Source organism: Paralichthys olivaceus, chromosome 7, assembly GCF_024713975.1.
Source record: "Paralichthys olivaceus isolate ysfri-2021 chromosome 7, ASM2471397v2, whole genome shotgun sequence".
NCBI classification, from domain to species: domain Eukaryota; kingdom Metazoa; phylum Chordata; class Actinopteri; order Pleuronectiformes; family Paralichthyidae; genus Paralichthys; species Paralichthys olivaceus.
This window is the reverse complement of record NC_091099.1, coordinates 14,240,872-14,461,927: the sequence shown is the minus strand read 5'-3', so window position 1 is coordinate 14,461,927 and position 221,056 is coordinate 14,240,872. Positions and strand designations below refer to the sequence as shown.

The window sequence follows — 221,056 nt, the reverse complement described above, 5'->3', positions numbered from 1 at the left end:
GATAAAGCCCATGGTTCACATTAGTGTTAGGTGTGTTTATCTTTGTGAAAAGCCTCCATCTCCTAACAGAGTGAATGTACCAGTCTGGACTGTGTCAAGTGAAGACAGACGAGAGCATGTTGAACCAAACCAGACAATGGTTTGTTTATATTGTATCTGTGAGAAAAAGCAGAGTAACAACTGTGTCATTTAAAGCAGCTGAACCTTGTGGGTGCTCATATTGGAGGTATGTCTCCTATTTGAAGTATAACAAGCATTTTAGACTAGAGCTCCAGATATTATTTCTCAGACATTGTCAATAACGGACATATATAAACTTGGCTCTCCTGCTCTTTTCTCCATGCCCTTATATTTTATCTTGGTATCTCTGTTGCCTCCAATTCCAAGGTAAACAGGGGAGAAATTTGGTTTGCAAATAACCCCAGGGCATTGCTACTGTTGAGCTGAGGTGCATGCAGCACATGGAGCCTTATGAATGGCTCTGCAAAAACGAAAAGCATCCTACCCTGAGCCATAATTTGTCCTCCTACGATTGGCTGCCGCAAGTGTGATTCTGCTAATGAGGCCAGAGAGGCGAGTTACATCAGCCACAGGGATGAGGGGAGGGATTTTCACTGTGGCCTTGACAGCACTGTGGGAGGGTGTGTGGCCTGCAAGGTGGGCATGATGGAAATAAACACTGTGTTCTCACAACTATAGTCAAATCAGCAAAACTGCAGATATGGCTGTGGCTGTGCTTTTTAAGACAAAACATGTTGCTCCTCGCTCCTGCCACTTCAATTCCTGTTTATTGAAAAATAATGTTTACTGCAAGACATTTGTGAACATTGTCACAGATAATATGATCACACCCAGCTCCATCAAATCTTTTTGTTTTTGTTCTGCATTCCTCAAATTCTAGATGAAGGCGAATGTGACCGAACATGAAAAAAACAAGAAGAGACTAATCCTGCAGCACCCGCTCATCACAAAGCAGCCTTCATGCTTCACTGTCACCAGTGATTCCCTCATAACTCGTTACCTTCAAATGTTTTTAACTTTAGTCACTCAGGTCATCTGGTCATAATGGAGGGAGCTGAGAACAAGGAACATGTTGTTCTAAGAACAATGTTAAGCAACACATCTCAGACCATGAAATATAATGAATACAATCAATAGCAGGAAGTAAAAATAACACGTGACACACCTGGTTTTTGGAAACACACATAGTTTTAAACAGAGGTTATTGTATTATGTACTGTAGTTCCAAGGTTTAAAGGTACAGTGTGTAGAATTTTGTGATATCTAGTGTTGAAATTGCATGTTGCAGCTGAACACCCCTCACCTCACCCTCTCCTTCCAAACATGGAGAAGAACCTGTGGTAGCCTTTAATTGTCATAAAAACTCAAAAGGTGTTTAGTTTGTCCAGTCTGGCCTAATGTAAAAAACATGGCGGCCTCCGTAGAGAGGACCCCCTCGATGTAAATATAAAGTATTTAAATATAAAGGGCCTTTTCTAGGGTAAAGAAAACTACAATTCATACAGTTTAGATGAACTAGTGAAAACATGAGGAACTAATGGCAGAAATTTAATGTAGAATATGAAATTTCTGCCATTAGTCACCTAAATCTTACACACTGGACCTTTAAATGAGAGATTTGAGGCACACACACACACACACACACATATATATATATAGTATATACAAAATAGGACTTTTACCTATTTTTACTAAGACTTAATACATTTTTTGCGATTGTATGGCTTAGGTTAAACATTAGCTTCTGTGCAAACCACTACATACATGCAATCTTGTTCTCTGTGGCAATATGTGCATATTCAGGTACACATGCATCTCATGTGACTGATGCAACTCGAGCAGTCTCAAGGCTCAACGTGTAGTTTCTGGCCTCTGGGAATGTTCAACAGTGTTTCATCAGAAGCTCCATCTTCAGAGACTGGCCCCTTCTCCCCCCGTGTCCACCACTCACTTTATTGACGTTTAAAAGTGGTAAGCACTGCGTGGCTTCACTCAGGAACAAGAGGGAATGAATAAATGGCATTGTGTCCTGAATGTATGACACATTGTTCTTATATTTACATATTGTTTACATCTTATTTGTATGAATTATGGATTCTGTATGTTACACAAAAAAGCTCTGTCATTAGAAACAGCATATATCTCCTATATATATATATATATATATATATATATATATATATATATATGTATATATGTATGTATATATATGTATATATATATATATATAAACCTACTGAACAGGAAACCCTTTTTTAAATTAATTTATTGACCTTGTCTGCTAAATGGATGTTATGAGTTGTTATGTACTCAACATTTAACAGTTTCACAAAGGAAAATAATATTAAACCTTACAAACAGTATGCTTCTATAGAAGATATACAGAAACTTTTTTGGCTACAGCTTTTCACTTTTGTGTCTTTGAACACAGCATTGTTTGCCTGTGTTTATTTTCCTGTCCCGTTTAGAAACATATTTCTAAAACTGACTATAACAAGTGTAAAGCATCCTTTTTCCGTTCTATGTTTGAAGACCTGTGTTGTTGTACCCATATGGCACATTGTTAGCCCCTTGACGCCTTGTGTTGGTTCACCTGAAGCTGTAATGTCATGGTAACTGGAAATGGGGGAGATGTGAGAGTGCTCAGTGGGGAAAGGTCCCCGCCTCCCCTCCTCAGTCAAACCCCCCTGATGAGCATCTCTTTACCTGTGAGGCCACGGGGACTGATGGAAGCCACCAACTTGTCTAGACCAAACTACTGCAGCCCCCGTGGGACAGGCAAATGAGACTCCAGCTCACGGGTGAAGAGGGACTGGAATGATGCAAGTGCAACAAGACATGAACTCATTCAGAGAGTAAATCAAGTGGAAGAATTTAGGTTTTAATATATCTCAGCCTCATGATCTTATCAAACTAATTAACCAGTTGTATTAAAATATAAAAATGAAGTGTGTTGTACGTATGTGTGTCAGTGCTCGTGGATAAACTAAGAAAGGGACATGATGAGAGGAGTTGAAAAAAAAAAGGAAGAACAGTCTGACTAAGGTAATGACTGACCTGATTTTAACTTTGGTCAAATGAAGTCAATTATTAACTATATTAACTATTATGAGTCCAACAAATGGTGAATCTCTATTAGAGCTGTACTGGAACCACCAGCACTATTACATTTAAAGAAACTATTTCTATTCATTTTCTTTTTTAAATTATCATCCTCAACTCTTTTTTGCACACTTAATTTTCTGAGGAATAATTGGAAATGCACCCATTCTAAAGCATTACACCTGCCAATACAAACAAGTATCACTGGTGTGTTTGAGGTCAGCACATGATCCTGTCATGAGAATTTAATCCAATTCATTCCCTCAAGTCACAACAGCATTGTGTACTAATAAACCTTAACTTTCTCTGTGCCTAAGACTGTAGTATATATTGTGTAGTTCACTGGAATCAAACTGAAATGAGGATTCACTTTTAAACTTTGAGAGATCTCCACCTACTCCTTTTTAAATCATTTCCCTCATGTCATTTTATAATGGTGTCTGTTCGTTCTTTGTCCAAACTAATGGTATCATGATTATCCATATATTTCCGAAAGTCATCTTACTGATGTTATATTTATATACAATATATTTATCATTTTGTCTTAATGATATCTTAATAGAACTTACTGATGACATTGTGATATTTAGTGTCCTGTCATAAATTTATATAGCATACAGATGGGGAAGACTGGGGATCCAACCGCTGACCTTCTGGTTGGAGGACAACCGCGCTACCCCTCAGCCACAGTTTAACTTTACGTTAAAGTACAAATAGATAGTTTACTCATGCAAAATTATAAGGAATCACACAAACTTTTATACTTAAGTAAAAATATGTAAGTATTTAAAGTATAAATACTACTAGCCTATTTGCTAATGCAACAGTCTACTACATCATTAACCGTGCCTACTATATATTGTTTAACTCAAGACTCTTATATTATGACGAATGCTCTATGAGTTGTGTTGTCATATTAAGAGTCTTGGTGAAGACCTGATCAATTTTTGGTATGTCACAAAATGATTTGTAAAAATGTAGAGGAATACAAAGTACAGAAATATGCTGATATATGTAATGGAGTAAAAGTAAAAAATACCCCATCAGAAATCTACTACAGAAAACATGCATGGAAAATGTGTTTGAGTACAGTAATGAAATCAATCAGTGGCTATGAAGAAGTCTAGTTTTACATATTTATCACAAGAATGGCCCTGCATGGAGATATAAGGAACACATAATGTTTCTTGTTTGGGAACAGGAGTGAAACCTGTGGGAAAAAAAACAACAGCCCACAACTTGTTTCACTCGTCCAGGAATTATAATAAACATGACTCATTAATGTGTCATCCTTTGTTTTGGCGACAGCAGCAGTGGATCGAGCCAATACAGTTAAGAAAGTGAGCAGCAGGAAAACATCACATGAGCACAAAACAGACAGAGGGTGTGACTCCGCCTATTGATCAAGGACCATCCTCCTCCTCCTCCTCCTCCCTTTTGTCTTCTCCTCGGTTTGTTAACTTCTCCTGCAACAGCGTGGACGCAGGACGCGCCGCTCCAGCCTCACACCCTGTGCCAGGCCTCCCTCTCACTTCATTCAGGGACTTTTCCTTTTTGTCCCCTTCTTCTGGCGCACCCGGGCCTGACACAAGTCCACTGTGTGACGAGCAGAGACAGACAGAGGACCATAGACTGTAGGACAGACTGTTTCCTTCACTTCTTCTTCTGAGCAGCCGTGGTTCATGGAGTCTTTGTGGAAGGCACCTTTTGGCATCACAGCAGCGAGGTAAGGAAAGTTTGATTTACCGCTCAGACCCACTCATGCGAGGCAGATACTGTGCCGCAGATTGCGAAAGAGGGGAAGAGCAGAAGGTGCAACAAACAGGAAAGCATGTGGAACTATTTTATATACAAGTCAGCGCGTCCGTGGCAAACATTTGTATTCGCGTTGCGTTTTTACGCACGGATTGGTTTCAGTTTGATTCGTGTTGAAATGTCACTTCCACAGCTTGTATGGGACTGACGTCTGCTAATTATCATTTTGAATAATATTTGCGTCCTTTCTTTATTTTGACACTATTAACGAAGGTACATGGCATGTGTTTTTGCTCCTGGTCAGCACGTACACTCGCTCCATAGTTATCTAGAACCTGTCTGTCAAAACAAGCTGACAAGAAACTTTTTGAAGTTCCGTTTTTTATTTTGAGTCAACCTTGACACCATCTTTTATGCGAACGTGTTGAAATCCTTCAGCCACCCTGGACCTGACACACTTAATTTATAATCAGATAAATGATTTTAACGTTTTTAAAACATAAGCCGTGGGATTTTTTTTCCCACGCTCTTTTCCCTCCACGTGGTTTGTGCGTTTGGACGGTTTGCTCTCGGAAGTCTCCAACAGCCCCGCATGCCCCCACAGATCTGGAAATGCACACACAGACGCACACACACACAGACACACACACAGACACACACACAGACACACACACAGACACAGTCTGTTGCTGCAAACACCTCCGCGCGCAGTTTCCTCCACGCACGTACAACCCACAGAACTCTTCGCTGTGCGCAAATAAACCTCTTTTTTTAATGTCTTTTGTCTGAAAGGTGTCAACAGGATGCGCTGATAACATCTGGCAGGACTGCTGTGTTCGCAAAATCCAGAGGTGTTACATATGTCATCACTATTTCAGTTTAGACACATTTTGCTCATAGGTTCCTGAGATCTGAATTTAAAATTGGCCCATGCCAACCTTTGCCTGTGCCACTCAGAGGCCATAATTTGAGTTTCAGTGGAGAGGAGCCAGAAATTAACAATAAATAATTGAGGATGTAGTTTGGTTGCCTGGCCGGTTCTTGCAGATTCTTGTGTGGCAGCGTTATGAGTTCATCACGTGATGAGGTCATCTTTCTTTCTCCTCCTACAAGCTGACACACTGTCAGATAACATGCGCTGCCTTCAAGTGCCCGTGGGAAAAGCCAAAATTGGGAGATAAGCATGGATTAATATAAAGTCAGTTTAATTTATAAAGCACATTTCATACACAGAGGTAGATTCAAGGTGCTGTGCAACAGCATTAAAAACATTACAGAAATCAATAGATAGAAGGGGTACAGTCAGGGACAGATATATTCCTTTCAACTTCTGTAACATATATAAACACGTGTATAAGTATGTGTCAAATTGAATGGACTCCCAACCCTTAACAAATAATCAGTGTCATGAATGCATAAATATTGTATGTGTGTATGTGCATATACAAGTCTGACATATACTGTTTTCTCATAAGTGACTAATATGACATGACTAATATGAGACCAGCAGCTGCAGTGACACACCTCAAACATCTATTTATCACTTTTCATAAGGTCTTAAAACATGCATGTAAGATAAAGTTGTGAAAAAGTTGCACTTCTGTATATTAGTCATTATTTCACTCTCTAGATATTGCAAATAATTGTATAGTAAATGTAGTAAGTATAGAATGATATTGCAATAATTAGTTTCAAGTACCACAGATAATCAATTGAAAAAAAATCTGTAGATAATTGCTCAGCAGCTATTTTGAACAGTTATTCATCATTTGAAAAACATTTTCAACTATTAATTGGTTCCAGCCACTTTTAAGCGTCAGACCACCATCAGAAGACATCACAGTGTGTTCTGGAAAATTACGATCGACAAAATAATCAGCACATTGATTCAAAAAGAAAACAATAGTTATTTCAGTGGTGTGTGTTAAAAATGAACTGCTTGGTAATGAAATGCAGAATAGAGAGTTTCAGGCTGAGTCTCGGGACCAGCACAGGATGACGTGTGTGTGACTGATCAGGTGATAAGTTCTGCTGTGATTAAAGGGGAATCGAACCTTTTTGGTGTGATGCATGACACATTCTGGCCCAGTATCTGATCTGACCAATCAGATTAGGTTGTTAACACTGTCTTGTTGAAGTAAAAATTCTAACAATGGGCCACATACTAAGTCTAGGCTTCTTTTCTAACACATGCACTTTACTGTTACTGGAATCTCAATAGTTGGTAAAAAGAATTCACTGGAGATGGTCAAAGTTCAATGCAGAAGTTTATGCTTTCATAAGATGCAAACCCAGGCTGGTTCCTGAACCCAACTGAAGACTGAGCCTGAAACCTTCTGCCTATATTGCCCCCCCTCGTCTGTGCTGTTGCTCTTTCAGCCAATCAGGAGGTGGGTTTCTCCACCTCCTTTAGGGTTCAAAACATCTGCTTTGTCTCAAACATAATGGTATCATACTTTTCTAAATTGAATTTGTCTCCCCCTACAGTTTCACAGTGGGGCGATTCTAATTGAGTAGCATTCTTATGGATTGTCAGTCCAACTGAGCGGCCTCTGTTTCTGACTTTATTAGATTTGGGAGATGTCTAACTATTAATTAATAGTAATCATAATTGAATATATTTAAACAATATGGAATATGAAATGTAACTGTGTTGGATACAGCCTTTTTTATAATATGGAGCTGATAGTAAAGAATGTAGCTGACATTAATGACCTATTGTAAATTGAACCCAGAAAAAATCCAATCAATGTCTGAGACTGACATAAATAATTGCAGGTAATAAGGGACGATGTGCATCCTCATCCGTTCCTTATGTAAAATTATTATTATCGGTCTATGAGGGGAACATAGATGGATTTCACCACCAGTGTGTATCAGCTGATAAGGACATACATGTGATATATATATATACATACATACATACATACATACATACATACAAGATCTTTCAATGTTTAGAAAATGCCTCAAGTAAGAAGTTAAATAACAATAATTCCTTTAAATGTGTGAAGTGTATTTTTCTGTTATGTATTCTGCCCTCATGTCTAATGACTTGGGTGTATCCCAGCTAATGAAAGAGACTAATCTCTTGAACTAATCTAGCAAAACATTGTTAAAAAATAATGCCAGTGTGTCATTCTTGTTTTATTTTTGTGTTTTTAGATCTGCAGCCACATCCGTGCACCATCACAACAAAGTTACAACATGATGAACAGCCAGGCCATACATACCCTTGTTGGCCCAGCGTTTCAAAGCAAGATGCCTTTATTCGACGGGACTACAGCAGCCACAGTTCTACCAAAGCCGCAAAATATGTCTGGCTACCTGGATAAGCAGTACAGCGGGGCCTACTTAACATATGACCCCAGAGGAAAGGACGGCGCAGGATTCACTCCACCGTGGAGCAGCTCAAAGACCTCGCTGCAGGATGGCCGAAGTCCTATGAGTCACCTCTCTGGCATGGAGGGGCAAAACCACATATTTTACAGGCAAGACAGCAATTCTCCAGAGGACCATCATTCTCAGTCTTCCTCCCGGTGTCACAGCCCAGTTAAACAGGGCTTTACCTTATACACTAAAAGTCCAGGGCTGGGCAGCCCCACAGCTGCTGTGAGGAAACATACAAGCAGAGGTGAGAATTCATCTCCTCCATCCGAAAACTCTGTTTACCTTGCAATTCCAAAGCCAGTTTACAGACATAACCCCTGCTGTAACGAGCTGGGCTGCGTTATAGGGCACCGATACAGTGTGGAGCATGGCTCCCCGAGGATACCAAACCCTTTATACAAGCACGACTGGATGCAAAGTGATGCCCACTACGCTGAAAGACCAGCTATCCAGACAAAGACACAAGAGGTGCTGCTGCAGCAGAGAGGTTTACAGTTTGATCCCAGTGCTGAACCACTGGAGAGGATCAGCGTGGAGACGTACAGCCCAAGTGCAGGGAGGACGTTGCCTACAGTGATTGACCCCAACTACAGCAGTTACCCCTGCACCCCGACTCGCACTCTGTTTGGTTCTTTAAGCGAGCAGAGCCAACGGTTACAGTCTTCCCCTAGAGGCTACCCCAGCCAATACCCCTCCCATCCTCCATACGAGCATATGACCTCAGAGGTTTATCAGGAACGCTCTCCCATGTCCAAATATGGTCAGCTAACACAGCACCCAGTGTTTTACTACACCCACGCAAATGAGGAGGTACAAAACAGCACACGGTGTAAAAACATGGGCAGTAAGCAGAGAGATGTCCCTGTTATTCTTAAACACACAAGTTCGAACCCCAGGGACCATTACATCGTGCCCCAGTCATTTCGTGGTGAAATTCCTTTGCCTAGCACTGAAACATTACCAAACCATTCCTTTATACAGGGCTTTGACTATCCATGTTATGCAGTACCTAGATTTAATGTAATCCCAAGCCATATCAGAGCACCCCAAAAAAGGCCACATGCATCGCCTAGTTTTCACAGTAATGGCATAAATCTGTCCCCAACCAGACAACGTATGGATCACCCCTTAACCTCTGCAACCAACCCACATAAGGACAAAGCCAACAGCAGCCTGCACGTCGCCCAGTCACAACTTCACTCACCGTTCCGTGGCATGGCTCTAACCAGTCCCACCAGATGTGGCAGCCAACTTGGCCTCTCACTTCCCATGATAAAAGTAAACAGACCTTTCCCCTCGTTCTCCAACTGGCACATGGACCCACACATCCTTTCACCTGGTGGCTTGAAAAGACTCACAGACTATTCCTCCTGTGAAGCCCAGGCCACACAGCATCCTGTTTCCATGGCGGCATGGCTTCCACAGTCTCCCAGTCACAGTGCTGATCGCATCCACGCAGCTGTAGCCAATAGTGCCAATGTCAGAAAAATTATTTATTCCCCTGTTAATGCAACAGGAAATAATGACAATGCCCCCACGTCTACTTCAGGCAGCTCGGTTCTTAAAGGTTGCCTGAAGAGAAGCATTTCTTATCCATCGCCACCAGTCAAAATAAAAGAAGAGGGTAGGGATTTATGTGAAGTGGGACTCATGAAGAAACGACAAAAGGTGGAAATGGAGAATGTACAAGCAGGAAATAAAACTGTCTCTCCTCCTTTGCCTGTCATTGACAGCGTCTTCAGCCTGGCACCGTACCAAGCGTACCTGCAGGTCTCTGGAGTGCTATTTCCGGGCAGAGCGCCTGTAAGAAGCATCCAGTCCTCTGAGCCCAAGCCAGACTTCAAAGCAAAAAAGTCAGATGGAGACGAACAGCGGCCTGTTGTCTGTCCCGTTCCCAAAAAAATCTGTCCAGATACTCCAACAGAGAAGGCTGTTGTTGAAACCTTTGAACAGAAAGTTATTAAAGTGGAACAAGCCGATCCATCGGACACAGAAGAGTTTCCTGTTAGTCAGAAGCACTGCATCAAAGTTACAATCAAACAAGAGCCTGAAGAGGCTGATTCTTCTGACTGTGTGCCCATGTTGGTGATAAAGAAATGTGAACCTGATGAACCTGAAATCGAAGCCTCAGTTGCAGATGAAAGCGAGACTTCAGATGAGTCAAAAACCGTTGAGTTGACTGGAAAGAAGAGTTTGTATTCTGAGGGTGATGCAAGCACACTGAAGGAGCGGGTGTCAACCCTTCAATCCAAACCCACTATTCCACCTCAGCCACCTGAGAGCAAAATAAATTTCAAAAACATTCCTCCCCAGTGTTTAAAACTTTCCAGCTACAGAATCATTCTCCCTGATATGAAACATTCCAATCCTGCTCCACCACCACCTGAGAAACCACCTGCACAGCCAGTAATTGAGATGATTCCAAAACAAGAGCCTGAAACGCCAGTCCGCAAGCATTTCTTTGAGTTACACCATTCCCTCTGCAAGCTGATATCAAAATCTGTGTCAGCTTCTTCAGAACAGGAGCTCAGAACCTGGTTGTCCGAGTTGCCACTTACAGAGCCTGCATCCGCTTCAACCAAAGTCCAGAAAGTGTCGTGTCTGTTGGGTGCGAGAGCCCGAGAGGTGTGGCTCAACGAGGAGATGAAGTCTGCTCTCCACAAGGTCCTGGAGAGGCTGAAAGAGTACACCGCCCAGGAGCTGTGTCCTTTTCCGCACGTCATGCGGACGGGGGCGGTGTTCCTGCCCATGCTGGTGATGAAGGAGCTGCTGTTCCCGATGGTCCAGGTCAGCTTCATCGACCAGGTCCTGCACGAGCACAAAGTGGCGCTTCGGCCTACGACGCTGTCCGAAGAGAAGATCCTCATCCAGCTTCACAAACGGGCCTGCTCCTCCCGCCTCAGGAGGCTGATGTCCCTCAAACACTTGCCTGACATCTACGCAGACGTGGTCAACATCTTGTATTACTCTTGTGTCTGCAAACACCTGGGTAAGTGCATGTCAGAGTTACAGTACATTGAATTTCTTCAAAGTAAAGAAAGAAAGGTAGGAATGGAAGTTTTAGTCTTTTTGAAAAAGAAAAATGACCATTTTCCATATTAATGACACCCTGGGATGTAAACATGGCATTTAGTCTCTTGGTAGTATCAAGGCACACAAATGAGACATGTCACAATGAGCAACAGTTGTGTTAATTACCCCTCCTGGGGTATCCTGGACACCAACCACCAATGACGAACACTGAAGCAAACATGTTGGTGAAGGAGACACGAAATGAAAAGAGAATAGACACATACGTTGCTGACACAAATAACTTTTAAAATAAAATTTGACTACTTCTGCTTTTCAGTTTTGAGAGTGCAACTTATTTATTCAGTTAAGCACAGCTTATTTGTCTGGCAGTCATACAAATGTAAGTCATGAGGGAAAAATTACGTCTGTTGTTCTTAATGTTGCTTATAATGGATCACAAGACACATTGAAACCATTCATATGATGCTGTTCCACGTACAAATCCTTGTTTCCTGACACGTGCTTCTTTACTGTGATCATTTGTTGCACTGTGTGTGCAACATGATGGCCAAAGTTACAGCGCTTCCTGCCTTCCCTTGCAGATATTTGGAAATCCCCTTTGGGTGTGATTTAGAGATTTGTGTGGATTTTAGAATAAAACATTTTGACAGCTAACTGTATCTAGTTTTCCTTCAAGCTGCCTTTTAGTCATATGTTCTGCATTACTGGCCCTTTCTTGTAAAGAACAGAGCAACATATTCATTCAATACATACATATTCAATATAAAATCCATTTATTTTTTACAGAATCAACTTCACCTGACGTCCAAAAGAGAGTCCAGGTATATTAATTTTTTTATGTTGTCCCTCGATCTCCTGTTCTTTGCTTTTTTTTTTTCCCTGTTTTATATAACACCAACAGTTTGTGCCCACAGCCACTGACCAATCACACGACTACATTGTTATAGATGGGTGGAGGGAAGGGGTGCAGAGTGTAGGTCCAGCTGTTGGGTCATAGCACAGGAGGAAGGAAGGGACATTCTGCAGCACACTGAGGATCAGACTGAGCATTGGCATGTTTCTGAGCCCTTTGTGTTGAAGATTGTGAACATCATCGTGAGTTTAAAAGACAAGACCGATGATGATCTGTTTCGTTATAGTCAAATCAAATGAAACGAGCCGAACCAGTAATGTGTTTTTTTTTCTTCAGTTAGTTTTGACTATTTTCAGCTGAATATTTGTTTAGTTAGTTGTTAGATAGCATTTGAAGTTGCAGGAGACTTTGAAGGAGAGTAAAAAAATAAACTGTCCATGCTGATCAACTCAGTATAGTATCCTCAGTTAAATAATGCCTGCTGCACACTAACCAATTTTCAAATCTCAATGATTATGATTTGTTGAGGTCCTTTTCATGTCCTGATAGCCAATAATAATTGAATTGCAAATATCAAAAATGTACTTTTTTAAAACAGACGGACTCTGATTCAGTCGCTGACATTAAGATTTGAAACCCCTCACACTACAGGGTCAGTAACGCTCCATGCTGAGAAGGATCAATTCAATGTTTTTGTGCTTTCCTTGTCACCAGGGAGAAATGTAGAGCATCACCAGACTTGTCCATTATCTTTTAGCCTTTTTACTTCATGTCTTTTGTCAGCTTTCATTTTATTTGGCACAGGCTAACTGCAACTAACTGCATTGGGTTTAATCAGGTTTCTATTCAGTGCTGACTTTATTAGCAGTTGGGACTTGGGAGCTCTTGACCGTGGTATCTGAACATTTCCCTCGACTCGATGCTGTTTTATCCTCGACTGATGGCATCCGTTGTAGAAGCTGACCCCCCCCCCACAGCCTACACATTTCCTCCCACAGACTTCTATTCTCTCTCTCTCACTGCAGAAAGGGTGATTCATGGTGTGGGATTCTGCTCTCAGTTACCGTATCTACTGATATTAATAAAACAGGTTTCTCCTTGTTCTCGTGTGCAGAATAAGCTCGATTTGTCAACCTGTGCTGAGGTGTTGGACTATGTAGTTGGTAGCTTGGCTTTTTAGGACTTAAAACATGTGAACATCCCTCTCTGACCAAATTCTATAAACGCTTTAACTCTTCCTGTTTTTTCAGCAAATTAATTATTTCCTATACATGTGACGTATTTGTGTATTTGTTTTGACTTCTTCTTATTCCCTGTGTTGCAGGATTAGATATGGACGATCCTGCTTATGGGGAGAAAGACGACGGTAGTGAGGAGGCCCCAGTGTTTTCAGACATCAGCGCCTCACCAGTCTCCCCCCCAGAGTTACGTCCACAGGGACACGCAAAGGACGTGGAAATGAAACCACAATTGAACACTAACACAACAAAAAGCAGGGTAAAGAGCAGCTCGAGGCGCAGGTTTCTGGACAACAGTTTGTCAGATAAGGAAGAAGCAGGCGACTCTGTAAATGAAGGAATGCTGAAAGAATTGTGCAAGAGAAACTTGAGAGCCAGTCAGTCTGAAGTGAGTAAGGACAAAGGAAGTGACGGTGCAGTTGCAGAGCCGGATTCCTCACTCAATCCACTGAGCCTATCATCTGAGAATTCATGGATGTGTCCTTTAACCTTGGACGAGCTTTCTATGTCTCCCACTGACACAGAAACGGAGGAATACTCCCTTCTGCAGCCTGCTCATCAGTCTGTAGGATCAGCTAAGACTCAGGTTAGATCTAAGACTTGCTCAGGCGTGATTCTCAAACTGAGAAGGATGTTTAGCGAAGGCCTCAACAGAAAAAAGGCCCACTACCAAACGGTGTCAGACTCTGGGACATTAGATGATCCCTCCTTCTCAAAAACCGAGGGATTGGAGGGAGACAAGAGGATGCCCCAAGCGACCCACAAGTCGCAGAGAACTGGTAGCTTCTCTCACACATTGAGACCCCTCAGCAGCTCTTCCAAAAGAAAACGCAGATCCCTCTTGAAGATCAAATACTGTCCCTACTTGTCTGCCTGCCACAGCGCTGAGCACAGGAGGCGATGGGTGCTTCGTTCGGCCGTCCAGAGGGCTCAGAGGGCCCTGAGGATCTACTACCCTGACCTAGTGGGAAAGAGGATATGCCACCTGTATGAAGAAGACGACAAATCAGAAGTGTGGTATAGAGGAGAGGTGCTGCGTGTCCATGAGGCCCACACCAACCCTCTAAAGACTATATTTGAGGTCAGGTATGACAGCGAGCCAGAGTGGAAGTACTACTTAGAGCTGCTGATAGACTATAAAAAGGGCTGGTTGAAAATTGATGATTAGTTCCGTCATACAAATGTCACTCAGCCAGTTTTGTTTTGGTAATTGTGCAGTTTGGAAATGGTTTGTTTGCTGATAGGCCTTAAATTATCTGTTTGACTTCTTGAATAAAGAAGTCGGACAGAATTTTTGTTTTTGTAGGTCAGCTTTGTCACTTTAGAGCCACAGGGCACATTCTTCTTTAAAGACGGACCATATGTAGCATTTTGTTACTCTTATCATTGACTCATGTGGCGTTTCTGGTTTATTAACTAATTCGTTTTTGTCACAGAAAGGTCAGCAGCCATAATGAAAAAAATAAATATACAACTCTTTAAAAAAAGAAAAAAAAATTAAGCATATGTGAAGTTTTGCATTTGACTTTTAAATCATTTTCCACTTTTCTGGTTTAAAAAAAGAGAAGTTAATCTTTTAGTTTCCCTTTATTTGCTAGTGGGAAAGAAACCAGCAAATTAACTGTTAGACGGTGCGGGCCCTGTGTTTGTGGGTTTACAGTAATAGTGTCAGCATGTCGTGATAGCAGAGGGCTTCTGTTTTTTACCCTGATGATTGTGGTTGTTTTGTTGTGTGTTACTGAGGCTGGACGGACTTTCAGATATTCTGTACTGATCTGCTCAAGTTGTCTTCGTTGACACGCAGGCTGCTGAGATGCTCTTATGTCGCAGTGTTTTCAATCACTGTGAACCTGAAGACTTTCACTTCATTGTATGTTATTTTGAATTTTTGTATCATTTTATAAGACTTGTGCAGACTGAATTGTTTCTTTCACTGTTGTCATAAATAAATGGAGTGATTCCATAGGTTTCTGACAATACATATTTTTGAGAGTTTTATATAATTTTTTTTAAAACTGTGGACTGTTGTTACCACTGACCATACGATCTTGAAACACACTGTGATTACTGAGTCTGCTGCAGCTAAGAACTATTTTAACCTGTCAAACTACAGATAACAAGTTTGTCAGTTTTATCATGCTGTAAAGGACAAAGCACTTAAAAAAAGAGCAGTTCCTTCTGTAAATATTACCTTTTAAGGAGACCGTGTCTTTGTCCCCATCCAGTGGCAAGGCTTGAGTTGCAAAACCCCTTTTGAAACTTTTGGAAGTGCTGCTGCATTGGCAGGGAATGGCAGAGCTTGTACATGTGACACAGATTAAAAACTCATATTGATTGTGGGGAAAGATTTTTTTTCTTCATTTAATTAAAATGGCTGCTGTTACAACAAAAAGCATTGTCGATCATCAAACAACCACCCATGTCAGAACAATGTTTGCAACATTTTGCACTTTAATATTTTCTCCAAAACAGACAACTAATTTCTCCCACAATTTACACTAATAGGAAATAAAACAACTTTGATAGCATAAAGAAAAGATATGTAGAAAAGTATTAAAAGTTTTTGGATGTCTCAGATTAATGTAAGTAGCTGCTTCTGTTACTTCAAACATTATGAAATGTTTATTATCTTCTAGCAGACACAATGAAAACAGAGGAGAGCGTATTAGCCTAATGGTCGTAGTGATAGCTGCTGTGTTACCTGCAAGACAGATTAGTGAAAAGAGCCCATCTTTTTGTTATCATCCATTCAACGCGTGCCATCATTGGTTTGTGACTTGAGACAAAATCAATTCAAAAAGTGACATCAAACAAACAACCACTTGATTGTTTATCGTACAATCTGCAAATTAAAAGTGGTGCAAAACAAGCAAACATCTAAAAATCAAAATGAATCAATAAGTTACCAATTGAAATTCACGCTATTCTGGAAGACAGCTCTATCTAGTTCTGTAGTACACTACTTGGCAAAATACATAGCGCAGAAATGCATCATGGATGTTTGAGTTCTTAATATGATTGAGACCAAACCTACTCTAATGACTCACACAGTACTCCCAAAAATGAGATTTCTCATGACATTTATTCAAATAAACAATACAGTTTATAATTTGCTAGGATAAAATAATGAGTTTTAACACATAAGAAGCATTTGGGAGAGAATTCCCCAAAGATCGGAAACTGGGACAAAGGATGTGTTTTAATGATGGCTGACACTTTGGTGTCATCTCCTGACTTGTATCAGTGCCTGTGTATTCATGCCCCCTCCAGTCAATCTTGTGAAGACTGCCATATTCCAGAGACATGAACAAGCATCCACAAGCATAGAGCTTGACAACCAGAGCAACCACCACAATGCAAAACCTGGAGGGGCACTGACATTTCAATGTCGAATCCTCAACCTATGTGCGAAAAAAAAAAGTCTTTAATGCAAAAGCATATCAGCGTTATAAAACAGTCCTACAACCTTTAGAAGTTTGCCCTATATTCCTCATCTGCCAAAGAATCACGCAAGTCCATCTGTGTAGCTCTGTTTAAAGCAATGTTCAGTCTCACTGCAAGGAGAGAGATCGCTTCAAAGAGGTGCGGCCATCGTCAGCCCCATCCCGTCCAAGTCTTCCCTGCAAGAGTAATGCAAATGCCTGACCCTGTTTGACAGTGATCCAGCCCAATTAGCAGCACTACAAAGCTGTGCTGTCAGTGCATTCTATTACCCTCCTTCAATCCCCAAGGTGCAAGCTTTGCTTTAAGAGGGCTACTCCAAGCCATGTTGGGAGGAGAGAAAAAGAAAGAAACAAAGAAAAAAAAAAAAAAGAAGAGTGAATGTCACTCAGTTTGGCTCTTGCAAATAATTAGTAATCTTCTTATATGTTAAACACCTCTAACAACAACTAAGAGGGTACAGCAAACGGTTAGAATAGAGGGGCACGGAACCGGTGCGTACGACCTTTCCTTTGCACTGTAAAACTGAATCCTTTATCTGATCGCTTGGCAACTAAGAGAAATTCTTTCTATCAGTCCCCATTTAGATCCAATGATAAGGTGTAACTTGTGCACAGCTGGGAAGAGACTGAGGATGATATGGCGAATGCCTTATTGCCAAAAACCAAACCCCCACAAACTGTGGAGGGATCACACAGACTCAACCTACATGGCAAGTACACCTTTATCAATATTGGTAAAGAATAAATATTTCAAAATTTCAAAATTATGCAAACACGTGCCACTCTTGCTCTTTAACTTCCATGCATAAGGACTATTTACAAATTGAAAAATACAGACTTGCTATTTTGTTCTATGATGTTTTTTTCTCCCCACCCCCCTGAAATGTCTTTGCCCCTTTGCAATCAGCCTATTAACATTCAGCCACCCAGACAAGGATCTCACCACATATAGCAGACATGGCCAGGACAATTAAAGCTGTATTGAAAACATTTTCACACTAATGGGAAAACAAAAGTCAAAATCAAAACAGAAAAGATTCACAAGCAAAAAACAGAGGAAAATAAGATAGTTCAGGGGAGGTGTTACAATACAAGCCAAAAAGATGTATTTGTTTAAGATGGATTTTCTGCTTTCTCAAGACTCCACTCTGTTGCTAACAATACTGTAGTACACTTTCTTTTTATTACTCTACCTTTTATTTAAATATAATTTACTTTTAAGATTTTGTTAAACAAATCCAGGAAAAATGATGCAAAAGTGGTTGTTTTGCCAAAGGAAGGCGGCAGAAGGCCAGTGCTGCCCTGTTAAATTGCATCAGCGCTCTAGTTTGTCAAGATACTCAAGAGTCCGTTGCATTGGGACGTGTCCTCAATCCTCAATGTACTCCCACAGGTCCTTCTCATAGCCTTCATGCACGTGCTGTAGCAGCACTCTTCGCCTGCTCTCACAGTATCTACAGACACAAGAGACATTCATTTTAGTCCAAGAATGCACAAACAGTGGAAGACAGGGATTACCATTCCTCCTTCACTGACCTGTACTTATCTTGTACTTTCTGCTTGATATCCTGCAAGGAATCCTGGGATATGTCCCGCTCTAGGTAGCCAGACAGCACCTCAGTGGCATTTTCCAGGTCTGCCTGGTTGTTCTTTTAAAAAAAAAAAAGGTGACAAAAAATATTTTATGTCCCAACACAGACTACAGAAATGTCAGTAATCCATGATGTCCTGCATAAGGCCCAACTCAGACTACAGGAACTGTGAGCCCATTTCTTCACATTTGCCCCTCCCAACAACCAGCTGACTGTGTTGGTCAGTAGAGTAGATCTGCTGCCAGAGCAGAACCATGAATGGAAATGTGACCAGAACATCCTGGTATAATCTGTCTCCCAAAAAAAAATATGACTGTACAGAGAAGTGTTGGGATTGGATCAAACGCGTCAAGAGCGTATGTGAATAAGACAAGAAGAAAGGTAATGTTGGCATTGTAATCTTATAATATGTAGGATGATATTTTGACATTTTGAGTAATGAAATGTGGTTTTACAATTGTTATGAATATTAAATAATGTAATCCGAGTTGAAAGACTGAAGCACTGAAGCAAGACTGAAGCACAGCTCATAGATAACAGTTTTCATGACAACCACTGAGCCGATCAACTTTAAACTTGGCAAGTGTTGATGATGTCACTGGTTACATCATCAAAGGTTGTATGCTTTCTCTAGCCTATTCCAGTACATGGGTTTGTCACTGCTTTCATGTTACGTTTTAGTCTGATTCTTTGGTGTGAAAACAGCGATTAGTTCAGATTATATTATAATGGATAAACAGCACAAACTGTTCTGTGAATTTAAGACATTTGAGGCAATAATGTCTCTTATATACATACCTCAAAAATAATGGACTGGTTGTTCTTCTTGAGGTAGAAGGCAAAGACGTAAGTGAACATGAGTGTGGAGCGGCACTGGCACAGCACATCCACAGCCTTCTTCAGAAACTGCACCTCAATCCAGGACATGTTGTGCTGCTGCATCTCCTCCATCTTCTGCTTGACCTGAGCATAGAGCTTGTGCTCAAAGCGCAGGCTCTGCATGTGGTTCATGTAGCGGTTGCAGTAGAATAGGTACCTCTGCAAGGCTGCCCTGGAGCGCTGCACACACACACAGTATGGAACCAGATTTAACTCAATTAAACTTTTACTCCACTATAGCTCATGGGTACCGGACAACCAGCAATGTATAATTAAACATCTAGAATTTATAATGCAAACATTTCAGGCAATGCATCATTTATCAGTGTGGGACAATTAACCATATTTGTTGAAGATGTAACAGACATTTATGCTTTCAGCCATAACACACAAAGCACTGAAGTGTTAAGTGACCAACATTGATTTTCTCATGAAAGTAGCACCTCTCAAAGGGTGGGATATATTAGGCAGCAAGTAAATAGTAATTTATTAGGGTTAGTGTGTTGGAAGCACTAACATGGGCCAGAGTATGGATCTGAACAACTTTGACAAGGGCCAAACTGTGATCGCGAGATGAGAGTTAGAGCATCTCCAAACTGGCAGGTGTAGAGTGATGTTTCTAGAACGCAGCAGTCACTACCTCTAAAAAGTGAATACCAAGAAAGGACAACTGCTGAATTGGTGACAGGGTGATGGGAACCCATGGCACAGTGCATGGGGAAGGAAGACTGGCCTGTGTGGTCAAATCTCATGAAAAAGCTACTGTATCAGAAATGCTGGTTATGATAGAAAGCTGTCAGAACACACAGAGCATCACAGCTCACTGTGTACCCATGCACAATGGGCACATTGCGCTCACAGCTGGACCATTGAGCAATGGAGGACAGTGGCCTGGTCTGATGAGTCATATTTTCTTTTACATCATGTGGAACGTCAGGGTGCATCATTTACCTGAGGAAGAGATTGCAACAGGATGCCCCGTGGGAAAAAACAAAAAGACGGTGTGATGCTCTGAGCAATGTTCTCCTGAGAAACCTTGGGTACTGGCATTCATGTGGATGTTACCCTGACACGTATATATTCCACCATGACAATGTTTCAGACTAAGTAAACCCCTACATGGCAAGGACATCCATCTTAAACAAGGATAACCTCCACTGCCACTATTCAGGAGTGGTTGGCTTGGATATTGGATATGTCTCCAAATTCACGATATTCGAATCTGATACTTTAATACACCTTCAGAGACTGTGTGCAGTCAGGTGGTTTTAATGTTGTGGCTGATCAATGTCTTTTCAGGCCAACACAGCAGCATTCACTGTATTAATGTTTTGTACAAGAGGAACTGATGAGTTTGAACAGATTAAATTCTGACATAACTCATTGGAATTTCTTGTTGCTGGCTCTAGAATTGTTTTGGAATTTATCAAATTGTATAATTTTTTCTCAACTTCTTGTATGAATATACACGTGTTAGCCAGTGCAGAAGGATGGAAACAATACTGGGTGCTGCTGCATATGTATCTATAAATGGAAGTCTGAATGCTGCACAGATATTTAGTGATTATGTAGCAAATATACATCAACAACAGTATTCTAATTTTTTTTAAATCAGGATCATTTATTACCTCTTGGGCATCTCTGGCTGCCTTGGCATCATCTTCATTGTAGCGATTGCAGTTGTACCTGAAACATTAGGACCATTAAAAATGTTTTCCAGGATAACACATTGCTACTGTTCAGAGCTTTCCATAAACACTGGCTGATGGCCAAACGGCTGACTATTCATTTAAGTCCAGCCAGACCATATTTCCTTCAATACTTTAATAGGCCTGCAGTCTCCTGGCATGTTTTACACAACCACAGTGTGCTGATTAAGCTAAAAGCAAATTGTGATGGAGAAGATAAATTAATACCATATCCATGGTTTACATTTATGTATTATGTATTAAGATATAAAATGGCATGACCATCTGCATTTATACCTGTGAAGTTATGGTATAATACGACATGGAAAGAGTCATTTACTCATTAACTCTCTAAGCAGTCAGTTCTTACCAGGCTGAGCCGTGGGGTTCCCATGGACCAAGGCACACCCAGCAGAACTCAGCTTTGCAGTTCTGGTTCCGACAAACCATATGATTGCAGCCACCATCTTTCTCAATGGTCACATGGCATTTTGGACACTCCTGTCAGGAGAGGGGATTTATTATTTTTGTAAATCTCTGCACGAGATGGCGATTTTATTGTTTTTCATAAAAAACAGGACAAATAAAACATACAATTAAAGGCAAAGAGGAATTTAGGAGAAATAGTAAAGAAAGTACTTAAAAGACAGTAGATGTTTATTTTTCAGTCTGACGTTTTGTCCAAAACATTAATGAAGGCCTGCTAGCTTGGAACTGGGAACATTATTCAATCAAATAAGTCATTTGACTGTAATTATTTAAAACACGATTTAAAATATGATTTAAAAGCTTAAAAACACTTGCATATTTCAGTATTGCCACATTGAAAATAATCAAATTCCATTGTAATGATTCTCTACAATCATGAACCAGTACTTGAGGGAACCTAACAGACCTTGTTGATTCCATACCTTAGTATTTGCTGCAATCCAGTTTGACGTTTCACTGTCATCATCACATTTCTTAATCCATTTTCTCAGCCACTACAAAATAATTGAAATGAAAAGAGGAAATAATCATGTTAACACAATGTAGATTTTATTAAAGATGAAGAGATAAAGTTTAATATTTTTGATAATAAAAAGGTGATAAGATCTCTGTCGACTTACCTTACACTTAACAGGATCGTGCCAATTCTCTCCACAGTTGAAACTGCAACAAGAGATCAGAAAAACAAGTCAAAATCAAATCATCTTTAATAATAACTGTTAAATGGACATAGTCGACAGTCAAGTACTGTTACTGTCAATTCATAATAGTCTAATAAAACATTTTTTAAAAACAAGCTCTCATACCAGAACTGACGACCACACTTGCACCTCACTGGTTTGGCATCTGGGTACTGGACTTTGACAACGTGATGGCAGTCTGGCGCAGGGCACCACTTTAACAGTCGATTGCACTTGAAAGAAGTAATGAGAGATAGAATATAAGGTCTGTTTCATGGATGCTTTACAAGTTGTGTATACAGATCACCTGATGACTCAAACTAATAAAAAAGAGTATGTTTTCATATCCATTTCGAGTAGGAAAAAGAAATCAAAGCTTACCTCTACAAAACTATTTGTAATTAAATGCTGGTACTTCAACTTCACTTTTGAATCTGTTATGAGGCGCCTATAAGAAAAGTCAAATAATTTACAATTAGTCTTCATTACAGAAAATGAATAATTGATAAAACAAAACATCCTCCATTTTATGCGCACTGCACCTTCTTAACAGCAATGCAATAATAAAAAAAGAGTCACACAACTTCACCTTTCCTTAAGTTAACATTGTTCCAACAACACATTTCATATTATTACAAAACCAAGAGATTGGATGGAGGCGACTCATTTTGGCACAACATGCACTTCATGACATTAAATGTTGACATGGGGAACATGTGTGTCGGTGCATATTGCATCTTTAACTGATGAGTGAAAACACTTTTAGGACTCTTGCTAGCTAGTGAGATCAGAATGTAGGTTAAGACTATTACTGTCAGCTTAAAAGCTGATACATGAGATTAGTGTCCATGCTTCTAATATGGAGGTACGTTTCTGTGTGCTACAGACTGAACATAAGTTTTGTGAAGCAGTTAAGTAGTGGCCTGATCAAAGACAGAGAAATGTCAGGTTAAAATTAATCCAATTTACAGTTTATATTCCTGTTGAAATAACAAAAACGTAAAGACAGCATGTCTGATTAAAGGACAATCGTATTAATGTTCCTGTGCTGATTATTGCTGACCAAAATCGTAAAAGACATAGTAACAAATTCAAGCACAAACAGATACTCACATGACTGTGTTGTCATCAACCAAAATGTCACAACTATGAGCGGGACAAGAAATGGTCTAAGAAGAAAACAAAGGAGGCAAATCATTAGTAAGACAGCTTTTCCTTAGATGACTGAAGACATCTCAGTAAATCTTAGTGGGTACCTGTCCCATTCCTTCTTCTATGATTTTGGTGGTCAGGTAATCTCCCCAGCACTGCATGCAGAACTTGTGTCCACACTCCAGGCCTGTAAAATACTGTTAGAGAGAAGCAGAGAAGCATCTACTGTGATTCCAGATAAGACAAACAAGGCGTCACATGATTGGAAGCATATGAACTTTTGGGGAGCAGGATAGTCAAGAGGCCTCAGTGATGCTATTGAAAGAAAAAATATCTTGATTTGACAAAACGGCTTTGTTTTCACTAAAGGGAGAAAAGGGGATAATTCTATGTGCTACAAACTCCAGAGCACAAATATTCCAGAAACAGATTATTTTGTTCTTTTCTGCTTTCTCTCTGACAAATTAATATTGAATACACTAAACCTGTGTATTGGAAATGTGTATTTTGTGTATGTATGCATGAGCAGGCGTGTATGTGGAGGACTGACCTAATTGTTTATCTAAAAGGGCCACTTTAGGTTTGCGATTATTGCTGAAGAGACTTTAACTTTACGGCCTTGAGAAACCACAACTATATGTTATCTCTTGGTATCTCCGGTTGGGATCTCAAATCTGGTCCACAAACATATAAACAACGGGTAATAAATACTTTTGAGTTTTAATTACACAGATTCTCCTCTGTTCTTTGCTCATTTGTGCATGTCATTCAGGTGATGTGTACTGTGAGTCCATCTGCAGATGCTGAATAAAACTTACAGAAACAAGTGTTTGACTGTGCTTGTTTCACAGAAATTGCCACCACAACTGCTACTGTATGAATTAATCCTGTATTATATGAGTGAAACCATACACTCTGCAATGTGCCTTTAATTTAGATTCATTTGTAGAGATTTGTGTTCACCTTGACATTTAAGCTTCTTATGTTGATAAAGGATTTATTAATATTGTTCCCAGAAACATTCTTGCTCTTCCACAGGGAGGAGTGTGTCATTGGAGTGAACCATGTGCTTCAAAACATGAATATTTATATGTTAATCCAAACTGTGACTTCCAAAAGAATACCTGTTCAACAGTTATATGTCGTCCAAGTGTTCATACATTACAGTCTTGTATTAAACCATGGATAATGGACACCCTGCTCATTTGGCGACATCCACATAAAATCTTGTATCAGTTTTTAACAAATTTTGAGTGTATGTGGAAGTGAATGGCAGAGTAGACAAGAGCTGGCTCGATGAAGTTTATAATTTCTACCAATTCTGGAACACAATCATTTGCTATTTCCTGTTGAAATCCTATAGCTATGCTACTAAACAGCTCTTTAAGTAATTCCAAGTGAGATGGAAATAGAAGCATCGAACTTTCCAACAGTTATGTAACTCTTATAATAACACAGCTGTCCGAATTGTTTTTGTATTAATAATCTTTACTTACAATTGGAACAACTTACTGTTCAAGCATTTTTACCATCTGGTATGCATTGACATTTTTCTATGCTAACCCAGACAGAAAAGCAGGTAGGGAGACGGCTCATTACAGGCTCAGTCATCATAGCATGACATCCCTATACACATAAGACATGGGTACATGTTCCTTGAGCAGCAGGTTCCTAATTTGACTCCCCTGAGGCAAAAGTCCAAAAAATACTTCGATGCATGAAAACTAAAATCAATCACAGTACTGTTTATGAATCTAACCCACAGTATTGAATACTGAGTTAAATCAATGACCTTTAAATTACATTATATCTGTGTATCACAGGTGCCAGAAGACAATAATCCTGGTTCTTCATAACACATAAGGAGTAAAATTACACATAACTAATCACATAAGATTAAAAGTCTGTGATGATGCATCAGTTAGGGGGAACCCTTTAAATGAAACTAATTAAAATCAAATCTCCTGTGTGCTATCATGCCAAGAAAACCTAAATTCATCTCATTGTAAAACTACAACTTGAAACTGAGCACACACTCAATGTAATGCAAGTGTCATCATAGGACTCACAGAGTTGGGGAAGTTCAGATAGCAGATCTGACATGGCATGTCCTGTGCCGATGATCTAGTGTTGATTGGAGGACGGATCCGAGGCTTCTTACTGGGGTTAATGACATGACACTCAGAGAAAAGCTTGTCCAGGTTACCATCAAAATACCTGTAAAAATTAAAATACAAACCAGAATTTTAAAAAAAGCATTAAGACAGCAGACAAATGGGAACAAATGAAAAATTGTAATGCAGAGATTTTTACCTTTCCATAAGCTTTTCTTTATCCCAGTTGAAGTGACTGAGAAGGATCCGTGTTATTGTTGCAGGATTCTAAAGGAGGGACAAATGATTGGTCAGAAATAAACCCAAATTTACATTTAACTACTGCCAAAGAGGAACCTATGATTGGGGGTATAACTGACATGAAAAGGTCAATTGTATTTCAACAATTCTACTCCGATTACAATTTCAAATCTCTTTTATGGAGCTACAGGTTTAAGAAGGCTTTAAAGATCCAGGTAATTCAGATGAAGATTAAAGCTAATGTTAGCAGGATTGCTTTAATTTTACAACAAATTAAGCCAATGAAATCAAAGGTAGATTTAATAGTTGTCACATGGTGATTCATAGTCTACCCATGTATGACATTTGTATTAACAAAATTCTGAAACACCACTAAAAGTCAGAGTAAAATACAATGCTATACCATCACAAACGACAGCCTTTTAAGTGACTATAATGTTCAATCAACTCTACTGAAACCTTCTGAAGAATGTTTCTGAATGAATCAGCAGGAAGTTTTCACTGCAGGGTAGAGTTTCAGATATCTTTTTTCTGTTCACAGTATGTGCGTCTGGTGGAAATACATAAGAATAACTTCTTTTGAAATGTACTATTGGCCCAATAGAAAGTCAGGCAATTCTAAACTCTCAAAGTGCAACAAAACTAAAGTGAACCATGTGCACACAATTGAAACATTTAATGTAAATGGTTCCATCGCATTCATTTCCCATCTCCCCAAGTTCTGGTATGAAATTAGATAGTTCTAAGTAAATTGCCATTTGAATTATCATTTCTATTTGTAACATGGATTCTACAACGTTAATATGATGGTGCACCTTCACAGAAGCACACCATACTGTACAGCACTGAAATATTGGTGATGATGCTGCAAATAAAGATAATGTCAAACACATAACACTGTATGTATACGTAGTGTATATATGTATGTATACGTAGTGTATATATGTAGTGCATACGTAGCTTAAAATATCATCCTATTATGTGAACACTAATGAAGGCAGTGAATACTGAATATTGCTGAATTAATGAAGTTACTACCTGGAGCTGGAGTCAGCTAAAAGTCACTAATGGAAATGTTCCACTTGCAAGTGGAACATTTGAAAGTTGGTGGATTTGTGCTCTATGTGCATATGCTCTATGTACACCACTATTTATTGACCAGGCCATTAACTGTACAAACTTACTCTCTTCTGATGGTTTAAATTAAAAGAAAAACCCAACATTAAGTATCTTAGCAAGGTGCTTGGTCAACAAGAGCCACAAAAAAGCATTGGTGTACCTCGGCATTAAGTCCATATAATATTGCAGAGATGCAATAGACATGTGCTCCTACCACCAGTTTTGTAGTCCAGGAGCAACAAAAATACTCAATTCTATGCTTAACTCTTGACCTGCATGTGTGAATATGTGATGAGAGTGGAACTGGTGCTTTTCTCTGTGGCATCGATACAAGCTGAACAATTAACATCACGAGAAAGAAGGAAAGATCTTGTGTTTCTGTTAAATGCTGATATTGTTCTGAGTCAGTGCTGTCATATGCTCATATGCATGTTCTAGCTTCTGTGTGTTGTCACAGAAAATAATACGTCTGCAAGCTTAACTTATTGGTATGTTATATATTTGAAAAATGACATCTGAGACAGTGACACGGAGTTAAACACTAAGATGTCTCACTACGTTGGATTTGCTGGAACCCACAAAACAGTGAAGTTAACTTGTGGTCATATGTTCTTTGACAAGTAGTGACAGACGTGTGAAGAGAGCTGACAAACTGACCACAGACAAGTTTAATTCAGGCCTGCTATCGAGCTGATTAGTTACAACTGATAACACAAACCACCAGCATGTTTCTTATTTTATCCGAAAAGCAACAGCAATGATCAGTGCCAGCTAAAAATGTGAGGCTGCTGCTGATTGTTTTCTGTTATTTGCCAATTATTAGTGTTGAAGCTTGGTAAACCTGTAACTAATCCTCAAATAATTTAGAATGATCAAATACTTCCTCACTATGCAGTAATCAATTGGAAATATACTAATTCAAAGCACTACTACATAGTACCTTCAGTGTTGCAATTGTACAGCCACATGTACACATGTGCTGTCACCCAATATGTGGTTGGTGTTTCTTACATAAAAACATGTACAGTTTAAATAGGATACAAAAAACAATAATGACAGTAGTGTCAATGTATCGATAACATATGAGAGTGCGAGAGCATACTAAAATGCCTGTTTATTAGGAACACCAAGCTAAAACTAATACAATCTAATATGACAGCACTGAAATAAATCTTACTTTCAAGGTTATAATGTTCATTTTGGGTTGGTAATGTATTGGTGAGGTGCTGATTCAATTTCACATTCATTTATAGGGGCTGTAGTTTGTGGTGATGTTTATCTGTACAGAGTTAACTTTTCCTGGCAGCCTTTTCAGACACAAGGCAAAACCTGCCACTCTTCACTGGCAGTCACAAAACCAGAAAATAACATTCAAGTGAAGTTTACTATCTTGTCACATATCCCACACTGACAACTTTACTTAAGAGAACAGACTTCTGATTTTAGTTATTGGTTAGTGTTGCAAAAACCTGGAAATAAAGTAGCTACACATAAATACTATTTATAGCAGAAACACCATGTCAGTTGTTGTTTCTGCTGTAGAAATAACTCCCATGTGGCTGTACTGCGTCCACAGTACTTAAAATGTATATAATCTAGTTCTATGGGCTTCTCCATGGTGAATGATGACACTCACATATATGTAATACACACTGAAGGCAACGCTATTTCTTAGGAGGGTAAATAGTGACAGATTTATCACGACCCCTTTCCATTTTATTCTGTACCCAAGTGAAGCTAAAGGAAAGGAAATGGAGGCCCCAAGTAAACGCAAACCTGAAGGACTCCATTGACTTTCCCCCTCAAATCTGATCTTTAGTCTTCAACAGATTTCAACGTCATCGTACGATCCATCTAACCGGCCATTTTATTGATACATTTGCCACGAATTAGTTTGTTAACGTAAACGCAAGTCACCTAGCATGAAACTTGCTAACCAACTCGATGACCAAGCCTTTCGTCCAACACTGAAATAACGTCAACGGACATGCTATTCTATACGTTTCTGAAGGTTTAGTTTCAATCTGCTCGACTAACGCAGCGCAATTGTCATCCAGCGCGACTTGGCAGTGACCTGATTGGGGACGTAATGCATTTACAGTCGGGTGCTACTTAAATGGTTACAGTTGGCTAGTTAGCAAGCTAGCTAACTTGCGAGCCATCCTTAGCTTAGCAACCGTTTCTGCCAACTTCTCAATAGGGATTAGACTACTTCCTGGAACACTATTCGTTTAAAAATTGTTGCTTTAATGTGCGGATCTGAAGTTGTCCACGTGTTAGTTTCAATGAATACGCATACAAACGGGGGCTTTATTAAGGAAAAAATATATTATTTTGTCTTGGGTAAATCGGGTCACTGGAGCTGCCAACTTCCAGCAAGTAAACTACTCCTGCCATGCTAACGGCTAAGCTAACGTCCACGGCCTGTTTACGCTTCAGCCAAGCTCGGACCCCGGTCTTTCCTACCACTGACACACCAAAATACCTACCTGGATGACCTCGTTGACCTCCTTGATACACTCCACCATATGCTGGAGGATCTGCTCGGCGGTCAAAACCTCAAAGCGGTAGTCCTCCTCTTCTTCCTCGCCGGGACCGTGGCTGCCTCCGCCTGTCTCGCCGCATTCGTCCCGCTCCCCACCGGCCACCACGGGATCGACCAACTCCACCTCTCCGAGCTCCAGGGTGTCGTCCTCGGGCTCCTCTTCGGCGCTGTCCTCGCTACATTCCTCCTCCTCGTCGTCGTATTCATAGTTATAACCCTCGTCTGAGTCCATTCCTGGGGTGGTTATCAACCCGCGACACGCACACCAGAGGCTCTACGGTGTGTGGGATGTCGCTCGAGGAACAATACGATAAACCCAAAAATTATCCGAGCCTGCTTTTCAGTTGCAGCGAAAATAACAACAAAACGTCGCCGCTGCTAAGCCAACAAAGAGACACGGCGTCACCCACTGACGACGTCCTTACGTCAGCCGGGCTGTACGAGACCAGACGTCAAAAAAATAAAAGACATTTACATGGAAAACTTTTTTATTCACCAGGACACGTCTCCGAAACGACTTTCAACACGCAATTGATAATGTAATAATAACCCAGCGCCTGATTCATACGCGCGTATTTTAAGTGTTCATCAGGTTGATGAAACACACCCCCTCCCTTGTAAAGTCCAGGCACAACCAACGCTGGAAAGATACAACGAACAAAATGTTTTATTTTGTAAAACGCGTTTCTGTCTATCCGCATCTTGTACGATCTGCACTTAGTTTAGCTGTGAGTGATATATTCATTGTTCACAACAGCAAAGCAACGTCGTGCAAATAATTAGAAGAATGATGTTGTGAAGAAAGAAATAAAAAAAAAAATAGAAAGAATAAACATGTGAAATAACGATTCCTAAATATTGATCATCAAACCGATGACGTAGGACGTAAAGAATAACATAAAATTAAAACTCCCACACCTCTGTAATTAAAAATCCAGTTAATAGACATATATGCAAGTCAGGTATGGTTCGTTAGCTTGACTAAAGTTTATTTTGCTATTAGGTCTATTAATTAAAAGCATAGATAGTATATGATATGAACCCAAGGACCTTCTTCTTTGGTTACAGGGTAAACATTGAGCAACATAGCAAAACTGTTTTTTGCCCAGGTTTGGCTCACATCCCACATACCAAGTGGAATGATGGCACCTGGCCGGTCTGCTCCTGTTTGCCAGCTCTGCAAGTAAGCCATAGCAACACTGCATGTGAACCAAGGGTGGCCCGAATTTGTTTTGTGCTATTAGGGCCATAGTGATCATTTTCTACAAGGGCCACATTGGGTTCACATCCAGATTACACCTTTCTTAGAGCATTGCATATTTGCCAAAACAGGACATTTGTTTTGGGATATATCGGCCATGTTTGCTATTTTACAAGCATCTCTAGACTCACATCCATTTATTCCAGGCCACAAGAAGGCCAGAAGTGCTGCATAATTCTCATCTGGATGCAAAATTTTCAGTCTCTGGTGGGTGATAAATTGAGGTGGAATTAGGACCAACAAGAAAGACTTAAAACTTTCTTAAGACTTAAAAATTCATAGTCTGCCAATTTTACAATCATACACCTTGGAGCATGTAAAAGATCCAGTCACAAAATGGTATATATTTACAGAGGTACTTTTGTGTTTCAGTGATACTTAATATAACATGTGTACATGTATGGGTATTTTATTTTTCACCTCTTTTCCAGCATAAACAGTGACTTTGTCAGGACCAGTGGACCTCATGGGGACCAAAGCCGAGCCCTTAAGAGGCAAGACTATGTTGGCTTTTACAGTGGATCAATGGGCTTAGCAGAGACAACGGTTCACTCGTCAGTCAGTGTGGGCCTATACCGTCCCTAAAACCCACAATTACAATAGACCAGGGAAGCACAGCCAAATGCTTGTGTTTTCAGTGGTAGCTAATAGAATAATGGTACTTTGACTTAACATTGTCAAAATGAAAGTACACAGGATGTGCCTGCATTTATAAATAAAACCCAAATCATATCATAAATAGTGAGTGTAATAATTCAAATTTCAGAAAAGAAGAAAATTAAGAACGTGTAATCAAAAATGCCAGAAATAAACATGTTAACTATCAGCTGGAAAATGTCAGTCATGCATGATTGGTTCCGTCAAAGCTTGTTTAGCAAGTTTCCCTGGATTTGTTATGCTACTGAGCATTTAATAAGTGGCCTAAGTGTCTCTCTGTTATTCAGGCAGATGCAAGGGTTTGTTGATTTATTTCTAAAACTGATCAAGTACATGTCAGGAAACCTTCAATCAGCTTTTGTCTCAGGATGATTTTGGCTCAGCAAGTCAGAAATGTCCAAATTCTCAAACTTACTTTTGAATAAGCAAGCTCATCCTGTAAAGCTTGATTAATGTTTGGACTGGATATACTAAATCAAATGTTTTTAGTGCTCTTTTCTTTTCCTGCAAAAGTGTGCAAGAGTGTTTTGTAAAAAAGACTGAGATTGAGGACTTCCCCTGGTTTCAGTTCAGGGTGATTTTGTTGAATGCTCTGGTTGTTGTTAAGTGTGTGTGTGTGTTAAGTGCACACACGCACACACATGCACACACACAAACATATGCAGGCACACACACACACACACACACACACTCATCTGTTCTATTAACAGATATGCATCCAACAGTGATCAAGGTGTTTCATTGGCACATTGTTGATGATCATCCCTTGCCAGAGCTGCACCTCTCCAGATCCATACAATAAAGTACTGTATGTCATGCAGATGAAGTGAGCTGTTAATTAATCACCAACGATAAGAGTTAACTGCACATGTACCATCATTTCCATTGCAAATACTTTTCAGCTGCATTTTATGAGAGGAAGCCCAGCTTTTTTGTATCCTTAAAGTTATTACATTTTTCGTCGTGTGGATTAAAGAGGATGGAAAACAATGAAAAGTTGCTTCCACCCTGAACAAAGGCATCTCCCTGTAATTCAGGGGTTTTTCCAATGACTCAGTCAGATGTGAGAAGGGTGATCTCATATACCAGGTTGAGGGGAATAAGGGTCCTGCCTGCAGTCTGATTTGTCTGGCCATGCAAAATCTGGAGGTGAAGGTAAAATTCAAAAACCAAATGAAACACATTTACTGAAAGATGACAGTTTTTTTCATATAAGCTCAGCTGGTTGATTTTAAACAAAGTTCTTGCTTTGGTTTCCTTAAACTGCAAATGGTAACAAGGTTCATTATATTTACAGAGCTTTCTTATCTAAAGGGCTACGTACAAGAAACTTTATTCGGAGCTAAATCGTATTGATTTAGATTCAACCCCGAGGACAATCTGACCTGTTGACGCTCTGCTAGGGGAAACTCCTAGGAACTTTTATGCCCAACTAATTCAGTGTTCTAGATGAGACTATTTAAGGAAGTATCATCAGTGTTTCCTGATTCCTTTATCCACACAAGAGTGGATGATTCAGATTTTTCTAGGCTCAAATGTAACAGACCATTAAAATGCCTCGGTGACTTGTGATTTTAACCAGGCCTTACGAGTTTTGATCAGAGGGCCCCGTCCTTCAGAGGTAAGAGAAAAACACGTGAGCTGTGGCTATAGTTTAACTGCTGTGATTTATATGTTTGATTTACAGACAAAACTTGGTTTCCTGTTACAGAAGTTTTAAAAGTGTAGCAACACCACTAGGGGACAGTAAAGACTGCGTCGTATATTGGGGTTGCGATGATGTGAAGATGATGAAGGAATCTCCGATGACACCGTCTTAATTGTATAAAATGTTTATTACAAAAAAGTTCAGCATCAATACAAGCAATGCAATCTGCCTTTGGAGAGATCCGAAGTCAATGTGAATCTCTCCTGCCTGGAGAGAGATTCGGAGCCAATGTGAATCTCTTCTAAGGGGACAACTTCAACTCCTCGTTTATATAGGAGGGTTGTTTTCGTTAATTTAAAGAAAACACATCTGGTTTTCATCCAGCTCTTCTCATTTGTCTGGTGACAGGGAGAGAAGGCACTAACTCAAATTTAGTGTACCCCTTAAAACTGTGACCTAATGCCCTACCATACGTTCAGGCTTTCTCCAAATTCCTCAGGACCAGTGGGCCTCGAACCCAACGATAAATTTCTTTTATGGGGAGGACTACACATAGCATTTCAGACACCACAACTGTCAATAATTTTATCATCTCAGTCAAAATGTATATTTTCTTAGGCTCCCTGGAGTGGTGTCACCATCATCTGCAATCTATTTAAACGTTCTAATGCTTTTGCAGCATCAGAATCTCTTTCAGGAATCAAGGCTAAAAGCCTGCTCTTGTTGACCCAATTTAAACTGAATTACTGTTTGAATGAAAATGACCAAATAAATGTATTTATCACATCTCACAGGGTTGTATTTTTCTTTACAGGAAATCTCAAACTTGAATTATAAATAAAATAATATTGTTAAACTAATAAAGCTGTGGTCAGGCGTTTTCATCATCAATTTCAAGACACGTGTCAGAGCTTTTCATTTTCTCCAAACTCCTCAAGCTCACCTCTTTTCTTGGATTGACATGTTGATTTTGCTTTGACCTGCTTATATATCGAGCAAATGCAATGGAAGTGGATTTAAATTCGCATGGATGTGGCCCAGGAAAACTTGTTACTGTGACTGTCCTGTGATATGTAAACCTACACATGTTCTGTCTGACTCAGCAGCTGCTGCAAACAGCCTGCAAACTCGCTGTTGTGATACAGTCAGAAAGCGTCTGTCTCCCTCTAGAGGCCAACCTGGGAACGACAACATTAATGAAGACAAGGACAGCTTTAACCAGAATGGGATTCAGGAGAGTGCACACATCCACCAAGGCCTGACAGTCCCCTTGGGGGGAAAAAACATATTTAAATTCACAAGATCTCAATCTTCAAACATGTCTGATTTTAAAAATAAAGATCCATGAATTATTCTCTGAGAAGTCTGAGAAAAACGAATCCATTCCATCAAGTTTCTCTACCAAGGTCCAACAGTCCCCTTAAATTTCACACACTCATATGTATCAGTTCCCTAAACATGTCTGATCTCTTTCATCAAGATATCAGTGAAAAATTCTTTGAGAAAATGTTGAAAATGTTGAAAAATGCCTTATTTCACAATGTTAAAGAATTCCAAATCCTCACCAAAAAGTAATGGGACCTTAAAGACCTTAAAAACCTCAGGGATTTGGTTGAGTTTTAGTTTGGTGTTAGGCTTTGCCCATGTACAATGGTTTTTAGGTTGGTTTGTTTAATTTGTTTGTCAGCAGGATTTTGCCAAAAATACTGAACAATCTTCCACAAAACTTAATGGAAAGAATGGACATGGCCCAGGACAGACTCAGTTAATATTTGAGGTGGATCTGGACAAAGAGCCAAGATTTTCTGAAAGGAAGTTTAGTTTTCTCACATTTTCATCAATACCGGAGTAACTCATGGATCTTGATGTAAAGAATCAGGCATATTTGGTGGACTGATATCTGTGAGTGTGTGCAACCTGGTGCAGCTTGACTGAATTTAAGCTGTCTGTCAGGCACTGGTGGAAGTATGCGCTCTACTTCGTACCATTCTGGTTAACTTTTATAATTTCTGGTAAATTATTTGGAACATTCGGTTTCATCTCTATAAAGATTATGAGCATTTATGTCTAGGACATAACTAAATAAGCTTCCCAACCCCTCCATCAGCAGTCAGAGTTTACAGCGAGCATCAGCAATGTTAATTTCCCTGTTCAAATGATGTGACATGATTGTGATATGGACTGAGACAAGTGATTTTCTCCATATGTGGATTAGGGTAGTGGCAACAGATGGTAAGGCGGGGCGATCCCTGGTAGCCATAGTGCTGACACCTCAATCCTTCTACCTCATCTAACTTGGGGGGTTGGCGGAGGGGGCACAGGAAATGCTGAAGTGAACCTAACAAAGCTCAGTTAACCACTCTCTGCAGCGATTGGGAATCAGGTAGACATGCTGAGTGCAGTGTAACAGAAGCTTATGCCATGACTTGATAACAAGACAGGAAGAAGATTATCCTGCTCAAACATTTCACCACCTTTATTCATTTTGGTTAACTTCAAATATCCACTTTGTGTAAAAACAGCAAAGAGCAGAAGTTTATTGATGAAAAGTCATAATTAATAATTCAATTTAGACTAAGATCTTTAACTATGACATGTGTTACTTGAGGCACCTGTTCCCTGTGTCTAAAAAGAACAGCGACAACTTTAAAAGTTAATCTCACTCTTTGACAAAAGCTGACACTCAAAGAGATTATATCAAAAAGCTGCTGAACTGCAAATTATTACTGTGAAAAGTTTTTCATTGAAGTCATCTCTAGAAGGTTAATGGGTCTCAGACGAGTGATTGGGAGATCATTCTGATGTGCCAAGAAACTGATCTGGGGTTTTACCGGTGACGTGTGCTCAATCGCCTGCAGGCCTCTGTCATCACAAATGTTTCAGCTAAATCCATAATCATCCGGTTGGCTGATGGCAGCGGCCTGCTAAAGATTGGCTGCGTGTGTACGACACACATAGAGCTGAGGCGTAAAGAAATGTGACACTAATCCACCAGCCACCTTAATGCAGCATTTTTCTGATGGCGGCAGCATCTTACCTGTGCTGACACCTGGAAAATCAGACATCAGAGAAAAACACATGAGGTCTATTAAAGGGTTCACTGTTATTGATAACTCTTTAAGGTCCAGTGTGTAAGATTTAGGTGAAAGGGATCTGTTGGCAGAAGTTTAATGTAGAATAATTCTCAGGATGTTTTCACTAGTTCATTTCATCTAAATTGTATGAATTGTAGTTTTCTTTACCCCAGAAAAGGTCCTTTATATTTAAAAACTATTTACATTGAGGGGACCCTCTCTACAGAGGCAGCCATGTTTTTTACATTAGTCCAGACTGGACAAACTAAACACCTTTTGAGTTTTTATGACAATCAAAGGCTACCACAGGTTCTTTTTCATGTTTGGAAGGAGAGGGTGAGGTGAGGGGGGTTCAGCTGCAACATGCAATTTCAAAACTTGATATCACAAAATTCTGAACACTGTACCTTTAAATTACACTATAACTAAATATATTATCATTGAAAAATTAACCCACATGAAACAAACCAATCGTTTTCCTCAGAATTGACCTGTGAGTATACACCTGAAAGTGAATATCTTGTCTGCATGTGTGAAGAACAAAATAATCAGCTCATTCTGACACGTGAGAAACACGTGTTATATAATCTGACATGATTCTCCAGATTACAATACTCAGTGCTGCTTAGGGCCGGAATAAAATGCATGAGGGAAAGAACAGAGTATAGAAGCTGTTTTAAGTGCTTTCATGTGAAAGACAGTATTGTGGAAGAAAATCATTTTAATGGTCTGGTTAAACTCTTTCTCTTCTCTCCCCTCTCCTTTTCACCTCTCCTCCCTTTTTGTTGTTGTGTTTTACATTTGGTTGTGGTGTTTTGTGACATGCCCTTGTGATTCCTCATTTGCCCCTCAGAGCCACCATAAATGTGTTTTGTGATTTGGCACAGTAAAAACAAAATAAGATTGGATTGAATTGAGGTGTTAACCGGTCCCAGATGTCAACACTCAACAATATTTCTTCATTGTCAGACATGTGGATCTCAGTGTTGAGTGACAGGGTGAGTATCAATGATATCAATGAGTGTTTGGAATTTGGTGCAGTTTGAATTTAAGAGGACTGTTGGGCCTTGGTGGAGATATGTGCTATAGATTGTTACCGTTTCCCACAGACAAAATTAGCTGACAAGTGAATTAAGATTACAAGCAGCGGCTATAGGTGCATTTTAAACATTTGAATGTAACAACATGTTCTGAATTCAAACGGCTCTATGTGCTTCACCCCTGTGGTCTGTAATCCTTTTATACACTAGTTTAGGTAAACAGAAAGAGCTCTGTTTTCATACTTAGCAGTCCCCCTAAAATCAAGTGTGAGTTAATAGGGATTACGGATGTGATAGAAATCAAACTGCAGAGGACAGAGAGGACAGTCACTTCAGAGTTTTTGTTGTTAGTCTGATTTAAGAGCAGAACCGCATTCAGCTGACTTTAGCCGTGACTGCTTGATAAACGGGGACAGAAAAGAGCACGCGCAGGTGCTGATGTTTCTGACATTTCCTTGTGGCGACCTGCTGTTCTAATACCTTAAGGTAAAGAAAAGAAAGAGAGAAAATCCTTATTAACAGTAAATTGTACTCGGGTCAGTAATTAGCCCGACTGAGGCCTCAGAGAGCAGCCACCATATGGCCGGAGAATGGAATTAAGGGTCAACTCTTTGCTGGTCTTTCATTCTCTGCACTAATTGTTTTTTTTCTCATCACCCCCCTTTATGTGATCCCCGACAGGAGGAAGAGCACGTTTCATGGAAGGTTAAGCTACTTTGCTGATTTGGGGTGGCTGCTCCTGAGGCCATTAGTGTCATTGACAGGGCCAATATGGCACAGATTGTAGAGTACCACTGTTAATAGGATGGTGAGGAACATATGTGTACAAGGAGAGAGACAAATAATCAATGTAACAGTCCAATGACATATCTTATGTGCAGTAATATAGTTCAATAAACGTGCTTGAAGCAACAGGTGTTAAGTTGATGCTGTGGGCAGTCATGGATGGTTTCAACCAGCATCATCAGATTTATAATAAGATAACGTACATATAAAGTATCTTTATTCATACACAGGCAAACATCTCTCCTCAGGTTTGATAATGATTATTTATACAAAATATTTTTTTCTATGACACTTTGCCCAGGTAAAGTGTTGCACACAACTTGTGACATTACTTGTTCACTATACTTGAGACACTGGTGACCATCAATATCTTTTCCATGAGGAGTCGTTCAGTGGCAGTGAAGGCAAGAAGAAACAATAGAATATCTTTATTTTTCATTGTTCGCATTTTGTGGAACATGGTCATATTCCTGAGGGGTGTGACTGATTGATTCATCCTTATGGACAGTAAAGATTAAGGAGGATGGCAAATCAGCATTTGCTTACACAGCGCCTGTTGCTAATCTCCTTGTCTTCCTCCAGAAAGCCCCCAGACGACTCAGGCTCACACACTAACTCTAACAAGAGAGAAAGAAGCAAGACGAACTGGGAACTCCATTGACCCCACATTACATCAGAAACCACAGAGAGAGGACATCAGCACCAGATCAAGATCGTCTGAGCAAATTTAGGGTTACTCTCTGATGACCTGTGAAGAAATTCCATCTGAACTATAAGATTTTTTATTGGTTTTTAAGGTTTTTTTGGTTGCATGCTTCAACAATTGACATGATAAAATTATTTCATCTTACAAGGCAACTACAGAAACACACTTTGTACAGGAGAGGAAACTTAAACTTTTAATTATCAAGTTCAGATATTAGAACTCATCTCACATGGAGGATCACATGACCAGAATTAACATGTTTTCTTCGGACATCTCCAATGACTGCACAGATGGAACTCAGAACTCAGGTGAGCCGCCAATCATTGTTATATATTTATATGTTCATTTCATCATCAAATTGTTTTGTTAGAATGATGTTGTCCATAATGTTTGTGTTTACTGTGTATTCTTTAGGAAGACCCAGAATATGAAGATATAACAACAGATTTATGATTTCATTAAAATCTGTAAAATTAAGACTTTAGTTCTGTTTAGTTTAGTTTGAACATTTAAAAAAATTAAATGAAATAAATGTTATGCTGAAAAATCACAATCAGCAAACTAAATATTCAGTAAATAATTTAACATAAATTTATATTATATTTTCCCTCTCAAAAATGAATAGGAAGACAATAAAAATACTGATTGCTTGTATTTGTTCTTGACAGAAAAATGTTCATTCCAAGATAAAGCCATCGGCCAAGGTCTGCTTTGTCAAGTGTGTTCAGATTCCAGCAGTGGTAAACACTACGGCATCTACGCCTGCAACGGCTGCAGTGGCTTCTTCAAGCGCAGCGTCAGACGTAGACTCATATACAGGTGAGCGAGATGCAGACTGGACTTATTGCATAAAACTGTATCTAAGCAGGACTTGTGTAAATAAGAGAAAAACAACTTTTGTCTAAATCATAGGTGTCAGGCCGGAACTGGCAGGTGCCATGTTGACAAGGCCCATCGCAACCAGTGCCAAGCTTGTCGACTAAAGAAATGTCTCCAAGCTGGCATGAACAAAGATGGTGAGAAAAATAAGTTGACTGTAAAGTATAAATCCTGTAGTTTTGACTGCTGACTTGCAGGATTTATTATTTATAATGTACAGTACATCATAACATGTTATTTACCTGTCGCCTTGGCAGCTGTGCAGAATGAGCGACAGCCCAGAAGCACAGCACATGTCAGTCTTGACTCCATAAGCGTGGACGATAAAAAGGAGCACTTGGCCACCACACGTGAACTCACCTCCTCTGCCGCCTACTCGTCGGCCGTCTGCAGACCTCTGGTCACCTCGTCCGTCACCTCCTCTGCCTCCATACAGCCCTGCGGCAACCCCAACAACAACCACCGCTTCATGGTCAGCTTACTGACTGCTGAGACCTGTGCAAAACTGGAACCTGAGGATGGTAAGACCATACGGGTACAGCGATTATAGTATGGAGTCAAACATGGAAGAAGTCATTAAAAAACACTATTGTTTCTTGGTACATTTAACTGGATTTTTATATATGTAAAGAGAAAGTATTGTCTCTAAGTTTAATTGACTCTCTTTCTCTAATGTACAGTGGAGGAGAATATCGATGTGACAACCAACGATTCAGAGAGAGATCGGACTCCCTCTGACTTCCGCTTGTCCCCGTACACTGCCAGCTGTTCAGAGAGTGTTTATGAGACTTCGGCACGACTCCTCTTCATGTCCGTCAAGTGGGCAAAAAACTTGCCTGTTTTCGCTCAGTTGCCATTTCGGGACCAGGTGAGACTGACTGCCACATGTTTACTGAAACAAATGACATATGAATGAATGGGTAAGACTTACCACACAAGGGATTTTTTTTGGTGAACTCTCCTCAGGTGATTCTTCTTGAAGAAGCCTGGAGTGAGATGTTCTTCCTGTGTGCCATCCAGTGGTCTCTACCCATGGACAGCTGTCCTCTCCTGTCTCTTCCTGATCTGTCCCCAACACAAAAGACCAGGATCGGCCTCCCCAGCAGTGACCTCAGCACCCTGGAGGAGGTCTTCAATCGCTTTAAGGCTCTGGCTGTTGACCCCACTGAGTTTGCTTGCCTGAAGGCCATTGTACTATTCAAGCCAGGTAAGGGGTTATTCATCTAGTGATGGATTTTCATTCTTTAATGGACATTGTGACTAATGTGTGGTTTTTTGACTTCCTGGAGCAGAGACACGTAGCCTCAAAGACCCAGAGCAGGTGGAGAATCTGCAGGATCAGTCGCAGGTGTTGTTGGGTCAGCATATCCATTCAATCTACCCCGGCCAGAGCGCCAGGTGAGCCTGCTGTATTTCTGTTCTCTGACAGAATACAAAGATTTTTTAACATAAGAACATCTGGAGTCTGTAAATTGTGTCATGCAAATAGAAATGTAGACGAATAAAGTTAATGGTACTTTGCACTTTTTCCATCAAGGTTTGGGAGAATGTTGCTTCTGCTGCCGTCGCTCCGCTTCGTGAGCTCAGAGAAAATAGAGCGGCTGTTTTTTCACATGACCATAGGCAGCACGCCCATGGAGAAGCTGCTGTGTGACATGTTCAAAAACTGAACAAGCATCAAGAGGAGCTGAACTCTACTAGAAGAGCACAATACACCAACGCAACCAAGTTTCCTCAGAGTAGAAATTAAAATTAAACATAAAAGACAATAGATAAGGCACAGGTGTTTGTGAATTAAAATGGAAGAATGACTGTCATTGTCATATTGACTTACTTGGGCACTCAACCATCTTTTTATATAATTTGAAATACATGTAAAGGTTTCTGAAATTCTGATGTAAGAAACAAAATCTCTTAATGTTTTTTAATTTTTTAATTCACAAATTTAGGAAATAATTATGCGTAGGTAATGTTTTTCTTTAAGTTACAATATCAAATATTTTTGTCCTGAATAAATTTTGTATTTGCTTCATTTGAAAGTTGTTTTTTGGTACTTTCCTTCTTTTATCTACAACGTGTATTAGGTCAACAGAGACAAAATATAATATATAACTGAAGACATATTACAAAAAGCTGCAACAAAGAATATAAACTATACAAAACATAGAAATATAGTTCAGGTCATTTAACATATCACTGATAAATGGTATAGTTACTATTTTTGGATAATTTAAGCTCATTACAGAGTCAGTGATTGTTGTATTTCACAGCTAATATATGAGAATTAAATGTAATTACAGACCTTACAAAGATATGTTTGCATTATTAGAAACACACAGATGCATAGTTTATCCAGCAATGAGATCTCAGTTATCCTGACTGTCATTCTGACAATGGAAGTAAATTTGACAGGAAAATGCATGAAATTGGAAACTTTAAAGGGATATTTCACCAAAAAATGAAAATTCACTCATTATCTACTCACCACTATGGCAGTGGAGGGGGTATTGAGGGGTATTGAATTCTGCTGCAACACTGTTTACCTCTGAGACTCTACAACTGTTTTGTGGACTCAAACACTTTATCACACATTTCTCCATCAGCATAGTGGTGAGTAAATAATGAGTGAATATCATTTTGGGGGGAACTATCCCTTTAAGCTCTGCTGCGTCCTGAACTGGAAACTGCAGTTGACTACACGACCAGCAGGCGATGGTAGTGAGCGGATGTACTGATGAGTCGGTAAACAACGAGAAGAAGAGCTGCAACAAAACACGGAACAACTTCCCGGTAGCTTAGCTTAGTTTAGCCTAACGAGCTAAAGCGTCCGTAACCAGTCATTTCCTGCTGGTGAACAGTATGAAGTGACTCAACCTTAGAAACAGCGTGAGGCTGAAGCAACGATGTTCGGTCGGTACGAGCCGCTGCCCCAGAGAGACTCAGTGAGGACTCCGGGTCTGTTCGTGCACAGAGACACGCAGCGCAGCTCCCACAGAGGACTGTCCTACGACTACATCCCCGATGTGTCTGGAAACGACTTCACCGGTAACTGCAACATGTTATTGAACTGTGATGGATGTCAAACACACCCGACCTCAAGTAACCAGATCACTACAGCGTCCCCCTCCCCTCTCTGAATAACATCGTTGAACCATTTATGATGAACAGTACATGTTTCCACTATTTCTGTGCAACCACGTGACATTGACAAAATAGATTATAATATAATACACTGGATATTATTTATTAAATATAAATGTCTATGTTTATATACAATATATATATGTATGTTTAAAAAAAGAATCGAGAAATAATAAAATTCTAATAATATACATTTACATAGTATATATCCAATGTACTGTTATTTATGTGTGTACTGTGAATACGTTGAATATGTGTATTTGTTTGTGTTTTCACATTTCTTTCATTAACTGTACTTAATATTATTACTAATATTCTCAAACTAATTAAAATGTTGTACTCTCCAAATCAAGATCACTTAAGTATTTGCTACTGATGTATAAATAGTATATCAATCATGTGAGTCATTTTTCTCAAGGCCCTCAAAGCAACAGATAGCATTTTACAACTATTTTTTATTTGTCTCCACTACTGGTTTACTGAAAATAACCTGAATGACAACTTTAGATTGATTGTTTGTTTCTTCTCTTTAAGATTCCTCTCAAGGATGGCTGTCCTGGACTTGCAACATGGTTGTCATCTTTCTCATCTACATCTGCACCTTTGTAACTTTCCCTATCACAGGATGGTTTGTACTGAAAGTAAGCTGAAACGATCCCCTCATCAGTCACACCGCAGCATGTCCAATCGCCAACCAATTATCTGCTACTGATTTTGTCTGCAGACGGTGTCTAACTACCAGAGGATAGTAGTGTTTCGTCTGGGGCGAGTTTGTCCTCCGAAGGGCCCTGGTATCGTCCTCGTGCTGCCTCTCATTGACCAGTGGCAGAAAGTTGACCTGCGTACCCGTGCTTTCAACATCCCTCCTTGCCAGGTAAACCACCAAACTCCATTCATCAATAGTCAGCTGCTGTGATTCGACAATTTGTTGAAATCAGACAAAATGACTTGTTCCTAAAAAACCAAACAGGTGAAATAAAAGCTACAGGTTGATTCAACTTACACGTTTATTTCTGTTGGTTGTGTATTTTTTACTTTGTCCTACAGATGGCAGTGTGGGTACACTGTTGTTCAGTATAAAGGGGAAGGGAGTAATCAGATGCTAAGATAACTGATAAGTGTGTGATACTTCAAGTTGTAACATCATGCTGCCAGTAACTCATGTGTCAGTACTTCAATTAAACCTTTTTTATGAGCAGACTGTTATGTTTTTAGTCTTGTGTCATTTTTTTCTCATCGTCACTTTGCTTAACCTTCCAGTCGTCAATGCAAGTGAATGCAAATGCTAGTTTTAAGGCAACATTTAGAATATATCACAAGAACAGCTCGATCAATGAAACACTTCCCATGCTGGGAAGCTCATGTCACTTTTTTTGATGATGCTAAGATTTTCCTTCTGAGCACTTTGTTGTGACACAATTTATTTGGTATTACACAGTGATTATTGTTTTGTTGATTTCTTCCATAAATTGTGGCAAATGTTAAAAGTATTAGCTCAAAGTAAACTCATTTTGATACAAATGTCATTCTGCTTTTGCAGGTTACCACTCAAGACGATGGTTTGTTGTCAGTGGGAGCAGACATCCAGTTCAGGATCTGGAACCCTGTCCTGTCAGTCGTATCAGTCCAGGACCTGAATGCCTCGACCAGGATGACGGCACACAGCGCTCTGACCCACAGCCTGGGCAAGAAGACTGTGCGAGAGATCCAAACTGAGAGGGTTAAACTGGGAGAATATCTTGGGGTGAGACGACATCAAAGCTACTCAACGCTGGCTTTTCACTGATTCAGCTCAGACTTTAATCCTTTCTTGGTGTCTGCAGATGGACATTAATGAGATGACTCAGCCCTGGGGGTTGGAGGTGGACAGGGTAGAGCTTACAATAGGCTCTCTCCTGAAAGCCCCTGAAGAAAACCCCTCTGGATCCCTCATCATGCCTCCATCTGTGCCTGGACTGGAAGGCCTCACTGGACCCATTCAGCAGTTGGCCATGCACTTTCTGAGCCGCACTGGGAGTTCACATCCTCAACAAGGTTTGGCCCTAGAACATAAGACTTTATATAAACTGCTTTTATATAACATGTGCCCATTGTGATGATGGTGTATAATAAACCTATGAATTTACCTCCTCAGAAGACTGCATAACATTTACAGATGAGCTCAGCAGTGTCCCTCAGGCTGCTGTGTCCACTCCTAGTTGTGTTGAAGACCTGCTTAGCCAGGTAAAGCTCCTGCTTTCTGAAAATTTGGTTTGCAAAGTTGGGGCCTGTTTCCAGTTTGACATCAGCTCGGGAGATGGACACCAACACAGTTACTTTGTGGATTTAAGCCAAGGTAATGGTTCATATGTGGTTGTAAATAAGCAGCAATAATTTATATTCTGACAAATCCTGTAATTGAATGCAAGCCATGTCAGGTAAATGTGTCAAGCAACAAAAATCTATTTACAGAATCAAATATCTCTGTTACTCTGTGTGTGTACTCTGCAGGCAGTGGTGCAGTTGGAGCAGGGTCCTTGTGCCGAGAGCCAGACGTGACATTGAGTATGAGCGACAGAGACCTTCTGGCCATGTTCCACGGCGAACTCCGACCATTTGCTGCATACACCAGCGGCAGACTTAAAATCCAGGGAGACATTACAACAGCCATGAAGCTGGAGGAACTCATAAATCTACTGAAGAATCAGAGTTCTTAGCAAAACTTGCATGTATTCATTAAATCTTTAATTTTAATTGTTAATATAGGGTTTTCATGTGTGCACTGATTATATTTGTTATAAACTGAATTTCTGTGGCGGCCTTGTCTTCTTTCACAAATCAAAGCAAACGCTTGTTTACAGAAACAACACATTTTTGAAGGTCTTCAGAAAAATATTTAGTTGGATTGGTCTCAGTAGTCTCAATACTGAGTCTCAGTACTGAGACTACTGAGAGAGATGAGCTGTTACTAAATGTAAGGTCAGTATAACATCTCAACAATACACAGACATATTGTGATGTTTTGGATTCTGTGACGCAGGAAACGACAGGAGAGTGAAGAAGTAGATTGTTTTAGTTATCATTCTTTTCATCATTCATCCATGAAGCTTTTTCAGTTTTAACAGAATAATAGCAGGTTTCAGGTCATTGACCTGTGGGTCTTACACAAAAGAATAAAACAAAGAAAATTACACACATTTCAATTTCTTTGTCCAATATTTCATTTACTGGTCATTTCTCAGGTTCCCGCCTTCTGATTGTCACCTGAAAGCCGTAGAAAACAATGGGGGAAATAATTCCATGTTAAATACAGTATCTTTTGCACAACAGGTAAAACAAAAGAGTAACTGCACTCGACTTGACGGACTGTGGTTGATGATGATAGGACTACGACATGCCTATGCTCATTGAGTTGCATCAACATTCCGTGTTTGTCTACAACACACTGAATCTCCTTTGGCTGCAATGGGTGCAGACAAAAGGTGAAGCACAAACCACGAAAGAAACAATGATCAGAAACAGGTATCTTCTCTTTATCTGAGCTTCCATTGTTTGGACCCTTGCCTCAGCCTTCTCCAGTTTATTTTAATGAACTCTGTCTCTCATTCTTTTGCCTGATGGGTACACAATATACGTATATAAGACAACATTTGGATATTGTCATATATTCTACTGGGGATGATGTTTGGAGTCTTGATGTTGAGTAAATCACTTCTAATCCCTTTACTGTGATAAAAGTTTTACACCACTTTGATATTACCGTGTTTGAATTGTGGCTCCTATGTGTGGTTGTACCTGTGTGATGGCAAGGAATGGCTGCCTTCACATCCTGTCCAGCTCCTCAGGTAGATAAGAGTTTTCAAGAGTCTGCTGCATCATGCAATCATCCAATCACCCCACAGCAGACACAAGAGTTTTGTCAGAATGGCGTGAAAAACAAACTAGATTACTAATGACTTCTTTTAAAATGACTTCTTGAAATCCTTTTTATAGAATTGCTTTCATATGATGTTATGTTTTTATTGTTTTCTTTTCACCTTTTCTTTTACTCCATTTTTAGTGTCATATTACTTCGTTCACATAGCTCATAGCTTTGAACACTAACTTGTTTCTTGAATGTGGTTGTCTGGCCTCCTTGTCACCTCATTGCATCCTGCTGATTGTTATTTCTCTTACATTTACTTTTCTTGGTTTGCTGTCAAAGTACTTTGCAAACTCTGTTTTTAAAAAGTGCTATATAAATAAAGTTTATTATTATTATTATAGGATGTCTCAGACCTCTGCACCAAGAGAAACAAAACAACCACTACACAAACAGATGGCACTGGTAATGTATGTGTTACTACCAGAGAAGACAAATGGGTTGAAAGAGAAGTGAAAGAAGCCATGTTTGTAAACCTAGAAAATACCGACTCCAATAACCTCACTCACACAATAGCAAGGTGGGTCTACAACTTACAGGAATCAATATTCACACCTTGATTCAGAGGACCAATGGTACACCCGTTTGTGTTTATCATAATGACTGTCAACACATGTACGGCCCCACAAAGGTTAAATACTGGACAGTCCACTTACCTATGGACACTTTCCTTGTTGTGAGTCTCCACAGTAATTAAAACACATCAGAGGCAGCATCAGAATTGGACCTGCAGGGATTTTTATTTGCCCACAACAAGAGCCTTGATCAGAGAAGCAAGGGGGTGTGTGAGTATTTAGACCAGCCTCCTCCTAGTACAGCTTATGTCCCTGGGAGAGCCAGAGTAGCTGCTGAAGGTAGAGCAGAGTGAGCATTTCTGTTGGGAGGATGGCCAGATGGAGTGTGTGGCGCAGACCTGTGATGCTGCCCCTGTCCTGCAGAGAAGGTCAGGCAACATTAGGCCTGCGCTGCAGCAGCAGTGCACCAGAGGTCAAACAGGCGTTCTCAGAGAGCTGCAGCGTCGTCAGGCCTTTCGGGGAGATTCCTGGCCTGTGGAAGAATGGAGTGGCCAACTTGTACAATTTCTGGAAACAAGACGGCTTCAGAAACATTCACCGCATTATGGTGCACAACTTCAACAAGTTTGGACCCATCTACAGGTATGGAAAGCAGTTTGTATCAATAACTGTCTGCCATTAGTAAGAAACTATAAATCAAGTGTCGAGTGTATGCAAGTTTCCTAGTTCGAATACACCAATTTTTATTGATGAAGACCTGACAAGGTCACATTTTCACAAAATAAGCAGCTGCCATGCCATTTTCCTCCTTTCTTTTCTCTTTGCGTATGTCAGAGAAAAAATAGGTTATTATGAAAGTGTAAATATCATCAATCCTGAGGACGCTGCCATCCTCTTCAAAGCTGAGGGCCATTATCCAAAAAGGCTGAAAGTTGAAGCGTGGACTGCCTACAGAGACCACAGGAACCGCAAATATGGAGTTTTACTCAAGTATGTTGTCTCATCATTATTCACTTGTAAGTGTATCATTTCTGCTTTTTTGATATTTTGACACATGTTTTATTAAATGCTGTCCCAGCTAGTTTTAACTTAACGTCCATGTCTTTTCACAGGAATGGAGAAGACTGGAGATCAAACCGAGTGGTTCTTAACAAGGAGGTGATCTCCCCCAAAATAATTGAAAACTTTGTACCTTTGCTGGATGAAGTGGGGCAGGATTTTGTGGCCAGAGTTCACAAGAAGATAAAGCGAAGTGGTCAAAACAAATGGACAACCGACCTCTCTCAGGATCTCTTTAAATTTGCACTCGAATGTAAGATTGTTTTTTTTTTCATCTCTCTTGATGTTTATGTATATCTGCTGCCATTTTCTTTCTCCTCACATCATTTCTCACTCTCACACACAGCGGTAAGCTCTGTGCTGTACGGCGAGCGTCTGGGTTTGATGCTGGACTACATTGACCCTGAAGCTCAACATTTCATTGATTGTATCACGCTCATGTTCAAGACTACCTCACCCATGCTGTACATCCCCCCCCATCTGCTGAAACTGGTTGGAGCCAAGGTGTGGCGGGACCACGTGGAGGCTTGGGATGGGATCTTCAACCAAGGTCAGACTCTGAGGACAATCGGGATAAACATTCATATCCTAGTTCTGATGTCATAGTGTTTTTAGTCTGGTCATTTGAAAACTACAATTTTCTCATTTCAATTACATCGTTTTGTTGTCTCAGCGGACCGATGCATTCAAAACATCTACAGGCAGTCGAGACAGGAGACTGGAAATCAGAAGAAATACCCAGGGGTCCTAGCCACCCTTCTAATGCTGGACAAGCTCTCCATTGAGGACATCAAGGCCAGCATCACCGAGCTGATGGCAGGAGGAGTAGATACGGTAAGAAGCTTCCCAGAATGTGACTTCAGATTTTTAAGACCACTAAACCCTGTCTTTGGTTTCAGACTTCTATAACGCTGCTGTGGACGTTGTACGAACTGGCCAGGCACCCCAGCCTCCAGGAGGAGCTGAGGGTGGAGGTGGCCACAGCTCGGGCTGAAAGCCAGGGAGACTTGCTGCAGATGCTGAAGCAGATTCCCCTGATTAAAGGAGCTCTGAAGGAAACACTGAGGTGACTGACATAGTTGCACAACACTGCAAACAATGATACTGCAGAGATAGAGGCCAGTGGATTTAAGGTGCATTAGAAGACTTTGATACAATAGAACTGCATCATATGTTACAACTAACTGAATATGTGACACACTAATAAGATAGTGGATAAATATTTAACATTTGTAATAATACCTCGAAATATAAAACTTTCTCTTTCATACCTCAGGTTACACCCAGTGGCAGTGAGCTTGCAAAGATACATAGCAGAAGATGTCATCATTCAAAACTATCACATTCCAGCCGGGGTAAGAGACAGTGGGGATCAGAAATAATATTTTTATGTTTTTCTCATGTTTTCCCTGGATTTCATGTTTTATATTCGTCCTTTTTTGGTTTGTGTTCAGACTTTAGTTCAGTTGGGACTTTATGCGATGGGAAGAGACCCCAAGGTGTTTTTTCGTCCAGAGCAGTATCAGCCGTCCCGCTGGCTGAGGACGGAGATGCGCTACTTCAGAAACCTTGGCTTTGGCTTTGGCCCCCGTCAATGTTTGGGACGCAGAATAGCAGAGACAGAGATGCAACTCTTCCTCATCCATGTGAGACGCAGAATAAAGAGCAGTTTCACACTATTTTGTTGCACGTCATATTAACCGTGTGCGTTATTTTGTTGCAGATGCTGGAGAACTTCAGAGTGGAGAAACAGCGGCACGTGGATGTGCAGAGTACCTTCGAGCTCATTCTCTTACCAGAGAAGCCTATTTTTTTGACTTTGAAACCACTGCAAACGAGTCGGTAACACTGTATTTGGAAGAACATTTTGGAGCGTGATAAAGTCAGGTCCATTTTTGTAAATCTTTATCACAACTGATAGTGAAGGCCTTATAATACAGTATAATATAAATACTGAATACAATCGCTCAACTTGATATGTTGACAAAAAGCAAGCATTAAGCATTAGGAAAGAAAACAGCAAAAACTTGCATGAGCGAATAACCTCAGTAATTTTGATAACTGTTGAATGAAGCAATTATATGTCTTCTACTTACATTACTTAGTAATTGAAATGTGTAATCTGTGAATTTCAGTACAATGTACTGACATGTACCTATAGTTCACGTGTGATCACACAAATGAATAAAAAATTCACAAACCATATTTATTATAAAAAGTAATTTATTCCACATTAATAATTTTATTATTATTTCAATTTCTTAGCCCATTCCTTCATCCTATATTTCATTTACCGGTCGTTTTTCAGGTTCCTGTGTGCTTTGCTGATGTAAGAATCTGATACAGTTATCTGTAAGCAGTTGAAAACAGTGGTGGAAATAATTCCATGTTAAATTCCTTGTAAAATGCAAATGAGTAAAATGAAGGTGTAACTGCACTCAACTGACTGGAGAAACATTATGAAGGATTGTGGTGGATGATGTTCGGATGAAGCCGTGCCTGTGCTCATTAAGTTTGGTCAAGATTTCCTGTTTCTGTTTCCCCCACACTTTAGAGTTCTCCTCCAGCTGTGACCGATGCAAACAAAAGGTACATGCAATAAACCATTAATAAAAAGGTGATTGGTGATCAACTAATAATTCACTTCAACGGTATCTCACTTTTTACCTGAGCCTCCAGTGTTTGGACTCTTGCTTCGGCCTTCTCCAGTTTATTTAGTAAACTCAGTCTCTCCTTGAGTGGTAGTGCCTCTTTATCCTGAGGGATAAATGATATACATATATAAGATATAAGACAAAATTTGGATATTGTCATATATTCTACTGGACATGGAGTGTTGAAGCTGGGCTGAAGTCAGTCCTGTGTTTGAACTCTGGCTCCAGTGTGTGGTCGTACCTGTGCTGACTCCTGTTGAATGACGGCGAAGGTCTGCCGGCGAATCCTGTGCAGCTCTTCATGTAGACGAGAGTTTTCACCTGCCAGGACCGACTCCACCTCTTCTGTTCTGCAGTCAGTCGAACCTACAGCACAGAGAGATGTCACAAGTGTGAATATACACCAACTGTACACATGCTTCAAAAAAACATTGAATCGTCATTATTTGAGTAAAGTGCATTTAAATTCCCTAGATCCAGATTTTTATTTGGCTCTGCACCAAATTGCACACACTCATAAATATCAGTCCCCTGAACATGAAATGAAAAGGTGCTCTGTGAGTGTATGTTTCCACCTTTACACTCATCTCTTTGCTTTTCCAACAACATTCCCTTGTCAAGACTTTGTCTGTTCTTCTCCCTGAGTTTATTCTCTAATGCTTCCTCCTTCTTCTTAATGACCTGGATAATTGGGATAGCACAAAAAACATTTATACAGACAGAAGTGTTCCACATTGAAAAATACTATATGAGTATTAATAATTGCAGTAGAGACAGTGTTGCTCACTATTCACCTTTTCCTGTCTTTTTCCTGTTGTCTCCAAAGTGGCCATCTTTGTCACGTGACTCTGATGCTGTGGCTCCTCCTGCTGGTTGTGACCTCTGGTGAGTTTCATCAGCTCCTTCTCTCTGTCATTCTTCTGCAAAACACATAAAGAAAAAAGGGAAAGGCGGAAACTTACTTAGCACAAATAGTTTTCATTGAATTTGTATTATGAGTGTTTGTTATATCTTCTAACCTTGATCAGCTCTTTCTGTAGCTGGTGGATTCTGTCCCTCTGTGTCGCCCCTTTACTGGTCTCACTGGCCAGCTTGAATTTCAGAGAAGCTTCAAAAAGAACAGCAGGACAAATCGTACTCTGAAGCATTAATCTGTGTGAAGATACACTTACGTCTGATTTGTGCCGATTCAATGAACTGGTTTTCCGATTTTTGTTAACTTGAGAAAAATACATTGACAAATCTAAGATGAGAGTTAACGTTTGATGTATGAACAGTATAAACAGTTTTTTTGAATGATGAACAAGTTAAGTTTGAGGCTTGGGCATTTGAACGATAAATAACCAAAACATTGATTGTCCTTTGAAATCGAATAGATTTTCCCTCTGGAACGGACTTAAATGATGTCCCTTTGCTCGGATGAAGGCAGAGAAACCTTCAGGAGCGTCGTTTTCACTGATGGTCGCAAAATGTCCTTCAGGAGATAAGGGGTGCATACCCGCGGAGCTTATCAGGGTCTATGGCCTAAATGAGCTGCCTTATCACAAAATGGCACAGTCTGCATGCAGGGAAGAGACACTCACAAGGATTAGCAAACAGAAAGTGGGCCAGCTTCCACATCATTACTTCATCTTCCAATGAAATGCCACCAAAACCATAACAACACAGAGGGATGCTTTAGCAACGCTGGCTGGGAAGAAAACTATATAACTTTCTTAGATATTTTTGAATCTGACCATTTTTATAAATTAGATCTCAACTATCGAAGAGCAGAAACAAAATCATTGCTTTTGGATGGAATAGTAATGGATGGAACCTACATTGTTGAGTAATTACCTACATGTTCTGTTGTGGCTCACCTATACGGTCAGCGATCTCAGCTTTGGTCATGACGGCGATGTCTGAGTCATCCAGCAGATCTCGGCCAACGTCCTGGTGCAGAGACAGATCAGTGCGGAGCCGACTGTTTTCTGTCTCCAACGTCACCACCTGTGTCCTCAGTGCTATGATGTCTTCTGCCATCCTACTCACGGCAGAGCGATAGTTCTCTAACTCCTGATGGAGAATTGTTGCCGCTCAGTCTCACACTAATTGCTCAAAGGGGAATACTTGTTAATGCTTGTTTTAAATTCCCATTTCATGCAAATCCCCTTCAGTTTCCCCTTTTCCCCAGTGGAAAACCTTGAGGTAATTTATAATCAAACCTTATCTATTTTGTTTCTACAATTTTCAAGAATCAAACTGGACCAATGCCTTAAAACTCTAAACACAGTTTGGTTTCGTTGTTGTACAAGGTCTCCACCTCTAGATGTCTCTTCTGCTCCATCTTTAAGTCAAGTCCTGCTATGTAGCCGACAAGACATGTCTGTGCACTGAGAGGGTTTAAAAACATCTCAGAGACAAACACATATCATATGTACAGTTCATCATGGTTCTCAATAAATCAATGATTTCTTCTGGTTTCGGATAAGCACATAACATAAGAATTAACAAATGTGATGTATAGATTATTAAACCATGAAGTGTAAATCAATTGTCTGAGGGTGAGATGCAATGTGTTCAGACAGCAGCTCCTCAAATCCAGAGGGACAATAACTCCCTCTCCTGTGAAGGAGCTTTAACTGAGGATTTTACATAAATCTGGGTGCTGCATTCAGATAGCGTCCTACTGTGAAAGCCCATTTGCTGAACTGTAGCAGGAAATTCCAAAGTCCTGAGAGAATTTCAGGAAAAAATGTACACTTTATTTGCTTACGTTCCACATTCTTGGTGCCTATATTTGAAAAGAAAGATTTTTATCTGATTCAGTCATCATCACACATTGTACAATATGTATAAACAACATAGGCAGTCTAAACAAAGTGCAAACAGTCTTCATAAAGGGTGGGAGGGGATGTATACGCACAAAGTGAGATTCTTTTACTGTACTATGTTGCAAAAAACCTAGAGATTTCTAAAATATTATATATATATATATATTATAATATAATATTTATTTTCTTCTTTTTCTTTTTCTTTTCTTTGCCCTCTTGTATGGAAATAACCTTTGTACACAGTGTGGGACTTTGATTTAGCTCTGAACATTATTCGTAAATCATCAAATCTTTACTATTTATCCAGAGGTGTTTTGTTCTTTTAGAAATCACACTGTTGCAGAGCGCGGTTATCAAGGCGTCTCTCTGTGTAAGGTATGTGCCTGCTGTATGTCGGCATTGTTCACATGCTCCTCCATCCAGTTGAATAGACAGAACTGAATTGAGAGCAGGGTCCTGCAGCTGCATGACATGGGGTGTGTGGGGGTATATATCAGGGGATTCCAATCTAAGGACGGTGCGGTTGTTACTCCCACGGGACACAATGGTGAAATCGAGCATCTAATTGAAAGGGCAGGCGGGAGGTGACAATCATGACTGTAGATGAGATGGTGTCTCTTTTTTTGGGAGGGGGGGTGGTGGTCCCCACCGGCATGATGGGATAGAAGGCTCTCTGTGATGAGTCTGGAAAATACATGTGTAAAAAATAAAGAAAGGAGTCTATGTTTCAGCTCGTGAACACTCTGCTCTCTAAGGTCTGAGGACTTAAAAATGGCTTTGCTGTCGTACACACTGTCACTCCAAGAGTAACAAACTGAAGCTGCACTGAAGAATGAAGTTTCATTTTGGAATCTGTTATCATTGCTATCATGCACATGCAGTGGTATTATGCATGCATGCATGCAGTTATAACCCAGATTATTTAATCCTCAGAACTGAACAGTATCGTTTGTCCATCCATCCAAGGGGGGAGCTGAAGCCAATCCCAGTTGATTTTGGGCGAGAGGTGCGTCGCACCCCTGACAGGTCACCAGCGAATCACAGAGCCAATACTTAAAGACAAACAACCATTACCTCATGGCCAATTTTAGAGTTTAAATTAACCCAACTACAATCTGCATGTGTTTGGACTGTGGGAGGAAGCCAGAGCACACAGAGAAAACCCCTTACAAACACAGGGTGAACATGCAAATACCCTCAAATGGAGATTAGGACCAGGAACCCACTTGCTGTGAGGCCACAGTGCTGAACACTGCAAGACTGTCATCCTAAAATAAATATTATGAAGAAAAGCTCACAGCAACAGGAGAAAACGCCACAATATTTAGAGAAACACTCTTAGACTTTAGCAGACGTATAAGCATCATCAACATTACCCTTCAATCCCTCTGTGAAATGTTTATCTGATCCATGAGCTGCCATTTTGTGTCCCAGTATACCGTGTCAGTATAGTGCCTCATCTCACAGGGGTTTTCATTTCCCTGTTCACTAACTAAACCTGACAGTGTGGATTGCCTCACTGATTGATTGTTGAGTTTATGTATTGATTATATCCATTCACCTTAGTTTGGAGGTTGTTGATCTCTGCCATGATGGGATCACACTCAAAATCATGCAGTGGGGGTCTGAAGCAGGGACACATTTATTAGAAGTGACTCACTAAAGTAAAATGTGTCCATTTATACAAAGACTGTTTCTCACATGGTCTTTCTCACCGTTTATGTGGATGATGAACTTGATATGTTTGGTTTATCTTGGGTTTGTTGGCCTGTGTAGTTTCTCTCTCCTGCTGCTGATGGGTTGCATTTTGGAGCTCGGCCTTCGCTACGTTGCAGAGGCTCCGGTAACCAGGAAGGATCTGTGCCAAGGCATCATGAGATGGGAGATGATATCCATCCTTCTGAGGCTGCAAAGGAAATAATGTCTTCAAAAGCTTTCTGGAATATTTTAACCCCAATGTTCTTTTTGGTTTCTTGCATGGAGAGCCTCTTTATCCACTCAAAATCTCGATACTGATATTTAATGAAAATTGCTTGTTAACATGGGTTTAAACAATAAATGACACATGGCCTCTGTTTGACATAAACACAAAATACTTTAGAAAGCCTTATATCTGTGGTTTGATCATTGATGGTGACTCTGGGTAACCAGACTTTGCTGTGGAACAGTCAAACTCAGATTAGATAATCTTTAGCATCTTTTTAATCTCTTCATAAAACAGTTTCTGTCTGAAAGCTTTTAAGAATGTGTGACGTTTTGTTTTATTATCTTTCTTGAAGGATTTATTTGTTTATGGGCACCTTTATTTTGGTGATAGGACAGTGAGAAACCCACAAAGGAGTTAAGCCTCCTTATGTGGAGCATCCATACTAGGTGAGTCAACTTACTTTTATTCTCCACTGTTTTACTAAATTGTCATCTTTGTCTTGTTTTAATTTCAGTTCTTTTTATAAATGTTTTTCTTACGATTAAGCACTGTATAACTTTGTCAAAAATTGGGCTATGTAAATAAAGTCTATGCACTTTTATATTTGTTGCTCTATCCTTCCCAAATCCAATATTAGTCTCTCAGGATTCATGGTTTCACGTAAACACAAGTTAAATACACAACAGATACAACACAAGCAATGTGTCAGAGAAGCAAATTGTTCAGCAATCTCCCTAATGTTCTATGGTAACATTAAACATACCAGCCCTGTTTTTACAGAATATTAAAGCTTTTATCCAAAAATGCTGTAGCTCTGACCTCACATTACATCACTGTGTTTCTGTGTGGCCTGTTCCTCCTCTTCATCTCCGGGATATAAAGGTTGTTACGTTGCTATGCACACAGTACGCACTTTATATCAAGAGAGCTCTTAGTCAATAGTCCTTGAAGTATGAGCCTTGCATATACAATGTACACTGTCAGTGGTCATGGTTGCCAGGTAGCACGGAGACAAAGAAACGATGTGGAACAGAGTCATTATCTATTATCTTCCCACAGGCTCTCGTTCTCATACAAATACCTCCACACAGTCAGAGCCTACCTTCACTGCAGCTGCATGGCTGCTCAGAGATTTCGTCTTTTTTGAGGCCTTCATCCAACAGAAAACGTCAGCGTCCTCGTTAGGGGAATGAACACCACACTGATTTGAGGGTGTGGACGATGGAGCTCTGACATCAAGGTACAACAATCAACCTGTAACCACAACAAAAGCCATAGCAACATTTTCAGACCCATGAGGAAGATTTGTGTCGTGTATCAAACACAGAATCATGTTTCACATTCAAGAGTTGATGTACAGGCTGCAGTGATGGAAAATAAGTATGTGTTTGGTTTAAGCTCATTTTTGAGATACTTGTACTTGTATAGTTAAATTGTATATTTTACAATATATGTGTGTTTAACTGTGTGTAATATGTATACATTCTATTTAAAGGCTCCAACAAAGGCCGTAAGCTCCTCTTACAGAATCACTGCATCTTTGAACTTTACCATAACCTGAAAAACTTGAGAGTAAACACCAAAGTGCAAAATGTTTTTACATTTGCTGCCTAAGGTGTATTTAGGTTTTAATACTCTGTGGTACTGCTTCATAAAGTAAGACTTTATAGTAAAAGATCTGAGTACTTTTGCCTCATTTACCAAGACAAAATATAATCAGGCCTTATATATATGGCTGAAAGCAGCATATTACAACAATCAATGGAATTATGGGAGGTTGACCCTGTCTCAGCCTGGATAAACAGATTGGTGAGGAGTAATAATGATTTTTTAAATGACATGCTGAGCAGCACCTGTGGCTCCCACTGAGTATCTATTCCCACCTTAGGGTCTAATGTGTCAACTCATTAATGCTTTCATGTGAAAACGTCATGTCTATGAAACATGTCCTTTTCTGAAAAAAAAAGAATAAGTGTTTCTTTTTCGTCTTAAGATAAATTAACTTTTAGCTCTACAAGCTTTTTGGACAGTGACAACTTCTGAACCACTGAGCTTAAAGCAGATTATTAATCGGGTAGTTGTGTGTGCTTTTTGTGCCTATTGTGAATGAAATGTGAACACAGTGAAGCTTAACTTGCTGAAAGTGTTTATGTTCACATCTTTATATTCAAATGTGAAAACCATCAATAGATCAATATCTCTCACTGGTTAGGTTGCTCATTAGTGGTGGAGGTTGACGATTGTTGATGGAACCGAATCTGACTGAGACTTAATGATAAAAGTGGGGGCAGCCAGAAAGAGTCATCAGTGACGTAAACACTGATTTGCCAAGAATACTCACTTTTCAATCCCTAAATCTGCCTCTAATGGAAACGATGTAAACAATGATGTGAATACTCTTCAGTAAAAATTTGAGAGTGAGTGTTACAGTTTAAATCTCAGTAGTTTCAGGTGATATATTCTATTGGACACAGGAAAACAGATATGCTTAAAAAGCCCTTTGATCAAACATGTACATGTCACATTTGGACTGTGCCAATACATGTATGTTCTTATCCAAACTTAACAGGGAATTCAATTTATCATACTCATAACAAATTACCTATTAATGAACATGTGCATGTATCTGCTTTTAAAAAATCGTTTAAATCATTTAAAAAACCTTCTCTATTCAGTTTTTGGATAAATATTTTCATAGCTGACTGCTTTAATTCATGATGAATAATTCACTGGGTGCTTGCAGCTATGTGCTCTGCTAGAAGACATATTCTCATGTAATCCAACAAGGGAGAACCTGTACAAGTGAAAACACTTCCCGCAGAGACTAATATCTCATTAACATGTATGAAACTGGCTGATACATTTACAGAATCCACAGAACACGATCATTCATATTCGCATGTTGTGCTTTGGTTGCGGCTCGTGTTCAGAATAGCTCTGACCCTGTTACATGTAATCTGTGAAGAGCTGGGGAGGGGCCTGGGACGTGTGTTGCAAGTATCCCTGTACAAGAGAGGAGGGGTGTGTGTGTGTGTGTGTGTCAGCGGTGGTCTAGGTCTGTGGCCTGGGCTCTAGGTAGCATCATCAGGATTCAGCACACAGCCTGCAAAACGCAGCAAATGGCCTCTTCATTGGAGTGACAGCTCTGAGCCTCCTGCCACACAGAGCTTCAATTAGGCTGCCAGAGCAAGGTGGCTCCCAGGAGCTTTCTCTATGCCCCTGCCCCCCCTCCACATATTCTATCTTTTCTGTCCCCCACTTTATCTTATTCTTTTTTTTGCTTCAATCCTTCATCTGACCCAGACGTCAGTACTTTTGCTGTTTTTTCCCACATTTGACCTCAGCATCCTTCCCGTCTTTTCTGTCTCTTCAGCCCATCTACTCATGACAAGCCGAGCGGAAATACTTGTACTGTGCTAATGGACACTGGACTAAAAGGGATGTTTGAGAACTGATGGCAACTGAAGCTGAAAGAAAAAAAACCAGAAATGAGGATACAGAGGTAGATGGATTCTTAGTCACACCAGGAATTTAGCAAAGCAGTGTGGGTTGTATGGTCTTAGTTAAGCAATAATTGGATTAGATGAGAGAAGCAATAATTGAATGAATCATTCCTACTTCTATAACCAGAGGGCATTGGTCACCTTGCAGGATAACAAGTGTTCAACATTTATACAGAAGTAAATACAGTTGGTTTTATTTTTGATAAGCCCACTCATTAATATTGATATTCAGAAAAATTTAATATGTATTTCATCCTTATCCTTATCTAATCAGACAGTGTCATTGGTACTTTTGGTGCCTTTTCTAAGAGAAACCTAAGAACAAGTACTCACTATCAGCAGAGTTCATGACTTAAAAATTACAAGAATAATGAAAAATATCAGATAACAAACATTTAAAATCACAGAGGGTAATGTAACACTGCAGTTGTACATACTAGAATAACCTTTTATTCATTTATGTACTTATTAATTACATGGATTACATTTAGTCTGTATTTTAAATAAATCAACTGGATTTAAATCTATGCATGGGGGCGACTACAACACTCATCTGATCTACATGATTCTCAAGCACCAAACAATTAAAACCTACATTAAAGATGCTGGACGTGAGAAATTTGCCATTCTAATTCTAATTCAGTCGAATTGGTAATAATTGCATTGCAACATGCTCAAGATTCAATAACATTTATATATATCAAATTGAGTTTAAGATAATTGTTGTTTGGACCAGTCGTGACAAAAATGTGTCCTTTGGCATAAGACATTGTAATCACTGGGCTCCCTTGAGAAAAAATATATTTGCTCAGTGTGTAATCACATCTGTGCTCTGTCAGCAGAATAAAATCACATCTGCAGTGAGTCGTAAGTGAACTGTTGGTATAAAGGATTTTAAAATATGGCGATAGAGAGAGAGAGGAGGAAGGAAGAGAGAGAGAGTGTCAAGGGCAACAAGCAGCTTTGACTCAAGGACGTGTGAGGCACAGAGCCAGTGTCGACCACTCCCTCCGAGGTCCACAGCGAGAGCAAAGCCAAGGATTATCAGTAAATCAACATCTGTCAATTACGGTTACACTGCCATGAAACCACAACACTTCATAAACGAATGGCACACACACGTTAAAAGCAGGGTCGGCCCTGAGGATAATGAATGGTGAGGTCGGTGAGTGCAAACACACAGATCAGTAACAACAGCGGGGCAGTTAAGATAAAGCTGCAATATAACCTTCAGACTTTACACAGAAACTATTAAGATTATTTGACAGGGATATTGAGGATTATTGAATTGTTTGAATCTCTTGAATATATTATTTAGTTGTGACACACATATGATATAATAATATTTACTCCCTCTACTCATAAACAAATTGAGAGCTTCCTCTAACTAAATTGGTAAAAAAAAATAATACCCATATAATTATCATATAAATCTCCCTGATCCCTGGAAATAACAAAGCATAAAGTTACATAGATTTTCGCAGACCTCTTAGTAGAATCTAATTTAAGTCATTATTAGAGGTTACAAAAATGTATGGTGTAAGAATTATTTTCAGATCCTTCACGTAAAATTCCCATGATATAAAAATACTTCACTACAAGAAAAAGTCCAACATCAAAGTCCAAAATCAGAAAAGCACAGATCTTAGATTATATATTGAAATATTTATAAATACATTGCAGAAAAGTATATGATTTTAAATACAGTGCATAACACAACACTGTGATAGCTGTTTGAGGTGCAGCTATAATCTACTTCATGTCCGTCCATGCATCCATTCATCCATCTATCCTTCCCTCCATCCATCCATCCATCCATCCATCCATCCAACCATCCATCCAACCATCCATCCAACTATCCATACAATCCCAGTTGAAATTGGGTGAGAGGCAGCTAAACCCTGGACTGGTCGCTAGTCATTACAGGGCAGAAATATTCAAGAAATATTAGTTGAGTATGTGAGTAAAATGCAAGAATTTAATCTTTAAAGGAAAACAACACCCAAGTCAATGAAATGATTGTTGTTTGCAGTGTTTTTCTGTGAATTCAATGACTGAAGTACGATGTAGCCTCTGGGGACAATGAAGCCTTCCAAACCTGCCCTGTGATGCTAACAGCAAGCTACGGTATTCACGCCAGTGAGTATCAGCGAGTATCAGTGACTGCTTTTCCACCGCTGGCTCCACATGACCTTTCCAAAATGCTATACAACCAGAGCTTAATGACTAACACATCAGTTGACATTTACCAAAGCCAGCATACCGTCGAACATTTCAGAGAAAACATCAAAACGCTAATGTTGCCTGTATCCAGGGGGACTCCCCCCTCGAGAGGGAAAGGTGGAGAGTTTTGTCATGTGTCTGAAAAAAACTTTAACAACAAACTTTTCAGTGGGTGTAGCAGATAGTGTTGAAATTCAGCTATAACAACAACACAACAAGTCAACAAACAAATCTAAATGAATAAAACATTTAAAATGATCGGCACGCCCTGAGGCTGTGGAAAGGGCATGGAGATTGATGAGAGAGTAGTTGGCGAGCCTGTAGTCTAATGCATCATTGCTGTTTTGGCCAGGCTGTCACTGGATTGAATTTACATCAGAGGGCAGACAATTGATGCAATGATGTCAACACCCAGGAAGCTGCACCCACACACCCACACACACACGCACACACACCCCTTCCAGAAAACACAGGCCTGAGGTCACACACAGTCAACTGCTGTAATTAGTGAGCTGGGAGGGAAACGCCAACTTCCACCACACCTCCCTCCAGATGATGTCAGATGACATTTTGTGTGTGAAAGCCAACGGCCCGCGTTCTGATTATTCCAGTAAGAGAGATTATGTCAGAGGAACAACGGCCATGGAAAAAAGGGGTCAATGGATCCAAATGATGACCATATAAATTATATCAAATCCAGTGTACATTGCTGTGGAGAAGATGGCTGTTTGCTATGCATTCATCAGCCTCTATCCAACCTTGGAAGAGACCATTTATCATGTGTAGAGAGGAATTAATGGCATCAGCCCAGGGTCCATCAGAGGGTTAAAGACTTACATTAGCCTCATATCGACCCACGGGAGTGAAGGCACAGGGCGAGATTCTTTCAGTCTGGGTGCATCATTCACATTTGTAAAATCAGATAAAAACACGGAATAGAGAAGTTAACCCCTTGAACGTTTTTGTGCAGAACAATGCTCATATCTTCAATGACCAGGTCGGGCTATTCAGCAGGGTTTCATTATGGACAGTCCTGCAGAGATGGACACATGATACAGGCCATTAGAGCTGACAGAAGGCAAGTCAGACAATAGCTGACAACGTTCGAACGGCTTCATTGTGCAGCAGCGGCAGCAGCAACACATCTGTATTCAGAGGTGATTGTGCAGGTTACACATTTAGCTGAGGTGGAAATAACAGAATGGCTCTAAATCTGTTCTGCTCCAGCTGCTGGGTGTAGATACAGGCCTTCACATGGCACTTCAAACAGAGCAGCCGAGCCCGACCTGAGCGCCGCGCAGGAGCCGAGGAGCTCCCCACTATCCCCACTCCGCCCTTATCACAAAGCAACAGCAGGATGAGGTAAACAACTAAGGAATTAGCCGTAAATAAACCCTGTAACTGCGGTTTTAATGACTCCGCTGTCTGGTGAATGTAGACTCATGAAGTGCAGCCTGCAGAGTTCAGTCATTACAGTTCTGTGAGGTAAGTAAAACTGTAAATTGACATAAATGGCTCCTTTGTGCCAGATCTTTTATGACAAACACTGATTAAGTGTTTTCTAAAGAGGTTTTCTTGTTTTCTCCATGTGATAGCTACAATAAAGACATGTTCCTCCAGCTGTCAGAGCCTCGGCTTCTGATGACCCTCAGTGTTCAAGGTCTCTAACGCTCTCAGCTCTTGAATTTGGAGTCAGACTGAACCGCCCACGTTCATGATTCCTCCTCCCTGCTCTGCTCCAAAGCCCCCCCCCCCCGCTTTTGTCTGTCAAGGCCAGCGTGTGTCTCATCACTTTTACCTACATTTCAATCCAAGACTTATATGTATACTGGACTGTGTCTCCTGGTGTCCCTCTTGATTACATTAGTTACAGCATGTCTTCCATTTCTGGGACAAATTAAATAATAGGGGGGGGGTAATCACAGTGTCTACATTCCAGCTCAGACACAACACCAAGATGGAAAATCACAACAGTGAAAGAAAAAAAGAAGAGAGATAGTCAAGGTTGGAGCCATTATCATAACAACAAGAGATTTTACATTAGAAAAGATTGAATAGTTTAATTTCAAGAAGCTCAAATAATATGAATTATTTTAAAACAAATGTCACATGTAATGCAGACTGATGTGTGTTTTGGATTACCACACTTTCTTCCTTCCTTTGTGTGTTTCTTTTTTTCCGATCTCAATCCACAAGACAGCTCATTGTGACAAAACAAAGCCACTAGATGTCACTGTGGTCCCATTTCCCGTCCTGTGAGCTGATCAGCTTGTTGGTACACAGAGGCACAAGTGCAGTTCAGCAGGATCCGTTTATTCCAACATCTGCATCAGTATATATTCCTCGATCTGAGTCTTGTTGCCAGTGCCGACGTGTGCACCTGCATGTTTCCTTTTCCCAAAACCCTAACTTAAAGTGTATTTAGCGTGCTCTATCATCCCCCTATTGTGTGTGTGTGTGTGTGTGTGTGTTTCTTCCTGGAAGTCTTTACTTGGGATGAGTGTGCATAGGCATGTTCCTTTTTGGCAAGATAAGGATACAAGTAGGAATTACAGCCAAGTTTGGTCAAAACAAGTTATACAACAGTGTTTATTCAGAGGTTGGGCTGATCCCAATACCCTCTGAGCCAGAGATACAGGGGACCCTCTCAGTGATGGGATCCTCACACTGCACAGCTGCACTGTGTGGAAAGGACCCATACAGCTATTACTATTCAGGACCACTACTATGCATCCTTTCCCTTCTGTCTGCAATACTCTCAAACCACAGCAGTGGCCGGCGGCGGAGGGGGGGGGGGTTGGAAATTACTGTATGCTGCAGCTCTGCTGGAGTAGAACTGCATATATTATGCTGCATCTGAACCTGGGGTCCTGCCTGCAGGGAGTACCACAGCCCTGCCAATAAAAAAAAAAGACCCAGAGGATTTCACTCATGCTCAGTGTTACTGCTGAAACAATCGGAGTAGTGATGATGCTCGAAGAACCAGTTTGACAATCAGATGCATGAGAATTGTGATATGATGCTGACTGAGTTTAGAGTCACTTCAGCCATAAGGAGATAAATATCATAAAATTATATCTACACCTTTCAGTCAAATAAAGCAAAACCACAGAGTGGAAGTGTTTATGCCCGACAGATCTGCCTGAATGCTGCTATCAGCTGTTTGTTCTGACTGTTGGAGGAAAAAAGTAATCCGATTCTTTTAAGGGCGGCCATTGCACAAAATCAATACCACATAAGGAGGCCTGATGAATTTGAAATTTGTACTCAGAGCAATTATTGATCAGTCTCCGTCAAAGACTTTTGAAAGCCCATGTAGATTTGCAATCAATATGTACTTTAAACCATATAACTCCAATATCAAGAAGAATACATGTAGTAATATCTGCACCAGGAATCCATTAATCAAACAGAATAATCTTAGTTTGCTCATACTATATGTGAGAAGCAGGGTTGCTGCAGCTGTCACATTCAGCAGATACAGTGAAGACATCACATACAACAGCCCAGAGAGTCTGGTAGGAGGACTTACCGAGATGGCAGCTGGGCGTGGTGCTCTTGCCTGAGAGGGATGAGTAAAGGACCCCTCCTCTTGGTCTGGGTCTGTCTCAACAGAAGGGATGAATGGGACGGTGACTACAACATTTCTTTAAACCACCTGCACTCTTGTTTGAATAGCATCACCCAGCTAATGCATTACAACAGAAATTAATGATATCAATATTTTACATAGTGATATTGTGGAAATATTAAATTTATTAAGAAAGTTAAATTCCATATTATAAGTTGTTATATATCCTTGATTCGGTTGAAATGACAGAGTCACAGTATATGTGACCGGACATTTCAGAACAGTAGCCTGCATCATGCCCATGTCCGTTTTGAAATGATCTCAGTCCAGTTTCCCTCTGGTTCGTCAGAATGAGCACTGTGTGCTGGAAGGTAAATTCTCCAGACTCCCATCTAATGTCATTAGGAGCGGATATACTTTGCCCGGACTAATCCAGCTGTTCCCCACAATTACATTTTAGCCTCTTAGACATATCTGGCCCAAGTATATTGCAGCAGTGCTTTAATGGCAGTGTGTAATGATTCAGTTATTGGCTGCAGAGGGAGTCCCACAAAAATACTTATGAGTCTCATTCATATGCAGATATTTGAACTGTCTATTGTCATAAATCTGCAGATTGTTTACTTGATTATAGTTGAGTCATTGTTTTTTTTCTCTTGATTATAATTTCACATAGTTCAGAGAGATTAATTTAATTAATCACTGATGGAAGAAGGTTGAGGAGTTCATACTATTTAGATAAGCAACAGTTCAAATTCATAGGAGAACTCTCTAGAAAGTAGAAAATAATTTATACTACATATCTGACAGGGTATAGTATAAGAATGTAATTAATTTTATTCTTTGAACACTTGTATCATTGCACTAATAATTTATAGCATTAAAAAGTATGTTGAAACATTCGTACAAGATCCAAGTTTAAAAGTAGCACAGAGATGTGCATGTAAATAAACTGACTACATGACATTTACAGGAATCACATCAGCGACAGGATGAGGCTACATGCTGCTCAGAGACAGACTCTGCTCCTCTGAATGCTGCAGATTGAATCCTGGCTCACAAACGGATCCTTTATTAATGTGGTAACTGGAGGTCATCTCGTAAACAGACTTTTCCTTGAAGCACAGTCCCAATCTCCGGTCTGTCTGAAATGAGGGAGCTGAGCTGCGAGGAGCGGCAGAGATGTGTGGACTGTGTCCGGGCGTGTTTGAGAAAAAGATAGAGGCAGTCACAGAGGAAATATGAGGCACTAAGTTATGCACAGTCACACTGTCCTGTCTTTGTCTTCTTCACGTTTGTTTGTTCTGCTTGTCAGACACCACCTGCACACTGACACATGAATCATACTCTGTCTGGGATATTACTCTGTCTTCTATCAAATACAGATTAAATGGACTATTGAATGTTTCGATCTTTAGAGTGGGCCAGATGCCCCAGTCTAAAGATAAGTAATTTATGGTGTTGTAGAGTACAACACACCAGTCTTCAGCCTCAGCACAGGAGTGTGATGAGAGCAGCTTCAGAGACAGCGACTGTCAGAGCACTGCAGCTATGATGGGGCTCTCCATCCAGCAGAAGGCAACTAGTTGCAGCGTTGCAGCGTAACCCCCTGGTGCTGTCCATGGTTCTGAGGAGAACAAAGGCATCAAAGCTGCAGCTCTCCTCCTCGCTCCTCTTGTATGGGGAGGGGCCGAGCAGTGAAGGGGGAGGCACCATGTGTACTTGATTCAATTAGGCAGTCTGTGAGGCCTCCCCCGGGAGCAAGCTGGAGAGAAGGGGGCTGCAGGCCTGTCTAACAAAGACGTTCATCCCACCCCTTTGCCCCGCATGAATCCACCTCATTAGTCGGCTGAGTAAGTGTTGATCATCGCGAAGAGTGTCCTTGCACACAGCAGTGAGAGGGGAAGCAGATCTTCTGATTCTGTCAGGCTGAAGTAACATGGTAGAAATAAAACTCTCATTGCACAGGTGAGTTTTTTTGCACAACAGAGGAGGAAAACACCCCTATTTTGTTCATTTTATGTAGCCAATATATTTTGCATTCCATGTTAAGATTGCAAGTTAAAATTACTTTTCTGTAAAAGTTATTACATGTTTCTGTTGAACCCCTGCAGCTCAAACAGATATTGATACAGGAAAGAGAAAATGAACCAGTTGCAATATCTCTGTCAGTCTGAGCTATGAGAGAGCATCAATAAAAACCATATCTCTCTGCAAACATCTGTCATATTCACTGCTGAAGGTCCTGCACGTTTCAAAGTTTCCTCTGTATCACAGAGAATAAGCGAAGCATTTAGATCTTTTGAATACCAGACAGATAAATGTGGTCCGGCGACATTAGTATTCATCGCTGTGTGCAGCAATTGCTGTTTCAAAGCACAGACACTGGTGCTTTGAAACGCAGCAGATGTCTGTGTTTCTGCATTTGCACGTTGTCAGAGTTGCTCAGCAGCAATGGAGGTATTTTACAGGAGAAAAAAAATGGACACATCTGCTACGGCCTGTTTTAATCAGTACCATGACGTCTCTGTCAACACTAATGTTTACAGGATCGTTGTACAGTGAAGCAAAACACGGTGGAGTTATTGGATTTATGTGATGATTAAAAGCACACAACACTGCACTGCAATCATTACGTATATTAAAATTACAGAGGTTAAAAATACAATAAAGGCCAAAGGCTTATTTCTACTGTGGCCCTCAGACAAAAAGAGGAAATACTGAAAAAAACAGGTCGAGGTCTAAGTAACACAGGCCAGACATGAAGTGTTAGGACACAACCACAGTGTGATTTATGGTGTTTGAATCCCTCAGGAGACTTTAGATTTTCATGGCTAAATTAACCACCCCGCAATAAATCAAACTCAAGCCATTTCCTTTTAATACAAGAGAATGGAAGGAAATGTGATTTGTCCAAGTAAAAACTACCAGTGTGACAATGTCTTGATAAGAAATGAAAACCTCTGCATATGTCTGGTCAGTCACAACTGCACATGTGCATTCAAATCCACAGACAGGCCCTGCACCAACCTGCGGTCTGCCACTCACACCTGCTGTGCTCGGGGACCACTCGGCTGTTTCACCAATCATTGCCATCATAGGAGCCAGAGATAATTACACAGCTTCCACCCACCAGCCTGGCCTGATTCGCTCAAACCATGTTGCTCCAGTGCGGCGCTAACACTTGTCTAAATGAATGCATGCCACTTTACTGCACAACTGACAGCGGCCCATTTATTCATCCGTCCAACTGGAAAGAAAAAACAAATTAATTTGGCACTTAAGGCCCCCACCCCTTTGAATAATGGACCGCTGTTCCAACAAACCACAACCCACCCCTCCATTCCCCAATCACCGATATTCAGCCCTCTTTATTTGATTCTCAGTTTAACTGTTAAAGAGACCATTAAAGCCTTTTTTACATTTATACAGAAAGATGAATCCCTGGTGTCTGATCTCAATCTGTCCACATCTCTGTGTCATTCATCTTGTGCTGCTTTTGCATCTATCGAAAACATGCATTTATTCGCTCTATCCTCATTAAATTCAATGAAAAATCTCCATCTGTCAAACTTGAATAAACGGGTAAATGTTCCTCGTGCTCTGTAACATCCACTAATTAATCTAAACATTTTTATAAATCTACTTTTACGGTGCATTTGTTTGTCTCTTTGTTCTCTTCACACTCTACATTATGGTCTGGGTGACAGAATAACAGCTCTCTAACAATTATCACTTGTGCACCAGATCCCAGCAACACCTCTCCACCTCCCTCCCCCGGGGGGGTGACAGACATTGGGCTTTACACTCTCTCGTGCCCCATTATATTTATGCAAATTAGACTGAAATCAGGGGAAATCAGGGGGCATCCTTTCCTGTTAGTGCTAATTAGCAATGAATGCTATACATTTTATACATTATGTATGAGATGCCTCTGTGCGCAGCTACACTGTGACCTTGAGGACAAGGCCAAGTTCGGAGTGCAGCATTGAGAAGTCTTTATTTTCTCATCTCTCAGTGCATGGAGTTCGAAGTCAGTTAAAAGATGGCAGATTCTGTTCACACCTGAAATAATGGGCAATACCCTTTTTTAACATCTTTGTCGAGGGACATAATACTTATGAGCATAACACACAAGAGAGCAGTTGCTGCACAGAGATCTATTTATATCATATGGTCAAAGCGTTCCAATGAATCAGGCCTCATAAACAGCAGAGAGTCGCAGCAGGGACATCGGTGACAAGATACATCAAATCCAAGATTGCCACTCTGCTCCCGAGTGCCAGTAAATGGTATTTCTGTGGAACCCATAAAAGAGGATGCATTAAGATAATAATGTTGAAAAGCAATTATTAAAGAGCAATAAAGGACGTTTAGTGCACTCTCAAGGCAAGTGGTACATATATTTATTTTAGTAACTGAGCTGTGAAATGAGGCCAGGCTGTCTGGGTGCAGGCTCCATGTGGAAAAAAAAAAAGAAATGCCATGACAATTGAGTTGTGACAAAGTAGCATTTTATTGTATAGTTGAGCCTACGCAAAAGAAAATATGTTTTTTAGCGAATCACCTTTTTATTGAATACAAGGTTAATGACTCAACTCAAAATCAAATTGGCTCCGGAGGTAACATGCATGAAACATGAAAAGAGGAACAAAACTAGAATGGCATTGTAGAGCTAGATTTCTTTAATTTAATTTACTATTCCTTGGGAAAATGAGTGAAAAAGTCAAACCTGTATCTCACAATGCGAAATAAGTCATTTGTAATAGTAATTTGCTCACAACTCACACTGACTTCTATCAAGTTTCATGGTGAACTGTCCAGTAAATCTTGCATGATCTTACTTACAAAACAAACAACAGTCATGAATGTTGGCTGATTGTGATTAAGCCGTTGGAAGCTGAATATTTTCGCATTTCACAAAATGTTTTCATGAAATATGACACAAAGGGAGATGTACTCAGTAAGTATTCCTTCCTTCCTGCTCTTTTCTCCTTTTTTGAACATTTGTTATTGAAGTTCTCTTGTTTTCTGGGCCTTTATCTTACTGGCTTATATATTATTTTCATTTTCATTTTAAACATCTAAAAATCTAAACATAACAGGTGGAGGTAATGAGCCTGTAACTTGGCCGGTATGGACTGTAAAAATACCCATGCAGGTAGACCACATTTTTAAGATGAGAAAAGTGTTTACAGTGAAGGAAAGATGTACGGGATATATCAAAGTTCATCAAAATGACTCACACTGTGAGATGCACTTTGGCCACAAAGTGAATAAATCTGTTTCTGCATTTAGTGACTTTCAAAATCAATCATAATGTAGACATTTCTGACAGAAAATACAATTAATGAAGTGACAGAGTGTTTACGTGTCTGTGGAGAAAATCAACAATCCGCACTACTACTGAATGTACTGTAGTAATAAAGGAAATTACATGTTGTCATGGTAATACATTTAAACCTTTGTAAAACAACACATCTATACTGAAATTCAGTGAAGCTGCAATCAAGCTCCTCACATTTCTGAAATCAGCTTTCTGTGTGGCTCCTGGGGAGGAACCAAATAATAAAGTACTAACTTACACAGCAGCAATACTCAGCTCTGCTGGAAGGATTCAGACTACATTCAAAACTGTAAATGGTCCTGAAGAAACAGTTTAGATTCACATTTTCTCCCTGCTCATGTTTGACTTCATCCTCACTGTAACCTGTGATTATTGGCTATCCCAACGTCAGAGCAGCATCTCCTTTAAACATGGCAGCACAGTCTTGTTCCAGGAAACTGAAAGGTGTGGTTCCACACAGGCTGCGTCTCGAGGGGAAACAACCTGGAAGAGCTGCAGCTTACACGAGGGGGTGGGGGGTGGAGCACGGCAACGCACAACAAACACTCAGCGTGGTATCCGGAAGATCATCTGCATTAATCAAAAATCAAAAACATTTTCTGAATCCGTCGTGAATCTTTATTAAGCACAGCTTGTCCCTGGGTTAATAAGAGAGTCTCTGGGCGAGATTGAGAGGACATGAAGAGCAACAGTTGGCATGGCGAGGCAGATCCCAGCAGGCAGTGCTGTTGGGGCATAGCTGGGGTGACAGCGTGCCCAGCACCTGGCTGGTGCCCTGTGAGGAGCTGGCAGATGGTCCTGAAGCTATGGAGGGAGGGAGGCTGCAGGTGAGGAGCGGAGGCAGTTCCAAACAGAGGGCGGTGGTGTGTGTGTTTAGGGCAAAGGGACTCCAATGGACTGGGCTGCAGAGGGGTCACACTTTACTCCAGGCAGTCCGATGTTTCAGCTAATCAGGGCTAACAACACTGGTCTGCATACTTCTCTGAACAACTGAATTATTTATTTCTGCAATGTCTGCCTATCCTTCACTAACCTGTCTCTGACCCCTGTCCAGTGTTTCCTGGCTTTGTGCAGTACAGGTGCAGCTTATACTGAGCATACACTGCAGACTGCTTCGGTGCATCTATATGTCACAATGACTGCTGTTTAGAAACACACAGAGATTGCCAAGAGTGTCATTTACACTCCGCCCAATGGCTGCTTATCCACAGGGACCTTTGAGCTTAAAATGTCACCGGCTGAGGCTCCTGTGAGCGCACGCAAAGGTCACCAGTGACACCCGCTCCACGGCTCTGTATTGATTCCCAATGTACCACGATTATGCCTGGCAGTCAGAGATGAATCTGAAATTCTAATCATGGAAATAAATTCAGTGTGAGCATGTATCTTAAATTGTAATGCAATACCAACACATGTATAATTCAGTCTATCTTCAGGGATTCCCCTGTGTTGGTGGACACTTTGCCCACTGCTACATTTGCTGTGATTTAATGATATTATTATTGATTCATCAGTTTAAGCTTGTATTCAAGGCAAATCTTTAAATATAAAAATGGTGATGGAGACATGCTGAACAAACAAAAAGGGACATGATTACAAAATAACTGTCTCTATGAACTGTTAAAGTGAAGGCAATAGAAATAAACACTAAGCATTAAGCTCATAATTATAAAGTTTAGAATAACTTGCCATGTTGCCAAACAGAAGCTAAGCTAAGCTAACCTTAGAGGAAAGTGGAGGTAAACCGACAGCATTAATCATAGAATGAATTTCAATAACATCAAATCACCTAAAATTAGCCTCTACTAAACTGGTTCGCAGAGATTGTTTTCAAAGTTACTCAGCAATCACTGTCATATAGAGAGAGAGAATATATAACCCAGCCAAGTGGGATGTGTTTCTATCTGCATTTCTCTAGATTACACGGCAGACAGGCAGGTTGGTTAGTAGACAGGTATGCAAATTGACAACGTTAATCTTATTTCAAATACGTCGTTACCATAATGTATATTATAACAATATTAAGTAATTTAGCAATTACTAAATTCGACTGTCCTTTCACAACCATTTTAAAGTAGTAGGGATAGTAGGGAAATATTTATCATTTAGGTAAATGAAGACATAGATTACACAAGCTAAACAAACAAACATAACCAGAGCTATATGTGGCTGTGTGGAGAGGCTGGGAGTGTATGAAGTGGCCTGTTGCCTGCCTGAGCACAGATGGTGGCAGAGCAGGAAGTACTGACCTGCGATTTTGTCCACGTGCACATGCTCGTGCACACATACACACAAGCACACACATGCATTCAGAATAATCACATATGCACTGATGCATATATACTGTCCTCACAAACACACACACACAAAATGAGATGCTGTTCAGCCAAGTCAGGGGCTTATACAGGAAGTCACTGCAGATTGATCAGACTGGTTATTTAAGGAGGCGTCTCACTTGTTTTACAAATATCAAAAGTCTAAACTCAACATACTCTTTAATCAAAACACACCCTCCTCCTTTTTCAACAGCGATTCAAGGCATTCACATGTGTCGATCAAAGGCAGTTCACAGAGACATCCAAGGCCAAGCAGGATAATTAGTGCACTGGAACGATCAATACGCCTTGCATGGGGGTTGGATGCAGAGGAAAAAGCAATCTACGGAAGAGCGGAAAGAGAACTGCAGGAGAGAGCAAAATCCAAACCAGGCGGCGCACATTCAGAGGTGAAACCTTAACAACAGTGCTCGAGATTAGAGCCACTGTCTGTGATGAGTTCATACAGGTTGCAGCTTTTCAGAGCCATATTAAAACCTCCAATATATATTATTTATAATTCTAAAATGCGAGGTACACAACTTATTGATTACTCACAAAAGCCATTGAGATATCCACAGTTAGTGTACAGACGTGTATAGTAAAGACTGGAGACAAATGGCGAGGCTTAAAGACAGGAAGACGGATAGATAGGTGGATGAATGAGGGCGAGGGCTGAGCAGATCGATTGGCTGAGGAAGAGTAGAGGTCCCTGGGGGGGAGCGGGGGCCTTTTTAGCACTATGTGAGGAGAGAGGGATGACATGTTTCCCCTTTGAGGTGTTGAGTATGTGAGGGAGGGCTGGATGGAGAGATGCATGAGAGGAGAGAATGTGAGGCCGCGGCGCTCTGCGGTGTGACAGACGGTGATAGCGAGCGACAAACAGAGCTCTCTGAGAGAGGAGAGGAAGCCATGCCGCTTCTCCAGACTCCAGCTCCCCGCCATGACTCTGGGATGTCAGCCATGTCCTGCTCGTCCTCACTCAGTTTATAGCCAACCTGAGAAACACAGAGCTTTTCATTTAATCTGGAGGATTTTAGATACATCATCCCATCGTCTTTCTGGAAATACTTCAGGGGGAAACCCAATTAAAACGGGCCAAAAAGGGCACAACAAGAATATCTGAAGTCAGACTGCAATCATGTCTGTGTGACGATGTGTGTGGGGGGTGGAGGCAGGAAGTCGGAAAATATATTATGGTCACAGTCAGTCCTGCTCCTTGTGGGGTGGACAGCATCATGACATCCTTTTTAAACCAAATGCCACAATAACTACTAGATTATTATAAACAAAAAAACACATTCTAAAGAATTCTATTATCAAAATTATTACAACGCGTCTAAATAAAACAAGGAATGTTCAGTTCAAACACATGGTGGAAATGTGGCTTCAGCGGAAACAGAGAATTGTTCCCCGATCTCTAGAATAATAAGGATATGTAATGGCACCCCCACTCACAAAAGGCATAAATGAAAACATGATGTGGTTGGACTGCCATCCTCTCAGCAGATTAAGGTTCTGACACTCCGCTAGGCATTTCATTTGAACAAGAAATACATAAAACATTGAGTTGCACCATTTTCACCTTGGCAACAGCTTTACTGTTATTATAAAACTGGAGAGGGTGCTGGGGAGACGGAGAGAGAACACAGACAAAAAATAAAAAAATTATTAACCAGATGCTCTATATACACACTCATACTGTATTACTATTATCATATCAGAAGAAAGTGCTATCAAATGTATTTATCACCAATAAATAGTTATATTACATATAATATAATGCTATTTAGTATACAGTGAATCTATACCCATTTATATTCATACATATATACATATATAGCACACTGCATTTTGTACTCCTTTTTGCAAACCATAAATATACCTATATACTTCTGACAGTCTATATACGCATATATTTGTTTATTTCAATATATCCTTATACTTATATGCACAAGTACAATCGACATTCTCGTGCAATCATTCTGTACCACTGCACTTTATTCAAGCATATTTCTCTACAAAAAATACATCCTTAGTGAAAGTTGTATATTATGCACATATTCTTGTATTATTATTCTATTGCCTAATTTATTGTTAATGTACTATTGCTTGGGATCAATAAAGTTTTATCTTATCTGATCATAGCAAAGAATATTCTACAACAAACGAAACCTATCTGTCTGTTGCTGACTCTTTGGGAAGGACATTATAGCTATAGATTGGTCTCACTCTCATATCTGAACACCTGAAGCAGCAAGTTAATTGAGTTTAGCTCAGCAGTGAGGACCATCTGGCCCACAAGACAATTTGATCAGAGTAAATTACTGATATGAAACAAGATATTGAGAAAGAAGAGACTGAAAGACGTGTCCGGTTTTTTCTCTGACCTGAGATGAAACAAGATAAAACAAACAGCACCTAACTTCTGCTGAGTTTGATCAGTGCAGTGTGTCAAAAGGTTTGCATGTCTGTCAACATGCTGCAAGTGTGAATAAAACAATATTCAACATTACAATGCAATACAATACACCAGTACTCAGTGTCTGTGTTCTTAACTTAACATTACGTTGTACACTGCTGTTATCTTGTACACAAATGAACTGTTTTTAAATACCAGATCAAATGTGATTTTCAATAAAATGATTGCCAATATTGAATCTTTAACATTTTTAAAGTTAAACAAATGAACCAAAGCCTGTCATGTTTCATAGCAGATTTACATTGACTGCTTGAACGCAGCATGCTGTACATGCCTGTCTTGCTTTTCTGACAAACCAGGAAGAGCCACACAGGATGTGATGTAACAGGAAGTGGCAGAGGTTCAGTGTGTAAAATTTAGGTGGAAGGGATCTATTGGCAGAATATAATCCAAGTGATGTTTTCATCAGTGTGTGATAATCTAAACTGTACAAATTGCTGTTTTCTTTACACACTGAAGCTTTAAAAACAAATATCCAGTATTAAAGTGAACACCCTGTCAATTCAACAGAGGTCTGATCATTAATGATCCTTCCTTTCACCCGGTAAACATTCACAATTACTTCACGCATTACAGCCATAAGTGTTTTAGCTTGCACTGCAGAGGGCAGTTGTCCATTGTCTCTCATAATTGATGTCAGAGCCCTGAGGTGCATTAGTGCGTTACATGATGTGCCCATGCTGGTGTGCATTTGCCCTCTCTGTAAGGAGCGCCCAGCCTCACCTACCAGCTGCACAACGCAGCCAGAGCATATTGATTATGCTGCTTATGGAGGCAGAATAAAAGGCGAGGAGAGTTTTTTTCTCAGTGACCTGCATTAGTCCTGGTTAGAAGGAGGTAGGCAGGAGAAGGTTCCTCATTGGGATTTTTCATGGCCTGAAGAAGCATCTAAAAACAAGACTGATTTATTGAGCAGTGGACAAAATAGACGGAGCGAGGAAGAGCTCATGCACGCCACAAATCCCTCACATCGTCTGATCTGCAAACATGGAACATCTCTGCTGGTCAGTTTAAGTTATGCACCATCACATACAGACGTTTAAACACATTCGATACCACCTGGTGGGCAGGCGATCAATGGACACCTTCAGCTAATATCAAATCCTCTGGTTGATTGAATTACAATCTTTTTCATCTCGCTGGCAGAGAGCTGTGAAAATGGAAAACTGAGATTGGGCATCTTATCAGATTCTCCAAGATCTAATTAAAACCAAATGATTTGTCGACATTTTAAATGCTCACATCCACAGCCCGTGAACCCCTCTTCATTTCTAGCTGGATATTTATCACCGCCAGAGGTTTTACCAAACTAGAATATAAACTAATTCAGGGTGGATGGAGAAAGTGCTCGGCTTAAATAAGGAGCGGTGGGGCTGCAGTGGAGTGATGTGGACTTTCTCGATCACAAGAGACCTCAGGGTGGTAAAAGGAAGGAAACAGCGACAATAAAACTGCCACAGTGGGGCAGTAGTCCATTAAACTGTAGAATCCATTACTGTAGAATGAAATATCCTCTGCAGCACCATTCAATGCAAAATTCACCTGGTGAGAAATAGTCCTGATGCTTATTGAAGCTATAGCATCAGCCATTGAAATATATAAATAATAAAAAACAAGAATCACACAACTTCACAAACAGTGATTATTGCTCAGAGCCCTCAAGAGGCTCCTCCATTATTAACACTGCACAAATCAATGTTTATGACCATCATAAAAAACCCTGCAAACTGGAAATCCCCCCCAAGACTGATTCATCCATACAGTCTGTTTTTACTCACTTTTCAATCAGCTGATTTAAACTGAGACCGGTCCACTATTCCTCTTTAACTGACCTGTGAGGGATTGGTATTGCAGCCCAAAGACCTTGATTTGGTAGTAGACCAAAATCTAAAAATGTAAAAATAAGTACTGCTTAAGTCAAAGAACGATCCAAACCTGCAGAGAGTAAAGTAACGAGTGAACTGTCTCCGATACCTCCTGCTGCATTTTCAATGTTGTTCATCTATAATAATGATTATACCGTCATCTCTGTCTGTATGTCTAAGAAACAGTGTTAAACAGAGGTTATAAAATAAACTTATGACACATATGATGTGGTCCTGTCGATCCTGTGGTCCACTTTTACTCACTTTCTTTTTAATATAAGCAGTAGTTTGGAATAAAATAAGATTTAGGTTGTCATAGTTTTTGTTTTTCAAATTGGTGATTCAGTCACAGTATTTTTTAAAATACACGATTTTAGTCTCATACTATGATCATACATTATATCCCAAAAGCTTTTATTTCAACAGGTATTATCATTAATTAACTAATATAAGCACAATCTCAATCAATCAAATTTTATTTGTATAGCCCATATTCACAAATTACAATTTGTGATTTGTGAATTTGTGAATTAGGGGTTAACGACATCATCTGCCCTTAACCCTCAACAAGAGTAAGGAAAAACGACCCAAAAAACAAAGTAACAGGAAAAAGAAAACGTAGATCTATAGGCAGCATATCAGCTCCACCAGATCTACGTTGTTACTGAGGACTATAGGAAAACTGCTGGTCGGATTACCCACAAAACTTGGCGGAAGGATGTCAGGAAAAAAACATTAAATTTTGGGGCAGATCTGGATCTCTAATAGGATTTTAAAAATTTTTTTCCACATTATTCAATATTCCAATATTGCCTTTTTCCCTGACATTTTCATAAAAATCAGGCATGTTTAGCTGACTGATATTTATGAGTGTGCAAATTTGGTGCACCATGGGACTGTTGGGCTTTGGCGGAGGTATGCGCTCTACAGAGTGCCATTCTATTCGTTTGTGATTAAGTTATATCTCCCAATAATACATTTATAGATTTAAAGGAATCTATATTTTAAATTCAATATTGAGCAAATACAAAGGCAGCAGTTGGATATTTGAAGAAAAGACGACAGAGAATGTGATGGCATACGCATATTGTTGCACAGGAAAGGGTAAAGAAAGCATGGATTATTCATGTCTATTCCCACAGTGCAAGCAGCTCCGTTTTGATGGATTGTGCCCGGGGCACTCCTCCCGTGCTCAATACCAACAGTCCCAGGCAGCCCAGCCTCACGCTGCTCCACACAGCCAGGATGATGAGCTCCCCAGAATCACAGACGGGGCCGACGGCTCTCATCTCCCCTCTATAGTCAGACATAATGATGGTGTGTGGTCTGAGGTGAAGCTAAATTTAAACTAGAGTAGTGAGAGGAGGGTCGTATAGAGGAGAGGCAGAGTGAGACAAGTGCTGATGGCGCTTGACTGAGCTCATTTTAGTTTAAGTGAAGGAGGGGAAAAAACATGGATGGTGCATAATGGTCTGTCATAGCGATGGGCTGACAGGTGGAGTTGCAGAGAGGTGGTGGTGACAGGTACGCAGGAAACATTGTCACCTCCAGTGCAGTGCAGTAACGTGAGCTGAACATGTTTCTCTGCACCACTTTCTTATCCAAAAAAAGGACTCTGGTGTGTGTATATGTCTGTGTGGATGCAGTAGGTGAGTTTAGCTGGATCAGCTCCAAACAGAAACAGTGGAAAGGCTGCAGGGGTGTTGAGTCAGTGAAGCTCAGACTGTCTCAGCCACTTCAAGTAACAACAACGCAGAAAGATTTAATATTTCAACAATAATTATGGTATCAGGCATATCTGTTGTTACATGTAAAGCTTTGGGAGAATATTATTAGCAATTATTTGGGTGTGTGGAGAGTTCTTACTGTATCTACACTGTAATCACATCTGTAAACAATGCGTGCTGAGATTTGCAAATGCGTAAATGCAAATGTGAATTCAGAATCTGTGTGTGAATAATCTGTAAATGTGTAATGAGATTTGTACAATGACTATTTGACGGCAGCTACCATGCCCGTAAAGGTTTGGTTAGGCAGTTTAATCACCACCTTTTTCATGTTGAGAATAGGGACAGAAAATGGCCACGTTGCTTACCATACCTCAGCTCAGGGTAAAAACAAAAAAACACTGGAGACCCTGACAAGAACAAGAACACTCAATTTATAATCTCAATTAGGTTTTCTTGGTTAAATAAAAAAGCAAAAATAGAGATAATGGATACAAATTAAATTAATCTGCACTGGGACCTTTAATAAATTAGATCAGATACTAGTTTGTCTTCTAACCACCATATAAATTTAGAAATAAAAGATAAATGGGGAAATAATGATAATTATTCCCATTTGTTACCAGAAATACAATTTAGAAGCTTAAACTACATCATTAAACACAAGATGAATACTTGCAGAGATATCTGGTTTTACAGAAAGCTCCTTCGACTGCTCTGCTCAGTCTGCAGAAATAATAGCTTTCCCTCTATTTAAGCTTTCAACTGAGGGTGAACCTGACCTTATTCCTATCCGCAGACAGAGCCAGTCTCTGCCAATTTCTCTTGGCAGAGGATTTAAAAGATGTTCTATGTAAAGAAATCCAACACAATGCAGGTCAAATCTCAATAACAAATGTTGCCTGAAGCCATCGACTCCTTCAGACTGGGAGTGATCGCGTAGACTGTCTGGCTCGCTGGCGAGAAACTAAGTAATCCTGAGATTTCACACCCGAGCCGTTGTCATTCTCCAGCCGTCTCCCAGCATTTCTGCACGTGAAGATGGACGGCGAATGATGTTGTGTAATGGTCAAATAACCATTCAAAATTCCTTAGCAACAGTTAGAATCCTTCATGCTGCGGGGCCTACAGTAAACGTCAACCTGTGACTTTGCTGTCCTCCAATGAGCTTGCTTCGCCGGCCGCAAAGAGGAGGAGGCAGGTTTAGGGAAATAAAGCAGGGGCTCAAACAAAGGCAGGAGGCTTCACAAACATTACGCTGCCTCTGTCGAAGCATCAGTATTCCCTCCACATCCACGGCTATCACTCCCCACCTTTGCTGAAAGTACTATTTAAGCTTGTGTGTAATTATTCTGTCACTTAACAGGCAGACCCATGCTCGACAATTATCATCAACACTGAAATCTTTGCCTCTGCCATCAAAGCAATTTCACACCGATATATGTTCTGTTGCCAATATTTAGCATGAACAACATAGGGGAAAATGTTGTATTAACATGCAGAGTGGCCATTCAAGTGCACAATCCCAGTTTTTCACCCTCACAAAGAGGAATGTTCAGTGGCAGAAGGACTTCAGAGACGTGCAGATCAATACATTTTTCTTCAGTAGCAGTGGGGGTAATAGGATTTTATGAAACATCCAACATTTTCTTTGTGAACTGTCTGAGGACAAATATGCATAATTAAACCTTGACAGAAATGCGTATTTCACAAAGCACACAAAGAAATACAGCCGAAGCATTAGAGAGATTAAATTCATACCTGAACATGAGGCAACATAAAGTGCATGAGGTGGCCAGCAAACAGCCTGTCTACGTGCACACCAGATGTGATTTAAATTATATGACTGATATCATATCACTTATAGAGTCAGTTCTGTTTTTCTAAAATATTTGAATAGTTTGGGCGACAGCAACATGCAGGGATGCCAACAACCCAACGCATCAGAGCATTTGTGGTTGTAATTTGATGTCTCTACATAACTTTTTTTTTGTAAAGCCTTGAAGATAAACTTATTCTTAGTTTTTCTTTTTTTTAACACATGTGGTATTTTCTACTTTGTGCAGCCTTTTGCAGGTTGAGACACAGAGTGTGAATGAATTTGTCCCGTATCACATTCCTACAGAGTTGAAACTCAACAAATTAGCAAAACCTGACTCAGACTGATCGTGCTCTGTTCTCTGGCACTATGTGCTCTCAGGTCTTTCTTGTTATGTTCGATGTGAGGTTGAGCCCACACAACATTACCCAATAACTTCATCCTATTTGCTGGTGTTACACTCTATGGCTGCAGCTCCTGCAGCTCAGTGGAGAGCCTTTCCTCCTGCATGTTTGATTGTGGGTGCAATTCACCTCCTGACTCCACCGCCCACAGAACTCATCTCCTGTAAATGCAGAGATGCAAACAGATGAAACAAGTCGTGCAGGGTTTCTCTTTCGAATGAAGCCAGTTGTTTTTCCTGAGGAACTCTCACCCTGAAAATGTATGTAATGGGGTTTTCTGTGATTATGTGCTTCAGATACAAAAACTCGTTGGTGCATTGCAGCGCATATATTAATTCCGACCATTTTGATTTTACAAACACAGAATCATCTTTTACAGCTCTAAGCGTTAAAAGCAATCATGATATAAAATGTATCCTTTCCCAAGAGTACATAAAAACAATAATGCCCCTCCCGCTCCTGATAGTCAAATGATTTAATAAACAAATCAAATCTAATGAAATAATTCCTCTCACACACACGACCACACATTCCCGAGGAAGCTGAGAGCCAGGCCGTCTCTTCCACAGAAATTACAGTTGTCTTTCGCAATATGTTATAAAATCCAGAGTGCAACTCAACATGCCTGACTAATCACATGCACAGCCCAATCAAATATGCTCCCTCTCCCTCCAGAGGCCTAATCCCTTTCAGGGAGAACTTAGGAAACGTGCCACCTGCTTCCTCTCACACAGCTCAGGGCCTGACTGCCCTTGTGACACCTACGCTGCCTTTAATCTCTCCAAAGAATGCATAGCTTCATCTGGATGTCCCTGCTGGACCTGGACCACTGCATGGCGAACGTATTTCTCTCCACCATCACTCCCCACAGTCACAATCATTTGAATTGGATTGCTGAATAGGATTAAAGGACAAAAAATCCATGATTCCTATTTCCCTTTTGTTATTAGCACTGAAGCCCAGATAAAAGAATGTTAGAAAAACTGTAAAAACAGCCAGTAAACTAGGATTTACATGATCAAGAATGGAAATTATATACAGAGACAGAATCATGAAAAGGGAAAGGATCATTGTGGGTGATCAGAGGCGTCTGCTTCCCTTCTGATGTAAACTGCTTCCATCCTTTACTCCACATGTTCTATCTATTCAACTATCCATCTAATCCATCGTTATCCATGTCGGCCAAAGATTTAGAGATGGAAATAAAGACAACTCTTCACACTTCTCTTATATAATATTATTTTGATTTAAACTACATCACACATAATTAATGTACTGGAATGAAACCAAAATGTCCTCTTCTCTATCCCCACACACAGGGAAACTCATCTGCCCAGGTCAGCATTAAAAAATGATCATTCCTGATTCAGTCTGTTTTAAAACATAGACAGTTGTCTCGCTTCTCTTCAAATCCAAATTGGAAAGATTATCCAGGAACAAACAAGGACATGTTTTGATGATTTAAAGGTTGCTAAGACAAAGTAAAGATTGATGCAGATTGAGAAGGTGATTATATATGTATGCTAAAGTTGCCTTTAATGTTTCCTTTGCCCATTCAGGCTAACATGGTTGTTTAAACAAGGATGGAGATGTCAGGCTGCATTAGCATCCAGATCGACTCTGCACCCAGAGGATTCAGCAGTTCCGGGAAGATCGGTCATTAAATTTGCAGCCGTTCTGCAGAGCTCCACCGTCTGCTTACGGGACGAGGGGCAGCTTTTTATGGCGAGGGAGCTTTTACCACAGCGCAGGTTCATATTTCTGATCCACCTCGCTGATAAAGAGACATCTGTGACATATGACACTGATGACATTAGGTGGAGTGTAGTTTTTAAAATATGTGGGTTATATGTTTATCTCTGAATCGTGGGAGAGATGGTATGTGCCATCTCTGAACAGCAGGATCTTCAAAGGGCCCATTCAATATTTAGAGCTCACTAAATTTTTACTAGCTACCAAAAAAGGATTGTGCTAAAAATACACATTAGCCTGCGGTTCATGGTTCAAGTCTTTGCTACTGATTTATAACTGTAAATAAGGGTTGTTCACTTTATTACTGGATTATTTCAAAATGTCTACACAGACATGAAATGCATTTCAAAATTAAAGCTCAGTGCCAATATGAGGCTTTCATTATGGGGAAAAAGGTGTGTGATGATAATTCATGTTTGAAGCAATGTTTATAATATTTACTTAATAAATGATTTGCAATGTAATGACTCAAAGAAAGCTTGGTCCTTCAGTGTTCAGAGACGGAAGCAAATTGCAACTTCTAATCCAGGAATCTGAGGTTTGTCGTTGTGGCAGCCATCATTCTGACGCATACAGTTGTTGCTCTGCCATTATGTTTTTGATTGTTGTCGATATATTTGCCACTCCTCCTGGCAGATTCTCCTGGGCTGCTGCAGCAGCTGAACATTGACTTGTTTACAGCTCTTTGCTCGTCCATTGTAAACAAAGGATTTTTGTTTTCATTTCGAGTGCCCTTCCCCCGTCTACCTTTTGTCTCTGAAAGCCCTAGTTTGTTGTGAGAAGCTTTTAGTCGGGGCCCTGCCGGCCTGCCCCCCACTCCTGCCTCAAAGCCGACTGCAGATGAAAAATTTATGACTCTATGCCTGGAAAACCTCACATTCCATTTGAAGAGCTGCTGTTCCTCTGATGCTGCCCCCGATGATGGCGACTGCGTCTGCCGTCTTCATTTGGCCAGCGCCTTTGCTCACAGTGGGAGTGCAGATCTGGGAGAGAGGCTGGCACGGTGTCCGTAGCTTTACGCCTCTTTACTGGGATTCACTAATCAACGACAGATTTCTCTTGGCGGTGCAATAAGACATTGATTAGCTGCTTTTGAAAGCCACTGACTGTAAAGTCACCCCCAAACAGTTCCTACACAGTCCAGCAATATGTCTGCATTATGGTCTAACCCTTTGTCTCAGATGTCATGTGATAGAATCAAAGTAGAAAATGTTTTTGGTCATATTATACACATGGAATGTTGCACTTTACTACAAGCAGGCAGGGTCTTTTATTACAGTGTATAAATCACAGTATGCACCACTTATCAAGGATTATTGTCATATGTGTCTCAGTTAAATGTGCTTATTGAGAGTAAACCATTGCATGCATCTACTTCACTCTGTAATACATTGCAGAAATACTCTACCTATATATAAATGAATATACAATATAGAATATATCATGCTCCCACACTGACCATGACAGGATCTGTATTAGAGAGCGACTAGACTCAATATGAATCCCATTACCTTCTAATTTAATCTTTCATCTTTATCACCAAAATTAATTTAGGGAATATTTTGTGAATATGCATTTATTTTAGAACCAAAAAACAACATCATGCTACACTTTATGGACAATTTCCAGATGTTATACATATTGTTTACATTATTCCTTACAGGGATGGTGTAATCTTTAAATATGTGTATTGTGTAACTTATCAGATATTATATTCACACTTTGTCTTTCATTCAGCAGGGGAAGATTTAATCACTATGTAGAGCAACAATGAAAACCTGAGCTCAACATGTGGGCGTCTTCTCCCAGCACCACCTCCCTCAGATCCTCAAGAACCTGGTAAGGATATTTTTTTACACATACAGTACCAACGGTTGTGAAACATGTTAATAGATTAAACATAAAAAACAATATGCTATGATGTAAATTTGTAAAACTACACATACACAGATTATATTGTTCTCATTCACAATTGTTCACATTAGCCAAACAAGATTGATCCTGTCTTGAGTTCACGTGAAAAGAGGCAATTTAAAAATATATAAAGTCTGGATAAATAATTTGGATCCATAGTATCATAACGCAAGATAGAACTAGGAAGCTTAAATAAAGTCTTACGCTGAAATTATACTGAAGTGGTTAAATTTCAAAGTTCTAGAAGATTGGAAATGTCCGTCCATCCATTTCAATAGAACGTTTTTTCCAACACAATTCTGAATATCTCAGAAAGTATTGAATTCATTGGAAAAATAAATGCATCTGATTATTTCCCAAATTGAGCTGAATATTTCAAAGTGTAAATAAAGTTTCTGTGTTGAAATGGGTAAAGGTAGTTCCAAATTAAAAGATGCAGGAATATTAAACACATTTTTGAACCTGAGACGGATCTCACCACTTCTTATTTCTAAAGACCTTGACAAAGACTCTTTTTATCCATCAAGACCCACTGGTTCCTAAGCAACAGGTAATTTCACAACACACTGCTGTGCATGCAGCAGCAGCAGCTTTTCATATAGTGATGTTTAAAGTCAATTTAACGTCTCATCAGGTGGAAACCTTGAGCCTCTCAATGCTGATCCAAGCTGTGTTCAGAGGCGGGGGACGATGTCACACTTGTCACAGGAATAATTAGCTGTGGACAATGAAGTAGCATTCATCTTCAGCTGTAAGGTCTTCTCCAGCTGCATATGAATCCACATTCCCCTGCACAACCTGCGGTCTCCAGGCACAGAATCTCAGCTTGCCGAGTTATAACTGTCGTGATGAAAACCAACTCATCAGGTTTCACCGTCAGCTTTTACAGACCTCAACGTATTCAGGCAAAACCTCATGATTCAGCAGGATTGAGAATTATTATCATTTCAGACTATTCAACGTTGAGAGTGAGGTCAAAATTAGGTTAAGTTAAAAAACAAACATTGGGTACATTTTTATATATTTACATTAATTAGCACCAGTAACTAAGCATTTAATTAAATTAAAAAATGTTAAATCTGGTGTTAGTCTAAATTTTTATTTTATTAACAAGATAAAAAAATAAATAACTGAATCTACTTCTATATAAATGTCTTTCTATGACAGATTATTTTATTATTTCCTTCCATTGTTAATTAACAATGATTAAACACAATATTAGACCAATGTATTTCTTAAATCTTAAAATGCTCAGTATTCAGCTAAAAAAATTTCCCAGTTAATGCGCTATTTTTAACTGTTTGAGTAACATTAGTTAAATGGTGATGAGATTCTTTAGTAAATTACTGAACCTTTTCATAAATAAACTATATTCAGGATCAGTTTTTAAATATCTACATCATCAAGGAGCAAATGAACAGGGTAGAGGCAGATAAATATTACAGACAGACATATTGGGCTTTTTTATCTTGTCATGGTATTTGTTGACAAAATGATAAACGTAGAACGTCTCGGGCCTTGTCCCCTTAGTGTTTTCTAAGAAGTGCCGTGTCGGGCTGCTACGTGATCACCTCCGCTGTTTTCCTTTCAAAACAGAGACACTGTGTGAAACATATTTCTCATTATTTTATCAGTCAGAACCCACTGATTATCTTAAAATCTATTTCCTGCAATAGATTGACTGTGACAAAGAGCAACACACAAACAAGAAATCAATACAAGCCAAAAACAAGATGGAAATGACCCAGTTATAGTGTTTTTTAAAACAAAAATATTATTTTCTTTCCATGAGATACTGATGTTGTGGTTTATTAGGATTGAGTCTATTGATGTCAGTGTTTGATAAAGGGATAAAGTAACATTTAAAGCCTTTGGTTAAATTCAGGGAAATATTTCTTAACTGTCTTTCATTTCCCACACTGAAAATTAAATTATTCCAACACTATTTTCTGCCCATCACAACAGTATGTAGCTGCTATTATGAGGCAGACAGATAAACGTGAAATAAATAAATATAAATCCATGTTTTCATTTTGGTTTTGGGATTCAACAGAAAAAAAACACTGTACTGCTGCTGATGGACAACAACACAACACTGGCTCAGTCTCACGAGACCCCAGACTGGTCAATAATTCAGAGCACACTGAGGAATCTTATAAGGAAGCATAAAAAGCAAAGAGTAGATATGGGGGGATATCGAGGCTAACTCTGGTTTGCCTGCTCCTGACTCAGAGCAATAACATGTCAGCAGAGGCTTTCAGGGATTGTACCTGTCAATCAACATGATACGAGGAATGTTCAGAAGACTCCTCAATCTTCAGCAGCTTACAGAGAAATAGAGAAAGTGAGAACATAGGGTGAGAAACACGTCGTCCAAAGGTATAAGCTGCAGACACGAGTGAGGACAATAGAGCAGTGGAGCACTGAGGGGTGACTGCAGTGCACATGCAAATCACTGCAGAGAATATTTGCATGAGCTGCAGTTAGCAGCTTAATGAGAGAGTGAGTGATGATGTGAGATATTAAACTGGCCAGCAGCATGTGTACATCTGACAACCAGCCTGACAAACGATACAGCTAATGAACTGCAAAAACAAATTAGGGAGATTGTTTGGACATAACAGATAAGGCTTGTATATTAAATACAGTAAGGGCTTGTTCTTATTCAGTAGAGATAGGGATTCAGATAAGTTTAGACATGTTAAACATGTTTAACCTACTTGTTACAGGCAGTCAAAGGGCAGTTATTGAACCGCTAATAACAGGAATCCTGGTTAATACGTCCATTATCCTAATGTTGTTATGTATCTTGTATTTTTGTTCAAATTCAAAGCTTAAATATAATGAAAAACTAGAATAGCACCGCCCCCTGATCCGGATCCACTTCAAAACTTAGCACTGACCCAATCAGGTGCTTCAGATACAAAATCTATTTGGTGCATAACAACACAAATATCTTTGTATATCTTACAAACACAAACTCGTATTTTAACTCATAACACCACTCTTAGATTTATAAGCAAATTCAACGTATCATCGACTTCTTAATCACCTTCCCCCAAAGTTTAAGTAAAATCAATACTGCCACTTAATTTCCTTGTTTACAAATGATTTATTTAAATAATAATAATATAAACAAAGAACTAGGATGACACTTGCATACCACTGCCAAGGCCCAAATGTTCCCCTATCAATCAATCTGCGCTAACTTCTACACACTCATTTAAGTTCCTTAAATTTGCCTGATTTTCTTTAAATCAGAAAATGATTTCATAGTTAAATGTTGTATCAATGTTAGAACAAGGTGGCGTCTCTATGGCAGACAAGGCTGTTCCGCTTAAAAGCAAACAGCCTGAGGGATGTAATGTCTAAATGTTGCTGCGCGCTGGATAAAAAGGAGTCTTGCGGGGATGTGCAGCTCATTTCTCCAGAGGCAGAAATTCCCAGCAGGTGTTAGACGGATCTTTTGTCTGTATCGGGGCACACTTTGAAAACTAAAGACGCTCTGCGGAGTCTCCTCATGTGTTGTGAACATCAAACACTGTCGAGAGGAGCAGCAACGGTGAACAGTGCTATTTTCTGTTCTGTTCACTATTTTCATGGCATCTCAAATAACGCAAAGTCAAGAGGACACGCTGACATAATAATAAATCAAGTTTATTTTCTAATTCATCGTTTCGCTGCACATGCACACCACACAAAAATCCTTCTAATTTTAAAGGCTAACCTGGGCACAATAACTGCACCCCCTACAATAACAACACTCACTGGATGGTACCTTTGGGGTCTGTTAAGCTAACTGGCCCTGAAGTGCCACTATCCTTCCCCCATATGCGCCACCTCCCACCTACTCACTGGGGCACGTACATGCAAATGACAATCTGTTGCAGCACTAATTAAGGTCTAGGTCACGTGAAAGAGAGCTGTGCGACTCCTCGAGCTCAAAGAGGCTTTTTTTTATGATCCAATCACACAGTGAGGAGCCGGTAGAGGAGGACGGCGACTGTGATGTTGAGAAAAGTGTGTCAGGAATCATCTTTGAAGAAGAGAATATGGGAAATAAATGTATTCTGCCCTGCCCATACCAAGCCCACAGGGGGTTTCCTTTACTGGCTTATCTTCAAACCTCTCAGGGATACATGATTTGGCAGTCATACGGGGAATCAATACCATGATGTCACTGCAACAGCAAGTGGATATCAAAACCAAAACTGATAATACATCAGGGGAACCAGGAACATAATGCAGTCACACAATAATGGGCCAGATGTTCCAAAAAGCACTAAGGCTCTGTCCGAAAACCACTCCCTTATCATCAGAGTGGTGTCTGAATGTTTAGTGATCACAATGCATCATGATAAATAGTGTACCGCTAATGGTCACTAACCAAGCAATATATACCATCATGCATTGCACTCGTGGCAGAAAGACGAGAGAACAGCAGGATCAACCTGACCTGTCGTACAAATGTAGAGCGGAGCATCACAGCAACAACTGCGGCAACCAAGTTTATCTTTACATTTTAAGATTGCCGTTCAACATTGTTGAGTAAAATGTAACCACTTGAAAAATAAACATTTAAAATGTATTGAAGGATTTTTCACAGGCTGACATTGTTGTACATCCTTAAACCCGCGACAATGACGTGATTACCTGTAGAGAGACAACGTGCCAAGTAGTGTCCCTCTAATGTCGTTTTCTTCTGTCTTAAGATTTTGACATTGAGAATTCACATATCTTCAACAGCATCAAATTACAGAGCAGGTTTCTCGTTACAGGAGCGGCAGTAACAGGAGGCGACACCAACGTTGCTTTGACAATCAGCTCCTGTCTTTGAGAATCACTTCTCTCTTTAATCAGCTGATCCCGACTCTGGAGCACATCAGTTCAGATCATCTCCATGTCGTTTCATCATGTTAAATCCATCAGTCAAACCAAACAATGCAGCAAACGCTCCAGTTTAAGCATCAAACCATATTGTATATTATAAATCACAAAACCTTTTTCTCACGTCACACCGTGTTTGGGAAAAACCTGATTTACGGCAGCGAGCGTTCCTCCTTCAGAGTCGGATGAATACACGTGTCTTTGTTCAGGCGGTGACACATGGAGAGCAGCCTTTTGCTAATGGGGGTATGAGTAATCTTTGCAGGGGACCCACACAGTGTGATGGCACTATATAGTCTCAGTGGGATTTACCGTCAGCTTCAGAGAACACCCAGATTCCCGCTCGTCTGGCCATTTGTTGCCGAGCTGACTTTTACAAATCATCAGGCTGAGTACTTCCCCATCTTCAAAGCAGCCTCTGCAATCCATCTGAACTGTGACAGGAAGCAGTGAAGTTTTAGGACGTCCAAAAGGACTGTTACCTAAACCCAACTCCTAAAAGTACCATCATTATCTAATCATTATCTAAATATTATCTACTACCTTCACATATAATTATTTACAACTCATTTGAGGAGGCCATGATCATAACTATGATCTAGTATTACATCAAATTAAAATAAAGACATTTACATATCATTCCCTGAACTCTTTTCTCTTGTAATTTGTCAGATTTTTTAAAAATAAATAACCACAAGTTTATTTATGTTCTCAGACAACTGTGTTAATATATTTCAAGAAAATGACAAGAAAACAGATCTGATTGGTTTGATCCTTATTATTGATCCATGTTAAATGATAAAGACTTCCTCTGACTATATAGCATAAAACAAATCCTCTATATTTTAACAGTTATATTATTAACTTATCTAAAATATTTTGATACACGTATGGTGTTTATATAACAAAAATCCAGTCCAACACTAGTACAATCAGGTAGAGTCCTGCAAAAAGACAGAGTATGGCTGAACAAATGACCACAAAGTTAAATTCATATTTAGCTGGTGCAATTATCATAGAATTATAAATAAAAATCAGGATATATTGCAAAATATTATTTCTTTATAGTCCTGCACCTGGAGGATTTTCAATCTAAATGCCTTGTCAACTTGCATTTCTGCTATCCAGTATACAGTATACTATAAAAAATGCATGATTTCCCATTGGAAACACTTAATATATAAAACTATAGCAATCAGCCACTTCCACTACGTGTTGCCAAAGACTGTGTGTTCATACAGTCACCACTACAAAGCCTCTGAAGCCTTTGAAACACTCTAACATCCCTGCCTGTCGTTCGTAGAAGGATATTCCCCACATCTGTTGATAACCCAGACAAGCTCTTGATTCAGCGTCATTCCAGCAGAGACGTGTGAAAGTCAAGCATTTCTGAACACACAGTGAGACACGTCTGCAGCCTCACACTATGAATACATTATTCATCAGGGACAGCTCAGGCTCTGCAGACCAGGAGGCATCTTGTCTTATGAAAACTGTTCAAATTCAGGCCCAGTGGTACGAAGGACAAGCTAAATATCCAGACAAGACAACATTAACATTTGAACGGAAAATATATACAATATGTATATATATATATATATATATATATATATATATATATATATATATATATATATATATATATATATATATATATATATACAAATATAAAAAAAAAAAAAAAAATTCAATATATTGTTAGAGCAACCACAATGCTGGAATAAAAGGTTGGATGGATTCTGGTTCATGTCAGACACAAACAGAATGTCGACTAATTGGTGAAGAATTGAATAAGAACAAACAAGAACACACAAACATTAAATATTAAATCCTGTGGGCTCAGGGACTAAAACCTTAAAAAAACAGTAATCAGTTTTTCTCTCCTCTGAAATCTTTTGGGACAATTTTGAAAATCTCTCATTTTGATCGCAATTATGTCGAGCATGCTGTGGTGAATTTTTCATTTCATAATTAGAAACCCTGAGATGAGAGAAATGCAAATCTACCATCAGGCTGAGACAGGACGTGTTGCTCTGACGAGGAAATCCATATTCATGACACATTTTCTGGGATAAATTCTGTGTGTGGATCATTTCAGTGCAAACTGATGACACTGCTGTTCATTTTCTTTTCCTACTGTGATATTTGTTGTGTTTTTCCGTGATTTAAATGCCAGATTTAAGGGCCGGGTGCAACTAAAATCTGAGTAATGAAATACAAGTTCAAAACAAAAACAAACAACGCAGATCATTCTCCTAATTCTAGGAAAGAATTTAAGGTCATGAAAATCTATCAGTGTGATTGAACTTTCTGCTCTGCAGCGTTTATAGGTCAGATAAGACTGAAACATCCAAAATTCAAAAACAAACCAATAATCCATTGCACACATGACTCAGAGCCGCACAACACAAGAGCCTTTAAATGTATGTTTACACACACACACACACACACACAGAATGAAAAAATAGAGGCCACGGCAAGGACATCATCTATCACACTGACGTGTACAACACCCCGACTAAAGCAGACATCAAAACACAAACTGATTTTTGGGTAGCTATCCTTATAAGGACTCTGCACTGACTTGCATTCATTGTGTACAATAACTTCACAAAAACCATATCCCTAACCTTAGCCATGACTAATTCATTACCTTAACCTATAACCACAAATCACATTTTACCACTAACATTAACCACCAGGTCCTTAGAAATGATATTTTGCCTTGTTGAACAAAGCTTTGGTCCCTAGGAAGTCTACTGGTCCTCACAAGATCAGTGATTATGCCTGAAAACGTCCTCAAGAGGCGACAGAGACACACTCGCCTAACCATAACCTGACGTTAACCTGACACGTCTTCACCTTTAATTTGAATGATTTACATTGTGAGGATTTGCTTTTACACACACACACACACACACACACACACACACACACACACACACACACACACACACACACACACACACACTATCTCAAAGAGCAATAACCTGATATCAATAACAGAGTCTTCCTCTGTTTGCTTTACAAACTCTGGATTTCACCTTCTTTATCTCACCGCATCAACTACCTTCCACACAACACACAGTTCATTCCTCACACTGAACCACCAATGCACAATATAAAACAGTGTAACGTAACATGGGTACACACTGCCAGGGGAGTATTGTTTCATCATTTATATTGCATTGTGTTACATTAGAATATGTCATTTTGTCCATTTACACACATGACAGGGACATTGGTTTGTATAACTGTGGCTAATAAACTGTACCGTGTAATGTCTGTGAAGTATTTCTTCAGTAAAACATCAAGTGGAACTGTCATTTAAAAATATCACATCATGATGATCTCATTAAATACTGATGTGTGCACGGCCTGTTTGTCAAGGTGCTCGACAAACGCTCATATAAAGAGGAGTATTACACAGCAGCTCAGACGCAACCCCACCACCACGCCATGAATTCAAGGTGCTTGTCAGCCGATCGCAGCACAAACGTGACAGACTGAGCAGCACCCCAGCAGGTCCGCGGCAAAGTGATCACGATCACTTTAATAACTATCATGAAGATTTGTGCTTGTCAGAGGCTCCGCAGATATAACGTCCTATTCTCAGTGCTCATAAAGTGAGAAATAAATCTTTCACTCCCGGCCCGCCACAATAACATTGATGCATCAAAACGACCTGTGCGACTGAAATTGATTTTTTTCTTCTCATGGCCGTTTTTTGTCCAATCAACCTTGGATGTCAAAATGTAAAAACTAGACGGTTAAAATCCATCATAGGAAAGTAAACTGCTGTGGATCACATCTTTTAAACTGAAATCAAAATCTATTCATGCAAAGGAATCAATATCCAGGGTATTGCTCTTCATATGTAAACTAGTCTGTGTTGATCAATGAAAGAAACTTACATTTTATTCATGATTTGCACTCCCTGTGTTTGACCTGCTGACCTCTGGTAGACACTACAGGCTCAGACGGAAATATAGGGCTCTGATATACAAAACAATCCTGAGAATCATGTGTCACAGTGGGAGCCTGCTTAGCAGCATCTTTTTATTTAAATTGTATGGAATAGTTTCTTCAGCATTTGTATATTTTTTTCATATTTGTTCAGTTCTTATTTCTAAAAAGTGTCTGCTCAGTGTGAATACAGGGACATGATTGTTACTTACTCTTGAGGCAATTTTTGCAATGTCAATAAAGGATTTCTATTCTAAATAACAGTTGTTCCACAAAAAAGTGATGCACAGAATATGTGGTGCTGTTTCAAGTATATCAATATTTCAACTGAAAATCAACAGCATGATGATTAATCTTGTGTATGATTTTAAAGTTAACTGTTTTTGTTACGCGAGAAAATAATTTGCTTATGTTCTGTGTCCAAGTTTAAACCATTAAATAAACATTACAGTGTAAATGTACATTTCTGTTAACGAAGCCAAATGCAGGAGTCGGGGGATTGACTGAATTTCTCTGAAGTTAAGAATTGGTCGGCTGTCAACACAGATAAGCAGTTCTTTCATGTCCATTCATATGTACATGTTTTTCCACCTCCAACACACGCAAATCCAATTATGTTCTAATTGAGTGTTACAAGGCTCATTGATTATGACAGAGGCAAAGCAGCAGATTGAGCGAGAGAATAATATCCCCAGTAATTAGCCCGCGGCACCCGGGGGGCATGATTTAATACTGAGCACATATTTCTCAATATTACTCAATTTGAATTGACTTTGCCAACATTGGAATGTGAATATTTATGGAGCACAGAAAAGGAATTAAAAAATAACCAATTCAGAGGTTTCCTGGCAGATGCAAATGGATTTGTTTTATTTATTTGAGGCCTTAAGTAAAAAGTAGTCTTGGAAAAGCTGTGGAAAAGTATTGTATTATTCAGACTGGATTCAAACACTGTCTATCAAAATCCAGTTTGATGACATGGCAGGTAGAAGTCTAAGGCTTGTGTGAGAACAGCAGTGAGAGCAGACAGTGAATTCCAGAGAAAAAAGTGGAGTCAGCTAGTTAATAATTATGAAAATGATTTTCAAACTTTGCTCTGCCCCCCATTAATTATTTTACAAAACAGAGTGATTTACTGGGAAACAGCATACAGGGGAGGATGTAATCCACCTCCTTGTAAAGTCAGAAGAAGGTTAATTTGTGGAGGAACACATTAAGGCTCTTTATAGGATGCAATGCAATCTAGAGATCTCCACTCCAGCATCAGTGGAAGGAACCATAGCAAAGAGAGTCTCTATAAGGGCCAGAATATTATTCTGATCAATAAAAACAATCTACAGTATCTCTCTCTCTCTATACTAATGTGGCAGTGGCAGTGAAAGACATCAGGGAAGTCTTGTGGCTGAGATACATTTAATAAGAGGCATCTTGGTACTAACATCTTGGTACTAACAGACCTGATATAAAATACAATAAAACCATAAGCTCATTTTTTATCAAATGCTCTGGTTGTGCGTTGGATTATATGATTTATTTCTGCGTCTTTGTTTGAGGAAAGCAGTGGTTAGCACTGTCGTCTCCTGGTACAAACTTGACAGCTGGCTGGGCTCTCTCTGCAGAGTTTGCATGTTCTCCACGTGCCGATGTGAGTTTCAGGTATTGCTCTCAGAGTAAAAAAGATATAGATGATGGACAGATGGATGGATGTTTGACATAGGAGTACAGGATGTCGCTGTATCCCTACAAATTAAAGCCAGCATGCAATCAAGTCAACAAAAGAGGAGTCAATGATGTTCGACTCCATGAGGGGACACTTAACACCAACTGTCCTCAGTGCATCTATAGAAAGTCACAGCAAGGCCATAAAATATCCTCTTCTCTCTGAACCAAGAAAAAAGTTGAGTATGGCAGAGAGCCCCCCCACCAGCTCAGACATCAGTGTTTATCTGAACCTGTCACAAGCACGACCTCTTCAGATTAACAAAAACCAATAAGATCAAACTTGAATGAATGTGCAAACCTTACCTGTGCTGTTCTGCAGAAAGGTCATCAGTGCATGTCAAACTAGTCTGAGTGACGCCTCCATTGCCATGTTGCACCGTGAGAGCCAACTAGTTTCCTCTTGAATCCATCGTTTCAGCTTCCCTCTCTTTCACCATGACTGGATTCACTGCTGCAAAATCAGAAACATGTTTCAGAAAACACAGAAGTTGTTTTTCATGTGGGAATTTCTTCACAAAGGTCACTGACATTAAGACTCAGCTGAGAAACATACACAAACCTACACAGCTAATAAATGTCCAACCCAGATGTAGGAGGCTTTGAGTTTCAATTCCTTGTCATTCCATTTATTAATCTATATTGAACAGGGCCAACATTCTGCAGCTTTTACTTTAACTTGTCCACATTAATCACAGCTGTTTCACAACAGTTTGCATGCAGCAGCACCTTTATGATGCTCTCACCACAACAAGATAGAGAGAGTTCAAAGTCCCAGCCTGACACTACATGAGGTGTCCAGAGAAAAAAAAAGAGCCCTGCTGCTCTTGAGGTTGTTGTTTTGTTGATGTTATAATTATTGAACTTGTCAGAAGAGGGTGTTCACGGTGGAAGCTGGTGAGGACTCAGTCATTTAACAATTCTCCAAACTGAGACAGCACAGGATTTACACAAGGTAAGGACATAATACCAGAGTTGACTTGTGGTGGATTTTACTGGGATACTTTGAGGAAATAAATTGTTTATCAACCGAGTTAACAACGTTTTCTACGGTGGCCAAAATTGGTTGTCGGTGCCTCCCTGGTACGCACGCGTTCAATGCCCGCATGGCTCTGCGGCACACCTGCAGGCGCTCGGTCAGGCAAGTCACCGACATACGTTTATTAAAACGGATTCACCAATTACAGGTGATGTAAAACACGATCTCATGCTGCGAAGGAACTTTAAGGATGAAACTTGCCACAGAGAGCCGTGCGTAAAAGTCCCACAAAGCAGGCGCATGCACGTTTCCTTCCTCGTGTGAGAACGTGGCATGACGAGGCACAGGTTACTGTGGCTACTGGTGTAAAGTCTCTTTGTTGTCACAGGCTCGAGATCAGTTTCAAAGGGATGAAATGTGTCCACGAGCTCTGTTTGAAACTGAATCCTGGAGCTGCACCTCACAGAGCGCAGGGACCTGCCACCACGTTCAGCTGAGGACAATGACCGGCCTACCTGCTCCACCGGTGGAAGAAGTATTTAGATCCCGTACTTGAAGTAAAAGTACTTTTTCCATGCATGGACGTAATCCACTAGAGTACAAGTCCTCCATTAAAAAATTGAGTAAAAATACTATGTCCTCGACTCAAAAGTACTCCACTACAAGTCCTGCATTTAAATTCCCTCTAAATGTAAAAGTATTATCAGCTAAATTCACTTAAAATATAACAAGTAAAATGACTCATACTGCAGTAAAATGTTGTAATATTCCATCAGAAATGTTGGGTTAATATTGCAGTTACATTAATGTGTATATTGTATTTTACTGCTTTAGATGTTTCTGTTTCTCATATCTCTAAAAACTTTACTTCAACTCAAACGCCTGTTTTCAGTTCTGTCGATTCATCTTCCAGCTGATCCAAGAGACTTGGGATGGCTTAGAGTTTTGTCAACACACAAAGAAACAGTTCATCTTTCAGTTTTTCACAAATATTCAACGTCAGCACATCTGGAGAGATGTGGTTTACACCGTCGTCTGAAAAGTAATTAAAGCTGTTGCACAAATGCAGCGGAGTAGAAGTAATTTCATAAATAGCAATGCTAAAGTTAAGTACAAGTACCTCGATTGTGTACTCAAGTGAAGTGCTTGAGTGAAATATACTAAGTCACTGTCCACCACTGCACTCTTTTCAATTCTTTAAACTTTGAATTCGTCTTGAGCAGAGAATGGCACCAACATTTACCAAATCTGAGTTAAATAAGTTATATATTATCTCATCGCTGCGCTCGCACGATCCATACTACAGTATTTATTTGCCTGTCATTCGTTTTTGGATTTTTCATTTGTAAAACTGACCAGTCAATCAGTATTTTTTTTTTTACTTCATTTGTTGCTTGATCATTTTCCTACCAAAAGGTTTTTTAAAGTTCCTGATACAAGTGAGACGTCTGTCTCACCTTTCCCTGTGAAGTCATTATTATCGTTCAAAGCATTCTTTGTTCACTGACCCCTTTATTTTCTGCCTGCTTTTTCCCCTCTGGAGCATATTTGATTCGGTGGCTTACTATGCTTGAGAAACAATGTTTTCTCAGGAGTGTTAGGAGGCTAAATTTGTTGCTTTTAAGGGTTGTGTGACTGTAATCCCGGCTTAATGAGCGTATGCTGACATGGAGGCAGTGTTGCAAAACTGACTTAGTTTCAGCCGGCTGCTGCTGAATGCAGGAGCAGATGCAGACCTGTTGCACAAGACGTACAACCTTCAGGGTATCAGGGTATATAGCGGTCCAGATAAAAGTAGGAGTGTAGCTTTATTCAACTTGTTGCAGAAGAAAGAAAATAATTGGAGCTGAGGTGTTCGCCATGCCCTTTGACCTCAGGGTGTCTTTGCAGCCCTCACATGCTTGTGCTTTTCTCTTTGTGATCATTTTGCTTCTTTGGACTGTTGTCAAAGGAAAGTTCTGCTACCAAAAATGTCTTTTCTGTCTCTGAAAATAAGAAGCATCCATGTGGTTCATGAACGAGGGTATAAGCAGGTTACCATGCAAAGAAGAAAAAAACTGATAGTTTAAAGATTTCAGCCAAATGAGCCTCACAAACTGATTGACGTCTGTTTGGTTGTCAATCACACCGGGTTATGTCCGTGTGCTGCAACAGAGATTTATCATGAAGGGAATTATCCCTGAAAAGCTGGTATGATGAGATGTGCCAGTGCATTCTGTCAAATGAAATGTAAGAAATATACAAAATAAAGAATAAGCTATAGTTATTATGGATTCATTTATTTCAATAGGTGATCACAAACCCCAGTCACACTTTAGCAGAGCTCAACACAACATCTTGTAATTTTGTCTGAAGAATACAAAACCCCAAAGACATTAATATGTTACAATGACATAAAATAGAGAAAATAAATGTAGAAGCTTGAACCATCAGATGATGTGACTCTTTATGTGGCACTTTTTCTTAACACAATAATGAAAGTTATTAACACGTTAAGAAAAAGTGTCAGTGTTTCCTTTTGCTCAACTTATCAATTATCAGTAGTTTGAAGTTGGCGGGAAAATTGTTGAAACTTAAGTGGTCTGGAAGAAAACATGTTGTTCCATCAACAATACATAGATTTAGTTTCTTGTTATGATTTTGTTTTGATAATTAAAAAAAATGCCAAACTGAATTAAATTATTCTCCGAGGGATATTTTTTTAACATTCTCTTTATTATAATACTTTAAACAATAAAGCTTAGTCCATGTTGATTGTTGGATATTTCTCTTGTATCATGAGCTGACAACATCACTGACATTAAAACAAACATCCAGACAAGTTTAGATTGAATTCCTTTCCTCTGGGCAGTGTGACGCAGCCTATTGTTAAATCCATTTCATTCTCACATATCATGTGTGCTCAACATAGAGTCATTACTATGAGACTCATTGCTACCTCCGCCACTTTTTTCACTTTCTGAAACGTGAATGTGTGTGAAATGTGATGCAGATCGAGTGGTTTTCATAAGGGGACAGTTGGGCCTGGGTGGAGGTTTGAGCTGTACTGAGTGACATTCTAGTGTGTTTATCATCTTAATTTGTAGTTTACATGATAACCCCTTATCTTATTTCTGATAAACTGTGTTTTTCTAAGAATTCAACACATTAAAATAACTTGTAAAAATACTTATTTATTTATTTAAAGTATTTCCCCATAACTATGGCCTTGGAAACTTTTATCTTGATTGATCTGCTGAAGACAAAGTACTGGGTTGAACGAACCTGCTGTTGATCCTTATCATGCTGAAGGTGCAGAGATATGAGATGAACCGTGATCTGAAAACACATAACTTCTCTCATCCTGCTTTATTTGCTTCTGTGGATTTACCTGGATTGAGTTTTGTTAACCTTTCACAACTAAATCGAAAACAGTAGGGAACAATGTGAGAGTTTCCCTGTTACATGTGGAGCTCTGGAACTGGCTCATCGCTCCCAGCCACCCACACAGTCCTAGCTGGAGTTTTATAACCCTGCACACCTGACCCTTACAATCACAAGTCCAATAACACAAGTCCAAAACTTGATGTAATCCCAGTAAGCTGCAGGTGGCCGTGCAGATTGGCTGCTCAGATCTCCACCACGTTCCCTCCCTTCACAAACTTACCCCCCCCCCCCCCCCCCCCCCCCCCCCCCTCTCACTCTCTTCCCCAGGCTCCCAGTGTGGTGGCAACCCAGGACCTGTCACATTACTCTCAACTCCACAGTTGGACCAGGGCACCTGAGTATACAGGCTGTGAGGAGGGAGAGTTAGTGAGAGCAGACCAAACACAGGGAAACGAGGACGCCTCTGCTGCAGAGTTCAAAGTTGGGACTTGGGAGACATCTTTTCCTCTGAAGTCAAAGGGGGATTGCAGCCAAGTGCCGTCACAAGTTGTGGCTAAAAGTTCTCCTTTGTTAAACGTTGGATCTTCTTGAAAAAGAGAACAATGGATAAGGATGCTTTTCTGGACTACGAGTACCCAGACCTGGAGCCTCTGCCGTCCAAAATTGAAGTAGAGTAAGTACATGTTTGCATTTGTAAGGAACACATTTGAATGCATTTGTCTTTATTCCAACTTTTGTGAGTCTGAAAAATATCACTACGCAGCTTTCATTGAGATCTCAGGTGACACTTGGCATCCATCACCACAGCCTGTGTCAGCTTGTGATCTTGTTTCCGTTCATATAATTTGTAATATTATAGTAGACGCTGTATCATTTTCATGTTTTGAGAATGCAGGTCCTTGTGGAAACTGGCAAGCCATGGACTTTATTAGGAAAAGAAAGAATGAACTCAACCCAAAATAAGTCATTGTTTAAACATTTTACTGGACTTTTTTTAAAGGTATAACACATCATGGAACCATGCAACATTGGACAAAAGATCCAAAAGTCTCTCGTCTTTACTCCAGATCAGAGTGACGATACAACAGGGTGCATGCACTTGCTTTTCATCTGAATTGCTTTTGCATGTTTCCATTGATGCAGATTCATAGTAAAAATGTTGATGTTTGATAAAGGCCTCAGATGAACAATGTGACAGAAATACGACGGAACAAGTTTCATTTGTCACCAGCTGCCATGTTGAGCTAATAAAGTGGATTTCATAATGGTCCAAACATCCATTCATGAAGCTGCCATCTCTGCTCCCACAGGAAACCTATGAAGTATAATTTTCCCAACCTTTTCACTTATTAGGCCTCCTCTGAACATCCGAGTTGTAATTACCACCCCATGACCAGGCATTCCTTCTCTGTTAGTGTACAGGAACGTGAACATAGAAGTTTTTTGTTTTCCTGTGTCACGCTGATACCAATCCCTGTTAATGCAAATCTCTCTGCTGCGGGATTTCGACTACAAGCCACACATGCTCCTGACAGTGATGCATGAACGGTTTAGCGAGGTACGCGTTAGGTCAGCTCAGCGGCTGAAAGACTCCGATTGATTGTTTTTCTCATGTGTGAATGTTTCATTCCCTGTTTTTCTTTTTAGAGTAATCCCTCCATGTGACCCCACTGCTGATGACAGGCTCTACCACATATGCATCACCGCCATTTCTGTAAGTCCACTTTCCTGTTGGATTAATGAGACGCAGCATTACACTGTCATTTTCTGTCACTCATTCATTGCTCATCATTCAACCCGGTCTAATGACCTGATCTGATCCAATGTGTTCGGAACCATTTGTTGTCTGGTGGTTAGGAAAATATCTCAAATACTTGTGAACTTTTGTTCACACATTTTAATGAAATCTGGTGTAATTAGTCAATGGAACAAATGGGTTTTTGACATATGTTGTTTTTTTATGCAGTTCCAGGGGCGAGAAAAGAATACAGGACAGATTCACATCACAATGCTTCTCAATTCAAACCACACTTCATAGAAATAACTGTCACTTCTAGTCTATAATGGCTTGATGGAGATCCTGACCCCAAAGTGACGATTATATGAGACAGTTGTTGGAGTTACCAGTTTGGTCCCAGGAGCATGTTGGTAAATCTAATAGGAAATGAATGTCTATATCAATCAATGTAATTATTTCCTGGGAAAACTGCGAAAAAGTTGAAAAATAACTTGCGATGTTAAAAATGTGGGGGGAAAAAATCCTGATCTAGATCTGCATCAAACTTTACTGAGTTCTTCCTTCACACATACTACATCACTTAGCCACATTTGGTGGAAATCCCTTCTATTGTTTTTGTGTAATGTTAAAACAAACCAACCAACAAACAGACAAGGCTGAAAACTTCACATACGATTCGTGTCTGGAAGTCTCCTATGTTTAAATAATGATGTTATTTGGTATTGAATACTTTTTCCATCTGAGGATCTTAGAAGTTGGTCGTCACAAGGCATTCCCCCCTCCCTTGTGTTTCCTGAATGTGTCACAGGGTCACAGCAGGTCATTGAGCTCTTACTGGTCGGTGATCTTGAGTGATGACACTTCATTCACTCCACATCCACGGGGTGCACTAATGAGACACGGAGGATTGGCCTTTTGTGGCATCAATGCCCCCTGATAATTAGTCAGTTGCAAGGTGATGCCTGAGCCCCGGGGGGTCCACAGCTGCACCACTGCTGTGCATCTCATGCTAACAGATGTATCTCTTCTTCCAGCTTGTCGTCATGCTGATCCTTGCAATCTTAGCCAGACGCAGGAAGGCGGATAACAGACAGAAAGGACTCCCGGGTTTACTCAGGTGAGGCTCTAGTTTAAGTCATAAATACACATTGGCACCTTTATTTCGTCTAGGCAGTTATTGGCTTCCATTTAAATTCACAAAGTATGAATTCGTAGGTTTGGACGTCACTTTTGAAAAGAACATTTTGGCAGCTCTCGCCCTTAAAGGCACAGTGTGTAGAATTTTTTGTGAGTGGTGAAGTCTAGTGGTGAAATTGCATGTTGCAGCTGAACACCCCTCACCTCACCCTCCCCTTCCAAACATGAAAAAGAACCTGTAGAAGCCTTCAGCTGTCATAAAAACTCAAAAGGTGTTTAGTTTGTTCAGTCTGGGCTAATGTAAAAAACATGGCAGCATCCATAGAGAGGGTCCCCTCGATGTAAATATAAAGTATTTAAATATAAAGGGTCTTTTCTGGGGTAAAGGAAACTACAATTCATACAATTTAGATGAAACAAACTAGTGAAAACATCATGAGGATTATTCACACATACATTAGATTTCTGCCAATAGTTCCCTTTCACCTAAATCTTACACACTGGACCTTTAAAGCAGGGTCTACTTTCTACTTAACTCTAATATCATAAATGTTATTAGTGCCAATTTAACCTTTGACTGATGTATCCTTGAGTTATTAACCCCAAAATCTTCTCCGGTGGAAATTGTTCAACATCCAGCTGATAAAGGGACCATAGTGGTTAACTTTGTCTGTGTTTGCACGTGAGCTGGGTGGAAAAAAGCTTTCAATCTTGTACCGTCACTGGATTAATAGAGTTTAAAAACTGTGGTGGATTTTCATGTGTTGAGCAAGTTGTAGGCTGTGCCATGCTGATATGAACAGAAGCCAAGGTTTGCCTGGAAGAAAATCACACTGTATTTAAAAGGTCTTTGCTCACCAAGTCTGTATTTTTCATGGGGAGAAGTTCGCAGCTCCTTGATCAGAAAGATGAAATTGCCCTTGTTCCTGACGGCTTCTCAGAGTTGGATGGACCCAATGTTTTATTTTTTCAAGAAGTGAGACGACCAAACCATCCCCCCTGCTTGAGTGGGAACTTATAGAGAAAATAAAAGTCATCGGACTCTGTGTGTAAAGTTTCTGTGCATGATGATTTTATTATTGATTATGTTTATTGCTTTTAACTGGATGTGCAAATACCTTAAATCAGTGGATATTACATAGTTGTGGGCTTAAACAACGTCAATAACAGTTTCATCTAAATGTGAGGCCGGTAACATGTGGGCTCTAAATACCTGCTCCTTGATCTCACAGTCCGGTCAACTTCCTGGACCATACACAGCACAAGGGCCTGGCAGTGGCTGTGTTTGGAGTGCTCCTGTGCAAACTGTGGGGCCTGGTCATATCGCCAAACCCCCTCCCCTTCACAACGGACTCCGAGAACAAACGTGAGGAGGTCCTCTTGGTTCTTCACGTTCTAATATTAGATGTGCATTTTTCTCTTTTTTTTCACAATTGTAAATCTTCCATAGCTGCTCTTTAATCCTAATTTATTAATAATGTATCTACATTTGTTAAATGTGTGTTATGTAATTGGATTATTTTGCTTCCATGTGTTATTTTCGACTCATGATTTTGACTGAAAGCTTCACAAGCAGCTTTTTTTTGTGTCTGAAATGAAATTACATAAGAATTGACTGTAAGGAGCCGATCCCCTGCTACTTTGCACAATCCTCAAATAGCAGCTTACAAGTTTCAATAAGAGAGAGAGAGAGTTTCCGTGTTTTTCTCAAAACACTGAACCAAAGCAGGACTGATGTAGAAGTTTAGTTTTGTATCAGTGCACATTCCCTCTGATGCTCACAGTCTTTCCACATGTTGCTGTATTTGCAGAGAACTGGGTGATTCTGGGAGTCTTCTACTACCCCGCACTTTACTACCCTCTCCTGGCATGTGGCACCTTGCATAATAAAGTTGGCTACGTGCTCGGCAGCCTCTTGTCCTGGACACACTTTGTTGTCCTGGTCTGGCAGAAAATTGACTGTCCAAAAACACCTCTGGTAAGCAACGATCAGTTTTAATAAAACAATGAGTGTCAATTCATTTGTAACTAATTTAAGACTGGAGCAGTTTGGTGAATGATCCAGCGTCTTAGCAACCTTTCAAATGTCACTTTCTCTGACGTGTCATCCGTCTGAGGTTTAAGGATTTTACATCAACACAAAGCTGATTTATTTCGCTGTGGAAACCCATTGATTATCTAACAAAGTAAAAGATGTGATTTGAAAAGATGGATATCAGGCTTTTCAGCTGTGGACTCGTACGGTCGAGCTTTTACACCTTGTTTCTCAATCCTGGATTTTGTGTCACATTCCTGTTGTTTGGGTTTTTTTCTGGGCGACGAATGTCTGCGACTCACAACCATTCGTTCCACTGTCTGTTGGTCTTAATTAAGAAGCTTTGTCACAGTTAATCAGTTTAGTGTGTGCCAGGCTTTACACCATACAGTCATGGTTGTCGTTTTATTTTAGTTTTTTTACACCTCGATGAGTTGGCACACAGCAAACACTGCAGGGAGCATTCCAGTGAAACTGAAAGACTTAATCATATGAAGAAAACAGATTCGACTTTTTTGGTGACCATACAAAAGCTTTATTATGTATTCCTTAAGTGCTTCTCAAAAACTCCCAAAATAGTTTTCTAGGTGATGTCAAGTCTTCTTTTATTCCTCTGCAGATCCACAAACACTACTCCCTCTTCTCCAGCCTGCCGCAGATAGCTTGCTTGGCATTCCTCAGTTTCCAGTATCCACTTCTGCTCTTCAAGGGTTTAAAGGGCACTGAAAAGAACAATGCTGCAGAGGTAAGTTTTCTTAATTACTGTAGTTCCTGCATGTTTGCCTCAGGACGGATGCAGGGCTCTCATGGCACTGTAACTATTTTGGTCAGCTTCCACCAAAAACTCAGAGTAAATTTGATTAGTGGTCTTTGTTCATGTGAGTCTAAACTATTTGAAAAAAAAAGAAAAGTCTCACTAAGATGCACATTTCGTCTGAATCTGTGCATGTGAGAAACCTTTCGTAAGCTGCCTGCTAATCAACGGAGCTTATTGTGCTCGTTCAGTCTCGGCTGAGGGGGAAAATGTGCGGTCCAACACAACACACACCAGCGGCCTAATCATTTTAAGTAGATTTGACGTAATTGGTTTATGTTATGTCCTCGATCAGATTATGAAAAGGTTGCCTTGTTTTTTTTCACCGAGGACACACAATGCGGTGTTTATTTGATGCTAATCTCAGCATGGGTGTGACAAAGCTGCGGTGAAACCATCGCCTGGAGTTTGAATTACCCCCACCCCCCTTATCAAAAGAAGGCTTAAATGCTGTTTCCACATGTTGATAATTACAAAATAAAGTTTGAATTCAGACAATGATTAATACCACATACTTCTAAAATGTGTTCATGACGGTGGAGGCCATTCATCAAATCAATGAATTCAGACTTGCCACAGTAAACAAGCATATTTCCTGTCTACTATTATCAGTTGGTTTCATATTTCTGTGTTTTAAGGATCTAAGCAGCAGCTACTATAAAGAGTATGTGAAGAAAATGCTCAAGAAGAAGCCCATCAAAATCAGGTGAGAAGTGCATCAGTTATCAGTCACACACTTTGCTGTGAACTTGTTTTATTTAATGTCTCTTCAGTAAATATTTAGTGCATTTAATCCCTAAAATACGTTGTTGTGCCTCCTCTTAGTGACCTAACAAAACCCTTTTTTTGCCTCGTAAATGCATTGACAAAATCCTTTCAAATTTGGCACAAATGTTAATTTAGACTCAGGAATGATTTGATAAGATATTGGTGGACAAAGGTCAAGGTCACAGTGACCTTATGTTGTTGTGAATGTGATATATCGGGAACAGCTTCAGGAGAAAGCATTACATCCTGGACAAATGTTCATTTGTGCTCAACAATGGCCTGATTAGAATTTGGAGGTCAAAGGTCAAGGTCACTATGACCTCACAAAACCCTTTTTTGCCTTATGAACGCTCAAAAGAATCTTTTCAGATTTGTTTCAAACGTTCCCTTGGGCTAAAAGATGAAGTAATTTGATTGTGGTGGTCAAAGGTCAAAGATCAAGGGCACAGTGGCCCAACACATTTTTTTTGTCCTCTTGATAATGTTATGTTAAATGTTCATTGTGTTTGTTAATGCTAGTTTTAATCAATGTTTTTGTTGATTCTTGGTGTAGCATTTTTAACCCTTTATTATAGACAGTAGAGTGATGATAGGAAATTAGTGAAACAACAAAGGACTCGCACTAGGGATGCTGCACAGTCAGAATCCTAAACCCCTGGACGGCGCCCCCTAGATGTGTCCACTGTTACTAGCAAATTGATACATAATTCTCCACCGTGTGAAAAATATCCACTTTTGCACTTATGAAGAAATGTGAGCTGTGGTCAAGGTCGATGGCGTGCAAAAGATCCAATGATGGTCATGTGATGGAGATGACTGAGAGGAAACAGGTTGCTGTTACTCTTCCTGTTGTGCTGTCTTAGACACTGAAACTTGATTACAGAGAATCCGCTGGGACTACTTATTTTTTGTGTTTAGCACAGTGAGGTTTTTTTCATGATCCTAATCTCAACCGCTGACTTGTAAATATTTCCTCATTCAGTGTCACACATTGGTTGTTATTATGCTGTTAAAGCACCTGGAAATACTGCTCCATCTTTCTTCTACACAGAAAGAAACTTCTCTTTAATTTGACGTAAGAGAGGATGATGGGAAAAGATGGCTCAAGCAATCAGAAATATGTCCAAGGCTGCATTTAGATTTGTAACTGTGTTAATCTCTCACCTCAGCACAGAGACGCCGAAGCTCCCTCAAAGAATAATTGATGCTGTGAAGTCGTATATTTACACACCAGAGGAAGGTAAACAAGTGATCTTTACTTCTTTGATGACATGATGTAATGTGTTCTCTTCTGTTAAAGTTACAACTCTTTATCATCTTCTTTTTTAAAACAGCTTTCCGTTTTCCGCTGAAGTTGGCTATATCTGGTGTTGTGTCGTTCATAGCACTGTATCAGGTAACCACCATATCTACTATTAAACATTGTTAGCATGCTCTCAGACATGCACCGAACTCTTCATAGGCTCCAGAAATGATCAGGAGGGTCTGTGTGTGAGAACCCAAATGTCCAGATCAGATGCTCTGGACATTTACGGAACTTTTCCCGCCACCCTGCGTGCAAAATTGTGCAGAAAGTTTCTGAGACTGCAGCAGGATTGTGTCGTGACGAATGCAAAACTGAAAAGAAAAAAGAATACAAATATCTTGAGTTAAAAAGAAGCGTCATACACACAGAAGACTTGGAAAGGCAATGACATTTGAACACAATGTCTGCAGCAGGTTTTATATATGTCATGTCCTGCCTCCGGACATTATCCAGAGTTCATGCCTGAAAGTGGCTTTTAAATGAAGTAGTCTCCATTTTTGCACAGATGTATAATGTAGCATAGCACATGAGAGGTGCAGAGCTCATACAGTTCCTCTTTATCGCCATATTGAAGAAAGTGATAATAAAAGGTAGATGAACTAACAGCCATGAAAACATAATGTCCCTGCCGTAGGTGATAAGGTGCAGATTTTAATCGCATATTGATTAGAGTCAGTCCTTGCCCTGACCTTTGTCCACTAACTCAGGCTCAGACTCTGAATATCATCACAATCATATTTTATGTTCCTAAAATAAAAAAAAGGAAATAAATAATATGCTGTATTTTTGGTTGTGTTTTAGGTTGGTCTTCTTCTTATCTCGGGAGTGGTGCCTACTCTCCAGATCGCCCGTATGGGAGTGGATGGGGACATCGCCAACGTTTTGGCTGGATTCAGAATAATACTGTCTCCAGACAAACAGGAAGTGGTGCGAATCGTGGTTTACTACATGTGGTGTGTAGAAGGTGAGGGGAGGTCACAAATTGCAAAAGCAGCCACTTAGTGAAATGAAAGATTTTGAACTCAGTTTTATATGCAACTGAATACAAGCTCAATTTTTTATCTTATTGGCTGCACTGTTTTAAAGTGGAGGAAATGATATAGCAGGCTAATTGTCTGTGGACAAATTCATCGCATAGCAAACAGCCTGAAGTTGTGTATGTTGTATTTTCTTTGCAGTGTGCTACATCTCAGCGATGACCCTGTCTGGTTTGGTCAACTTGACTCTGCTCATGCGCTCTATGGTTCTGCATCGGTAGGTTTCAGAGCGATATAGTGCTGCTCCCCTCTTTCCCTCTATTTTTTTTAATCTCTTTTTTTCTCAAAAGTTTCCAATATCCATGTATGTGCATCACATCCTGCTCTCCTCATTATAATCTAATGGTTCACACTGGAGTTATTATAACATAATAGAGTACTAATCATCCAGACCGACTGAATAGTATTCACTCTGCGTTAACTGCTGCTAGAATTGAAAATGGCTATTAAGATAAGACATGAAATACTGTTCCATCACCATAAATTACGTTGTATTATAAGAAATGATTTTGCAAGTCTAGTAGTGAATTGCATTTCCACTGCTAAATGACCTGCTAAATTCAATTTGTTGTGTAGTTTGTATATTTAGTGATAAATCAGTTTGTGTTTTGCATGTAATCCTCCTGCTTTGTGTTGATTGTGTGTTTTTTATATTCTATAGGTCAAACCTGAAGGGGCTGTACAGGGGAGATATCTATAATGTTTACAACTGCCAGAGAAGCATCAGGGCTTCCCGGCCAGCGCTCGTCTGCTGGATGGGATACACCAGCTTTACAGCTGCTCACATCTGCATCGGTACAGTTACACTATGATATCTACTGGCTTACACTGTGTCATGTGATGGTTTTTTTCCATACATTTCCATGTAATTCCTTCAGAAATGGTGCAAAATTGTATTACATCTGGCACAAACATTCACTTGGACTCAAGGATGATCTGATTAGATTTTGGAGGATACATTTTGGTGGATTACAAAACTTTTTTTGCCTTGTGAATGTGTTATTCTAAGAATCCCTTGAGAGAATTCTTTCAAATTTGACAGAAACATTCACTTGAACTCACGGGTGAACTGATTTGATTTTGGTGATCGAGGGTTAAAGGTCAAGATGGCCTCACAAAACTTGTGTTTGTCCTCTTGTACTTGAAATCTAGTTGGCCTGTATGGAATTTCTTAAAATTTTGACCAGCTTTCACTTGGACTCAAAAATGAAATTATTAGATTTTGGTGGTAGAGGCTCCATATTAATGTGTTTGGATTTCATTCCTTCAGAAACTGTAAAACATGCTTTAGATTGTATGTCTCAAATGTTTTACTTTGATCAGATGAATACAGAACAGCACATCATATCATAGATGCTCCCAAACATTAATAGCAGTTCTTCACTTAATATGCCCATTAGCCAAGCTAGTTATTATATCATTTCCTTTTCCATTATTAGTTGTTGTTTTTCTGGTCACACTCTTGAAAAGTATCTAAATGCATCTTTCAAGCAACTGACTGAGCAGGTAGAGATGTGTCAGGGGTTTTGTGAGAGAGATGTGTGTATACAGTACAGATTTGTTGGATACTGTCCAGGATTTAAGCCTTGAGACCCTGAAGCTCTGATCTTTTCCCCTCAGGCATGATTGTCCAGACTATGGTGTTCTTCCTCTGCCTTATGATCGCTGTGTTCCTCATCATCTTACCTGTCCTGCACAGACAGAACCTGATTCTCTTTCAGATTCTCTGGAGTATGTGGTGAGTGTTGTCACATCTCTCCCTCATCATGTGACCAAAAGAAAATTCTGTGGCGATGTTGTACAGAAATGGCTTTGCCTCACATAAAGTCCTGCCAGTTAAAAAGGTTTTTGCTGCTCTCAGTGTTTCCCCGCGGGAGATGTTTGATTGTTGATTTTGTCCTTTCAGGCCCTTCTGGCTGATGATTCTCTTGGCTGTGTTGATTCAACACATTACAGCCAGGTTTTGCTTCATCAAGAAAACAGCAGGCACTCGAGACCTAAACAACAGGTGATTTTCTATTTTTGTCGTCATTTATTATCTGAGGTGCTCACTTATTTGTAGTGGCTAAGTGTTTTATTCCCTGATCATTGATGTGTTCTATCCTGTCTGACAGGGGTAATCTGTTCCTGCTGACGTACCTGCTTTTTCCAGTCAATGTCCTGATTGGGGTGCTACTGGCGCTCTGGCGCATGATCATCACCGCCCTGTTCAACATTGTCCACATGGGACGTATGGACATCAGTCTTCTTAACCGCAATGTTGAGGCGTTTGACCCAGGTGAGGGAGATTTTCTGCACTCTGTATAGATACTGATTAACACTGTCTAATATACTGGCAACGCCATTGCATTAGTCCAAGCTCAATGTTATCTGCATTAAATATACTAGTGCAGTGCTCATCCTGTTTGGTCTGGGCTGTTAGCTTGGTCTGTGGCTGGTTGCAGCATTTTGGAAATCTATCTCGAGATCTGAAATGAAGAGTTTCTCTATAATAGAGATGTGAGAGTTTCACACTCAGCATGAACGCTCAGAGTGGAACCTTGAATAGTGAAAGAGGAAGGTTTTTATACAGTCGGGTAAACAGGAATCATAAGAGACAACTGTTACTAAATAAGAGCATGAACACTGAAGCCACCTGTAGTCTGGTTGACACAGTAAACCATCTGCTCTTGCTTCTGCAAGAAACAGGACGTTTGCTAAAAGCACAGATAGAAGATGATGAACTTTGATATATATATATATATCTTGGCTGACCCACTTACAAAACTAGTTATGGGTGCATCACTTATGTGCATAATAATACATAACTAGTTTCATTACATTGCTTAGTTATATTTTGCATTTCCCTTCTATTTTTTTTGTCTGACACACAATGTTAACATATTCATTGGCCCTTTGCTTCTACCTTTGTGGATGTCACTGTGTTCTCCCCATAGAGGCTTAAATAGAAGCAATTTTCTGTGAGCAAATGTGCTTTTACTGATCTCACTTAGAGGCCAGACATGCGTTTCCTCACCACTTTACGCTGCCGTCGGCTCACTGCAGCTCTTATGATATCTGTATTCTGTGCAGTGCAGGGGACTCTAATTGCACACCCCCGTCTCTCAACCAGCTGCAGATTTAAGACTTCTGTTCTCAGGAAAAGCAGGTGGATAAAAAAAAGAAGTGAGATTGTTCAACCATTATGTGTGATTGCCTCAAAGCCAGCGTGGGGTGCAGCCCTATGTGTTTATTGCTTTTGTCCAGTCAGAGTGATCCCCCCCCCCTCATCCTCACTGTCTGTCTGCAGCCTACCGCTGCTATGCTCATTATCTGAAGATTGAGGTGAGCCAGTCTCACCCTGTGATGAAGGCCTTCTGCGGGATGCTTCTGCAGTCTTTGTGCCAGGAGACCAATGCCACACAGAGGTCACGGGATGCTGAGGAGGGTCAGTAATGCAAAACTCATTCCAGATCATAGACCACACCCTCATTCATATACACAGCACAGTTACTTGGCCTGGAACTGGGGCTTGACTGTATTCCTAAGATTTAAAAACAAAGGCTGATGTTTTTTTTTGTTGAATTGTTCTGTGGGACATCAGTGAAAATATCCAAAATTATCAAATATCAATAAATCTTACAATGTTTCATTGTTTAGTCCTTGCACCAAGTTTCCTAGAAATCTGTTCAGTAGGTTTTGCATAATCCTGCTGACCAACCAACCGACCAATCAACAAATGGACGGGGTGAAAACAAAACCTCCTTGGTGGAGGTGAATATAATGTTCATGGTAATGAAGGAATACGTTGCCCAATGCAACATTGTGGAGTGCAGTTTTTAAACATTGGAGGTTTAAGTCATAGAGAAATGAATTTCATTAACACAGACACTTGTTGGAAGGGTCATGCATTAATGGTTTTGATTTCATGACAATAAGGAAGATATTTATTTTCAAAAAAAAGACAGTAGATTCAAATTTACATTGAAGACAGTGTGTCACAGTGTGTCATCTTTAATTACTCCAGTGTACTTTAAGACCACAGCAGCAGGTCATTGTAACACTTTCATTGCACTCACAGAAGAAATGAAAGCTTAGCAGTTGTGATTTAATATGTCAGGAGCAAATTGAGTCTCACTGTGGAATAATCGACAGAGCTGCCGCTGGTCTTAATCGGATCTGTCATAAACTAATAATCCGCCCTCATGGCACACCTACACTCACCTGAGGCCCCAGCCTCTGTCACCGAGAGACAATGAAGACAATATAGATTAGTGCTATAAATATTATTTAACCAGTGCAAACAAAAATGCTGATCTGCAGCACTGATGTTGATTGAAAGAGGAGGTGAGCTACAAACACACATCTGGTGACTATCACCATCAGGCTTCATCTGTTGTTGTGGAATCCGTCTGGTTTTCAGTCACAGCTGAGTCCAGTTACAAACCCAGTGGAGGTTTGCATGTTTGTATCTAGAGAACAATGCATCGTGTGGAATAATGTATCATGAAGATTAGTCCATGAGTAGCTGATTACTAGATGAGCTACGCTAATTGCCTGTTTCATATTCATGTAGCCCAAGGGGCTTAAGCTTTCAGTGTATTAATGGCAGACACAATATGCTCCTACCATGCTTAGAGGATTAAAATATGATTGCTTTCTATTATTACTCCTACCGTAGAATGTCGCTCATCCTGGGTGGCCTTCAACTCGGTCTTTTCCCATTCCAGTTAAGATGGAAATAAAATATATAGTGTGTTCTTGAGGGGACATGGGACTTGTGTATGTGTGACATACCTCTCATGATGTCTTTATGTCCCCAGGGATCCAGCTGGTCCAGCAGGAGAAGAAACTGTGCAAAGTGTCCAGTGCCAAGAGGGCCCGCAGGCACTGGCAGCTCCTCTACACCCTGGTCAACAACCCGTCCCTGGTGGGCACCAGGAAGCACTTCCAGCGTCAGGCCACAGAGAGCTTTGTGAATGGGAGCCTTAACCGCAGCGCCAAGGATGGGAGCAAAAAGGAGGCGGCAACCAAGGAGGCGGAGGCCGCTGCCACCGTTTGAGCATGAGTGTGACCTTGATGGAGGATTTTCTGCAAAGTCTCCTGTGGTTTTGGACAAATTCTACTGTCACAGTATTTGTCCATATCCTACTGAAGATGTTTCTGCATTCGGTACAAAAATAAGTGCACTTATAGTTCAGTGTCTCATATGCAACAAGCCTGTTTTTTCTGTTTATGTGGAGATTGTGTGTTTACTTTGTGTGCCTTTGTGCTATTTTGGCTGTTTTGTGTGTGAGGACCACAGACTCCAGTCTGAAAGCTTGTGTGGCTCCGCTCCCCAACCCAAACACACTCTTCATGTCATTTTCAGCACGTTTATGTGATTATTTTGGGGCAGCATTCATGTTATATTTTACTTCTAGATGAATCACATCTGTTTTCCATTATGCTGTTATTTTCCTTTGTGCACAAATAATGCAACATGGTGCACGCCCAAACTAAACACATACCGTACAACCCACTGACGCATCCCCTTTAAAGAGTATTTATATGTAGAACTGTTCACTATTTATGACCTTACAGAATGAACTGTTTTCATTGGCTGGGTAATAATTGTTTCAATTGTACACATTTTATGTAATTAACAATAACCTGTGGAATAGGAATTACCAGACAAATTAAGCTGTTTGTTCTGTTTTCTCTTTTATCTGTAGACGATTGAGTTCGAAACCACTTGCTGCTATACCAGCGTTTGCTTCCTGTTGTGTTGCCTATGATATTCCCCAACAATGAATTTCTCTGCGTTGACATTTAAAATGCTGGCTTTCAAGTGAAAATATAAAAAACAATGTTCCTCCTGATTACTGTGAAAATAAAACTGAAACATATGTTACCCCCCCCCCCCCCCATTATTTCTAGGATATTTTTGCATTGTGGATTAATTCAGCTGTATTGCACTGTGTGATGCTGCTCCTGCACGGACCCAAAAGAACATGGACAAAGGGAGGATTTTTTTTAATTCATCACCACTTTCAAACACAGCAGTGTTTTTCTTCCCTTTCTGCATAAACACGCTATATCTAAAATACTGCAGTGTGTCCCGGTGTAGCTTCAGTGTAGCTCATTCTCTTTTATTAGAAAATATTACATTAAAATATGCTCCCCATAATAAGAAGCACAAAGAAAACGCATCAGAAATTGTCTACTACAACAGATATTTTGTAAAGCCTTATCTGAATCAATTTCAGCATTGTATTCAATTGTATTATTCGGATAACATTTGTTTTTCAGATTAATTTAAAAAATATGGGATTTTTAAAACATAAAGTCAATGACAGATCCAGAAATGGTCCTGCATAGTTTTCATTTGTTTTATTAATTCCACGTACATAAAATGATATCAAAAAATCTCAAAAGGTCACGGGGTTTTCTGTTTTTACAACATAGTTCACAAAAAACTCACTATGCATTGAAATTACAAGACGTGTGAAGCCGTCGAGACGCACACACGCGTCCTCTTTGTGAGGCTCCATTTAAATTTACCGTCGTAAAAAAAACCATCCGAGCAAATTTCAATTCACATGGCTTTACATCACATGTTGACAGCAACATCTACAGTCCTCTATAGACTACACTAAGAAACCACACAAGGAAATTACGTGTGACATGCCATGGACACGTTCATTCGGAAAAAAGCGAGAGGAGGCTATTGGCTATATCATAGAAAGCACCCGTTGATTAAAGAGGTCGAAATCGTATATTTTTTAAAGCAGAACACGTCACGTGAAACAACAGTTTGTTGGTAAATAACCCGGTAATATCCCGTCAAGCACAACGCAGCAGAAAGTGAGATGTCCCTTTTGGAGTCACAGGACAGCGGGCAAGTTGATGCCGTGCGCAATTACGCCGAATGCAAATATCTGCGGCTGTAATAAATTCCTCAAATATAATCATCATCACGCTTCATCATCTTCATCATCATCCAAATCTGTTGCTACGCTGGACGCTTCAAGAGGAGTCGGAGCACCGACACCTGAGAGGATGTGTGAGATTTTTTTTTCCAATAAGAAAAAGGTTCATCCACAGATTTGCACAGAAACAGCTCATTTTCCCTGATGTCACTTTATTAGAAATGGCTTTAAAATATGGCACTTTATTTTGTGTTGCTTTTTGTGATCTCAAAAACTGAGAATATTTCTGTTTGTAATTTTTGCCTTAGAAATTACGCACAGCTCTCCGCGCCTCGCCGCTTGCGCACTGCGCGCCGGTGCCATCACTGTCTGTCATGCGGAAAGGGAACAAACACTTCGTGGCTGTCCTGTCGGTTTTGAGGTCTTATTAACAAACGACAGATTTGTGCTTGAATTGTAAATGCGTGTTACTCATTTTAACCTTACAGTAGACTACAAATGTCACATGAATCAATGCACGGTCTCGGTGATTGGCGGAGTAATTTCTGAGGTATAAAGAAAGAGAGAGAGAGAATTAAAAGATCCACCTCTTTTGTCAGGGGTTCTTCACGTGTGGTAATGGTGGCTGAGTTACCTGCTGAAGTTGAAGGCTATTTCAAAGCAAAATATTTTACATTACACGCGCTCGGACCCGCGGCTCAGCGGCTCGGTTGCTTGTAGTTGCCGTTGATCTCCTCGGAGATGTTGACCGCCTCTGCGCCCAGCGGTAACCTGTCACTGTACTCAGACCCCATCTCGAACTCCTCCTGGTTGGTTTTGGACGAGGACCCGGGGATGGACTCGGTCACCACGCTCCCCTCCGCCTCACCCTCTCCGTCCCCTTCCTCCCCCTCGGCCTCTCCATCCCCCTCGCTGGGGTTGAAGGTTTTCTCGGACTCCACTAAAGACGCCCTGCGATCAAAGTCTCCGGCCATTTGTTTCTCCAACTGATCCGGGTTGTGCGCCTTCATGATCAGCTTGTAGGTCTTCCCTTGGTACTTGTAGAGCAGGTGGCAGCAGGTGGCCCCCAGTAAAGGAACAGTGGCCAGGCCCAGAAGGAAAATGCTGACAACAACGATGATGAGGAGGGAGGGGATCTTCTTCCTGGTTGTGAAGACAACTTGGACTTGGCAGTCCTGCCCCCCATAGGTGAGACAAAGTGTGTAATTGGTGCCAGGCTTTAAACCATGGAAGTGGTAGGCATTAACCCCCTCCTCTATGTTGGACCACTGAACAATGGAGTGTCCATATCCTGTGTTTATGCAGAGGTAGAGCATATCCAGGGTAGATTGACTAGAGACCTGGTACAAACCCATTGGCTCTTTATTCACTGTTTCCTCTTTTTCACTTTGACTCAGATGCAGGTTGGATTTGCTGCTGGGAAGCTGCAGCGGATTCAGCTGCACTTTGGCCTCCGTCTCCGACACTTCTAATGCAATAACACCAAAATCAAAGGTGTACTGCTTCAGGTCGTCCAGGCTCAGGTTGAAGGCGTGGTTGGAGATGTGTTCGCTGCTATCTCTCACGCCGCACTTGCTCGCAAAGGTGGGGTCCTTCGGAACACCACCAACCTGCGCCGTGTCCTCTGGTTTGCCCAGGGAACCTTCCAGACTCTTTGTCTTCTCATCAGGCTTGGTCCAGTTGATCCCTTTGTTTGGGGGGGTCTTTGAGTCTGTGGGTTTTTTACCAGATGGATTGATTTTGTCGTCTTTAGGCTCAGGTATTGAGTTGCTGGTATGTTTCTGGGTTCCTGCCACAACCACTCGAACACTGCTCTCCGCTCTGCCCAAATCATTCACCGCAGCGCAGCTGTAGTTTCCATCCTCCTTTTTACTCAAATGAGGGATGATGAGAGTGCCATTTCTAAAGACAAGGAATCGATTATTGGTTGTTTTATCATTAATTGGCGCATCATTGATCTCTACAGTGGAAGGCAAGGGGAAGAGATAATTCTGATTTCCTGCTATCACCTCCCAAGTGAGCTGTGGTTTGGGGCTCCCTTTGGACTCACAGTTTAAGATGACCATGTAACCCTCAAAAAGCTCGGTGTTCTCAATGTTGGGCTGGTAGGTTATGGCAACAGTTGGGGCCCTACAGTCCAGTTTAGGGATCTTTGTAACCATTGCACCCTTCATGTGTTCAGGGGCCTCACATACAATTGAATTTAGCTCAGGAACAGAGATCTTGGTTGTAGAGATCCAGTCCCTGAGCCATTCCAGGCGGCAGGAGCACGTGAAAGGGTTGTTGAAGATCTGAAGGTGGGACATGGCGGACAGAGCACTGAAGGTTCCCTGCACAATGATGGTAAACTTGTTGTTGTTGATGCGCAGTGACCTCAGGTCTTTGAGTGTGGAGAAGGCATCCTTCGGCAGGTTCACCATTTCATTGTTGTTCATTTTCAGGAGCTGCAGGGCGGTGAGGTTCTTCAGATCCTCCCATGGAAAGTTCACAATTTTGTTGTAACTGATGTCCAGGTTGCGGAGCTGGATGAGGGGGGCCAAGGTGTCCATCTCTATGGTAACGATCTCATTGTGGGCCAGCCAGAGGGAGGAGACCTGGGTGATGTTTACGAAGCTTTTGCTTTTCAGTAGCTTGATCTTGTTCGCGGAAAGGCTCACAGTGGTCACGTTGGAGGGGAGACCCAGAGGTACCACCAGCAGGTCCTTGTAAGCACAATCAGCAAACTGGTGGGCGAATTTGTCTTGGCAGCTGCAGAGCTCTGGACAGCACTGCACAACGCCAATCATAACAGTCAACAAGGCGACGAGCTGCAGGAGCCTTCTCGCCATTTCTGCACCTGCAAGCATCAATTACCAGACATTAGCCAAACAAAAAAAAAATATCCCTATGAATGTCCATTATGACCATTGTGGGCTGCAGCAGCGGAAATGTAATGTGGAAGCTTTTATCTCGTATCAACTCAAATGTGTTTTAGTGATAGTGGGTTAAGAGGCAACAACACAGCAGATAATTATATTACAAACTAATAAAATCACAGAAGCTGAAAACAACAACACAAGATGAACACATCCCGTGCTGCTGAAAGCATCACATGCAAACTTTCCATTTTTCCAAATCACTTCACAGAACATGGACAGTTGTAGCTGTGGACTTTACAAAGCATGCACATATGGTGAGTATCACATTTGCAGCATGCGGTCTCTCCTGCTCTGAGTACAGACACACTGACGCTGCGTGTGTGTGCTGCCCAAGCCTTGGATTTAAACACTTTATTCCAAACAAGAGTTCAATATCAACACTTTATGCTCAGATGCCAAGATGCAATTCATCATAATTACAATTGTCCCACAGCTTAGATCCAGCTACAGCTTCTGGTCGGTGTTTTTATTTTTTATTCTAAGGAGTAACCGCCTCATTACGCGCTGAATCCTCTTACCTTCTCTTATGTTAACTTCAATCCACGCGTCTTATAATCAACCCTCTGAGTTTCGACGCTCCTCTGAAATAAGTTTAATGATGGAAAAAAGAGAATGTCCTCGTCCTCCTATGTGGTGGATCCCTTCACATGACTCCTGTGGACCTGGGCAGCGCTGGTGAAGGGCGGTGGAGGGCACATTTTTCCCGGTGAGTCGCTGCTTGCAGTCCGTCGTGCGCTTTTTTCCCCCTCCCCTCTCCAGCGAGTGTGTTCTCCACTGCGCGTCCACGCAGCCACGGAGCGCAGAAAAGCAGCCGGGAACGCGCAGCCTCACCCATCTCACTCTCTCTCTCCCTCCTCAATATTAAAGATACAGCAGCTCCGGCTCCTGCAGCCGCAAAGACAATTCATAATTCAGGATGCGCATGTTTAATTTATGGAGCCGACCGCAGCCTGTAATCTTTGACCTCATTCTCTTTTCCTGCTGCCTATTGTCTTTAACTACAGAGGCAGGCCGAGAGTTTCCAAACGCATTATTCCAAGATTAAGTTGTGCAGCTCGAGTGCTCACTCACAGATCTCTGCAGCATTATTTTATCAGAATAACAATTTCACTGAACAAACAAAAAGAGGCTGAATTAAGAGTCTAAAGAGAAAAGTTATTATGCCACAGATTCTGACCATTTAAATGCATTTCAGAATTCAGTGGTGAGCTTCACTAAACTAAATAAAGGTAGAGCCTAAATCGTTTTAATTCAAAAACAAAAAGTGTTATTCTTAATCATGTTCTCCTGAAACACACTTTGCTCCCTCTCTCTATTTATTTAGTGATTAATCCAATTGATTTTTTTTAATTTTTGTAGAATCGCCCATGATTAATGTCTATTGTTTATTCAAAAATCAACATCATTAGTCATTTATAGTGTTTGAGTCATTATTATGAGAGGAGACGTTTCCTGCTGATATGCTGCCATCGTCTGGTGAACCACAGTATAGCTCTCTCTCTCATGCAATTCAAACTGAACACCATTTGGCAAATAAATCATAACCCCTATAATAAAGGATTTCTGCATTTCCTGCAGCTTAAGAGGCCTGTTTTATGATTAGAAGATACGTTCATCATTCTTCAAGTCTAAAAGCTATATATTAGATTAGATTCAACTATATATAAGATTCAACTATATAGTCAGATGTCTGTTAAGTTTTGAGCTCTATTTTTATGTTTTCAATGTGTCTTGTGTTATTTTTGAATGTGACCTGCTCCCTGACCTGTGAGGTATGTCCTTTCCCTCCCATGTATGCTGTAACATGCGGAAGTGACAAATTAAGATGAATCTGAGATGTGCAGGAAACTGTGTTTGTTTACTGGAAATTAAATTTTTTCCCTAACATGCTTAAAAGGACGGAAAACCAAAGTCACAGTCTTCACACCATGTGAAAATGTATTTCATGCTTTATTTTAAAGTTAATATGAGATGTGTGACTTTGAGTGAGACAAATCAAATGTGTTCCACAGTTACAGTTTCTTTTAAATCTGACATACTCTGATGATGTAACTAAGTTTTATAAGGTGGGTGCGTGTTCAGTTTTGGAGTTACTCAACTACACTCATGAGACTTTTTAGAACTTTTTGACTTTTTTCAGATTATTTTCAACAGGTTTTGTTTTTTGTTTTTCTGTTGCAGACTTTTTCTGTTGTGGGCTTTTGATTTGAAATCATTTTCCAATTGTTGAAGTTTTGATATTTGATTCGATCTTGTAATCTTCTCATATTTGTACTTTGTTTTTGTATTTTTTGGGGATTCATGTTTGTTTGCACTTTGAGTTCATTATTATTTCTTTGTAGCTTCTTTCCTTGTGTGTGTCTGTCTTTGTCTGCACCTCTTCTAAAGTGTCATGCCTGAGTACACATATCACTGCCTCCTTCAGTGTGTATAGTCTCTATATGCTCCGCTCTCTCCTCTGTCAGGGCGTCTTTCAATATCCCTTGAGCTGGTTTGTTCTTCTTATTGTCTGTAGTTTTTGGAGTTTGGGCTAATTGTTTGCCTGTTTCTTAGCCTACTGTCTAACATGACTTGTTGCATGATGTGCTTTTATGTCTGCAAGAAACACAAAACTTGACACTAAATGCCAGCTTACTACTACTTGAAATATATGAATGCATTGTAGTCATACAAAAGCTCAATATTGTTCAGCTGACAGTCAGTAATAAATTAGTTGACCTCAATATTTCATAGTGACTAATTAAAACTTAAAAATGTCACATTATGGATCATTACAGTGAAATTTCTGTTATTTACTCAAACTCAGAATTGATTAGAATCTCAATAGCATTTATTAAAAGACCCCATCAAGGTTTGATGGTTAAAGATTGTGGTTGTCAATATTTAAGTCCTGTGAAACGACAGTGTCCTCTGCAGTCAGAACCTGCAGTTACAGACAGTATCATAATATCATCCTTATAAATATAAATATATATATATTATTGTGAGAGTTGACACTTAAAGTTAAAGATCCTTCACAGTGTCGTCTCTACTCTGATCTGAACACAGGGCTTCAGTACAGACTGAAGAGTTCGTGGTTTGGAATTGAGTTGCCATAGTTATGTTTGTTAACATGTTGGGCTTGAAGACAGTGACCTCTGCTGTTGAAATACAGTAACTATAGATACAACGTGTATCAGTCTTGTGTATCTAGTTGAGTGGGAAGTATTAATCCATTTTACTGAAGTTTAAGAACAAATAGATAACAAAAATGTACTCAAGTGAAATTGAAGAGTAAAAGTAAGTAAGTACTTGCAGTCTACTACATCATTGTGTCCACTCTGATTGCATTAATGAATCAATTCTTGCTGATTACATTTAAAAATATATAAAAACAATGTAAATCCATGCTTTGTAAAATTTAGTGCAGTAGAAAGTACATATATTTGCTAATATATGTATTGAAGTAAAAGTGAAAAGTACCTAAAATAAATCTACTATCTACTATGAAGTAAATATATGTATTTACATTCTACTGCTGTGTATAACCAACAAACTTGGAAGTCACTTGTATACAAGCATATTTGAGATAAGGGAAGTTTCCTGTGTTGGTTGATGCTTTTTACAGTTACAGTGTTTGTTTCCGTTTGCTGATATCAAAGCCCGGGAGCTCACAGTTTAAATAACTCACAGATTAGACTGCAGCTCAGTGCCAGTCACAATCAGGGCTGTTGAGAGTAAAGAGATACTGATGTATTTTAAAATAAGGCCTTTGGAAAATCCAATAAGTGATGTGGTGACGGTATGGTGCCAAAGGTTGCTATGATACCATGTGTAACCAACAGCCTGAGTAAAGCAGTCTGGAGTTAATTAGAGAGGGTGACTCATGAGACAACACACAGGGCCACCGCAGACAGTTTTCTGAAATCTACACAACAACAACATGTTTTACATCATCGCCGTGTAGACCACAGATGTCAGGAGTCAGGTGTCGTGTCAGCTCGGGCGTAAGCCTGAGATGTCATGATCTTCATTAAAGTGATCCGAGGCTGACCACACAGACAGGAAACAAAAAAAACAGCTACACAGAATGTGGAGCCACGTCTTTCTAAACCGCGATGAAAACAACTTGCAAAATCTGTGGTATTGGGAGTAGCCAGTGCGAGGAAAACACATGTTGCTTTCTAACATGTAGAGTCATGGCATTACTAAATAAAAAAATACTTTTCCAGAGGGAGGATGACAGATTTACACAATCCAACATAATAAAGTAAGGATAGGGTTTGGTCATTCCTCAGGGAGGGAACATGCCCAGATGATTGTGCTCCCTTATTTTTTATCCTGTTCATGATGTTCTAACTAAAATGTGAAATATTAAATATCTGAAAACACAAGTTGCTGTGTGGGCTCTTGGATCTGGTGATAAACAAATATAAACAAAGGATCACATTTAGTTAATCTGCAAGAAAAAATCTGACAAGAATCCAGGATTTCCTCCCAAGTGACGTCTTGTACATGCACTCCAGCATGTACGAGACGTCCTCATCCTGAGCAGTGTTGAGACTTTAGATCCAGGAAAACAGATTATAGAGTTGTCATTAGCCTGATTAAAGTACACATGGTTTACTGTGAGGTATCGAATAAGTTGCTCTCACCAAACTGTATATGAGTGGAGCTATTAAGAGAAAGGAAGGAAAGTTATGAATATTATGATTGTTCAGCTGTTTATTTGTTTATTTAGATCAGTAATGTTCACTAACATTTTCAAGCAATCAAAAGTGAAAAAATAACAATACTGCAAAGGAAGAACACATTGCACTTATAGAAATGTCTCATATGAAACAAGATTTGGTAATAAAATATATGAGAAGCTTGTACCAGAACTTTTTTTTTAACATAATAAATATTAAACGTAGTAGTTATTAAGGAGTCTTGCATTAAAGTGAGACTATTGAAGAAGAGATAAGATTTAAACCTTCTCACCAACGATTAGTCACCTCATTGCACTCAGGAGTTTGATTCAAAATAAATTAAATAAGTAAATAAATCTCTGACTTGTTAGCCTTAGTAGCTGCTCTTCAACTAAAGTTACATACATTGACATTTATTGCTCCTGCCACAGATAATGTTGATCCCTGGTTCTGTATTTAAATACAATTCAGTGACATTTACAGGTTTTGTCCAAAATGTGGAAAATGAAACGAAGTGCCTTAAGAAGGAGGTGTACATTTTAATAAGCAGCTCGCTGACACTGACTGGCTGCACAGACTCTGGCTCTAAAAGCATAACCGAGATATATTTTGGCTTTATTTGCGGACAATGGGAGGAATTATATAAATAAAGGTTAAAACAGTGGGAGGGGTTGAACAAAACAGGGACATTCTGTGAAAATATCTGTTTGCCTCTTGGTTGGCTGTGGCTCAAGGGGTAGAGCGGGTCATCCTCTAAATAGAAATTCAGCAGTTGGACCCCAGTCTTTCATATGCCGAAGTGTCCCTGTGCAACATACTGAACCTGAAATTGCCCATGGAGGTTGCACCATCCTCAAAGGGAACGTGCTGCCCAAAGATGCACAGTGTGAATGTGTGAATTGGAATAATACTCTAAAGTGCTTTGGGTCATCAAGACTGGAATAGCTCGATATAAATACAGACTGTTTACCATTTACTTCCCTAAACGGGGAACAGAAAATAGAAATCTTAAACAGGAACATTTTCCTGAGCTCTGCTGAACCAGAGAGCGAGATGCTGGCCTCTACATGTCCTGGTCTTAGAAGTTCACCACACCTAATCACCCTATATTACCTGTGGCCGTGCGACTGGGAGTTTATTCACTCGTGATCTCAGCATTTTACTTTTGTGGTGGGTTTGGGTGTCAGACTCACAGGTAAAACCCTGTTAAAAGAAATGTCCTCCTTCTTAAACCCTCTGTTATTTCCTTGTCTTAGAAGAAAGATTACAGAAAGGTTACAGTCCCTCAGAACAAAGCAGCATTCTGCTGCTGCCTTTGTTCTTTGCTTTCGCCCTCCATCACACCATCCTGTTCCCGTTCCTGTTCTGGTTTCTTTATTTGAACCCTAACTGTTCTGCCGTGCACGTCTACTCTGTGAGCAGAAGCATTATGAAGGTTTTAAGTTCACAGCGGAACTGTTTCTTGTTGAGATTTGTTGCTGTTGCTGTTGCTGCCAAATTCCTAGCCTGAATGCATCCTAGCCTGACTCTCTCCTGCAGAGACCCAAAGCCTGATAATTATTGCAGATAGAATAAAGTTTAAATAGTAATTAGTGTAACATTTCTACAGCCAGTCCTAGAAGGATCAGTACTGTATGTGACACAGCAGCCGATGCATCATTTGGGTCATGAGAGACATCGCTCCCTACCTTTGTGTCTGTGATCAGTTGCTGCTTAAGGTGATATTTTTTCACCACTTTTGTGTAGTCTTTCTCTTTGGAAACACACTCGTAGGTGCCATAGTTCTCTTCTGCCATGGCAGGGATGAGGTGCAGACAGTTAGACTGCATTTGCAGACACGGGCTGCTCTGGTCTCTGTGCTTCCAGGTGTAGACAGCGTGGTAAGAGTCTATGGGGCACGACAGGTAGAAGGGGACACCCAGGGGAACTGAATGAACTGCTCCCAAATTCTCTGGTGATGGTGAAACTATATCCCGTTTGGTCCGGCTGACTTTCCTCGGTTCTAAAAGAAGGAGGTCACCATTACCTCCTACAGATTCCGAGCACACAGATGTTTCCCCAGTCATGACATTCTGAATGCCTCCACTGTGAACAAAAACAAAACACATTGTACCTTGGTTGTTGCCTTAACGATCTGTTTTATACTGTAAAATGTTTGAGTCTCCCTCTCTGGCCTTATGTGTCTTGTTATGAACAGTAACTTACGGAACATTCGGGTTGCATCCCAACTGAGTCCAGGCACAGTACGGGTCCCGGGCCAAAACACATTCAGCACAGGAGTTGTTATACTGCTGACACCTCTGCAGGTCCATGATGGAGATTTTCTCGGCAAACCCCACGACTAACTTTTTCTGAGCAAAGAAAGACAAAGACATTGTTCTCCTTTAAGCCTGCATGAATAGCTTTTTTGTCCTATTGGGTTCGGTGCAATAGAGGTCAATTTATTTTATAATTTAGCAAAAAGTGGCTTTTTACATATCTAGCAGTTTTGGATCAACATTAGCATTCATTAAAAGTTGTGTCTTTGGTTGCTTCATGCAATGTAAATCGTTGCCACTTTGTCTCTGTTATTTGTTGCCAGACATGTAGCCTACAGACAATTTCTGCAGAAAGCAAATCAAAAAATAATAGGGATTGTTTTAAATTTCACTGAGAGCTTAAGCAAAGTGACAAAAACCCTACTGACAACATTGCATTGTGGGGTGAGGTGACCTTTTAAACGAGCGGTACCTTTTTGAAGTCAAGTTTCATTGATTGAACGGTTGAACTGTTGGAGAGTTGCGTTTCTGAGATGATGAAAGCTTCAGATCCAGCCTCAAGGATTTTATGCACCTTTCCGGAGTCTGTTTGAGCCAAACACGAACAGAAGTTTGATTTGTTGTTATTTTGGGAAGTTATATTATTAGCCCATTGTCTCTAGCAGCAGTTATAAACAATACTTGGCTGGGTCAATGTGGAGGAACAGTATTCAAAGCATTGAAGATTGTCTCTGTATAGAACAGCTTACCCGTGGCTAGAAGCAGGACGTTATACCTGTGCTGGTCCACGGCTTGGACTTGGTCCACTGCTATCTTGATGTAGCTGCTGCTGCTGATATAAAACGGAGCTGTGTATTGCACAGAGTGGACCCAGTCAGTCATCTCTGGGTATTCCTTCACCATATTGACTGTGGTCAGTGGCAGACTCCTACTGTTTTTTACACACTGAAAGATACATGGGCACAAAAGTTTTCCAGTTAAGAAATAGTCTGTACAGAGTAAGACATGGGAATATAAACCAGGAAGCTCAAGTCAGGCAGTTCAAATGTCTTCAGGTATACAAACGTGAAGGCAGTGGGTTTTTAAAACTAATTAGAGATAAATATTTACTTGAACTATAAATTGAGAAGGTGGACGTTTGTGGTTTTCTTTATCAAATGCATCAACAATTCTCCCTGCACAAGGATGTGTAATCATTGAGTCTGTTTTGTTTACTGCATGGAGACCAAATTCTGCAAATCTCTTCATATGGGCCCCTTAAGTTCCTTAGCAACAGGGCGGAACTCAAATAGACTTCGTGTAAAAAACTTTTCCTAGATCAAGAGATGGAATCACTGAAGCACAATGGATGTGGAAATGAAATGTAGACACATTTACCACGTTTCCATCCATTTATGTAACACGACGGTTTTATTGTACAAACCCACTCAGAAACATAGACTGCCCACAACAAAGTCAAAACAAAAGAAGACATACTTTTTGACTGCATAGCAACATAAGAGCAAAACAAATTCTTACTGTTCCTGGCCTTGGTTTGGGAATGTTTTTTTTGTAGCCTTTGAAAGTTGAGTTTTCAAATATTTCTTCAATCATTCCGACAGAGTAGATGCAAACTGCTGTTGAGTTCCTGCAAGTTAAAAATACAAGTGAGGGTTACCATTATAAGCAGAATATTTCAAAAGTAATGATTTCACTTTACAAAACGTCATCTCATCAATCAAACTTTGAGTATCTGACATCGTCTCCACCTCAAACATAAATGTCCTGCCAGTTTTCAGAGGCGTGATGAAGTGATATAAGGGCGGCTCCCTTGGCCTTGGAACAAATAACTGTTCAAGCTTTATTTCAGTGAAAACACTTCAGTAGATCTGATGTTTCTTTGTCCAGTTTGACCAGATAACCCCGACAATAACATCTGCTTGGGCTTGGAGACTATAAATTAAAAACAGAAAACCTGCCTTTATAGAAATTAAATACTAAATTGCAGTAGTGTCCCTGAAAGCAAACAATCAAGTACAGTAAGCACAATGATGAAAAAGTGTGCATCTCCTATTATGAGGTCAATAAACGGTACTGGAATGAAATAAACAGTAATTGTATGTGTGGGTCATTAACAGCCATATTAACATCTGACCTCAGGAGAACATCACTTTTTTTTCTCTTCTCATTAAATTAAATTGGTCATGTGAAAAAACCTACTGTTCTTGGCATTTGTTATTCCTAATAAAAATTATGCCCTATCACTATCACTTAACCTGCTCTGAAGAAAATGCTGAGCTTTCAGTTTGAAGTGAGAGCCCTGGTGTGTTGCCAGGGTTACTTAAGTTTCTGCTATAGTTGCTATAATAAAGGAAGGGAAAGTGTCGAACCAGCTGCTTGAGAAAAGCGCGTAGACTTTGGTGTTGCGCCAGTCCTCGGCGTGAATCACATAAATGTCAAGGAGACGGTTGAAATACAGGGATTCCTCTGGAAACCCACAGACGAGACGGGCCTTCAGGAAAGATGTCCACATGTTCTGGAAGAATCTTTTTGATCCGCCTTCATCCACCTGCACAAATAACACAGATGCATTACAGCAGGGAAGATGTCCTTTCGCTTCACTTGTAATCTAAAATATGTCAGATAAGGGTGAATTGATATGGTATAATCATGTGACTGCTCTAAGCCAAGTCTTGTTTTGCAGGTCATATTACAAGAGGAATCCTGATCCTTTGGTACAGACAGAGGGGGTGAGACCACCCTGTAACACACAGCTGTACTCCAACATCAATCCGGTTAAATGCTTTATTTATGTGTACACTTGTCAAAGCCTGGCATTGTATCCACAACACCATACCCACAATATTTCCATTCCTGCAAGGTTCCTTTTTTTATCCGTGATGTCAGACCATGATATGAGCATATCAATAAAATGCAGTCTACTGATAACATGTACATAGCGGCTGACCTTAACCATTGTCCTTGCAATGATGAACAACAAACATTACTGGCTTGACAAATAGGAGCATTTCCATTGTCTGGCAAATTCAGAACGGGTTACTGTGTGAAACACAGCAGACCTGCTGAGTTTTTGTCTTATTGCCCTGCTAGTGCCCCCCAGAGGTTGTGCTCATCCTTCTCATCCAATCAAACCAAAGTGCTGTGAGCTACAGGTGTGCAGATTGATACCGAAGATTGATAATACCAATGCTAAGTCCTGTTCTATACCGACCATAGCACCAGTAGGATCAAATACAAAAGTGCAGCTAAATCATCTACATTGCCCCCTGGTGGTTGGCTCTCTTCCATCAGTTAATGGATGGAACACGGGAAGAACGAAAGAGTCAAAGCACAGATCGAATGTTGTATATTAAAGTGTTAGCTATTTGATGCTATAAAACAGCTGAGATAAAACAGCTGAGATGGTCTATGGTCAGTACTATAAAGACTCAGCTGTGGCACATTAAATTTACATTCTTACTTGATTGGTTGATTCTTGTCCTGATGTCAGATCAATGAGTGATGTGATCACAGTTTGACATTGAACATGAATACTGTATCTTCATTACTAACATTTTTCACATTTTAATAAGCGATCTCTTGGTATTGACTTTCCATGTTACTTGAATAAGACTTGGGGTGACTATTAGCTTGATTAGTGAAGCTGAACTAATGAGGATTTAAACAGCTTAGAAGACTAGCAGGATAAGAGCTTCACACCATCATCCAGCGTACCTTGCAAACTCTGGCCACCCTTGATATCCAGGGGTCAGCTTCTGGGCTATGGTCCGAGTTCTTTTCCCAGAAAAATATATAAATCTTCTCTTGGTCTGGGTCTTCAATTCGCTTCACCCAGGAGGCAGAGATGAATGTGGGCTCTGTGGATAGAGGAGGATATGTTTATCAAACATGCAATGTTGACAGTACCTTGCAAGGTCAGCACACCGTGACGCAAATGCTTAGACTGGTAAGATAAGACATTAATTACTCTGCTCTGAGCAGTAGACGTAACAGTATGGTCTATATAAGGGGTAAACAGTTTCAGGACAAACTGCCATGATTCACCTGAAATAATAGTAATCAGATGCATCACTCCAGGTAAAAATATATTATTATTGTATTTGATTTGTTGTCACACTGCAATACAAATGAACTTTAAGTAGAGTCATAATTCAACATCATAAGCTGACTTCACCCACCTGAGACCCAGTTTTCATACATCCAGACATTAGCTCTTCTGCCAGCTCTCCTTCTGAATTGCAATGAACTTCTGTCAGTATCCACAGCAGCTGCAGCATAAAGATCCCCCTCTAAAAATAGCAGAGACATCACGTGTAAATGAGCACAAATGAATATATTTATGTGACTGGCCACACATAATCTAATATTGTTACATAAGACTGCTACTGTGAGCCACATGAAGAGTCACATGCAATGCACAGTACGTACCAACTGTGAGAGACAGGGAGTTCTGTGTGTACACCAATGGAGAGATGCCCGTCCCTTCATAACTCTCCACTACTTCGTGAGATTGATTGTTCACTGATGAAAACTATAGAACCACAGACAGTCAACAGGATATTTCGATGGTTAGTTCTGCACAACTGTGATGGAAAGAATGACCAAGCACCCAAAACCTGCAACCCAACATCCTATAAATTATAAAAGACGTTTGTTGAATGAAAGTTTAATGAGCAATGCAGCCGCTTCAATGGGTCCATGCTTCAAAAGGTCCCATGTTTTGCTCTTTTGTGGTGTTTTATTTTTATAAGTTGTGATACCCATGAAAAGATGTATCTGTGACTAACAATACTAAAACATGTTTATTAATGCTCAACGTTAGATACTGAAATAGATAGGGTCTTCTGTATGTACTCTGAGTTAATTTTGTCTGTATTTGTCAACCTTTTCTAAAAGGTTACCGATCCAGAGAAAGCAGATGAAACAGAGCAGTACCAGCAGAAATGTTTATATAGAGTCTATGGCCCATAGACCCATAGACTCTATATAAAGATGGAAAACATCCCTGCTCCCCTTATGTGAAGCCTAATGGCTCATTTGAAAGTTGTGTTAATTTCCTTAGCACTTAGCACTTAGTCCTACTTTAACATCAGAGATATGAAAATGTTACTGTTTACAACATGTCATAGACAGATATAACATTAAGTGTAATTCCAATGCAAACACTTACTAGTTTCCAACATTGTGGTTTAAATCCATTCGTTCCACAGACAAACGTGCTGTCCTGAAACTTCTCAATAACTGTAATGACATTTTCACAGGAGCCCTGTGACACAAAGGCTGTTATTGTCAAGTTGTAATACAGAACTGATTCTTTATTTCATTTAAAAATCCATAATTTGTTCTGATAACACAAATCATCACCCTCTAGTTACCAACCTCTTGGCACAGCCCTGATGTTTTCAGAGGGAATTTCTGCAGCAGGAAATGAATAAGAGGACAAATTAAGTTGTATTATCTTTGAATGAGACATCACAAATTAAAATGAACATTTTACACAGGCCATTTCCCTTCCTAGCCATCAAAGAATGTTGCACTCTGGCCAAAACAAATGATGATTGAATCAACTTTGAAATTATGAGGAGCAAAAATTACATAAGGGAGAGAAAAGGGCTATTAATGTATTTTTAAAGATAAGCAGTCCTAACATCCATTTAAATACATGTACAAATACATAAATAGCCTTTTTCATTACCAAAATGTATTTATTTTTCATTTATTTATATATGAAATTATTTATTCCTACATTCATTTATTTATTAATTTCTACTTGTGTAATTTTTGTCCTTAATAGCTGGAGGTTAGATAAAAAAGAAAATCTGCCATCCATCTTTCTCAGGTTTACAATCTTAGGACCAATTTTACTCAAGATAATTGATAGTGGCACACCTCAACTGCCACAGATGACTATCCATCAGTGAAATAAAGATGTGTGTGTGCGTGTCTTACGGTCAGAGCCATCATAATGGATAGTCAATAACACAAAAGTGGCCATATATTACAGAAACTCCATGTCAATAATTTCCTGTGTTTACCACAAGCACTCAATCAGCAGCATGAAGCCAAACAATGTCTGCGTTTGAAAGCGAGTGTCTGTCAGTGGCTGCAGATGGAACAAGTGGGATGCAGCCATCTGCTACAGTAACATCTGATAATGAGCAGCTGCATACTAAACAGCTAGTGGGTGTGATTGATGTATAAAAGGCCAAAAACGAAATTAAAGAGTTCAGAAACAGTGGTTTTTAACTCTGGAACATGCACCTCACCTCTTTGACGTTGTTGTCATTCATGTTTAGTTTTAACACAAAGTCAGTGCCCCCCACATACATGTCCTCAGAGTCCTCATCGTAAAATAGGACACTGTGTTTCTGGTGGTCTTGGTATTCATATCCACCTCCGACTGTACCTGAGGGGGAACACATGAAGGGTCACATTAAACCTCAGTCGCCGAGGCTGTTAGTGCAGATCAGACTGATCGGTGTCAATGACAACTGTCACATCCAAACATTATACTCAGTGTCATCTCATCCCTCAGGAATAGATGGGTCATCCTTAAACTGATTAGCTTGGCGGGCTTGGAGAAGATTTGAGGATTGACCCCTGTAGCCACTGGTGTAGTCCAGGGTATACAGGGGTATACGGCGTATACCCACTTCTAAATCCCCCCTGATGCATACCATCCAGTAGTATCTGCGAGCCAAATTACCCATTTTTTTCTGCCTCTAATGTGCTTTTTAACTGGCTTCTATATTTTACACTCATGCAGGCTGCCTGTGTGACCAGCAATACCTACAAACTGCTCCCGATCAAGTCATGTTCATTTTATAATAGTGGCACACTCTGGCCCACGCTATCTGTTGCAAATCAGCTGTTCAAAGAGACAATTTACAAAAGAAAATACTGACTTGCCAAGTGAGAGAAAAGGTGTCAATAGTTCACTCAAAATGCATAGTTGTCTCTCACTAGTCTGTGTTGGTATTGGTTTCGTAATTTCATAATCCTTCCTCCCTGAGATCAAGCAGCAGAAATTATTTGACAATGAGCAAATACTGCTGATGTTTTTTGGGTAAACTAAATAGAGTAGTCCAACATCTAACATCTTACATGTCACTGTTTCTAAAACAGGGCATTTTTTCTGGGCTGCGTTAAAAGAGGGCAAACATTGAGAGTTTACCCACTTGTCCAGGGACCACTACACCACTGCCTGTAGCTGATTATTCTTAACAGCTTCTATTCAACTCAATTATGTTTCCATCTACAAATATAACATGCCAGGCTGAATGTATCTGTGAGAGGTCAGTGAACGTACCTCTGCTCAGAAGTCTGGGATTATTTTCTGATCCAAGCGTCTGTGCGTGGACGAGCAGAAGATCCCTCGCGAGCCAAAGGTATATAAAAACCAACCGACTCATTTTGCGTTTGCGATCACGAACCGCTGTTATTTCTCCAAACCTTCGAATGAACCGCGATCCAAGTGTCGTGATGTCTGTGAGCAGAGCAGCGTGAGTTCAGCAGTTCTCCTCCTGCGTACCGCAGCTCTGCGGATCTACTCCAGAGATGAATGCGCTTCAATTGTCCAGAAAAAATAAATCGTCCAATAAAAGTGGTTCAGATTCGATTCAGAACAGTCCGCAGAAGTGGAGAAACCCAATAACAGTGAGGATCAGCTGTTACACTGTGGGATCCACCTGCCGACTGGAGGAGGGCGCGGTCTGTTCCCTACTATAACCTACTCTTACTTGAGATGAGATGCAGTTTCTTCAGGTAAATGGCACATCTCAAGTTTGTGTGTGTGGCCACAATGGGTAATAAAAAAAAGCCCTTAGTGACATCAATGAGATGGCAATAAACTATAAGAAACTGCATTATATATATATATATCCAAAACAATAATTAGAAGTAGCATCATGACTGACTGGGAAAAACAATGGGATGACGGAGAAAAGTGATACTATCTGTATCAGGAGAAAACACAAGAGAACAGACAGTTATATCAAGGCTAAAGCCTAGTTTATGCTTCTGCGTCACGTCGACGCCGTACCTACGCCGTAGGTCGTTGAGCATTCGAAGTTCTGCGTCGATGGAACGCGTTGCTCTGCAATTCACCGCCATGCCGTGATATATATATATATATATCACACTCCAGTATAATAGGTGGCGGTATTGCACATTCAACGTTAAACGTCCCCCACCAGTAAACAACGAAAAAGAAGGGAGGAGACGCCCCGCCCCCCTCGCGCTTACTTGCGGCTGCTCAGCTGACTGGTCGTCATGGTAAACACGTCCAATAATCTTTTTACTTCACACTAGTTTGCGTGTTTGTGAATAAAAGTATGTATTGGACAGTACGGACTTTCTGATCGCAAGATGCACAAGTGTCTTACTTAACTAATTGGCTCGATGCTGTCAGTGTTTAGTCAGGGAGAGCTAGCGGGCTAAGCTAGCAGGCTAAGCGACTAGCACCCTGTAATGTAAATACTCACGCTGCCTGGTTTTACCTGATGATTTTGTCTCAGCTGATCACGTTGTTATGTCTCGTGTGTTGTAGCGGTTCCGCTTCTGTGGAGATCTGGACTGTCCAGACTGGGTGCTGGCCGAAATTAGCACGTTAGCGAAAATCGTGAGTAGTCACAGATTCTGCACGTAATCAATAAAACAATATTCAAATCCACGTTTTTTTTTTCTTTGAATAATACGTGTGTTCCTCTGCCTTGTGATTTGTTGACAGTCTAGCGTCAAGATGAAACTCCTGTGTGCTCAAGTGCTGAAGGATTTACTTGGGGAGGGAATTGATGTAAGAGTTAAATATGTACTATTCATTATAATATACTTTCACATTTCACCCACACTGATTCTGTCTCCCTCTGTTGTTTTAGTTTGACAAGGTTGCAAAGCTCACTGCAGATGCAAAGTTTGGTATGTGTCTCTTCTACTGCTTCTCTGTGGTGTTTATATCTTTACTACATTACATCTTTACAGTGCTATTAGTACTACGATCCAAATACAAGTCTCACATTCAAAATCTCACTCCAGCTAAATACTGAACTAAAAACACATGTGAATTTGAAGGTTAAAGTGTTTCAGTATTAAATGTTAAAGTACACATTATCCAGCTGTGAGTATTATGTTCATATGATCATATGTTTTGTATGCAAAGTTAAAATCAACATTTAAAATAGAAGTTAAAGCACTAAAATGTATAATATAGTGAAAGAGAATTATAAAATCATGTACAAGTACCTCAAATTGTTCTTAAGCACAGTACACAGTTATTCATAGTTACATTATTTTACTACTGGGTCTGCCTTTAAATTATTTATCTACAAGTCTATAAAACTATTATACTTCCATTAAATATTTTCCTATCATTGCACTCATGACATTAAATTATCTTGCAGAGAGCGGAGACATCAAAGCCAGTGTGGCGGTGCTCAGCTTCATTTTCTCCAGTGCAGCAAAGCATGATGTTGACAGTGAATCACTGTCCAGTGAGCTGCAGCAGCTCGGCCTTCCCAAAGGTTAGTCCACTGAAGCGCTCCATGTTTAGTATGAATAAATCTTGATGATGTTGCATAATCTATGGTCACACAGGAACAAACCTCTTTCTGCCAACAGCAATGTACCAGGACTAATGACAGGCTGGTTGTTACAGCAGAACAAGGGTGGAAAAACATCACCTGACCTGTTTTTTTTTTTTAAACTACTTATCATATTTCAGAGAGATCCAACCCTGAGATATAACCTTTATCAAACTAGCTGTCAGACAACCAAGGGCTCCTGAATACATATATACATGCTAAATTTGTTCTTTATTACATAACTTCCCAGAATATTAGCAATAACAGGAAATGTTTCAATTTAAATAGAACTGTAGCTCGTCAGACACAAACAATTTCTCCATTTCCAGAAACATACAAGTCTTAAATCACAGCCTATTGTGTTATTGTCTGAAGTTATTTCCCTGTATAACAAACTATTGTGTATTTATATGGTACCACTGTATTCAGCGGGTACTTGAACAATGTCTCTGAAGGCTGTCCTTGATGGCCGGGTGGGTGGTGTGGTGCATTGTGACTTTGGTGCAGGAATAATACAAACAATGCACCATTGACTCTGCCAGCTTGTAATTGTGTTTTCTTTTCTCAGATATTGTGACTATATCGAAGTTATTTGATGTTGATGTATCATTATTGTTCAGCCTTGGTACTTTTATGTGATTATACTAAAATAAATTCTGACTATTCATTACACACACTCTGCCTTTAAGAACACACAACTGGACTCTGCAAATCATACGAAGATAAGCACTCTGCGCTGCAAGACAAACTACGAGAGACGAGCCTGAGATGTAAGTGTTTCTGTACATCTTGCCCTTTTCAGACAGGGAAGACAAAAGTTGCTGATGATGTGTGCAGACATTTGATCGAATCAGCCACTAAATCTGCTCTGTGCTGCATTGCAGTGGGGCGCCTTGAGGCGGTTTCTTGGCGGGTTGATTACACTCTGAGCTCCAGTGAGCTGAGGGAGGTGAATGAACCCGTGATTCATCTGAAACTCCAGGCACAGGGAGCGGAGTCAGGCTGCACAGACACAACCGTTGTCTCGGTTTCTGCTGACAAGTTCAGAGTGTTGCTTGCAGGTCAGCTCTTCATCTAGTTAAACAACAGTTTACTTATAGTTTTTAATTCTCAAAAGAATTATATACGTCAGGATTATTTATGATGTGGTAAATCTTTTCTCATGTTTCTTTCAACAGAGCTCAAACAAGCCCAGGCTATGATGAATGAACTACAATGAAGTCTAACCTCAATATCTGAAGAGCTGGACATAATTGGTGCTGATAGAATGCCAGAAGTGCCACACGTAGATCTTGTACAGCATATTTGTTTTTGTATGAATATAGTTATATATAAGGTTAAAGCTAAGGTTGGTAATGCAGGAAAAGCTAGCAAGACTTCACTTTGAAAAAATGCAACCGATACATCCCACTCTATCCCATCAGCCCTATCATCAAAGCTAGACCCCCAAAACAGATGAACACTGCCTGACAACTACTAGAAGTCGACTTGTGCGTGGCTCGCTTGCTAACTTCTGGGTTTATTCTCTGCTTCGGGGGTGCATGTCTCCCCGGGCTGAAGACTCTGGTCATGTGCAGCGAGAGCACGGGCAGGGTGCTTGCAGATAGGCAGGTCAGTTAAGCCATCTTCAGACTTGAACTCTGGAGAATGTCTGGAGAACTGGCCGAGTTTGCCGAACAGTGAAGCAGGAGATTCTCTGCACAGACACGTTCACAACAACATAGTAATCTGCGGAGCATTCAGACGAGGGATGTGGCAGCAGTATTGATTCTGCTATGGAGATCATGTGTTTTTGTTTACATTGACACTAACGTTGGCACATCAACATCATCGTTGGTGTCTTCCAGGTGTATGGCACAACTTTGTTTTTAGTTTCATTTTTGTGTTGCTCGTCGCTGTAAATCCTGTAGACCTCCTACTGTATTCACTCAGGCTCATTTGGACATCACCCAGTTTTTTCTGCTAGGGGGCTGGCCGGAGAAGTCTGGAGCCTCACTTGGACATTTGCGTTCTTACTTACAGCGCTTCTGGAGAAAATGAGGATATTCTCCAGAGTTCAGTGCATGTCTGACAGTATGGCTATCGGTACTGGCTAAGGCTATATTTTATGGCTATAGGGATGTGAAGAGGATTAAGATAAAAAGTGTTTCAGAAACAAAATACCAACCCTACCTTTTAAGTCAGAGGCCCATTCCTCATTTAGACGGATTGATATTTTGATGTATTTTATTACCACGTGAATAACTGCTGAGAATGTTTCTGAACAAAACGGACCATTTATAAAATATTGCTAAATAATTGTTATTTGAATCATGTTGATGATTTGTATGTTACCTTGATTTGATCAGAAATAAAATGTAAAACATGGAAATATTTGTATTCTTGCTCCAGCCTACATTGCATCGAACTACAAAAAAAACCGTTTTCATGAGTTGCTGCAGATCACGACACAAACTTCCATTTGAATCACTTCAACTGAGTTAAGGAACAAGAGCACTAGAAGCCCGGAGATCTCGCGATATTTGCAGTGGACGAAAAGATCTCTGGCGGTGAAGTTACACAACGTGTTTGGTAACGAGCATGAAGCGAAACGTGTTGTTGAGTAACATCCCTGCACATGTCCCGGTGCACGGTGCAGGGACAGGGTCGTTTCTGCAGGATAGGCTCATCACACGTCCTGCTTCACACATCTGGAATCATCGGCGGGGTCTATTTCCTGGTCTGGGTATGTTGTTTGAACCTACGACCTTTCAACTCAGGGAACAGCCTGCTTTTAAATGTTTGTTATGTTGACCGGTTCTCTTTCATTGTAACACGAGCAATGATGTGTATTTGCTGACTAAGTCAAAATGATCGACCACGTGCACACATGGTGTTTGTGTTGGTCAGCTGATGCACTGAACGCGTCGTGCAGTCCAGCAATGAAAGAGTTTTCTGTCTCAGCCTGGATGCGTTTTCACTTTTGATTTTATTCATCATTGAGATTGTTTGTCTGTTGTTTTAAAGCCACTTCCACACATCAAGGAAAATAATTCTGCAGGGAAACATTGAAGTTTGCTCCTATATTACGCTGTTGGTATACAAGAAGAAGAACTAGAATGGCTCTCAGTAGAGTCACACCTCCCCCCAAGGCTCAACAGTCTCTTTATCAAACCACATCATGTAGATTCTTCTGTAGATCTGCACCAAATCACACACACTTATAAATATCAGTCCCCTAAACATGTCTGGTTTTTAATTAAGATTCCTTACTTACTCCCACAGTAATCAAAGAGAATGTTGACAAATCTCAGAATTCTAAAGAATGCGTAAACAAATTAAAAGGATCCGCCCCCTGAAGTCCCACAGCCTAATTGCATAAGTTCTCCCTTGGGTCATGCCCGTCATGCCACACCCCTCCACCGGTTGAGTAGTGTTTGTGTAAACCTGCTAAATAAACAAACAAAAACAAGCTCTCAGGCAGAGGTAAACAAATCCACCTAAATATCCATCATGTGAACATGTAAGATGTCCGTAGGTTGTTAAAAGATACGTCTCAGGATGTGATCGTTTGGGACTTATTTTTCACTCTGACACTTGCTCCACAGCTTCATCAGTTCCAACAAAATGCCTGAGGGACCGGAGCTCCACCTCGCTAGCCTCTACGTGAACAGAATGTGTGATGGGCTGGTGTTTACTGGAGCAGTTAGAAAATCTGAAGTCAGCAAGAGCCCTGAGGTGCCCTTCACCTGTGAGGCCTACCGCATCACAGCTGCTTCCAGAGGGAAGGAAGTGAAGCTCACTCTGACGCCCATAAAGGGCGACAATCCCAAACAGAGAGCGAAGACAGGACACGCCGACCAGCCCATGGACATTGTCTTTCGCTTTGGGATGTCTGGCTATTTCCGTTTCACCACAGAGGATGAGATACCCAAACACTCTCACTTGCGTTTTTATTCCAAAGAGAAACCGTGCAGAGTGCTGAGCTTTGTGGACACACGCAGGTTCGGCAGCTGGCAGCCCCATGGGACCTGGCAGCCTGACAGAGGGCCATGCATCATGTTTGAGTACAAAAGCTTCAGGTTGGTCTTCCTGAGTGTCACATGTCCTCAGTTCAGTCAAAATATCACTGTGTCACTGACAAGTTAATCTCTCTGCAGGGAGAATGTTGTGTCACATCTTTCTGACCGGGCCTTCGATAGGCCCATCTGTGAAGTCCTGCTCAATCAGAAGTTCTTCAACGGCATCGGGAACTATCTGAGGGCCGAAATCCTTTTCAGGTAGTAAACATGTAAAACCTCCAGAACCACACACACGTCATTTTATTCAGTTCTGTATTATTGATGCACAGATACAACTACTGAATAACAAAACAGAAAGCATAGTTTAAAAAAATTCCAGCCAAATGAAAGAGATTGAAGTAGTAGAATAATAGGGGTAAAGAGATATACGGGATACATCTGTATTAAAAAAAAAAAAAGCTGGAATTTTATTTTCAATCCCGGATGCATCAGGGAGAGCAGGCTGACGAGCTGCTCAGAAAGATAACAGTTGTGTTTCCATTACCAAAATGGAGCTGTCCATGGGAAAAAAGTAACAGTGGCCACAACATTAGTTTTCACATGGAGCTTCTCTATCGGAAAAATATATCTCAACCTTGGCTTGCTTCGCAAAAACATTGTTGTACTGTTCATCTGTCTCCAAAAGTTTCCTCTCACAGAGATACGAACCTTCATCTAGTGGTAATCTGTCTGATTCCCTGACTCAAGCTTAGGTCCCATGCATACTGCAGCATGAAGGAGTATTTGCTGAATCAGATTTAAGGCTAGGTACCTTCAGCCTAGGTTGGCCAGCCAGAGTAAAACAAACTTAACAAAATAGACCGAAACCATAAACATTTCCATAACAATTTAGTCTAAGTAAACTATTCTCGATTGAGATGAAACCTCAAAACATTCTGTTTACAATTACATTAGACTCAACAGCAGCAGATCTTTGATTTTGAGAAGCTGGAACCTGTGATTCTGTGACATTTTTGTTATTAAAGACTCATAATTTATCATGCATCAAAATATCTGTCACACAGTATTTGTACTGACAAATGGTTAAAGTTAATACTTTTTTTTGGTATCGCAGAACCAATGAGTTCCACACAGTGATCGGTACAGAAAAAAGAGCACTGGTTGGTATCAGTATTTCGAGAGAGAAAAGTTGGCTCAGTGCAATTCTAATCAGTATTATAGTTTATGCTTGTCTAAAGGGAGACAAGAATAATATCCATGGGACTAGTTTGCAGCTGGAATTGCACTTATGAGAGCACACACCTCCACCAAGGTCAAACAGTCCCCATATGAAACCACATTTAAATTCACCTAATTATTCTCTGAGATTAGAATTGAACTTAATGAAATATTGTAAAACATAACCTATCATGCATTGTTAAAGGACGTGGAAACCCTTTGGATCTGCTCCAAATTTGAAGGGGTTCTTCCCTGAGCCATACTACATCCTTCCACTAACACACACACAGAGAAACAATATTAACAGGATCTTAAAAAATCGAAAGGTAAACTAAAAGACCATTGTCATAAGAAAAGTATTTGGATTGGTTTTGCTTTACTGCTTGTTTATGAGCTGGGTAAACACATGGTCTCTGTTCCTGTCAGGTGCTATTTGTTTTGTTTTTGTTGAAAATGACCTCGACATGACACCGGCTCTAACATCTTTCAAGGTCTGTTTCTCTCAGATACATGAATGGTTTCTTTCACTTCTGTTTCTTGCCCCCTGCAGGACTGCATTATGATTCAGACACTGAACACAAAGGAGCCTTGTTGTTTCACAATGAAATGAGTCTTAAGTTGAGTCTCTCTCTTTCATAGGTTGAACATTCCGCCCTTTGTATCCGCCAGGACTGTACTGGAAGGCCTCGAGTCAGAAGATTCATGCGAAAGTGACGAGTGTGTAAAAAATGAGAAGGTGAGGGAGCCAACCAAACAGAACCTCAAGTGTTATCATGTAACGTTTTTTTAAACACCGCCTTTTTTCTTCTAGAAGAGCTCAGCAAAAACAAAGGTGGTGAAGAAGGAGGAGGAGGCGGCGGCGGCAGACCTGCTCAGACTGTGTCATACAGTCCCTCTAGAAGTGGTGAACCAAGGTGGGTTGTTCTGTCTGCTCCACTGAATGTCCATCAATCAAATATTATTTCAAAAGCCCATATCCACAAATCACAATTTGCCTCTTGACAAGGTGTGACATCCTGTCCCCTTAAACCTTAGTAAGACTGAGGAAAACTACCAAAAATAACTGTAGAAACCTTGCATGTGAGGGATCTGATTCCTGTGACACCCACTCGGGTTTTTTGATTTAGGGGGAAAAGGCTATGATCCTGAGAAGGAGGACTACTCTGACTTTAAGGCATGGCTGCAGTGTTACTACGTTGATGGAATGAAATCTATCCGGGACCACAATGGAAGAACGATGTGGTTCAAAGTAAGTTTGAGTAGAATTTTATGCCCTAATTTCTGGAACTATATTTATTATTATCACTGATAATAATTTGTAATGTTCTATCTCCAGGGTGATCCAGGCCCCATGGCTCCTAAAGGTATGAAACACAGTGAAAACACAGAACTGAGCACTTGTCTCCGAGAACAGTCCAAGCATCTGACTCAACTGACCTCATCTTTTCTGCTTATCGTAGATTCAAAGTCACCCAAGGCAAAGAAGAGAACAAAGAAAGAAGACGACCATGATTACACACAAAAGAAAAAGGTATTAAGAGAGCTTTTTTCTTGGCATGTCTACAAATGCAACTCTTTACCACCAGTTTTTTTTTACCAGGTGGCCAGGGGTGGCTCTGAAAGCACAACAAAGAAAAAAGTGGGGAAACAGGAAACCAAAAGAGTGAAGAAAGAAAAGGATGCACATCCATGGGAAGCCGGATTGGAGAAAAGAAAGAATGAAAAAACACGGAGTGGAAGTACAGCCCAGCGTGAAAAGAGACAAAATGCACATAGGAGGACGAGCAGTCCTGCAGAGATGACCGCAGGTGTGTTCTTAATATTCGCTCAGACCGAAAGAAGTTTTTTTTCTACTGTCATTTTTGAATGTTAACAAAAAAGTCCTTGTTGCAGGCTCGCAGAGGCGGAGCAGCAGAGTTACCAGACAGAACAGCGAAAAAAGAAGATGACTGGACGCAGCTGGGATTTTTATTGTTTTTTTGCTTTTAATAAAACCATGTTTCTACAAAAGTTCTGCAAGTGTTTGCTTTGAAGTAAAGTAATGCCAATGAGTACCTCAAATATATGCGCTGCATTCAGCAACAGATTCTAAATTGTTGATTTTTGACCAATTACATTTTTCTTAATCAAACGTGCATTTAACTTGGATGGCACTTATCATCAAGATCTATGAATTGTTCCCCAGAAAAACCTCAAAATCACCCAATAACAATTCCTTGATCTTTAATGGGTTCCTCCCTGACCCACATTGTATCCTTTCAAGTTTTGTGGAAATCCGTCTTGAATTTGTTGAATCTTGTTAACAAACAGATGAAAACATAACCTCAGTATTTCAAATGTGATCATCCCGAGGATTAATAATCACAGGATAAGGAGAAGTGACATAATTTGAAAGGGGCTGAAGTTCAGCGTGATTCCACCGGAAGTCATGGGCGCTGGCTGGGTGGAGTCCTGTCTCTCCATGAGGTCACAACTGGAAGGAGGAAGAAAAGGTTTTGTTCTCAGCAGACAATATAACATAAAAAGAATCCAGACAGTATGTATCACTAGAAATAATTACACTTACTGCCAGGCTTCCCTAACTGGAAGAGTGGTGCGGAATGTTGCCGTCACGCTGCTTCCATGTGACTCATAGAGTCGGACAATGAATGCCTCCTTCCGGTCCTCAGCCTGTTATAGTAAATAGAGTAAACAACATGAAGTGGGCTTAGTGGATGTCACACCGGGTCGAGCTTGGCTTTAATTGGATACCTGTTTAACGGTTTCCAGGATGACGGCTTCAGCGCTGACAGAGAAAGCACTCCAGGGTGCAGAGTTGGGGATGCAGCGGATTAACCTCAAAGGGAAATTGAGGTTGTACGCACTCTGGATTACAGAGGCACCTTGGAAGGATCCTGTTGAACACACGTAACAAACGTGTTAAAACGATTACACTGTCCACTTGAAATTCTAACAAATATGTTTCATTTTCAAAAAAGACTAGTAAGACCTGTGTGAGGCATGATTGCATATGTGAAATGATGAGTCCCCATGTCAGCGTTGGAGTCTGGGGCCTTCGGTGCTCTCAGTCTAAGACACAGACATCAACTTTTACATGTACTTGTTATTCCAACTTTGTGTAAGGGAATTGTACAGTTAAATGAATTGTGTATGATCTCACAGGGACAGAGTCATTGTGTTCTTATGGACTGAGTAACCGTATTTGCAGTCGTTCAGCAGCGCAACACCGAAGTTGTGCTCCGACAAGTCGGCCCACTTATGACCCCACACCTGGGAAAGAAACCATGATTAAAATAGGTAAAAACGATGCAAAGCAATTCAGCAGCAGCATTATGGGTAATTTTCCCCCTATCTTTATTCATGAGTGTGGTCTTTCAGTTTGGGAGCAGGACTTAATGATTTTTTTAATGCTTTCACTCAAAAAACGGCACTTCCTGCCCTTCAGCTCTCCCCCACTCACGCTGCTCCTGTGCATGTGTGAAACATCTGTTCTCAGATTTCATAGAATGTGGGTGTGTTATTTTTTCTTCTACGGGAAGCCGGTGTATTAACAAACCTGTGGGAGTAAAGATGGGAATAAGAAAATACCAGCATTACTTTCATTCTAGCATCACGAACATCTGGTACCTGCAGGGATCAGTGTGAATTGAAATATTCCACACTTTTATTAACACCACAGTGCTGTACCTCAAATCTGGCCCAGTCCCATGAGGTGTTTCTGTGTGTGGGTCTCTGCAGGTGTCCAAACTGAATCTCATAGGTAGCATTGGGGCTGTGCACTCGCACTGGGAATTCCACCTTTAGAAACTTGTGTGACTCGGCCCACTTCACCTGAAAGTGCAACATTGGGTTTCTCTTTTAAGGTGTTGAAGAATTTGTCTGCAGATTTCTCCACATATGGTTAATGTTGTAAAACCTCTGTGCTGAATTTGATGTAAGGACACATGGCGTCCATGACGATCGTCTGCGTGATGGTGCTTTTGTCACTGATCCTGAGGGAGAAGCTGAGGCTGCCCCGCAGTCCACCTGAGGACGTCACATGAACGGGCTGCACCACCTCCAACACCGGCTTCCTATAAAGTCAGAGTTGACAAATCTATAACACCTGCAAATACACTGATGTGTCTTAAGGTGGCGTCAGATGGATGAGAGTGACACCTTGTCTGAAGATGGTAGTCCATTACATCCCAAGCATCCCAGTAGAGCGGGACGTCATCGAACATGACAAACTGGTTCCCATGACAGCTGTCAGAGATGGCTTCTCTGAAACCAACAGCGTGAGACAGATGTTAATATGTTCATCTTAATGTTGTCGTAGATACAGATGTTTCATGTGGTTTTACAGTACCTGTTTGCATTGATCAAGTACAGCGATGCCAGAGTGCCGTCTTTGTTTACGACAGTCTGCAAGATCCCATTCTCCATGGTGACAGCTCCGTTGGCCTGCGATGTTACACAGCAGCTCAGTTATTTAAGTTACATTACAACACAGCTACATCACTGAAATGCTCTCTGTACTTCACACACCTGAACAGTGACAGACACTGGAGACACAGGCTCTGTGTTTGTGACGGGAGCTAAACCCACACTGGGAACTCTCACCAGAGCTGCAGCGACACAGACACAGACATGAAGCTGCAGTCACAATATAAATGCAACAACACACTGTAAACACTCTAAAAAATCAAACATACCAAGATCAGGTTCACCAGCCCCATCCTGAGTCTGGATGACCTCATGACGCTCCCACGACAGAGAGTTGAAAACACCTGCACCCTTTCCTTTTGATGCCAGAGCTCCACACGCATCACGCAGCAGTGCAGTACAATCACTGCGGATATCTAAAACACATTGTGACGTACTTTTAAATTTGGAAAACTACATATGTATATGCATATGTATAGGGCTTTCCACAAGGATATAGAGAAAATGGTAAATATGTTGTATTTACTGTATATAGAGCTTTTCCAGTCTCACCAGTGCAAGTCCCATCCACACACTCATTCATACAGCTATTCTATACGCAGTGCCCACGGAAACATGACATGAAACTATACACACCATGTGGCTCTGGTTGTAATGGACAGCCGCTGTGATGAAACTGTACCTTCATAATACCTGAGTGCATCCTCCACAACCATCTCTATACAGCTGCCAGGGATCACGTCATGGAACTGGTTTAGAAGAAGCAGCCTGGAAGAAAATCGATCGATGAAGCTATTTTAAATACTGCAACAGAGACAGCAGGTTAATCCACATCATGAAACTTTAACGTGTCTGCACCTCCACAGCTTCTGCAGCTTTTCCACCGGATACTTAAATGTCGGGTCCCGACACAGAGCCAAGCAGCTGGCTACCTCCACATCATGAAGGAGGGTCTCACATTGACGGTTCCCTCGTTTAATCTGGAAGCAAAAACACAAAGCATAAAGACATCTGCACTTTATACATAACAAACATTTGGTATTGTTGCAATGCATAACTGCAGCATTTTTATCTTTTCATTCAGCTTTACACTTCATCTCTATTTCCTGCGTGACATTGCAAGAATGATCCTCCTTTTTATCATTATTTACATTTTTGTGTTTTGTCATAAACTTACTTTGTACAGTACTAGAGGCAATTCGACCTAATCGTGGACTATATATATCTTGTTGCATATATTTATTATTAATATTTAAAAATATGCTTAAAATATTTAAATCCAGATTCCAACATAATGCATTTTAATCTCAAAAATGTGTGTTCGTATGTGTAAATGCATTTTATAGTGTTATTATGCACTACTCTTATTATTTTGTTTATTCAATTTTTTCTTCTGGGGGTGGCTGTGGCTCAGGGGGTAGAACGGGTAATCCATTAACCAGAGGCCCGGGAGTATCCTTCTCTCCGTGTACCAAAATGTTCTTGGGCCGGATACACAACCCCGAATTGCCCCTGACAACTGTGAGCAATGTGTGAAGGAGAGAGTGCTGCACAAAGATGCACTGTATTAATGTGTAAATGGCAAAACTGTACTGTGAGGCGCTTTGAGTGGTCATCAAGACCAGAAAGCTGCTCTATAAATACAGTCTATTTACCATTCTTACATTTGTCCTTTTTCTCAGAGAGAGCCTTTTAGTTTTTGTTATGCAAGTACGATTTTAATTCTAAAATAAGAACTGTGACCAGATGTTAAATCTACCTTCGCCTCTGTGGTGTATGTGCCGTTGTGCAGCTCCAGGAAGAGCTCACCGCTCCACGTACACAGCAGAGCTGAGTCACTGCGAAGCTGAGAGAATAGCTTGTTGGGAGAAGACGTCTGAACTCTGGGAACCAAACAGGAGTTAAAAGTGAGCAATGTCCTCTCTGACTGTTTGGTATGACATCATTTCTCATCACTCATATCCTTTTACAGCTTTGAGTGGTCTGACACACCCGTTTGAAATCCCACAGCCCGGGCAAAGTTTAAAAAAATCATAGACCCATCATTCCTGTGGAGTGTTTCAAGCTCAGATTGACCGAGGTCATTGTTGCTGACGAGTGTTGAGTGTATGGTCCCATTCAGACCTTGTATTAACATCCCTTCTGAGAGATACTATCACAAGTGGAAAGTTTTAGGTTTCTGTGTTCACACCTGACAATAAAATGGGTCCTGAATGCATCTCCTGTGTCAACCTGTGATCAGATCTGACTTCCCTGCTGTTTATGCAAATAATCAAGTACGTTATTTCTGTTCCTGAAGACAAAATGATGTTGTTTTGACCCAGGCTGAGTTTACAAATGCAGCAACGACAATGTTTCTGTGTTTCTGTGTGTTCAGCATGAGCTTGCGAGGTAAAGACAGAGGAAGAGAAAGAGGTTGAATGAATCTCGTGCAGCTCTTGAATAAGAATTTTACCAACTTAAGAAAGTATCGAACATTATGGGGTGAATGCAGATCGATGTTGATATTGTGTCACAAATAAATCAAGTCTCTCATAGTGAGAAGTCTAACTGACTTGGGAAGCCCGTCAGTGTCCCGGACCCGGCTCAGTCTGTCCAGCATGAGCTGTGTTGGACCACCCCCGCCATCACCAAAACCGAACAGCACGGCACTGTGGTTGGCTCTGCCTTTGTCTTTGTTATTCTCTACTGTTTTCACAAGCTGTGGGAGGAGAATAAAAACAGGGTTTGCGAGAATTGTAAACATTTCTTCAGAGACTAAACCATCACGCTGTTATGTTTCCAAGAAACTAGACTCACATCTTGGATCTTGCCCTTCATTTCGTAGGAATTTCCTGGAGGGAAGTGCGTTAAAACCTTGGACCCATCGAGACCCTCCCAGAAAAATGTGTTGTGCTGTGGAAATGTAAATTTAGGAACTATTTTTCCCTTTAAATTCAAGTGTGTGGTATCTACAGTACTTACAGGAAAAGTGTTGACCAGGTTCCAGCTCAGCTTCTGTGTCAAAAAGTTGGTAATGCCAAAACCCTGCATAATTTGAGGAAGCTGGGCAGAGTAGCCAAATGTGTCTGGAAGCCAGAACTGATAAGGAAAGAGAAGTAGAATGTTTATGTGCGGCCACAGATTTAGCACAGGTAGAATACAAAGGTAAACTCAGGACGTGTTGACATGTTATATGAATCATCCTCACCTCTTTACAGTGGATCCCAAACTCCTGGTTAAAAAAGCGCTGGCCCTCCAGGAACTGTCTGACCATGGACTCACCTGAGGGCAGATTTCCATCCTGATGAGCAAATGTTCATAAAAAAATGGTTGAATGACAGCAGGCCGCAGAATACAGCCACATTATAATACATGTGTGATTTATTTCTGAGATCAGTTTTACCATCTCCACCCACGTTCCTCCGACTGGAATGAACTGGCCTTTCTTCACAAAATGCTGGATCTGGGAGAAGAGTCCTGGGTACCAGCTCTTCACCCACTGGAACTGCTGAGCCTGCACAAACAGTAAACAAACAAAAAAAAAAAGGTTGAAACCAAAGAGTGCTGAAAACATTTTACAGCTCAAATAAAGCTACAATCGTTTGGAATTACCTGAGAGCAAGTAAACACGAAGTCCGGGTTCGTCTCCATCAAACGGATCACTGTCACCCAGCTTCTGCCACATTTACGAATGGTCTCTTCGTAGGGCCACAGCCAGGCTACGGATTAAAGTCATTTTCTTTTATAACCTTTTTTTTCATTTTACATAACAGCCCACAGTCCCAACATATAAAATTTTGCAGAGCACAAGCCTAGATTCTGCAAAATTAAGATTTAAATCAGTAAATACCTTCAAGAATTTGACAATAAATATCAACAATACACATAGGACTGAACCGTCAGGGCCAGCTTTTGGTATTTGAAGGTTTTTGACACTCAGAGCTACAGACACATTGGATTCACAGAATAGCTACTCAGCTCTATGTTATATCAGAAATATCTAGAATGTCCCTCAGTAGAGGACACACCTCTGCCAAGACTCGACTTTTTTTTTTTTTTTATTTCTCCAAAAAATTGCATTAACTCATAAATATCAGTCCTAAAAACATGCCTGCTTTGCCTTATCCGGTTCCATGAATTATTCTCAGAGAAATCCACAGAAATGTTGAACAATGCTTTATCTCAGATCTCGAAAATTCCCGGATCTGCCCCCTGACTTAGATCTGCACCGAAACTGAATGTGTGACCCATGCACACATCCTTCCACCATGCTTCCTGGTGATTTTTGCGTACTCCTGCCAATCTAACAGACAGACAAACACAGGTAAAAATGGAGACCTGAGTCTATGTGGCAGTGGCCCATCGCATGGACGATGTGCTGGCTGTCTCCATTCCGCTGGCTGAAGAAGTTGTGAGCCAGACTGTGTATTCTGGGGAAAGTGCTGGGATCGGATGGCTCACACAGGTTCACCATCTCATTCACTGTGAACAGAGCCTGGTAGCCTCGCTGCTTGCCCTCTCCTAGTTCCTGCAGAGGAAGAGTCAACAATCCACAGGAATCAAGTTTTGCCTTACTTCAATTCCATTCTCAGAGAGTGTGTCATGCACCGTTTTGTGTCGTGTATTACCTTCACAATGTCGATAAGCATCTCAAAGTCAGTCAGCAGCTCCCTCACGTCTCGGTTAAATATCACCAGTTCAGCTCTCTGCACGGAAAACTTCCTGTTCGGGTCCGGGGCTGCAATCATGGAGCCCTGACCAGCTCCGAAAAGCCCGTTACAGGCCATCTCTACATAAAGGCTCACACTAGAGAAAAAGTCAACTTTAAGGTGAGGTGTCCAAACATTCAATAAGTCATGTTGGTTACAGAAGTAGCACTGAACTCGTCTTTTACTCCACTGACCTGTGTGGTTCTTCATCTTTCAGACAAGCAGAGAGGATGTAACTCGTCTTTTCACCCTCTTTGGTCAAGCCCTGCAAGTTCATACAGTGTGTCACACATCGACATTTAATCTACACATGGGCGAAGTTTAGACTAATGCTACTTTAATCTAATCTACTGTCATTTTAGCTGCTACTACATCACCTGCACTGGCTGCCCATCTCTCCACACCATTGCTTCCCCATCACTCTCCCACAGGAGATGAACCTCTCTCCCTCTCCACGACTCAGGGATGTTCAGGGTCAATTTAAACCAGCAGGTCCACCACCTAGAACAAGCAACAAGTTTGGATTAGCGCCAAGATCTGAGGGAATAAAAGACATGAGGGTGCTAAAGTGCGACGATAAATCTCACGTCGGTCCAAAGGTGTCGCCCACTCGATAAGGTGCAAAGTTCTGCTGGGAGGCTTCCCTGAATGTAATCCGTTTAGGAGACAGGAAGGAGGTGACGGATTCCAGTGGACGAGAGTCTCCATAGAGTCTGCAGGAAATAAAGAACTTACAGATCTAATTCATGCAGGGGCGGATCCAGGGGGGCACTGGCCTCAGCTGAAATCTAATTGGCCCCTGAAGTGCCCCTTTCCTGTCAGTAGTCTTAAAAAGAAACTACTAACTCACAAACAGAAACAACAAACATGACAATTTGTGACAATCTTTTATTTTCTGACCTTCTTTGAAGAACTCAGTGTGCTTGTGCTAAAGTTACAGAGCTCGCAGTGAACAGGAAATGGCCTAAATGTGCAGCTCACTGACTCAGGAACTGTGCATGGATGCTTGAAATGATTTTACACTGTGCTTTCTGGTTTTCTTTGTTTGAATCCACGTGTGGAGCCTTGCTTCTTGACAAAGTTGGACATCATGTGGACACACTGCAGTGTAGTATTAGAAATGAATCAGTAAGCATGAGGAGGTCAGTGTTGATTTAACGTTGGCTCTGATGTTTCTTCTCTTGCAGGCTGGTGTCCAACTGGTGATGATCTGCACACACACGAGCTGCGAGATGTGTAACTGTGATTTTCATGACATGCACGAGTTTGACCTAAATCAACTGTCTGCAGAGGCTTGCACAGGTGTAAACAGACACACGCTGGTCGTTGCGTCCACGGTGTGTGAGACACGAAGTCTTACCGTCCTCTCAGATTACAGTCGGTGAAATAAATGTCCGAGACAAACTTCTCTGCTCGCTCCAGGAGCGTGCGCCTGTTCTTCAGCACAGGCTGGTGATACATGTCCGGACCAACACACCCACACCTGCAGGTGCAAACTACAGACAACTCACAACCTACTGACTGACACCGCACCGCTCCTGACCGGAAGTGAGGAAGTGGAATCCTCTGTTGCTGCACTAAAAACAACCAGCCGCTAGATGGCAGCACTGTTCAACAACTGCTGTTCATTCAAAGCCAGTCACATCAGAGCGCCCCCCAGTGGATGGATATATATATATATGCTTTAAGATAAGATAAAATAAGATAAGATGTATCTGTATTAGTCTCACAAAGGGGAAATTTGCAGTATTACAGCAGCAAGAGTCAAAATACTAGTATATGGCTGTAATCCATGAATTGATTAATTTCAACTCTTTACACTACCTCTAATGTTAGATTCTCAATTAATATGAGACAAACTCAAAAATTCATACACATTGTGCACAATACAAATGTAAAATTACAGACAATAACATAAACAATGTTAGACATGAAAATAAAAATTTGGATCACTACTTGAGAGAGAGAGAGAGAGAGAGAGGGCCTGACAATATATATTTTTAAGATGCTATCTTAGTATGATTCAAAGCTAAAAAGGTGAACAATGACATTTTATTCCAAATTGTGATTTTATTTCATCGAGACACAAGTTATTTACCCTTTTACACAAGACACAGAGACATTGTGGCACAAATAACATCAACTACAAAAAGGTCTAACACATGAAATGGCATCATTTGTTTTCTCTTTTTTTTTAAACATGGCAAATGGGGGATCAACAGTGAAAGTTCAAGCAGCATGAGCAGGGGAAATGTGTTCTGCTGAAGGACTGGTGAGTGACACTTTAATGTGGAGGATCAATGCACCAGCTATTTCTGAGAAACAGCTACCCACTCTTTCTTTACCATTCAATAATAACCCTAATTTGATCACTTATCACTGCTCGATTAATCTAAAGTATGTAATGTTCAGGCTGACAGTAAAAATGTTGTCTTTACTTGCTGGGTGTCATCAAAATTTTCAGCCCATGATCCCCAAAATAATGGTGACTTGGGACTGCCACTCTCCTGGAAGGTGGTTAAACCCCATGAAGGATATTAGTTCCAATGTCGTTGTGTGATATAATCACCTCAGAAGTCACATGGGAATGAAGAAAATAAAAGGTTATTTGCATAGGTACATTTTATTTCAAATTTAACTACTATTTTCAACTTTTTGTAACAATTATGGTCCAAATACTCTATTTCTAATAGTTTTTGAATTTGATTTGATCTCTTGAAAGCATCTCGTGACAAAGCCTTCTTTGGGAACTACTGTTCTATGCTACAGGCATGCAACACTTAACATAAACTCAGGGACATATAGAAATATCCAAGAGAAATGTACAGATATAATAGACAGAAAACATGTCAAAAAGGGCCATGGGAAACTCTGTGACATGATCTCATAACTCCAGTCCAGCAGAGTTATAACAAGCAATGTAGAGGGTAAGTGTGCAGGCTATAGTTTAACTGAGAAGCAGTGCTGGGGAGTAAGTCTTGTGATCAAACTGGCGGACAGGGGTCAGGGGTCAGCCCACGTGCAGCCTGAAAATACAAAAGCCTCTCTTCTCTCAGCATCATTCACAGGGAAGGAGCTGTGTGTTTCTGTGTTTGCACTGAGCTGAGAGTCCCTTTTATTATGAGATCCACGGAGCAGCTCTAAGTACAGGCTTGGTGGAAATGTGGTAAAGCCCATCCCTCTCAGGCCACCCTACCATCAAGGATGACTGTCGTCTGCTGCCCCCCTATTGTTTGGGATTGTGGTTGTGCTTTCCACTACGCCAGTACCGCCGAAAGGGAACGGGTGCCACGGTCCGACTTGACCTAAGTTTCTCGCCAGTTCAGCTTCAGGCCTTACCGGAGGAACTGACCACATCATGACACGTAAATAAAGGGTTATTAGAGAGGAAAGCTGTTCCTCTTACTCTAAGGAAGTAGTCGTACAGCATAAAACAACTTTTTAACCATCCAGCATGAAGACCTATGATGTTCTTCCTGCCACAACACAGCAAAGGAAGTCCAGACTGTGGCTTGAGAAAAAATTAAGAGTGCTTCCAAAAAACCTCAGGGCTGCATTCAAACTTTATATTGTGATCCTGCTTAAACCTTAAATCTCTCCACAGACGTCCAAACTGACCCATGGGATAATTTCACACAGTGTGAGTGGTGCAAAAGGACAACGGTCAACTGAGTTTCTTTGAAAGGAGTTCCTAGACGACGAGCTACACTGTGGAGCCGAACTCGTCTCTCTCTCTCTCTTTTTCCTGTGCAGCAGCAGATCTAAGAAATAAAAGAACCAGAGACTGATTTTACATATGTAATCAACAGCCTTACATTAAGTTTATCAGATGCCAGTTTAGTTCATGACCATCAACTATCTCTTATCGCCTCCGTCAAGGAGTTGATGTTTTCACCACTGTCTGTCTGTTTAATTTCTCAAAAACAACTGGCAAGATTACTATGAAAAGGATTTGGTACGGGTCAGGGAAGGACCCATTTAATTTAGGTGCGGATCATTATCAGGGAGCAGATCCAGGACATTTTACTTTAGCATTGTTTTTTTTTTACCATTTCAACCATTCCATCATTTTCCCAGGGAACAATTCATGGATCTTGAGGAGAAAAATCCCATGTCTAGCGAGCTGATATCTATGAGTGTGTGAAATTTTCTGCAGAATGATTGAATTTAAGGAGACTATTGGGCCTTGGTGGAGTTATGGGCTCTTCTGAGTGATATTCTATCTGAGGTTTGTTTTGCAATCAAGATTTTTCTGAGCAAGATGTTAAAGACGTTGCTGCAGGAAATTAAAACACTAGGACTATATTTCTTTCCCCCCATAAATCTCAATTCTTCCATATGCTCCACTGGCACACGAGCTTAGCCATGTATGAACTAAGACAACATTAAAACCCCTTATTTGCCAAAACTCATTATAGCTCAGATTAAATCTTCTTGTCAGACTTAATTGCGGGCATGTACGTACAGTATTTTTAGAAAAATGCATTCAATCTTTTTTAATTTTAATGTCTTTCTTTCCCTAAAGAGTCATATGAGTTTCTGTATTTGTTTTAATTTCCTTCAGGTAGAGTTTTATTTGAGCAGTAATGGACATTATATATATATATTTTTTCCATTTTCCCTGCATGTGTTTCCTCCTGAGCACAGACGTGACCTGAAAAGATCAAGACGTGCATCCTCTTGTCTAGCTTTTTAAAAAAATCACTCTTCTATTGGGCACAAATGTGAGTCACTGTCACACATTTTAAGCTTCTTTTGTCTGAAAAGAATGAATTCCTCCAGTAAACTCTTAAATTATTTTTAACTAGGTACAGTCAAATCTCTTCTAATTAAACAGCCAGAGAAAATATTCTCCAAGGTACTACTCATCTTTTATAGGAAACCACAATTATAGAAAATGGGCTCTTAATCTACACGAGGTATTGTCAAGACTTGTCACTAAGAGCGGTACGAGTGAGTCTACATTCCTATAACTGCAAACTAATGTAGACACAGCCCCTGTAAACTCCATCATTCCCTTTGTAAACCCTGGCTGCATGGTTCAATTGAGGTTAACCATTCTCTGGAAATATCCTCTGCCAATTGCCAAGTTTATATTGTATTTATATCTCACCCTCTTAAAATCAGTCATGGACAGCAGAGAATTGCCTCACTAAACTAGTTCAGCTCTTTCAGGGAGATGGACATCCCGGAAAAGTGTTTAAGTCATTGTACAGACATCAAATTCAAAAGTTCTGAACAAAGTTATTATGTACAGGACATAATTTCAACAATTGGTTTTGTGTTGTTGTCTCTGTTTACCTTATTTGCCTTAATATACAGCATATTAAAGAGACAATGAGAACAAGTCCCAGTGCAGAGCCCACCAGAATGGGAACCAGTAAACCTGCAGAGCACAGAGGCAACAGAAACAGAAAAGATAAGTGGACAGTTTTTCTACATGTGTTCAGTTGACCTGTAAATGTTCATGAAAATGTTATTGTTGTAAATTTAAACGTTTGTTATGTTGTTATACTCTACAATGATGACTAGTGCTGTATTATATGATACTCTATGTAATATACACTGCACATTTATTCCAGTAATGATTTAGTTTGTTAATTGATTAGCTTTATCATTAAAGCCATGATTTGTACATTGGAGCAATAATCTCTTATAGCTAACAGAGAAAAGTTCATTTTAAACTAACTTTGCTGATCACATATGGAGGATCTGTTAATGCTGCCTACGATGAAGTTCAAGACGAATACGTGACAAAAATAAAAGTGTAAATACAGAAAATGAAGAGAAAAGCAACGTACCAGTGTCCATCCAAGAAAGATCAGCTGAGTAGCAAAGATAAAAGAGAGAACAGGAGGTGAAAACGAAATTCAGAGGAATGATATTGTACCATTCGGGGAAAAAGAGTGAACAGGTAAAGTGAATCTGGTCTCACACACACACACACACACACACACACACTGTTTCTATTCTGACCTGCTTCTGTTTAAAAATGTGCCGATCAAAACCGTACATACTGTGATGATGTAGAAGATTAATGTATAAAAGATAAATATCACAGTGAGTTTCTCTTCCTGTGCTTTTTTATGCGGCAAAAGAACTTCATTGTCAGACAAAAAAAACCATTTTGAATATAGTTACAAGAATTTCTTTAAGTTCATGGTGAAAGGTACAAATACAGGAGGCAGGAAATCTACCACATATGATTCAAGTATGCTTTTATTGCAAATCGTTCCACATGTACTGTACAGTAGCTGCTTGTTTACTTATTGTAAATGGCCGTACAAATTGTACAACAGACGCACAAATTGTCAGAGAAGACAGGAATGTTATGTGAAGCGCTTAAAGCTCTAGCAAATTCTTATGGTTTTGCTGTACCTTTATATTGTGCTTGGCAATAATCACTAGTTAGCTCCAGAATTACCATCATATAGAACTGAGATGGGATACAGTATAACATTAAAAATGTTCCATGCCTGGACATTATGTGCACTACATGTTCTATAGCGTGATGCATATGGATATCCTATGATACCAGGACAACACATGCTATGATTTCTACAGGAAACCACAGCATGTGTTACATGCGCAGCATATGCTTGGATTTCTATATATGTATTTTACAGCATCTTATGCTAAAGTTATGTTTAACAGATGTGGATCTGAAAGAGAAACAATTTCTCACTTTTGCAGATTTCCATGACAAAAATCTACTATTGATATTGGCTTAATGTTGTAGAATCTGCTTACACAGCGCAGTCTACAGTTACATTCAGCAAATGAACTCATACCACATTCTTTTTCACATAGCATCTATAATTATGTGCACTTACTGGAAAGAATAATTTAAATATTAAATAGGTTTTGTGGGAAACATTGGTCAAAGGTTTGCAGGGCATGGCTTGGAGATTTGTCATCCACTGTACAGAACTGATGTCTGCTACAGAAAGTGACATAATGCAAGTCTCAACTATGTCGGGAATCTCTCTAGTCTTCCCACTCCATGGGCAAAAGCCAAGGATGTGGAAAGCCCTGGCTGTGTGGTTTCCTGGGAACAGTAGCAGGGGAGAGACTGCCATAGTTTGTCTTTGGCACACTTTCCTTGGTTGCTGTATAAGGCGTCTTCGGATACATCAAGGCTTTTGTCAGAGAGCGGTCCAACTCAAACGCCTCGTCTGTTGGCCGTCCTTTCAGAATGTGCCTGATGGTGGGGAGGGCTAAATCTGACTTACAGTCCAGGTAGCTCTGGAGGTTGAGTTTAGGGAAGACTTCATCTCTGAGAGTGTGAACCAGCTGGTTCTCAGAGTGGGACAGTTTGAGCTGATGGAAAACTCTCTGCTCCAGTGAGATGTAGCAGAGAGCGTCTTCAGCCAACCCCAACTTTCCCACAGACTGTTTGGTTTGGCTCTTCTTTCGTGGGGATGGATTCAGCGTCCATTGTTTGGACTTGGCCAGAGTCTGACTCTGCTGGTTCTTGGGGTCTTTCTTCTTGCCAGCATGGAGCTTCTCCGAGCCACTTGGTAGGAGCTGATAGAGCCCTTCGTCAGCCAGGTCCGCTAAATCGCCGACCAGCAGCTGCTCAACGACTTGCTTCCTCGTGAGCGGAGTCGTGACTGTAAGAGTAGCATGCAGTCCTCTGCCTGCATCAGACACAGAGCCAATCAAAGCATGTTAGACATCCCAGTGTGTGGGATACTCAGTGGAACGACGTTGGGTCTTGACGCCCAGCATGCAACAGCACAGCCTGTAGTGATACACTAAAAGCACAAGCCTGCTAAATGCCGTTCATGAAGCAAGGGATTCAACACTTCTGTGTCAAAAAAACATGTGCCATTAGAAAAGAAGTAGCTCAGAGAGGGAAGCTTAGGAATGAAGAAAACATGCACATTAGCATTGCACTCTATGGACCTAAATACCATACAGTGTGCTGAACCAGGCGACCACATGAAAGTGAGGCTTTAAAGACAAATTTAAGGGCTGCAGACATTCTGAGTATGTCAGAGGACAGTTAATCTGTTCTGTTTTAAAAGATGGCCTACTTTGCAACAGGCTCACCAGAGTCAATCATCTTGAAGCATAATTGAGTTTGGCATCAACATTGAGGCTCAACCACAAGCAGGTGCTATCGTACATGTACAAGCCGCAGCCCACATGACAGCCCTGCGTTTCGTAAAAGAAAAACGATTCCCGCATGTCATCAAAAATGTATTTTATCCATTTTTTAAAGCAGCACAGTGGCTATACTGTGTATGTGACCTTTGCACTCATGCTTCAACAATAACGCAAGCCCGTTTTTAAAGGCCATACTTACCCTGTTTAAATGATACCAGGACGACTCGGCTGTCCGCGTGCTGTGGTTTCCTGTAGTTGCCGTTCAGGGGCACAGGGGCTGACTCCTGGGCATGGGAGGAGTAGAGCGCCGTTGCCAGGGCCAGAAACTGGGAAGACACAACAAAACAAAAGCACATAAAGAGATTTTTTTTCCAGTTAAGTTTAAATATAAAGCTCTGACTACATTAAGATGTCTGAAATAAGAATTCAGCCTGTGTCTCTTTTCTATCCTAGTATCGCGTGTGCTTAAGAAGTGAACTGATGCAGCACCTGTTTGCGAGATATTGTCACGTGGTTTCTGAACAGTGTCCACAGCACGCTAGGATAACATGGAGGAGTTGTCAGTGACCCATCATAGCGATAATACTCGTCCAAACGTGCAGGCAGAAGCGCTCTGACGTTGAAGCCGGGAACCTGCACTCTCTGATCTGCAAGTGAAATAAATGATATTAGTATTTTATGATCACTCGACAACAACTTATGTCAGAGTAAAATCCATAATGGACATATGAATTAGTTGTGTAGACTACGTTTTCAATGATTTTAATATAAACGATGAATACTGGTGATGACAGTGTTTCATATTTTATGCTCATAACCAATACTTTACTAATTAATGTGGCTAAACTGCAGAAGACATTGCTAAAGAAAACATCAGTGTAGACTCACCTCTGTATTTAATCCCATTGATGAACTTCAGGAACTGGTCAAAGGCAGGATTGAACTCACCAACCTGCACAGGAAACATGGTTAGAAGGTTCTGCCCCACACATTATTCACAGATCACTGAGTCAGCAACGTCTCACCTCGATCAGGACACCCAGCACCGCCAGGCCGTCAGATTTGTCCACAGCCATAGACATGTTGGGGTACTTGTCTGAATTGAAGTGGACCACATGCATCTGTTGAGAAAAAGAGAACTAAATCAAGACCCTGTGGAGCAAACAAAATAAAGTGGCATGTACCGTTACAGTCGAAAAATCTAAATTGTTCCTCTCTCTGATATTTCCCAAAAAATATGCAAGTGAGTGTGATTTTAATCTGTGTTTTGGAAACTGCAAAGTAAAATGCTACAACATATACTGAGAAATTGGATCCCTGCAGGATAAGATGTTATGAACTGGGAGGAAAGGCACATACAACACGCACAACACACAAAAGGACAACACGATCCAGAAAAATGGGATAAAATGAAACATGAAGAGAGCTACTAGTAAATCTATTAGACTCCATGCATAAATATGTAATTCTATTTATATAGTTTTTCCTGGTATTATTTAACAAGTTGCATATATTTTTGCATGAGACCCATTCAGTATAGTTGTAGGGAGCATGTAAGAGAAAAAACATTCTGTATTTATATATAGTGCTTTCCTAGTCTTGATGACCACCTCAAGCACTTTTCAGCACGGCCATCCAGCAATTTGGTTCAGTATCTTGCCCAAGGACACTTTGGCATGCTGAATAGGGAAGAATGAGATCGACAACCCGCTCTACACCCTGAGCCACAGCCGCCCCAGATTAATTCTTTATACAATATCACTATTTCTTTTAAATATCCTTGTTATAAAAACAAATTTGCGCAGTGGTTCACTGCCATGGGAAACAATATTTGTGAAAAGTATTTGACAAATGCACCTGAGAAACCCTGCAGGTGTTTTTAAGTGGGTGGTCTATTACAGGCAGCACATAAGTAAACAGCACTGTCAGTTGTTTTGGTGACAATGTTGTGGCACACTGGGCATTCCAGCCAAATATGACAACACTTTATTCACAGTGTTTGGGAGGTAAGGTAGACATTTGCACTATTTTTGGGTAAAGTTCAACTTCCCGCCATCACATCCCTCGACAACATGTCATCAAGGAAATGCGGTTCTGTAGTCTGGAGACACATGAAGCGATCCGCGCCCTCGACGTGTCCACTCAGAAACTCAGGTCAAACCACTGAACCTCACGTGTGGCTCAGCTGCACAAAAGCAATCACAGCTGCTACTCATTCAAATGATACCAAATTACAAATACAGAAACTCCTATTTTTATTTATATCATAACACACTCTTGACTTCAGGTACAGTCAAACTTCTGTTGTAATTAAAAGAAGAAAAGTTAAAAGACCAAAAAAGTGAGTGAAAACTGCTCACAGAGCCTGACACATAGAATAGAACAAACAGCCACTCCTTTCCAGAGGTAGTTGAAAACCAAAGCATGTAATAGTCTGGTATAATCCCTTCAAACAAAAGTCACACTGACATATAATACACAATGAGCCAGACTGAAATCAAGTCTGTGTCTTTTAATGTGGGCGACTAATTGACCAAACCTGCTAATTTGATTGGTAAATTGAATCTACAATTAATTTAAAAGAAAAACAGGCTTAACACTTCTCAATAAATACGATTTTAATGACTCACAATGTGTTTATTGTCAAAAACTTTCTTTAGAAAGTCTCTTTAACTAGAATGTATTTTATATAATTGTACTTTACAGTGGAAGATGCACAATAAGCATTCTCTGACATTGTCTGACGGGTGGATTACAAACTGAACGTCTGCCAGTGTGGGGAGGCTGGAAACTGCAGATGCAGAGCTTCAGAGAGTTCCCTCAGCTTAAACAGTGTCTGTGAGTCAGTGGCTCTGATTTCTCTGCCAGTCAAAAGTCACCCGTTTAAGTCATTAGGTATTAAATCATCTGTCTGGAGCCAGAGATGCTGTCATATCTATTTGAATAAATGGACTGAGCTAACTTCAAATGGAGATGACTAACCTTTCATTCACTTTCTGCCAGTGGTTGAAATATTACAGTATATAAATACCAAATTATAATTTTAATATTCAAAATGTCATTAATATAAAAATATATGCACGTATCATCAATGAAAATGGACTTCTGCTAAATCGCACCAGAGTATTATCTATCAAACTTAAAATATATATTATAGATTATTAATATTATACATGAACTTGTAAACAACATCTTATTGTTGTGATGGTGAAGCTGTGGAGTTGTTTAATAATGTTTTTCTTGGCTTTGAACTGCCCAAATAAAGTTTGATTGATTGACTGATAAATGACCTTGAAAAAAGACCTGGAGTATTTACCTCCTGGTTATTTACTCTCTTAAACACAGAAGGAGGTAGGTAGGTTTGTTCACCTCGGCTGCGTACTGTCGACTGTTCACCATGTGTTCAGATCCAGCAGGTCGGCCGGAGGAGCCCCAGTGGAAGTGCAGTTGAGCTGCGGTGTAACGATGCGGCAGGCTGGAGATGTGCATCTTAGAGGGCAGGGAAATCTGCACTGTGGATCAAAAGATGACAGACACAAGCACACACATAAGAATAGGGTGGAGGTTACTTCACTTGACATCAGGGGATCAAGAAACATCAGCTACATCCTTTATTTATTTAATTCAAAACTTTAGCGAAAGTGATGATGCTGGTAAAAGCAGTGCGGCTACCTTTAAGGCACACCGGTGGAGTGACGCACTTTCAACATGTTCGTCAGTGTGTGACGAATGTTTACAAGTGAAAAACCTTTGTCAGCTTATTTCAGACAGACGTCACTGAAGACGCTGCTCAGCTTGTGGCGTTGAGGTCCATCAGACACAAATAATGAGCATTTGTCTGGTTTATACAGTCTGTACACTTTACTTACACAGACATTATAACAGTATAATCTTCACCAACACAAGGCAGACATTACATGTACATGTGCGCTCAGCGACACGGCAGCCGTCACTGAAAGTGCTCACACATGGCAATTTGTACAGTGTGATTAAAGTAAAATCTAAGAAACAAATCAAACCAGTTGTTATTTGTAGTTTACCTGACGTAAAGGAATCATATTCATTCAAAACTAATTTTTTTTACACAAATAAAATTTGATTGATTGATTGAGGGGCATGTTTGACTCTTATCTGAGTTATATTTTCAATAATTGATTTTGAAAGTGTGTTTTGAATAGATATCAAACTGGAACTTGTTTCTTTTGTTAAGGTGCATCAGACCCAGTCGATGCAGAGCAGATGACTAATGTCTGCTCATATTTTTCCAGACTTCACATGGAGATCGTTCTCTGGATGAAAGGACAGTTAAGATAATAAGAGAGTGATTATGGAAAATTGCTGTGGTAGATGTAGAGAGAAAATCCTCCTATCATTTTCCTTATGTTGACCCAGAAATTAGGTCTCTACAGAAAGAACAGACTCCTCCACGTTTATGCAGGGGCCATCTCTAATGAATATGTAGACGAGGGCCTTGATTTAAAGGACATTAAGATCCAGAGTCAAACAAAACATAATGTTTGCTTAGTTTGTGTGTGGTCAGAAGAGGCTAAAGTACACAGTGCATCTAAAGTAGTGTGAATATGAAAGGTTTTATAGAGGAGAATGATGACGTCTATGGAACGAAAGGAACCTCAAGGACCTTTGGCAGTGATGCGCTGCAGGGATCGGTGGCCTAGATTCAGGGGATGGGGTGGGATCCATTTTTTTCCCTGGGTGATTTCTTTCTTATTCTTTTCTTATTATTTGTATATTTTGTGTACGTATATTTGTTTATAGTTTTGTATTTTGGGGATCAATTTTCAAAATGTGAATAAAGATGCTGTTAACTCACCAGAGTGTCCATTATTTCCAAGAGTGAGCTGCTCATTGGGCGACAGGTTGTAGTTCTGAACCTCAATCGGACGCAAACTGGGGTCGAACCTCAGCAAATCTGACTTGATGTCTATTGGAGACTGGAAGGCTCCACCACAAAATGGATAATTCTTGGACCAGTGGTGCTCTCCTTCTGGCCCTGCAACAGCAACATGACCAATAAACACGACTGCTACGCTGCACATATTCTATTTTTTATGCATTGCATTCTAAAGAAAAAAGAGCAAATGCACATGCCCCAATGTGAAACTAAGTAGGGGATGGCTCCAAAAAAGGACTTAGGCCCGGTCTGTCCTGCTTAAAATTTTATCTGTAATCAAAGTGAAGTATCATTATCTATGTACAAGGCAGCATGGGTGAGGCCCGTGGCTTTTGCTCTTGGCCCTTTCTGAAGCAGTGAGAGTGAGAACAAGGCTGTTGTTTGCGGGGAGGGCCAATGAGAACACTGTCTCTCTCCAAATGAGAGGTTTCTGTAAAGCACAGGACACCGAAAATGGCCACATTTGCAAATCAAGTCATGCAGTGTCTCTCAGAGGCGTGTGCTGCCGAGGCAACGAGGCACAATGAGCCTCGGAATAATGTAAGAGAGAGGAGAGAGAGGGGATGGTAGCTGTGATACTAAATTCATTTGACAAGAAAATCACAGAAGCTCCTGACTTCTGATGTTTTTGTCCAGTGTGAAGTGTCATCATCCACACTGAGCTTCTCCAACAAGATGCTCAGTGTTCACAAGAGTTTGCAATGAATGGACCCATCAAAACTGAAGTGTGGCAGAATAGAAAACACCATGAAAGGCCTGTAAATGTCCAAGAGCTCTCATCCCTTCTGCATATAATTAACTGTCCAGAATCATTCTAAAAAAAAACACGATTCACCATATGCCAGCTGACCATGGTTACATATGAATGATGCAGCATGAAGCTCATGCCCCGATCCCCGGCTGTCAGTTCCCATTGTATGGGTCAGACAAGACGTGCCAAAAGGCATGAAGCGAAGCTGTGAAATCACTGAATACTTGTTTGAAGCAAAACTCATGGTTCAGTTCAGGCAAATGCTCCCCATAATAAGGAGATAAGATGGCTTATCTTATGGCTATAATTACTCAGTGTCTACTTCATTTACTCTTTTAATTAGACCCAGCCTGCCCTTTAACAATGGCCCTCAGTGGCCCCTTGCCATGCAGTCCTTGGTAGAATTCACATGACTGTGGGTAATTTCTAAAGTGTGGGGGCTTCTCTACATAAGATGAATGTCAAATGAGATTTATATTTATTTTTAACATCTGTGGTAGAGAAGGGTGATACAACTACAATGGTCATCAACATAGTTTTTTATACCCACAAGTTAAGGGTCAATGCTTGTCCTTTGCCAGAGGATGCAGCGTCAATGTGAAGATAAATCCTCTGACTCAGTCTTGCCCCCCCCCCCCAACTGAAAGTGCTACCAGCCCTCAAGACAACTGACTATGACACGGCCTCTCCAGGGTTTGATTGTAAGTGATGGTGAAATCCACCACGCTGCACTTAGGAGGCTGGAGGGCTTTTTTAACTAAATCAACTCTTTTCCTCTCTAGTCATCACAAACCTTTCCACTCTGAGTTTGTGTGTCATTAAGGTTCATGACTGTGTGATTGTGGTGTGTATTCCTTCATTCAGTACAGGATGAGTCACCGAAGTATTCTGCCACATTAAGGTTTTCCACTATACTCACATGTAAAATAAATGTTTATGTGTGATTCCTAATTTTTCCAAATGTTTAGGTGTTGTTCAATTTCTCTAAAGTTCCACAGGTCGGAGATGAACGACTGTGTATCTACAATGTTCTATTTGTCCTTATTAAAGTTCAGCTGCTGCAATAATAAAAAATAATCTCGTGGATCAGCTTTCAGAGGACTGAATTAAACACGTATAATTTCCTATAACTGTTAGTATTTGAACATAAAGTACAGTGCAGAGAAATAACACATTAAACTCATAAATGCATTTAAAAATAGAGGACAGTAGCTTTAAGCAATGACTGTAACATTCAAAATACTGTAATCATCCAAAAACAGAAAATAGGATGAAAAATTATTTTTAAAACAATTTTCTGGACCTGCCAACTTATTGGTATAAACTTCCTGTCCCTAAATGCAACAGACTTTTTTTAAGGAGCTAAGACAAGAGGTCACGCTCTGAGCACAGTTTATGTAAGAGATTGTCAAAGTTCAAGAAGTCACTGCGTATGGGCCTTAAGACAGGAGACAAGGGCAGTCAGCCACTCATGAAATGTTGTAATTGCAGAGTCGGTATAATGACCTCTACAATTACATGAGGTGACAGTGGGGCTGTCAGCACTAGAGGTCTTAGGGCATCATAGAGGGGCGACAGAGGGTTTGTCTTCTCCCTTTGATAAGCAAACACTTGATTTGATGGTGCAGTCCATCAGCTGTGTCAGCTCAACGTACGGCTGTGGGGGGGGGCAAGACGAAAAATCTCTGAGTCAGTCATTGCCTAACAGAGTTGAATCAAATTGAATTCTAACACTGAATTAGTTAATGCTGCATGGTTTAGGGGTGGAAAACCACAGTGAGTGACCGGGACACTAGGCAACAAGTGCGTGTGAACTGGAAAGGCATGCATCATAGGTGGATGTAAGAAATATTTCTATTTCTTCTGTTAATATGATCCACACTGAAAAAAAGAAAATTGTTCAATACAAAATACTTCAATCAGTAACTCATAAATTAATAGAGTTTGTTCAACTGAAATTTAGCAATTTATACCAATAAAAGTCAAATGTTGGGCAGCTGTAGCTTAGGAGATAGAGCAAGTGGTCCACTAACCAAAAAGTCCGGGGTTTGATTCCCATCTCCCCTATTCCATAAGCCGGAGTGTCCTTGGGCAAGATGCAAAACCCCAAATTGTCCCAGACGGCTGTGCTGTCATTGTGTGTGATGTACGGTAGAGAAAATGCAGCACATGCACTGAGTGGATGAATTGTAAAAACGGTTCTGTAAAAGAGCTCTGAGTGGTCATCACTAGAAAAGTGCAATAGAAATATGGACCAATTACAATTAGTAACTTTAATCTGAACACATTTTCTTTTTTTCTGTGCACAACTGACAAACTGAATTGAAAGAAAATGATGGGACTTACCACTGTATGTCCATTTGGCAGCTGAAACAAGAAGAACAAAAATCTTAGTGCATTTATAAAAGTAATGAAGCAACTTTATATATGCAACAGGATAAAGTGAAACATTGTTTTTATATTTATTTTTGGCATTTTATAGATGAACAGAAAATAGAAATAAACATCAATAGTTTTGATCACAGACACGTCATCCTGAAAACATATGAGCAGGTGGATGGAGACACCTGCCAGGAATAATCCCTCCTGCAAGTGCTGGAGCCATTTTTTCTTTACACGAATCTTAAATTGCATATGAAGTTTCTTACCAGGCAACTTCATGCACCCGTCAGATTACTTACCGTGCAGCACAGAGCAGAGAGTCAGCTGCAGTAACACGATGGATGAGACGCTCACAGACTTCATGTCGGTTCTCTCAGCGCACCCTCGTGTGGCAGCCTGATGTTCGCCCCGGTGCAGAGCAGGAGAGCGGGAGGGTTTCCAGCCCTCGAACCGGCTTTTATACTCATGTTGTCGGCTTGGTTGTAGCTCGCACTGACGTCAGAGCCACAACAACAAAAACCCAGCCTCCACAGTCATCCCCTGCTCACCGGAGAGTGACTGACAGCTCCACCGCACTCGAGTCCCTCATTTAGCCCCGGGTTCAGATCCACCGACACGCTGAGCCGGTGTCACTGACAAGGAGCCTTCACTTTATAGTGGCTCTTATAATAACCCCATCTAAACACATGCAGCCACCAAAAGATGAATATGATGGTGTTTGTGCACATTTCATATACTGATTCTTCACTGCCACTTTTCTATTACAGGGATACTTCACCCAGAAATGAAAAACTACTCACCACAATTCCAATGGAGGGGTGGATGAAGTGTTTGAGTCCGCAAAACCCTTTTAAATGGTGACCAATTCGTTAAACGTAAAAAAAAAAAAAACAGAAGAAAACATAAAATGCCTCCATACTGCTTGTGTGGTGTCATCCAGCTGTCCGTAAGCCCCGACATTCAAATTAGATTAGAAACAGCGTCATTTAAATCATGTTTTTAGCATAAATGTCCTTAAATATCCTTCTCTGGAGCTGCGTTCACCTGTCTTCACAGCAACTTGGACTTGAAAAGTTTGTCTGCAGCTAGATTCAGATTGTACGTGTGCTAGGGCCTACCTAAAATGACAGAAATCGTCATTGAGAAAAATATATTTGACGTGTGCTTTCAACATTGGTACATGTCCCATCCACTAATATGGTGGAGGCTGGGTTTATGATGTATACTGTGGCCAGCCACCAAGTGGTGATGCATACATTTTGTTGTTATATTGTTGTTGTTAGCTACAGTCTATGGGCTACACAGTTCTGGTGTAAATAGTTTCCCTCCCTTTCTGTTATATTTAGACATCGCTAAGATAAATGCTGAAAAGCTGATTGTGTCCTCATAACAATACAATAGCTGTTGGCACAGAGTGGGTTTAAACTTGTGCCTATGGCTCAATAAAATGCCTATACAACCAAGGCCTTTCATTTTCTCTTCATATAACCAAAGAATACAATAAAATGAAACAGTACAATTTTTATTTAGGGCACATCATTAACAGACAAAGATGGCGATATTAAGCTAAAGGGGGAAATGAAATGATGAAATAAAATAATAGTGTACACCCCATGTTTTTTCAGTTTAAATTTGAAAGTGTTTTGTAACTTCACAAGTCAATCGTGGACATCTTACAAGTGTGATGTAGAAACCAGAGACCCGTGGTGCACATGGACTAAGAATGGACTATTTAGCTTGTTATTCCTTGTAAACATTTTTTATAAATCTTAAAACACACCTGCGGAGATCTGGAATACGGTTGTTACCAATCTGTCCATCTGTCTGTCATCTCTTTGAAGTAAATGATCTAGAATGATGATCACACACTAGTAAGTAGGAGTAAAGGAAGTCGAAAAAAAGAGGACAACTTACACGAGGTAATACTATGACAGGCAGATCTGAATTCACTATAAAGCTCTCTTGTAGTAGAACACTGAAGGCTTGGGTCGCACTTGCTGTCAATTTGGTTTTAATGCATACAGTCTCAATGTGTTCCAAAAAAACCACAAAGATAACGTGGCCACTCTATAAACAGATATATTTGTCAGTCGACCTGTCAGTTGTTGCTGTTTAACTAGTGTTTACCTGGAGCCTTTGATCGCTCAAAGTGGAGATGAATAGATAAACTAACAGGCTACATAAGTGAATATGGAGCCTGTTCTAAGTTCTAAACTGTGACCTTATGGTCAAGGTAAGAAAAAGGGGAAGATGTCTGTTCTAGCCACTGACAGTTGTTTCAACTGAGGGTGGAAGGAAATGACTGTTCAAAGGTCAGAGACGATAACCCACTCCCACTGTAGTTTACAACCGTCACTCCAGGACAGACAGGACTGAGACGAGAAGCAAGATGAAGCACCTGCTGCTGCTGGGGATCGCTTTTGCCGCAATCCATTTCAGTCATTCAGTCCCCCCAGGTAAGTGCTTCCTTCGTTTTTTTTTTTGGTTCTATTTTTTTAACATGACCAAAACTCAGTTTATTGAAGATTTCATTTTCAGAACAGGCCTCACTATCAGCACACAGTCAACGCATCAGCCTTCTGTATCACAGCTTTTTTTTAAATAGCAGTTTAAAAGAATTGCGAAAGTATTGTGGTGTAAATATTTCATTATTAATTAATGTCTTTCAGTTATACGTAATGTTCTAGTTTTGCTTAAAGTAAATCGAGGAGACAAAGCGTCACCTTCAGCCCCGTCAGGGCAACATGGCGGTTACATTGGCGCCTATATCTTTCTGTCACATTGGGCTCAATAGAGACACATCCTGTTAGATTCGAAGTTAATAGAATTGATAGAAATAAAGTTTCTGTTCATTAAACAAGTCTAGACTGCATCTCTCAGCAGGATATAATTGTAATTTACCTTTTCCCTGAATTTCTCTTCATGTTGTAACTTGCAACTGAAGCCAACAATGATTGTCTTTAGCTTGGACCAAAAAAAAAAGAGGAAAGAAAACATGGTCTTTACTCTCCTGGAAATATTATTTACACACTGCAAACGATTGAACTAAGCTGACTGGACGATTCCTCCCTCTGTAATTCCAAACTTTTAAACACTGAGATCATTTCTGTCTGAGAGTGACGAGACTAAAACAATGTCAACATGCAGCTTCTTTAACCACACAAACATACATAAATTATTGTGAAGGTCCAGATTTTTAGCAAATAAGCCAGTTGGTTAGTTCCTTATAAAATCAGTTGCATTTTGGGTAAAAGAATCATATGAAACCACTTCCCTTCTGTGAAATGTGTAAAGAGGGGGGAACTGAAAAAATGAGTTTTTATTGCTGTCATAAAATGAGGGAGTGGATCGCTGGTGATGAGGTTAGTTAAGCATTAAATATGTCAAACAGTATCTGTTGAGGCTTTCTACTGAAGCATATGAATACAGTAACTGACCAGTGGTCACTTCACCACCTTATTCTTGTGATTATCCAGCTCTACTTCACACCTAAATATTGTAGGCTTTATTAAATGCTTGAAAAACCAAAGCATCCTTGTAGACGTTGTGCAAATAAAATGTCTCTAACTCGCAGTTTGTCTTATCGTCCAACAGATTTCTGTCAGTTGCCCCCAGTTGAAGGTGATGGCCAAACCTTCATTCACTCTGTCTTTTATAATCCCGAGAAGGATCAGTGTGAGCCCTTCATTTACTCAGGCAGCGGTGGAAACAACAACCGGTTTGAAAATGAACGAGAGTGCATGAGAAACTGCTCTGCCAATGTAGATAATATCTACCCCATTGATGGTAAGATTGTTTAATGAATTCATACTGAAAATATGTGTGTCAAATGTAATCATTCATTTTGCTTAACCGATAATACTCAGGTGTAATATGCACACTGTCTCTTGTCATGAATGTTGTAAATATTATCTTGATGTGCACTTCTGTCCGTCCTGAAGAGGGATCCCTCACATTCAACTCTCGATAAGGTTTCTGCAGAGGGTATTGCACATTGTTTAGCTGTATGACGCAAATTTAGATTTTTTAATATAGGCTATACAAATACATTTTGATTGATTGATTGAAGAACTACCTAAAAGTAGATGAACCCAGACTGAAAACAAAAAAGTCCATCCCACACCACGGCTTGTTTCTGAGGACTTTGGAACATGAACTGCAGCAAATGAGTTTTATGACCTAAAAGACCATGAAAGGAAACGACACATCACCTTCACGTCTCGTCTATCTTGACCGAGAGAGAGGAGGAGGGACAGAGACACAGAAAAGAGAAAGAAAGAGCACGAGAGATTGTTAACATTGAAAGAGTATTTCATATTATTGAAAAACAACTAAATGATCAATATCTAACCTCTTTTGTGTGTCAATTTAATTAACCCAAAAATGTTTGTGTTTCTTTTCCTTCGTTTCTTCACATTTAATTTCTGTAATTTTTCTGAGGCTGTAGGAAAAGCTGAGTATTAGCCATACGCCACCAAGTGGTGAAAGAGAAGGACTCATAGACAAGCATGAAAGACCACACCCTGGGCTTTTACAGCCTGCTTGATAAAGTTTGACTCATCTACCACTCTGATTGTGTGATAGTTGATCATGTGCAAACTGTAGTCATAGCTGTGGCTGATCTAATGATTTTAATAATAATGGAGATGTTTTCTCTTCACAGAATCTAAGGCTTGCCACTTAAAAAAGGCCTCAGGTCAATGTAAAAATCAGCTTTTGAGATACTACTATGATTCCATTCATGACAAATGCAAAAAATTCCAGTGGACTGGTTGCATTGGAAACGGAAACCGATTTTTCTCCATGGAAAGCTGCAATAAGACATGTGATGGAATCCACGGTGAGTGTAAATTTTCCTCTTTTGTACACAGTGGCTGATGATATATCACTATGTCAAATAAAAAGAGTCATAAAAGTGCCATCAAAAAAATTTAAACATGTTTATGGTAATTGTCTTGGTTTAAAGATGATGGTGAGGAATTGGAGGAGGATGAGCCAGACACTCCTATTGGTGAGTCCAAACAATGGTTGCATTTTTTTGCATGTTTTGGTACAGATTTGACTGGTGGAATTTATCTATTTATTCAGAAGCTGCAACAAGCTGCAGTTTTTATTTTCTTATTTTCTCATTGTAAAAGGGACAATGTGCCCAAAAGAGGTTGTTTAGTTTTCATTTATTTTGATGGATTATACATGACGTTCTAACTGGTTAAAACATTCTGCAATCATTGTGTTATGTAGTTTATTTATTATTTAGTATGTGATTTGTTAACATAAATCTTCATCTATTACACTGTTGTCCTCTTTGACAGCGATCATCTGCGGAGTTTTGCTTGCTGTCATTATCCTCTCTATCATTATACCTGTGATCGTCTTGTCAGTTAAATCAAAGTAAGACCATTTTTCTTTGTCTTTAGCACATAAAGAATGCTGACAGTTAATGCCACTCTCTTTTAATTATCTACATACTAACTGTTTTTGTTCAGGAAAAACAGCTCCAAGAAGAATGGAGGACGAAAGAGTAATGAACCCAAGCCTGATGCACCTCTTCGAGAACAGGCAATTGAAATGGAATAGATATCATTGATATGATCGATATCATCCATTACAACATGTGGAGTTTTTACCAGATTGGTTTAGTCTTTTAACACTGGTGGTCTTAAAGACAAACATATCAACTTTCAATCATTACATTTAAGTTTGATCATTCATTTTTTTACTGACATGCAAATAGCCATTAGTTTTGTTCAATGTTGTGTTTTGTTTCCCCTCAACTATCACATGCTTTAATTAAGTAATACAAAGTAAATCTGTTTAGTCTGAATGTGATCAGAATAAAAATAGAGTTGAAACAATGTAAATTAATTCACAAACAGAATCAGCAACCATTTTAATAATGAATTAATGGCTGAACTAGTTTTTCAAACTGAAAAAGAAAGGTTTTACACTCTTGGTTGGACAAAACGAGCAATTCAAGAAAAGTTTACCAAATTCTTAAATTTCATAGAGAAAACAATTAACTGAGAAATTATATGAATTGTGAATTGCAGCCATAAAATAAAGACAACCATTGTTCAGTCAAAAGAGGTCCATTACAAGTTAGTCTGATAGAAGAGAAGTCACATTATTTCAAATTCTGACTCTCATCATCCTGTGCATTGTTAACTGAAATGTTTTTAACTATGTGATCTCCCTATCACTGCTGTGTTTCCAAAATATAACTGGCTCAACCATTCGCTAAAAAAGCCCATTCAAAACCTAACACATATATTTAGTTCTGCTTTTGTCCAGCTTTTTTTGTACAGAGGTGCACACTACACACTAACCTTTACTTTGTTAATCTGTTGTTTTGGGCTGTGAAGATCTGAACATAAATGTCAAATGTTTTTCTTTTTTATCGTACTATGTACAATGTGGCCTTAAATCATTAAACTTTGATGCTCATGCTTTTTATTTGGTGTAAAAATGAGTCAAAAATATTTCAGAATAAAAACTACAATGTATTATTTTGAGATAAAAAACAACACTGTTTTATTTTGAGGGGCATATACTACTAGAGTTTAATTCACTGTAGGTGGTCTAAATATCTAATAAATACATGTTTTATCATTCTTTTATAGTTCTAAAATAATTCCAATTTACTTCCAGGCAGAACTCTCATCAAACATGTGAAATGTTGTAGAGATATGAATTTGTGGAGTCTAGTTATAATTTTAACAAAACTTGCGTCAAAAGGTTAACGCAGTCATTTCCTGTTGCCACTAAGTGGTGCTGTGATTGCGACTCAGTATTGTCACAGAGATATGTTCACGCCATGAAGAAGTGAAGTTTGGTACAGATTTGACTATGTCCAAGCTAGTTATATTCTAGCTCCTTTTTAACAAAAACAAAAAAAACTCCATGCCACAGAGCTGTCATTCAACAAAAACACCTCACAATCCCACATCATCGGTTTCTTAAGATCAGATGCGCAAAATTAGTAGTCGATTGCCTACGGACTAGTTCATCAAAGTACTAAGTGTGGATAGCAAAATACTTTTCAATTTGACCAACAAATTTAAAATGGCAGATACTGTGATGACATGTGCCTTTAGGTGGCCAGTATTGAAACAGGCGGAGCTGAAGCAACCATGTCTGAGGAAATGGAGGCACAGGAGAGGTCGGAAGACATCTATGATTGATAGATGAAGTTGTGCTTTTGGTGCATAGCTTCAGCAGATGAAAATGAGTGCAGCTTTCCAGATTCCAACTGTTGCTGCTGGCTGATGATGCAGAAACAACAAAAACCGGTTGACCAAGTATTGGCCCTGCAAGGTCCGACATGGTTTGAGACACTGGGTGGCACTGTGAGCCATGTTTCATTGATTTCATCTATTTGTTTATTTGACAGGCACAACGCTCATTAATCAACAGCAAAATGGCTGTAAATGAGCTAGAGTTAGCCTAATGAGCTAATTTCCATCTGTTGTCCCTGGCCAGCTTTTTAAAATGGCTACTTTAAAATAAAATGACTTGTTATAGTCAACACATATAAACAATATAAACAGACTAATATTCAGACACGAATAAGAATAAGTAACAGCACAACAAATGAGACAAAGCACAGCAAGTCATTTCTTCATCTGACTAGTAAAAGAACGATAAGTATGGACTCTTGTTCAACCCATGAATGTAGAGTATGGAAATAAACGAGATGTTAAAACAAGCATTCATACGTTTCATCAAAGAACAGTAATAAAGTTTACATCCTAACACATTGAGGTCCAGGACGTGAATAAACTGTACTTACCTGCCACCACTGAAACAAAGTAAAAGAATGCTAAAGCACTTTTATAATTACAATTCAGCGTTATGTCAAATGTATCTTAACGTGTTATATAAAGGTGACGTTGTTCCACCGATGACTGAACTGCTGTACATGCCGGAAGCTGGCCTGAAACAAGGAAGCGACATCGCATGCGTACCAAACATAGCAGTCTCACAGTATGGCTGAGTTTGGTGAATAAGATAGGCTCCTCGTGATGCCAGCGGGTATGCACTTAAAAGACCACACAACCGAAACGGATATGAAGAACTCACGGTGTTACTGAGTGGAAAAACGAAGCCGGAAGTGATCTGGGATAACGCTCAAGGAAACTCTGTCACCTTCGGTTGGTGCTTGGTCGAGCCGGCAGACCCTACGTCACTTCCTCAAGTTATTTCCATTTGTTTGTGACCAACGCCAGCAGTTATCCTGCACCCTACACACCACAGATAACGATGCTGCTTTATTTCAAACATGTCGGGGTGAGATATATTTAAACTTCCGTTCTCTGAGAAACTGCAGGAGATCCGGCAGCGACCAGACGTGTTAGCTTGAGCAGAGGCAGAAAAACGTGCGACCGCTACGATAAAGTACTTGTTCGGCTAACGTTAGCTAGCTAGTTTAGGTTAATTGGCCACCTATTGTTAGCCTGGTCCCCGGTGCGGCGGTGTTGGGTAACGTCAGCCGGCTCGTTCACCGCTGTGGACCGATGGAGTGCCCTCATCTGAGCTCGAACGTGAGCGGCGCTGTGGATTCACCCGGGTTCCCTCACGGGGCGCCGTCCTCCTGGTGCTGCAACGGTGAGTCTGTCACACTGAATCCCACCTGTCTGTGTCTTTGTCTCCTGTCTCCTTTATGCCAAGCAGGGCAGAAACTGCACCATGCACACGATGCTGTCGCTGTGACACAAGGAAGAGTGATCCATTAAGAACAGTCACGTCAGTGTCGTGTCTCTTGTTTATAATTAATCCAGCTTCATGTTCTGTCTCCAGTCTGCAGGTCTAATAAAAGTCCGTGGATTTGCCTCACGTGTACCACGGTCCACTGTGGAAGGTGAGATGGCATCTGTTGTTTTTACTGCAACTCAAGCTGCCCTGAACACACCACAGTGGAAACTTCAGTAACTTCAAATACTGGCGTCTCAGTCCTTTTGCTTTTGGGGATTATTTAAACCCTGGCAAGTCAATAACGCCTTCATGAAAAGAACTACGATTCTTTAAATAGAGTGGTTTTTTATTTGTCCCTGTAGGAAAGAGACCATCCCACTCCAACATAACAAAAACATCAACAGACATAACCAACACTTACTATGCACCTTTAGGAGCTCTGGATTGACAGTGGTAGACGTTTGATCCAGACCAGCTAGATAGAGATACTGCTTTTTTGCAGGTTAAAACTCACAGCTTTTGAAGTAAAGGACATGTTTGAGTATTTTTGTACATGAGTTGGGGGGGAGGGGACACCTCATCACCCACTGTGATCCTTGCCCTAATTATGACTCAGTCCTTGTATATGCATTCAAAACATGGTAATGTAAGTCCCAACAGTTTACTGGCTGTTGTTCAGTTTCTTTTTTTTCCCCCAGGACTTTTTGCTCCTGGGCTTCGTAAGCCAAACCAATACAGGGCATCATATGTGTCATTTCCAGTTGCCGTTTTTATTTGGACAAGGGATGGAAGTCTGAATTTAAGAAATGGTTTTTAAACTGAAAATACAAAATACCATTAATACCATAAAGTGTTCATACACAGCCTTATGGGTTTTTCAGAGATCAAGGATCAAATTCTTTTTTTTTTTTAAGACAAACTGATGCTAAAGTGTGCTAAATTCAAGGCACAAACGTATTACAAATTTGGAAGTTAAGAAGCAACTTAGGCTGACCTCTGTTGATGTTTGCACTCTAAAATAACTTCTCTTTTATCTAGATATGTCAATGGACATGCAAAGAAGCACTTTGAAGACACTCAAGTTCTCAGCAACAGTCAAAGGAAGGTCGAGAAACAGGAAAAAGAGAAATCCCATCACTCTGTCTGCATGGACTGCAGCAACTTCAGTGTGTTTTGGTGAGTTTCCTTCAAAACCAAACTATCTTTGTGTACAATCTGTGACTCACCGTGGGGCCCTGCAAAAGTACGGTCATTAAAACCTTTATCAGTCAAAGCATTCTGATTCCATGGTAATGGGAACCAAATGTTTTGAACAACCTTCTTTAATCTGTTGCTTTGCAAGTGATCCTACATTCTTAGGTTACATGCCACTAAAACTGTGCATGTACACCTGTGGTTCAGTGGTAAATGCTACAACAGTTAAACACACATATTAATGATGACTGTGTTTCTAATCTGAGATTCTCCTGGGTTCAATCCTCTGTAAGTTTGTTCTGTTTTCAAACATGCATGTGTCTTTTCTAATGTGGCTTTTATAGTTACAGATGTGATGAATTTGTTGTCAATGACACTAAACTTGGGCATGTGCAGAAGGTGAGGGAGCATCTTCAGAGTTTAGAAAAGTAAGTACCAATCTCAAGAACCAAGTCTCAATATATGTTTGTTGCCTCGACAATCATTTTTAATGGAGGATTTGTTTTGATATATTAATGGTGTTTGTTTCAGAAACATAAAACATGTTCAATAAAAGATCGGTACCCAGATTAAATGTTTTTCTCTCATCCAGCTCAGCTTTGATGGGTGACAGACAGAGGAAAAGAAAACTCCAGGAAAGTCCAGCTCCAGACAGCAAACTGTTAAAAGACAATGTAAGTTAAAGTAAATATTATGATTGTTTCTTATTTATAAAGTAGTCAAGTTGCAGCTGCTTTACATTTGTGCCCTAACACAACTGTGTGCCTCTGCTAACAACACTTATACCAGCTTTGGTCAGATTTCCCTTTCATTAGACTGTATTTACATAGTTCCTCAGTGAAATAAGTCACAGCAGCCTTTGCAGACCTCTGCACAAACTGACTATATAGATATCTTTAAATATTCGTTTAAAGCTTATATAAAGTTTATATATAATAAACATGTTAGTGTGTGTCACTTGTCTCTGCCAGGACGTGGCAGCTTTAGGTGCCACAGGCCTGCGGAACTTGGGCAACACGTGCTTCATGAACGCCATTCTGCAGTCGCTCAGGTGAGGCACTGAGGATGAGGTTGCATTCATGGTGAACTGGGTTTGCAGCTTGGTTCAGTTCCTCCGCTCCCGTAGACCCTGGGCCCCACGACCAGTCACCCTTTATTAATTCAGTCTGGGGCACAGTCAGGGGGATTATTACACAGGCAGCTTGGAGACAGGACACAGTAAAAAAAAAAAAACAGACTTTCCAACTAACACAGTTCCAAACTGAGGATTATACTGATGTGTCTACGTTTGCTTTATATGAAGAACATCTGATATTACTGCTAACTATTTGCCAAAGCATGTGATGGAGTAAAAAATATCTGGTTTCTTACTTTTCTGGCACCAATTAGTTTCCATTTATTTAAAAATGGTGTAAACAATCTAAATCTGAAACTTAAAGTAATTCATGACAGTATTCAATACTGTGAATATACATTTGTCTTTGTTACATGTATATTGTCTTTGCAATGGCTTTTTGGTTGCCACATTACACATTAATGTTAATTTATCATCAGTGTAGTTTCCCCACATCATTGTCTATAAAATAAAATCTGCAAAATCTTTCTTTTCACCTTCTTCATTATTTATTAATATTTTTAAAGATAAACAAATAGATTAAAAAAAAAAGAAAGAAACATCACATCATAGTTTAGAGTACATTTACTTTGACACTCTTCATCAACGGCTATTAGATAATTCAGCAAAGTTAAGGCAAATATATTTCTTATATTAACTGTTTACTCAGTTGTTAATGGTTATTCCCATATGTAACAAATTTAGAAAATCTCTAGTGTGGAACTCTTCACTAAACGTGCGGGTTTTTTTTCAACAGCAACATCGAGCAGTTCAGCTGTTATTTCAAGGAGTTGCCCGCGGTAGCTCTCCGCAGTGGTAAGACAGCAGGAAGAAGGATGTACCACACCCGCAGCCAAGGGGACAACAGTGTGTAAGGTCCTCTTCTGAAGGAGGGAGGTTCATGGGCTGAGTGCATTGATCTGAAATTCATTTCAGCAAGTGTGAAATTAGAAGACAATCCTCAGAAATCTTTTATTAGGCTCCGGACAACCAAACTCAAAGTGCACTACTCAATATCACAGAGTGGGATAGAATGACTGACCAGAAAAGAAAACATGAGTTTATATTGCATAATGTCAGAGTATTAGATGCTCTTTAGATTCTGACTGCACCAGTAAATGCAGCGTGTTGACAGGTTTGCTCTGTGTTAAACAGGTCGTTAGTGGAGGAGTTCAGGAAAACCCTTTGTTCGCTGTGGCAGGGCAGTCAGACTGCCTTCAGTCCAGACTCCTTATTTTATGCCATATGGAAAATCATGCCAAGTTTCAGGTAAGCCCACATTGTACATAGGTGAATTAAGTTCCTTATAACAAGCATGTTATAAGCATGTGTTTTTTGTGTCCAGGGGTTATCAGCAGCAGGACGCCCACGAGTTCATGCGCTACCTGCTGGACCACCTCCACAGAGAGCTGCAGTACAGTCGTAACGGGTCGTCGCTCCCGGTCTCACCTCAGGATGGCGTCAGACTCTCCACGGCAGAGGGCAAATGCTGCATGCAAGTCCATCCAACCTTACAATTATTTTAGTTTTGTCACTTTTTTTGTGTTTTCTGCTCTTTCCCAGCTTAATTTATATTGAAACCTATGAAGTGCAGTAGTCATGCAGGCAGCTGTCAAAACCCAAGCGTCTTATTTTTTCTAGTTTTATTTTTTATTATAAGCAATGTAGTTAGAACCTTGTCGTTGTAATGAGCACAGCCACAGATGAGTTACTTGAGTACATTTTCAAAAAAATTTACCCCTTTTTTAGTCAGTAAACACTGATTGGGTCTAGAATATGTTCGGCTCTTTACATATTCATATTCTTTTGTGTTGATTGATCACAAGAATATTTGAATGTATGCACATTTATTTATCAAACCTGCTTTGTTTGATGTTTGACTCTTCACAGAAATGGGACTGCCAGTGTTGTCACTTCAATTTTTGGCGGAATACTTCAGAATGAGGTCAACTGCCTGATATGTGGGACAGAATCTCGAAAGTTTGATCCATTTCTTGGTAAAGCAACTTTTGTGACTGAATAAATGTTCACAACACGTTAAAGAAAGAAAGATTACCAGTAATTCTGTGATCTAGCAAAGCCTGAATTTAAATGTGACAGTACATGTATAGATTCTTGCTTTATGTGACAAAGTGAATCAAGAAATGCAAATCCTGTTATATTGGGTGAGATGAGTAAAGCAAGATAAAACCTGATGATAAATGACATCCGAACATTTGTCTTCTTACAGATTTGTCTTTGGACATTCCTAGCCAGTTCAGACAAAAGAGAAGTAAGGACCAGGAGCCAGGACCAACCTGCACCTTGCGTGGTAATTTCTCATGACTCATTAGACAGGTTCTTTGGCAGTGTTAGATTCTATTAGTATTTCTATTTGCTGCTGAGATTAATGACAACATTTTGTACTTTTTATTTTATTATTAGACTGCTTACGTAGTTTCACTGACCTGGAAGAACTTGATGAAACAGAACTGTACTATTGCCACAAATGTAAAAAGCGACAGAAGTCCACGAAGAAGTTCTGGATTCAAAAGCTGCCAAAGGTAGGAGCCAGAAAATCTCAATTTTATAATAATTCACCATTCTGACTTAAAAAGTGTGCTCTGGTGTAACTGGGGGTTTTGTTTCCATTTGTAGGTTTTGTGTCTTCACCTTAAAAGGTTCCACTGGACAGCCTTCTTGAGAAACAAGGTCGATACCTATGTGGAATTTCCACTGAAAGGCCTGGACATGAGGGGATACCTGCTTGAGGTGAGCACAAAACAGAAGAGATGCTGATCATGGAATTTTACAATAGCGGTTTTAAACTGCTATATCTCAGCCAAAAGATTTTAAAGAGTAGGAGTTATTTTGTGACAACAGTCTAAAAATTATCTCATGATGATGATGAGGAACAAACCATTTATTTAATTATGACTAGTGCAGCTTAACTGAAGAAAATAATGGCGGTCATCGAAAGCCACACCAATTCCACAATGAACTAATAGGTCAGAGATCAGCTGCACTTCTCAGGACTCAAGAAATACTTTGCTGTACTTATATCACAAAATACAAAATAACAAAACCTCAATAATACTTGTATTAATAGGCCATCCATGCTTTCCTCTATGTCCATTGTTTGGAAAGACTTGAGAACTTGTCTGCAGAAGTGGCCATTGTGGTCATTTTATTTGTTTTCCCTCCAATTCACCAAGAACCAAGTCTACTCATCTAAATTTAACCCCTTTGTAATTAAGAGGGTTTGATAATTTTAAAAATAAGCACAATGCCAGACAGCTGACTTTGGTAAGACATGAGAAATGTAACACTGATCTGTAAGCATTGTAAGTTCAGCACAAACTGTGCAGCTGCTGACAGCATGACGAGTACAATGGAATAGATAGTATAGAAGGTTTGTATATTTACAAAAATTACAGTAGCTCCTTTGTCAAACTGGTGATTTAATCAGACCAAATGTTCCCCCGTCACAGCCAGCTGATGATGGATTTATATCCATGAAGAAAAATAAATGTCATGCAGAGAGATACATTTTGGTTTCTCACAGACACAATACATCTAAAAATATTTGAATTGTGTACACACATAAAATAAAGACAGTTGCTAGTAGCTCTAGTTGCTCCAGGGGGTGCTATTGCTATGCAAATCTGTTTGACAGCCTCAACAACGAATGCAAAGAAAAATCTGTAATTTTCCTTCACATTATTCTTTTTTTCGTTATCAGCTTGAAAGTTGTATCATTTCCATCAAGATTTATCGAATATTGTTTTTTTTTAAATCATCATCATCTGCATTCAGATGTAAATGGTGTGAGTAGAACTAAGTCGACAAGAAATTCAATTGAATTTAGGTTTATTTGCGAATCTCAAAATCCCAACTTACTTTATCTCAAGTCACTTTACATCATAAAGTAAAGACCGTACAGAAATGTAGAGGGAAATCCATCGGTTCTCACAATGACCAAGCACATGGTGACCATGGAGAGGGAAAACCCTTCTGACAGAGCCAGAGCTGAGGAGGGCGACCATCCTCCTCCACCGGTTGGGTTTGAAGGGGAGTAATGGGTGGGAAAAAAATAAGAGAGGGATGGAGGGGGTGAAAGAAAAGGGAAAGAGACCACTATCAGTTGTGTTAATTCTCACCTTGCTCTCGTGTTTGCAGCCAGAGAACTCTGTACCAGGGAGTTGCCTGTACGACCTTGCGGCTGTTGTCGTGCATCATGGTTCTGGGTGAGTGGAACATTTTTCAGGCTTGATCTTATGCTCTCTATTTCAGTGCTTTTACCGATTATATCTATTCCCATTGTAGACAAAAGCCAGATGTTAGTGGGTGTTAGTGTTTTGTTTTTTTACCTTTTGAAAAGGAGCTTTAGTTTAAACACACAAAGGGTGAAGTAATAATTGACATCCAGTGCTTCTGGGGTTTAAGTTTCCTTATGATTTACCATATTAATGAGCACTGACAGCAGTCTAGATGTGCTTTATTCACCATCTGGGCAAAATTGAAATCAACACGTATATCTGCACATCATCATCTGCTGAGCAGCTCTACCTACCACAGTCGGCTGTCAGTCACCCCAGAGCTATAAAACGGTTCAGATCCAGTTTTGTTGAAAAGCCTTGTTGACAGCTCCGGTTTAAAAATTCATGAAGCCACTAAATGTTGAAAGCCGTTAGGCGGAGAGTCCTTGAAAAAGCATTTAGACAAGCCAGGAGGAACTGTGGATCAAAGTGCTGCTGTTTTGCCTTTTGCCTCTGAGTGGCGATGTTGCGCTGCTGCATCCCCCTCCCTTCAGCAGCAGGAAATTAGGTCTTGTAGGAAGCCAGAGAGTAGAAGCTGATGGATGTGTCTGTGTTCACAGGGTTGGATCAGGGCATTATACAGCATATGGCAGCCACAAGGGCGGCTGGTACCACTTCAACGACAGCACAGTAACTCTGACCAATGAGGATGCAGTGAGGAAGGCCAAGGCCTACATCCTCTTCTACGTGGAGAGGACTGGCCACGTGCCCTCAGACAAGACCACCACCAACAAACCCGCTGTGGACAACACGGCCCCAGACGGCATTTCTTCAGGAGCAGGTGGCCGGGACCAAGTCACAGCAGATACGGAGGCTGCAGATGGTGTTTCGATGGATGCAGCAGCCTCACACATGGTGGATACCTTGGACAAGAAATCCCCAGATAACGTCAACGTGGCAAATGTGGGTAGAGACATGGATGAAGCTGACACAGATAGAGATTCCTCTGACAAGGCTGCAACAGAGGAGAGCGGCCAAGCTATACAGACGTCTGCACAATGATTCAGTCAGACTTCACTGCCTTAGACCAGCTCCCCACTCCATGTCGGCTCCACGTCGGCCACATCTCACACAGTGCTTGATTATAATAATTTTTCTATGTATAATAATATATGTGCAACAATTCTTCTTTTATGACTTGCATGACGGCATCATGTATAATTTGCTGCTTGATTTTTGTTTAGTAGACTCTGCATTTATTTCCTTGATGTTGTAATCTTCAGTTGAGGTAGACTTCTCCGTATGTAATAGATTACAAAGGTGATTGTTAAGTAATGAAGCTTTAGCCTTGGAAAACCTCAGTTGGTCCAATGTTTAGACTGATGAGACACTGTGTCATTGTGAAAAGAATAGGGTTTTTTTTTTTTTTTTAAAGTTTCTAACTATATTTTCCACATATTAAGAACCTCACAGTTCTTTTTTTACAGGTATTAGTGGAGATTTTAGGATTTAAATCCAACACATTTATTGACTGAGAGTTGCTCTTTAGAGTCTTAGAAAGTTGTTTTAACCTCTTGACCAGAACCAATGTGAAAGAAATGATCATTGTCTAATTGTTTAGTTTTTTGTCTGTACTGGTGTCGGAGTATATTTGAACTACACACGCCCCATGAACTTCAGAAAATGTATCAGGCAAAGTGAACATGACAAAATACAACGAAGAGTCTTTTTTTTTTTCAAATGTTTGATGTTTTTCTGAGCTCCACTCCTTTTCTAGTGAGCCTGGCAGCGAGCCGTTACCACGATCAGACATCCTGTAAAACTGATAGCTAAGCAGACACTCTTCTGATGCACCTGCTCTGAAAGTCATTTTTTTAAATAGTGCTTTAATAGGCAGAATATTGCTTTGAATAAGAGAACAATTAGCTCATGTAATCACAAAACCTCAGATGAGAAATGTCAAATTTCAGATCCAGATTCAGTTTATTCCTGATTTAGTTTATCTAAATTAAGCTCTGGGTTACAGAATTAAAAAATAAAATAAAAACTTCTTCTCCAGGACAGAGGGGCGGATAAAAAGTTGACACTGTCAGTCATTCGACAGAATATTAATATGCAATTGTTAAAACTGCTGACTTGGTGTTTCAGACATTTGATACCTTTTGTTTTAAAAATGTGATGTTTTTATATACATTTTCATGTTCTTTGACAAATTTTAATGACCAAAATGTAAAATAAATATAGACTAGAAGTACATTTTTCCAAATGTAAACATTTAGTCTAGTCATTTATTACTGTTTACATAGGATGTCACGTTTTGTAAGCTGGACACATGCACACCAGAAGGTACATTGGTAATTGTCCCAACACCGGTATTATTGTTGTTCGTTAATGGAAAACAGCCTTTGATATGTTCAAATACGACCTTAGAGAGAAAAAAATGTTTTAGCATGCCTCTTTTTTTTCCTCCCTTCCCTCTAGCGAACATCTCCACCCACACACACTCATGAGAGCTCCCCTCAGGACACGTGCCAGCCAATCAGCCTTCTCGCTCAGGCAGGAACAAGTGCTTCTGTATATGCTGAACAACAGCTGCTCCTCCTCACCTGCTCACCGGTGGCTGCAGGCTCGCTGCTCCATCCCCTTTAATGACACAACCCTTTATTTCTGTTCCCTTTTTCTCTTGGAGGCTCAATCACAGCAGCTAATAATGAGCTCACGTTGTATTTGTTGAGATCAGGGTTCTGGTTAAGGACATCATGACACCATGAGTCACAGTACAGACTGTAATCAGCCTCCCAACAGTGCTGTTTCCCACCATCTTGCATTTCTTTGGAGATTGGTGGTGATAACAAGTGGAACAGGACATAACTGGCAATGGAGTGATGACAGATATAATGGTGTTTTGCCTTTTGCCATCTCAGTATGTTCTCTAGTTGGGCAATTGCTCAGCCACACTGAGTCATGGTTCACTTATCATTTCATAACAGAACAGGTTTGTGTAATGGTTTCCTCACTTGGATGTTTAACCTTCACTGGAGGATGAGCACAGTGCGACTCAAGATGGGTGTTGTTTTCACATTCTTATATTGGCAAAGAGGTTGAAGGAGCAGACATAATTTTAACAAGGCAACTAAAGTATTATTTAAAATATAATTCCATTCACTTTGAACATGACATGTGTCATTCAGTGGGTATCTGTGTTTGAGAATTAGATCAGGTCAGTGTAAACATCTGGCTCCGTCCACTGCTGGCTGCCTGTTGAGAGCCACGACAGATGGAAAGGGAGCGTATGGCTGAAACACTTCTATCTTCGACCAAGCCGACAGTTGTCTTCCCAAAATAGCTCACACTCACACGTCCTTATATGTGCAGGCCTCCAGCATGTGCCTGAGAAGGCATCATGTATCCAGGCCACACAATACAGGCTGTAGGCTCATTGTTGCTGCCTACCAGCCGGCCTGTCGCTGCCCAAGGGACGAGACCCCTCTGTGTGTCTCTGGACGGCTCACCATGCACCTCACCCAGCTCAACCACGAGTGTCTCCTCCACCTTTTCTCCTTCCTGGACAAGGACAGTCGCAGGAGCTTGTCCCTCACCTCTCAACTGCTGCACGAGATCTTCGTGGACCCCTGCCTCTGGAATCTGCTCCACTTCAGCTCGCCGGGTCAGCTGAGGAGGGACAACTTTGTGCTGGGACCCTCGCTGCGGTACCTGACTATTTGCTGGTACTCCAGCAGAGTGCAAGTGTGCAACATCGAGGACTGGCTGAAGAGTTCGTTTCAGAGGGACATCTGCAGCAAACATGAGAGCCTGGTCAGCACTTTCCTGGCCCATGTCTGCCACATGTGAGTGTTTGTGTGGGGTTTCCCTGCTATGTCGTGTATTTTAAAAGACAACCAACAAGAGAATTGCCAAAGGAATAGACCAATAGAGGGTGGATAAAACAGGACGGGTGCTTTTTTGTTTTGTGACCCCCAGGCTATTTAACCAAGCAATCATTTGAATATTCGGAAAATAATTTACAGCAGAAAAGGTTTTTAAATTAGACATAACATATGGGATAACTTTTTCCGATCTTAGTGGTTCTTTTGCGACCACTCACAATTACCCCCTGACCTATTGAGGTCCCGAGCCCTAGGTTACACAACAATACAAACCAGAATCTTAAATGTGGCTGTGGAACTAAATGAACGTTCATTCTAACACATCCTCAGTTAAAATTGAACACGGATAGATTTATTTAGGTGTAGGTGTTACTGTCATTATGTCAGACACTATCACTGCTTTAATCATAAAATTATTTCTGGAGCTTGATTATGATGGGTTTATCTGGGGGGGGGGGGGTGGTATAGTTACTATTTGGCCAAATGTGTCTCACCCACGATCTCACAATTTCTGGGGTTTTCAGGGTCATTCACACCCTCCACAAGGAGGTGAATGATGCATTTTCTTGAAAAGGCACATGGCTTAGTGAAGCTGCCATGTTTAGCTGTAGGCAGCAGGAAACAAAAATCATTAGAAACAGATGGTGGATCCTGAGCTGGCAGTAGAGACAGAGCAATGACACATCTGTGGGACACGAGAGTGATTCCATTAACTAACATAACTGTGGTCAGATATCAAATTATGTTTGGTGAATGCTGTGACAGCTGGATTTGATAGGTCACTGAAACGTAGCGTTTTTGGCAGCCGGCCTCATGCGGCCGGCTGCATGCAGGAATCAGCCTGGAGAGACATAATGAGGTCTCTGGGTAATTTCTTCAGTGTAACAGTAATAACGGTTGATGTGAGGGAGCCAGGCCACCACTGCTGGCCGGGACAAGAGAATGGAAGGGAGGCTGGCTTATGGGTTCAGTGTATGACCCTTTGAGGATTTCCTGTATTGTGAAAATTGAGACGCAAGACACGAGGGCTGTGCGAGCAGTCAAAACTAGAACCACCTACTTTGTCTGGGTCCTGTATCTCAACGGGCTACAAGCACACTCCCTGCATACTGATAAACCCTCCCAAATAGTCCACAGGAGAAGAAAGCAAGTGCACGTGACACAGTGGGAGGGGACATGCAGAAGCTGGGGGGGTGATAAAGAGTGATTTGGCTGCAGACCCTCCCAGTCAGCTGCAGACTGGAGATTTACACAAGCAGGTGGAGCCTACAATTGGCTCTTTGTTGCTGTTAGAGGAATGAACATGTGCGTCTGTCTCTGCCTGCCTCTTCCTGGATAAAAAGCCATGCAAACTCTGACGCCAAGCTCATGTCTGACTGTTTTTTTTTTTTATCTCCATGGAAAAAACTATAAACCATAGCATGTCAGTGGGCCTCTTTATTGTGTAGTTTCCAGTGTAATGCTCCCCTCGTACAGATGACTCCAGTAAATCAATCATCAGGAGCTCAATCATTTGATTTTGATCATCTTGAGGTCACAGTAGCAGGATTATGCAACATGAATTGACATGCTAAGCATGCCATGCAGTGTGGGTTGGACAGTGGGCGGCACAAGAAGCCTTTGTGGGTTTTTTCTGGGTGGGTTCATTCCAGTATGAGATATTCACCATTTGAATAAAAGGATGCATTATCTTACAAAACAAGCTTCAGCACGTTGTTTGGGTAATACTCTAGGATGTCTTCTTACAAAGTTTAAATATTCCCTACCGCATTGAGATAGTGAAAAATTCCGAAAAACCTCTTAAGCCTGTTAAAAAGTGGCCAATCCACCTAACAGGCCGGAGGAGTGGAATGTTAAATATACGTCTCAGTTCTTTTTGTAGTTCACTGGATGATTTGATCAGACGGAATAACCGTCAGGAAACCAAAGAGCTCATTAGGGAGATGATTACAGGTTAGTGGTGTGGTGCTCTGCTTGTGCTCAGCTCCGACCAGACTGCCCTCTATGTTGTGTGTTTTAATCATAGGTTTTTAATGTGAACTGCAGTTTATACAGCAGATACACAGATAGATAGAGATAGATAGATAGATATATAGATAGACACACAGATAGACAGATAGATAATATTTAGATGATAGATAGATAAATAGATAGATAGAGAGTTGACAGAGGAAAATAAAGTCATTAACTGGGTGTTTGTTTGCCAGTGTGCAGTTGTGAAACGCAGGGGAGGTTGATGTGGTTATATTAAGACAAGGTGACATGTAGATAATTATATGCTTTTGGGATAATAAACAACACAGAGTCACACACACACAGACACACACACACACACATTAGCACACAGTGAGGGGAGGAGCCACGAGAGGGTGGATTATGTAACAAAGTTTGTTGAAGTTTTTATACCATTATGTTTACCTCTGTGCCTCTGCTGTGGTTATTAGAAAGCAGCTGAAATGCCGTCAGCTCCGAGCTCCATTTACCAGGACTCTCTGCCTTCTTCTTCTACTTCTTTTTTTCTTTTGGTCAACGTCGATACTTTGCAGTCACATCCGCTGATAACCCCCCCCCCACATTTGTCCCGTGTAACAATGCAAACGGGGGCACGTGGATTGACTGCCCTGTCCCATGTTCGGAGGTTACTGGGGCAGCACCCTCAACCCTTGAAGGCAACTGCAGTATGCTTGTCTCACATGTGGCAAACTGCTAAGATTATATAAGTCTTTATGTAATCTGCATCATCTAACGTGAATTACATCCCATTTGCCATCAGGGTCTGCCAGCTCTGTAGCTGCCAGGCTGCCAGTTGGTTGCAGTGCACTTCCTGGTAATGGATGGAAATGAGCAGCAAACACATGCAATGATTCATTTTTGGAAGAATTTCCTGAAAAAAATGAGCATGAGAGAATGTGCAATGCTGTTATTCATGAAATATCCTGTGATTGTTCTGTGCCACCTCAACATTCTCCATTTGTGCACGGGAGGGACTCATAAACCAAATGGTATCAAACTGCTTTGTTTTAGAATCAGACTGCTGCCTCTTATTGTCATTGTTCATTTCTCATTAATTGACTCAGATCAGACCCTATACTACAGCATATATCCCCCTCTGTTATGTCCAGGTCTATATTCCATTACATGTTTGGGAACCTGTCATTGTTTAATGATATCACTTGCTGTGCCACAGGTGTCCCAACCTGCTGGAGTTGACCCTCTCTGGCTGCGGCCACATCACTGACCAGGATGTGGTCTCCTTGCTGCAGAGCTGCAGGAGGCTGCGTCGCCTTCACCTGGAGAACTGCGTCCGTATCACCGACCGCAGCCTGGAAGGCGTGGTGGCTCACGGAGACGGTCTGGAGGAGGTGAAGGTGGACTTTTGCAGGAACATCACTCAGGCGGGGCTGCAGGCTGTCAGGGAGAGGAGGCCAGGCCTCCAGCTGACAGCAGAGAGAAGTGCTGACATGATCCCTGACAGCAAGCCTGAGGAGAAGGTGCCGCTGAGGAGGACACTGCAGAAAGTCCTGCTGTTCTCCTGAGGGAGGAGTCTCAGCTTCTCTCTCAGATGGACTGCAAGGGAAAAACAATTCTGTGACAAAATTTGAGATGTTTTTTGAAGTGTTTTTATAGTTTTGATATCTTTTTTATACAACACACTATATGTTGAATATGAATATTCCTTACAAAACATTCTATGTAAGCTGCTTCTATTCCATGTTGATCAAAAAACACACGTGTCTACATGACTTCAGAGGACATTGCATTGACTTACATGGATTTCCTGGAGACCTGCCCTAACCATAGTTACTACTTGCCTAACCCTAGTTTAGTTTATCGTAGCTTAGATTAGCGCAGACTTGAAACAGAGGGCTGATTCTATCCAAACGTAAAATAACTGAACAGTAAAAATAAAAATAACTAGCTCTCTGATTAATAAACAATAGTTCCCAGGTTTTAAAGAAGAACATATGTGTTAGACTATGTCTTGGCCAGATGCAGTTGCCACCAGGATTCTTCATGTTAAAAGAAAAATCTGAATTTGTCCATATTTTTTCTTTGTATGAATGAGAATAAACTAATTCCAACTAGTTGATATATGAACTTACTTACTACTTATTTACTGTACTGATGTGAGGGTGGTGTCAGCCATCTCAACACAGGCTATCAACAGTTTAATTAAAATATAACCTCCCCTGAGGGTGATATCACACACCTTCATGATACAAAGAGAAGTCATGTGGTGGCTCAGTGTTCTCTCTGTCATGGTGAGACATGTTGAGAGGAGAGGTTCTATCAGGGCAGAGAGGCCCTGTGCCTGAGCCCTGATTGGAATCATATTATATAAGACTGTGAGACATATGAAAGTAGGTTGATTGGGGGAGTGCGTCTCCCCCTGTAAATGCCATGTGACAATTTTATTGCAGACTGCTGCTGTGGAGAGCGCCACATCCTATGAAGTCTAGAGAATTACCATATCCTCTCAAAGAAGGTCAGTGTAATCAGGAATATGCTTTTTTCCCTATCCGACCAGGACGTGGGCTTATACTGTATGAGGCGGTTTTTCAGTTTCCTGTTGTTGTTCCAGAAAGGTCACAATACTGTGTGTGTTTCTACTTGATGTATTTTTTTCTCACTGTGTTTCTGTATTTGTTTTGTTTTTATACTTATTTATTATCTGGAAAATCTAATTTCTCCAATTTTGTGATGGAAAATAAAGTTTTTATGGCTGTAAATTTGAATCTCTAGAATGATGAACCCTCAAAAATTAAAATATAAATCAAAAACCTTTTTTCGGGAACAGTTTTAGGATTCATTTTTGGAGAAAAAACTATTTATTTTTATACCTGTTGTTCATTAGCTTAAAATAATGATAATTATTATTATTGATCATCAAACATGTTAATTTTGAGCCATAAAAGGTTTTGTATTGATGCATTATTGCAAAATTATAGCACTGATGATTGTATCTTGACACTTTTCTTTCAACTTCATTATACAAAATGTTTTAAGAGCAATTAAAAAAACACATCCATCTTGCTTTTAATCCATTAGAATTAAGAGCATATTGAAGAGCAATTTTATCTTTACATTTAAAACAAATCTTTGCATATTGGGTTGATAAGAGCCAGAACACAAATTAGAGTCACACTGGGTCGCTCTGGGATAATACTTGTTAGACCAGGCTTACTGAAAACTATAATACACATTAAACTTTATAATACACAACACAAAAAGGAAAGCCCCCATGTGTGGGTGAAGAATAGAATGTGCTACTTTAATATTCAATAATGCTGCTGCAGTGAAACAGAGGCCATGATTTATTGCTTACCATCAAGAAACCTGCTTTAGTTGAAGTGCTTGCCAGTTTCGACCATTAAAGAGTTATGAGCTGCAGGTGGGGAACCCCTCAGGCATCTGGCTGCAGACAGAAATCCAACACAACAACACGACTGAGACATGTGACAATGCAACATACTCAACACGTCACAGCTCTGCTCGTTTCTACCAGAGACCGGTTTTCTTCTTAAAGGTGCTTTGATTTTAAAAGAACTCTGTTGTCCAGATGCATGTACGTCACTGTGTTATCCATTGTGAGGCAGCTGCAGCCTTTTCAGTCAACACACTTACACACTGTGTGTGTGTAACATTGTTTTGTGAATTGCGAATGAAGTATCCAAGCACAGCCTTCACTCCGATCACATTTAGGGAGAAGAGACGATTTGTGCGATCAGACAAAAGACAACCTTGTGTCTGACAAGAGCAGCTACTGTGTCGACAAAGTCACACTCTGAGCTGAACAAACATTTTCTGTGTGAGTGCTTGGATATTTAGTTTATGCAAGAAATTCACAGTGTCTGACATTCAACGCAAATGCTCTTTTATAAGATCACTGCTGGTACATCCAGTCCAGCATTGTGTTCTTGTGCTGGCCTTATTTCGCTGTAAAGACAGGATTGTTCATGCGAGAGCTAATGCAACAAAAATCCTCCAAGATCAAATGTGGACCCCCGAGTGTGTCTGTATCCACCGTGTCGAGTTAAAGGCCTAAAACTTGTTTGAGCAGCCCTGCCTGAAGTGGAACACTGGATTTGTAGGCTGGGACTAACTATGTCTTCAAACAGACCACACCATGCAATTATATCCCTCCTTTATGAGAGGCTGGAGGCTTCATGTAAAAAAGTGTCTATAAATTGAATATTATTCCAACAGTTATTTGACTGCAGACATCAAATCAATAAAATGAAACATTTCTTCTTTATGACTGCTACAGAAAATATGTAAAAAAAAAAAAAAAGAAAAAGATTGATGACTCGAGGCGTGTCTCAGCTGAAACATTTGACTCACTGCCAGTTTTTTTCTTTGTTATGTAACCCCACCACGAGGACACAAACTTGTTTAGATATAGCATCAGTTTTTATGCTGATGTGCTTTTACATAAAACAAATAATCCACCTGACTGGTTTGAGTCTGGATGAGGAAAATGGTGAGTGGTGGAGGAGGAACTCTATGTTACGCAAGAAACTGCCCATGAGTGTTATTAGCTAAATATGTTTCAAGTAATAAAATGAAAAGCATTCATTATTATGCACTTAAACTTACAATTTGATCAATATGACTGATTCCTTAACGCAAAAGAGGCATTTTGATGAGTTAAAGTATTTTGACTATTTTGTATGTTTGGGAGCATAACGCCAGAGGAGAAGAAAATTCAAATAAATCTCTTCTCTTTCTTTCCTTTTTCGCCCAGACATGACTGAGCTCAATTCAAAACTATTTTCTCACATTTAAATGTAAATGAGAAATAGTCTTCCTCTTGTCTCAGCCTGGTCCTTATTTAAGATCTACTCCGGTAATCTTTATTTGTCCCAAATTATGAGATTCTAGAGATAAAACTGAATTTAGCAACCATCACATAAACAGAAACCATCGTGTTGTATTTATAAGCTATGTTTCGTTTGTCGAATCTTAATTTACATAGTAACTACAAACTGCAGCTTTCATATAAACATAAAGGAGGAAACAGTACATTGTTTGTCTATGTAAAGTATTGACGTAAAAAATATATACAGTAGGATAAATAAAATCACTCATGTGAAGTATAAGTACACTAATTTAATAAATGTATGTATTTATCTGACCACACACACACACCCTCACTGTCATGCTGTGTTGACCAGATGAAATGAACAGCAACATTTGCTGACAGAAAATCATATAAAAGGCCAGTTCCAAGGGATTGATTAAATGTGTTGCTCTCGGTTCATTAGAATAACAAATTTCATTAAAACATTTCTGCCAAGGGAATCGGCTAACCTTCTAATTATTTTAAATTAGCTGCTACGCTCTTAACAAGATGCTCCGCAAATACAGACGAGAGACTGGAATGTGAATGAGGCAGCTTTTTTTTTACATCAGGAAGATATACATTTATTACAAACAAACAACAAGTGTTTATTTACCTCTGGTAAGGCGAGGTAATGTGTTTATCAGTGTCCATTTGTTTGTCAGCATGACTACACAAAAACTGCTGAACAGATTTCCTAGAAACTTCGATAACGAAAGAATTCATTCAACTTTGGGGTTGAGCTTCACAAAGGATTTCTTTTTACTTTCTACATTTCTGACAGAAAAGTTTGATTTTTTTTTTGTATTTGCATGAAGCCATTTCTTTTACCTCCTCCGACTCTCAATGATACTGTTTATTTATAAGCAGGTGTCGTGATCAACCTGTGAAAATGTTGATGCCGCAGAGTCATTTTATTTTCATTCATTTTACTCTCTGTCAAAAGACTACACTACCCACAATGCAACACTACAGCAAACCTGTGACCCAGAAGTGTTCCAGCAGCTGTAGCCCTGAGCTGTTGGCTTCTAGCAAAGATGAGATGGGTGTGCTACAGAGGTAAGTTTTTCATGTTCAGACTCTGCCTCACCTGAGGGAATAGGCTTTCTACAACAATATACTTTGATGTACAAAACCAGTTCCCTTTTATTAAAATGGAGTTTAACAGAATTTAAAATCATGCATATGTCGATGATGACAGATACCTTTACATTTATAAGTTATTACAACCCCAAAAAACTGATAAATCTGCTTCTCTTAGTACAACCTGACATGTAAAAATACTTCAGCTTGCTGTTGTGATGGATGTAGAAAATAGGAAGATTGAATTGACCTAAAACCAGTTTGTGAGCTCGCCGAGAAGCTGCACATGATATAGCACAACTTAAACTATATTATATTAGACTGGGTTGAAAGCATGTGAAGGAATTCTCAGTAGAACAAACACATCCTTTAAGGCCAAACCCTAAAATCTAGTCAGTCTGCGACAAAATTCACCAAGATCCATAGAGATGAAGATAAATATCAACATCTCAAAATGTGTAAGAAAGTGAAAAAAAAACCCTGATGCCACTAAAATTGAAAGGCTTCTTCCCAGAACCTAACCACGTCCTTCCACCAAATTCTTCAGAATCTGTAACTCATCCCCTCCACACAATTGCATGGAAGTCATGAAAACGGAAGTAGTAAAAATGTCAACAGAGTTAATGTTATTATGAATTGCAAAGTCATTTTCAGGATAAACAACGTACAGTACTTTCTGCATCCTGCCATTAGCAGAGCAGATTATTTCCATGATACATAAATGCTTTGGTGATGATGGCAGGTGATAGGATCCAGCCTGTTATCTTAAGAATTCATGCTGGATAAAAAAGACCTTCTGAGGAGCTGGTACAGCACGGTCCCTTCCCCTGTGTGAAATATGAGCTAATGAAGACAGGATGCTGGCAGTAATAGAGGGCAGAAGGCGGTGGGACTGAGGCAATGGAGGTAAGAGGCGAGAAGTATAGCTATCTGAGGTCTGAAACCCAAAATCAGCAGTTTCCTGACAGCCTTATAAGGTCAGCCATGAGGCATTTCCAGTATCCACTGATTACTCACCCACGGAAGGGGAGGAGGGGGTGTTGAGGCTTTGAGGGAGGGAAAGGAGGAAGTTGGTGTGTTTTTTTTTGGATTATTTATTGTGGTATGTGAGCGCTCTGTGTGTCCGTGACTCGTACGGGGCCCGACTCAGACGGGTGGGTATGCTGATGTCACTCACAGGTGATATCAGTAACTGCTATTCTTTATGTCATAACAGTCTGGGGTATAGGCTGTAATGTAAAACTCCACAATAGCGATGAATGATGTTGTCTAGACAGTGGAAGCATTTGTTATCTTCTCTTTTATGAGACAGGGCATAAAGAGGCTGTGAATTCTTAAGTCCCTACCCGTATTATCACGCATAAATATTAATGAACCCTTATTGTTTGGTGACTATAAATAGATTATTCCAAAGATGAAGTATCACCAATGTTCGCATTTCAGACATGCACTGAACTCTGGAGATCCTCTGTACACTGTGTGAACACAAGTGAGTGATAGCCTCCAGACTTTCTGCGGACTTCTCTGCAGGATTCCCAGCGAGGGTGTGGACGTGTTGATAATGGTGCTAACACGGGACAGATGCAAAAATTCAAAAAAACGAAGGAATACAAATAGCAGAGCCACATTTATTCCAGTATTAAACATTTATTTCAGTTTTTTTTGTTTTATGTATTTCGTTTTTTTACAGTGTAGATGCAGTTGGACTTCTGTCAGGTGAAGGGAGATATTTGGATGTTCCCACATGAACCTGGAATGCAGATAAATCTTATCTAGGTTACAGACGCATGAGGTGACGAGTGTAAACATCTCTGAATCTGCGATGTCTTGTTCTGGACTCCCTGTTAGAGTTTGATTAGAAGAACTTTTTCCCTTTAGAGCTGTTTCACTCTCAGTGCTTGTTGCAACTGTGTCCTTCAGCACTCGTATGTGTGCTATCTTGCACCTGCTTGAGTATAGGTGCGAGTCTGTCCCCGGGGCCCAGTGGGATCATTTTAATAATGTAGTAGTGCTTTGACGCCCCTCTCTCTCTTGACCTACGATACTTACTTCTTCATCTTTCCTGCTCAAAGGCACCTTGAGGTCTCAGTAACTATGTGGCTCTGAGTCTGTCTCGTGGCTATAAGGCCACAGTTGTGAATTATTCCGAGAGCTGGAGTCTTTTGTAGCTACGTGACCAAATATATATTATCCTAGATATTTATGATGATTCAAATCCGGGGGGACACAAAGGGTATTTGTATAAAAGTGCAAAATTGAAAATAAGCTACTTTCAAGTACACATCCAAGTGCTGCTAACTAAACATGAGAGTTAAGATTTGTCTTCTTCTCTGTCTCTCACACCCTGGGTATTGTGTAAGGTATTTAAATGTGTGACGCGCAGCAGAGAGGGAGATAAATAACAAAAAGGAGGAGGGATGATGCAGAGCAGCCTCGTTCCAGACGAGTGGAGGGCCGGCTCAAGGACACACGGATTCCAGCGAGGAGACACGTTTGTGTCTGTCACAACACGACAGCCCCCCCACCCAAAAAAATTAATAAATGGCTCCGGCACACAGACAGACAGATGTTAGCAGTCTGTCACCTCCCACTTTCACACACTGTAAAACCACATTGAGATTTTGTACCAGTTTTATATTCAGACCGTGCTGAGAGCGTGACTGAATGTACACTGTTAAATTGAACAAATAGCGTGTTAAAGGGAGGACACAATAACTTAATCAAACACAGATTGTTTTCTTCCACATTATGATGACGTTGTGTGGACTCATTGTTTCCACATATTGTTTCAATGCGAGTTCTGCTTAATTCCTATAATCGACAAAGCATCATGTCTAAAAAAGGAAGATTAAAAAAGGAAGATTTCAATATACAGAAGATAAATACCTTCTTTCATCTTCCTACTCTCAATTTATATTTTTGCAAATTAAAAGAGAACTACAGGTTACGGCAAACCTGTTAGAAAGTTGATATATTTGAGTAGAATACAACCACCTGTCATTTCAATTAAACATGGACCAGACAGCGTTATTGACTGGCAGCTGAAAGCTCCAGAAATCAACCTATTTTCATAACAATATGTATTTATGCACACATTCCTTCTTGTCCTTCCCGCGATACTGTCCGTACGATCTAATAATTCCAAATTTGATTTCCCTGTGGTTCTTCACTAACTTGTTTTGGCCCGAGGCGCACACGAAATAGGAGGCAAGAGCACACAGAAGTGGGGCTACTACTCCCCTGTGAGGCCGAGCACGGGTCTATTTGTGGAGCTGTTTCTGTGTCTGTCTGCCAGAGCATCCACGCAGGCTGCCGAGCCCCGGCCACAGTGCATGTGCAGGGAGTAACTAGAGCACTAAAGGTGGAGGACAGGGGTGATGCTCCCTGGATGCAGGGCTGCAGCAGAGGACAGAATCAAACGCAGTGCAGGATGTGGAGGAGCTTACTGGGGTGATATTGCACAGCACGTGTTGTTTGCTTCTCCCCCATGCGGCCTGGTAATTAGACAGGCGGCGTCTGTGGATCTCTACGGCGAGGTTTCTTACAGGCTGCCTGCCCAACTGGTCACAGTCTCCAGGGGGTGTAGGAGGACAGCCAGCAGCCGCCTCTGACGTGCAGCACGGACGGACGACAGAGCAGCCGATGACATGTGCAAATAAGAGTAGGAGGGCTGAATGAAGCACACAGCATGGGCACACTTATAATGACAGGCTTTCAGCTTGAGCTCATAATGCATTCACTTCTTTGTTGCCAGTGCTCAAATTGCAGGGGGGGGGAGGATCAGAAACATTAAGAGCAAAAAAATAAAATAAATCAAAACAGTGTTTCTAACCTTTGTGAACAGGAGGAGAGCAGCAGCAGGCTGATCTGTCACTGCCACAGCAAAGGTCAGTAACCACCACTTGCTTTATACCAAACAAGCTGAAGAAACATGAATCCAAATGCATGAACACCTTCAGACTCGAATTTCTTTCTAAATGTAATATGGTGAATAACAAACTGTATGAATGGAGCCTCAATATGACTCAATATATTAATCTAACTGTTTATTATGATGAATGTTAAGACCTCTAAACCTGCATCAGCTGATCATGAGAAATATCTTCTGGTCTCATAAGCTTTGGTCACATGATCAGATAACCGCTATCATCATTTTCATCATATTTGGGGGGGAAGATATATAATAATGTAATATTAAGATCCTTCACTTAAGTAAAAGCAGAATTACACAATTATAGACTTATGAAGTCATACATTAAACTTAAATTAATCAATTATCTACTTGTTTAAACATTTTACAAAAATGAAACATGAAGAATTCTTGAAACAAGTTGAAACAAGTTGATTATACTGAAAACAGATTGTAACATTGGCAGGGATGTATGTTTCACCCCATTGTCAATTGGTGTATTTGGTTTGTCAGCAGGATTACGTATAAACTACAGGACAGAATGTGGTGTCAGAAAAGAATCCATTCAAGTTTCGTAGGATTTGGACAAAAGGGTGGATCCAGAAAATTTGTGTCACTTTCCCTAGCATTGTGAGATGGGAACTTTTGTCATTTTCAGCAATTTCCCAGAAAATAATTCATGGACTTTGATTTTGAATAATCTGGCACTTTTAGGTAACTGATGTCTGGGGACTGTTGGGCCTTGGCTGAGGTACGTACTTCTAATTCCCTCTAAAATCAAGAGGCGTAAAATAATGTAGAATGGACACACAAGTAAAAGACAAGCCAAGTACTGTACAGTACTTCAGTGAATATATTTAGTTATTTTTCACTGCTGGTCATCTCCGCTGTAAAAGCCGACTCACGGTGTTTCACAGTGAACCCTTTGTCCTCTGACCTCATTCACATGATTTGCAGGATGACATGGCTCAGGTGTGAAATTTTAGCCGACAGCGTGTGAATTTTTTTGAACAAGGAATTCTCTGACGCTGGGGTCAAGCCAGACCTCACATTTCACACTGTGTCTTGTTACATTCTGACTCATAGGGCGATGCCAAAGGTCAGGTCAGGTGCAGTAAGTAAAGGAGCACCTCATTGGCAACACCTTCCTGTGCACATGTGACTGAAGAGAGTCTAAGTCCCACCCTACCCCCAAAGTTTGGCCGTACCCTATTATGTTTCAAAAAATTGTTTGGCAGTGACATGATGGAAAAAGAAGAAGCCACATGTTTAAAAAGTGGAAAAATGTAAAGCACTTGAACTGTCCTTGTGGGATGGACTGAAGTTTTGTGTCAACTTTCAAGAGTGAATGAATTTGAGGCATTGAGTTCAATAAACACATTTCTAGCCATACAGACAGGTGCTTATGAGGTGAATGTCATGCCGCTGTTTAAAGTTTCTACTCTTTTCATTTGAATCAATCCCTCATATTATATAGAAAAATATTCTATATGTCTTTCGTTTTATGTCAAAAAGGAGATTTTCAAAAACATGTATAACATGTTTCCAGCTTTATCCAAATGTATTAAGTTCTCTGCAGGAATTTTAAATAAGCACATTTCCTAAAATGTCAACTTGTTAATACAATATAACACTTATATTCCATTACTCCCCAGCACTGGTTGTTCCCGGCAGCTCACACCAGAGCTGGTATTTTCATAAGAGAGCAACAGAAAAGCTCTGCTGAGGCCAAGGACAATGTGAGGTCACAGCATGTTAAGCTCCAGCAAGTGCACAGTCACTTTTCTCAAGTGTTTCCTTATCAGGTGCAAGAGAGGAGCTGTTAAAGATACATAACGTCATTTGTCATTTTTGTGTTTGTCTGATGATTTCCTGGCCGTGAGTCTGGCATCTCCTCCCTGAGCTGCTGAATCTCATTACGCTTAAACCTGCGGCGTGACATAGATCTTTAAATGAGATTCCTTTCAAGTGAGATTACATCATTTCTGCTTCAGTAATTGTAAGAATTGAAACACCATAAGGCTTTGAATCCGAATTTCCATTCAGAAACACATACTTATCCAATAATGAGACACTCTAATAAGTGAAAAAAAAAAACTGGGACACTAATACAAACACACTAATGCACGTGGAGTAACACACACACACACACACACACACACACACAAATGTACACAAACCCATTGACCTGTTGAAAGCCCATCCCCCGCTCTGTTTCACATTGCTAAGAAATACCAGCTCCTGGGCTCAGCCATCTGTGACACCCTGAACCGACTGACCTTGTGGAAAAGCAGACACGTAAATTAGCCTAAAACATTCGGCTGAAACCTGTCCCTGAGGATCAGCTGTCAGGCTCAATGTGCTGAGCTATGTTTTGAGGCTATTTCCCCTCTGTTCACACCCCTTCACCCAAAAACACAGAGAGTCCCAAACCAGAATATACATTAGTTTCCATTAAATCATCCACCTTACGTTATTATGTTTCCTCCTCTGCCTGATCCTAATAGAGCGTTATTTTAATATGCATCTAAGAGTCAAGTCAGGTCACTGCTCTCAATCCCCATCCCAGATATACATCACAGACGAAGCTGAGAGGCTGGTCTCACATCATGGTCACGTTTTATTGACTAAATGAAAATACCACTGAGAGGATGGGCTTAGCTGGGACGTTCTCCAGCCAACACAGCCTGAAACCATAAGCAGAAGCAGATTCACATGCAAAAAAACACATATAGGGAAAATGTTGTGCTTTTTTTATGGGAACAGAAAACATATCATTGAGAAGCCACTAGGCTTTTTCGGCAAAAGAGGATTTAGCACTGGATAAACGACCGCAACCGTTCAGTGTCCTTGACTGGCTTAGTTTGTGGCTGCACATAATTAGCGGTGTGACTATTAAACTGTTTAACAAGGATCCTGCTGAGCTTCAACCGATGCTGCCTGAATGCAGACCTCTTCTGAAAGTTAATGGGTCGTGGGGGCAGCTTGAACTAAAATTAGGTTTCATCCTGACGATGAGATTTGTGCCCAAAGTCCACAGAATCCGCCCCCCCTCTCCCCTCTGTCACCACTACTCTTTAGGCTGTTGGCAGATTCATTTGCGCTTGACCTAGTTAATGTCTCTGGAGAGATGGAGGAGTAAACACATGCAACTGCTCCTCTCCAGAAAAACCTGGAATTTTCCACCCTTCACACGTCCAGTTCACAGGCGAGTGTCCACGAGAAGGACGTTTTTTGGCTTGTGAGCTGTGACTGGGGAAAATCCCCAAATTTAAACTTTGACCTTCTAATAGTGGGGTCATGGAAATCACATACACTCCATGCTTCAAAATACTCTGTTCAATGTGAATCATCTCTGTTTGATCCAGCTAGATCTTCGAGGTTTGTTCCCAGTATTCTCCTGTACAGTATTGGATGTTTAGGGTTTTCTTATTCTGAATAAATTATGTGGTAAAATTAAATAAAGGTTTTTTTCTGCAATTGTTTTTTTCAGTGCTGAGGTCCCAGCGAGAAGTAAAGCAATCAGTGACCAGTACACTGAGGTCCTGAAGTGACTAAGAACATTTATTTCTTAAGGTAAATTTCTCTCTGTCTAGAAGTTCACTCATTCACCACCTCCTATACAGAATGATAGACACTTGTTAGTTTGAGTGACACAGTCCTGCTTGGGGCTGTGCATGTCGGCTCACGGGGAAACTTGAACGGACCAGATAATCAAGTATATCAGTGCTGTGAGGGGTCAAAATGTCAAATGTTTGAAAAAGGTGTAAATTGTCCAAAATCGTCCACTTCCTGTACCCAGCATCCACTACTGACTGCAGAGGACTGTGTGCATCATTAACAAGAAGAATTTGAACCTACATTGTGGGCTCAACAGCATATCATGCCGTGAAGTGCAGATGTGTCAGTTAAGCGTAGTCTTGTCAGAAAGATTCACATTATCATTGCGACCTAAATGGAGTGAAAGGTGTGAAACATGAATGCTTGTACATGCATTTGTTTGGATGTTGTTTTTTATTAAGCCCAATTCATGCTCCTGCGTCACAAACACGGACTTTCTTTTCTTCGTTGCAGTTCAAAAAGGTGATTTCTCTTTAACATCTATCAGCTCCAACTCCAACATCAGTTTTCAAATCATCACTTAGATTTCAAACCTGGAAAACAAACTGACACACATTTGAGTACTGCAGTTTTAAAGGAGGGAATTTTAAATCCAAATTATTTTTTTCAGCCTATCAAAACACTGTGCAAGGCTTAAAAACTTGGTTTCAGTTATGCAAGACCTTATTTTATTTTGTTCTAACCTTTCAAAACCTTTGTTTCTTATTCGGAATATGGTAGATGATAGACGTGGAGGAGGGATGCTGCTGTTCATGCATGTGTGTACTTGTACTATGGGCAAGATGGGATGGCATGAGAAAGAAGAGATGGGCGGGCGGGCGAAACAAGCTGTGGTGACTGACTGAAAGATCACAGCAGGAATTTGGAAAGGAAGTATAAATATGTGATAGAGAGCAGTGAGGGGGCAGGAACAGGATTAGTGTACTGTGTGTAGAGTGACAGGAGGCATGTGTGTGTGAGTGTGAGAAAGGGAGAGAGAGAAAGTTGCTGGGGGCAGAGGAGTGAGAGCGAGCAGTGTGTCACGTGTAATCTAGAATAAGCACGGAGCTGCACTGGGGCCGATCTCTGGACACAGCGGCAGCAGCCAGTCAGCCCCTCGGTCCCTCATGCTCCTTCCACATGCACTTTTCTGTAGCAACCACACTATGTCACCTGTCCTCCCCCTTGCCCCATCTAATTTCACCCCCCAGGCTTTTCTCTCACTCTCCATCACTCTCTTGAGGAGCACCCACCTCATGCACACAGCCACCTCGAATCAGAGTCGTCTTGCTGCAATGTTTCAGTCTACGTCATCAAACATTTTCCCCATGAAGTGTTTTGAAAGACCTCGTCTCTGCATGTATAATGTCATCGCACATGTCCCTGACTTTACCATAAATGTGCAGCATGTTTGTGGCTTTTGAAGGCCATTATACATCCACTGCCTCGTGCATAAGAGCAGCTCCAGCTCTGTGGCTAAGTACAGGGACTCCACTCATCAGTTAAAGTGCCATTTTGATGTGTGTGTTTCATAGGATGTGATGGAGGAGAAGAAAACACCTCTCGAGCCCTTGTTGAATCTTACTGCTTCTCAGAAGAAGGTAGGAGGGATGCCAGGTGCTCTATAAAAGGTTGGGATGACGTCCAAAGAAAAGAGCTGCAGTCTTAATATGGGCCTTACGATGTTATGCAAGTGTATCATCTCCAGTAGCAGCATAATAATAACAAAAAAAAAAGTAAAAGCCCACGTTGAAGCTTTTCTGTCTCTGTTGGTGAGGAGAGCAGAAACCTCACACGTGTTGGCTACAAACAGCCCCCTCTACCACAGATGTGCTCTGGATGGAAACGTCTGAGGTCTGACTCGTGCACGGTAGCTGCGCGGTGAAGTAACTGAATGGGCGACTGCTGTGCTCCACGTCAGCTCACAGAACAAACATGATTATTAATGACATTCAACATAACGTTTCTGGCTTGGCTCGTGGAAAAGAATACAGTGGGGGATGTTTTATTATGAATGACATGATCAGAGTTGACACTGTGCAGAATGACTTGTTGAAAGGAAAATAACATGTACTTCTACAGGTGTGTATTTTAAGTGTGCAAGACTATTTAATTTTGGCAATACAGACATCAGGCAGAAATGTTCTATGTCTTATCTTTTCTAGTTGGGCTGCGACATTTAGTCAACTGATGAATTAGCTGATTGATGGAAAATGTTTAAATCATTTTTCAATAAGATATGCAGAAATATTTGATGGTTCCAGATTCTTGTGGGATTTGATTTGAAATTTGCTGTTTTCCCTTCTCTTCAAAAGATTACGTCACCTCTGGTTCAAGAAAACTCAAGAAAATCCCCTTTTTTGTGTTCAATAGAATTAACAGTCAATCCAGAAACTCAAAAGGTCAACGCAGTTTCAATAGAAAGTCAAGAACGTTTGTCGCTCAGCTCCTGTGTATCAAGTGTCAGCCAAGGACACTAGAAAATACAGAGAAACATTTTTTCATAATTGTGTAATGATGATATAACAGTTAACTTTGTTTCTTTTTATACTAAAACTGAATACTTTAAACTGAAACTAAACAGATTTTTAGTTTTAGATTTTTAACACTTAAAATTTAACACTATGTTTAAAATAATCAATTCAAAATCTCCTCCGACCTCTGACAGGACGTGTCTGTGATGCTGTAGCCTGTTGCCCGTGATGAGGCATCAGCTCCAAACTAACTATGATCACCAGCTGCTCTCCGAGTGAGGCTGGACAGTTGCCCGCTAAAATAATTATCAGCCCATATCACGCCACTTCTAGATCTCGCACTAAAACACCCACATAACGATCCCATAAATGTGCTAGCAGAGGGAGCGTGGGCAGTTCTGCATTGGACATGGATTTGGCAGCTAGCTCCCATCAGCTCTCCACAGGGAGACCCTAGTATAAAGACTCGGTCAACCTATAGGAAGAGAAGTGCCTGCATCAGGTCTTGTACCAAAATGATCCACCGATTTCAGACCAATTCACAGATAAATCTCGATTAAGCAAGCGTGAGTTGATCTGACAGTTCTCTTACGTAACCCTAACCTTCACAAAAAGATTATATTATACTGGTGCTACTGACTGAAACATTATATCATCTGAAATCAATAGAAACACATTTGCTGACGGCTGAGATAAGATTTAACAACTATGAATCACATAGTGCAGTCCATGCACATTGGCCAAAGTTCCAGCCCAGTGAAGGATTTTTCAACGTGCTGCTGCGAAAGGCTTGTGGTGAGCTCACAGTCCTCTGCATCATGCGTGGCCCTCCTCATCTTTGTGTGTGTGTGTGTGTGTGTGTGTGTGTGTGTGTGGTAAGCGCAGGCTGGAGCACTTACATAACCCAGTTAAAACATACCCCAGTCACATGTAACGTTCAGCCCTGCAGATAGATATCCCACTGTCGCTTGAGCTGCTCTGGCAGCCCTTCAGACGTTGGATAGTGTAAACACACACACACACACACAGAGAGAGAGAGAGACATAAAAGATTTGACAGTGATTAGCTTCCAGAAATTCTCAACTCCCTGCATGTGAACTGAACTGTCTGTGTGGAAAATGCTCATGGAGCTCTCTCTGTGCATGTGACTGACTGGAGATGGACCGGGAAGAAGCCACAAAGGGAGTGGGTACATGACGAGCTGCCGGAAGTCCAACCTTTTAAAGTCACAAAAAATGCACCCATGTATCACTTCTCCTCTGACTACATAACCTTCGACACCATGCTCAGAACACTATTGGCTGCGCCTTGCCACACACAACTGGCAGTTTTTTCTTTTTTTGCTCCACACGCTGCTGCAGCGTGCCCACACTACGTGCAGTCACATTTCTGCTGTGTGGGCGGGGTTAACTGGGCAGAACTAACATTTACTGTAAGAGGATGACATATCTGGAGGAGTGAAAAGGAAGATGCGACTCAAAGAGCTTAGAGGGTCCAGACTCAGTCTTTTTCCACATTATGCAAGAAACACGCTTGTTTTTCAAATGTAAGATTCAGTCCATTGATTGAAATACATTTTTTATCTTTCTATCATGATGTGAAACATCTGTGGAAATCATTATGAAACAAGATAAATTGTTTTCCACGCTAAAAATATTCAGTATGAGATCCAAGCTATAAAAAAGTGAATTCACTATGGTTTGAATCCCGCTCCTAGACCGTTAAAACTTTTACAGGAAAAGTTATGTAATCTTGTGATTACACAGCTATGAATCGCTGCTCAAGCTTAATGTCAACTGTGTCCCGCCGGTGCACGTGTCTTTAAGGTCTGTCCCACACTGTCATGGCTCACATGTTTGTGTTTACGTTTTTTGTTCCCTGCAGCAGCAGTTGCCGTTAACACAGTTGTGTACATTCCAGTCGTTCTCCTCTTCAACCAAGACCTGTGCCTGAGTAACATTAGTGACTATTAGTAGTGAACAGTTAGTATGAGTAATGCTGTGGAAAGCCTGCTGATTAGTGTCCCAACATGAGAGTGCAACCTGCACACACACATACATACACTCACGTCACTGACTTGGGAACAGGACAGCATATGGCCTTAAGCCAGGGTACACAGAGCTGAGTCATATGCACAGCTAATACACACTCTGGGACAGCTGCTCGTAAGACAAGACACACACAAACATGTTCCCCTGCCAACAGCATCCAAACACTCTCAGATATACGCCCATATCTGCTTGCAGCCGACATGCAGGTAAGGACAAGTTATCTTGTTGTACAAGTAAGACGAGGGTCAACTAAGGCTATCAGCAAGCGCTTCCAGCAAATGTTTTTGGTGGTTAAACTCTGAGTGTCTGTTAATCTGAAAATGAGAAACACATTTTGCAATGCCTCACATAAATCGTACACACATGTATGAAACCCCCACAGGGCCTGCAGGGTTTCCAAACTTTCTGTAGGTTGAGGTGTGGCGTTGATGTGCACCCACGCACACGTGCTGTGCTTTTCTGCTCGGGAGAGTTGGGACAGATGTTTGGTGCATGCCCTGTAATAAAGTGGGTGTGAGTCTCTGATTTGGCTTTTATTTTTTTATGAATGAGAGCGGGAGACACACAGTCTCCGTGGGATACAGAATCAGCCATCCTCTCTGACAAATTGAAAATCACAGCGCCTGTTTGTGCTACGTGACTCTTCTCGGATACTGACAGGCGAATGCACAGGCGCAACCTAAATCCTTTGTGAGAACGTCGCAAATTGCTGCCGTTGTTCCTGACAAATTACAGAGCAACTGAATGCAGCCGGATTAATGTTAATACATAAACGTTCCTGGAGATCACACAGTGGATTTACTGGAATATCTAGAACAATCTGCGGTTCAGCTCTGGAAAACACTTTGAACACTTTAAAGTAGCTGTGGAATTGTGTTACTTATATAAACACAGACACTGTTTTCTCTTCATTTCATACAGTGCCTGTGTCACTGCAGTTTGAAATATTGCATACGTGTGCCCGAAATATCTCTTTGATCCAAAAACCCATAGATGTCTGTTTCCGTTGCTTTGAAGTGGATGTGATGTATTCCGCTGTGACATGGAAGCCTTGAAGACAAAAAAGGGAAATGAGCGTTTGCTGGGAAGCTGTAGGAAGCTCTCGGTCGTCACAACGTCTGGGGTCACCGAAGGATCTTGGCCTGGGGAGCAGAACAACAGGAGACTGTGTTTGCTGGATGTTTAAAAGACTGGAGTGGCCACACAGGACAGTTAGAGTTCAACATCAGTGCCAGGTGGGCCACCTCGACCAGCTTCATGGGTGCTCTGCTGTCTGAGGAGCAGGGTGTGATTAAAAGCGAGACACTGCAGTCAGGACACTGGGCTGTGGGTGTCCTTGTCCCGCTGCTCCTCATTTTGACAGCTGCACATAAAACAAAAGTAGCCACATACACACCCCTATGATCACTTGACTATAAAATGCTCTTAGAATCTAATTACCATGGCACAGGCTCTTTACAGGAAGCTCAGAAGACGCTCCAAGACGTCCTCCTGCATTTTATGTCCGACAGATTTGCACCCAGTTGTTAAAACAGTCTGGGCAGCGTCTCTGCCTCTGTCAACAACACACACGCCTTTGGATTCGTCCATGTGACCTGTTCACTCTTGCAAAATGCATTGTCTCAAATTCGGTTTGTCCCCATCCCCAATCGTTGGGGGGAGACGAGGTGAGGAGTCTGGTGGGTGGGAGTCTCCCGAGCACACGTGACCTTGTTTGCTGTGAGAGGGTTCGTGACTCACTGGCTCCAGGCTCAGGATCCTCGTCTGACAGAGTGCTCCTAATCCCACCCTCTCAGGCAGTCAAACAGAGGTACTGTGAGTCACGCCTTTACCGTCATTGCCCCCCCCCCCCCAAAAAAAAACACACAGTGCATGTGGACTGCTTCACCAGTTACAGAAAGTGAAGCTTGTAAAAGGATTGAAAGGCTGCAGCTTTTAAAGATCAACAACATGATGCAATTCTTCATCATTCCTCACTAGTCAGTGACCTCTCATGACTCACACATGAGAATTTCAGCTGTACATTTACTCAGGGAGTTGTAGTTTTTTCCGTTACATGTACATAGCTTGAATATTTCCATTCCATGCTTCCCCTTATATTTCTGCTCTTACATTTCAGAGGAAAGATGGTTGCCCACTTTTCATGTGTCATAGGCACTGAAGTATGAAGAATGATTACTAAGTACTAGAATAGAAGTAGTATACTTTTGAGGCACTTCATTCTGAGATATTTCCAATTTATGCTTCTTATACTCCAGCTCCTGTACATTTCAGAGGAAAACATTGTAGCCTACTTTTCATTTGAAATGTACAGGAGATGAAGGAGGAAGAATATCTACAAATTATAGTAAAGTATAATTTTGAGGTACTTATTTATTACGTACTTGTATTTAAATACAACACTGTACTTTTAATTCCCCCAAAGCTGTAGTTACTACAATTTAAACACAAGACATTTGAACAGTTGGTACAAATTCGTTTTCAAATTTATATCAATTATTAACATTTGCCACTCACAGACTCAAAATTATGATCCAGTAATAATAACACTGACAGGTCTGTCTATATATAATGCATACTTAAAGTATATTTTATTGCTGTTTTAATTTGAGTAAGATCTCATCTGCATTATAAACGTTATACATTAATTGTCCAACAGATGAGAAGAGAATATTTATTTATATATAGTCTGCTCAAGTGTCCTGGAACAAACTCGTGCACGGGCCATCTCAGTTGTTCCTGGATTTGCTGAGTGTGCCTGAGGAGCAGGCTGCTCAGATTACTGACATGCCACAAGTCAGCCATCATCCTCCTCTTCATCCTCATGGTGTGGATGATATGATGATGAAGAATACCTGCACAGTGACCAAACCCAGCCCCGGGTTGACTTTTCGCCCGTGGCTTGTTGAAATGAAACCGATCCGCGTGTCCACGTGTTTGTGTCATTTCCATGACATTTGCATATGTAAACGGTGCTCGCCTATCGCTGCGCGGCTGTGCTCGGGGGGGACGTGGATTGGTCGGCGGGGGTCGACGGCGGAGCCAATGAGGGTGCCGGCGCGCCGCAGTCCCGCCCTCCCAGACACGTTGCGCTGGGAGAAGCAACACGGGCGCGCTCCGCTGGCTGTGCCCTGGCTCCTGCGCTCCCTCACTCACACGCCGCACGTCCCGCACATCAGCTGCTCAGTGAGGCCGACACGTCCTGCAGGATTTACCGCTGAACAAAGGAACCAGCCGCTCCATCCTGAGGGAAAGGTAGGCTCCACCACCTCCGGCCATTACGCACCTTTAAATCACCCGATCATCCGGATCAACTGCATCGATTACGCGCGCGTGCGGATTGAAATAACGTTTGTTTATTTATTTAAAAAAATCATCCAGTGGAATTTGACGCTGCTTGTTTCCTTATTTGTGGCGGCGGAATAATAATAATAATAATATGATATTACAGGTCAGACGTGACGGAGATAATTACGTGAGTGTAGTTTTATGTAACCTTCACTGTGTGTGCGTTGCCAAATTTACTATGACTGATGAGGAAGTCTTTTGTGTCTGTTACTGATGTGAAAGCTGCTTGCAGGCGGATTGATCCGAACATTGTACTACTACTCTCTTTCTCGATTTCTCGGTGAGGACAGATGCTGAACCTCAGGATGGTGAATTTGTATTTCTTATAATTCACGTTGTGTCAGTTTTTAAAAATAATCAGTGTACGTGTTGAGTGGTGGACATCTCTACCCAGCTGCCCCACCTACACAGGTAGATGGAAACATAGAGTTAGCAAGGACAGTGTTTTTTAATCAATAATGTCTTGTATATACATATAAATGTGGATTTTAATGTTTTGGAAGTCTATATAGGCCTGTGTGTATGATGTATCATATGTTATTGGAGTCAAATATATATTTTAAGATGTATTGAATATCCTGAATACGATCTAATTTTAATGTAGGAAGGGATATGTTACTGATATTGTATTGATTTCTCTTCTTGTAGAGAAGCATCACCGATGACTGAGATCATCTTATTTCATATTGGATTAGTGTGTCGTAATTTCATATTTCACAAAAGTTTGACCATAAATACTTTGCTCATCCATTGCTTTAAATTAACTATTTCTTCTGATTTACTTGAATGTGTGTTACTTGCTGATTATTTTAATCTTTTGAAGTATAATCCTTTAGGTACATATTAGTTTCTTGAAACTTCTGCCTCTAAGTTTTAAAATCTTCATTCAGATCAGTTTATTTATATTGATCGGCCTATCTGTTCCCTTGGCCTCATCTTTGGACTTTTGTTTCGTTTTCACTGACACTGCTCAACCGTGCGTGGTCACAGTTACCCAGAGACCATCTTACAACCAGCGATTGGACGCATCTAAATGTCCTTTGTGTCTTCTGTGTTTGTGTAACGTTAGAACTTGTAAAATCCGTAAACCTCCGCTCCACCTTCCTCAGCAACAAGATCAGAAGGTGGCCGTCGTCTTGAGACAAAGAGCCGGGGAGCAATTAAAGTCTCCAGCCCTCGAATTTCACAGGAAACAAAATGACACACCAGGCGTTAACCAGAAGTAATCTGTGTGCTGACAACGCTGATCTCACTTCCATTATCTAACAGTCAGTGCTGGAGAAATGGAAAGATCCCCATTGAGCCTCTGTGAAGAAGAGCATTTAATCGGAGGAGTTTTAATCCACCAGGCGCCATCTTCATGTTTGGGAACACACAATGCCACTTTCTCTTTTTCTGAGGCCTGCAGTCTGAAGTGCTGGTCGTCATGGTATCAGACCCCTGCCCCCCTCTTTCTGAATAAACAACCATACAGTGTTTATGAATGAGTGCTATGGGAACAACTGGCAGCTGATATATATAATGTTGAAATGTGCTCCTGTGTGTGGAGACTTACAGTGATGATAAAGATGACGGACACTTGGGTTGTTGTGGACTTTCAGGTGTTTGCCGTTTGCTTTTGAAGGCGGCCTGTGTGTTTACTGGCTTAGGTGTTGCATCTGCAAAACAGACAGATCATTGTGGTCTCAGCAACTTTGCTCTCACTGCCACCATCTGCTCAGACTGCCTGGCTGCGTCTCTTTTTCTATTCATGTCTGCTGGGGCTGACATCCAGGAGGATTTGTTTATCCACACAAAACTGCACATTTCAATATTTCACATACATTTCCTGATACAGTTTCTCGTCCTCACTTATATGCTGCCTGCTGCTTATCACTCCTTTCTGTTGTTGCATTAAAGTAACACTGGTTTTCTCTCTCTGTCAGGTCAGTGATGGTCAGTGCTAGTTAAAGCCTGCAGCCAAGGATGTCTGCTACAGATTCGGACAACTCCATTGACTGGCTGGCCAGTGACACCGAGGACAATGAGAGCGAACGGGAGTTTGACTGTTCCAGAGAGCTCAGCAAGACAGAGGCTCCTCCGTCCCCAAGCAGCCTAACACACCTGGGTCCGTCTGACGGCAGCTGCCGCCGGAGCAGCGAGATGAAGAGGGGAGACAGTGACTGGAGCGAGGTCAGGGAGGCCTCCAGCCGGGGATCTTCCCCAGGCCGCACAGAGACATACGACATCGCCATTGGACTGTGTAAAACGCACCAAGGTGAAAAGGCGAACGGCAGAAATGCCCAACAAGCACTGAAGAGACCTCGCAGCTCGGCAGAGGAAGAGTGCGAGCAACGGCAGCTCATTTCCAACATATCAGAGAGAGACCGAATTTTCAGCAGTAAGGTGAGCACCCCCATGGCGCGTGTCCTCTTCCAACAGAAGGTGGTTGAAACTGTCAGCAAAACTACAGCGTGCCCTGTCACCTAGATTGACTCCCCTGCTGGTGTCACTGAACGTCTCATGCACGTCATTTCCAGTCTTTAGGCAGAATTATTCACGCAGTTGTTCTTCTGAAAAGCTAGAGTCTATGAGTCATGAATCAAACATTCAATAAACAGATATGAATAGAAGAAGGGATTTAGTTATTTAAGTCATGTTGAGCACTTTGATGTAATGATTTCAGGATTTAAAATGGTGTTTCATCACATTTTGACAGAGATATCACTTGCAAATGAATGTGTTTGTCCTTTTCAGTGCATGGAGCTACAATGCTACATTCACCCACTGTCATTAATCTTGAATGGCCTTCGTTCAGGAAGATACAGAGAACGTAAGTCAGTCATTTCATTTCTTTTCTTCTGTTTTCTCAGTAGATTCATACTATTTAAGAATCGACCTCTGTTCCTCGGCCTGTCTCTTGGTTCACTGTCCTTCTTGTGAAGAAAAACAATAGACCTGATAGACAGCGTTCCATACTGAGTCCCTGACATTTCTGAAAGATGTATTGTTGAAGGAGCTATCGAGTAACCACAAGTATTTCCTGCACGTAGGTCCGTCCAACATTTATAATGGAGCTTGTTCTCCACCACATTTCATTTTTTTCACCAGTTGGAAATGAGAAATTTCAGAGTTTCTTGTAAATTGGCAGTGAGAGGGAGAACACGCTGTACAACCGTCTCCAGAAAAACAGCTGCTATTAGTGCGTCGTCCGATAGGTACATCGCAGTCCTCTGGAAGACAGCGCCATGTTCAGACAGGCTGTGAAACTGCTTAGTTTGGGATCTTTGTCAAACCAAAACCTTGTGTGACCCAACACTTCCTGGCCACAGAGGCAGGGAGTCTGTTCCCTTTACACACAGTTCACACAACCCATCTGCTGCACAGAGTCGGCCCCGCTGTCAGCACGGTTCATGCAGCTCATGGTACAACTTTCTTCTTTTCCAGGACTCAGCAGTTTTCAGGAGAGTGTGGCGATGGACAGGATTCAGAGGATCATGGGTGTTCTGCAGAACCCCTGCATGGGGTAAGTGTCCTCAGCACGACCCACAAACTGCTCTGCATGCAATAACAGGCTCTGTCATGTTATTGTTCGGTATGTTTCCTACATATATGAACAGTATAAACGAGAACAGCTCTCGGCAGAGCACATACCTCCACCAAGGCCTAACAGTCCTTTTATGAAAAAAGACCAAATTGCACAAATATCCGTCCTATGTCTGAATTTTTTTGAACATCCATAAAGTATTCTTTGAGAAAAAATCGAAACAAACAACTTAATGTTAAAGAAAGGGAAACAGGATTCCTGGATCGGCCCCCTGATCCGTCCAGTAGTTTCTGTGTGATCCTGCTGTGGACAGACAAACAAACAGAAGCCAAACATAAAGTAACATAATAATTAACAGAAGCAGAAATAAGTCTTTAAACTTAAAATAAATAATAATGTGACAGTAATCCAGCCCTATATTTGTATATACATAAGCAGATGCATTTTGAGATGTATCTGTGCTTTATCCAGTCATGTTTTTACAAAGATTTCTTTTTGCTTCTGAGCCCTTCGAAAGCATAAACTACACTCAATCAGCAGCTAGAAATGTCCCTTGCTATCTGTTGGTTCACAGCAGGTTGCCCTGTGAGGAGTGGCTACCCCCACACATTCAGGATGAGTTTACTGCAGCGATGGCTGGATTTCACTATAGCTGGCCAAAATGTAACAGGCTCCACTGTGGGAGCAGCACACTTGTGTCTGCTTGATTAGCTCTCTACTGGCCCGACGGCATAATGGAGTATATCACCCCTGTGAAAGAGAAAGTATTTTCGTCTGTGTCACATGATCATTATTCAAAGGTTTTGATATCGTATATCTATGTTTGACATTATACATTAGTCAATGGAAATCTTTCTCAGGTGCTTTAACATCAGAAATTGTGTAATTAAACTATAGACGATTTAATTAAATCAATTCATATTATCAATAAGAACATTTTCTGATGAACAGTTTTCATAACGATATGTGAATTCATATAAAGATGAAAGAATAAAATGAATGTCGAGTACTTGATATTGCAAAAGCAAAAACTATCATAACAATCTCGATAAAATACCCATCATCATTTTTCAGAGCTCACTGTGCCATGTTCAAAATGTTTTGTCCAATTTACAACGATATAAAAGCAGGAATCCTTCACATTGTTAAAGCTGGAACTAGTGACTATCACCTATCAAAAAACGTGTCTAGCGAGATTATTTATCGACCGATTAACCAAATTATAAAAATTCGCAACAATGGCACAACACAATAATGTCAATACAATATAAAGCTGACAGCCTGTAAATGAAATAACAGCGCCTGGGACCATTTAGCCCTCAATGTAAAGCACCGTGGCTGATCAAAGTGTGTCCTGCTGGGCAGAAACTGTCTGTGAGCCCCTGCATCAAGGTGCACTGACGTATAATGAAGTGCTGCTGAGTGTGGCACAAACTAATTGGAGCCCTCACCCACCAGCTGCTGCCCTCATATGGGAGACAAAGAGTGGGTGTGGCAGCCTCCCCTGCAGACAGCCGGGGCAGAGGCTGGAAGGTGGACTGCCCGCCTCCCTCCCTCCCTCCCTCCCTCCCTCCTCCCTCCCTCCTCCCTCCCCACTCGCTCCCCGTGCCTGCTCCGTGTTGCCAGCTGGCAGCCCCCTGCGGCAACACAATGGCAGATAGGATCAAAGTGACTTTTTTAGCAGTCGCTGTGGCAGATAATCTTTCACATGAATTTAACATGGCCTGAATGGAGTATAGCATGATGGTCCTGATCATATGACACAGGCTAATCCCTACCCACCATCTGGTTTTAACGGGTGGGAGTAAACGGGACGCTGCTCTGTGCCCACCTCCGACGAGACCTGCATCAGCACGGCAAGTTTGTTTTTTCAGTGACGCGGCTGGAGACCGTTGTGGCTTTAGTGTTTATATTTAGAAGCAAGCAGAACTATTATACATCATGCCACGTGTGCTCTCAAAACATGTGAGAAATGTACTTAAGACAATCACACCCCTCCTCCCCTCCCTGCACAGACACACTCATGCGGCGCAGCCTTTGCTGAGTGACTGTATGTTCATGTGCTCTTCAGGTTTGCATATTTCCTGTGTGAGCGTGCTGGAGAAATGAGATTTCAGAGAAGAGAATTTTTTTGGTTGATTACTCAGATTCAAGCAATGTTGACTAAATGTTTCTCTGGTTTCTTTCTCTCCTCCTCTCTTTCCTTTTCATTTTTCAGAGAGAAATACATTAATATCATTCTTAAAATGGAGGAAATGCTGAAGAGCTGGTTCCCTAACGTTAAACTCCAAGACCAAGTTGCTGTCACGCAGACGGAGAAAGCCGCTCCCACCAAGAAACTGAAGGTAAAGTTGTGGGGAGGAAGAATTGTTGTGTAACAGCTCTTTGCTGTGACATGGTCTGCTGCCAAGAACACATGGTGACAGTGCAGTGGAGGGACTAAAATATCAATTGTTATTTAATCACAGGTCTGGGACAGGGAGGATTAAAAGCTATTTTTACTGAGGTATTACTGCAGTCTCAGGTCCGCTAAGAACAATGGTGGAGGAGAAAAGGTAGTTTTGAAGGAGTGTTCCTATGGGAATAAGAAAGGTCAGAATAGTCTGGAACATTCCTCCGCATTTTTTAGCAGTGAGGATTTATGTGGCTAATCCTGACACGCCCTTCAATAAACAGGTACTGGTTTAGTTTCAGTCAACACGAAGAAGATTTTTATAAAAGGTTCATAAAACTAAAGCTGTGACTTTAAAGCTGCTTTAATTTATATTTTATATTTACATCAGATGAAATTACTATTTATAATAGTAACAATGATCTCTTATAATGACAAATGCCAAAGGAGTTATCATTCAAATCTCCAGTTCTTTGCTCTTCACAGCATTTTCATTTCTTTTGTCGACATCTTTACGATTTTAATCTCTAATATCTTAATGTCTCATCGCTATCAAGGGGATGTTTTCAGACGCAATACATCTTTGATTAATCCACTGTGTGCCCCCTATCCAGGCTCCAAACACCAGACAGAGTTTACAGATTGAAATATGTTGCCACAAAAGCCAGAGCCAGAGATTTTTGGTGATTTGTTAGAGACCAAAAAAAGGAGCTAAAAGAATCATGAATATTAGTTTTGCTAATATGTTGTTCACAGCTCCACATGAATGCCAATATTTCTTTGTGTCTACTGCATTTGTAAATCGGCAAGTGTTTTCCAACAAGTGTTTTCCAACAAACCGAAGAGTTGATGATCCATCAGTGTTGTGTTTGCAGCTTGTCACACTGCCCCCAAGTGGCCAATCAATCAATACAATTCTAATTAGGTTTGAAGCCACCGTCACAGTCCAGTTTTTTGGCGTGCCTTAAATATCAGATGTGAATATAAGATTGTTGTATTGCTCTGACAAATGTATAGTTATGTTGTTAATCAAGGGGCATTGATCCTGGCTTATTAGCTGCTAAATGAATTAAACTAAACCATGTTTCCTTCTTTCCCCACAGCTATCTCCAGTGAACGCCACTGCAGCCGAGAGCCCTGTCACCGTGAGCGATCCTCCAGTCGGTGCCAAAGCCCTGCGAGTCACCGACCTCACTCCTGGTGGAGCCTACTCCGCCAGTAACCTGAAGTGGCTCCACACGTCACCCATCTGCTCCCCCACAGCAGAGCAGGCCCAGGCTGGCCCCAGGCACCTGCTGCCCCCCAGAGACAGAGACCTAACCCAGGTTAACGCTGTGTCCTCCAGCACAGACGCCCACTCTAAGACAGACTCTGTGCCACGGGGCCTTCCGCCTGGCAAAATCAACGCACCCTGCCTAGAGAGGCTCCTTAAATCGACAGAAAGCATCATCACCCGCAGGGAGACACGGGGTTTGATGGACAGCAGCTGGTCCTAGTCCACACAGAAGGCTGGGTGTCCAGCTGTTAGCACTGCGCAGCCCGGCCTTGCCTTGCCCACCTTGCCTGGAGCCAGTCAGCTTGCTTAGCCCATTCCAGCCTTCAGGGGAAAACGGTAGCCTTCAAAAGGGACGTCACATTTTCCTCTTTAATGTGGAAGGAGTGTCGACAAACACATTGTGCTCTCTGTATGGGAATGTGCCCACTGTGACATGACAAGTGTCTGCTTTAGTTCCCCTTTGTTGACTTCTCTTTGTTTTTTTGTTTTTGTTTTTTCATTTGCACTCTTGAATAGCGTGTGTTAGAATGGGAAGGATAGATTTCACAACGGCGAGATCATCGAAGCTTGTGATTTCACGAGTGAATTGTTCCCACTGGCTTGTAGATGCAATAATAAAGTTTGACTATCTGTGAAAACGCCATTATGCCAGAAAGGGAAAGAGCGGCAGGAGTAGATGGTGCTTGAAGGGAGTATTTCAGATATCCCGACATGTCAGTGGTCTACATATTGTTGTGCTGAAAACAAGGGTGAAATGTGATGTTATCCCACCCACCCACCACCCACTCCACTTTTAAGTTTATTGATGTGACTGTTACTCATTTGTATACTTTATAAATAAGTCTTTTGGTACAACTGTTCTACCTCAGTGGGCACCACGTCATGGTTATCGAGTAGGAATGTGAACGCTAGTTATCCGCAGCAGTGAGCCCATCAGCCCCGGACAGCGAGGTTTGCCGTATGAGTCGTCCCGCTTGTACAAACAGAGGATGCTCTCTCCATGGGGACGCTTTTGTGGCCTGACTGGTGCCATTGTAAAGAATGTCAACTGCAGATTTTGTTTTTTGAGTTTCCCAGTCAAAGGCAAACAGTGCCTGTAATGTCAAGCTGTGCCTGTAAGCTGGTTTAATAAAGAGAGAGAGAGAGAGAACTGTTCGGAATTCCTGCTCCTCTGTGGGATGTACAAATCAGGAATACTCACGCTCCTGCCATTTTCCTGTATCGATTAAGTTATTCAGATCTTGCCAACTACTTTCTGTGGTGGAGTAGAGCGGTTTATAATTATTTTGCCACAGAACTGGGCAGTATGCTAGACCAGCAGAGAGCAACAAAGTGTTTCTCTGTGTAAATCTTACAGAAAGGTTGTCGATTTACCCTGAAAAGTGGCCTTTATAGTGTGAAATTTTATACTTTCAAAATAAATGTGGTTATATTTGTTTGATGCAAATTGCCTTTTTTTGTGTTCTTTCCTTGCGTAGCCTGGTCACAGTTACCGTCAATGTAGAGAACCTGCAATCGTTCAAGGGTTGATCATCTCAGGTGTTTCCGCTTTTGGAAGTTCCCCAACAGAAAAATGGTTGAAACACTGTCTACTTTAAATTATCCACGATTACGTTATATACTGCATCGCTTTGTTCCAGTCTTGAACTTTTTTAATTTTATGTTAAAAGACATGAAATTACCCATTGTTAAGTCTCAAATATAAGATTTAAAGCCAGTCAATCCACCATCAAACAACACCTACCATGTTTAAATCACAGGTAGTAGAGCAATTATAGGGTGGGAACTGAGTGAGTTACTTACCGAATGAATAATGGGATGTAATTTTCAGCACAGTTCTGCTGTAAGTGAAATGTGCAGTGAATGGTACGGCAGTGTGGTATCACTTCATGTTTCTAAGAAAGTGTTACCACTGTGTGGAGGTTAGTTTCGGTTGTTTCCATGCACAAAGTACTTTCATAAGCCTGCAGACAAACCAGCCTGCAGAGCTACAATATATTTTTTATTTTATTGGTATTACTTTATTTGACTGTTAGTTAATCAGGCAGAGTCATTGAGATTTTAACTCTTTTTTCAAGGGAAACATGGGAACAGGAGACATTCACAATCCGAAAAATAAAGCAACAAAACAAAAGACTTAATTAAAACAAGAATCATGAAAAACATCAGATAACAAAGACTTAAAATCCACCAAGGGGAATGTTAGACTGTAGTCTCCAGTCTCTGCTTTATTTAACGGTGCATAACACCTGAACACAGCTCTGCAAACATTAGAGTGAGCGTAGGGGATATCTAAGGTGCTGTATTTACTGGATCATGTGCTGTAGTGACCAGTTTTAAATGAGAGAAGAGAGGTGAGGTAGTTTGGAAGGTTCATCACTACACCTTTATAAAGGAATAACATGAGATGACTGTTTCTTCTTGACTGTGAAGATGATCAATCAGTCATTGTGATAAAACTTAATGCACTATAAATATATTATATTAACAGATTAATCTCTTTCAAGAAATAACAATAATGTTAATATTAATATTATTAGTAATAGAGGTAATGACAGATATACAAGCATCATTTTCAGAAGAAATAAAACCTGGAAAACGTCTGCATGCATAAAACATCTGGTAAATTTAAAAATGTCTGCAGATTCTCTGTTGGAAGTGTTGGACTGTGCTCTGTGACCTACATTCGTAACAGCAGCGTTACCTTTCCAAAGTTCTGTGTGATGAAAGGCACGACTCTTGCAGCCTGGAGCTGCACGATAAACTACACCTCAAAGAAATTATACCTTCACTGCCAGAAAGTATTTCTCCAAAGTAGACTTGAAATGACTGGTGTCCCCAAATCTAAAACCAAACACTGCCATCTATAGGTAAAAACCTCATAAACACAGAGTCCATCCTGTGTGAGAAACATTAACATATCATGGAAACTCTTTTCTTCTTTTCCTAATTCCCAAATAAAGCTTTTTTGGAGTCACTTTTATCCCGTCAGAGGAATTTTTAATTTTTTTTGCAGAACCATCAGCCATATCAGACCTTTTTTATTTTCTTTGGTCATTTCAAGAGCTATGACTGAAGTTTGAGGGGGTACTGTGGTCTGGGAAACAATTTGCGATGTCGTTATTGGAGATAGTTAAGGTTTTCCACATTTTTCATTCTTGATTCGTCATTCTCTAAATTGCAGTGTATAGTCACGTGTCTCATTTTCCAGATTAAAAGGGTTGACTGACTAGAGGTCAATTACCCAGACGGCATTGTTTCACTGCATTACTGCCCCAGATTCCATCTCCCAGGGCAGGGCTAATGGCACTGGACTCACGTGCGTAGTCAACCTGACAGCATCTGTATCAAAAGGCAGCTGGCACAGACCTGCATCGCTCTAGCCCAGCAGAGGGAAATTGTAATGAATGATAGAAAGAGCTGCAGCTACAAAAAGAAGACACCTGTCTCATACAGCTCTGTGAAGGGAACTGTAGTAAAATGGCTGCCAGTGGTTAAAATGTGATGTGGAAATTGCACAGAAAACAAAGGGCAACAGATCTGCAGATATGCAAATATGGGTGCATAACAAAACAAAATGTGAGGCCAGGAAGGGCAACAAGGATATGCTCTTTGCATTTAGAGAATATTTAATGTCTTTTTTGAACATAAAAACACTCTAATTGTGAAAGATATCCAAAATAATGTATTTCTAAGCATGTAAACCAAAAAAAGAGGCAAGTCGGGCACAGAAAAAGCAAGTGCCAGGATACCCCATCAGTGATAAACCCGTGTTTTAAATCCTCAATTGTTCAGTTAAACTACAAACATGCCACCAGAATCAGGATTTTCTGAACATTACAAATTGATGACACCATGGAGCAGAAAAAATATTTTCACGCTCCACAAAACAGAATGTGAGTCTGTGAAGGGCAACAAGGCCAAGCTCTAAAAATGCTCTTCAGAGGACACTTTTCATATTTTAAAAATACTCGAATTTCTAAAGGTATCCAGAATAATGGTTTGTCGAAAATCCTATAAGTGACAATGTTTTTCAATTTGTGAGTGGCAGCAAAATCCTGAATTATCTGTCAATGTTCCACCTGATGACCAGAAATGATATCTCCATTTTAAAGGTCCAGAGAGGTCATGCTCAACAAAACTGATTGATGTCAGTGTATTGTTACCTTGAGGCCTTTGTGTGGGAAAAACTACAAAGCCTAATCACCACAAGGAGCAGAGATGGGAGCCTTTTGTTTGAAACATTGAAAGGCGAGTGGGAGAGAGAAAAGGGGAGAGAGGGAGGAGGACAGGTTCGCTCTTGCAATTGCAAAAAGCTGGAAGGAATAATAAATAGAGCTTGATTATCTCCAGCTACTCTTTCATTGTAAATTAGCCTTGATTTGAGCTCCAGCTGACTGCGAAATGACAAGGCAGCACCATGCTGAATGGGAGCCAAGGTGGCGGAGCTCCACTCTGCTGCAGTTATTTATATGCACTGTATCTATGTAATTCATTTTCTTCAAGTGCTCACAGACAGAAAGAGGCAGATGTGAAGTCACCTCCCAACAGCGGAGTCAAAAGAACGTTAGGTCTCACTTCAGGATGTAACAGGGTCTAATTACCTTGGTTCAGGTAGAGAATTACAGGGAGATAACCTCAGCATCTCCCCTGCAGACCCTTTAAAAATATTAGAGTTACAAACAACATCCTCCTGTGATTCAAACAAAGCATTCAAGACCACACAGTCATCATAATTATATGCATGCGGCCATAACTGAATTACCATCAGCAGATTGTCAGCATCTCAGAGCATTAAGGTTTCAAGCTTAATAATCACTTGAGTCGTAAAATCAAGGCCCATTGACTCATGTTTCCATCAGAACAACGATACTCGACCTCCTCCATGATTTACCGGCTGTCAGAGCAGCAGGAGTTGCAGGGGAGAAGAACGTATTTCAGAACATCCTGCAACTTTGCATGAGAATGTCACACATTTTCCTCTGATCCTGGCGAAAGCGAGGAGTGAACTCATTATGTTGTTACGAAGCGTGCGGCCATTTCATTCACACCCTGCAGAGATAATGGTCTCATCTGTCAGAGGACTGAACACCTTTAATTACGAGAGAGCCGTGAACCCAAAATATCCCCTGCTCAATTATTAGAAGAGCGGGTTACACAAATGATGACACAATCACAGCCGCAATCTGCTTCCCACTGAGGGAAGGGTGGTGGCTCCTCCGATAAAACCTCAGAGAAGTTTGCATGAACTCTGGCGAGGTCTGGTCAGCTTTGCTTACTTCTATGCCTTATTATCTTAAATGTACAGTATATTGACGAGGATGAATCAAAGGAGGCTAGTTGCTGCTTCGTCCTAATATTGCAGTAGGAATATCCTGGTCTCCGGAGCCAAGTGACCACCACATTGATCCCTGATCCAGACAGCAGTGGGCCTCCTCAGCTCAGAACCCTGCCATTGATTTCTCTGTCTCCAATAGGTTATCCTCAGCCCTTTTAGCAGCAGAGATGTTCAAAGAGCACTGTTGCTATTCTGCGTGGCTCTTCACAGCAACATTGAATTTTGATATATCTTCAGATCTTAGGTTTTTCATATTTCGAACAAATGTTCATGCATTGCACATGCACAGAAAACTGACACGAATGAGAAAAAAGCTTGATCATATGTAAGTGGACGTCCAGGAGGCTATTTAAAGGCTTGTTGAATTTTTCACAGAGCGTCTTCGCAGCAGAGAAGATGATGATCACATTGGAAATGATTCACTTTCTCAGTGTGCTCTCATTGTGTGGTCAGCTGTCACTGATTTAACATCGTCCACAAGCTTCATCTTCATCATGGGGTTCAATTTGTACACAGTGTTTCAAGCTGTGCACCACCGGGGCCTCAGAGACCAATTATGGGAGTGTGGCATCATCGAGCCCCTCACACCACAACCTGCCAAATACTGCGGGCTAATTACCTGCACTTACTACTGTAGCAGAGGAGCAGGACCCGCGCTCCTGAGGCTTTTGATCTTCCTGGAATAAGCAAACTATCCTTTTAAAGAACCTACAAGAGGCATTTCAGTTCGATGCATCTGGCAGCTCTCACATCCCGCTGGGTGAGTATATACAGCAGATACTCCATCAGGACTTCGATGTCTTCCAAAACATGTACTTGTACTGTATGTGCAAAAAAATATAGCATCAAGGATGTATGGACAACAATTCCATCAACAAAGACTTCATACAATCAGATAAATAATCTGACAGTATGAGAAATCTTTTCAATTTAGTATACTCAGTGTGAACGCTGTATAAAAGCTGATCTCTAATCAAACTATATCCACATAATTAAAGATCAATAACATTTCTCCCATTGTTTAATTGTCACAAAATCATTGACAATGTTTCCACCGATATTCCAATATTAACCCAATTAAGACAATAATCTGAATAAAACACTGCTGCATTTTCTGATAACCTTTTCAGAAGGTCAATCAATCAATCAAATTGTATTTGTATAGCCCATATTTGCAAATCACAATTTGTCTCATGGGGGTTAACAAGGTATGACATCA

General features: G+C 40.6%; 17 protein-coding genes and 1 long non-coding RNA gene across 28 annotated transcripts; 11 read left to right on the top strand and 7 right to left on the bottom strand.

Annotated features, from left to right (window-relative positions):
* Window positions 1-4,553: 4,553 nt before the first annotated feature.
* c7h15orf39 (chromosome 7 C15orf39 homolog) lies at window positions 4,554-15,373 on the top strand. 2 transcript variants are annotated; one of them, XM_020078877.2, is made up of 4 exons: window positions 4,554-4,849; window positions 8,044-11,257; window positions 12,088-12,122; window positions 13,479-15,373. In XM_020078877.2, exons 2-4 carry the CDS (start codon window positions 8,086-8,088, stop codon window positions 13,482-13,484), a joined length of 3,213 nt encoding a protein of 1,070 aa, XP_019934436.2. In that variant the 5' UTR covers window positions 4,554-4,849; window positions 8,044-8,085; the 3' UTR covers window positions 13,485-15,373. The 2 variants fall into 2 exon arrangements, with proteins under 2 accessions (XP_019934436.2, XP_069383836.1); XM_069527735.1 differs by lacking the exon at window positions 12,088-12,122.
* A 452-nt stretch (window positions 15,374-15,825) lies between these two features.
* Window positions 15,826-29,765, bottom strand: arih1 (ariadne ubiquitin-conjugating enzyme E2 binding protein homolog 1 (Drosophila)). Its single transcript, XM_020078878.2, has 14 exons — window positions 29,278-29,765; window positions 25,629-25,696; window positions 25,385-25,532; window positions 23,420-23,512; window positions 23,277-23,332; window positions 22,545-22,611; window positions 22,290-22,396; window positions 22,104-22,146; window positions 21,906-21,977; window positions 21,365-21,495; window positions 20,935-20,992; window positions 19,226-19,486; window positions 18,372-18,484; window positions 15,826-18,289 (listed from the first exon to the last, which is right to left on the bottom strand). Exons 1-14 carry the CDS (start codon window positions 29,563-29,565, stop codon window positions 18,205-18,207), a joined length of 1,590 nt encoding a protein of 529 aa, XP_019934437.1. The 5' UTR covers window positions 29,566-29,765; the 3' UTR covers window positions 15,826-18,204.
* A 2,980-nt stretch (window positions 29,766-32,745) lies between these two features.
* Window positions 32,746-41,423, top strand: LOC109624072 (photoreceptor-specific nuclear receptor-like). Of its 2 annotated transcripts, XM_020078568.2 has the most exons (9): window positions 32,746-32,872; window positions 38,382-38,813; window positions 39,174-39,324; window positions 39,418-39,521; window positions 39,642-39,905; window positions 40,065-40,252; window positions 40,351-40,591; window positions 40,677-40,782; window positions 40,922-41,423. In XM_020078568.2, the coding sequence occupies exons 2-9, from the start codon at window positions 38,735-38,737 to the stop codon at window positions 41,052-41,054; spliced, it is 1,266 nt and encodes a 421-aa protein (XP_019934127.2). In that variant the 5' UTR covers window positions 32,746-32,872; window positions 38,382-38,734; the 3' UTR covers window positions 41,055-41,423. The 2 variants fall into 2 exon arrangements, with proteins under 2 accessions (XP_019934127.2, XP_069384822.1); XM_069528721.1 differs by lacking the exon at window positions 32,746-32,872 and having other exon boundaries at window positions 38,676-38,813; window positions 40,674-40,782.
* A 672-nt stretch (window positions 41,424-42,095) lies between these two features.
* stoml1 (stomatin (EPB72)-like 1) lies at window positions 42,096-45,319 on the top strand. 2 transcript variants are annotated; one of them, XM_020078419.2, is made up of 7 exons: window positions 42,096-42,429; window positions 43,060-43,166; window positions 43,250-43,399; window positions 44,066-44,269; window positions 44,349-44,559; window positions 44,663-44,860; window positions 45,016-45,319. In XM_020078419.2, the coding sequence occupies exons 1-7, from the start codon at window positions 42,288-42,290 to the stop codon at window positions 45,219-45,221; spliced, it is 1,218 nt and encodes a 405-aa protein (XP_019933978.2). In that variant the 5' UTR covers window positions 42,096-42,287; the 3' UTR covers window positions 45,222-45,319. The 2 variants fall into 2 exon arrangements, with proteins under 2 accessions (XP_019933978.2, XP_019933977.2); XM_020078418.2 differs by having other exon boundaries at window positions 42,102-42,429; window positions 44,660-44,860.
* Window positions 45,320-47,247: 1,928 nt separating this feature from the next.
* Window positions 47,248-50,203, top strand: cyp11a1.2 (cytochrome P450 family 11 subfamily A member 1, tandem duplicate 2). Its single transcript, XM_020078702.2, has 9 exons — window positions 47,248-47,583; window positions 47,776-47,931; window positions 48,054-48,253; window positions 48,347-48,550; window positions 48,674-48,834; window positions 48,900-49,066; window positions 49,277-49,355; window positions 49,455-49,646; window positions 49,724-50,203. The coding sequence occupies exons 1-9, from the start codon at window positions 47,312-47,314 to the stop codon at window positions 49,844-49,846; spliced, it is 1,554 nt and encodes a 517-aa protein (XP_019934261.2). The 5' UTR covers window positions 47,248-47,311; the 3' UTR covers window positions 49,847-50,203.
* Window positions 50,204-50,218: 15 nt separating this feature from the next.
* ccdc33 (coiled-coil domain containing 33) lies at window positions 50,219-96,555 on the bottom strand. Of its 3 annotated transcripts, none has more exons than XM_069527804.1 (13): window positions 96,129-96,555; window positions 95,195-95,342; window positions 64,653-64,723; window positions 56,497-56,648; window positions 55,183-55,373; window positions 55,029-55,092; window positions 52,514-52,709; window positions 51,674-51,762; window positions 51,449-51,571; window positions 51,230-51,335; window positions 50,896-51,020; window positions 50,668-50,757; window positions 50,219-50,567 (listed from the first exon to the last, which is right to left on the bottom strand). In XM_069527804.1, the coding sequence occupies exons 4-13, from the start codon at window positions 56,548-56,550 to the stop codon at window positions 50,439-50,441; spliced, it is 1,167 nt and encodes a 388-aa protein (XP_069383905.1). In that variant the 5' UTR covers window positions 56,551-56,648; window positions 64,653-64,723; window positions 95,195-95,342; window positions 96,129-96,555; the 3' UTR covers window positions 50,219-50,438. The 3 variants fall into 3 exon arrangements, with proteins under 3 accessions (XP_069383905.1, XP_069383903.1, XP_069383904.1); XM_069527802.1 differs by having other exon boundaries at window positions 50,220-50,567; window positions 51,449-51,574; window positions 96,129-96,554; XM_069527803.1 differs by lacking the exon at window positions 96,129-96,555 and adding an exon at window positions 95,455-95,592 and having other exon boundaries at window positions 50,220-50,567; window positions 51,449-51,574.
* On the top strand, window positions 95,705-113,948 carry stra6 (signaling receptor and transporter of retinol STRA6). Its single transcript, XM_020079146.2, has 18 exons — window positions 95,705-95,843; window positions 99,561-99,906; window positions 100,881-100,947; window positions 102,006-102,088; window positions 103,341-103,474; window positions 103,920-104,086; window positions 104,763-104,888; window positions 105,596-105,663; window positions 106,895-106,965; window positions 107,060-107,121; window positions 107,833-107,995; window positions 108,210-108,285; window positions 108,730-108,863; window positions 109,689-109,806; window positions 109,975-110,076; window positions 110,183-110,346; window positions 111,358-111,495; window positions 112,871-113,948. The coding sequence occupies exons 2-18, from the start codon at window positions 99,836-99,838 to the stop codon at window positions 113,107-113,109; spliced, it is 1,983 nt and encodes a 660-aa protein (XP_019934705.1). The 5' UTR covers window positions 95,705-95,843; window positions 99,561-99,835; the 3' UTR covers window positions 113,110-113,948.
* A 456-nt stretch (window positions 113,949-114,404) lies between these two features.
* islr2 (immunoglobulin superfamily containing leucine-rich repeat 2) lies at window positions 114,405-118,746 on the bottom strand. Its single transcript, XM_020079145.2, has 2 exons — window positions 118,395-118,746; window positions 114,405-117,794 (listed from the first exon to the last, which is right to left on the bottom strand). The coding sequence occupies exon 2, from the start codon at window positions 117,784-117,786 to the stop codon at window positions 115,657-115,659; it is 2,130 nt and encodes a 709-aa protein (XP_019934704.1). The 5' UTR covers window positions 117,787-117,794; window positions 118,395-118,746; the 3' UTR covers window positions 114,405-115,656.
* A 3,014-nt stretch (window positions 118,747-121,760) lies between these two features.
* Window positions 121,761-132,814, bottom strand: sema7a (semaphorin 7A (JohnMiltonHagen blood group)). The gene is made up of 13 exons (XM_020078208.2): window positions 132,114-132,814; window positions 131,071-131,210; window positions 130,184-130,219; window positions 129,975-130,070; window positions 129,233-129,335; window positions 128,983-129,093; window positions 128,519-128,661; window positions 127,174-127,352; window positions 126,323-126,431; window positions 125,554-125,749; window positions 125,277-125,389; window positions 124,752-124,897; window positions 121,761-124,631 (listed from the first exon to the last, which is right to left on the bottom strand). Exons 1-13 carry the CDS (start codon window positions 132,214-132,216, stop codon window positions 124,136-124,138), a joined length of 1,971 nt encoding a protein of 656 aa, XP_019933767.2. The 5' UTR covers window positions 132,217-132,814; the 3' UTR covers window positions 121,761-124,135.
* Window positions 132,815-132,959: 145 nt separating this feature from the next.
* Window positions 132,960-136,753, top strand: commd4 (COMM domain containing 4). Its single transcript, XM_020113994.2, has 8 exons — window positions 132,960-133,078; window positions 133,353-133,424; window positions 133,533-133,598; window positions 133,681-133,720; window positions 134,203-134,322; window positions 135,072-135,152; window positions 135,267-135,443; window positions 135,561-136,753. Exons 1-8 carry the CDS (start codon window positions 133,076-133,078, stop codon window positions 135,599-135,601), a joined length of 600 nt encoding a protein of 199 aa, XP_019969553.1. The 5' UTR covers window positions 132,960-133,075; the 3' UTR covers window positions 135,602-136,753.
* A 151-nt stretch (window positions 136,754-136,904) lies between these two features.
* neil1 (nei-like DNA glycosylase 1) lies at window positions 136,905-141,611 on the top strand. Of its 2 annotated transcripts, none has more exons than XM_020079308.2 (10): window positions 136,905-137,107; window positions 137,970-138,443; window positions 138,522-138,641; window positions 140,241-140,337; window positions 140,416-140,515; window positions 140,729-140,850; window positions 140,938-140,965; window positions 141,062-141,132; window positions 141,202-141,409; window positions 141,495-141,611. In XM_020079308.2, the coding sequence occupies exons 2-10, from the start codon at window positions 137,989-137,991 to the stop codon at window positions 141,548-141,550; spliced, it is 1,257 nt and encodes a 418-aa protein (XP_019934867.2). In that variant the 5' UTR covers window positions 136,905-137,107; window positions 137,970-137,988; the 3' UTR covers window positions 141,551-141,611. The 2 variants fall into 2 exon arrangements, with proteins under 2 accessions (XP_019934867.2, XP_019934866.2); XM_020079307.2 differs by having other exon boundaries at window positions 136,912-137,107; window positions 140,413-140,515.
* On the bottom strand, window positions 141,556-150,287 carry man2c1 (mannosidase, alpha, class 2C, member 1). 2 transcript variants are annotated; one of them, XM_020079305.2, is made up of 26 exons: window positions 150,078-150,287; window positions 149,305-149,430; window positions 149,095-149,218; window positions 148,912-148,982; window positions 148,637-148,814; window positions 148,347-148,536; window positions 147,621-147,727; window positions 147,412-147,522; window positions 147,217-147,309; window positions 146,991-147,107; window positions 146,826-146,921; window positions 146,582-146,727; window positions 145,786-145,909; window positions 144,885-145,006; window positions 144,709-144,794; window positions 144,296-144,442; window positions 144,129-144,208; window positions 143,950-144,044; window positions 143,760-143,864; window positions 143,518-143,674; window positions 143,289-143,432; window positions 142,762-142,871; window positions 142,591-142,670; window positions 142,353-142,495; window positions 142,168-142,271; window positions 141,556-142,074 (listed from the first exon to the last, which is right to left on the bottom strand). In XM_020079305.2, the coding sequence occupies exons 1-26, from the start codon at window positions 150,176-150,178 to the stop codon at window positions 141,963-141,965; spliced, it is 3,069 nt and encodes a 1,022-aa protein (XP_019934864.2). In that variant the 5' UTR covers window positions 150,179-150,287; the 3' UTR covers window positions 141,556-141,962. The 2 variants fall into 2 exon arrangements, with proteins under 2 accessions (XP_019934864.2, XP_019934865.2); XM_020079306.2 differs by lacking the exons at window positions 141,556-142,074; window positions 142,168-142,271; window positions 142,353-142,495; window positions 142,591-142,670; window positions 142,762-142,871 and adding an exon at window positions 142,878-143,157.
* A 1,998-nt stretch (window positions 150,288-152,285) lies between these two features.
* On the bottom strand, window positions 152,286-165,362 carry ca12 (carbonic anhydrase XII). 2 transcript variants are annotated; one of them, XM_020078523.2, is made up of 11 exons: window positions 165,174-165,359; window positions 164,839-164,859; window positions 161,661-161,840; window positions 160,199-160,341; window positions 157,855-157,950; window positions 157,718-157,781; window positions 157,319-157,476; window positions 157,029-157,155; window positions 154,519-154,542; window positions 154,019-154,103; window positions 152,286-152,478 (listed from the first exon to the last, which is right to left on the bottom strand). In XM_020078523.2, the coding sequence occupies exons 1-11, from the start codon at window positions 165,235-165,237 to the stop codon at window positions 152,421-152,423; spliced, it is 1,020 nt and encodes a 339-aa protein (XP_019934082.1). In that variant the 5' UTR covers window positions 165,238-165,359; the 3' UTR covers window positions 152,286-152,420. The 2 variants fall into 2 exon arrangements, with proteins under 2 accessions (XP_019934082.1, XP_019934081.1); XM_020078522.2 differs by lacking the exons at window positions 152,286-152,478; window positions 154,019-154,103; window positions 154,519-154,542 and adding an exon at window positions 154,919-156,357 and having other exon boundaries at window positions 165,174-165,362.
* Window positions 165,363-167,124: 1,762 nt separating this feature from the next.
* On the top strand, window positions 167,125-171,320 carry LOC109624282 (inter-alpha-trypsin inhibitor). Its single transcript, XM_020078836.2, has 6 exons — window positions 167,125-167,330; window positions 168,469-168,660; window positions 169,538-169,714; window positions 169,841-169,885; window positions 170,187-170,265; window positions 170,361-171,320. The coding sequence occupies exons 1-6, from the start codon at window positions 167,264-167,266 to the stop codon at window positions 170,449-170,451; spliced, it is 651 nt and encodes a 216-aa protein (XP_019934395.2). The 5' UTR covers window positions 167,125-167,263; the 3' UTR covers window positions 170,452-171,320.
* A 1,487-nt stretch (window positions 171,321-172,807) lies between these two features.
* usp3 (ubiquitin specific peptidase 3) lies at window positions 172,808-182,383 on the top strand. The gene is made up of 15 exons (XM_020079474.2): window positions 172,808-173,478; window positions 173,671-173,731; window positions 174,604-174,741; window positions 175,104-175,187; window positions 175,352-175,433; window positions 175,731-175,810; window positions 176,631-176,744; window positions 177,029-177,142; window positions 177,219-177,368; window positions 177,764-177,870; window positions 178,104-178,184; window positions 178,298-178,416; window positions 178,511-178,624; window positions 180,032-180,099; window positions 180,732-182,383. Exons 1-15 carry the CDS (start codon window positions 173,388-173,390, stop codon window positions 181,171-181,173), a joined length of 1,845 nt encoding a protein of 614 aa, XP_019935033.2. The 5' UTR covers window positions 172,808-173,387; the 3' UTR covers window positions 181,174-182,383.
* Window positions 182,384-183,411: 1,028 nt separating this feature from the next.
* fbxl22 (F-box and leucine-rich repeat protein 22) lies at window positions 183,412-187,678 on the top strand. Its single transcript, XM_020078711.2, has 2 exons — window positions 183,412-183,959; window positions 187,186-187,678. Exons 1-2 carry the CDS (start codon window positions 183,496-183,498, stop codon window positions 187,532-187,534), a joined length of 813 nt encoding a protein of 270 aa, XP_019934270.2. The 5' UTR covers window positions 183,412-183,495; the 3' UTR covers window positions 187,535-187,678.
* Window positions 187,679-204,471: 16,793 nt separating this feature from the next.
* On the bottom strand, window positions 204,472-205,719 carry LOC138410906 (uncharacterized). Its single transcript, XR_011243547.1, has 2 exons — window positions 205,398-205,719; window positions 204,472-205,099 (listed from the first exon to the last, which is right to left on the bottom strand). It is a non-coding gene; the product is annotated as an uncharacterized lncRNA (long non-coding RNA).
* A 1,312-nt stretch (window positions 205,720-207,031) lies between these two features.
* Window positions 207,032-215,946, top strand: LOC109624653 (circadian-associated transcriptional repressor). 3 transcript variants are annotated; one of them, XM_020079493.2, is made up of 6 exons: window positions 207,032-207,212; window positions 209,231-209,690; window positions 210,042-210,117; window positions 210,732-210,810; window positions 213,050-213,176; window positions 214,327-215,946. In XM_020079493.2, exons 2-6 carry the CDS (start codon window positions 209,271-209,273, stop codon window positions 214,717-214,719), a joined length of 1,095 nt encoding a protein of 364 aa, XP_019935052.2. In that variant the 5' UTR covers window positions 207,032-207,212; window positions 209,231-209,270; the 3' UTR covers window positions 214,720-215,946. The 3 variants fall into 3 exon arrangements, with proteins under 3 accessions (XP_019935052.2, XP_069385078.1, XP_069385077.1); XM_069528977.1 differs by lacking the exon at window positions 207,032-207,212 and adding an exon at window positions 207,526-207,585; XM_069528976.1 differs by lacking the exon at window positions 207,032-207,212 and adding an exon at window positions 207,576-207,613.
* The last annotated feature ends 5,110 nt before the right edge of the window (window positions 215,947-221,056 follow it).

Excerpts from the sequence above, each read along its gene's own strand:
- c7h15orf39 (XM_069527735.1), top strand. The coding sequence starts at position 8,086 with ATGATGAACAGCCAGGCCATACATACCCTTGTTGGCCCAGCGTTTCAA. Across the intron at positions 11,258-13,478 it reads TTGTGTCTGCAAACACCTGG|GATTAGATATGGACGATCCT; the intron begins GTAAGTGCATGT and ends CCTGTGTTGCAG.
- arih1 (XM_020078878.2), bottom strand. The coding sequence starts at position 29,565 with ATGGACTCAGACGAGGGTTATAACTATGAATACGACGACGAGGAGGAG. Across the intron at positions 22,612-23,276 it reads GTTGATGACAACACAGTCAT|GCGCCTCATAACAGATTCAA; the intron begins GTGAGTATCTGT and ends CTTTTCTTATAG. Across the intron at positions 21,496-21,905 it reads GGATTGCAGCAAATACTAAG|GAGTGTCCAAAATGCCATGT; the intron begins GTATGGAATCAA and ends CTCTCCTGACAG.
- LOC109624072 (XM_069528721.1), top strand. The coding sequence starts at position 38,735 with ATGGAGGATCACATGACCAGAATTAACATGTTTTCTTCGGACATCTCC. Across the intron at positions 39,522-39,641 it reads AGCTGGCATGAACAAAGATG|CTGTGCAGAATGAGCGACAG; the intron begins GTGAGAAAAATA and ends TCGCCTTGGCAG. Across the intron at positions 40,253-40,350 it reads AGTTGCCATTTCGGGACCAG|GTGATTCTTCTTGAAGAAGC; the intron begins GTGAGACTGACT and ends AACTCTCCTCAG.
- stoml1 (XM_020078418.2), top strand. The coding sequence starts at position 42,288 with ATGTTCGGTCGGTACGAGCCGCTGCCCCAGAGAGACTCAGTGAGGACT. Across the intron at positions 42,430-43,059 it reads GTCTGGAAACGACTTCACCG|ATTCCTCTCAAGGATGGCTG; the intron begins GTAACTGCAACA and ends CTTCTCTTTAAG. Across the intron at positions 44,560-44,659 it reads GAGTTCACATCCTCAACAAG|AAGACTGCATAACATTTACA; the intron begins GTTTGGCCCTAG and ends TTACCTCCTCAG.
- cyp11a1.2 (XM_020078702.2), top strand. The coding sequence starts at position 47,312 with ATGGCCAGATGGAGTGTGTGGCGCAGACCTGTGATGCTGCCCCTGTCC. Across the intron at positions 48,835-48,899 it reads TGGCAGGAGGAGTAGATACG|ACTTCTATAACGCTGCTGTG; the intron begins GTAAGAAGCTTC and ends CTTTGGTTTCAG. Across the intron at positions 49,356-49,454 it reads ACTATCACATTCCAGCCGGG|ACTTTAGTTCAGTTGGGACT; the intron begins GTAAGAGACAGT and ends GTTTGTGTTCAG.
- ccdc33 (XM_069527802.1), bottom strand. The coding sequence starts at position 56,550 with ATGAAGGCCTCAAAAAAGACGAAATCTCTGAGCAGCCATGCAGCTGCA. Across the intron at positions 51,575-51,673 it reads TACAGAAAGAGCTGATCAAG|AAGAATGACAGAGAGAAGGA; the intron begins GTTAGAAGATAT and ends TGTGTTTTGCAG. Across the intron at positions 50,758-50,895 it reads TTCAACAGGAGTCAGCACAG|GATAAAGAGGCACTACCACT; the intron begins GTACGACCACAC and ends TTTATCCCTCAG.
- stra6 (XM_020079146.2), top strand. The coding sequence starts at position 99,836 with ATGGATAAGGATGCTTTTCTGGACTACGAGTACCCAGACCTGGAGCCT. Across the intron at positions 99,907-100,880 it reads CCGTCCAAAATTGAAGTAGA|AGTAATCCCTCCATGTGACC; the intron begins GTAAGTACATGT and ends TTTTCTTTTTAG. Across the intron at positions 111,496-112,870 it reads GTCACGGGATGCTGAGGAGG|GGATCCAGCTGGTCCAGCAG; the intron begins GTCAGTAATGCA and ends TTATGTCCCCAG.
- islr2 (XM_020079145.2), bottom strand. The coding sequence starts at position 117,786 with ATGGCGAGAAGGCTCCTGCAGCTCGTCGCCTTGTTGACTGTTATGATT.
- sema7a (XM_020078208.2), bottom strand. The coding sequence starts at position 132,216 with ATGAGTCGGTTGGTTTTTATATACCTTTGGCTCGCGAGGGATCTTCTG. Across the intron at positions 129,336-129,974 it reads AACCACAATGTTGGAAACTA|TTTTCATCAGTGAACAATCA; the intron begins GTAAGTGTTTGC and ends GTGGTTCTATAG. Across the intron at positions 125,750-126,322 it reads CCAAACCAAGGCCAGGAACA|TGTGTAAAAAACAGTAGGAG; the intron begins GTAAGAATTTGT and ends TGTATCTTTCAG.
- commd4 (XM_020113994.2), top strand. Across the intron at positions 133,721-134,202 it reads CACTGCAGATGCAAAGTTTG|AGAGCGGAGACATCAAAGCC; the intron begins GTATGTGTCTCT and ends ATTATCTTGCAG. Across the intron at positions 134,323-135,071 it reads GCAGCTCGGCCTTCCCAAAG|AACACACAACTGGACTCTGC; the intron begins GTTAGTCCACTG and ends TCTGCCTTTAAG.
- neil1 (XM_020079307.2), top strand. The coding sequence starts at position 137,989 with ATGCCTGAGGGACCGGAGCTCCACCTCGCTAGCCTCTACGTGAACAGA. Across the intron at positions 140,338-140,412 it reads AGTGTGTAAAAAATGAGAAG|AAGAGCTCAGCAAAAACAAA; the intron begins GTGAGGGAGCCA and ends TTTTTCTTCTAG. Across the intron at positions 141,410-141,494 it reads TCCTGCAGAGATGACCGCAG|GCTCGCAGAGGCGGAGCAGC; the intron begins GTGTGTTCTTAA and ends TCCTTGTTGCAG.
- man2c1 (XM_020079305.2), bottom strand. The coding sequence starts at position 150,178 with ATGTATCACCAGCCTGTGCTGAAGAACAGGCGCACGCTCCTGGAGCGA. Across the intron at positions 147,523-147,620 it reads TCGTGTTTACTTGCTCTCAG|GCTCAGCAGTTCCAGTGGGT; the intron begins GTAATTCCAAAC and ends CTGTTTGTGCAG. Across the intron at positions 143,865-143,949 it reads TACTTGATCAATGCAAACAG|AGAAGCCATCTCTGACAGCT; the intron begins GTACTGTAAAAC and ends TGTTGGTTTCAG.
- ca12 (XM_020078522.2), bottom strand. The coding sequence starts at position 165,237 with ATGAAGTCTGTGAGCGTCTCATCCATCGTGTTACTGCAGCTGACTCTC. Across the intron at positions 164,860-165,173 it reads TCTCTGCTCTGTGCTGCACG|CTGCCAAATGGACATACAGT; the intron begins GTAAGTAATCTG and ends TTCTTGTTTCAG. Across the intron at positions 157,951-160,198 it reads GTCGACAGTACGCAGCCGAG|ATGCATGTGGTCCACTTCAA; the intron begins GTGAACAAACCT and ends TTTTCTCAACAG.
- LOC109624282 (XM_020078836.2), top strand. The coding sequence starts at position 167,264 with ATGAAGCACCTGCTGCTGCTGGGGATCGCTTTTGCCGCAATCCATTTC. Across the intron at positions 168,661-169,537 it reads TAATATCTACCCCATTGATG|AATCTAAGGCTTGCCACTTA; the intron begins GTAAGATTGTTT and ends TTCTCTTCACAG. Across the intron at positions 170,266-170,360 it reads GTCTTGTCAGTTAAATCAAA|GAAAAACAGCTCCAAGAAGA; the intron begins GTAAGACCATTT and ends GTTTTTGTTCAG.
- usp3 (XM_020079474.2), top strand. The coding sequence starts at position 173,388 with ATGGAGTGCCCTCATCTGAGCTCGAACGTGAGCGGCGCTGTGGATTCA. Across the intron at positions 174,742-175,103 it reads AGCAACTTCAGTGTGTTTTG|TTACAGATGTGATGAATTTG; the intron begins GTGAGTTTCCTT and ends TGGCTTTTATAG. Across the intron at positions 177,369-177,763 it reads GCAGAGGGCAAATGCTGCAT|AAATGGGACTGCCAGTGTTG; the intron begins GCAAGTCCATCC and ends GACTCTTCACAG.
- fbxl22 (XM_020078711.2), top strand. The coding sequence starts at position 183,496 with ATGTGCCTGAGAAGGCATCATGTATCCAGGCCACACAATACAGGCTGT. Across the intron at positions 183,960-187,185 it reads CTGGCCCATGTCTGCCACAT|GTGTCCCAACCTGCTGGAGT; the intron begins GTGAGTGTTTGT and ends GCTGTGCCACAG.
- LOC109624653 (XM_020079493.2), top strand. The coding sequence starts at position 209,271 with ATGTCTGCTACAGATTCGGACAACTCCATTGACTGGCTGGCCAGTGAC. Across the intron at positions 209,691-210,041 it reads ACCGAATTTTCAGCAGTAAG|TGCATGGAGCTACAATGCTA; the intron begins GTGAGCACCCCC and ends TGTCCTTTTCAG. Across the intron at positions 210,118-210,731 it reads TTCAGGAAGATACAGAGAAC|GACTCAGCAGTTTTCAGGAG; the intron begins GTAAGTCAGTCA and ends CTTCTTTTCCAG.